Raw genomic sequence first — 288,358 nt, 5'->3', positions numbered from 1 at the left:
CATATGCCTGTTGAAAGCAAGCCTGCTCACAGACTGGTTTTCTCCTTGATTTGGCGAGTGTGACTTTATTGTTTACTACAGTACGATATGCCTGTTGAAAGCAAGCCTGCTCACATACCGGTTTTCTCCATGATTTGGCGAGTGTGACTTTATTGTTTACTACAGTACCATATGCCTGTTGAAAGCAAGCCTGCTCACATACCGGTTTTCTCTATGATTTGGCGAGTGTGACTTTATTGTTTACTACAGTACCATATGCCTGTTGAAAGCAAGCCTGCTCACAGACCGGTTTTCTCCATGATTTGGCGAGTGTGACTTTATTGTTTACTACAGTACCATATGCCTGTTGAAAGCAAGCCTTCTCACAGACCGGTTTTCTCCATGATTTGGCGAGTGTGACTTTATTGTTTACTACAGTACGATATGCCCGTTGAAAGCAAGCCTGCTCACAGACCGGTTTTCTCTATGATTTGGCGAGTGTGACTTTATTGTTTACTACAGTACCATATGCCTGTTGAAAGGAAGCCTGCTCACAGACCGGTTTTCTCCATGATTTGGTGAGTGTGACTTTATTGTTTACTACAGTACCATATGCCGGTTGAAAGCAAGCCTGCTCACAGACTGGTTTTCTCCTTGATTTGGCGAGTGTGACTTTATTGTTTACTACAGTACGATATGCCCATTGAAAGCAAGCCTGCTCACAGACCGGTTTTCTCCATGATTTGGCGAGTGTGACTTTATTGTTTACTACAGTACCATATGCCTGTTGAAAGCAAGCCTGCTCACAGACCGGTTTTCTCTATGATTTGGCGAGTGTGACTTTATTGTTTACTACAGTACCATATGCCTGTTGAAAGCAAGCCTGCTCACAGACCGGTTTTCTCTATGATTTGGCGAGTGTGACTTTATTGTTTACTACAGTACCATATGCCTGTTGAAAGCAAGCCTGCTCACAGACCGGTTTTCTCCATGATTTGGTGAGTGTGACTTTATTGTTTACTACAGTACCATATGCCTGTTGAAAGCAAGCCTGCTCACAGACCGGTTTTCTCTATGATTTGGCGAGTGTGACTTCATTGTTTACTACAGTACCATATGCCTGTTGAAAGCAAGCCTGCTCACAGACCGGTTTTCTCCATGATTTGGCGAGTGTGACTTTATTGTTTACTACAGTACGATATGCCCGTTGAAAGCAAGCCTGCTCACAGACCGGTTTTCTCTATGATTTGGCGAGTGTGACTTTATTGTTTACTACAGTACCATATGCCTGTTGAAAGCAAGCCTGCTCACAGACCGGTTTTCTCCATGATTTGGTGAGTGTGACTTTATTGTTTACTACAGTACCATATGCCTGTTGAAAGCAAGCCTGCTCACAGACTGGTTTTCTCCTTGATTTGGCGAGTGTGACTTTATTGTTTACTACAGTACGATATGCCCGTTGAAAGCAAGCCTGCTCACATACCGGTTTTCTCCATGATTTGGCGAGTGTGACTTTATTGTTTACTACAGTACCATATGCCTGTTGAAAGCAAGCCTGCTCACATACCGGTTTTCTCAATGATTTGGCGGGTGTGACTTTATTGTTTACTACAGTACGATATGCCCGTTGAAAGCAAGCCTGCTCACAGACCGGTTTTCTCCATGATTTGGCGAGTGTGACTTTATTGTTTACTACAGTACCATATGCCCGTTGAAAGCAAGCCTGCTCACAGACCGGTTTTCTCTATGATTTGGCGAGTGTGACTTTATTGTTTACTACAGTACCATATGCCTGTTGAAAGCAAGCCTGCTCACAGACCAGTTTTCTCCATGATTTGGTGAGTGTGACTTTATTGTTTACTACAGTACCATATGCCTGTTGAAAGCAAGCCTGCTCACAGACTGGTTTTCTCCTTGATTTGGCGAGTGTGACTTTATTGTTTACTACAGTACGATATGCCCGTTGAAAGCAAGCCTGCTCACAGACCGGTTTTCTCCATGATTTGGCGAGTGTGACTTTATTGTTTACTACAGTACCATATGCCTGTTGAAAGCAAGCCTGCTCACATACCGGTTTTCTCAATGATTTGGCGAGTGTGACTTTATTGTTTACTACAGTACGATATGCCTGTTGGCCGGCCGAAGTGGCCGTGCGGTTAAAGGCGCTGCAGTCTGGAACCACAAGACCGCTACGGTCGCAGGTTCGAATCCTGCCTCGGGCATGGATGTTTGTGATGTCCTTAGGTTAGTTAGGTTTAACTAGTTCTAAGTTCTAGGAGACTAATGACCTCAGCAGTTGAGTCCCATAGTGCTCAGAGCCATTTGAACCATTTGATATGCCCGTTGAAAGCAAGCGTGCTCACAGACCGGTTTTCTCCATGATTTGGCGAGTGTGACTTTATTGTTTACTACAGTACCATATGCCTGTTGAAAGCAAGCCTGCTCACAGACCGGTTTTCTCCATGATTTGGCGAGTGTGACTTTATTGTTTACTACAGTACGATATGCCCGTTGAAAGCAAGCCCGTTCACAGACCGGTTTTCTCTATGATTTGGCGAGTGTGACTTTATTGTTTACTACAGTACCATATGCCTGTTGAAAGCAAGCCTGCTCACAGACCGGTTTTCTCCATGATTTGGTGAGTGTGACTTTATTGTTTACTACAGTACCATATGCCTGTTGAAAGCAAGCCTGCTCACAGACTGGTTTTCTCCTTGATTTGGCGAGTGTGACTTTATTGTTTACTACAGTACGATATGCCCGTTGACAGCAAGCCTGCTCACAGACCGGTTTTCTCCATGATTTGGCGAGTGTGACTTTATTGTTTACTACAGTACCATATGCCTGTTGAAAGCAAGCCTGCTCACAGACCGGTTTTCTCTATGATTTGGCGAGTGTGACTTTATTGTTTACTACAGTACCATATGCCTGTTGAAAGCAAGCCTGCTCACAGACCGGTTTTCTCCATGATTTGGTGAGTGTGACTTTATTGTTTACTACAGTACCATATGCCTGTTGAAAGCAAGCCTGCTCACAGACCGGTTTTCTCCATGATTTGGTGAGTGTGACTTTATTGTTTACTACAGTACCATATGCCTGTTGAAAGCAAGCCTGCTCACAGACCGGTTTTCTCTATGATTTGGCGAGTGTGACTTTATTGTTTACTACAGTACCATATGCCTGCTGAAAGCAAGCCTGCTCACAGACCGGTTTTCTCTATGATTTGGCGAATGTGACTTTGTTGTTTACTACAGTACGATATGCCCGTTGAAAGCAAGCCTGCTCACAGACCGGTTTTCTCTACGATTTGGCGAGTGTGACTTTATTGTTTACTACAGTACCATATGCCCGTTGAAAGCAAGCCTGCTCACAGACCGGTTTTCTCTATGATTTGGCGAGTGTGACTTTATTGTTTACTACAGTACGATATGCCTGTTGAAAGCAAGCCTGCTCACAGACCGGTTTTCTCCATGATTTGGTGAGTGTGACTTTATTGTTTACTACAGTACCATATGCCTGTTGAAAGCAAGCCTGCTCACAGACTGGTTTTCTCCTTGATTTTGGGAGTGTGACTTTATTGTTTACTACAGTACGATATGCCCGTTGAAAGCAAGCCTGCTCACATACCGGTTTTCTCCATGATTTGGCGAGTGTGACTTTATTGTTTACTACAGTACCATATGCCTGTTGAAAGCAAGCCTGCTCACAGACCGGTTTTCTCCATGATTTGGCGAGTGTGACTTTATTGTTTACTACAGTACGATATGCCTGTTGGCCGGCCGAAGTGGCCGTGCGGTTAAAGGCGCTGCAGTCTGGAACCACAAGACCGCTACGGTCGCAGGTTCGAATCCTGCCTCGGGCATGGATGTTTGTGATGTCCTTAGGTTAGTTAGGTTTAACTAGTTCTAAGTTCTAGAAGACTAATGACCTCAGCAGTTGAGTCCCATAGTGCTCAGAGCCATTTGAACCATTTGATATGCCCGTTGAAAGCAAGGCTGCTCACAGACCGGTTTTCTCCATGATTTGGCGAGTGTGACTTTATTGTTTACTACAGTACGATATGCCCGTTGAAAGCAAGCCTGCTCACAGACCGGTTTTCTCTATGATTTGGCGAGTGTGACTTTATTGTTTACTACAGTACCATATGCCTGTTGAAAGCAAGCCTGCTCACAGACCGGTTTTCTCCATGATTTGGCGAGTGTGACTTTATTGTTTACTACAGTACGATATGCCCGTTGAAAGCAAGCCTGCTCACAGACCGGTTTTCTCTATGATTTGGCGAGTGTGACTTTATTGTTTACTACAGTACCATATGCCTGTTGAAAGCAAGCCTGCTCACAGACCGGTTTTCTCCATGATTTGGTGAGTGTGACTTTATTGTTTACTACAGTACCATATGCCTGTTGAAAGCAAGCCTGCTCACAGACCGGTTTTCTCTATGATTTGGCGAGTGTGACTTTATTGTTTACTACAGTACAATATGCCCGTTGAAAGCAAGCCTGCTCACAGACCGGTTTTCTCTATGATTTGGCGAGTGTGACTTTATTGTTTACTACAGTACCATATGCCTGTTGAAAGCAAGCCTGCTCACAGACCGGTTTTCTCCATGATATGGCGAGTGTGACTTTATTGTTTACTACAGTACGATATGCCCGTTGAAAGCAAGCCTGCTCACAGACCGGTTTTCTCTATGATTTGGCGAGTGTGACTTTATTGTTTACTACAGTACCATATGCCTGTTGAAAGCAAGCCTGCTCACAGACCGGTTTTCTCCATGATTTGGCGAGTGTGACTTTATTGTTTACTACAGTACGATATGCCCGTTGAAAGCAAGCCTGCTCACAGACCGGTTTTCTCTATGATTTGGCGAGTGTGACTTTATTGTTTACTACAGTACCATATGCCTGTTGAAAGCAAGCCTGCTCACAGACCGGTTTTCTCCATGATTTGGTGAGTGTGACTTTATTGTTTACTACAGTACCATATGCCTGTTGAAAGCAAGCCTGCTCACAGACCGGTTTTCTCTATGATTTGGCGAGTGTGACTTTATTGTTTACTACAGTACGATATGCCCGTTGAAAGCAAGCCTGCTCACAGACCGGTTTTCTCCATAATTTGGCGAGTGTGACTTTATTGTTTACTACAGTACGATATGCCTGTTGGCCGGCCGAAGTGGCCGTGCGGTTAAAGGCGCTGCAGTCTGGAACCACAAGACCGCTACGGTCGCAGGTTCGAATCCTGCCTCGGGCATGGATGTTTGTGATGTCCTTAGGTTAGTTAGGTTTAACTAGTTCTAAGTTCTAGGAGACTAATGACCTCAGCAGTTGAGTCCCATAGTGCTCAGAGCCATTTGAACCATTTGATATGCCCGTTGAAAGCAAGCCTGCTCACAGACCGGTTTTGTCCATGATTTGGCGAGTGTGACTTTATTGTTTACTACAGTACGATATGCCCGTTGAAAGCAAGCCTGCTCACAGACCGGTTTTCTCTATGATTTGGCGAGTGTGACTTTATTGTTTACTACAGTACCATATGCCTGTTGAAAGCAAGCCTGCTCACAGACCGGTTTTCTCCATGATTTGGCGAGTGTGACTTTATTGTTTACTACAGTACGATATGCCCGTTGAAAGCAAGCCTGTTCACAGACCGGTTTTCTCTATGATTTGGCGAGTGTGACTTTATTGTTTACTACAGTACCATATGCCTGTTGAAAGCAAGCCTGCTCACAGACCGGTTTTCTCCATGATTTGGTGAGTGTGACTTTATTGTTTACTACAGTACCATATGCCTGTTGAAAGCAAGCCTGCTCACAGACTGGTTTTCTCCATGATTTGGCGAGTGTGACTTTATTGTTTACTACAGTACGATATGCCCGTTGACAGCAAGCCTGCTCACAGACCGGTTTTCTCTATGATTTGGCGAGTGTGACTTTATTGTTTACTACAGTACCATATGCCTGTTGAAAGCAAGCCTGCTCACAGACCGGTTTTCTCTATGATTTGGCGAGTGTGACTTTATTGTTTACTACAGTACGATATGCCTGTTGAAAGCAAGCCTGCTCACAGACCGGTTTTCTCCATGATTTGGTGAGTGTGACTTTATTGTTTACTACAGTACGATATGCCTGTTGAAAGCAAGCCTGCTCACAGACCGGTTTTCTCCATGATTTGGTGAGTGTGACTTTATTGTTTACTACAGTACCATATGCCTGTTGAAAGCAAGCCTGCTCACAGACCGGTTTTCTCTATGATTTGGCGAGTGTGACTTTATTGTTTACTACAGTACCATATGCCTGTTGAAAGCAAGCCTGCTCACAGACCGGTTTTCTCTATGATTTGGCGAATGTGACTTTATTGTTTACTACAGTACGATATGCCCTTTGAAAGCAAGCCTGCTCACAGACCGGTTTTCTCTATGATTTGGCGAGTGTGACTTTATTGTTTACTACAGTACCATATGCCCGTTGAAAGCAAGCCTGCTCACAGACCGGTTTTCTCTATGATTTGGCGAGTGTGACTTTATTGTTTACTACAGTACGATATGCCTGTTGAAAGCAAGCCTGCTCACAGACCGGTTTTCTCCATGATTTGGTGAGTGTGACTTTATTGTTTACTACAGTACCATATGCCTGTTGAAAGCAAGCCTGCTCACAGACTGGTTTTCTCCTTGATTTGGCGAGTGTGACTTTATTGTTTACTACAGTACGATATGCCCGTTGAAAGCAAGCCTGCTCACATACCGGTTTTCTCCATGATTTGGCGAGTGTGACTTTATTGTTTACTACAGTACCATATGCCTGTTGAAAGCAAGCCTGCTCACAGACCGGTTTTCTCCATAATTTGGCGAGTGTGACTTCATTGTTTACTACAGTACGATATGCCTGTTGGCCGGCCGAAGTGGCCGTGCGGTTAAAGGCGCTGCAGTCTGGAACCACAAGACCGCTACGGTCGCAGGTTCGAATCCTGCCTCGGGCATGGATGTTTGTGATGTCCTTAGGTTAGTTAGGTTTAACTAGTTCTAAGTTCTAGGAGACTAATGACCTCAGCAGTTGAGTCCCATAGTGCTCAGAGCCATTTGAACCATTTGATATGCCCGTTGAAAGCAAGCCTGCTCACAGACCGGTTTTCTCCATGATTTGGCGAGTGTGACTTTATTGTTTACTACAGTACGATATGCCCGTTGAAAGCAAGCTTGCTCACAGACCGGTTTTCTCTATGATTTGGCGAGTGTGACTTTATTGTTTACTACAGTACCATATGCCTGTTGAAAGCAAGCCTGCTCACAGACCGGTTTTCTCCATGATTTGGCGAGTGTGACTTTATTGTTTACTACAGTACGATATGCCCGTTGAAAGCAAGCCTGCTCACAGACCGGTTTTCTCTATGATTTGGCGAGTGTGACTTTATTGTTTACTACAGTACCATATGCCTGTTGAAAGCAAGCCTGCTCACAGACCGGTTTTTTCCATGATTTGGTGAGTGTGACTTTATTGTTTACTACAGTACCATATGCCTGTTGAAAACAAGCCTGCTCACAGACCGGTTTTCTCCATGATTTGGCGAGTGTGACTTTATTGTTTACTACAGTACGATATGCCCGTTGAAAGCAAGCCTGCTCACAGACCGGTTTTCTCTATGATTTGGCGAGTGTGACTTTATTGTTTACTACAGTACCATATGCCTGTTGAAAGCAAGCCTGCTCACAGACCGGTTTTCTCCATGATTTGGCGAGTGTGACTTTATTGTTTACTACAGTACGATATGCCCATTGAAAGCAAGCCTGCTCACAGACCGGTTTTCTCTATGATTTCGCGAGTGTGACTTTATTGTTTACTACAGTACCATATGCCTGTTGAAAGCAAGCCTGCTCACAGACCGGTTTTCTCCATGATTTGGTGAGTGTGACTTTATTGTTTACTACAGTACGATATGCCCGTTGAAAGCAAGCCTGCTCACAGACCGGTTTTCTCCATGATTTGGCGAGTGTGACTTTATTGTTTACTACAGTACCATATGCCTGTTGAAAGCAAGCCTGCTCACAGACCGGTTTTCTCTATGATTTGGCGAGTGTGACTTTATTGTTTACTACAGTACGATATGCCTGTTGAAAGCAAGCCTGCTCACAGACCGGTTTTCTCCATGATTTGCCGAGTGTGACTTTATTGTTTACTACAGTACGATATGCCTGTTGAAAGCAAGCCTGCTCACAGACTGGTTTTCTCCTTGATTTGGCGAGTGTGACTTTATTGTTTACTACAGTACGATATGCCCGTTGAAAGCAAGCCTGCTCACAGACCGGTTTTCTCCATGATTTGGCGAGTGTGACTTTATTGTTTACTACAGTACGATATGCCTGTTGAAAGCAAGCCTGCTCACAGACCGTTTTTCTCCATGATTTGGCGAGTGTGACTTTATTGTTTACTACAGTACGATATGCCTGTTGGCCGGCCGAAGTGGCCGTGCGGTTAAAGGCGCTGCAGTCTGGAACCACAAGACCGCTACGGTCGCAGGTTCGAATCCTGCCTCGGGCATGGATGTTTGTGATGTCCTTAGGTTAGTTAGGTTTAACTAGTTCTAAGTTCTAGGAGACTAATGACCTCAGCAGTTGAGTCCCATAGTGCTCAGAGCCATTTGAACCATTTGATATGCCCGTTGAAAGCAAGCCTGCTCACAGACCGGTTTTCTCCATGATTTGGCGAGTGTGACTTTATTGTTTACTACAGTACGATATGCCCGTTGAAAGCAAGCCTGCTCACAGACCGGTTTTCTCTATGATTTGGCGAGTGTGACTTTATTGTTTACTACAGTACCATATGCCTGTTGAAAGCAAGCCTGCTCACAGACCGGTTTTCTCCATGATTTGGTGAGTGTGACTTTATTGTTTACTACAGTACCATATGCCTGTTGAAAGCAAGCCTGCTCACAGACCGGTTTTCTCTATGATTTGGCGAGTGTGACTTTATTGTTTACTACAGTACAATATGCCCGTTGAAAGCAAGCCTGCTCACAGACCGGTTTTCTCTATGATTTGGCGAGTGTGACTTTATTGTTTACTACAGTACCATATGCCTGTTGAAAGCAAGCCTGCTCACAGACCGGTTTTCTCCATGATATGGCGAGTGTGACTTTATTGTTTACTACAGTACGATATGCCCGTTGAAAGCAAGCCTGCTCACAGACCGGTTTTCTCTATGATTTGGCGAGTGTGACTTTATTGTTTACTACAGTACCATATGCCTGTTGAAAGCAAGCCTGCTCACAGACCGGTTTTCTCCATGATTTGGCGAGTGTGACTTTATTGTTTACTACAGTACGATATGCCCGTTGAAAGCAAGCCTGCTCACAGACCGGTTTTCTCTATGATTTGGCGAGTGTGACTTTATTGTTTACTACAGTACCATATGCCTGTTGAAAGCAAGCCTGCTCACAGACCGGTTTTCTCCATGATTTGGTGAGTGTGACTTTATTGTTTACTACAGTACCATATGCCTGTTGAAAGCAAGCCTGCTCACAGACCGGTTTTCTCTATGATTTGGCGAGTGTGACTTTATTGTTTACTACAGTACGATATGCCCGTTGAAAGCAAGCCTGCTCACAGACCGGTTTTCTCCATAATTTGGCGAGTGTGACTTTATTGTTTACTACAGTACGATATGCCTGTTGGCCGGCCGAAGTGGCCGTGCGGTTAAAGGCGCTGCAGTCTGGAACCACAAGACCGCTACGGTCGCAGGTTCGAATCCTGCCTCGGGCATGGATGTTTGTGATGTCCTTAGGTTAGTTAGGTTTAACTAGTTCTAAGTTCTAGGAGACTAATGACCTCAGCAGTTGAGTCCCATAGTGCTCAGAGCCATTTGAACCATTTGATATGCCCGTTGAAAGCAAGCCTGCTCACAGACCGGTTTTGTCCATGATTTGGCGAGTGTGACTTTATTGTTTACTACAGTACGATATGCCCGTTGAAAGCAAGCCTGCTCACAGACCGGTTTTCTCTATGATTTGGCGAGTGTGACTTTATTGTTTACTACAGTACCATATGCCTGTTGAAAGCAAGCCTGCTCACAGACCGGTTTTCTCCATGATTTGGCGAGTGTGACTTTATTGTTTACTACAGTACGATATGCCCGTTGAAAGCAAGCCTGTTCACAGACCGGTTTTCTCTATGATTTGGCGAGTGTGACTTTATTGTTTACTACAGTACCATATGCCTGTTGAAAGCAAGCCTGCTCACAGACCGGTTTTCTCCATGATTTGGTGAGTGTGACTTTATTGTTTACTACAGTACCATATGCCTGTTGAAAGCAAGCCTGCTCACAGACTGGTTTTCTCCATGATTTGGCGAGTGTGACTTTATTGTTTACTACAGTACGATATGCCCGTTGACAGCAAGCCTGCTCACAGACCGGTTTTCTCTATGATTTGGCGAGTGTGACTTTATTGTTTACTACAGTACCATATGCCTGTTGAAAGCAAGCCTGCTCACAGACCGGTTTTCTCTATGATTTGGCGAGTGTGACTTTATTGTTTACTACAGTACGATATGCCTGTTGAAAGCAAGCCTGCTCACAGACCGGTTTTCTCCATGATTTGGTGAGTGTGACTTTATTGTTTACTACAGTACGATATGCCTGTTGAAAGCAAGCCTGCTCACAGACCGGTTTTCTCCATGATTTGGTGAGTGTGACTTTATTGTTTACTACAGTACCATATGCCTGTTGAAAGCAAGCCTGCTCACAGACCGGTTTTCTCTATGATTTGGCGAGTGTGACTTTATTGTTTACTACAGTACCATATGCCTGTTGAAAGCAAGCCTGCTCACAGACCGGTTTTCTCTATGATTTGGCGAATGTGACTTTATTGTTTACTACAGTACGATATGCCCTTTGAAAGCAAGCCTGCTCACAGACCGGTTTTCTCTATGATTTGGCGAGTGTGACTTTATTGTTTACTACAGTACCATATGCCCGTTGAAAGCAAGCCTGCTCACAGACCGGTTTTCTCTATGATTTGGCGAGTGTGACTTTATTGTTTACTACAGTACGATATGCCTGTTGAAAGCAAGCCTGCTCACAGACCGGTTTTCTCCATGATTTGGTGAGTGTGACTTTATTGTTTACTACAGTACCATATGCCTGTTGAAAGCAAGCCTGCTCACAGACTGGTTTTCTCCTTGATTTGGCGAGTGTGACTTTATTGTTTACTACAGTACGATATGCCCGTTGAAAGCAAGCCTGCTCACATACCGGTTTTCTCCATGATTTGGCGAGTGTGACTTTATTGTTTACTACAGTACCATATGCCTGTTGAAAGCAAGCCTGCTCACAGACCGGTTTTCTCCATAATTTGGCGAGTGTGACTTTATTGTTTACTACAGTACGATATGCCTGTTGGCCGGCCGAAGTGGCCGTGCGGTTAAAGGCGCTGCAGTCTGGAACCACAAGACCGCTACGGTCGCAGGTTCGAATCCTGCCTCGGGCATGGATGTTTGTGATGTCCTTAGGTTAGTTAGGTTTAACTAGTTCTAAGTTCTAGGAGACTAATGACCTCAGCAGTTGAGTCCCATAGTGCTCAGAGCCATTTGAACCATTTGATATGCCCGTTGAAAGCAAGCCTGCTCACAGACCGGTTTTCTCCATGATTTGGCGAGTGTGACTTTATTGTTTACTACAGTACGATATGCCCGTTGAAAGCAAGCTTGCTCACAGACCGGTTTTCTCTATGATTTGGCGAGTGTGACTTTATTGTTTACTACAGTACCATATGCCTGTTGAAAGCAAGCCTGCTCACATACCGGTTTTCTCCATGATTTGGCGAGTGTGACTTTATTGTTTACTACAGTACGATATGCCCGTTGAAAGCAAGCCTGCTCACAGACCGGTTTTCTCTATGATTTGGCGAGTGTGACTTTATTGTTTACTACAGTACCATATGCCTGTTGAAAGCAAGCCTGCTCACAGACCGGTTTTTTCCATGATTTGGTGAGTGTGACTTTATTGTTTACTACAGTACCATATGCCTGTTGAAAACAAGCCTGCTCACAGACCGGTTTTCTCCATGATTTGGCGAGTGTGACTTTATTGTTTACTACAGTACGATATGCCCGTTGAAAGCAAGCCTGCTCACAGACCGGTTTTCTCTATGATTTGGCGAGTGTGACTTTATTGTTTACTACAGTACCATATGCCTGTTGAAAGCAAGCCTGCTCACAGACCGGTTTTCTCCATGATTTGGCGAGTGTGACTTTATTGTTTACTACAGTACGATATGCCCATTGAAAGCAAGCCTGCTCACAGACCGGTTTTCTCTATGATTTCGCGAGTGTGACTTTATTGTTTACTACAGTACCATATGCCTGTTGAAAGCAAGCCTGCTCACAGACCGGTTTTCTCCATGATTTGGTGAGTGTGACTTTATTGTTTACTACAGTACGATATGCCCGTTGAAAGCAAGCCTGCTCACAGACCGGTTTTCTCCATGATTTGGCGAGTGTGACTTTATTGTTTACTACAGTACCATATGCCTGTTGAAAGCAAGCCTGCTCACAGACCGGTTTTCTCTATGATTTGGCGAGTGTGACTTTATTGTTTACTACAGTACGATATGCCTGTTGAAAGCAAGCCTGCTCACAGACCGGTTTTCTCCATGATTTGCCGAGTGTGACTTTATTGTTTACTACAGTACGATATGCCTGTTGAAAGCAAGCCTGCTCACAGACTGGTTTTCTCCTTGATTTGGCGAGTGTGACTTTATTGTTTACTACAGTACGATATGCCCGTTGAAAGCAAGCCTGCTCACAGACCGGTTTTCTCCATGATTTGGCGAGTGTGACTTTATTGTTTACTACAGTACGATATGCCTGTTGAAAGCAAGCCTGCTCACAGACCGTTTTTCTCCATGATTTGGCGAGTGTGACTTTATTGTTTACTACAGTACGATATGCCTGTTGGCCGGCCGAAGTGGCCGTGCGGTTAAAGGCGCTGCAGTCTGGAACCACAAGACCGCTACGGTCGCAGGTTCGAATCCTGCCTCGGGCATGGATGTTTGTGATGTCCTTAGGTTAGTTAGGTTTAACTAGTTCTAAGTTCTAGGAGACTAATGACCTCAGCAGTTGAGTCCCATAGTGCTCAGAGCCATTTGAACCATTTGATATGCCCGTTGAAAGCAAGCCTGCTCACAGACCGGTTTTCTCCATGATTTGGCGAGTGTGACTTTATTGTTTACTACAGTACGATATGCCCGTTGAAAGCAAGCCTGCTCACAGACCGGTTTTCTCTATGATTTGGCGAGTGTGACTTTATTGTTTACTACAGTACCATATGCCTGTTGAAAGCAAGCCTGCTCACAGACCGGTTTTCTCCATGATTTGGTGAGTGTGACTTTATTGTTTACTACAGTACGATATGCCTGTTGAAAGCAAGCCTGCTCACAGACTGGTTTTCTACTTGATTTGGCGAGTGTGACTTTATTGTTTACTACAGTACGATATGCCCGTTGAAAGCAAGGCTGCTCACAGACCGGTTTTCTCCATGATTTGGCGAGTGTGACTTTATTGTTTACTACAGTACCATATGCCTGTTGAAAGCAAGCCTGCTCACAGACCGGTTTTCTCTATGATTTGGCGAATGTGACTTTATTGTTTACTACAGTACTATATGCCTGTTGAAAGGAAGCCTGCTCACAGACCGATTTTCTCCATGATTTGGCGAATGTGACTTTATTGTTTACTACAGTACGATATGCCCGTTGAAAGCAAGCCCTCTCGCAGACCGGTTTTCTCCTTGATTTGGCGAGTGTGACTTTATTGTTTACTACAGTACGATATGCCTGTTGAAAGCAAGCCTGCTCACAGACCGGTTTTCTCTATGATTTGGCGAGTGTGACTTTATTGTTTACTACAGTACCATATGCCTGTTGAAAGCAAGCCTGCTCACAGACCGGTTTTCTCCATGATTGGGTGAGTGTGACTTTATTGTTTACTACAGTACGATATGCCTGTTGAAAGCAAGCCTGCTCACAGACTGGTTTTCTCCTTGATTTGGCGAGTGTGACTTTATTGTTTACTACAGTACGATATGCCCGTTGAAAGCAAGCCTGCTCACAGACCGGTTTTCTCCATGATTTGACGAGTGTGACTTTATTGTTTACTACAGTACCATATGCCTGTTGAAAGCAAGCCTGCTCACAGACCGGTTTTCTCTATGATTTGGCGAGTGTGACTTTATTGTTTACTACAGTACCATATGCCTGTTGAAAGCAAGCCTGCTCACAGACCGGTTTTCTCCATGATTTGGTGAGTGTGACTTTATTGTTTACTACAGTAAGATATGCCTGTTGAAAGCAAGCCTGCTCACAGACTGGTTTTCTCCTTGATTTGGCGAGTGTGACTTTATTGTTTACTACAGTACGATATGCTAGTTGAAAGCAAGCCTGCTCACAGACCGGTTTTCTCCATGATTTGGCGAGTGTGACTTTATTGTTTACTACAGTACCATATGCCTGTTGAAAGCAAGCCTGCTCACAGACCGGTTTTCTCCATGATTTGGTGAGTGTGACTTTATTGTTTACTACAGTACGATATGCCTGTTGAAAGCAAGCCTGCTCACATACCGGTTTTCTCCATGATTTGGCGAGTGTGACTTTATTGTTTACTACAGTACCATATGCCTGTTGAAAGCAAGCCTGCTCACAGACCGGTTTTCTCCATAATTTGGCGAGTGTGACTTTATTGTTTACTACAGTACGATATGCCTGTTGGCCGGCCGAAGTGGCCGTGCGGTTAAAGGCGCTGCAGTCTGGAACCACAAGACCGCTACGGTCGCAGGTTCGAATCCTGCCTCGGGCATGGATGTTTGTGATGTCCTTAGGTTAGTTAGGTTTAACTAGTTCTAAGTTCTAGGAGACTAATGACCTCAGCAGTTGAGTCCCATAGTGCTCAGAGCCATTTGAACCATTTGATATGCCCGTTGAAAGCAAGCCTGCTCACAGACCGGTTTTCTCCATGATTTGGCGAGTGTGACTTTATTGTTTACTACAGTACGATATGCCCGTTGAAAGCAAGCCTGCTCACAGACCGGTTTTCTCTATGATTTGGCGAGTGTGACTTTATTGTTTACTACAGTACCATATGCCTGTTGAAAGCAAGCCTGCTCACAGACCGGTTTTCTCCATGATTTGGCGAGTGTGACTTTATTGTTTACTACAGTACAATATGCCCGTTGAAAGCAAGCCTGCTCACAGACCGGTTTTCTCTATGATTTGGCGAGTGTGACTTTATTGTTTACTACAGTACCATATGCCTGTTGAAAGCAAGCCTGCTCACAGACCGGTTTTCTCCATGATTTGGTGAGTGTGACTTTATTGTTTACTACAGTACCATATGCCTGTTGAAAGCAAGCCTGCTCACAGACCGGTTTTCTCCATGATTTGGCGAGTGTGACTTTATTGTTTACTACAGTACGATATGCCCGTTGAAAGCAAGCCTGCTCACAGACCGGTTTTCTCTATGATTTGGCGAGTGTGACTTTATTGTTTACTACAGTACCATATGCCTGTTGAAAGCAAGCCTGCTCACAGACCGGTTTTCTCCATGATTTGGCGAGTGTGACTTTATTGTTTACTACAGTACGATATGCCCATTGAAAGCAAGCCTGCTCACAGACCGATTTTCTCCATGATTTGGCGAGTGTGACTTTATTGTTTACTACAGTACCATATGCCTGTTGAAAGCAAGCCTGCTCACAGACCGGTTTTCTCCATGATTTGGCGAGTGTGACTTTATTGTTTACTACAGTACGATATGCCTGTTGAAAGCAAGCCTGCTCACAGACTGGTTTTCTCCTTGATTTGGCGAGTGTGACTTTATTGTTTACTACAGTACGATATGCCCGTTGAAAGCAAGCCTGCTCACAGACCGGTTTTCTCCATGATTTGGCGAGTGTGACTTTATTGTTTACTACAGTACGATATGCCTGTTGAAAGCAAGCCTGCTCACAGACCGGTTTTCTCCATGATTTGGCGAGTGTGACTTTATTGTTTACTACAGTACGATATGCCTGTTGGCCGGCCGAAGTGGCCGTGCGGTTAAAGGCGCTGCAGTCTGGAACCACAAGACCGCTACGGTCGCAGGTTCGAATCCTGCCTCGGGCATGGATGTTTGTGATGTCCTTAGGTTAGTTAGGTTTAACTAGTTCTAAGTTCTAGGAGACTAATGACCTCAGCAGTTGAGTCCCATAGTGCTCAGAGCCATTTGAACCATTTGATATGCCCGTTGAAAGCAAGCCTGCTCACAGACCGGTTTTCTCCATGATTTGGCGAGTGTGACTTTATTGTTTACTACAGTACGATATGCCCGTTGAAAGCAAGCCTGCTCACAGACCGGTTTTCTCTATGATTTGGCGAGTGTGACTTTATTGTTTACTACAGTACCATATGCCCGTTGAAAGCAAGCCTGCTCACAGACCGGTTTTCTCCATGATTTGGTGAGTGTGACTTTATTGTTTACTACAGTACGCTATGCCTGTTGAAAGCAAGCCTGCTCACAGACTGGTTTTCTACTTGATTTGGCGAGTGTGACTTTATTGTTTACTACAGTACGATATGCCCGTTGAAAGCAAGCCTGCTCACAGACCGGTTTTCTCCATGATTTGGCGAGTGTGACTTTATTGTTTACTACAGTACCATATGCCTGTTGAAAGCAAGCCTGCTCACAGACCGGTTTTCTCTATGATTTGGCGAATGTGACTTTATTGTTTACTACAGTACTATATGCCTGTTGAAAGCAAGCCTGCTCACAGACCGATTTTCTCCATGATTTGGCGAGTGTGACTTTATTGTTTACTACAGTACGATATGCCCGTTGAAAGCAAGTCTGCTCGCAGACCGGTTTTCTCCTTGATTTGGCGAGTGTGACTTTATTGTTTACTACAGTACGATATGCCTGTTGAAAGCAAGCCTGCTCACAGACCGGTTTTCTCTATGATTTGGCGAGTGTGACTTTATTGTTTACTACAGTACGATATGCCTGTTGAAAGCAAGCCTGCTCACAGACCGGTTTTCTCCATGATTTGGTGAGTGTGACTTTATTGTTTACAACAGTACGATATGCCTGTTGAAAGCAAGCCTGCTCACAGACTGGTTTTCTCCTTGATTTGGCGAGAGTGACTTTATTGTTTACTACAGTACGATATGCCCGTTGAAAGCAAGCCTGCTCACAGACCGGTTTTCTCCATGATTTGACGAGTGTGACTTTATTGTTTACTACAGTACCATATGCCTGTTGAAAGCAAGCCTGCTCACAGACCGGTTTTCTCTATGATTTGGCGAGTGTGACTTTATTGTTTACTACAGTACCATATGCCTGTTGAAAGCAAGCCTGCTCACAGACCGGTTTTCTCCATGATTTGGTGAGTGTGACTTTATTGTTTACTACAGTACGATATGCCTGTTGAAAGCAAGCCTGCTCACAGACTGGTTTTCTCCTTGATTTGGCGAGTGTGACTTTATTGTTTACTACAGTACGATATGCCCGTTGAAAGCAAGCCTGCTCACAGACCGGTTTTCTCCATGATTTGGCGAGTGTGACTTTATTGTTTACTACAGTACGATATGCCTGTTGAAAGCAAGCCTGCTCACAGACCGGTTTTCTCCATGATTTGGCGAGTGTGACTTTATTGTTTACTACAGTACGATATGCCCGTTGAAAGCAAGCCTGCTCACAGACCGGTTTTCTCCATGATTTGGCGAGTGTGACTTTATTGTTTACTACAGTACCATATGCCTGTTGAAAGCAAGCCTGCTCACAGACCGGTTTTCTCTATGATTTGGCGAATGTGACTTTATTGTTTACTACAGTTCTATATGCCTGTTGAAAGCAAGCCTGCTCACAGACCGATTTTCTCCATGATTTGGCGAGTGTGACTTTATTGTTTACTACAGTACGATATGCCTGTTGGCCGGCCGAAGTGGCCGTGCGGTTAAAGGCGCTGCAGTCTGGAACCACAAGACCGCTACGGTCGCAGGTTCGAATCCTGCCTCGGGCATGGATGTTTGTGTTGTCCTTAGGTTAGTTAGGTTTAACTAGTTCTAAGTTCTAGGAGACTAATGACCTCAGCAGTTGAGTCCCATAGTGCTCAGAGCCATTTGAACCATTTGATATGCCCGTTGAAAGCAAGCCTGCTCACAGACCGGTTTTCTCCATGATTTGGCGAGTGTGACTTTATTGTTTACTACAGTACGATATGCCAGTTGAAAGCAAGCCTGCTCACAGACCGGTTTTCTCTATGATTTGGCGAGTGTGACTTTATTGTTTACTACAGTACCATATGCCTGTTGAAAGCAAGCCTGCTCACAGACCGGTTTTCTCCATGATTTGGCGAGTGTGACTTTATTGTTTACTACAGTACGATATGCCCGTTGAAAGCAAGCCTGCTCACAGACCGGTTTTCTCCATGATTTGGCGAGTGTGACTTTATTGTTTACTACAGTACCATATGCCTGTTGAAAGCAAGCCTGCTCACAGACCGGTTTTCTCTATGATTTGGCGAATGTGACTTTATTGTTTACTACAGTTCTATATGCCTGTTGAAAGCAAGCCTGCTCACAGACCGATTTTCTCCATGATTTGGCGAGTGTGACTTTATTGTTTACTACAGTACGATATGCCCGTTGAAAGCAAGCCTGCTCGCAGACCGGTTTTCTCCATGATTTGGCGAGTGTGACTTTATTGTTTACTACAGTACGATATGCGATTAAGCGCAAAATTTGGTGCCCTCAAAAGGTGCCCAGTTCTTCCGCCGCTGGATTCGCGTCCTGCCCGATAAGTGGGAGACAGTACTTTGAATTGAAAATTTTTTTTAACTTTTTCACTATTAAGCCTGGAATTACTTGCGCGTTACGAGCCTTGTGGTGACAATATTTTTGTCGAACCTCGTTACAGGTGATTCAAACGTTTTCGAATTTCTCGCAGCGTCTTACTTCCACGTAAATTTCACAATAACTATGACCATTGACGAAATGATGTGCACATCATAACGAACCTGACATAAAGCTACAAGCAAAGCAAAAATTAAATTTTTTTTATCGAATAGTTTCTGTAAATTACTCACACCAAAAACTGTTTTGCATCACCTCGGTTACGGAACCTGTACAGAATACTGGAATAGAGATCAACATAAACATCATTTCCGCCCTTTTTATTGCTCATGAAAACCACACATTGCATGTTGCACTACCATACAGTGAGACCTTCAGAGGTGGTGGTCCAGATTGCTGTATACACCATTACCTCTAATACTCAATACCAGTCCTCTTGCATTGATGAATGCCTGTATTCGTCGTGGCATAGTATCCACAAGTTCATCAAGGCACTCTTGGTCCAGATTGTCCCATTCCTCAACGGACATTCGGCGTGGATCCCTCAGAGTGCTTGGTGGGTACGTCGTCCATAAACAGCCCTTTTCAATCTATTCCAGACATGTTGGATAGGGTTCATGTCTGGAGAACATGCTAGCCACTCTAGTCGAGCGATGTCGTTATGCTGAAGGTAGTCATTCACACAATGTGCACGATGGGAGCGCGAATTGTAGTCCTCGCCAATATGCTGCCGATATGGTTGCACTATAGGTCAGAGGATGGCATTCACGTATCGTACAGCCATTATGGCACCTTCCATGCATGACCACCAGTGGCGTACGTTGACCCCACATAATGACACTCCAAAACAGCAGGGAACCCCCACCTTGCTGCACTCGCTGGACAGTGTGTCTAAGCCGTTCAGCCTGACCGGGTTGCCTCCAAACACGTCTCCGACGACCGTCTGGTTGAAGGCATCTGTGACACTCATCGGTGAAGAGAACGTAATCCCAATCCTGAGCGGTCCATTCGACATGTTGTTGGGCCCATCTGTACCGCGCTGCATGGTGTCATCGTTGCAAAGATGGACCTCGACATGGACGCCAGGAGTGAAGTTGCGCATCATGCAGGCCATTGCGCACAGTCACCTAACGCGACGTCCTGTGGCTGCACGAAAATTATTATTCAACATGGTGGCGTTGCTGTCAGGGTTCCTCCGAGCCATAATCCGTAGGTAGCGGTCATCCACTGCAGTAGTAGCCCTTGGGTGGCCTGCGCGAGGCATGTCATCGACAGTTCCTTTCTCTCTATATCTCCTCCATGTCCGAACAACATCGCTTTGATACACTCCGAGACGCCTGGACACTTCCCTTGTTGAGAGCCGTTCCTGGCACAAAGTAACAATGCGGACGCGATCGAACCGCAGCATTGACCGTCTAGGTATTGTTGAACTACAGACAACACCAGCCTTCCTTGTGGAATGACTGGAAGTGATTGGCTGTCAGACCCCCTCCGTCTAATAGGCGCTGTTCATGCACGCACGGTTGTTTACATCTCTGGACAGGTTTAATGACATCTCTGAACAGTTAAACGGACTGTGTCTGTGATACAGTATCCACAGTCAACGTCTATCTTCAGGACTTCTGGGAACCGGGGTGCTGCACATTTTTTTTTTATGTGTGTAGTTTCAGAAAGATTGCAGCTCATACACCTCAATTTTGTCATCGCCGACCAGCCGAAAGCAGGCATGCAGAGGCGTCCTCCCCTGCTGAACATACAACTCTGCCAGGGCGCTGGACGAAAACTGATCACCGATCATCGTCCACTGTATCCTGCGTGGACTCATCCATGATGTTATATTTCAACAAGATAACGCAAGACCGTATGTTCTCCGTGCTGCCCTAACCTACCGCGAGACAGAGGGTTTTGAAATGTTGCTCTGACCAGCACGTTCTGCGGTTCTGACATCCTCAAAAAATATCGGCTGGTGGGTTGCTGAGAGACTGCTATGCCACCATCCCGCACGACTACGGTTGATGAACTCTGGCATGAGCTGAAGGTGCGTGCAATGACGAATCCGTGTTCCGTCATCCAAGCTCAGTTCGGCAAGATGTCCAGCCGCGTTAGAGCCGTTGTTGCTACAAGAGGTGGCAGTTCTGTGTACCAGATTTCGCACCTTTTATACTTCAGATCACCTACAAACTTAATAATGAATTTCTCCTACTATAGGGGACGGCGTTGTCCAGATATTTCTGCGGCTTGGTTCTAAAAGGGCCAATGTCAAGAATCTTAGTTTTAAGTTATAATCTTCTGAATATTTTCTGTTATTTTATGACAAGTATTAACAGTATATTTGGGGCTATTTGTTACTATCACTGTAGTAAATAATCTTAACTAAAGCTTATTTTTAAATAATAAATTTCTAGAACTTTCAGCTTCAAAATTAAAGGACTTAAGAGAACATTAGCCCTTTTTAAAATCATGACTTGTGAGCGTGTGGGTGCTGTCCTGTCATTCTGCACAACGGATTAATCTGAGATGTACCCTTTACCCTGTGGCTCCTGCAAGATGCAATTTCCACCCCCACACTACTACAGATGTCAGACAGACGCCCCTAGCGTTCCAAAGAGAAATGCCTGAAAAACGTTCAGCAATAAATATCATCTGGAGTCGTCCGCTGTAAGGAAATGACACAAAAATTCACAACATTTCTTACGTAACTAGTGGGATACTTGGGTACTGGAGTAGTGCTGGTTAGTGTAAGGAAAACATGAAACTAACGAAAACAATTATTTATTTTTGCAAAAATTCTGAGAAATCACAATGGCAGTTTTAGTTATGAACTGAACAAGTTATTTCTGGGTTCTTTTTGGAATGTGAAGTTACCTCTTAAGGATAGGATCCGCTAATGAAATTTCTATACAAAGTTTAAGATTGTTATTGACTTGGCAGAATGGCTGAGAGCTGCACCTACTCAACTTGAATAATTATCTGTTAGAATGTTGCTAGATACGGTCGAGGCTGTCGCGTGTGAAATGCAGTGAAGTGTACTGTTGTGGAGGAAATATGGGGCTCGCAAGAGCTGTAGCGCACATTACCGTAAGCTGCGATGACTGCTCTCTGCGCCGCTCACTGCTGACAAATAAGATAACTCTCGTTCTATCTGGATTGATCTTCGCCAGTCAAACTCTCCCTATGCCTTGATGAAGTCAAGGACTCCTATTCGCCCCTAGTCTAACTACTGGCGTGGTACACCAATCAGATAACCAGTCCATTGCGATGCCACTCAAAAATTCACTCGCAGGCGTTTAACTATAACTCTGTCCATTCACACCGCACAGTAAGTGTGGCGGCCAACACAGTGAACAATGCTTAATCGCAAGGACTCAATATAGAGTTGCACTCCGATTCGCTCTCGACAGAGGTGCTCTCCCAGTGAAGTACTGAGGAGCGACTTGTTCCTCGCTCTTTGAGTACACGTACGAACGACACACTCTCGTTACGTGTTCTCGCTCCAAGAGCGACAACGGAATGGCCCCTCCCCATGCCAGATGTGAAGGAGTTTATCTTTCGGTCTCTTCCATTACTCCTTCAGCTCAAGGTGTCAGAAATATCGTCTGCCAATCAGCATTGCTCTTCTAAAACGGGAGAATGACGTTTCGTTTAAGGCGACCAATCCGGAAATCTGTAGCATAGGCGTTTGGAGTTTGCTGTCTCCCCGCGAAAATCTCTGAAGCTGTGTGCTATGTGTAAAGAATGCGTAGGCTGGCCACTCACACACAATGTAGCAGAATTTACTTTTAAGCCGAACACGGGGTCGTTCTCCCTTTCACTCGGGCAAACGCTGTCTGCTCCACGGGCGGTCGCCGGCCAATGTAGATAGGTTGACTCGTCCTCTGAAGGGACCGGTCCCCCGGCGTGCAGTTTGCCTCTCCCGAACTAAATGCCCCTGCGGCCGTTGTGTCTTGAAAGCGTGTGTGTGTACACCAGCCTCGAGTATTTCAATCTCGGTGCACACTTGCGATTTACTAGTTATTTGCATATGGTTTACATGAATTCATACAACACTGATTTTATCTTATCGAGTTTGGGTTCGAATGAAGCGTCTCGATGTGCGGAATATGATTGTGAGGGCGGAATATGTAAGCAATGAAGGTCAGGAGACCACGACGTCTTAGAAACTCTCTTAAATTATTTGACATTGGTCCTTTGGATGTCAGGGTCAGGTACACTGAATAACCAGAAGCAGGTAATTTTAAGATAAATATGTCCTTGTACTCATTAATTAAATCACTTTATTCATACCTCTAGAATTTAATAACTGATAGCAACTGTTACATGTTCAAAAATTCACATTTTATCACCATAAATCATGAAAACACTGTTTTGTCCCGTAATCAGGGGGGAAACTTTATTCACAATTATTAATATCATATAAATAATTTGCATGCACTATGGTCGATACTGTAAAAGGGGAGAGAAAAAAATATCACTCGTTTCCATCACCATCATCATCCTCATCCTCCCCTTCATAAGATATCTGTTTATCTCTTTCGTCTGACTGTATTGTCTCTCAGGTGATTGATGAACTGCGTATAGAATGGATGACTGCTTACATTGATGTGTGGAAGGAGATCTCTTAAGTTCTTTAATTTCTTTTCTGAAATGAGTACGATGGCAACAGAAATAGGTGCAAGTTTTGGCATAGACAAGCAGCGAGTTTTCTTTCTGCTCAGATCAATCATCTTGAATGGTTCTTTTAAGAAGTAACTGTGTTTGTATAAGACAATTCCTGGCATACCTGAGTGATACTTCATCCATTTCTTCTTGTTCCAAACAATAGGATTCCCTTCTGTGTTAATTTTCATGTGCAGGTAATGACTTCTCATCAAGTCTTTGAAGTTGTAGAAGTCCTTTTGTTCCAATTCTATTGCAGTTATGGGTGACTTTCGGGGAACCATGCGTATTAATTTGGCCCAGCCTCTTGGCAATTCTACTTCAACAGCTGTTGTTTTCTTTGTCTTCTCAATGGCTGCGTGAATTGAGTCAGCTTCCAAGTGAGTATGCGCAACTTCAAGAAACTTATGGTTGATTTCCAAACGTCTTTCCGGGAATCATGAATTCTTCCACTACTCTCAGAAACATGATGGCAATAAAAATATTTCTGTTTTGTCCGATACACAAATCGCTGTACAGGTGTACCTCAACAACGTCGTTAACCAGTTTTGTCAAATAATCATATAGACAAGAAGCTATTTCTTGGCCACCTCTTCCTGCCACTGTTTCATTCGAAATGTAACATACTGGAGAACATCCCTTATGTCTCTTTACATAGATGGTCAAGTTAAAGGTCCAAAGTTGTGTTTTGTAAAATGCCACACCACAGCGTAGAAAAGGAGTGGGTAGACATTTCTGCAAATAAAAGGCCAGGGTTACTACATTGGAATTCTGCTCAGCTTTCTTTTTATCACTGTCATTCTGATCGTTAGCAGCCTGGGCTTAAATGCAAATGTTGCTGTCGTTCCACTTCGACCTTACAACGTTCAGCATCATCAGTACAATTCTTGAGCATCATGATGTATTTGTCACGTTTTGCACAAGTGTCAGTCTTCAGTTTGTGGAAGCTAAGATTGAAACAGGTCACAAAAACTTTTCGATAACACGCTTCACTTCTTCGCTTCATACCTTTGGTTTGGCAAAATTCTTGATACAGCCGGTACGTTGCTGAAATACTCATGTCTGGAGATAAATATTTTTTAGGAGAATGAGATCGAGAATAATGGCTTTTGTAGGAAAGAAACATGCTTAATGTGCCCCTTTATTAAATCAGTGCCGTGAGGTGGAACTTTTAGATGATCAGAATGTTTACCACATCCATCTTCAGAACACACTCCTCCTTCAGAGCCCCGTCTTTTCTCCCCAATTAGTCTTACCTTCTTTTGCGTTAAGGAAAATGTACTAAGGAACACATTCTGACATACTTATATCTTAGTCCGCAAAGAAGGACTGTAAAGAAAGTACTTCCTGGAATATTTTCGCCTGCTTGCAGTTCCTTCAGGTTTGTTCCTTAAAAGCTCCACATGTTTCTTTTCCTCAGACACATGATTAGCTATGAACTAATTTTGAGCTTCTGGGGACAATTTGTAGTATTCTATGAACATTTTCTCTCTCTCATCATCATTTACTTTTCCTCCGCAAGTTTTCGTGCACTTGCACGATGATTTCACAACTTTACTAGGTATAACTTTTCCTTTCGACGTCACATATTCCTTTCCTGCAGCTTTCAATTCTTTCCTCCAATTTTTCTCCAATTATTTTTCGTTTCGCTTTCTTTTTCTGGATGAATCCTGTGGATGACATTTCTTCCTCCCCCTTCCACTGAACTTTGTTATTTCATTTCCAGGCTGCTGTTGAATTAGATCAATTTCTTCAATCCTTAAAGATTTTTTAAGTGTCTTTCGTATAGCTATATTCCCTGCATCATTGCTTTCATCACTACTTTCGCCACCACTTGGAACACATTCATCAGAATCTTCAAATACGTCTTCATCAGAACTTGAAATCACATATGCCAATGATGACGAAGATGCATTTCCTTCTGTACTGGTACTTGGATGACCTTAAAGAAAATAAAAATAAAATAAATTAAAAAGGCGGTTGATAATATTTTAGATTGGCATTAAGTAGAGATACCAGTCAATTTATGGTCTTGTGTTGGAAAATTACGGATAAATGCTCCTGATACCAGTTTATTTTAGTAAACTTACCTTCAAGGCAAAGTGATGACGTTAGCGGAGATATTTCAGATGCAGTTTGTTCCTCAAACTCTTCCTTATCGCCTCTGTGAAACATGTTTGTGCCCACGAAGCCTGTCTAGACTCCTCACTAACAATGTGCCGAATGGTAAAGGAAATTGTTAAAGGAACAACTCTTATTATTGTGTATTCCCGCCAGAATTAAGTCCGGGGTTCGATTCCCGGCGGGGTCAGGGATTTTCTCTGCCTCGTGATGACTGGGTGTTGTGTGATGTCCTTAGGTTAGTTAGGTTTAAGTAGTTCTAAGTTCTAGGGGACTGATGACCATAGATGTTAAGTCCCACAGTGCTCAGAGCCATTTTTAGAATTAAATCCAATGACACAGCACTGTTTCTGTTGTTGAAATCATCTGTCAGCAAAAAAGGCCAATGTCAAGATTGGCCCTTTTATGCTGATTGTAAACTTGATAAAACACTTCGGGGCTTACAACTTAAAACCCCAGTATCTCTCATCCTATGTGGCTTAGACATTGGCCGTTTTAACATTATGAAGAGCATGTGAAACTATATGCCGTACACCAATAAAACCAGTTTTGACAAATATTGACGTTTGCCCTTTTAGTACCAAGCCGCAGATTTATACACAGCTGTGCGCCCACATCCGTGCCACACAGCGTCTCGCCTTGTGCTTAACGTTTACGACATCTATCTCCTGAACTATCTGTCGTACAATGGTGTAATTTTGTAGGTACATTCAATGGTATACGTGAATACTGTCTGAAAGATGTTTCACCAATACGGTTACTAGTGAAGAAATTATAAATTAAAGCGTCATGTCTGCTGCGGCACTTTTACTGCAAGAACAGCGAAAGTGCCGTAAGCTATGGTTGTCGGCGAGCAAAAGATTCGTAAAGACTTGAAATTACATCTTAAGTTTGTTGCAAATGATTAAATGCTCCCATTCTCAACTACTGGTTGAATAAAGTCTGCATAGTCGCGCGTCGTATGCTACGCCGCTATTTCATACCCACCCCTCTTTAAGGCAGGCGCTTCTCACCAGCACAGCGATTCTTTCCACAAAGTGACGTGAGTGTCAAGTTTAGCGGATATCGATCCAGTGGTTTAGGAAGACGCTATTTTGTAGAAAACTGAAATTCTGAGCCCGTGGCTGTGTACACAATACAGGTTCACTCTTACAGAGAGACAACAACCAGTCATTTTTTACAATGGCATTTATTTATTTAAATAGCGCCCTTACCGGTTTCGAACCGAAAGGTTCATCTTCAGACGGCTAGTTCACGTTCCTTTGTGTACATACATGTGGCGAAACTTCTTGGTGTGTGAGGAGTGCTTCACATTATGCCTATACACACACTTAAAAAATAGTGCATCAAACAGTCTTCGCTGCTTGATCACAAGCAGCCAGCACTGGAACGTAATGGCGCGTTTTTTCAACGACACCATCATCAAAAATGGTTCAAGTGGCTCTCAGAACTATGGGACTCAACTGCTGAGGTCATCAGTCCCCTAGAACGTAGAACTACTTAAGGGGCTCCGGAACGCCCTATACTTGCAATGTTAAAATAACGCTTATAAATTACATCTTTCCTCACAAAGTATTTGAGGTAGGAAGTTGAACTTTTTACAGATTATTTATTGGAATATGGGCTACAACTTAACACAGGGATTTTACAAAGTTTTAGTTCAGTTATTAAAGATGATTTTTTTCAATTGTAATGAAAATTCACATTTTTTTGCAATTTTTTATTTATATATTCAAAAATATACAGTTTTTTTGGAAAAAGGCTGTGTTAAATTATGCAGAAGGTACTGTGTAACATTTACTGAAAGTTTGAAACAAATATATTTGGAAGATCCTTAGAAAACATGTAATTAGTATGAGAAAATAAAAGTTTTGGGAATCGAGCGACAAAGATTGGATTAACTTTTTAGTGCATTCCAGGTCCATAGGATGGATTATCTTCGTCCTCTGCAAACTCCTCCTCCAGCTTCCTCTTGTTCCTCCTCCTGTTTACTCTTGCTTGTATTTCTAGACTCTTTACAGCCCTGTCTGCAGCCCGAAGGCGTTCCTTGTCTAAAGCAAGCATCGCTCGTACAATGTTAGAACCTATCTTCATTACTATATTTCTAAATACCTTGCACCTTACAATGTTGCCGTCATTGAAAGTCGCAACAGCATCGTACACACCAAAGTGAAGTGTTTCTATTCCAACAAATACAGTCTTGGGGATTCTCGACCATATAACACTATTTACACTTTCATTGAGGTTTTGAGTTTTTCCGTGAATACACTTTTTCAACAGTTCAGGTGCTGCTAAGTCTCTGAAAATAGGTTAGCCACAACACATACTTTATCTCACATCACAAAAATGTACCTGATGAACACGGACGTTAATAATAACACCATTTGACAGCAGTTTAACAGCGCCACAGTGGGTCACGCCCATGTAGAACACATTTCAAAAAAAATTTAAAAATAGTTGTAGTCTTCGGAATTGAATAAATTATATATCTATTAAAAGGTAATAGTCTGCAGATTCAGAAAACGCAAAAAAGTAAAAATTGAACTTTTCATGATTTTGAGCCTTTCCGGAGCCCCTTAAACCTAACTAACCTAAGGACATCACACACATCCATGCCCGAGGCAGGATTCGAACCTGCGACAGTAGCGGTCACGCGGTTCCAGACTGTAGCGCCTAGAACCGCTCGGCCCAAAGCGTCCGGCGACACCATCATCCGAAGGAAATTTCATCATTTGGGAAAGCAAAAAGTGAAAGCTAATGTAAAATGTATCTTAACGTGAATTAGCCGTCTGAAGACGAACCTTTCGGTCCGAAACCGGTAACGTCACTATTTAGATAAATAAACAACATTGTAAAAAGTGGATGGTTGCTGTTGTCTTCTCTAAAGAGGCAACCTATGTAGGTTTAGAAAGAGAAGTGAAACATAGACTCATACATTTTTATAGCATGTATGACTAGGTGGACTCCATTTTGAAATGATAGCATTCACTCTGCGACCCGCAGTTCTTTTCTGAAATAAAAAAATTCTAGAAAAGTAAGATTTTAAGAAAAAGTGATAACTGGTTCAGGGTACTTCAAGGTCACTTTGTTAGGAACAAATATTCTACTCAAAATTAAAAGAGGTGCGATTAAGAAAATCTTATAAATACCGTATTTAAAAATCAAAGCATCAATTTATTGAGCTACCACACACACATATGATCAATATGGGAAATCCAAGAAAGAGTATTATCAAAAAACAGTTACAGGTTTAAAATATTTTGAAACAGAAGCTATTGGTAACTAATACAGATTTATACTTCAAGACAGGGAAAATTGTTAAGACGTTAAATACTCCATTCATATGCCAGTACCACGTGTTCCATGGTAGAATGTTTTGTTTCTTGGTACAAGACTATGCACGACCAGCATAGTACGGCTAAACCATTTTCACATTATGTAACTAGTTTTAAAAATATGCTGAATTTTACTCACCACAAAACTCTGTATTTTCCAAATACCTTTAATATATTAAGTAAGACTTAAATATTTAGAACTCGACATACACTCCTGGAAATGGAAAAAAGAACACATTGACACCTGTGTGTCAGACCCACCATACTTGCTCCGGACACTGCGAGAGGGCTGTACAAGCAATGATCACACGCACGGCACAGCGGACACACCAGGAACCGCGGTGTTGGCCGTCGAATGGCGCTAGCTGCGCAGCATTTGTGCACCGCCGCCGTCAGTGTCAGCCAGTTTGCCGTGGCATACGGAGCTCCATCGCAGTCTTTAACACTGGTAGCATGCCGCGACAGCGTGGACGTGAACCGTATGTGCAGTTGACGGACTTTGAGCGAGGGCGTATAGTGGGCATGCGGGAGGCCGGGTGGACGTACCGCCGAATTGCTCAACACGTGGGGCGTGAGGTCTCCACAGTACATCGATGTTGTCGCCAGTGGTCGGCGGAAGGTGCACGTGCCCGTCGACCTGGGACCGGACCGCAGCGACGCACGGATGCACGCCAAGACCGTAGGATCCTACGCAGTGCCGTAGGGGACCGCACCGCCACTTCCCAGCAAATTAGGGACACTGTTGCTCCTGGGGTATCGGCGAGGACCATTCGCAACCGTCTCCATGAAGCTGGGCTACGGTCCCGCACACCGTTAGGCCGTCTTCCGCTCACGCCCCAACATCGTGCAGCCCGCCTCCAGTGGTGTCGCGACAGGCGTGAATGGAGGGACGAATGGAGACGTGTCGTCTTCAGCGATGAGAGTCGCTTCTGCCTTGGTGCCAATGATGGTCGTATGCGTGTTTGGCTCCGTGCAGGTGAGCGCCACAATCAGGACTGCATACGACCGAGGCACACAGGGCCAACACCCGGCATCATGGTGTGGGGAGCGATCTCCTACACTGGCCGTACACCACTGGTGATCGTCGAGGGGACACTGAATAGTGCACGGTACATCCAAACCGTCATCGAACCCATCGTTCTACCATTCCTAGACCGGCAAGGGAACTTGCTGTTCCAACAGGACAATGCACGTCCGCATGTATCCCGTGCCACCCAACGTGCTCTAGAAGGTGTAAGTCAACTACCCTGGCCAGCAAGATCTCCGGATCTGTCCCCCATTGAGCATGTTTGGGACTGGATGAAGCGTCGTCTCACGCGGTCTGCACGTCCAGCACGAACGCTGGTCCAACTGAGGCGCCAGGTGGAAATGGCATGGCAAGCCGTTCCACAGGACTACATCCAGCATCTCTACGATCGTCTCCATGGGAGAATAGCAGCCTGCATTGCTGCGAAAGGTGGATATACACTGTACTAGTGCCGACATTGTGCATGCTCTGTTGCCTGTGTCTATGTGCCTGTGGTTCTGTCAGTGTGATCATGTGATGTATCTGACCCCAGGAATGTGTCAATAAAGTTTCCCCTTCCTGGGACAATGAATTCACGGTGTTCTTATTTCAATTTCCAGGAGTGTAGTTTTAAAAATATGCTGAATTTTACTCACCACAAAACTCTGTATTTTCCAAATACCTTTAATATATTAAGTAAGACTTAAATATTTAGAACTCGACATATTTACAAACGCTGCACAAAACGCAACCTCACATTTCACAACAACAAAACAATAGAAAATGCCAGGAACTGCTTATAAAATATCGTTATCTGCCATTTCCACATCTACATGTACCCCGCTAACAACCGTACGGTTCGTGGCGGAGGGTACCCTGTTCCACTACTTGTCATTTCCTTTCCTGTTCCTCTCGCAGATAGAGTGAGGGAAAACGGCCGTCTATATGCCTCCGTATCTTATCTTCTTGGTCCTTAGGCGGAATGTATATTGGCAGCAGCAAAATCGTTCGGCAGTCAGCTTCAAATGCCGATTCTCTAAATTGTCTCAATAGTGTATCTCGAAAAGAAGGTCACCCTCCCTCCAGGGATTCCCGTTTGAGTTCCCGAAGCATCTCCGTTAACACTTACGTGTTGTTGGAATCTACCGGTGGTAAATCTAGCAGCCCGCCTCTGTACTGCTTCGATGTCTTCCTTCAATCCGACCTGGCGCGGATATCAGACAGTCGAGCAGTACTTATGTACAGGTCGCACCAGCTTCCTAATATGCGTACTGGTTCAAAATGGTTCAAATGGCCCTGAGCACTATGGGACTTAACATCTGTGGTCATCAGTCCCCTAGAACTTAGAACTACTTAAACCTAACTAACCTAAGGACATTACACACATCCATGCCCGAGGTAGGATTCGCACGTGCGACCGTAGCGGTCACGCGGTTCCAAACTGAAGCGCCTAGAACCGGACGGCCACAGCGGCCGGCTAATATGCGTACTCCTTTACAGGTGAACCACACTTTCCTAAAATTCTCCCAATAAACCGAAGTCGACCATTCGGCTTCCCTACCACAGTTCTCACATGCTCGGTCCATTTCACATCGCTTTCCAGCGTTATGCCCAGGTATTTAAACGACGTGACGGTGTCAAGCAGGACGCTACTACACCATTAAAACTGCTACATCACGAAGATGACGTGCTACAGACGCGAAATTTAACCGACAGGAAGAAGATGCTGCGATATGCAAATGATCAGCTTTTCAGAGCATTTACGAAAAGTCGGCGCCGGCGGCGACACCTACAACGTGCTGACGTGAGGAAAGTTTCCGACCGATGTCTCATACACAAACAGCAGTTGACCGGCGTCGCCTGGTGAAACGTTGTTGTGATGCCTCGTGTAAGGAGGAGAAATGCGTACCATCACGTTTCCGACTTTGATAAAGGTCGGATTGTAGCCTATCGCGTTTGCTGTTTATCGTATCGCGACATTGCTGCTCACTTTGGTCGAAATCCAATGACTTTTAGCAGAATAAAGAATCGGTGGGTTCAGTAGGGTAATACGGAACGCCGTGCTGGATCCCAACGGCCTCGTATCACTAGCAGTCGATATGACAGACATCTTATCCGCATGGCTGTAACGGATCGTGCAGCCACGTCTCGATCCCTGAGTCAACAGATGAGGACGTTTGCAAGACGAAAACCATCTGCACGAACAGTTCGACGACGTTTGCAGCAGCATGGACTATCATCTCGGAGACCGTGGCTGCGGTTACCCTTGACGCTGCATCACAGACAGGAGCGCCTGCGATGGTGTACTCGACGACGAACCTGGGTGCACGTATGGCAAAACGTCATTTTTTCGGATGAATCCAGGTTCTGTTTACACCATCGTTATGGTGGCATCCGTGTTTGGCGACACCGCGGTGAACGCACATTGGAAGCCTGTACTCGTCATCGCCATACTGGCGTATCACCCGGCGTGATGGTATGGGATGCCATTGGTTACACGTCTCGGTCACCTCTTGTTCGCATTGACGGCGCTTTGAACAGTGGACGTTACATTTCAGATGTGTTACGACCCGTGGGTCTACCATTCATTCGATCCCTGCGAAACCCTACATTTCAGCAGGATAATGCACGACCGCATGTTGCAGGTCCTGTACGGGCCTTTCTGGATACAGAAAATGTTCGACTGCTGCCCTGGCCAGCACATTCTCCAGATCTCTCACCAACTGAAAACATCTGGTCAATAGTAGACGAACAACTGGCTCGTTACAATACGCCAGTCACTACTCTTGGTGAACTGTGGTATCGTGTTGAAGCTGCATGGGCAGCTGTACCTGTACACGCCATCCAAGCTCTGTTTGACTCAATGCCCAGGCGTCTCATGGCCGTTATTACGGCCAAAGGTGGTTGTTCTGGGTACTGATTTCTCAGGATCCATGCACCCCAATTGCGTGAAAATGTAATCACATGTCAGTTCCAGTACAATATATTTGTCCAATGAATACTCTTTTATCATCTGCTTTTCTGCTTGGTGTAGCAATTTTAATGGCCAGTAGTGTAGTACTATATCCGAACATTACATATTTGATCTTCCTACTCATTCGTGTTAACTTACATTTCCCCACATTTAGTGCTAGCTGCCATTCGTCACACCAACTAAGTCATCTTGTATCTTCCTACAGTCACTCAACTTCGACGCCTTACCGTTCACCATGACATCATCAGCAAACAACCACAGATTGCTGCACGCCCTCTCTGCCTAATCATTTGTATATAGGGAACAACAGCTGTCCTATCAAACTTCGCTGGGGCGGTCCTGACGACACCCTTGTTTCTGATGAACACTCGCCGTCGAGGGCAACAAAAAATGGTCCAAATGGCTCTGAGGACTATGGGACTTAACATCTGAGGTCACCAGTCCCCTAGACTTAGAACTACTTAAACCCAACTAACATAAGGAGATCACACACATCCATGCCCGAGGCAGGATTCGAACCTGCGACCGTAGCAGCCGCGTGCTCGAGGACAACGTATTGGGTTCTATTACTTAAGAACTGTTCGAGCCACTCACATATGGCAGCAGCTTATTCCGTACGCTCGTACGTTCGTTCACAGTCTGCAATGGGGCGCCGTGTCAAACGGCTTCCTGAAATCTAGAAATATGGAATCTGGCTGTTGCCCTTCATCCACAGTTCGCAGTATATCATGTGAGAAAAGGGCAAGCTGGGTTTCCCACGTGCGATGCTTTCTAAAACCACGCTGGTACGTGGACATAAGGTTCTCAGTCTCTAGAGAGTTTATTATATTCGAACTGGCAATATGTTCAACGATTTTGCAGCAAACGGAATTTAGGGATATCGGTCTGTAATTTTGCGGGTCCTTTCTTCTACCCGTCTTATACACAGGAGTCACCTGCACTTTTTTCCAGGCGCTTGGGACATTGTGGTGGACTGTAGATTCACGACAAATGCAGGCTAGGTAAGCGGCTAGTGCCAAAGAGCACTCTTTGTAAAGCCGATTTGGATTGTTATCTCCATTCATGAATTCCAATCCAGCGGATCGGACTGATATCACAATCTCCACCCACGGAGGAAGGTTGAGCGATTTCTGACAGGGAGACTCGCAACCGAGATGGTCGGAGGTTGACACGTGCTGGATTTCGAAGTGGTGGAGACCGGTTTCAGCCTAGGTATGATCCCCAGCCGCGTGTGTGCGTCGCCACGAGACCTTTACCTCAGGCTGCATAGCTGGAACAAGCCACCGCGACGGCCGCGACGAGCAGCCGCGCCAATTTCGCTTTCCTGATGACGCCGCCGCGAGGGGGAAACGCACGCAGCGTCTTCACGCCCGCGGATCACCGTAATGACGCAACAAGCGGAAGCTTCCGGCAGGCGGGGCTGTCACCTATGACTCACCAGTTCATCTGGCTGGTTGTAACGGAACATATTAAAGGCTTTACTTTACCGAAGTATGCGATACCCTCCAAATTCAACCAGTTTAACGAGTATTTATGATTATAGAAAAGTTATTGTGTATGTTAACAATGATTGCATAACATGTCTCTATAAACAGTCAACCCATTAAATTATACTGAATAACTGACCCACACAAAAGTTTATATCACTTGATCACTGATACAGCAAATGTCATCATGTAAAAACACTAAGTTCATCTTAAATAATTAATATGAAGTACGAAAAATAGTGGACAACTTAGGTATTTTGGATCTCCTTAAATAAAAATCACCAAGTGAAACCTATTTGTTCACTAGGAGCGTTTTCACTCAGTATTCACGTAAGCAATCCTATTTTAGACGAAAACCAATGTAATTCATAATAATTCATGTTATTTACTTATTTATGCAAATTAGAGAAGTCAATTGACAAACTTCTAAAAAACAGCCTTTTTGTGACAAAGAATTATTCTGTCAAGTCAACAAATCTGTCTGTCATTTTAATAACATGTTAAATTATGTCACTCGATGCAAATTAATAACTTTTCTGCACAAATTATGATAACAGATGTACATGTGACTTGTAAACTATATCTCTTTTTAGTAGTTCTTTGACAATGTTATAAATACAAGCAGCAAGAACGGTCGGGAGGCAGTCGGAATGTCACTTTGGTAAAGTGTGTTTGTGTGTTATTGTTTGAGGTGGATAAACACTGCAAAGAACATGTAACGGAAGTACTACTTTGTGTTGAGTCATGGTCTTTGGTGGACAGTGGAATTAAGATGGCCACCAGAGTAATAAATATTTGAAGTTTACATATTTGTTGGTTTCGCTCGTTCTTTATCATCAAAAGCATATAGAAAACACGGGACCTTAAGTTTTTAACCCTAGACAACCATATGTAGAGCCAGCATCAGCGTCGAGAGACAGCAGCGATCCAGCAAGTAGCAGCGATTACCACAACACAATGCATTTTAATGGTGCCAACCCAACCTAACATCAAGTACTAACAAGCTCCGTAAATGGGAGTGAAATAGTGCGATTATAGCAATTAGCAATATCTACGACCAGGCGACCATTACAAAAGTGGGGGCTCGTCCAGGATCTTTAAGTGCATCGATGATAATAGTGCAGCGATAAATTTCGTAAGTGCTTAACATTCCAAAAAAGTTTATTTGTGCAGTGTGGCAACAGTGAAAATATGTCAAAAATAAATAAATAAATAAAGTGTGTTAGTGCGACTACGAAAAACTACCGTCACACCGCTCGGAAGATTAACGTCTGGATTATGTCAATGGAATTCATCAATCAAGACTTCAGCTTCGATAAAACCGAATAGAAGTGAAGAAAGCCAACAGGAACACCGACCACGACCTCATAGCATAGCTACATAAAGCAAGGTATTTTGTTGTTGTTGTCATTTAAAATAATTAATTGTTAACATGTCTCTACCTGAGAGGGATGAAATCGTAGGAAATGTAAAAATTGAACCAGGGGATGGTGAACAATTACACTTAACAGAGTGGCTAGCAGACTTTGCAACTCAAATAAGCTCACAACTTAAACAGTCGAGTGAACAAGTAAGTTTGAATTTTGATCTATTAAGTACTCATCTCAATGAGAAGTGTGAGGAAATTAAAACTACCCTCAGTAAGGACACTAGAGAACAGTTGATACATTTCAGAAAAGAATTTCAAGTTAAAGTTGAAAGTTTAAATGAAAACATACAAGCTAACACAGACAGCATTGCTGTCATCTACAACAGAGTAGATACTGAAGTTGAAAGATTAGATCAGAGAATAGACAAAACAGCAGAAAACCTTAAACATGAATACAACCTGTATACCACTAATGTAGATACAAAAGTAGAAAATATACACACTAAGTATACACAATTGGAAGATGCATTGATGTCAAAACAAATGTTTTACAATCAAAATACAATGTATGGGCACATCCAAGTGAAATGCTTTCCTGGTGAAAATCTGCACCCTATTGACTTTATTCACCAATGTAAGGATATGTTTGTTGTAGGAATGTCAGATAACATAAAAATTAAGTTAGTAAAACGATTTCTAGAAGGGGAGGCCCTATCCTGGGCAAATGAGAATAATGATTCTTGGAATACTTTTGAAGAGTGTGAAGCTAAATTTATTTGCAAATTTTGGTTACAATCCATACAAGCCAGATTAAAGTCAGAATTTCTAAATGGACCAGTGTATAGAGGGAAAGTAGGGGGAATGCAAAAATTTTGCAGAGATCAATTGAAAAAACTTGCTCACTTGAATAACTCTTTTGATATTATGACACAAATTGATGTTTTAAAAAGAAGGTTACCAGAGAGACTGCAGTGGGAATTGGTCCATGGACCAGACAATTCAATGGAAGAGTCCCTGAAATTTGTAGATAGATTAGGTAGGGCCTTGGAAAGAGAAAATAACCAAAGTTTTGGCTCTGGCAACAACCAGTATGGGGGGTGGAACAGGAATGTAAATAGAGATTATTATGGGAGGAGAGACTTTGAAAATTCTGGAAATAATGCTCCAAATAGGGGAGATAGGAGATATGAAAATGATTTCAGAAACAATACACAGGAGGGAGGATGGAGGAGAGATAACAGGAATGATAGAAATAGGTATTGGGGAAGAGAACAAGATAGAAGGGGGTTTGCTGAAACTAGTGAACAAAACGACAACTACAAACGGACAGACTGAGGGAACCAGCCGGGAAACGGTGGACAGTCCCACTAGATGTCCGTAGTTTTGGGGCTAGACAATATTATGACAGGACAACACATAACCGAAACTGGAGAAGGAGAAGATACAATGTAAAGAGTAAGTACCATGAAAATACTGATGTTGCTAGAATGAATAAATTAGAATTTAATAAAAGTTTTTGGGATACTATGAGTAAAAGTGATACAGTTTATAAAAACAGTGTTCAAGCACAGGTAGTTAGAGAAAGTGCAGAAGTTGAAGGTATTGCAAAGTTCCATAGTTGGGCTGAAAAAGATACTGGTGTTAATAACAAGTCAGACACACCACAAATAGAATCTATTTTGGGGGGTTTACTTGATAAGAAGGGGGATGACAAAGTGTTTAATGGAGACAAAGACTCAATTGCTGAGATTCAGATACATAGGGGGGAAACTGAAGATGGGGTTGTTGTGGAGGAGGAGGAAAAAGTAATAGAGGGACATTTAAATAATGATCCTAAATCAAGTGATGTTATTGATGAGAGTGTGGAGGAAGAAATAAAAGTATTTGTAGAATTGAAAAGTGATGATGAGGTAAAGGTAAGTGATGTGACAAACATGGGTAATAATGAGGTTAATGTAAGTGAAATGCAGACTAGGGAATGTGTATCTGAGGACAAGCTATTGCCGATTGGGAACTATGAAACACTAATCTATGAGAATGGTAATAATAATAATAATATTAAAGAAAATATAACGGGATGGAATGTAAATGTGTGTTTTCAAGAAAAAGGGGAAAAGTTTTTAGAAGTTTTGTGGAACAACTATGGACACTGTATAAACAAAGATGCCTTTTGGAAAGAATTAGCAAAGGTAAGTGCAACCTTGTATCCTACATGGTGGACAAGAATCCGTAGTGGACTTTATAAAAAAGGGGGTTAAAACAGTAGTTTGTTAAATGACAACACAGTGTTAAAAGGAACAGATGAAAACAAAGGATTATGTTTAAATGTCAATGCTTTGCAAACAGAGAGGGATGTGTCTAAGTGTAGGAAAGAGACATTAGACTTAGGAACTAAAGAAATTGAAAATGGTCTATTGTTTGAAAATACTGAAATAGACAAAGATGTTGAGCTAGGTTGTCCATACATAAAAGTAAACATTGACATTTGTCCATTTGAAATAAAAGAAAGCCCACATCCTAATGTGTATAGACTTATCTTTCCCAGACCAAGAAGGTTATTTGGATTAAGAAACATCACTGAATTGAAACCATATAAACATGATTAAGCACATTTCCCTGTTTGAATACCGTTACTTATCCATTTTCCATAAAGCATGTTATCAGCAAAGATTTTACTGGGTATGTCAAATAGCAACTACCACTCATCCTACAGACCCTGGAAAAGTTCCAGATCTCTGAGAGAATGTTTTTATATTTTTATTGTCACTATTGAATATTAAATTTTGAGACATCTTCTTTTCTTGCAACGGGCAAGAAGGTGACAAACATTTATTACTTTCCTTTTGTATTGTTGAATATGGGACATACTTGCACCAAATAAAAGACAATGTAAAAATTGTTGTGCAAGACCCGTCATTTTGTTACTATTGTGTTCTTAGGCATAAGATTTGTGTGCAATTTTCTACAGCTAATCAGATGTTCACAAGTTTGATGTTTGTGTTATGTTGTGACAAATTTAAGTGTCCAGTTTTAGTATTAATATGTTCCTGTACTGTCTTGACTATGTGTCTCAATGGGAGACAATATTTAAAAAACTCTTCCTTTTTTTTTCAAATGCATATTATATTCATACATGTGACTTCTCTAGTGTTTGTGTTTATATATATCATGTCCATACTTATAATTATGTTCTTTGTTTTCATTTCTTTTATGTGGCTCAGAAAGAGCAGACAATTGCAATATTTTCCTATGGACATATGACCTGTCCATCTGTGTAATATATTTATGCTCCTTCTATTATCTTGATTAATCTGTGACTCAATGAGAACTGACTTTGAAATAATTTACATATATTGTTTATATATCTTAAAATCGCAGGTGATATATTTGTGTCTGTTTTTGATCATTTTCCATGTGGCTCACTGGGAGCAAAGATTAACATTTTTTTTTACTTTCATATATTACTAAATATTTTTATAATGCTGTCATACTGAGAGGCATAACACAAAGTGCATTTGAAACAACACAACTAAAATATTTGCAGGAAAAAGTCATTTTGAAACGGTGTAACGGTCATTGCATACATACAGATTATGCATAGTAAAACAAAAAAAATTATTAAAGTAGTACTTTTCCAAATTTTAACCATTTGACACATTTGTCATAGTCGGCTAATATCATTAACGTTCTGTAAATGATATTACCCGAGGGGGGGTATTGTAATGGAACATATTAAAGGCTTTACTTTACCGAAGTATGCGATACCCTCCAAATTCAACCAGTTTAACGAGTATTTATGATTATAGAAAAGTTATTGTGTATGTTAACAATGATAGCATAACATGTCTCTATAAACAGTCAACCCATTAAATTATACTGAATAACTGACCCACACAAAAGTTTATATCACTTGATCACTGATACAGCAAATGTCATCATGTAAAAACACTAAGTTCATCTTAAATAATTAATATGAAGTACGAAAAATAGTGGACAACTTAGGTATTTTGGATCTCCTTAAATAAAAATCACCAAGTGAAACCTATTTGTTCACTAGGAGCGTTTTCACTCAGTATTCACGTAAGCAATCCTATTTTAGACGAAAACCAATGTAATTCATAATAATTCATGTTATTTACTTATTTATGCAAATTAGAGAAGTCAATTGACAAACTTCTAAAAAACAGCCTTTTTGTAACAAAGAATTATTCTGTCAAGTCAACAAATCTGTCTGTCATTTTAATAACATGTTAAATTATGTCACTCGATGCAAATTAATAACTTTTCTGCACAAATTATGATAACAGATGTACATGTGACTTGTAAACTATATCTCTTTTTAGTAGTTCTTTGACAATGTTATAAATACAAGCAGCAAGAACGGTCGGGAGGCAGTCGGAATGTCACTTTGGTAAAGTGTGTTTGTGTGTTATTGTTTGAGGTGGATAAACACTGCAAAGAACATGTAACGGAAGTACTACTTTGTGTTGAGTCATGGTCTTTGGTGGACAGTGGAATTAAGATGGCCACCAGAGTAATAAATATTTGAAGTTTACATATTTGTTGGTTTCGCTCGTTCTTTATCATCAAACGCATATAGAAAACACGGGACCTCAAGTTTTTAACCCTAGACAACCATATGTAGAGCCAGCATCAGCATCGAGAGACAGCAGCGATCCAGCAAGTAGCAGCGATTACCACAACACAATGCATTTTAATGGCGCCAACCCAACCTAACATCAAGTGCTAACAAGCTCCGTAAATGGGAGTGAAATAGTGCGATTATAGCAATTAGCAATATCTACGACCAGACGACCATTACATGGTACACTGGTGTACAAAACTTGAGGAGGAAAGTACCTTTCGCTGGCCGGAGTGGCCGAGCGGCTATAGGCGCTTCAGTCTGGAACCGCACGACCGCTACGGTCGCAGGTTCGAATCCTGCATCGGGCATGGATGTGTGTGATGTCCTTAGGTTAGTTAGGTTTCAGTAGTTCTAAGTTCTAGGGGACTGATGACCTCAGATGTTAAGTCCCGTAGTGCTCAGAGCCATTTAGTTCTAAGTTCTAGGGGACTGATGACCTCCGGTGTTAAGTTCCATAGTGCTCAGACCCATTTGAACCATTTTGAAAGTACCTTTCGCATGACGTCTCACCCCCAAATTACATAGCTTTACGAAACTTGGAGCATACGTAGAAAGAACTACTGCAGTATAATACAGAAAGCAAGTATTTCTTTTTACAATTGTGTTTATTTTACGGACTATAAGACGCACTTTTTCCTTCGATGAAATGGCTCCAAGATTCAGATGCGTCTTATAGTCGAAATAAATATACAAATGACGAGTCTTTGATTTAATATTCCCACCAGTCTTAGAAATGGCCATATATTCGATTCCGCGGGAAACCTGTCTCTATCTGACAACATTGGATTCAGCTGGCAACAGCAGTGCACCGATGCGACGAACATGAATTGTGGAGATTCACAAGTTTGCTAACTCTCCCTCCCGCCCATCTTGGGCATGGGCGTGTGTGTTGTCCTTAGCGTAAATTAGTTTAAGTTAGATTAAGTAGTGGGTAAGCTTAGGGACCGATGACATCAGCAGTTTGGACCCACAGAACTTACCACAAATTTCCAAATTTCCTCCCGCCCCACCATCAGAAACCCAGAACACTGTTTAGCCTATGACGCACAATTGCAGACTACTGTGCCAGTGAAACTTGAATTGAAAATGATTTGTATTGTCGGTAACCGTACAATATTTTCGTTAGTAGCTAGTTTCGTAATGGAAAAAATAAAAGATTTTCGTATGATGCCGGCTATAAACTGAAAGTAACAGCACGTGCAGAAGAAAATGGAAACATAGCCACTGAGCGGCATTTTGGTCCTACACCAACAGAAAAAAACCATTCGCAGTTGGTGGGCTAGTAAACAAGAACCGAAACAAAATAAAGAAGCCGAAATGTGCAAATGCAAGCCTGAATGCAAACTGACCAAAATAAGAAGATGACGAATTGATACAGATTCAAAGACACCGTCAAAATTGCACTGGAATTACTACAAAAATATACGCTCTTAAGCTGGCGCTACAGTGGAACTTTAAGGCTGGAGTTCCTTGGTGCTACAGGTATATGACGCATCATGGACTTAGCATCCGACTCTAAAACAAAATATGTCAGAAAATGCCACAAGAGTATGAAGAGAAAATATTATCTTTCCATAATTTTATTATTCAACGTCTAAAGAAGACCAGTGTGTAACTAAGCCAAATAGCGAATAAGGACGAAACTCCTCTGACAGTGCCGGGTAACAGAACTGTTGCCATGCAAAGTGCTAAAACTGTAACCATAAAAACAAGTTGACATGATAAAATGCACTACACTGTTGTCCATTAATGTTGTTCTGACGGTACTAAACTTAATCTAATGATCATTTTCAAGCACAAAACAATGTCAAAATCTTCTAAAATATCCTCTAGGTGGTGTTGTTCATGTACATGACAAAGGTTGGATGGAAGAGGCTGGTATGAAATTATGGATTAACAGAGTGTGGGTGAGAAGGAAAGGTGCTTTATTGAAGAAGAGTTCTCTTCTTGTGACAGATCAGTTTAGTAGTCATTTGAAAAATTGCGTGAAACAGAAATTGGGACAGGGAAATACAGAGCTCACTGTTATCCTGGGATGCCTTACTTTGCAACTGCAACTCGATCAATTAACCTTTTAAAGTGTGTATGAGAGAGGAATGGAACAACCGGATGAGGATGAAACTCAACATGAATCCACGCCGAAGGGAGCTTTTAAACGACCTGCAATCAAGCAAGTGTGTCAGTGGATAAAACAGTCGAGGTCTAGAGTAAGAGAAGACATTATTGTTAAATTTTCAAGAAGTGTGGCATAAGTAACGCTCTCGATAGCGGTGAAGATCATCTTTACAGGAAGAGGACAACGAAGAGGACGAAGAGGAGGTAGAAGAAGAAGAAAAAAAAAAGAAATTTCAGGACACGATTTTCAGCGATTTTACAGGTCATTTCGGTTTTATAAACAAAGATGGACAGACCAGAGGTACTGGAAAGAACTAAATGTCTTTTTCCAAAACTGTTTCACAGAGGATTACTGCACTGTAGTTCCTTCTCTAGATTGTCACACAGATGACAAAATGGTAGATATCGAAATAGAGGGATAATTAAAATCGCTCAAAAGAGGAAGGCCGCTGGATCTGATGGGATACCAGTTCAATTTTACACAGAGTACGTGAAGGAACTTGCCCCCCTTCTTGCAGCGGTGTACCGTAGGTCTCTAGAAGAGCGTAGCGTTCCAAAGGATTGGAAAAGGGCACAGGTCATCCACGTTTTCAAGAAGGGACGTCGAACAGATGTGCAGAACTATAGACCTATATCTCTAACGTCGATCAGTTGTAGAGTTTTGGAGCACGTATTGTGTTCGAGTATAATGACTTTTCTGGAGACTAGAAATCTACTCTGTAGAAAGCAACATAGGTTTCGAAAAAGACGATTGTGTGAAAACCAAGACGCGCTATTCGTCCACGAGACTCAGAGGGCCATAGACACGGGTTCCCAGCTAGATGCCGTGTTTCTTGACTTCACAGTCGTTTAATGAACAAAGTATGAGCATATGGACTATCAGAGCAATTGTGTGATTGGATTGAAGAGTTCCTAGATAACAGAAAGCAACATGTCATTCTCAATGGAGAGAAGTCTTCCGAAGTAAGAGTGATTTCAGGTGTGCCGCAGGGGAGTGTCGTGGGACCGTTGCTATTCACAATATACATAAATGACCTGGTGGATGACATCGGATGTTCACTGAGGCTTTTTGCGGATGATGCTGTAGTATACCGAGAGGTTGTAACAATGGAAAATTGTACTGAGATGCAGGAGGATCTGCAACGAATTGACGCATGTTGCAATTAAATCTCAATGTAGGCAAGTGTAATGTGCTGCGAATACATAGAAAGATAGATCCCTTATCATTTAGCTACGAAATAGCAGGTCAGCAACTGCAAGCAGTTAATTCCATAAATTATCTGGGAGTACGCATTAGAAGTGATTTAAAATGGAATGATCATATAAAGTTGATCGTCGGTAAAGCAGATGCCAGACTGAGATTCATTGGAAGAATCCTAAGGAAATGCAATCCAAAAACAAAGTAAGTACGTTTCAGTACACTTGTTCGCCCACTGCTTGAATGTTGCTCAGCAGTGTGGGATCCGTACCAGGTAGGGTTGATAGAAGAGATAGAGAAGATCCAACGGAGAGCAGCGCGCTTCGTTACAGGATCATTTAGTAATCGCGATAGCGTTACGGAGATGATAGATAAACTCCAGTGGAAGACTCTGCAGGAGAGACACTCAGTAGCTCGGTACGGGCTTTTGTTGAAGTTTCGAGAACATACTTTCACCGAGGAGTCAAGCAGTATATTGCTCCCTCCTACGTATATCTCGCGAAGAGACCATGAGGATAAAATCAGAGAGATTAGAGCCCACACAGAGGTATACCGACAATCTTTCTTTCCACGAAAAATACGAGACTGGAATAGAAGGGTACTCAAAGTACCCTCCGCAACACACCGTCAGGTGGCTTGCGGAGTATGGATGTAGATGTAGATTATTAGAAAAATAATGGGTGCATTAAAAATTGCAGATGGTTGGAAAATAAGAAGTAATGAGGAGATCTACAAAAATATAGCGAAAATATCTGAAGTAATGACCAAACGAAGATTAACCTTTTTCGGACACCTCTATCGAATGGATGGAAACAGACTAACAAAACAAATACTCCTATATTTATTGAAGAAGAAATCGACAATAGCGTGGATTACAGAAGCAAGGAAAGATCTAGAAAAAAACAACATCAAGGAATCAGAAGTAAAAAATCGGGAACAACAAGGACAGAAGAAAGGAAGAGAATTCGTGGGGAGAAAATGAGGGAATACTGGAAAAATAGGAAACAACAATAAAGGAAGAAGGGGAGCTGTTAATGTGATCCTAGTTGATCAATACGATTGTAAAAAAAAAAAAAAAAAGATGCATCTTATGGTCTGCAGCGTTTAATAGTCCGTAGAATAGGGTACGTGGATAACGCACCAGTTACACTTCCGAATGGGCTCTATTTGACTACGCAATACTACTTTGACAAACTATTCCTATTTGGATGTTGTTTACAAGAGGTATTAGTTTAAATTACAGAGATGGGTTATGTTATTGGCCTTCGTAGCCTCTCTGGGCTAATCCCAGAAAGCTACCCATCCTAGGTGGGTGGAGCGGGGTGACTACTATTGTAGGGAAATGAGTAGCTAAATGCTACAGTTACTACAGCCCAAACAGCCAAAGCAGCGGGTAAGTGCTATAGCGCAATTAGGATAGCCAATGCGTGAGTGCTACTTGACACTTGTTTGATATAGTGGCACTAAAACAAAGATGTGGCAACACAATAAGAAAAAAAAATATTTATTTAAAATATGTTGCAGAGTGGTACTTAAATCTGGCACAGTTTCATGTGTCGGCACTTGATGTCCTAAACCTGATAAAATTATGTAATCAACATTGCTGTCTCTTCCCAGTCTGTGATATATAAGTTATAGTAATGTTGCAGACACCAAAAATAGGTGAATTAGTCTATAAACAGTGACCGCTGAGTCAGAAGATAGTCTCAGGTTATTGTAAAGAATAGTCTGCTACTGCTGAACTCAACTGCCTAACTGCTGGTTCATAACAGCCTGAGTGCCCGCAGCACGTCGTGTTTTGGTGCCTGTCAGTCGTTAGGTTTCAGGACGCGCCAGCACAAGGTGGAGCGAAGTAGTCAGCGGTACACAAAACTGTAACCTTCCACACTATTGGCGAACGTACAGGAAGAGGCATGGGAGCAGGAAGAGATATTCGTCTGTGAGCACCATCTGCGTGCTGCTGCGTGGAGTTGAGAGATGCCAGGTGAGTGGCTGCCCATGTGTGGTGGCGGGCTCCCACGGTATTTACTGTTTACCTTTTGCCATCTACTTCTACTCCCTCCACATCCACATACTTACATGCACACCCACCCACACCCACATGCACACCCACTCACCCACCCATACACACACCCATTAACCCACCCACTGACACCCACGCATTTTTGTCTTTACTACTATTGCAATATCTAAAAGAATGTCATTGGCACTTTTGTGCAGCTGTGTACGGTGGTCACAAAAAAAAAATTGTTCAAATGTGTGTGAAATCTTATGGGACTTAACTGCTAAGGTCATCAGTCCCTAAGCTTACGCACTACTTAACCTAAATTATCCTAAGACTGTAGCGCCTAGAACCGCTCGGCCACTCTCGCCGGCTGTGGTACAGTTTGAGTAAACGAAGGCATCGATTGGTAGAACACAACCTGAGGTAGCAAGGCATCGTAAATTTGGAAATGCAAGCTAGTGTGAGGGGGAAAAAATGTAGAGGGAGACCAAGGCTTGAAGGCAGGTTCTGGTGGATGTAGGCTGCGGTAGTTATGAAGAGATGCAGAGGCTTGCAAGGTTAGACTGAGGAGAAGAGCCAAAACAAACTCAACGCCACAACACAGGAAGTCTTCACTCCCATCGCACAGCTCCTCGGCTGTTCGATGTGCTCGTATTTTGTGTAAAAGGCGAAGTCGGGGAACTGCATCGCAGGCTTTCTGGAACAGTGTGCGGGTAGGGCAGGCATGTGGAACGCGGCAGGACCGCGGGGACGAGCCGTCGATGTCAGGTGGGGCGCGCTGCAGCGAAAGCCCGCCGCCCACTTTCCCCCGGCTCCTTCACGACAATAGGGACGTCTCCAGAATCGCAGGCCGCGTCGCGTGGAACGACGCAGAACCGACGAGCGGGGCAGAACACACGCACTGCCTCGAACCTAGACACTGAGATGCAGATAGCAGGAGAAACTGTTTCAAGCTTTACTCCTGTCACTTTATCGCGCACACAACCAAGATACGTGGGAACGTGGGCCACCTCTGCAGCATCCGACGTTGTGTTTCTACACTAAACAGTGGAGGTCGGGCGCAGAAGCAATTGGCAGAGGGGCTGTAAAGGTAACGACAAAATGTTCAACCATATACAGGGCGAAAAGTATTTAAACCGACAAACTCTGGGAGGTTATATGGGACATGAAAACAAATATTTTTCCCTAATGTCATTTTTTTCCTATGTTGTTGTTGTGGTCTTCAGTCCTGAGAATGGTTTGATGGGTCCGCAGCTCGTGGTCGTGCGGTAGCGTTCTCGCTTCCCGCGCCCGGGTTCCGTGGTTCGATTCCCGGCGGGGTCAGGGATTTTCTCTGCCTCGTGATGACTGGGTGTTGTGTGCTGTCCTTAGGTTATTTAGGTTTAAGTAGTTCTAAGTTCTAGGGGACTGATGACCATAGATGTTAAGTCCCATAGTGCTCAGAGCCATTTGAACCATTTTTTTCTGGTTTGATGCAGCTCTCCATGCTACTCTATACTGTGCAAGCTTCTTCATCTCCCCGTACCTACTGCAACCTACAGCCTTCTGAATCTGCTTAGTGTATTCATCTCTTGGTCTCCGTCTACGATTTTTACCCCCCAAGCTTCCCACCAGTACTAAATTGATGATCCCTTGATGCCTCAGAACATGTCCTACCAACCGGTCCCTTCTTTTTGTCAAGTTATGCCACAAATTTCTGTTCTCCCCAATCCTATTCAGTACCACCTCATTTGTTATGTGATCTACCCATCTAATCTTCAGCATTCTTCTGTAGCACCACATTTCGAAAGCTTTTATTCTCTTCTTGTCGAAACTAGTTATCGTCCATTGTTTGACTTCCATACATGGCTACACTCCATACAAATACTTTCAGAAACGACTTCCTGACACTTAAATCTATACTCGATGTTAACAAATTTCTCTTCTGCAGAAACGCTTTCCTTGCCATTGCCAGTCTACATTTTATATCCTCTCTACTGCGACCATCATCAATTATTTTGCTCTCCAAATAGCAAAACTCCTTCACTACTATAAGTGTCTCATTTCCTAATCTACTTCCCGCAGCGCCACCCGATTTAATTCGACTACATTCCATTATCCTCGTTTTGCTTTTCTTGATGTTCATCTTATATCCTCCTTTCAAGACGCTGTCCATTCCGTTCAACTGCTCTTCCAAGTCCTTTGCTGTCTCTGACAGAATTACAATGTCATCGGCAAAACCTCAACGTTTTTATTTCTTCTCCACGGATTTTAATACCTACTCCGAATTTTTCTTTTGTTTCCTTTACTGCTTGCTCAACATACAGATTGAATAACATTGGGGAGAGTCTATAACCCTGTCTCACTCCCTTCCCAACCACTGCTTCCCTTTCATGCCCCTCCACCCTTATAACTGCCATCTGGCTTCTGGACAAATTGTAAATAGTCTTTCGCTCCCTGTGTTTTACCCCTGTGTAAGCAGGCTGTTTATGTTTTCTTATTGGCAACTAAGTAGGCTGTTTATGTTTTCTTATCGGCAACGTTACGTAGCGCTCTGTATGAAAATCACTGGCTGTGCTGTGTGCAGTCTGTGGCTAGTTTGCATTGTTGTCTGCCATTGTAGTCTTGGGCAGCGGCAGCTGGATGTGAACAGCGCGTAGCGTTTCGCAGTTGGAGGTGAGCCGCCAGCAGTGGTGGATGTAGGTAGAGAGATGGCGGAGTTTTGAAATTTGTTATACTGGATATTATGAACTGCTATGTATATTATGGTTTTTCAACACTATTAAGGTAAATACATTGTTTGTTCTCTATTAAAATCTTTCATTTGCTAACTATGCTTATCAGTAGTTAGTGCCTTCAGTAGTTTGAATCTTTTATTTAGCTGGCAGTAGTGGCGCTCGCTGTATTGCAGTAGTTCCAGTAACGAAGATTTTTGTGAGGTAAGTGATTTGTAAAAGGTATAGGTTAATGTTAGTCAGGGCCATTCTTTTGAAGGGATTTTTGAAAGTCAGATTGCGTTGCGCTAAAAAAATATTGTGTGTCCGTTTAAGCACAGTCATGTATAATTGTTCTAAGGGGACGTTTCACCTGCCACCTTTTGAATTTGAAAGAGAGTATTCCAGTCAACATTGTCAAAAGCTTTCTCTAAGTCTAGAAATGCTAGAAACGTAGGTTTGCCTTTCCTTAATCTTTCTTCTAAGATAAGTCGTAAGGTCAGTATTGCCTCACGTGTTCCAACATTTCTACGGAATCCAAACTGATCTTCCCCGAGGTCGGCTTCTACCAGTTTTTCCATTTGTCTGTAAAGAATTCGCGTTAGTATTTGCAGCTTTAACTTATTAAACTGATAGTTCGGTAATTTTCACATCTGTCAACACCTGCTTTCTTTGGGTTTGGAATTAGTGGATTACTTAAACCGGTGGAGGCCGTATTACGCTCTTCAGTTGTTAGAGACCGTATTACGATCTTTAGTTGTTAGGGGGCGTATTATGCTCTTCAGTTGTAGGCAACTGCTGTCCACCAGTGTAGTAGTGCATTGTCTCTGTTTACTAATGGAGCGATACACCTGCAGTGAGTACACTGATATGGTTGGTGCGTACTACGTAGCGCACCACAACGGACGAGCTGCACAGCGGGTTTATCAACAACAATATCCTAATCGCCGTATCCCGCATCATACCACCTTCGCTGCTGAGTACCCACGTCTGCGTGAGACCGGGTCGTTTAACAGATTACCTGGAATGGGACTCCGTCGCACGGTAAGAACGGTGCAATTTGAGGAAGCTGTCTTGCAGCATGTGGAGCGGGATCCTTCAATCAGCACTCGTGCAATTGCACGTAACATGGGGACGAATCAGACGAGTGTAAGAACAGTCCTTCGAGAGCAATTGTTACGTACATTTCACTTACAGCGTGTCCACTACCTGGAACCAGCTGATTATCCACCCAGAGCACAGTTTTCGCAATGGTATCTGGAACAGCGTGAAATGCGTCCTACATTTCCATCCTCTGTGTTGTTTATCGGTGAAGCAATGTTCTGGCGTGATGGAGTCTTCAACATGCACAATTCGCATGTTTGGAGTGAGGATAACCGACATGCCACAGTTATTCGCGCTCATCAAGTGCAGTTCTTCGTTAATGTGTGGGTCGGTGTTGTTGGGGACCGTTTAATTGGGCCGTATCTGCTACCTAGGCCATTAAATGGCGGGAACTATTACAATTTCCTCGCCAGAGCATTGCCAGAATTGCTGGAAGACGTCCCGCCCCCTACAAGACAACGCATGTCGTTCCAACATGACGGGGCGCCAGCACATTTCAGTCGTCGTGTGCGTCGATTCCTGGAGCGACGGTTCACCACAAACGTGGATTGGCAGAGGTGGTCCTGTACCGTGGCCTGCTCGATCCCCAGATATGTCCCCTCTGGACTTTTGTGTGTGGGGAGATATACGCAACCTCGTTTACGCAACTTCTGTTGCATCAGAAGAGGATCTGGTTGCCCGGATAGTAGCAGCAGCAGGAACAATTCAGGATACTCCTGGGGTTTCTGCCCGTGTCAGACAGAACACGATCCGATGGTGTAACCTTTGTTTACGTGTCAATGGAGGCATTTTTGAAAATCTACTGTAATTGAAATTGGGTTGTGTTAATGTGTTGTCTCTTGGTCATAAGCAAATGGAAAAGTGTTTGTTGGTTTAATTAATTTGCAGCCAGAGAAATCTTTCTCTACCGGTTTAAATACTCCTCATGGGGAAGAATGACATTAGGGAAAAATATTTTTTTTTATGTCCCCCATAACTTTCCAGAGTTTAAATACTTTTCACCGTGTATATTCGGTATCCTTGACGCGTAGAGGTGTTGCAAAGCATTCGTCGCTCTTTACTTGCGTTACTAGCGAGTTGTGAATATAATTATTTTCGCGAATGTGCCATATGAGTCGTGTCTCTTTCCCGAACAGCTTTTTCTCTTCTACATGCGAGGAGCGTTGAGTAAGTAATGCAACACAATTTTTTCTCGGCCACTTGCGGTTAAAAACCTGCGGAATTTGTTGTGGGACATCGTGGCATGTTTCCACTTCAGCCCCTACATTTTCACGAAGTGCTGATAGGTGACGGCGATATATGCAGTCTTCAAAATGGCGTCTGTAACAGAGGTGCGTTCGAAGCAGAGAGCTGTCATTGAGTTTCTTTTGCCGGAAAACCAAGGCGTCGCAGGTAGTCAAGGGCGCATGTGAATGTCTACGGTGACCTGGCAGTGAACAAAAGCACGCTAAGTCGTTGGGCGAGGTGTCTGTCATCAACGCAACAAGGTCGCGCAAACCTTTCGGATCTCTCGCATGCCGGCCGGCCGCACATACCGTAGCTGTGACTCCTGCAGCGTTGGAACGTCCGGACACTCTCATTCGAGGTGATCGACGGATCACAGTCACACACCTCGCTGCACAACTGGAGGTCTCTGTTGGTAGTGGTGACTCACTCGGCCACCAGTTGGGGTGCTCAAAGAGTGAGCCCACTGAGCTCCTCGGTTGGTTGGTTAATTTGGGGGAGGAGACCAAACTGCGAGGTCATCGGTCCCGTCGGATAGTGGGAGGACACGGAAGGAAGTCAGCCGTGCCCTTTCAAAGGAACTGAGAGCTGGTTTCTCAGGATGAGGCACGTTACGATTGTGGACGGGGCCGTAATCAGTTACTCTCGGTTGCACAACAAATATGTAAACTTCATTTAAACAAATTTAAAACCACCCCTTAAAAAAACACAATTGACTGTACGACGGCTGAAGGCCTTATCACCAAGAAATTCGACAATTTTGGGGCCGAAGGCCACGAACAACCTCAAACAAATGGTTCAAATGGCTCTGATCACTATGGGACTCAACAGCTATGATTTCACAATGTTAATCACTTAAATATGTCACCTAGACAAATGTATTCTCGAAATTTCATTACTCGAGATTAATTATTTTTTTGGTGTTGCGATTTTATTTTCGTCAGTGCATAAAACTATTTGTTTATGGTTCATTTAAATTTTTATACTTTTTTTGCTTTAAAATGTTCGCATATTGGTGCTATATTTTCTGTTGTGGAGATTGAAGTTCTTTGCATTGTATGTGAGTTCTGTACGTAAAAAACTATGTAAATTGTTTATTACGTTAAATAATTTCCTGATGACATTTTGCATAAAATATTTGTGTGTGTGTGTAAACTATTCATTTAGACGTAAATTTGACAATTGTAAGAAATGGTCACGCTTAGGACCGAGGTAAGAAATAGGTGTTACGTAAAAGCCAGTGTGCTCTTCAAAAATGGTTCAAATGGCTCTGAGCACTATGGGACTTAACTGCTGAGGTCATCAGTCCCCTAGAACTTAAAACTAATTAAAGCTAAGTAAGCTAAGGACAGCACACACATCCATACCCGAGGCAGGATTCGAACCTGCGACTGTAGCGGTCGCGCTGTTCCAGACTGAAGCGCCTAGAACCGCTCGGCCACTCCGGCCAGCAACCTCAAACAACAAACGGCTGAAGGCCTGAATTAGAAGTCAAGATAACAACTGCATATAGCACCTTTTAAAATAAATCCCTTGCTTTTAAAACACGTTTGCTTAAAAAAACTTACTGTAACACGGCTGAAGGCCTTATTACCAAAGAAGTGAAATTACTGCTCGGCTGAAGGGCACATCAACAATAATTAGAAAATTACAGATATTCTTAAAACAAATATCACAATCTAAGGAATCGGGACAAGCGGTTCTCAGCAAGTGTTCCGAAGGTCGGCCTGGGAAGGTAACTCAAACAAAAGGTAAGGTGAGGCAGGCAGCCAAGAGTTGTACTCACGTAACAGGACAGCTTCAGCGCCGCCCGACCGACTAACCAATCCGCCTAACGTCCGATCACCCGTACAACGGAGCAAGGGCGAAGAGACAGACAGCACTACGTCTTCAGAAAACACCCGAGGCCCAGGGAAACACTAGAAGAACCGAGGTAGACCTGTCAAACTACCCGCCGTGTCGAACAGCATCAACACGGCGAGGAAGGATACGCTGCCGGAAAAGTACACTAACCTCCAGGGAAGGTAATTGGGGCGTTAGCGGCCACAAGGCAGAAAATACCGCTAGTTCCACTTCACTAATAAGAATAATATTAAATTCAATGATGAATCACAAACAGAGAAAGACGGCTGCAATATTTCACCGCTTCGAAACACTTCAAATGGTTCAAATGGCTCTGAGCACTATGGGACTCAACTGCTGTGGTCATAAGTCCCCTAGAACTTAGAACTACTTAAACCTAACTAACCTAAGGACAGCACACAACACCCAGTCATCACGAGGCAGATAAAATCCCTGACCCCGCCGGGAATCGAACCCGGGAACCCGGGCGTGGGAAGCGAGAACGCTACCGCACGACCACGAGCCGCGGACTCGAAACACTTCACTCGTTGCCGCCGGGCTCTGTGGCCCTGGGAGCAACAAGCTGCCGACCAAAGGCGAGGTCTCAGAATAGTCGAGGTTGCGTTAGCAGTTAACTCTTCACTCAACTTAAACGTCCAGGGCTCGGTGTACAACGAAGTCGCCGCTCTCGCAGCTACCCCGCCTCGCTCCGGCAGTGGCAGCACGCCGCCAGCGGCCCCGGGCTGCACGGACCTGCTCGCTGCTGCGCCCCAGCTGACCTGATGTCCGTTCGCAACTCCCTCCTCAAGTCAAGTACGCAGACATCACTAAAATAACTGCTCATTCAAAAATGGCTCTGAGCACTATGGGACTCAACTGCTGTGGTCATAAGTCCCCTAGAACTTAGAACTACTTAAACCTAACTAACCTAAGGACAGCACACAACACCCAGTCATCACGAGGCAGAGAAAATCCCTGACCCCGCCGGGAATCGAACCCGGGGACCCGGGTGTGTGAAGCGAGATCGCTACCGCACGACCACGAGCCGCACACTCGAAACACTTCACTCGTTGCTGCCGGGCTCTGTGGCCCTGGGAGCAACAAGCTGCCGACCAAAGGCGAGGTCTCAGAATAGTCGAGGTTGCGTTAGCAGTTAACTCTTCACTCAACTTAAACGTCCAGGGCTCGGTGTACAACGAAGTCGCCGCTCTCGCAGCTACCCCGCCTCGCTCCGGCAGTGGCAGCACGCCGCCAGCGGCCCCGGGCTGCACGGACCTGCTCGCTGCTGCGCCCCAGCTGACCTGATGTCCGTTCGCAACTCCCTCCTCAAGTCAAGTACGCAGACATCACTAAAATAACTGCTCATTCAAAAATGGCTCTGAGCACTATGGGACTTAACTTCTGAGGTTATCAGTCCCCTAGAACTTAGAACTACTTAAACCTAACTAACCTAAGGACAGCACACAACACCCAGTCATCACGAGGCAGAGAAAATCCCTGACCCCGCCGGGAATCGAACCCGGGAACCCGGGCGTGTGAAGCGAGATCGCTACCGCACGACCACAAGCCGCACACTCGAAACACTTCACTCGTTGCTGCCGGGCTCTGTGGCCCTGGGAGCAACAAGCTGCCGACCAAAGGCGAGGTCTCAGAATAGTCGAGGTTGCATTAGCAGTTAACTCTTCACTCAACTTAAATGTCCAGGGCTCGGTGTACAACGAAGTCGCCGCTCTCGCAGCTACCCCGCCTCGCTCCGGCAGTGGCAGCACGCCGCCAGCGGCCCCGGGCTGCACGGACCTGCTCGCTGCTGCGCCCCAGCTGACCTGATGTCCGTTCGCAACTCCCTCCTCAAGTCAAGTACGCAGACATCACTAAAATAACTGCTCATTCAAAAATGGCTCTGAGCACTATGGGACTTAACTTCTGAGGTTATCAGTCCCCTAGAACTTAGAACTACTTAAACCTAACTAACCTAAGGACAGCACACAACACCCAGTCATCACGAGGCAGAGAAAATCCCTGACCCCGCCGGGAATCGAACCCGGGAACCCGGGCGTGTGAAGCGAGATCGCTACCGCACGACCACGAGCCGCACACTCGAAACACTTCACTCGTTGCTGCCGGGCTCTGTGGCCCTGGGAGCAACAAGCTGCCGACCAAAGGCGAGGTCTCAGAATAGTCGAGGTTGCGTTAGCAGTTAACTCTTCACTCAACTTAAACGTCCAGGGCTCGGTGTACAACGAAGTCGCCGCTCTCGCAGCTACCCCGCCTCGCTCCGGCAGTGGCAGCACGCCGCCAGCGGCCCCGGGCTGCACGGACCTGCTCGCTGCTGCGCCCCAGCTGACCTGATGTCCGTTCGCAACTCCCTCCTCAAGTCAAGTACACAGACATCACTAAAATAACTGCTCATTCAAAAATGGCTCTGAGCACTATGGGACTCAACTGCTGTGGTCATAAGTCCCCTAGAACTTAGAACTACTTAAACCTAACTAACCTAAGGACAGCACACAACACCCAGCCATCACGAGGCAGAGAAAATCCCTGACCCCGCCGGGAATCGAACCCGGGGACCCGGGTGTGTGAAGCGAGATCGCTACCGCACGACCACGAGCCGCACACTCGAAACACTTCACTCGTTGCTGCCGGGCTCTGTGGCCCTGGGAGCAACAAGCTGCCGACCAAAGGCGAGGTCTCAGAATAGTCGAGGTTGCGTTAGCAGTTAACTCTTCACTCAACTTAAACGTCCAGGGCTCGGTGTACAACGAAGTCGCCGCTCTCGCAGCTACCCCGCCTCGCTCCGGCAGTGGCAGCACGCCGCCAGCGGCCCCGGGCTGCACGGACCTGCTCGCTGCTGCGCCCCAGCTGACCTGATGTCCGTTCGCAACTCCCTCCTCAAGTCAAGTACGCAGACATCACTAAAATAACTGCTCATTCAAAAATGGCTCTGAGCACTATGGGACTCAACTGCTGTGGTCATAAGTCCCCTAGAACTTAGAACTACTTAAACCTAACTAACCTAAGGACAGCACACAACACCCAGTCATCACGAGGCAGAGAAAATCCCTGACCCCGCCGGGAATCGAACCCGGGGACCCGGGTGTGTGAAGCGAGATCGCTACCGCACGACCACGAGCCGCACACTCGAAACACTTCACTCGTTGCTGCCGGGCTCTGTGGCCCTGGGAGCAACAAGCTGCCGACCAAAGGCGAGGTCTCAGAATAGTCGAGGTTGCGTTAGCAGTTAACTCTTCACTCAACTTAAACGTCCAGGGCTCGGTGTACAACGAAGTCGCCGCTCTCGCAGCTACCCCGCCTCGCTCCGGCAGTGGCAGCACGCCGCCAGCGGCCCCGGGCTGCACGGACCTGCTCGCTGCTGCGCCCCAGCTGACCTGATGTCCGTTCGCAACTCCCTCCTCAAGTCAAGTACACAGACATCACTAAAATAACTGCTCATTCAAAAATGGCTCTGAGCACTATGGGACTCAACTGCTGTGGTCATAAGTCCCCTAGAACTTAGAACTACTTAAACCTAACTAACCTAAGGACAGCACACAACACCCAGTCATCACGAGGCAGAGAAAATCCCTGACCCCGCCGGGAATCGAACCCGGGAACCCGGGCGTGTGAAGCGAGATCGCTACCGCACGACCACGAGCCGCACACTCGAAACACTTCACTCGTTGCTGCCGGGCTCTGTGGCCCTGGGAGCAACAAGCTGCCGACCAAAGGCGAGGTCTCAGAATAGTCGAGGTTGCGTTAGCAGTTAACTCTTCACTCAACTTAAACGTCCAGGGCTCGGTGTACAACGAAGTCGCCGCTCTCGCAGCTACCCCGCCTCGCTCCGGCAGTGGCAGCACGCCGCCAGCGGCCCCGGGCTGCACGGACCTGCTCGCTGCTGCGCCCCAGCTGACCTGATGTCCGTTCGCAACTCCCTCCTCAAGTCAAGTACGCAGACATCACTAAAATAACTGCTCATTCAAAAATGGCTCTGAGCACTATGGGACTCAACTGCTGTGGTCATAAGTCCCCTAGAACTTAGAACTACTTAAACCTAACTAACCTAAGGACAGCACACAACACCCAGCCATCACGAGGCAGAGAAAATCCCTGACCCCGCCGGGAATCGAACCCGGGGACCCGGGTGTGTGAAGCGAGATCGCTACCGCACGACCACAAGCCGCGGACTCGAAACACTTCACTCGTTGCTGCCGGGCTCTGTGGCCCTGGGAGCAACAAGCTGCCGACCAAAGGCGAGGTCTCAGAATAGTCGAGGTTGCGTTAGCAGTTAACTCTTCACTCAACTTAAACGTCCAGGGCTCGGTGTACAACGAAGTCGCCGCTCTCGCAGCTACCCCGCCTCGCTCCGGCAGTGGCAGCACACCGCCAGCGGCCCCGGGCTGCACGGACCTGCTCGCTGCTGCGCCCCAGCTGACCTGATGTCCGTTCGCAACTCCCTCCTCAAGTCAAGTACGCAGACATCACTAAAATAACTGCTCATTCAAAAATGGCTCTGAGCACTATGGGACTCAACTGCTGTGGTCATAAGTCCCCTAGAACTTAGAACTACTTAAACCTAACTAACCTAAGGACAGCACACAACACCCAGCCATCACGAGGCAGAGAAAATCCCTGACCCCGCCGGGAATCGAACCCGGGGACCCGGGCGTGTGAAGCGAGATCGCTACCGCACGACCACAAGCCGCGGACTCGAAACACTTCACTCGTTGCTGCCGGGCTCTGTGGCCCTGGGAGCAACAAGCTGCCGACCAAAGGCGAGGTCTCAGAATAGTCGAGGTTGCGTTAGCAGTTAACTCTTCACTCAACTTAAACGTCCAGGGCTCGGTGTACAACGAAGTCGCCGCTCTCGCAGCTACCCCGCCTCGCTCCGGCAGTGGCAGCACGCCGCCAGCGGCCCCGGGCTGCACGGACCTGCTCGCTGCTGCGCCCCAGCTGACCTGATGTCCGTTCGCAACTCCCTCCTCAAGTCAAGTACGCAGACATCACTAAAATAACTGCTCATTCAAAAATGGCTCTGAGCACTATGGGACTCAACTGCTGTGGTCATAAGTCCCCTAGAACTTAGAACTACTTAAACCTAACTAACCTAAGGACAGCACACAACACCCAGCCATCACGAGGCAGAGAAAATCCCTGACCCCGCCGGGAATCGAACCCGGGGACCCGGGCGTGTGAAGCGAGATCGCTACCGCACGACCACAAGCCGCGGACTCGAAACACTTCACTCGTTGCTGCCGGGCTCTGTGGCCCTGGGAGCAACAAGCTGCCGACCAAAGGCGAGGTCTCAGAATAGTCGAGGTTGCGTTAGCAGTTAACTCTTCACTCAACTTAAACGTCCAGGGCTCGGTGTACAACGAAGTCGCCGCTCTCGCAGCTACCCCGCCTCGCTCCGGCAGTGGCAGCACGCCGCCAGCGGCCCCGGGCTGCACGGACCTGCTCGCTGCTGCGCCCCAGCTGACCTGATGTCCGTTCGCAACTCCCTCCTCAAGTCAAGTACGCAGACATCACTAAAATAACTGCTCATTCAAAAATGGCTCTGAGCACTATGGGACTCAACTGCTGTGGTCATAAGTCCCCTAGAACTTAGAACTACTTAAACCTAACTAACCTAAGGACAGCACACAACACCCAGTCATCACGAGGCAGAGAAAATCCCTGACCCCGCCGGGAATCGAACCCGGGAACCCGGGCGTGTGAAGCGAGATCGCTACCGCACGACCACAAGCCGCACACTCGAAACACTTCACTCGTTGCTGCCGGGCTCTGTGGCCCTGGGAGCAACAAGCTGCCGACCAAAGGCGAGGTCTCAGAATAGTCGAGGATGCGTTAGCAGTTAACTCTTCACTCAACTTAAACGTCCAGGGCTCGGTGTACAACGAAGTCGCCGCTCTCGCAGCTACCCCGCCTCGCTCCGGCAGTGGCAGCACGCCGCCAGCGGCCCCGGGCTGCACGGACCTGCTCGCTGCTGCGCCCCAGCTGACCTGATGTCCGTTCGCAACTCCCTCCTCAAGTCAAGTACACAGACATCACTAAAATAACTGCTCATTCAAAAATGGCTCTGAGCACTATGGGACTCAACTGCTGTGGTCATAAGTCCCCTAGAACTTAGAACTACTTAAACCTAACTAACCTAAGGACAGCACACAACACCCAGTCATCACGAGGCAGAGAAAATCCCTGACCCCGCCGGGAATCGAACCCGGGAACCCGGGCGTGTGAAGCGAGATCGCTACCGCACGACCACGAGCCGCACACTCGAAACACTTCACTCGTTGCTGCCGGGCTCTGTGGCCCTGGGAGCAACAAGCTGCCGACCAAAGGCGAGGTCTCAGAATAGTCGAGGTTGCGTTAGCAGTTAACTCTTCACTCAACTTAAACGTCCAGGGCTCGGTGTACAACGAAGTCGCCGCTCTCGCAGCTACCCCGCCTCGCTCCGGCAGTGGCAGCACGCCGCCAGCGGCCCCGGGCTGCACGGACCTGCTCGCTGCTGCGCCCCAGCTGACCTGATGTCCGTTCGCAACTCCCTCCTCAAGTCAAGTACGCAGACATCACTAAAATAACTGCTCATTCAAAAATGGCTCTGAGCACTATGGGACTCAACTGCTGTGGTCATAAGTCCCCTAGAACTTAGAACTACTTAAACCTAACTAACCTAAGGACAGCACACAACACCCAGCCATCACGAGGCAGAGAAAATCCCTGACCCCGCCGGGAATCGAACCCGGGGACCCGGGTGTGTGAAGCGAGATCGCTACCGCACGACCACAAGCCGCGGACTCGAAACACTTCACTCGTTGCTGCCGGGCTCTGTGGCCCTGGGAGCAACAAGCTGCCGACCAAAGGCGAGGTCTCAGAATAGTCGAGGTTGCGTTAGCAGTTAACTCTTCACTCAACTTAAACGTCCAGGGCTCGGTGTACAACGAAGTCGCCGCTCTCGCAGCTACCCCGCCTCGCTCCGGCAGTGGCAGCACACCGCCAGCGGCCCCGGGCTGCACGGACCTGCTCGCTGCTGCGCCCCAGCTGACCTGATGTCCGTTCGCAACTCCCTCCTCAAGTCAAGTACGCAGACATCACTAAAATAACTGCTCATTCAAAAATGGCTCTGAGCACTATGGGACTCAACTGCTGTGGTCATAAGTCCCCTAGAACTTAGAACTACTTAAACCTAACTAACCTAAGGACAGCACACAACACCCAGCCATCACGAGGCAGAGAAAATCCCTGACCCCGCCGGGAATCGAACCCGGGGACCCGGGCGTGTGAAGCGAGATCGCTACCGCACGACCACAAGCCGCGGACTCGAAACACTTCACTCGTTGCTGCCGGGCTCTGTGGCCCTGGGAGCAACAAGCTGCCGACCAAAGGCGAGGTCTCAGAATAGTCGAGGTTGCGTTAGCAGTTAACTCTTCACTCAACTTAAACGTCCAGGGCTCGGTGTACAACGAAGTCGCCGCTCTCGCAGCTACCCCGCCTCGCTCCGGCAGTGGCAGCACGCCGCCAGCGGCCCCGGGCTGCACGGACCTGCTCGCTGCTGCGCCCCAGCTGACCTGATGTCCGTTCGCAACTCCCTCCTCAAGTCAAGTACGCAGACATCACTAAAATAACTGCTCATTCAAAAATGGCTCTGAGCACTATGGGACTCAACTGCTGTGGTCATAAGTCCCCTAGAACTTAGAACTACTTAAACCTAACTAACCTAAGGACAGCACACAACACCCAGCCATCACGAGGCAGAGAAAATCCCTGACCCCGCCGGGAATCGAACCCGGGGACCCGGGCGTGTGAAGCGAGATCGCTACCGCACGACCACAAGCCGCGGACTCGAAACACTTCACTCGTTGCTGCCGGGCTCTGTGGCCCTGGGAGCAACAAGCTGCCGACCAAAGGCGAGGTCTCAGAATAGTCGAGGTTGCGTTAGCAGTTAACTCTTCACTCAACTTAAACGTCCAGGGCTCGGTGTACAACGAAGTCGCCGCTCTCGCAGCTACCCCGCCTCGCTCCGGCAGTGGCAGCACGCCGCCAGCGGCCCCGGGCTGCACGGACCTGCTCGCTGCTGCGCCCCAGCTGACCTGATGTCCGTTCGCAACTCCCTCCTCAAGTCAAGTACGCAGACATCACTAAAATAACTGCTCATTCAAAAATGGCTCTGAGCACTATGGGACTCAACTGCTGTGGTCATAAGTCCCCTAGAACTTAGAACTACTTAAACCTAACTAACCTAAGGACAGCACACAACACCCAGCCATCACGAGGCAGAGAAAATCCCTGACCCCGCCGGGAATCGAACCCGGGGACCCGGGCGTGTGAAGCGAGATCGCTACCGCACGACCACAAGCCGCGGACTCGAAACACTTCACTCGTTGCTGCCGGGCTCTGTGGCCCTGGGAGCAACAAGCTGCCGACCAAAGGCGAGGTCTCAGAATAGTCGAGGTTGCGTTAGCAGTTAACTCTTCACTCAACTTAAACGTCCAGGGCTCGGTGTACAACGAAGTCGCCGCTCTCGCAGCTACCCCGCCTCGCTCCGGCAGTGGCAGCACGCCGCCAGCGGCCCCGGGCTGCACGGACCTGCTCGCTGCTGCGCCCCAGCTGACCTGATGTCCGTTCGCAACTCCCTCCTCAAGTCAAGTACACAGACATCACTAAAATAACTGCTCATTCAAAAATGGCTCTGAGCACTATGGGACTCAACTGCTGTGGTCATAAGTCCCCTAGAACTTAGAACTACTTAAACCTAACTAACCTAAGGACAGCACACAACACCCAGTCATCACGAGGCAGAGAAAATCCCTGACCCCGCCGGGAATCGAACCCGGGAACCCGGGCGTGTGAAGCGAGATCGCTACCGCACGACCACAAGCCGCACACTCGAAACACTTCACTCGTTGCTGCCGGGCTCTGTGGCCCTGGGAGCAACAAGCTGCCGACCAAAGGCGAGGTCTCAGAATAGTCGAGGATGCGTTAGCAGTTAACTCTTCACTCAACTTAAACGTCCAGGGCTCGGTGTACAACGAAGTCGCCGCTCTCGCAGCTACCCCGCCTCGCTCCGGCAGTGGCAGCACGCCGCCAGCGGCCCCGGGCTGCACGGACCTGCTCGCTGCTGCGCCCCAGCTGACCTGATGTCCGTTCGCAACTCCCTCCTCAAGTCAAGTACGCAGACATCACTAAAATAACTGCTCATTCAAAAATGGCTCTGAGCACTATGGGACTTAACTTCTGAGGTTATCAGTCCCCTAGAACTTAGAACTACTTAAACCTAACTAACCTAAGGACAGCACACAACACCCAGTCATCACGAGGCAGAGAAAATCCCTGACCCCGCCGGGAATCGAACCCGGGAACCCGGGCGTGTGAAGCGAGATCGCTACCGCACGACCACAAGCCGCACACTCGAAACACTTCACTCGTTGCTGCCGGGCTCTGTGGCCCTGGGAGCAACAAGCTGCCGACCAAAGGCGAGGTCTCAGAATAGTCGAGGTTGCATTAGCAGTTAACTCTTCACTCAACTTAAACGTCCAGGGCTCGGTGTACAACGAAGTCGCCGCTCTCGCAGCTACCCCGCCTCGCTCCGGCAGTGGCAGCACGCCGCCAGCGGCCCCGGGCTGCACGGACCTGCTCGCTGCTGCGCCCCAGCTGACCTGATGTCCGTTCGCAACTCCCTCCTCAAGTCAAGTACGCAGACATCACTAAAATAACTGCTCATTCAAAAATGGCTCTGAGCACTATGGGACTCAACTGCTGTGGTCATAAGTCCCCTAGAACTTAGAACTACTTAAACCTAACTAACCTAAGGACAGCACACAACACCCAGTCATCACGAGGCAGAGAAAATCCCTGACCCCGCCGGGAATCGAACCCGGGGACTCGGGCGTGTGAAGCGAGATCGCTACCGCACGACCACAAGCCGCGGACTCGAAACACTTCACTCGTTGCTGCCGGGCTCTGTGGCCCTGGGAGCAACAAGCTGCCGACCAAAGGCGAGGTCTCAGAATAGTCGAGGTTGCGTTAGCAGTTAACTCTTCACTCAACTTAAACGTCCAGGGCTCGGTGTACAACGAAGTCGCCGCTCTCGCAGCTACCCCGCCTCGCTCCGGCAGTGGCAGCACGCCGCCAGCGGCCCCGGGCTGCACGGACCTGCTCGCTGCTGCGCCCCAGCTGACCTGATGTCCGTTCGCAACTCCCTCCTCAAGTCAAGTACGCAGACATCACTAAAATAACTGCTCATTCAAAAATGGCTCTGAGCACTATGGGACTCAACTGCTGTGGTCATAAGTCCCCTAGAACTTAGAACTACTTAAACCTAACTAACCTAAGGACAGCACACAACACCCAGTCATCACGAGGCAGAGAAAATCCCTGACCCCGCCGGGAATCGAACCCGGGAACCCGGGCGTGTGAAGCGAGATCGCTACCGCACGACCACAAGCCGCGCACTCGAAACACTTCACTCGTTGCCGCCGGTCTCTGTGGCCCTGGGAGCAACAAGCTGCCGACCAAAGGCGAGGTCTCAGAATAGTCGAGGTTGCGTTAGCAGTTAACTCTTCACTCAACTTAAACGTCCAGGGCTCGGTGTACAACGAAGTCGCCGCTCTCGCAGCTACCCCGCCTCGCTCCGGCAGTGGCAGCACGCCGCCAGCGGCCCCGGGCTGCACGGACCTGCTCGCTGCTGCGCCCCAGCTGACCTGATGTCCGTTCGCAACTCCCTCCTCAAGTCAAGTACGCAGACATCACTAAAATAACTGCTCATTCAAAAATGGCTCTGAGCACTATGGGACTCAACTGCTGTGGTCATAAGTGCCCTAGAACTTAGAACTACTTAAACCTAACTAACCTAAGGACAGCACACAACACCCAGGCATCACGAGGCAGAGAAAATCCCTGACCCCGCCGGGAATCGAACCCGGGGACCCGGGCGTGTGAAGCGAGATCGCTACCGCACGACCACAAGCCGCGGACTCGAAACACTTCACTCGTTGCTGCCGGGCTCTGTGGCCCTGGGAGCAACAAGCTGCCGACCAAAGGCGAGGTCTCAGAATAGTCGAGGTTGCGTTAGCAGTTAACTCTTCACTCAACTTAAACGTCCAGGGCTCGGTGTACAACGAAGTCGCCGCTCTCGCAGCTACCCCGCCTCGCTCCGGCAGTGGCAGCACGCCGCCAGCGGCCCCGGGCTGCACGGACCTGCTCGCTGCTGCGCCCCAGCTGACCTGATGTCCGTTCGCAACTCCCTCCTCAAGTCAAGTACGCAGACATCACTAAAATAACTGCTCATTCAAAAATGGCTCTGAGCACTATGGGACTTAACTTCTGAGGTTATCAGTCCCCTAGAACTTAGAACTACTTAAACCTAACTAACCTAAGGACAGCACACAACACCCAGTCATCACGAGGCAGAGAAAATCCCTGACCCCGCCGGGAATCGAACCTGGGAACCCGGGCGTGTGAAGCGAGATCGCTACCGCACGACCACAAGCCGCACACTCGAAACACTTCACTCGTTGCCGCTGGGCTCTGTGGCCCTGGGAGCAACAAGCTGCCGACCAAAGGCGAGGTCTCAGAATAGTCGAGGTTGCGTGAGCAGTTAACTCTTCACTCAACTTAAACGTCCAGGGCTCGGTGTACAACGAAGTCGCCGCTCTCGCAGCTACCCCGCCTCGCTCCGGCAGTGGCAGCACGCCGCCAGCGGCCCCGGGCTGCACGGACCTGCTCGCTGCTGCGCCCCAGCTGACCTGATGTCCGTTCGCAACTCCCTCCTCAAGTCAAGTACGCAGACATCACTAAAATAACTGCTCATTCAAAAATGGCTCTGAGCACTATGGGACTTAACTTCTGAGGTTATCAGTCCCCTAGAACTTAGAACTACTTAAACCTAACTAACCTAAGGACAGCACACAACACCCAGTCATCACGAGGCAGAGAAAATCCCTGACCCCGCCGGGAATCGAACCCGGGAACCCGGGCGTGTGAAGCGAGATCGCTACCGCACGACCACAAGCCGCGCACTCGAAACACTTCACTCGTTGCCGCCGGTCTCTGTGGCCCTGGGAGCAACAAGCTGCCGACCAAAGGCGAGGTCTCAGAATAGTCGAGGTTGCGTTAGCAGTTAACTCTTCACTCAACTTAAACGTCCAGGGCTCGGTGTACAACGAAGTCGCCGCTCTCGCAGCTACCCCGCCTCGCTCCGGCAGTGGCAGCACGCCGCCAGCGGCCCCGGGCTGCACGGACCTGCTCGCTGCTGCGCCCCAGCTGACCTGATGTCCGTTCGCAACTCCCTCCTCAAGTCAAGTACGCAGACATCACTAAAATAACTGCTCATTCAAAAATGGCTCTGAGCACTATGGGACTCAACTGCTGTGGTCATAAGTCCCCTAGAACTTAGAACTACTTAAACCTAACTAACCTAAGGACAGCACACAACACCCAGTCATCACGAGGCAGAGAAAATCCCTGACCCCGCCGGGAATCGAACCCGGGAACCCGGGTGTGTGAAGCGAGATCGCTACCGCACGACCACAAGCCGCGGACTCGAAACACTTCACTCGTTGCTGCCGGGCTCTGTGGCCCTGGGAGCAACAAGCTGCCGACCAAAGGCGAGGTCTCAGAATAGTCGAGGTTGCGTTAGCAGTTAACTCTTCACTCAACTTAAACGTCCAGGGCTCGGTGTACAACGAAGTCGCCGCTCTCGCAGCTACCCCGCCTCGCTCCGGCAGTGGCAGCACGCCGCCAGCGGCCCCGGGCTGCACGGACCTGCTCGCTGCTGCGCCCCAGCTGACCTGATGTCCGTTCGCAACTCCCTCCTCAAGTCAAGTACGCAGACATCACTAAAATAACCGCTCATTCAAAAATGGCTCTGAGCACTATGGGACTTAACTTCTGAGGTTATCAGTCCCCTAGAACTTAGAACTACTTAAACCTAACTAACCTAAGGACAGCACACAACACCCAGCCATCACGAGGCAGAGAAAATCCCTGACCCCGCCGGGAATCGAACCCGGGAACCCGGGCGTGTGAAGCGAGATCACTAACGCACGACCACGAGCCGCACACTCGAAACACTTCACTCGTTGCCGCCGGGCTCTGTGGCCCTGGGAGCAACAAGCTGCCGACCAAAGGCGAGGTCTCAGAATAGTCGAGGTTGCGTTAGCAGTTAACTCTTCACTCAACTTAAACGTCCAGGGCTCGGTGTACAACGAAGTCGCCGCTCTCGCAGCTACCCCGCCTCGCTCCGGCAGTGGCAGCACGCCGCCAGCGGCCCCGGGCTGCACGGACCTGCTCGCTGCTGCGCCCCAGCTGACCTGATGTCCGTTCGCAACTCCCTCCTCAAGTCAAGTACGCAGACATCACTAAAATAACTGCTCATTCAAAAATGGCTCTGAGCACTATGGGACTCAACTGCTGTGGTCATAAGTCCCCTAGAACTTAGAACTACTTAAACCTAACTAACCTAAGGACAGCACACAACACCCAGTCATCACGAGGCAGAGAAAATCCCTGACCCCGCCGGGAATCGAACCCGGGAACCCGGGTGTGTGAAGCGAGATCGCTACCGCACGACCACAAGCCGCACACTCGAAACACTTCACTCGTTGCTGCCGGGCTCTGTGGCCCTGGGAGCAACAAGCTGCCGACCAAAGGCGAGGTCTCAGAATAGTCGAGGTTGCGTTAGCAGTTAACTCTTCACTCAACTTAAACGTCCAGGGCTCGGTGTACAACGAAGTCGCCGCTCTCGCAGCTACCCCGCCTCGCTCCGGCAGTGGCAGCACGCCGCCAGCGGCCCCGGGCTGCACGGACCTGCTCGCTGCTGCGCCCCAGCTGACCTGATGTCCGTTCGCAACTCCCTCCTCAAGTCAAGTACGCAGACATCACTAAAATAACTGCTCATTCAAAAATGGCTCTGAGCACTGTGGGACTCAACTGCTGTGGTCATAAGTGCCCTAGAACTTAGAACTACTTAAACCTAACTAACCTAAGGACAGCACACAACACCCAGGCATCACGAGGCAGAGAAAATCCCTGACCCCGCCGGGAATCGAACCTGGGAACCCGGGCGTGTGAAGCGAGATCGCTACCGCACGACCACGAGCCGCGGACTCGAAACACTTCACTCGTTGCCGCCGGGCTCTGTGGCCCTGGGAGCAACAAGCTGCCGACCAAAGGCGAGGTCTCAGAATAGTCGAGGTTGCGTTAGCAGTTAACTCTTCACTCAACTTAAACGTCCAGGGCTCGGTGTACAACGAAGTCGCCGCTCTCGCAGCTACCCCGCCTCGCTCCGGCAGTGGCAGCACGCCGCCAGCGGCCCCGGGCTGCACGGACCTGCTCGCTGCTGCGCCCCAGCTGACCTGATGTCCGTTCGCAACTCCCTCCTCAAGTCAAGTACGCAGACATCACTAAAATAACTGCTCATTCAAAAATGGCTCTGAGCACTGTGGGACTCAACTGCTGTGGTCATAAGTGCCCTAGAACTTAGAACTACTTAAACCTAACTAACCTAAGGACAGCACACAACACCCAGGCATCACGAGGCAGAGAAAATCCCTGACCCCGCCGGGAATCGAACCTGGGAACCCGGGCGTGTGAAGCGAGATCGCTACCGCACGACCACGAGCCGCGGACTCGAAACACTTCACTCGTTGCCGCCGGGCTCTGTGGCCCTGGGAGCAACAAGCTGCCGACCAAAGGCGAGGTCTCAGAATAGTCGAGGTTGCGTTAGCAGTTAACTCTTCACTCAACTTAAACGTCCAGGGCTCGGTGTACAACGAAGTCGCCGCTCTCGCAGCTACCCCGCCTCGCTCCGGCAGTGGCAGCACGCCGCCAGCGGCCCCGGGCTGCACGGACCTGCTCGCTGCTGCGCCCCAGCTGACCTGATGTCCGTTCGCAACTCCCTCCTCAAGTCAAGTACGCAGACATCACTAAAATAACTGCTCATTCAAAAATGGCTCTGAGCACTATGGGACTTAACTTCTGAGGTTATCAGTCCCCTAGAACTTAGAACTACTTAAACCTAACTAACCTAAGGACAGCACACAACACCCAGCCATCACGAGGCAGCGAAAATCCCTGACCCCGCCGGGAATCGAACCTGGGAACCCGGGCGTGGGAAGCGAGAACGCTGCCGCACGACCACGAGATGCGGGCGCTCATTCAAAACCACAAGAGACACACACACACACACACACACACACACACGGGTCCGGGAAAACAATTCCACCAACAACTTACAATAGTAAAACCAGTCGCTGCGGAACAACACGGACGAATTATGAGTCGGCACAAGCACAGAGAAGCCAGAAGCGGTCGGAAGACCGAGTGCACGTCGTCCGCTGCGAAGACCGACCGAACGACCAGCCAACGGTCGTCCCCACTCGAGTCAGGCACGGGGGAGATCCCAGTGTAAATCGTCGACAGACAACTTATTGTGAAACGTCCCCTTAGAAAAATTAGTGGGTCTACTCTGTGATGACCTACCTACCAATATTCTTCAAAACGTCGAATGACTCTGCTGTGGGTTTGCTCTGTTGTGGCCCATTACCTGTCAGCATGTCAAGAGTCAGCACTGTCTTTCCGTTCGAAGGACAACACTACTTCTTCAAGACTGCATGGAAATCCACTACTTCCGTGTGCATTGTCGTTTACTGCTCAGACTTTGAGAAAAGAAACGGCAGTTTTACTGTGATGAAAGAGCCGAACTGTCTTTATGGACTGTGAGAAACTTTTAGCTTTTGAGCAACATTTTATCAATAAGTGTTTGCATTTGATATCTTTGTTATTGTAATTAGGAAAAATTTTATCAAATCATTATTGGCCACTGCCCAAAACAATTTGTAAAATTTTTTGTGGGGAGCATGGGGGCTATGTAAGTAGGCTGTTTATGTTTTCTTATCGGCAACGTTACGTAGCGCTCTGTATGAAAATCACTGGCTGTGCTGTGTGCAGTCTGTGGCTAGTTTGCATTGTTGTCTGCCATTGTAGTGTTGGGCAGCTGGATGTGAACAGCGCGTAGCGTTGCGCAGTTGGAGGTGAGCCGCCAGCAGTGGTGGATGTGGGGAGAGAAATGGCGGAGACTTGAAATTTATAAGACTGGATGGCATATATATTATGATTATTAAGGTAAATACATTGTTTGTTCTCTATTAAAATCTTTCATTTGCTAACTATGCCTATCAGTAGTTAGTGCCTTCCGTAGTTTGAATCTTTTATTTAGCTGGCAGTAGTGCCGCTCGCTGTATTGCAGTAGTTCGAGTAACGAGGATTTTTGTGAGGTAAGTGATTTGTGAAAGGTATAGGTTAATGTTAGTCAGGGCCATTCTTTAGTAGAGATTTTTGAAAGTCAGATTGCGTTGCGCTAAAAATATTGTGTGTCAGTTTAAGCACAGTCATGTATAAATTTTTCTAAGGGGACGTTTCAATTGCCATAAGGTCACTTCGACATGCGGACACACACACTCTCACGCACACAGGTGAAAGTTTCACTACCCAAATATCACGGTCCATTCGTCTAAAACTCGCTGAATCCGGTCGCTGACGTGGTCGTGCACTCTCGCGACCACATCCCTCTGTCGAACAGTGCACGTGTGGCGCCAGCGGTCGGGCGACTACTGGCTGGCCGGACCTCACTGCTGCTCCGTCCCAACTCAACTAGCTCGACCCAAAAAAAAAAAATAAAATTGCTCTGAGCACTATGGCACTCAACTTCTGAGGTCATCAGTCCCCTAGAACTTAGAACTACGTAAACTAACCTAGGGACATCACACACATCCATGCCCGGGGCAGGATTCGAACCAGCGACCGTAGTGGTCGCGCGGTTACAGACTGTAGCGCCTACAACCGCTCGGCCACTTCGGCTGGCAGCTCGACCCACGACGACCTGGAAATAGTAGAGGCCGCTCCAAAGATGGTACCGCAATACGCGCTATCGATAAGCGCTGCTGCTGCCACTCACGGACAGACAAGGCGAGCAAACGTAGTGGCGCCAGTGAACACACTAAGAAAAGGAGACGCCGCTATCGCTATTAGAAGACGCCCAGCTATGAACGGCATCAAAACGAGCCGCACACGGCTTAGGAACCACTCCTGAACTTTCCTGAAACGTTTTAGGGAAACCACGGAAAACCTAAATCAGAGTGGCCAGACGCGGGTTTGAACCGTCGTTCTCCCGAATGCGAGTCCAGTGTGCTAACAACTGCGCCACCTCGCTCGGTTCGGTTCCTCGCTGCCTAACAGAAGGCCATAAAGAGCAAGGACCATCTGAGCGGAATTGCATGCGCGTTGCGACGCTGACAATGACAATTTCTTGTCGAACGTCGTCACAGGCGGTGAAACGTGCTCATAACTTCGGACAGGAAACAAAACGGCAATCCACGGATTGGCGCCCGACCGCCTTTCCTGCGAAGAGAAAGTTCAATGCTACACCGTCCGCCCCGATAGCTGAATGGTCAGCGTGGCGGACTGCCGTCCTAAGGGGCACGGGTTCGATTCCCGGCTGGGTCGGGGATTTTACCCGGTCAGGGACTGCGCGTTGTGCTGTCTTCATCATCATTACATCCCCATCCGGCGCGCAGGTCGCCGAATGTGGCGTCGAATGTAATAAGACCTGCACCGAGGCGGCCGGACTTGCCCCATAAAGGGCCTCCCGGCCAATGACGCCGAAAGCTCACTTCCCTTTCCAACGCTGCAACGCCGACGGTCCTCTAGCACTCTGAAGGCGTTATTCTGTTTCATGTTCTCCCTCGTAGTGCAACGATCAACTCTGAACTGCACTGTGCTCAGGAAAGTGAAGAAACGACTTGAACGTGACCGTCGTCAAAATGCAAACGAACTTCTCCATGTCGATGCGAGGCCTCAAACACGTCTGTGCGCCCAACATGAGGTCACAAAACTTCACGGGACTGTTCTCCCTCATCTGTCGTACAGCCAGGATCTCGCACCTTCCGGCCTGCCTCTGTGTGGGGTAGTCAGGGGTGCATTCCTCAGGAAGCAGTACGTGCTTGGGGGGGAGGCTATTGGAAAATGGAAATGTCGTGTGGCTAGGGCCTCCCGTCGCGTAGACCGTTCGCGTGGTGCAAGTCTTCCGAGTTGACGCCACTGCGGCGACTTGCGTGTCGATGGTGATGAAATGATGATGATTAGGACAACACAACACCCAGTCCCTGAGCGGAGAAAATCTCCGATCCAGACGGGAATCGAACCCAGGTCGTTACATCTGCGTCTACATGGATACTCTGCAAATCACACTTAAGTGCCTGGCAGAGGGTTCGTCGAACAACCTTCACAATTCTCTATTATTCCAATCTCCTATTGCGTGCGGAAAGCTCTGATTTCCCTTATTTTATCGTGGTGATCATTTCTCCCTATGTAGACCGGTGTCAACAAAATATTTTCGCATCCGGGGGAGAAAGTTGGTGAGTAATTTCGTGAGAAGATTCCGTCGCAACGAAAAACGCCTTTCTTTTAATAATGTCCAGCCCAAATCCTGTATCATTTCTGTGACACTCTCTCCCATATTTCGCGATGATACAAAACGTGCTGCCTTTCTTTGAACTTTTTCGATGTACTCCGTCAATCCTATCTGGTAAGGATCCCAAACCGCACAGCAGTACTCTAAAAGAGGATGCACAAGCGTAGAGTAGGCAGTCTCCTTAGTAGGTCTGTTACATTTTCTAAGTGTCCTTACAATAAAATACAGTCTTTGGTTAGCCTTCCCCAGAACATTTTCTATGTGTTCCTTCCAATTTAAGTTGTTCGTAATTGTAATACCTGCGTATTTAGTTGAATTTACAGCTTTTAGATTAGACTGATTTATCATGGAACCGAAGTTTAACGGATTGCTTTTAGTACTCATGTGGATGACCCCACAATTTTCGTTATTTATGGTAAACTACCACTTTTCGCATCATCCACATATATTTTCTAAATCGTTTTGCAGTTTGTTTTGGTCTTCTGATGACTTTATTAGTCGATAAACGACAGCGTCATCTGCAAACAAACGAAGACCGCTGCTGACATTGTCTCCAAATCGTTTATATACATAAGGAACAGCAAAGGGCCTATAACACTACCTTGGGGAACGCCAGAAATCACTTCTGTTTTACTCGATGACTTTCCGTCATTTACTACGAACTGTGACCTGTCTGACAGGAAATCACAAATCCAGTCACATAACTGAGACGATATTCCATAAGCACGCAATTTCAATACAAGCCGCTTGTGTGGTACAGTGTCAAAAGCCTTCCGGAAATCCAGAAATACGGAGTCGATCTGAAATGCCTTGTCCCTTCGTGTGAATAAAGAGCTAGTTGTGTTTCACAGGAACGATGTTTTCTAAACCCATGTTGACTGTGTGTCGATAGACCGTTTCCTTCGAGGTAATTCATAATGTTCGAACACAATATATGTTCTAAAATCCTGCTGCATATTAACGATATGGGCCTGTAATTTAGTGAATTACTCCTACTACCTTTCTTGAATATTGGTGTGACCTGTGCAGCTTTCCAGTCTTTGGATACGGATCTTTCGTCCAGCGGACGGTTGTACAGGGTTATTACAAATGATTGAAGCGATTTCACAGCTCTGCAATGACTTTATTATTTGAGATATTTTCACAATGCTTTGCACACAGATACAAAAACTCAAAAAGTTTTTTTAGGCATTCACAAATGTTCGATATGTGCCCCTTTAGTGATTCGGCAGACATCAAGCCGATAATCAAGTTCCTCCCACACTCGGCGCAGCATGTCCCCATCAATGAATTCGAAAGCATCGTTGATGCGAGCTCGCATTTCTGGCACGTTTCTTGGTAGAGGAGGTTTAAACACTGAATCTTTCACATAACCCCACAGAAAGAAATCGCATGGGGTTAAGTCGGGTGAGCGTGGAGGCCATGACATGAATTGCTGATCTTGATCTCCACCACGACCGATCCATCGGTTTTCCAATCTCCTGTGATGGAAGTGCGGTGGAGCACCATCCTGTTGAAAGATGAAGTCGGCGCTGTCGGTCTCCAATTTTCTGCGGGCTACGCGTGAAACTTGCCCGCACGCGTTCAACCGTTTCTTCGCTCACTGCAGGCCGACCCGTTGATTTCCTCTTACAGAGGCATCCAGAAGGTTTAAACTGCGCATACCATCGCCGAATGGAGTTAGCAGTTGGTGGATCTTTGTTGAACTTCGTCCTGGAGTGTCGTTGCACTGTTATGACTGACTGATGTGAGTGCATTTCAAGCAAGACATACGCTTTCTCGGCTCCTGTCGCCATTTTGTCTCACTGCGCTCTCGAGCGCTCTGACGGCAGAAACCTGAAGTTCGGCTTCAGCCGAACAAAACTTTACGAGTTTTTCTACGTATCTGTAGTGTGTCGTGACCAAATGTCAATGAATGGAGCTACAGTGAATTTATGAAATCGCTTCAATCATTTGTAATAGCCCTGTATATGATTGTTAAGTATGGAGCTAACGCATCAGCATACTCCGAAAGGAACCTAATTGGTGTACAGTCTGGACATTCCGTCGCGCCGACCACTCAGCTGCCAGGGGCGGACGGCAGGCTGTTTATGCAGCAAGACGGTGGCTCCGATGTCGACCATGCGAGAGCATGGAGGCCCTGCCAGTAAGATGGCGTAAGGTAGTTGCATTAAAAGGAAATTATGGTGAAAAATAGTTTTGTAGCCAAAAGGGTGGGGAATAATATAGTGTATCGAAATCCTGAATAACATCAACCTGCTTTCAGAAATGAAATGATAATTAAATGAAGACTCTAAGTTGTCGACAGGCGTTGATGTACATCAACGGGGACAGGTGAAAATGTGTGCCCCGACCGGGGCTCTAACCCGGGATCTCCTGCTTACATGGCAGACGCTCTATCCATCTGAGCCACTTTCTTTCTTTTTTTTTTTTGGTCTCATTTTTGTTCGTTGTATCTGCTTGGTGCGGACGTTGCAAGACACCCGTTTCAGTTCGTCGTTGATCCATTAACTCAGTTTTTTTTTTTTTTTTAATTACAGAGGGCATCTAACCCTCTGACCGAACACGCTGAGTTACCGTGCCGGCTGAGCCACCGAGGGCACAAAGTATGGTGCGACTGCAGGGATATATCCTTTGCAAGCTCCCCGTGAGACCCACATTCCCATCTTAGTCTCCACACACTACATTCCTAGTGCCCCTCCCTATTACACTCATTACTCGCCGGAGACAATCTTATCGAGTCCCGTAAGAGATTGGGCAATGCGTGTGCATCCAGCACAGATGGAGAAGGTCAACGGCCGGTTAGTCTTAACTGTATGAAGATGGTACCTATTGTTTCGGACATGCCTGAAAGAACAGATACCATTTTCAAATAAGTTTTCAGAAGTGTCCCTCCTCCCAATGAAAAGTCACGGTGCATGTTCTGGCGTTAATGATAAGAGTTGAAGTTGCAACCGGCTGAACTCGTTGCCGTATCGAAATTAAAGAAGTGTGAATCACCATAACATTGTCCCATATAGGCCATTGCAGGCAGACAAAGACACTGCGACAGACACACTGTCTGATCGAAGGTGTTCCGACAGCCCTAACAAGGGAACATCCCCATCACACCCCCCTCAGATTTAGTTATAAGTCGGCACAGTGGATAGGCCTTGAAAAACTGAACACAGATAGATTGAGAAAACAGGAAGAAGTTGTGTGGAACTATGAAAAAATAAGCAAAATATACAAACTGGGTCGTCCATGCGTAAGATAGGCAACATTAAGGGCAATGTGAGGTGAGGAGCGCCGTGGTCCCGTGGTTAGTGTGAACAGCTGCAGAACGAGAGGTCCTTGGTTCAAATCTGCCCTCAACTGAAAATTTTGCTTTCTTTATTTTCGCAGTTATGATCTGTCCGTTCGTTCATTGACGTCTCTGTTCACTGTAATAAGTTTAGTGTCTGTGTTTTGCGACCGCACCGGAAAACCGTGCGATTAGTAGACGAAAGGACATGCCTCTCCAATGGGAACCGAAAACATTTGATCGCAAGGTCATAGGTCAACCGATTCCTCCACAGGAAAACACGTCTGATATTTTGTATACGACACTGGTGACAGCATGTGCGTCACATGATAGGAATATGTTGTCGACCCACCCAACTAGTACACTTGGCGAATGGGTGAAAAGATTCTTCTACCTTGCCCAATTTAGGTTTTCTTGTGGATGTAATAATCACTCCAAAAAAAGTAATGAAAACATAAGAGTTTTTCACATAAACTGAAAATAAAAAGTTAAAATTTTCTGTCGAGGGAAGATTTGAACTGAAGACCGCTTGTTCTGCAGCTGATCACGCTAACGACGGGACCACGGCGCTCCTCGTCTTACATGCTCCTAAATGTTGCCTATCTTTCGCATGGACGACCCAGTTTGTATATTTTGCTTATTTTTTCATAGTTCCACACAACTTCTTCCCGTTTTCTCGATCTATCTGTGTTCAGTTTTTCAAGGCCTATCCACTGTGCCATTTTATAACTAAATCTGAGGGGGGTGCGATGGGGATGTTCCCTTGTAAGTAATGTGGAACTGATCGCTAGATGTCACGACAGACGGTCTCACCAGTATAGAACGAGGCGGGGAGTACTGTGTTGTCAGCTCGCAAGCGAGAGCCGCAGGGCGGGGTGGTCGGCAGAGCTCCTTGACTTTGTATCTAGTCAGTGGGTGTCAGGCGCGCAACACACCCACCAGGGACACTTTAACCCTTCTAAAGTTGCCCGAATCGACTGTCGGGATTGTGAAGTGAAAACGCGAAGGGAAAACAACAGGTAAACTAAAACCAGGAAGACCTCGTGTACTGACGCACAGAAGACGTCGGGCATTTGCAGAGGACGGTCGTGAGAAATCGCATAACACCAGCGTCAGTTCCAGACTGGTGCGAGCAGTCCAGATATCACAGTAAGAACGGGTAGAGGCTTAAAAAGAACGGGGAGATTGGTGCAGCAGTTCCTCATAACCCACACATTTCTGTAGTCACTGTGTAAGTGGGCTGCTTCTGTGTTGGCAGTATTGTGTAGCGCTTTGCATTGCATCTCTAACTGCGCTTTCTTTTTAAGAGACTCTCTGGCTGGTCGGAATCGTTGTTGGAAGTTAATCGCCAGTATTGTTTGGCAGTTGGAAGTTAGTCGCCAGCAGTGATGGAAGTACTGTTGGGCAGTTGGAGGTGAACAGCCAGCAGTGATTGACGTGAAATGATGGAGGGTAGAGGTCTGAAGTGATGCGTAGGCTAACGATCTGTACATGTTCGACTTGGAGACTGAATATTATTCGTGATTATATACCTTTGTACTGGATGTCACTGACGATTTATATTCGTGTCAGAACTGGATATCACATTATTAAGGTAAAAAAATACATTATTTGGTTTGCATCAAAATCTTTCCTTTGCTAACCACATGCCTATTAGTAGTTAGTGGCTTCAGTATTTAGAATCTTTTATTTAGCTCGCAGTATTGACTCTCGCTGTATTGCAGTAGTTCGCATAATGAAGATTTTTGTGAGGTAAGTGATTAATGAGATTTATTGTTAGGACTTCTTTTTAGTCAGGGCCATTCTTTTGAATTAATTATTTGAAGTCAGGTTGTAAGTTTTTTGAGCAGTCAGATTGCGTTGCCCTGGAATGTTGTGGGTCAGTGTTGACATGATAAGAAAAAGTAAAGCGAAAATAGGCTCAGGACGTTCAGTTTTGCTCAGCTGTTTCAGAACCGAATAATGAAGAAGTTTCATCTTCTCAGTCATTCTGCAATTTAAGTTCAGACACACCCACTGTAATGACACATTCCGACGCAGAGATATACAATACCTTAAAGGCTGCGCCAAAGATTAAATTGAGAGGGATGTAGAATATAATCTCTGTAATGTTCATATTGGATTCTCTTTTGTTTCATACTCCAAGAAGGAGTTAAGAAGACACTTTCGATTGTTACCTTGTAGGGGATGGTCGTAATTTTTGGTGTGTGCGGAAGGGCAGCCATCTTGTTAGTATTTATGGTTTGTGTGACGAGCGGAGCAAGTCTTATTGCGTTGTGAACAAAAAATAGTGAGAAGTATCAAAGTTTTACGAGAATTATTTAAAGTGACGTAGCATTGTATTCCTTGGTTTCCACCGTCTTCGTGAAGTGAACCGATGCCGACTCAGGCAGATACACGCAGTCAACAAAGAGAAGAACATCCATGGCGACTAATGAATTAATATTGTGGCAGAAGGACTAATTCTACGTCTAAAGTGAGAACTCTGATTAAATGAACAGTGACGTAGAATTCAAAAATGTAATTAATCGGAATTGTAAATTATATTACAGGCAAATTTCACACAACACTGAATTTGTCCGCATTCAAGCAGGTCAATACAGTCCGTAAAAAAGCCTTTCACAAATTCTAAATTTACAGTTCCATATCCATAATTTTTTCTCTTTTCAAAAAATCAATAAATTTAATTTTTTTTATTTATTTCGCCACACCACTTAAAGAAAGAAGTTTTAATTGCTAAGCGATTCTTTTAAAGGTGTAAAGACGGACGACATTGGTCAGTGGATGATAGGAAACAAGTGGTGAATCATCTGCATCCAGTGACATTCCGATGGAAGGGTTTGATTTTAGCTCATGCCCGGAGAACGTTACCTGCCATCATGTGTAGTGCCGACAGTGAGGTACGAAGGAGCTGGTGTTACGATGTGGGGGTGTCTTTTATGGTGTTAGATGGTAAGTTTCCTCGAAAGCTGTTACACAAGATATTTCAGAATGTCATACGCTTATTCCCTTGATCAGTTAGTCGGTCTCTTACGCTGCAGACTATGTTCAGTACCACAAGTGACTGTCCAGTTTATTGCCTTCTTTCCCTTCTCTTTTATCACGATGAGGCTCTGTAGAGTTGAAGTTCTTCGAGCTCGCTGCCAAAGCATAGGGGTTATCGTAAAAGGAATAGGCTGCGCCATAAACTTGTTAAGTTCCCAAAGCTGGGTTTCAACCCAGGTAACCGACAGGGCTTTCACTTCCCCAAGTACTCGGGGCAGCTCATGGGGACTGCTATCTGCTGAAAAAAAAAAAAAGCAGTATGGTTCAATGAGTGCGAGGAACGTCTTTGCCTCAATGGCCACTCTACAGCAGAACGTCAAGTTTAAACTTTCAGAATGAAACGTGCCTGTTGGCTCGTAGTGGTATTTTGCATAAAGCGTGCACTTTCTTGTGCGCACCTACGTATGAGCCCGCCTATTTGTCAGCTTCAGAATCACTTCATGGTGTGGAGTAAGTTTTCTGTCTTCCTCCTCACTCCAAAGCACTGCCGGTTAATAATTCGAACTCCACACCTTATTACTAAATTCTCTCTGGATGGAACTCATAAAGTCTGTCACTATTGGACAGTGAGATTCCTGGTCCGGCAGAAACAGCCAAGTTTCAGAGCACTGAAGAAGAGCATTGGGCCGACTGCTGAAGAGTAAAAACAACCGATGAGACGAGTCTTGCTGTCGCATAGAAGGATGTCTCCACTGTAGCACTCAACATAGGATGCAGGCCGAATTCAGACTTTCTTGCTGCTGCTGCAGCTGCCTTCCGCTTTTACGCTATGCTAGTTTGATAAGAACTGGCCAGCGTTGCAAACACAGATGCACTATGTGATCAAAAGTATGCGGACACGCGCATACGCACCTATTAGGTGCATTGTGCTGCCACCTACTGCCAGATACTCCATATCAGCGACGTCAGTAGTCATTATACATCGTGAGAGAGCAGAATGGGACACTCCGCGGAATTCACGGACGTCGAACGTTATCAGATGAATGAATATCAATTGTGTCACACGTCTGTACGGGAGATTTCCACACGCCTAAACATCCCTAGGTCCACTGTTTCCGATGTTATAGTGAAGCATAAGAGCGTACAGGCCGACCTCGTCTATTGACTGGCAGAGACCGCCGACGGTTGAAGATGGTCAAATGGGTGATAGGCTGACATCTATGCAAACCACACATAGGAATTACAAACTGCATCAGGGTCCACTGCAAGCACTATGACAGTTAGGCGGGAGGTGAGAAAACTTGGATTTCATGGTACGGGCGGCTGCTCATAAGCCACACATCATGCCAGTAAATGCGTAAGGAGCGTAAACATTGCACGACTGAACAGTGGAGAAACGTTGTGTGGAGTGACGAATCACGGTACACAATGTGGCGATCCGATGGCAGGGTGTGCGTATGGCGAATGCCCGATGAACGCCATCTTCCAGCGCGTGTAATTGCGAACAGTAATTTCGGAGGCGATGGTGTTATGGTGTGGTCGTATTTTTCATGGAGGAGGTTTGCACCCCTTGTTGTTTTGCGTGGCACTATCACAGCACACGCCTACACTGATGTTTTGAGTACCTTCTTGTTTCCCACTGTTGAAGAGCGATTCGGGGATGGCGATTGCATCTTTCAACACGATCGAGCACCTGTCCATAAAGGTTCGGCCTGTGGCGGAATGGTTACACGACAATAACATCCTGACCTGAATCCTACAGAACGCCTTTGGGATGTTTTGGAACGCCGACTTCGTGCCAAGCCTCACTGACCAACATCGATACCTCTCCTCGGTGCAGCACTCCGTGAAGAATGGGCTGCCATTCCCCAAGAATCCTCCCAGCACGTGACTGAACGTATGCCTGCGAGAGTGGAAGCTGTCATCAAGGCTAAGGGCGGGTCAACACCATACTGAGTTCCAGCAATACCGATGGAGGGCGCCACGAAGTTGTAAGTTATTTACAGTCAGATATCCGGATACTTTTGATCACATAGTGTATGACAGCTAACTTGCATCAGGAGAAAGTGGACAATTTTAAGGCCCAGCGCACACTGCACGCAGCAGAGGCAGAGCCGCTTTTGTGGAGCACGCTTTCCAATGGGGCACCGCATACTGCACGCAGCCGAGGCGCAGGGCAGGATTAGCTGGGTCAGCCCCCTGTCCCTCTGTCCGAGCCGCACAGTTTTCCTCTGCCTGCGGCCCGAGGGGCCCGTTATCTCCGATCCCATCTCTGTCAGCGGTTCGCACCACCACAGAGGTGGTCTGTGGCACCGCGCTGCGCTCGGCCAGTAGTGACCAGTTTTTAGTCATGGAACACCTCATTCAGATAGTTCAGGACAACCCAGTGCTGTACGACACCAGTCATCCGGATTACATGCGGAGTAAATTGAAGGACGAAATATGGAAGAAGGTTGCAGAGGAATTACATTACAGCAATTGTAAGTATTATTTATTAATTGATTTATTTATTTTATATGCATTTTCACAATATACATGTAATATTAATGACATAAGTCGTTCTCTTTAGTATTGGCCTCTTTTTATAGATGCATACTGCCATTGAACAGAACCTTCAGGTGAATTAAAACATACATTAAATTTTTCTCTCGTAAGAAACGCTTCACTCGTGTTTCTGCACCTACTTGGAGCAGTCGACAGAAGCTGGTTGGTACTCAGTGGTCCCATGTCGTCCTCCTCGGCGAGATCATTTGACGTAATGTTATCAGTCCTCAAGTAATTATGAAGTACACATGTAGCTGTCACAATTCTATCTACAGTCTCTGTTTACACTCAAAATGCCGTTTAAACACACGAAATCGGGAACTCAAGATACCAAATGCACACTCTACAGTTTGACGAGCACGAGACAGTCTGTAATTATAAACTTTATATTTGTCATTGCCAGTAACTCTGCACTTAGGGTACGGTCGCATTAAGTTTTTTAATAATGGAAATGCCTCATCACCTACGAAAACGTAAGGGGCTCTATTTTGTTGTCCAGGAAGCGATTTATCTCCTGGGATTTTTAAAGTTCCGTCAGTCAGTTTTCTTCCTAATACTGAATTAGAAAAAATATTTCCATCACTAAATCTGCCCATTGAACCGACGTCTATAGAGGTAAATCTGTAATGAGCATCGACAGTAGCCATTAATACTACAGAGCAATGCTGTTTCTAATTGAAAAATGAGGAACCAGATAACTGAGGTTTTCGCAAAATGATATGTTTCCCATCAACAGCTCCAAGACAATTGTAAAACTGCCATTTCCTCTCAAAGTCAGAAGCAATATTTTCCCACATAACTGTTGTTGGCTCAGGTAGATAAATGGGTTGTAGATGCTTCCATATCGCTCCACACACGTCATAAACTATCTTCGACACTGTCCTTTGACCCATACGGTAGCTTAGAGCGATGGTTTTAAACATGTCCCCCGTCGTTAAATACCTAAAATGAAAAAAGACAACAATCCGTTTATGTTGCATAAGCAGAGTGGACAGAAAGTTACTAAGTGTTTCGACATTTATGGTACGTGTACGCGAAATCACAGATTGTTTCTGTCACTACTAGGGGAATGGGGCAAAACTATTCTAAAATGTAACTGTTCACCTTTGCATACCTTAAACATACAGCTAATTTTTCTTCTGTAGGTATGGGCTCCCGCATGTGACTTGGTTTTCCTCTTATGTCTTGCTCTATCAGTGTATGAACCTCTTCAAACTGCCGTCTGTTCAGTCGGAAGCTTTCCCTGAATACGTGATCAGGAACTTCCGTAGACAACGCGTATTCGCCATGTGTTCTTCGCTTTTGCATGTACTTGCTTTTCCATAGAGATCTTTCTCTGTTCTTGTATGCACTGTACAATAAAATAACACTCCTGAGTTCCGAATCAGAATCGGACTCTAAGTCTAACTGCATAGACAGACCCGCGGTGGACATTGCTGGGCGTTCTGTGTTTCGCGAGCGCTGGGCCACCACTGAGGTCTGCCGTGCCTCTGCTGCTTGCAGTGTGCGCTGACCGGCAAAACCCATGTTGCTCTGCTGCGCCTCTGCTCTGCCTCTGCTGCGTGCAGTGTGCGGCGGGCCTAACGTCTCGCAGCCAGCTACTTGGCTTCATTATGTACTTTAGTGATCTTACACGTGTGATTACTTATTTTTTCGTGTTCTTTCTGTAATCACCTAACCACTCCTGTTGTATCTGTGAAATACTCTCATAATTATGCTTTTGCCATGCCCCTCTACCTGTGCCAAGATTACATTTTACAGCTATGATCCCTTGTTTAGTTATTAAATCTTCATTAAGTTACATCAGCGGGTAACTCCTATGTTGATGTTTTACAATAATAAGTCTCATTATTATAGTGACCACCTGTTTCTGTTATAGGAAGATGATCCCTCCTCTCATGTGTGTGTGTGTGTGTGTGTGTGTGTGTGTGTGTGTGTGTGTGTGTTTGTGTTTGGTTTGGTACCCATATTTTCACAGATGATTGGGCCACACCTGCTAATTATTATTCCATTAAGACGGCTCAGTTGTGTCACATTATCATTTGCTTAAAAATAATTTGCATGATCATATGGGCTGCTTCTCTTTGCTGAATGTCATCAGATATTCGACTATAGTGTCATAGAAGTACGATAAACAGTACAACCAACAGTCCCCATAAGATTATGGCGACGCTGCCAGGATTTCTGAAGCCTGGAAACCTCTGAATTTCGTACTCAAATCTTCTTTTTAATTGGTCGAATTTTAACTAAAAAAGAACGAAGCCCTAATAATAAAAGAACATCAAGAATTTAAATTAGTTATGTTGCAGGCAGTTTTATTAATTTGTATTTCTTCATAGGTAAGGTTGGTGACTAAAAGTGTGTCGTTGTCCTGAATTTTCGTCGTTGCATATAGTGAGGGGGTATATCTTTATGTGTTTGTGTTGGGTTAGGATTTTATTGTGTTTCGCGACGTTTAGGTTAGCAATTTAGTTATTAGGGGAAAGTGGGGAAAATTTGTATCAGTATTTGGTTACGCCAGGATTAACCCTTAGAAAAAGTGAGTACCAATGACAGGAAAGAAGCGAGTCAATGTGCAAAGCGTGAACTTAACAATGAGATCGAACAAGACAGCTTACACTGTTCTCAGACGAGGGAAAATCGAGAAAGTAATACAGACAAGACATTAGTGACAAGTAGAGGGACAGATTGCTTCCATAAAAACGTACAACAACCTGAGGCACAGGTGTTAAGTGAAGAGAATGTGACAATGTCTCAGGCAATGTCAGCGTAGCTGCTGGTCTCGAAAACGTAACACAAAGTTTTGTTGATGGCGCTCTTTTTCGCCGCCGTTAGTGAGTTGCAGTGATTAATGATTCATGTACTATCAGGCAGCGAGGAACGCTTTAAAAGAGCAGAAGAATATTTCAAAAAGATAGAAGAAAACTTCAAAAAGGTGTATGAGCAACATGAAAAATCGGAAGAGCTTAATAGGATTAGCGACGAGAAGACGATGGAATTTTTCAAACTGACAGACGAAAATTACAAGAAGCCAGATGGGAAAAATTAGATGTCTTTAAAAATATTGAAGAACAGTTTAAGGAACATAGTGATTACGTTAAGACGTTAGGAAAACAGTTAACAATTGCAAGTGTGTGACAAACAAATGGAAAAATTAGACAAAAAGACCACAGAAGTAGTTCAGAAATCAGAAGAGAGAACGGAACAGGTCACTACGATTCAAATCAGCAACTGCGAAAACAAATTAGGCACACCTACTTAAGAAGTGAAGGGCGTGACCGTTGAGATACGAAACGACGTAAATAATGTTAAATATGGAAGGAAGTAGTAACGGATGACATTTCTCAAGTTAAGAAGAAGTTAAAGGAATTGTCATCACATAATGACGCGAGTTCGGAAAGAACCGTTCCAGTTAAGTTAAAAGATGAAGAAGAAATAAAAGTTGTGCTTCAATTCAAAGAAATTCAAGCCGACATCAGCCGGCGCAATTGTTTAAAGAGAGGCAACGAAATAGTGGTCCGACAAATAGTATGGGGATCGGTGAGACATTGATGAGTGAAGAAGTTAGCTGTGAAGAGGAGGTCGAACTACGAGAATTAACGGACCAGACTTGTTGTATACATTGTGATCCCGTACCACCTCTGATGAACGTGCAGCCAGTTGTGTCAGTAGGAACAAATTATCAAGACGTGGAAGAGGACGAAATGAGAAGGCATTTTGTTTCCGTTCAAAAGTTTGCACAATTTCTGGACAGATCAAAGAGTTTACACCCCAGAATTTGGATTGAGCAATTCCAGGATGATCTTTCCGGATCTTAGTGCACCAGCTAAAAAATCAACTTCATTTGCGCACATCTGCGCGTAGAAGCAGCCGTAAACTATGCTTGTGTTCGCATCAAAGTGTAAATAAAACATATGAGGGGTTTAAAGAAATGTTTCTGCACGAATTTTCGTCGAAGGAAGAAACAGGAGCATTGTAATGATGCTGCCTTACACCGGTTCACAATTTCGAAGTCCCACACAATATTTCGAAGGAATTTTTAAGAATAAATAAATGAATGAATATAGTAATAAAAATAAAATAAATAATTTTTATTTTATTATAAAAAAATCTCTCTCCTCTCTAATACACACACACACGCACACACACACACACACACACACACACACACACACACACACACACACACTTTAACAAAACAGTTGAATGCAGAAAACTGAGAATGTTGGTAACACTTAGAAAATCAAATGACTCTCTGTACAGTGATGTGTAACGTAAACAGTGAACTGAAAGTGAACTGTAAGCTGTCCACTTGGTTGCCAGATGCGAAAAAGCAGTTTGCTTGGATGCAGTGAATTAGAAGTTACCTGTAAGTACCTTTCCATTTCATAACAAAACGTTAAGGAACTGTTTTTAAATCTATAACCTAGATGTGAAACCATAACCTATGTGTAAAAATGACAAATCATGTAATATTTCAGGACACCCACTGAAGATGCCTTGTAAAAAAGGCGAAACGCGTCTGGGTGCATAAGTAAAAATAAAAATTTCGATGTGTAGCATCCAAAAAAGGCATTTTCTTTGAAACAACTGCAATTTATATACAGCTGCTGCGAAAATGGTCATTACAAGAAACATGTTTCAAAGAAATGGTCAGGAGAAAGCAGTTCTAGGACGCGTCGTTTGAGGCGAAGGAGCTCGTATGGATTTGCTAAGCCAAGCTGCCAAACCGTATTCACACGGACGATGCAGGCGCATTCTTGTTTTTCCTTGATGAACTCGGCTACGACCGTGAAACCAAAGGTAGAGAACCATCGCACTTTGTGCAGACGCACTACGGTTGACCGCAGTGTGGACCACTTGAATACGAACCTGCGAGAGAGACATCCAGCCCGGGAAAACTGTACGGTGGAAGAGAAACAAACACCGTAATTCGTGGCCAGAGCCATGTCGAGCGGACGATAGATGGGACCACGGAGGACGTGCTGATTACAGATGGGAGGGTGCGGAAATCGTCTAAATACGCGGCCCAGATCCACGAAGCAACCGGCGAGGAAATGGTGAGGAATTGACTATGAGGTGGGATTAGCCGACGGCCAAAGCTCGGACTTTGCCATGAAACCGCGGGAACTGCCTTTGTTAGCTGATCGGCTGTAATTAATAAAGTTTAGGAATTAGGTAAGTAGGCGGTATTTTGTGCTTTGGAAATGCGATAGGACAGTTAACGAGCACTGAAGAACTGGAATATGGACACTAGAGGTGGAGTGTAGTGGTCTTCGGATCGGTTGCAGATTAATTCGGTAACGGTGCTGCAGGGAGGGTTGGTCGATGACAGTGTGAGGAGGGTCTTTCACTCTCCAGTTTTACCCTAAGACAACGAGAATGCTCTGTGACTCTCATACGCAGAGAGGTAGATCGTAAATTAAGCGCTATGCTCGAGGTGTTAGAAATATATAGAGCTCTGCCTGGTATACTTTGATGATTTATTTGTTCGAGGATTAACGCTGAATGGACGTACGGACCAGTCATCTACTTGCATTCGCAATGATACTCGCAAAGTAGAGAAGGGGCGGTTTAGCTGTGATACTGAATCTGGGGAAACATGCTATCACATCATTGGCCAGTGTTGTAGTTAGTGTAAAATTGCTAAAATTGTTCACACTATCAACTGTGATGTTTATTATTAGAGTACATCGATGTTGTCTTTTCCATCCCATCCGTGCATTGGTTCAAAATGGTTCAAATGGCTCTGAGCACTATGAGACTTAACATCTGTGGTCATCAGTCCCCTAGAACTTAGAACTACTGAAACCTAACTAACCTCAGGACAACACACACCTCCATGCCCGAGGCAAGATTCGAACCTGCGACCGTAGCGGTCACGCGGCTCCAGACTGAAGCGCCTAGAACCGCACGGCCCCATCGGCCGACCGTGCATTGGTGCACTATTGGTCACCACATAATGATTGACTGATTTTGCTTGTTTGAGTTGGAGAGAGAGTTTTGGCGGCTGGGCTATACCTTCTGGGGTGAATAGCACCGAAACAGTGATCGCGTACATGGCTGCAATATGAGGAATCAGTCGAAACGGAACGTAGAGTTATCAGCTATTCCGTCATTGTGAGAGACTAGTCTAAATGTAGAGCTCGTTAATCACGTTCGGACTGTAGTTTGGAGATTCTACACAACGTGAGAAAACTCTTGCGGTTTCATTATGTTGTAAGTGTCTTTTACTTAAAATCAGCCGATGTGTTGCGTGTAGTGGTATCTGCCGTAACAACACTGTGCAACGTTTAGTTTCCTGCGAAAGGCCGTGGATCAGAACTTCTTAATGTCAGTTTATAACCTGGCATAGGCCTCGAAGTCGTGGAAGAAGAACGAAGTGTTTGCAATTGTGCAAAAGTGCGTTAGAAAACGTTTCAAATAACTTAACAGGACCAGAGGAAGCGCCCTCTGCGACTTAGTATAGTCTGTGGGATACGATCGTTCGCCTAGAGTATAGGTGATCAAACTTTAAAATGGCCTCTGCAGTGCCTCTATATTTAATATGATCGAGAAGTCTTCCGAAGTAAGAGTGATTTCAGGTGTGCCGCAGGGGAGTGTCGTAGGACCGTTGCTATTCACAATATACATAAATGACCTTGTGGATGACATCGGAAGTTCACTGAGGCTTTTTGCGGATGATGCTGTGGTATATCGAGAGGTTGAAACAATGGAAAATTGTACTGAAATGCACGAGGATCTGCAGCGAATTGACGCATGGTGCAGGGAATGGCAATTGAATCTCAATGTAGACAAGTGTAATGTGCTGCGAATACATAAAAAGAAAGATCCCTTATCATTTAGCTACAATATAGCAGGTCAGGAATTGGAAGCAGTTAATTCCATAAATTATCTGGGAGTACGCTTTAGGAGTTATTTAAAATGGAATGATCATATAAAGATGCCAGACTGAGATTCATTGGATTGTTGTTGTTGTTGTGGTCTTCAGTCCTGAGACTGGTTTGATGCAGCTCTCCATGCTACTCTATCCTGTGCAAGCTTCTTCATCTCCCAGTATCTACTGCAACCTACATCCTTCTGAATCTGCTTAGTGTATTCATCTCTTGGTCTCCCTCTACGATTTTTACCCTCCACACTGCCCTCCAATGCTAAATTTGTGATCCCTTGATGCCTCAAAACATGTCCTACCAACCGATCCCTTCTTCTAGTCAAGTTGTGCCACAAACTTCTCTTCTCCCCAATCCTATTCAATACCTCCTCATTAGTTACGTGATCTACCCACCTTATCTTCAGCATTCTTCTGTAGCACCACATTTCGAAAGCTTCTATTCTCTTCTTGTCCAAACTAGTTATCGTCCATGTTTCACTTCCATACATGGCTACACTCCATACAAATACTTTCAGAAACGACTTCCTGACACTTAAATCTATACTCGATGTTAACAAATTCCTCTTCTTGAGAAACGCTTTCCTTGCCATTGCCAGTCTACATTTTATATCCTCTCTACTTCGACCATCATCGGTTATTTTACTCCCTAAATAGCAAAACTCCTTTACTACTTTAAGTGTCTCATTTCCTAATCTAATTCCCTCAGCATCACCCGACTTAATTCGACTACATTCCATTATCCTCGTTTTCCTTTTGTTGATGTTCATCTTATATCCTGCTTTCAAGACACTGTCCATTCCGTTCAACTGCTCTTCCAAGTCCTTTGCTGTCTCTGACAGAATTACAATGTCATCGGCGAACCTCAAAGTTTTTACTTCTTCTCCATGAATTTTAATACCTACTCCGAATTTTTCTTTTGTTTCCTTTATTGCTTGCTCAATATACAGATTGAATAACATCGGGGAGAGGCTACAACCCTGTCTTACTCCTTTCCCAACCACTGCTTCCCTTTCATGCCCCTCGACTCTTATAACTGCCATCTGGTTTCTGTACAAATTGTAAATAGCCTTTCGCTCCCTGTATTTTACCCCTGCCACCTTCAGAATTTGAAAGAGAGTATTCCAGTTAACATTGTCAAAAGATTTCTCTAAGTCTACAAATGCTAGAAACGTAGGTTTGCCTTTTCTTAATCTTTCTTCTAAGATAAGTCGTAAGGTCAGTATTGCCTCACGTGTTCCAACATTTCTACGGAATCCAAACTGATCTTCCCCGAGGTCGGCTTCTACCAGTTTTTCCATTCGTCTGTAAAGAATTCGCGTTAGTATTTTGCAGCTGTGACTTATTAAACTGATAGTTCGGTAATTTTCACATCTGTCAACACCTGCTTTCTTTGGGATTGGAATTATTATATTCTTCTTGAAGTCTGAGGGTATTTCGCCTGTCTCATACATCGTGCTCACCAGATGGTAGAGTTTTGTCATGACTGGCTCTCCCGAGGCCATCAGTAGTTCAAATGGAATGTTGTCTACTCCCGGGGCCTTGTTTCGACTTAGGTCTTTCAGTGCTCTGTCAAACTCTTCACGCAGTATCTTATCTCCCATTTCGTCTTCATCTACATCCTCTTCCATTTCCATAATATTGTCCTCAAGTACATCGCCCTTGTACAAACCCTCTATATACTCCTTCCACCTTTCTGCCTTCCCTTCTTTGCTTAGAACTGGGTTTCCATCTGAGCTCTTGATATTCATACAAGTGGTTCTCTTCTCTCCAAAGGTCTCTTTAATTTTCCTATAGGCAGTATCTATCTTACCCCTAGTGAGACAAGCCTCTACATCCTTACATTTGTCCTCTAGCCATCCCTGCTTAGCCATTTTGCACTTCCTGTCGATATCATTTTTGAGACGTCTGTATTCCTTTTTGCCTGCTTCATTTACTGCATTTTTATATTTTCTCCTTTCATCAATTAAATTCAATATTTCTTCTGTTACCCAAGGATTTCTATTAGCCCTCGTCTTTTTACCTACTTGATCCTCTGCTGCCTTCACTACTTCATCCCTCAGAGCTACCTATTCTTCTTCTACTGTATTTCTTTCCCCCATTCCTGTCAACTGTTCCCTTATGCTCTCCCTGAAACTCTCTACAACCTCTGGTTCTTTCAGTTTATCCAGGTCCCATCTCCTTAAATTCCCACCTTTTTGCAGTTTCTTCAGTTTCAATCTGCAGTTCATAACCAATAGATTGTGGTCAGAATCCACATCTGCCCCAGGAAATGTCTTACAATTTAAAACCTGGTTCCTAAATCTCTGTGTTACCATTATATAATCTATCTGATACCTACTAGTATCTCCAGGATTCTTCCAGGTATACAACCTTCTTTTATGATTCTTGAACCAAGTGTTGGATATGATTAAGTTATGCTCTGTGCAAAATTCTACAAGGCGGCTTCCTCTTTCATTCCTTCCCCCCAATCCATATTCACCTACTATGTTTCCTTCTCTCCCTTTTCCTACTGACGAATTCCAGTCACCAATGACTATTAAATTTTCGTCTCCTTTCACTACCTGAATAATTTCTTTTATCTCGTCATACATTTCATCTATTTCTTCATCATCTGCAGAGGTAGTTGGCATATAAACTTGTACTACTGTAGTAGGCATGGGCTTTGTGTCTATCTTGGCCACAATAATGCGTTCACTATGCTGTTTGTAGTAGCTAACCCGCACTCCTATTTTTTTATTCATTATTAAACCTACTCCTGCATTACCCCTATTTGATTTTGTATTTATAACCCTGTAATCACCTGACCAAAAGTCTTGTTCCTCCTGCCACCGAACTTCACTAATTCCCACTATATCTAATTTTAACCTATCCATTTCCCTTTTTAAATTTTCTAACCTACCTGCCCGATTAAGGGATCTGACATTCCACGCTCCGATCCGTAGGACGCCAGTTTTCTTTCTCCTGATAACGACGTCCTCCTGAGTAGTCCCCGCCCGGAGATCCGAATGGGGTACTATTTTACCTCCGGAATATTTTACCCAAGAGGACGCCATCATCATTTAATCATACAGTAGAGCTGCATGTCCTCGGGAAAAATTACGGCTGTAGTTTCCCCTTGCTTTCAGCCGTTCGCAGTACCTGCACAGCAAGGCCGTTTTGGTTAATGTTACAAGGCCAGATCAGTCAATCATCCAGACTGTTGCCCCTGCAACTACTGAAAAGGCTGCTGCCCCTCTTCAGGAACCACATGTTTGTCTGGCCTCTCAACAGATACCCCTCCGTTGTGGTTGCACCTACGGTACGGCCATCTGTATCGCTGAGGCACGCAAGCCTCCCCACCAGCGGCAAGGTCCATGGTTCATGGGGTGTTCATTGGATTAATCCTAAGGAAATGCAATCCAAAAACAAAGTGAGTAGGTTACAGTACGCTTGTTCGCCCACTGCTTGAATACTGCTCAGCAGTGTGGGATCTGTACCAGATAGGGTTGATAGAAGAGATAGAGAAGATCCAACGGAGAGCAGCGCGCTTCGTTACAGGATCATTTAGTAATCGCGAAAGCGTTACGGAGGTGATAGATAAACTCCAGTGGAAGACTCTGCAGTAGCTCAGTACAGGCTTTTGTCAAAGTTTCGAGAACATACCTTCACCGAGGAGTCAAGCAGTATATTGCTCCCTCCTATGTATATCTCGCAAAGAGACCATGAGCATAAAATCAGAGAGATTGGAGCCCACACAGAAGCATACTGACAATCCTCTTTCCACGAACAATACTAGATTGGAATAGAAGTGAGAACCGATAGAGGTACTCAAGGTACCCTCCGCCACACACCGTCAGGTGGCTTGCGGAGTATGGATGTAGATGTAGATGTAGATCGTGCCACACAGGCAGCAGTAGCGGCAGCAGTCTGAGGTGTAAATTCTGTGAGGGACGGGGTATACCTTTAGGAATGCTTGGAGGGCTGCATGCTGCGCTATTCTGGGAAGCACTGCGATATCTCCGTCTCCGTGCTGGAGCCCCACTGCAGCTTTGAATCATCGTGCGAGCAATGGTGCCCTCACAGGGGGTGGTGGTAGGAGTTGTTTGCATGTCTGCAGAGCGTTATTTAGGAGTAGTTTTCAGGTCTGTGTGGCGTGACCCCAAGCATGTCTTTTGTATCAGTGTGATAAATATACTCCATACCTAAATAAATTGTTCCAAAATAAATAAAGTACACTCCTTCCTTACTCTCTCCAGCAGCCCAGCGCAGGCTGAGTCATTTTCGTGACATTTTCCCTCTCCAGACCACCATCATGGATTACATCACAGGAGTGATGACAGCATCCTCTGGTGGCAGTATTTTGTACTAGGTCAGCTGGAGTCTAGATCTCGTGGTAGAGACACTGCCTGCAAAATAAAATCTTATGTCCAGCACAGGCAGAGTCATTTTCCCTCCATTTCCTCCCACCATCTTGGATTACGTCACAAAACAGACGACAGCACCCTTTGGTGGTGGTACTGTATACTAGGTCCAGACCTTATGGTGATCACCCTGTTTGCCGCTGTCGTGGATAACGGTACTTGCATCATCAGCTGATGTCATGGCTGCCATCTTGCATTACGTCACAGAATGGATGACAGCACTCTCTGGTCGTGGCACTGTGTACTAGGCCAGTTGGAGTGCGGACCTTCTGGCGAACACACTGGATGGTGGTGTCTCTAATTGTATAAATAAAGATTGGTGCATGATTTTGATAGTTGATGATTAGCAAGCATGTTTGTAGAGTCTTTTAGATGGATTATTAATTTGATAATTTACGAGTTGTTTGGCTCTATGGACGTAAATGTATAGTATTATTTACGAGTGGTTTGCATGTCTGTGGGCTGTGCAATGCGTTATTTTGACAGTTTACAATTAACAAGTGCATGTGTAGAGCATTATACGTGAGTTATTTAGGAGTAGTTTGCAGGTCTGTGTGCTGTGTGGCATGTCAGAGCGTGTGTTCTGTATTACTGTGATAAATATACTCCATCCCTAAATAAATTGTTCCAAAATAAATAAAGTACACTCCTTCCTTACTCTCTCCAGCAGCCCAGTGCAGGCTGAGTCTTCTTCCCACGAATCCTTAGGAGGAGATGGCGGCCAGGTGACTTAGGTTAGTCCAAGTGTCCTTTCTTTCACTCCATTTTCATAGCTTAGTAGAGAAACCCCAAGTGACTTATATTCCTGCCAAAATTCGAACTTGGCACCAGTTCCTAGGAAGAAGTGGCAGTCGGATGACTTAGGTTAGTGGAGGTAGCCCAATTGCCCTTTCTTTCCACCCATTTTCTTAGGTGTGATGCATTATCCTGTTGGAATTTGAACTTTCCACCATTTTTTGGGGGAGGGGAGGGGAGTATGGCACTTTCCCATCAAAAGCCGCCATCTTGGATGACGTCATCGCTGCCATCGTGGATAATGGTACTTTGCACCCGAACTTCCCTTGTCCCAATACTGAAATGTTGAAAGAAGGGGAGCTCCATGTGTAGGCAAACTTTTCAGTTTTTTGAGGATCTCCCAGTACTTTGCAGACTTGCCTTTATGCACGAATTTCAGATGCACCATACTTTGAACATCCTAGAACTCTGTGAGTGTGACTGCATGTTGTTGTCATGGTCTTGAACTTCTTTGGCGTTGGACATCCTTTGGGGTGAAACTCCGTTGACGCTCTCTTGTCTTGCGGGTCCAAATGGTGAACCCAGTTTTCATCACCTGTCACATTGTCGAAGAGCAACGTATCACCCTTACGCTCAAAATGCAAAAATAACAGTCTCCTATGCTTCATGTCAGGAGTGAGCATTCGAGGCACTTACCGTGCACATAATTGTCTGTATCGCAGTTCAGGAGTGACGACCTTGTTAGAACTCTATTACGGCATGCTGTTTCTCATGCACCGACATAGTTCTGTTACACATCGCCATGTTATGCACTTCAATTCGGAGCCCTCTGCCGGCAGAGGGTTGCGTCTGCGAAGCGGGAAACTAGAATGAGTGATATGCATGGCATATAACTCTCAACAGAATAAAAAAAATCGGAAGCATTACTTTTCAGCAAGACCTCGTATAATGCGTTGAGAATTTGCGTCTGCCCGCATTTGGTTACTGTGGTAATTTACTATCCCTCTCTGTGTAAATCACGGAGCGATAAACATTCGCAGTTGCCACCTTGCACTTAATTTAAAAATAAGGCAGGAAAATCTAGCAAGGTGCGTATGCCCATATCACACTCATTATGAAGATGTCGAAGAAAGAGAGCAACTTGGTCAACAAGAATGCTGAAATAGCTATCCTGATTCAAATTCACGGTAACATGAAGTATTAGAACCAAGTCATGGTACGAAGAACACCAGCGAAACTTCGCTGAATCACCTCCGTCCTCAACTACAGGAAGCACGTGTCATCTTGGCCCCTATGTGATCGGTCAAAGCTTCGTGCCGCTCTAGAATGTTTACGCTCGTTACTAACCTTAGTTACATAACAGTATTGTGCGCTGTAGCAATGAGTACCCCTTGTGAATATACCCTGAAGAGCCAAAGAAACTGGTACACCTGTCTAATATTGTGTAGGGCCCCAGCGAGCATCCAGAAGTGCTGCAGCACAATGTGGCGTGGACTCGACTAATGTCTGAGGTAGTGCTGGACGGAAATGACACCTTTAATCCTGCAGGGCTGTCCATAAACCTGTAAGAGTGCGAGGGGTTGGACATCTCTTCTGAACTGCGCGTTGCAAGTCATCCTGATATGGTCTGTAATGTTCGTGTCTGGGCAGTTTGGTGGCCAGCGGAAGTGTTTAAACTCAGAAGAATGTTGCTGGGGCGACTATGTAGCAATTCTGGACTTATGGGATGTCGCATTATCCTGCTGGAATTGACCAAGTCCGTTGGAATGGAAAACGGACTCGAGTGGATGTAGGTGATCAGCCATGATGTACGTGTCACCTGTCAGAGTCGTATCTAGACGTATCAGGGGTCCCATATCACTCCAACTGCACACGCCTGACTCTATTACAAAATGGTTCAAATGGCTCTGAGCGCTATGGAACTTAACATCTGAGGTCATCAGTCCCCTAAAACTTAGAACTACTTAAACCTAACTAACCTAAGGACATCATACACATCCATGCCCGAGGCATGATTCTAACCTGCGACCGCAGCGGTCGCGCGGTTCCAGACTGAAGCGCCTAGAACCGCTTGGCCACGCCGCCACAGGCTCCACAAGCTTGAACAGTCCTCTGCTGACATGCAGTGTCCATGGCTTCATGGATTGTCTCCACACCCGTACACATCCATCTGCTCGATACAATTCGAGACTAGACTCGTCCGACCAGGCAGCATGTTTCCAGTCATCAACAGTCCACTGTCGGTGTTGACGGTTCCAGTCGAGGCGTAAAGCTTTGTACCGTGTAGCCATCAAGGGTACACGAGTGGGCCTTCGGCTCCGAAAGCCCATGATGATGTTTCGTTGAATGGTCCAGACGCTGCCACTTGTTGATGGCCCACCATTGTAATCTGCAGCAATTTACGGAAGGGATGCACTTTTATCTTCAGTACTCGTCGCCCTCGTCCTTGCAGGATCTTTTTCCGGCCACAGCATTGTCGAAGATTTGATGTTTTGCCAGATTCCTGATATTCACTGTACACTCGTAATCTGCCTGTTTACATATCTCTGTGTTTGAACACCCGTGGCTATACCAGTTTCCTTGGCTCTTCAGTGTAATTCAGTGTTTGCTTGTTTTTCGTTGTCATTACTCGTATCAACTGTCGTGACTTATCAGTCGACTAAGCACTTGTTAGCTCACATCGTCCATGAATGCTATATTCTTAAGCCTCTGTGGTGTACTTTGGAGAGAAGGGAGTGGGGTCACTGTCCACGTCCATAATCATCACCTGAAACACTGTTACGCAGGAAGAATGGCACACATAAGACTCCCCTGGAAAGCATGCACGACCTGTATGTATCCATTCCGAGACGACGGGAAGCTGCTTCGAGTGGCACGGGTTTAGTGCGCCACATTACGCTTCCGCTCCCACCAACCTCCGATCGGGGGCCAAATAAAACTGAGCGATATGAACATCCTCCACATACTGCGTTTTAACATATCATTGGCCGATCGCTGCACTAGACGCCTCGGCTCATTTGTGAAGAGGGAATATTGATACTCGTCGGACAACATTTGACGCCTCCTGTCCAGTTTCTACGCTTATTTTCACGATTGGACACGAGCGCCTTTGTACGCTGCAGTGAGCAATTGCCTCTTGCGAGATACCCTACTCGATACTGGCAATGAATTAAAATTTGTACCGACGCCGGGATCCTAGCCTGGTCTCCTGCTCAATAGGCAGATGCGCTATCGTATTTTACGGATTATAAGACGCATTTTTTACTTCGAAAAATTGTCTCTAAAATTCAGGTGCGTCTTATATTCGAGATTAATATACAGGGTGTTTAAAAAATGACCGGTATATTTGAAACGGCAATAAAAACTAAACGAGCAGCGATAGAAATACACCGTTTGTTGCAATATGCTTGGGACAACAGTACATTTTCAGGCAGACAAACTTTCGAAATTACAGTAGTTACAATTTTCAACAACAGATGGCGCTGCGGTCTGGGAAACTCTATAGTACGATATTTTCCACATATCCACCATGCGTAGCAATAATATGGCGTAGTCTCTGAATGAAATTACCCGAAACCTTTGACAACGTGTCTGGCGGAATGGCTTCACATGCAGATGAGATGTACTGCTTCAGCTGTTCAATTGTTTCCGGATTCTGGCGGTACACCTGGTCTTTCAAGTGTCCCCACAGAAAGAAGTCACAGGGGTTCATGTCTGGCGAATACGGAGGCCAATCCACGCCGCCTCCTGTATGTTTCGGATAGCCCAAAGCGATCACACGATCATCGAAATATTCATTCAGGAAATTAAAGACGTCGGCCGTGCGATGTGGCCGGGCACCATCTTGCATAAACCACGAGGTGTTCGCAGTGTCGTCTAAGGCAGTTTGTACCGCCACAAATTCACGAAGAATGTCCAGATAGCGTGATGCAGTAATCGTTTCGGATCTGAAAAATGGGCCAATGATTCCTTTGGAAGAAATGGCGGCCCAGACCAGTACTTTTTGAGGATGCAGGGACGATGGGACTGCAACATGGGGCTTTTCGGTTCCCCATATGCGCCAGTTCTGTTTATTGACGAAGCCGTCCAGGTAAAAATAAGCTCCGTCAGTAAACCAAATGCTGCCCACATGCATATCGCCGTCATCAATCCTGTGCACTATATCGTTAGCGAATGTCTCTCGTGCAGCAATGCTAGCGGCGCTGAGGGGTTGCCGCGTTTGAATTTTGTACGGATAGAGGTGTAAACTCTGGCGCACGAGACGATACATGGACGTCGGCGTCATTTGGACCGCAGCTGCAACACGGCGAACGGAAACCCGAGGCCGCCGTCGGATCACCTGCTGCACTAGCTGCGCGTTGCCCTCTGTGGTTGCCGTACGCGGTCGCCCTACCTTTCCAGCACGTTCATCCATCACGTTCCCAGTCCGTTGAAATTTTTCAAACAGATCCTTTATTGTATCGCTTTTCGGTCCTTTGGTTACATTAAACCTCCGTTGAAAACTTCGTCTTGTTGCAACAACACTGTGTTCTAGGCGGTGGAATTCCAACACCAGAAAAATCCTCTGTTCTAAGGAATAAACCATGTTGTCCACAGCACACTTGCACGTTGTGAACAGCACACGCTTACAGCAGAAAGACGACGTACAGAATGGCGCACCCACAGACTGCGTTGTCTTCTATATCTTTCACATCACTTGCAGCGCCATCTGTTGTTGAAAATTGTAACTACTGTAATTTCGAAAGTTTGTCCGCCTGAAAATGTACTGTTGTCCCAAGCATATTGCAACAAACGCTGTATTTCTATCGCTGCTCGTTTAGTTTTTATTGCCGTTTCAAATATACCTGTCATTTTTGAAACACCCTGTAAAATGTCCAGTGTTTGATTTAAAATTCCAGTCAGTCTTAAAAATGGCTGTATATTCGATGCCGTGGGAAATCTGTCTCTGTCTGCCAACAGTGAATTCAAGTGGCAACCGCAGTGCACCGATGCGACGAACATGAGTTACTGGGATTCGGAGGCTTACCAACAGTCCCCCTCCCACCCTGCCCAGAGCGCTGTGTAGCCCGTGATGCGTCATTGCAGTCCACCCTGCCAGCGAAACTTGAAGTGAAAGTGTTCTGTGTGATCGGTGACAGTACAATGTTTTTTGTTGGCAGCTAGTTTCGTAATGGGAAAAAGTAAAAGATATTCATATGATGCGTGCTACACTCCTGGAAATGGAAAAAAGAACACATTGACACCGGTGTGTCAGACCCACCATACTTGCTCCGGACACTGCGAGAGGGCTGTACAAGCAATGATCACACGCACGGCACAGCGGACACACCAGGAACCGCGGTGTTGGCCGTCGAATGGCGCTAGCTGCGCAGCATTTGTGCACCGCCGCCGTCAGTGGCAGCCAGTTTGCCGTGGCATACGGAGCTCCATCGCAGTCTTCAACACTGGTAGCATGCCGCGACAGCGTGGACGTGAACCGTATGTGCAGTTGACGGACTTTGAGCGAGGGCGTATGTGGGCATGCGGGAGGCCGGGTGGACGTACCGCCGAATTGCTCAACACGTGGGGCGTGAGGTCTCCACAGTACATCGATGTTGTCGCCAGTGGTCGGCGGAAGGTGCACGTGCCCGTCGACCTGGGACCGTACCGCAGCGACGCACGGATGCACGCCAAGACCGTAGGATCCTACGCAGTGCCGTAGGGGACCGCACCGCCACTTCCCAGCAAATTAGGGACACTGTTGCTCCTGGGGTATCGGCGAGGACCATTCGCAACCGTCTCCATGAAGCTGGGCTACAGTCCCGCGCACCGTTAGGCCGTCTTCCGCTCACGCCCCAACATCGTGCAGCCCGCCTCCAGTGGTGTCGCGACAGGCGTGAATGGAGGGACGAATGGAGACGTGTCGTCTTCAGCGATGAGAGTCGCTTCTGCCTCGGTGCCAATGATGGTCGTATGCGTGTTTGGCGCCGTGCAGGTGAGCGCCACAATCAGGACTGCATACGACCGAGGCACACAGGGCCAACACCCGGCATCATGGTGTGGGGAGCGATCTCCTACACTGGCCGTACACCACTGGTGATCGTCGAGGGGACACTGAATAGTGCACGGTACATCCAAACCGTCATCGAACCCATCGTTCTACCATTCCTAGACCGGCAAGGGAACTTGCTGTTCCAACAGGACAATGCACGTCCGCATGTATCCCGTGCCACCCAACGTGCTCTAGAAGGTGTAAGTCAACTACCCTGGCCAGCAAGATCTCCGGATCTGTTCCCCATTGAGCATGTTTGGGACTGGATGAAGCGTCGTCTCACGCGGTCTGCACGTCCAGCACGAACGCTGGTCCAACTGAGGCGCCAGGTGGAAATGGCATGGCAAGCCGTTCCACAGGACTACATCCAGCATCTCTACGATCGTCTCCATGGGAGAATAGCAGCCTGCATTGCTGCGAAAGGTGGATATACACTGTACTAGTGCCGACATTGTGCATGCTCTGTTGCCTGTGTCTATGTGCCTGTGGTTCTGTCAGTGTGATCATGTGATGTATCTGACCCCAGGAATGTGTCAATAAAGTTTCCCCTTCCTGGGACAATGAATTCACGGTGTTCTTATTTCAATTTCCAGGAGTGTATAAATTCAAGCCGGTCGGAGTGGCCGTGCGGTTCTAGGCGCTACAGTCTGGAACCGAGCGACCTCTACGTCGCAGGTTCGAATCCTGCCTCGGGCATGGATGTGTGTGATGTCCTTGGGTTAGTCAAGTTTATCTACTTCTAAGTTCTAGGCGACTCATGACCTCAGAAGTTGCATAGTGCTCAGAGCGTTTTGAACCATTTTTATAAATTAAAAGTTATAGCATATGCAGAAGAACATGGAAACAGAGAAGCTAGCCGGCCGCGGTGGCCGAGCGGTTCTAGGCGCTTCAGTTCGGAACCACGCGACTGCTTCTGTCGCAGGTTCTAATCCTGCCTCGGGCATGGATGTGGGTGATGTCCTTAGGTTAGTTTTGAGTTCTAGGGGACTGATGACCTCAGATGTTAAGTCCCACAGTGCACAGAGCCATTTGAGCCATTTGAACAGAGAAGCTGAGCGGCATTTCGGCCCTACACAACAGAAAAAAACCATTCGCGATTGGCACACTGATAAAGGACAGAAAAAAACGAAGACTAAATGTGCAAATAGAGGACTGAATGCAGAATGGCCAAAACTGGATGATGACGTAATGAAATGGAATCTGGGACACCGTCAAAAGGGCTCTGGAATTATACAGTAATGACTCAAATACGCGCTCATTAGCTACCGCTACAGCGGTACTTGGCAGACTTTAAGGGTGGCGTTGGTTTATGAAGCGTCGTAGACTTCACGTGTGAAACAAAACTAAAATATCTCAGTAAATGCCACAAGAGTATGAAGAGAAAATATTGTCTTTCCATCGCTTTATTACTAAACATCGAAAGAAAAGCCGAATAAATAGTACAGACGTAACTCCTCTGACACTTAATGTGCGGAGTAACATAATTGTTGCTATGAAAGGTACTAAAACTATAACTATAAAAAAGGTGGACATGAAAAAGTTCACTACACTGTCATCCTTGTGCTGACGGTACTGAACTTGATCCAATGACTATTTTCAAGCTCAAAACCATGCCAAAACCTTCTGAAATACTGCCAGGTACATGACAAGCGGTCGATGGAAGAGGCTGGTGGGAAATTATGGATTAACAGACTGTGGGAAGGAAGTAAATGTGCTTCACTAAAGAAGAGTTCTCTTCTTGTGCTGGATCAGTCATTTGAAAAATTCTGTAAAAGAGAAACTGAAACAGGGAAATGCAGCGCTTGTTGATATTCCAGTAGGACCTACTTCACAATTGCAACCTCTCGATGCCTCGATAAATAAACTATTTAAAGTGCGTATCAGTGAGGAATGGAACAGATGCATGATGGATTAAACACAACATGAATTCATGCCGAAGGGAGCTTTACAACGACCTACAATCGAGCAAGTGTGTGTTCAGATGACGATTATCAGGAATTTTAAAGGTCTGTTCGGTTTTATAAACTAAGAATTTTTTAGTCTGGCCTTGCGACCTAATAATAAAAATGGTAAAAACGTTATTTTTTAAAAAGCTGCTTAAAGCTTAAAGTGTGTGTTATAGTCCGTAGCGTCTTATAGTCCGTAAAATACGATAAACACTGCGCCACCCTCTCACCGTGGCCAACACAGCTGCACGGATTAACCCAGAAAAGTTGGGACACAATATTTATCTGATTAATATACAGGGTGGTCCATTGATAGTGACCGGGCCTAATATGTCACGAAATAAGCATCAAACGCAAAAACTACAAAGAACGAAACTCGTCTAGCTTGAAGGAGGAAACCAGATGGCACTATGGTTGGCCCGCTAGATGGCGCTGTCATAGGTCAAACGGATATCAACTGCGATTTTTTAAAAAATAGGAACCCCCATTTTTTATTACATATTCGTGTAGTACGTAAAGATATATGAATGTTTTAGTTGGACCCCTTTTTTTGCTTTGTGATAGATGGTGCTGTAATAGTCACAAACGTAGAAGTACGTGGTATTACGCAACATTCAGCCAGTGCGGATGGTATTTGCTTCGTAATACATTACCCGTGTTAAAATGGGCCTTTTACCAATTGCGGAAAAGGTCGATATCGTGTTGATGTATGGCTATTGTGATCAAGATGCCCAACGGGCGTGTGCTATGTATGCTGCTCGGTATCCTGGACGACATCATCCAAGCGTGCGGACCGTTCGCCGGATAGTTACATTATTTAAGGAAACAGGAAGTGTTCAGCCACATGTGAAACGTCAACCACGACCTGCAACAAATGATGATGCCCAAGTAGGTATTTTAGCTGCTGTCGCGGCTAATCCGCACATCAGTAGCAGAGAAATTGCGCGAGAATCGGGAATCTCAAAAACATCGGTGTTGAGAAGGCTATATCAACATCGATTGCACCCGTACCATATTTCTATGCACCAGGTATTGCATGGCGACGACTTTATACGTCGTGTACAGCTCTGCCACCGGGTACAAGAGAAATTACGGGACGATGACAGATTATTTGCACGCGTTCTATTCAGCGACGAAGCGTCATTCATCAACAGCGGTAACGTAAACCGGCATAATATGCACTATTGGGCAACGGAAAATCCACGATGGGTGCGACAAGTGAAACATCAGCGACCTTGGCGGGTTAATGTATTGTGCGGCATTATGGGAGGAAGGACAGTTGGCCCCCATTTTATCGATGGCAATCTAAATGGTGCAATGTATGCCGATTTCCTACGTAATGTTCTACCAATGTAGATGTTTCACTGCATGACAGAACAGCGATGTACTTCCAACATGATGGATGTCCGGCACATAGCTCCCGTGCGGTTGAAGCGGTGTTGAATAGCATATTTCACGACAGATGGATTGGTCGTCGAAGCACCATACCATGGCCCGCAAGTTCACCGGATCTGACGTCCCAGGATTTCTTTCTGTGGGGAAAGTTAAATGATATTTTCTATCATGATCCACCGACAATGCCTGAGAACATGCGTCAGCGCATTGTCAATGCATGTGCGAACATTACGGAAGGCGAACTACTCGCTGTTGAGAGGAATGTCGTTACACGTATTGCCAAATGAATTGGCGGTTGACGGACATCATTTTGAACATTTATTGCATTAATGTGGTATTTACAGGTAACCACACTGTAACAGCATGCGATCTCAGAAATGATAAGTTCACAAAGGTACATGTATCACACTGGAACGGCCGAAATTAAATGTTCAAACGTACCTACGTTCTGTATTTTAATTTTAAAAACCTACCTTTTACCAACTGTTCGTCTAAAATTGTGAGCCATATGTTTGTGACTATTACAGCGTCATCTATCACAAAGCGAAAAAAGTGATCCAACTAAAACATTGATATTTCTTTACGTACTACACGAATATGTAATAAAAAATGGGGGTTGCTATTTAAAAAAACGCAGTTGATATCCGTTTGACCTATGGCAGCGCCATCTAGCGGGCTAACCATAGCGCAATCTGGTTTCCCCCTTCGAGCAAGATGAGTTTCGTTGTTTTCGTTGCTTTCGTTTGATGCTTATTTCGAGAGATATTTGGCCCGGTCACGATCAATGGAGCACCCTGTATATCCTCCTGGAGGTGTCGATTGCATACAGACCTCTTTGCAATGTTAACTTGGTACCTGGCCGAGATGGACCTGATTCAGTGGCAGCAGGAATTGTCATTGACTTCTCGCCCCTGGGTTGTGTCGATTATCCTTTTACGACTTTCGTTCATGGGCTGTGTTGCGTAACTGTGGGTGGTCACCATTCTTGGTAGACACGTTGGAGAGTCCACGACAAACCGGACAATTTCATTCAAGTTGGAATCCTGGGTACGTCCAGACACGGCAGCTCCTTTCTCACGTTCAGTCACGTCTCCACATCGACCCATATCGCTGCGCTTCCCACGCAACCGACTGGCACATTCACGCCAGTTCACTACCGTGATTTACATCACGAGGGATAGCCACCACACCCAGGGGTGACTCGTATACGGCCCAGTCAGCATGTTTTTGAAGAGTCGATGAAAAAAAAAAATCAACAGCCTGCCTTAAGAGTTTCTCATTTTGGCCTTGCCGTGGTGCTGTGTTCCCGGAGCATAGCTTTCCACCAATCAACAATAATCGCTTGACGTAGCAGCTGTCCATTCCGTTCTTTTACTTCAGTGAAACAGTCTATTCATGACTCCCAAATACTTCATAGTTCTATAGCCATTTTACGTAAAATAAGTTAGTGTCAAATCACATCAACGAATTTAGACGCGAATAAATCGATGAGTGTTTAGAAAAAGTGCACTTTTAGTAACATGTTACATTGCGGTTGTTCGTATGTGAGGTCATCCACAAGCTCTTTGAAACATCCCAGAAAATCAATTTAAACATTCTTAAAAGATTGCCGTGACGTTTCTGTCTTCTTCTTTACCGGTATTTCAAACTGTCTTTAAGAACCTCTCTGGTTTGTGGACAGGTGAACAGAGTTGCTTTCAAATTTTCGAAATTAAGCCCAGGGTACTTCTGAAGTAAGAAAGTAAATGCTGAGTCACATTTAACGCTTTCACAAAATTCTTAATAAGTCCAATTCTATACGAGGACCTGCTGAAAAATAATGCCTCTGAATTTCTTACCAACAAACTAATCTCTGGTTGGGAGAAATGTGTTCAGCGCCAGGGCCACTATGTTGAGAAATAAATTTGTAGACATGAAGAATAGAGATGTAGAAAGTTAATAACGTGTGTTTTATTTAAAAACCCAACAGAGTTTCCACATAAAAAAATTCTGAGGCGTTACTGTTCTGCACATAGTCGTATAATTTACATTAATTTGCGGAGCATATGTTGGACTATACAGACTTTGGTTTTTTATTCGCAGAAGTCCCTTTGTTTATGGGGGGGGGGCGGGCATAATCCAAATCTACTGGAGCCCGAACAGCAAGTGGCACCGTGTTCCATTTTCCACTCATTCAGATTGGATGAACACTTAAAAAATGGCTCTGAGCACTATGGGACTTAACTTCTAAGGTCATCAGTCCCCTAGAACTTAGAACTACTTAAACCTAACTAACCTAAGGACATCACACACATCCATGCAGGATTCGAACCTGCGACCGTAGCTGTCGCGCGGTTCCGGACTGTAGCGCCTAGAACCGCACGGCCACCCTGGCCGGCGATGAACACTTAATACAGGATACAATCATATGGCGTCCGTTTCTGGTGCCCGTCCCCTAATTTACGGCCTAAAAGCAACACACATGCATCAGAGCCCGTTTGTTGCTCGACATCTTGTCTTTGCGGTATTGCCGCCCCGTTTCTTATGTCACAAAATTGCTGGCTTGCCTGCCCCTGAGTGGCAGCAGCAGCTATTATCGATAAGAGCACCGTCATGCTATCTTTGGAGCGACCGGGTCGTCGGGACGGAGCAGCACTGAGGCCCGGACAGCCACGACTCGCCCGAGCGTTGCCGACACACGTGACCCGAGTGGCGACGACCTTGGTTGCTCATTCAGTCGGTCGTCTCATCGGATGACGCGTATTTGGTCGCCAACTGGGTTCTCCGTGGGTGTCGACTTGTGATTCGTGTTTGTTGTCCCACAGTCACTGGTTTTAATATTGTTCGAGTTGTTTGTGAAAGTGTTTCACGGAACCGTGTCTAGCTCGTGTGATTTGAGTGAGCAGCTATTTTAATGCGGTCTGCGTGCTGCAGGCAGTCGGTCGGTTGGGACAGAACAGCAACCGGGACCGCTGGCAGCGTGCACACGCGGTCGGGTTGTGAGGCGCTAGCTGTGAGAGCTACAGAGTCGTTGCCCACCGAACCTGGACACTCAAGTTGAGTGATCAGTTAACCTGTTGTGAAACCTCATCTGCTGTGACATCTCTTTGTTCATTGCCAGTTGTTACTTCCCGGGCTGTTCTGGTTAGCAGCAGTGTATGGTGTGTTGGAGTAAGCAAAATTTTGCAGCCGTCTTCCTGTATGGTCTTTAACTGTTAAATTGGTTGTTGCTTATCAGTGAAGTGCACCGGCGGTATTTTCTGCCTTGTGGCCCCAGTTACCTGCCCTTGTCGTTACCGTAGTTTTCTGGCAGTCTGTTTTTCCTCGCCATGTTGATGCTGTCCAGCATGCCGTAAGTTCGACATCCTGTTAGTTGTTGGTTCATATTTTTTTTTCTTAGAGTGGTTATTGTGCCTCGGCTGTTTTTAGACGCCAATTTTGAAGACGTAGCGCTGCTGGTATCTTCGTCCTCGCTGATAGTTTCCATTGTCATACCATTGGTCGGGCGGAAGGGAATTGATTAGGTTGTCGGTCAGTCCTTCAGCCATCCCTGGGCCGGGTTCGCATCCGATTATTTAACCTCACTCTCGGCTGCCTGCCTCACCTCACCCTACGTTAGAGCCACCTCCTCAGGCCGACCCTTGGAACACTTCTGAGCGCCACTGTTCTGTCGGTTTTAGATTGTGATTTTCATTTTAGTCTGATGTACTGTGTGAGGTCTTCAGCTGTCTATTAATTTAGTTTGTTTTAATTTTAAAATAAGGCCTTCAGCCGACTTAAATTAAAATTAGAAGATTAATTTGTTTAAAAACTAAATTTTAAAAACTGCTATCTGAAATTCTTGTTATCTAGGCCGTAAGCCCTAAGTTATTCAATGTCTTGTCTGTGGACTTCAGCCGGTTTTTATGTGAAATATTTTTTAAGTAAGGCCTTCAGTCAAGTGTATTCTTTAAAGCAATTTTTTATAACATGTGTTCAGGCCTTCAGCCGTTCTTGTTTTTGGTGTGGTTCTGGGCCTTCAGCCCATGCGATATCTCAAGTTTTCTTAACTAAGCCTTCAGCCATATTGTTTTATTTTGATCCTTTTACGGTAATGTGTAATTAAGTGGTTCTTAGGGAAATAAAAGTTTGTGTGTTTTGTGCAACTGACAGTGACTGATTATGGCCCCCGTCACAACCATAACCTGATTCGCTCTATCCTGCGAAACCAGATTTCAGCATCTTTTTATAGCACGGGCGACAGAACATTTCCTGGCAGCATTTCAGCACAAATATAGTAGAAGGCAGTTATCTGCACTACTAACACATTTATGGCATATTCTTACTAATAGTAGACTGCCGGCTCAAAATACATCAAAGCATCACAACACGACCGCTTCATTGCAACAATTCTTAAGACTTGAAGACCCTTACCCTGGTCACAACGCTACTCGAAACGAAATGAAGACGTGCAGACCGTGTACCTGTTTAATGGACGATACCATGCAATGAGAATTAAGACATACTCACACAGTACTGGGCACGACTTTTGTGAAAAAAGCGTAAGTACGGGTGATGGTGCAGTTCAAAAACACACGACTTTTAATGTCAGTCGCACATACAAAGGCCATAAGCAAAGACCTGTTAACTTAGTTCTTAAAACTGTGAATAAAAATTAGCAAGCAAATCTGTGGAGAACAGCCTGAAATACTGCAACATATATGCGCTGTGCTATTAATGAATAATAAAATGAAAGTATCAGCAGGCCTTTTTCCCATTATCAAATAAAATAAAACGACTGGTTTTCATGTGAGCTTGTTACTTCACGGCACCTTCCAGATAAGAAGTGATACGATACGATCCTCTGCTTTCATTTACAGTAACATACATGTTATTTTGTTAATTCTGGATCACAAATAGTGTACAACATTTTGGATATTTACGGTAGTTTACAGTGAATTAAATGTAAGTACTTTCTTCTACTAAGAATCTCCTTTACGTACTGAACGTTACTGGAAATAAAGTCATATTAATAACGTTACAAACGTTTATGAGCGATTAATACAGTGCGATGCTGCAGGAAGTTGAGTTGTTGGACACAGTTACCAGACGGACATAATCCAGCCTCACACTAATGCTGGTCTCAAAGATTTTAAAACATACCCAAATTTCATGTGTGGATACCTCAAATTGCTCCCTAGACAACGGAGACTATATTGTTTCTTTTCCAGTAACTCACATTGTTTACTGCTATCTTTTGCGGGTTTAATTTGTCTGTTACTTAGACAGCAGAATATTTTACTTTGGCTGAATGATACAGCAGCACAGGAACTCAAATAAAAAATCAATATATAAAAAATAAACAAGTTTATTCTTTGGCATTACAATAATCTTTGGTCTCATTTCATTGAAATGTACGCACTGGTATTAACTAGAACAAATTCACAGTATCAATTCGTATTTTGCCTATTTGTTGTTGACACGTCAGATTATCCCAGCAACTACCTAAGTGAATTAGTACGTTTGCTGTGCATTCAGTAAATGTTTCCACGTGCCGATTTGAAGTAGCGTGTGCACACACCCAAATTCAGATTGCGTCACACTAGTGGTGCCACTTTTCGCCATGCCACTGAAAGCTGAAGGCGTTTTATGCTTCTGATGCCACTAGCCTTCCCCCACCACCGAACAGCACCGCACAACTACCACCTGGCTGCCGCATTCCAAAACACCATCAGTCTATCAGTCTCTTTATACAGGGCTATTACAAATGCTTGAAGCGATTTCATAAATTCACTGTAGCTCGATTCATTGACATATGGTCACGACACACTACAGATACGTAGAAAAACTCATAAAGTTTTGTTCGGTTGAAGCCGCACTTCAGGTTTCTGCCGTCAGAGCGCTCGAGAGCGCAGTGAGACAAAATGGCGACAGGAGCCGAGAAAGCGTATGTCGTCCTTGAAATGCACTCATATCAGACAGTCATAACAGTGCAACGACACTTCAGGACGAATTTCAACAAAGATCCACCAACTGCTAACTCCATTCGGCGATGGTATGCGCAGTTTAAAGCTTCTGGATGCCTCTGTAATGGGAAATCAACGAGTCGGCCTGCAGTGAGCGAAGAAACGGTTGAACGCGTGCGGGCAAGTTTCACGCGTAGCGCGCGGAAAATTGGCTCGTGCCACAACTGGAGACCGACAGCGCCGACTTCATCTTTCAACAGAATGGTGCTCCACCGCACTTCCATCATGATGTTCGGCATTTCTTAAACAGGAGATTGGAAAACCGATGGATCGTTCGTGGTGGAGATCGTGATCAGCAATTCATGTCATGGCCTCCACGCTCTCCCGACCTAACCCCATGCGATTTCTTTCTGTGGGGTTATGTGAAAGATTCAGTGTTTAAACCTCCTCTACCAAGAAACGTGCCAGAACTGCGAGCTCGCATCAACGATGCTTTCGAACTCATTGATGGGGACATGCTGCGCCGAGTGTGGGAGGAACTTGATTATCGGCTTGATGTCTGCCGAATCACTAAAGGGGCACATATCGAACATTTGTGAATGCCTAAAAAAACTATTTGAGTTTTTGTATGTGTGTGCAAAGCATTGTGAAAATATCTCAAATAATAAAGTTATTGTAGAGCTGTGAAATCGCTTCAATAATTTGTAATAACCCTGTATAATCCCACCACATAATGTAACAGACAGGCGAAACAGTGACCCATTGAGAAAAGCACGTTGATGTAGTCTGTTTTGTACATTTACACATGGAATAGATTACGCTTTCAGAAAAACGCGTGTCACTCTATCTTTTGTGCGCATTAGACTATTATGTATCTGTTTACAGAATCATGATATTCCCTATATACAATACATACTTGATGACAGTTGTGTGTTTCAACATTTATCATATGAGCAATCAATGACAAATTTACGAGTGAATGTATAGGCTCACATAATCTGATCTTTGTAAAGCTCTTCTTCTTATGGAAATTCATTTGCAACTAAAAAACGTGGTTGATTAATTAGTAAAAGAGGTTTACTTTCGCAGTAGCTCACTGCACCGCTAAAAATGGAGAAAATTAAGTATCTGCAGTCAACGAGAATCTATCATTCTCAGAGTCTAGTACTGACGGTAGTATCTGCTTATAAATGCACTTAAATGTCTCAAAACTCGAGTCACAAGAAAACTCTCTGTGAGCTACCCGTATAATCACCTTGGTTTGAGTTAAGCTCCTGATGTTGGGAAAAGGACATCTACAAAGTCAGCGTAATGCAGTGAGTACTTAAAAGCGGAAAGTAAGAGGAAAGTTCTGTTTTCATTGATTTTTGTAAATTGTGATATCTTGTAACTTGGTACAGTGAACGTTTGTGTGTATCAGCGTACAGGGCAATTCAAAATGAATTTAGGGATTACAAATGTTTAGTTAAATAAATATTCGTTTCATCATCACACCTTATTATACGTCGATTACATCTCCACAGACATACCACAACTACTATTGTTTCTTTCCGATGATTCGTTGTAACGCTACAAGATTATATACAAAAACGTAAATGGCAAGAGTCAAACCTAGTGTGCACAGATCTGCAGCCTGCCACCTTAACCCGCTGCGCAAAGGTCGCTAATTGATAGCTGGCGGTCTCGTATTCTATTCAACAGGCTCCGAGAACTTTGATGTTCGATTCTCTAAACACCTTGAGGCACGCATTGTAATGAAGCAGCATTGTTTACGGTATAAGCCTCGTTTGTGAAATGTATCTTTGCTCTACATATATGCTTCTTTGTGAAACAGATCGTTGCTTTGTGTGGCTAGGAGAACCATGTTACTACCTCCACAGGGCATTTTTGTTTCTAGACAGACGATGACAGGCTGTTGTAAAGTGCAAAGTATACCAGTACATGCTGAGAGTCAAGCCTCCCTATTTTCTATAAGCGTATCCTTGTAACTTGGTTGCAAGTACCCTCTGCCCCACTCTAGACAGTTGTTTTGAGTGTGCTGTTAGATTCAGTCGTGTCAGTGGGACTCGATAAGCGTCGTCGAGTCACGGTGGTGCTGAGCAGTCGCTGCTGGCGGCTGGACTAAAAGTAGAGTAGATCTAGGCTAGATCAGCCTAGACTGGACTAGGTCTAGGAGACGGCCATGAGGCTGCCGCTGACCCCCAATGGCTGCAGGCTGGGCCCTTCGTCTATCTCCATCTGGAAGATTGGGTTGCTGAAATCCCGCTGACCTGCAACTAACCAGACACATCTGTCAGGTATTTGCTGTGTCGTAACATGAATAATTCAAACAAAATAATTAAATTTTCCTTGAGACATATGAATCTCAACTTTAACTACGATAGTGACAGAAGCTGAAGAAATGAATTAAAACTTGTGCCCAAGTCTCTTGTTCACGAGGCAGATGTGTCAGCCATTATACAACCATAGCAGACTATCCTAGACCAGTGAGGGAGGGCTCGTTGTTAGGGGAGGGCTTCGGAGTAGGGTAGGTTGGCTAACGCATCTGCCTCGTAAGAAGGAGGCCTGCGTTGAAGTCCTGGCTGTGGAAAAAAGTTGTAATTCATTTCTTCACCTTCTATCTTTATCGTAAATTCAAATAATGCTTTGCATCATTAGTGAAGTTCGTGTTTATTGATTGGAAATGTCTGGTGCAATACTCGTTTTACTACACCAAACTGGCATGTACAGCCACCTGAGTAAAGTGTTTCCTGATTTCTTAGTGTCTCTAATCGTGAACTGGATAATGCAGCGTGTGTGCACCGGCCAGTCTATTAATTAAATTAAAGTGATGAAAAGCCACGCCAGCTGCTAATCAGAACATCACTAGGTCCACAACTGGGTTCATTTTCAAGTGGCTCTGAAACTGCCGTTGTAAACGCTTTATAAGATGGATGCATAAGTATTTTACATATCACGAGATAAAAAGGAAGTACACAAAGAACACATAACTTACATTACGATGTAAAGGAGCAACACCAATTGATAAAAAAAGTAATGTCAGGTGAATTAAAAAACTAATGTGTTCGATGACATCGTCAGAAAAAATGTACGTGTCAAGATTATAAAAGCTGTACAGTTTGGTACATTAGAGGTATTGACATGCTTCAGCTTTTTGTGATCGATGAGATACATATATTCCACTAAAGTAATACGCAGTTTTTAGTGTTGGAACATATTTCTCGTATCTGTCTAATGCTAGCAAGTAAAGAGATGCTTCTGGAACTTGGGGAAAAATACTACGGACCATGGGACGTATATAAAGAAGGCTGCGGGTGATCAAATGGGACGGCTTGTGGTTACAGTCCGTCTGTTTCATGCAAATAAGATCAAATCACCATCTTCTCTATTTCGAGAATATCTGAAGCAACTAATTGTGTTTTCTTGTACATTACAGACATGGTTTTGAAATATTACTACACACCTCAATAATTATGCTAGTTTCTACATAATTTGTGTGTTGTGGGATGTATATGCTCCAGAAAACTTCATAGAATGTAGAAAACATTGGTTTGTGTGGTATGTCAAAGACCTCTTCAAATATTATGTTTAAAATCTATGTACGATATTTCATATATTTTCATGTCAGGAGACTAAATGTGTTTTTCTACTTACTCGTTATACTTTTTCCGTAATTTCTATTGTGATAAAATCGTTCTAAAGTTCAAAAATAGACTCTGATAATCTTACAGTCGGTTCAGATGGAAAAACGGGCCTTGTGAGGTTCGTTGGACACATGTGTCCAACTTCATCGATTTTCAAAATCGATCAGCTTAAACTTTTTTGCCAGTGAAAGTGTATAATTTATCACAAAGGAAGTCAGCTTTCGACCTTCTCTTTTCCAAACACATGAAAAATAAAATTTTACCATGAAAGGGTTAAGAAGAGTTATATTTCAACACATCGTAAATTTCAAATTCCATGCTTTAGCACTAAGAGGCTAAAAGTAATTATTAGGTTTAATAAAAGTGGAAAATATTTGCAACAGACAGAGTGTCCAAGTTGAGGGTAAAGTTACGACTTCTAGTGTACATAAATTAAAACACAGGTGTCAGTAGAGGGTGCTAGCAAAGCTTGGACTGCTTGAAAAATGATGTTTACGACTATCTAGATGCAGCAACGAACTTCTGGAGTAAATTCAAGGGAGCTAAGTTCCATTACTTCAATAGCATGTAGTGGCAGCTGAAAGAGTCTAGAAGGCCTTTTTATGTTGTGCAGGATGACATAATGGGGCAGGAATAATGACACCGAAATATGTAGGTCTACGATAAATTTCGAAATAACGTCTGTCTTGATTTCTGGCAATGGAAAGATTTAAAAAATTAATACTGGTGCTCGACTGTCAAATTAATATTGTTCTGCATTTTACTAAAGGCTTTTCGGGGGCTGATGAATTTCTGTGCCTTCTCAGGCTTTCCCAGCGGATCTGTTGCAAATACACTTTGGGTATCTACAGTTGGACAAATTGTCTGATGTATCAGTGTAGATTATACACAGAAACATTCCTCATGAGTCAATCTATATTTTAATGATCATACCAAAGTCCCTATAGTAATTCCTGAGATTATCCTTCATAGGGAGACAGAAAAATGCAGCGGGGACTTTAATTTTGAAGCTGTTATACAGGGTGTAAATTTTAAGTTGACAAACAAGAATAACTCGAAAAATAAGCTTCAGAAGAAAAAATGTGTAGAATCCAAAGCTGATTATTACTTTGTGATGTTCGCACATGCATTGACATTGCGCTGACGCATGTTGTCAGGCGTTGTCAATGGATCACGATGGCAAATATCTTAAAACTTTCCCCACAGAAAGAAATCCGGCGACGTCAGATCCGATGAACTTGCGGGCCATGGTGCTTCGACGACCGATCCACCTGTCATGAAATATGCTATTCAATACCGCTTCAACCGCACGCGAGCTATGTGCCGGCCATCCATCATGTTGGAAGTACATCGCCATTCTGTCATGCAGTGAAACATCTTGTAGTAACATCGGTAGAACATTACGTAGGATATCAGCATACATTGCACCATTTAGATTGCCATCGATAAAATGGGGGCCAATTATCCTTCCTCCCACAATGCTGCACCATACATTAACCCGCCAAGATCGCTGATGTTCCACTTTTCACAGCGATCGTGAATTTTACGTTGCCCAATAGCGCATATTATGCCGGTTTACGTTACCGCTGTTGGTGAATGACGCTACGGCGCTAAGTAGAACGCGTGCAAAAAATCTGTCATCGTCCCTTATTTTCTCTTGTGTCCAATGGCAGAACTGTACACGACGTTCAAAGTCGTCGCCATGCAATTCCTGGTGCATAGAAATATGGTACGGGTGCAGTCGATGTTGATGTAGCATTCTCAACACCTCCGCTTTTGAAATTCCCGATTCTCGCGCAGTTTGTCTGCTACTGATGTGCGGATTGGCCTACTTGGGCACTATCATTTGCTGCAGGTCGTGGTTGACGTTTCACATGTGGCTGCACACTTCCTGTTTCCTTAAATAACGTAAGTATCCGGCGTACGGTCCGGACACTTGGATGATGTCGTCCAGGACACCGAGCAACATACATAGCACACGCCCGTTGGGCATTTTGATCACAATAGCCATACATCAACACGATATCGACCTTTTCCGCAATTGGTAAACGGCCCATTTGAACACGGGTAACGTATCACGAAGCAAATACTGTCCGCACTGGCGGAATGTTACGTGATACCACGTACTTATACGTTTGTGACTATTACAGCGCCATCTATCACAAAGCGAGAAAAAGTGGTCCAACAAAAACATTCATATATCTTTACGTACTACACGAAAATGTAATAAAAGATGAGGGTTCCTATTTTAAAAAAACGCAGTTGATATCCATTTGACCTATGGCACCACCATCTAGTGGGCCAACCATAGCGCCATCTGGTTTCCCCCTTGAAGCTAGACAAGTTTCGTTCTTTGTAGTTTTTTCGTTTGACGCTTATTTCGTGAGATATCTGACCTGGTCATTATCAATGGACCACCCTGTAGATGTATATATATGAAGCAGAGTGTATGTATGTATGTGTATGTGTGTGTGTATTAGGGATCTCCTTTCAAAACACTGGGTCGATTTCTACCAAATTTGGCACCGAAACAGGAGGACTCATTAGTACCATCACTGTTGGATTTATAGCCTTCTAGCTCAAATAGAAGTGGAGATATTGACAAAAACGTGTTTTTGACTTCCTGGCATGTAGGCTGCCCTGCATAACAGGCTTGTTGTGTCGGAGTTGTATCGGCCTACCAAATCAACCTTCTTTGCAAGGTGGCCTGCGTGCAAGGAGTAAGAAACAGTTTTGCGTGCTCTGATATGCAGCCTCTCCTTCATGATAGGAGTGTTGTTTTGGAGTAGTACTGACCTGCTTTGCATGGCAGTCTGTACATCAGAGGCAAATAAATTATTTTCTGATCCTCGATGTATTAGCCTACCCTGCATGACAGGCATGTCTTGAAAGTAGTACTGACCAAGTTTATTGAATTGTATTGCAGGGACTACATGAGGCTGTAAGTGTGGTGTCACCGCCAGACACCACACTTGCTAGGTGGTAGCCTTTAAATCGGCCGCGGTCCGTTAGTATACGTCGGACCCGCGTGTCGACACTATCAGTGATTGCAGACCGAGCGCCGCCACACGCCAGGTCTAGAGACACTTCCTAGCACTCGCCCCAGTTGTACAGCCGACTTTGCTAGCGATGGTTCACTGACAAATTACGCTCTCATTTGCCGAGACGATAGTTAGCATACCCTTCAGCTACGTCATTTGCTACGACCCAGCAAGGCGCCATTATCAGTTACTACCGTCAAGAGCGATGTTCACCAATTATGAATTACAGTTATGTATTCCAGTAGTTACGTACGTTCTTTGCTACTATAAATACCTTGTCCGGTTCCAGACCTCACGCCAGCCTGCGTGAGCTTAAACGCGTGCCTTTCGGCTTCCTCCTAGTGGATTGGCTGTCTTGCCAGTCCACAACAGTAAGCGTATCGTCATATCGCTGGCGTAGTTGTCAAGTATCTTTCCGGGCAGCCGCGTCTAGAGGGTCGAGAGCGGGACACGGAACTGGTATGTTGTGTTGTGGGTAGCTCTGCATGTAAGAAGCATTGTTAGTATGGAGGTTGAAGTGTTGCTACAAGTGCTATTACAGTAAAGTGATGAAATTTGGAAGTGATTCAGGGGAAAGTGCGTCAAGAAGTAATTAAAAATTAGCAGTGCCGCCGATAACGTATTTGTGTATCCTCTCGTTACATGTCGTACCGTACAGTCAATCATCCGTGCAGTGTTCGGTATGTCAGAATGAACTAATGTGAATCCGCAAAAATCAGTTACCATAAAAGAGTGCAGTCAAGTGCCAGTGTCTTGTAGCGAGCGTGAGGACGTGCGTAATCGTAACCGAACACGGCGCGGATGATGGTTGATGATGCGAAAGCCGAGTAATCGAACGAAAATTCTTACGCTCGCGACTCATACACAGATTTCTTTTAGTACCAGTCCACCTTGACACTATTAATGATATAAAACTGTCCGCGAAGTTAATTTTTCAGTTCTCAGTTCTCACTTGTACGAGCGTGCGCGTAGCCGTCGCGGCGCGGCTGACTGTTGATGATGCGGAACGCGATGACCGAACGCACGTCCTCACGCTCGCTACAAGACACTGGCACTTGACTGCACTCTTTTATGGTAACTGATTTTTGCGGATTCACATTAGTTCATTCTGACATACCGAACACTGCACGGATGATTGACTGTACGGTACGACATGTAACGAGACGATACACAAATACGTTATCGGCGGCACTGCTAATTTTTAATTACTTCTTGACGCACTTTCCCCTGAATCACTTCCATATTTCATCACTTTACTGTAATAGCACTTGTAGCAACATTTCAACCTCCATACTAACAATGCTTCTTACATGCAGAGCTACCCACAACACAAGATACCAGTTCCGTGTCCCGCTCTCGACTCTCTAGACGCGGCTGCCCGGAAAGATACTAGACAACGACGCCAGCGATATGACGATACGCTTACAAGTCGACTGGCGTGTCTAGAGACAAGTTGATATGGATATAGGAGGGGATGCAGAGTGAAGGGGAAGAGGATATGAACAAAGAGAAGGGAGGAGGGGGTATGCATGAGGCCGGAGGAATTTGGTTCGAGGTGGTGGATAGGTGCAGAAGGAAGAGGGGACGCAAAGATGGGAAGAGAGAGAGAGAGAGAGAGGGAGGAGGACATTGTCAGAAAAATGGGGAAGAAAATATGGTCAGAGAGAGAGAGAGAGGGGGTGGCGGGAAATGCAGATAGAGAGGGGGAAGCAGGGGTGTCTTCAATACATGTGTCAAACAAATATGTGGGTGAAGCTGCAGGGAAAAGACTAGAATGTATAGAAAAAGAAATTTCGTATGCACGTATAGATTTTGGAAGAAATAATTTCATGTGGTTTAATGGCCTGGTGCAAGTATTTCAATCGGACGCCATTTCTGCGACTTGTGTGTCTCTAACATTTCCTAGTTGGGGATAGGGGGCCTGCAGTTTAACATGACATCCTCACACGTCGTTTATGGTGTATCTCCTCCTCATTGACAGGTGAATGCTAGGTTAAATGCGAACTGAAAAATCCGGAATGCGATTGGGATTAAATCAGTGGACTTGTGGGTTTCAGGCACGACCTTTACCTCTAGGCCACCAGGTCAGACACTGATTCTCTTCAAACTTGGCTGCTCTCTGGAATAGTGATGGCTATTTTCTTTGCCGTTTTCTGACCTGATATCGTGTTCTCTGTAGCTGACCCAGCTCGTAGCTCCCATCACTATCACAAGATGTCATTCGAAACGCCAATTAAATGTGGAACACATAATGGTGCTTACGAGTATATTATACACTCGTCAACATTTAGCAGCAATAAAATACGTAGAAAAAACCTTCCTTGCAAAACGATGTATTTATTAGTGAATTGAACTCCCATGTATAAAACATCGTATCTCTGAACTGTGTACCGTACAATGATATAATTTTGCAGGTGCATTCAGAAGTGTGTGTCGGTACTGTTTGCAAAAGTGTTGCAAATAGAGTTTAGCAGTAAAGAAGTGATAAATGGAAACGTTGTTCCTGACACTGAAGTTTTACTGCATAAATAGTGAAAATGTAGTCAGTGGTACACTTTTTTCCTTTCATTATCTTGTTTGGGGTTTTGGTGAGAAAGAGTTTCGAAAAGGCCTGAAGTTATGTGTAATGTTTTCTGGAAGTCGCTTTGTGCTCACACTTTCAAATACTGGATGAATACAGTCTGAGTCATTTTCACAGTCAGTTAAGCTGTCTCAGGGCACATACACTGTTACTAAGTACAGGGCTATTACAAATGATTGAAGCGATTTCATAAATTCACTGTAGCTCCATTCATTGACATATGGTCACGACACACTACAGATACGTAGAAAAACTCATAAAGTTTTGTTCAGCTGAAGCTGCACTTCAGGTTTCTGCCGCCAGAGCGCTCGAGAGCGCAGTGAGACAAAATGGCGACAGGAGCCGAGAAAGTGTATGTCGTGCTTGAAATGCACTCACATCAGTCAGTCATAACAGTGCAACGACACTTCAGGACGAAGTTCAAGAAAGATCCGCCAACTGCTAACTCCATTCGGCGACGGTATGCGCAGTTTAAAGCTTCTGGATGCCTCTGTAAGGGGAAATCAACTGGTCGGCCTGCAGTGAGCGAAGAAACGGTTGAACGCGTGCGGGCAAGTTTCACGCGTAGCCCGCGGAAGTCGACGAATAAAGCAAGCAGGGAGCTAAACGTACCACAGCCGACGGTTTGGAAAATCTTACGGAAAAGGCTAAAGCAGAAGCCTTACCGTTTCGAACTCATTGATGGGGACATGCTGCGCCGAGTGTGGGAGGAACTTGATTATCGGCTTGATGTCTGCCGAATCACTAAAGGGGCACATATCGAACATTTGTGAATGCCTAAAAAAACTTTTTGAGTTTTTGTATGTGTGTGCAAAGCATTGTGAAAATATCTCAAATAATAAAGATATTGTAGAGCTGTGAAATCGCTTCAATCATTTGTAATAACCCTGTATTATACATGACTTAATGTGTGACACGTTTAACACAAGACTGCACCTCTCATTGAGTCGACTATGGTAGCATTTGAAATTTTAAAATTTGGTCGACAATCATAAAAATACTGAAAATGTTTTTTTCCCCCTGGAAGTCATTAGGAAGGGTCCTTGCGCCTGTGACTGTGCGCCATTTTAGCCATTTAGTAGGGCAGACCCAGGCTAGTTGTTACAAGCTTTAGAGCTACTTTAGTGTGAAATATCTTACAACATAGACCATTATTATAAACGCATAGCATAATTTTCTCCTTATGCTCAGCTACCAAAATATCACTGACTTGATGTTATTTCCCGTGCTGCAGATTGTAACAATTTACCCCACAATGGGGCAGGTTGTTATAGTGGATCAGGTAACTTGTGGCACATAGAATGGCCTATTAAGCACTGATCAAAAAAAGTTATAGTTTTGTACTAATTTTGGTTGTTTTTATCTTACATGTAATTTGTTATCAGTTTTACAGAAAAGTCTATTGTATTTTTACAAATCGCTGGTAATCTGACGTTGTCAAGAGTTCTTATTCTGATACATTAACTTCAATTTCACGATCGGAACAGCAGTTCTTGTACATGCAATGTGTATCAATACTTGCACAATAATCGTGAGCCCATTCTCCACAGATATTATACAGAAAATGGCTTGTTGGTTGCACTGATTTGGAATAGGACTCGGCATACTCAATACAGAACCGGAACTTTAATGTCGATGTACAGAGAGAGAACCATTCACTGACTCTTAGACGCTGGTATGACGGGCAACCATTTTGACACTACAAAGCTCAGTGGCAGTACATCGATGAACTAGAGCCTGCCGGCCACATGCGAAATCTGAGGGGTGTCGGGGGGGATGCCTACCGCGCCAGCGCTTAGGACTCAGTGAATGGCTGTCTCTGTACAAGAACGTTTTTAAGGAGACCAACAAAGGTGTACGGTTGGCACGGACGGTGTTTCCCAACTGAACGGTCTTAGAAGGTCCCTTTGGCGATTTATGTGTCAATGCAATATCACTGCAAGTGCAGTTTCATGTGAGTGATGAAGTGTATAAAATTTCCCTACAATTGAAAATTGATGTTTTTTGTAACTGAATATGATGTGCCAATATATGGGGACGACTTATTACAATTCCATTGTGGCTACTTGTTACAGTGTGATACTGATGCGATACGATATTGGACATGATACACTGAAGCGTCAATGAAACTTGTATACACATGCGTATTCAAATACAGAGGTATGTAAACAGTCACAATACGGTGCTGCGGTCGGCAACGCCTATATAAGAAAACAGGTGACTGGCGCGGTCGTTAGATCGGCTACTGCTGCTACAAAGGCAGGTTATCAAGATTTAAGTGAATTTGAACGTGGTGCTATAGTCGGCGCACGAGCGATGGGACACAGCATCTCCGAGGTAGCGATGAAGTGGGGAGTTTCCCGTACGACCATTTCCCGAGTGTGCCGTGAATATCAGGAATCCGGTAAAATATCAAATCTCCGACATCGCTGCTGCCGAAAAAGATCCTGCACGAATGGGACCAACGACAACTGAAGATAATCGTTCAACGTGACAGAAGTGTGCAACCCTTCCGCAAATTGCTGAAGATTTCAATGCTGGGCCATCAACAAGTGTCAGCGTGCGAACCATTCAACGAAACATCGCCAGTATGAGCATTCGGAGCTCAAGGCCCACTCATGTATCCTTGATGGCTGCACGACACAAAGCTTTATGCCTCGCCTGGGCCTATCAACTCCGACATTGGACTGTTGATGACTGGAAACATCATGCCTGGTCAAGCGAGTCTCGTTTCAAATTGAATCGAGCGAATGGACGTGTACGGGTATAGCGACAGCATCATGAGTCCATGGACCCTACATGACAGCAGGGGACTGTTCAAGCTGGTGGAGGCTCTTTGATGGTGTGGGGCGTGTTCAGTTGGAGTGATATGGGGCCCCTATATACGACTGTGACAGGTGACACGTACGTAGGCATCCTGTCCGATCACCTGCATCCATTCATGTCCATTGCGCATTCCGACAAACTCGGGCATTTCCAGCAGGACAACGCGACACCCCACACGTCCAGAATTGGTAAAGAGTGGCTCCAGGAACACTCTTCTGAGCTTAAACACTTCCGCTGGCCACCAAACTCCCCAGACACGAACATTATTGAGCGTATCCGGGATGCCCTGCAACGTGCTGTTCAGAAGAGATCTCCACTACCTCATGCTCTTAAGAATTTATGGACAGCCCTGCAGGATTCATGGTCTCAGTTCCCTCCAGCACAACTTCAGACATTAGTCGAGTCCATGCCACGTCGTCTTGCGGCACTTCTGCGTTCTCGCGGGGGTCCTACACGATATTAGGCAGGTGTACGAGTTTCTTTGGCTCTTCAGTGTACATGATGCGATGCAGAAGCAATCCGCAGTGGTGGAGTGCATAGAAACATAATGAACGCGACTTCACTGGTGCACACTGCGAAGACAGTGATATGACATCAATGCGCATTTCTATTCTATCGCCTGGTGCAGCACAAGGTGCCGGTCGCCCTATGCAGCTCGTACTGTATGACATGTGGGGAGAGAAATACCAAGTTATCCGATTTGCCTAAAAAACTGGTTTTTAGATGAAGCAAAGCTACATCTGGCCATGTACTTAGTTTCGCAATTAAGCTTTTACTTTTCACGTAAAGAAACAAAAACCTGTTTTGGAATTTCTGTGTGTTCTCAACTACGCAGTTTGTCTCATTAGACTGTGAGGAAACTTTTCGGTAAAAAAAACTAATTTCCTACAGCCCCTGTTGTTGTGGTTTTCAGTCTAGAAACTGGTTTGGTGCAGCTCTCCATGCTACTCTATCCTGTGCAAGCTTCTTCATCTCCCAGTACCTACTGCAACCTACTCAGCCTTCTGAATCTGCTTAGTATATTCATCTCTTGGTCTCTCTTTACCATTTTTACCCTCCACGCTGCCCTCCAATACTAAATTGGTGATCCATTGATGCCTCAGTACATGTCCTACCAACTGATCACTTCTTCTAGTCAAGTTGTGCCACAAATTTCTCATCTCCCCATTCTATTCAGTACCTCCTCATTAGTTGTGTGATCTACCGATCTAATCTTCAGCATTCTTCTGTAACACCACATTTTGAAAGCTTCTATTCTCTTCTTGTCTAAACTGTTTATTGTCCACATTTCACTTCCATACATGGCTACACTCCATACAAATACTTTCAGAAACAACTTCCTGACACTTAAGTCTATACTCGATGTTAAGAAATTTCTCTTCATCAGAAACGCTTTCCTTGCCATTGGCAGTCTACATTTTATATCCTCCCTACTTCGACCATCATCAGTCAGTTGGCATATAAACTTGTACTACTGTGGTAGGTCTGGGCTTCGTGTCCATCTTGGTGACAATAATAAGTTCACTATGCTATTTGTAGTGGCTTACCCGCACTCCTATTTTCTAATTCATTATTAAACCTACTCCTACATTACCCCTATTAGATTCTGTATTTATAACTCTGTATTCGCCTGACCAGAAGTCTTGTTCCTCCTGCCATCGAACTTCACTAATTCCCACTATATCTATCTTCAACCTATCCATTTCCTGTTTTTAAATTATCTAACCTACCTGCTCGATTAAGGGATCTTACATTCCACGCTCTGGTCTGTCGAACACCAGTTTTCTTTCTCCTGATAACGACGTCCTCCTGAGCAGTCCCCGCCCGGAGATCCGAATGGGGGACTATTTTCCCTCCAGAATATTTTACCCAACAGGACGCCATCATCATTTAACCATACAGTAAAGCTGCATGCCCTCGGGGAAAATTACGGCTCTACTTTCCCCTTGCTTTTAGCTGTTCGCAGTACCAGCACAGCAAGGCCGTTTTGGTTAATGCTACAAGGCCAGATCAGTCAATCATCCAGACTGTTGCCCCTGGAACTACAGAGAAGGCTGCTGCCCCTCTTCAGGAACCACACGTTTGTCTGGCCTCTCAAAAGATACCCTTCCGTTCTGGTTGTACCTACGGTATGGCTGTCTGTATTGCTGAGGCACGCAAGCCTCCCCACCAACGGCAAGTTCCGTGGCTCATGGGGTTGGGGGGAGGGGGAGGCCCTAGAGATTGACAATGAACTAGTTTTCTTTTCCTTATTACCCATAGTCAGTGTGATTCTTCAAAGTAAAGAGCAGCACTGCTCATATTTTGAAAAGCTTGCAGTGGAAAACGTGAGTCTTTGGCCAGTTGGTGCATTTTATGGCATATATTGTTGTGTGAGAAATGTACTTAACCTATCCAAATTGTTTTTAACGGTGGAAAGATAGCTGTAGCTCTTTCCAGTCTTGAGTAAATACGTGATACATTTTGGCGTTTGGCGGCGATGTGCTACGACACGCCACACTCGGCGCTACGAGTGTGTGCCACGCTCTGTACATCGCCCCAGTGGGAATGCGAGTGTTGCACCGGTAAGCGTCGTATCACGTGACCTTTAACTGTACCGCATATTGCATCGCCCCTGTTGAGCCTCGCCTAATACTGACAGCCTGCCCTCTAGTGATGGGAGAGAGGTCTGTGCTATAAGATGCTACCACTACTGGGAGAAAAGTGCGTTGCTACCAGCAGTTAAATCAAAATTCGTACGTAAAAAATTGCCCTGAGCAGCAGTTAGCCCCACTCTCGCCTAATATACAGGGCTATTCAGGAGGAATGTTACATAACTTGTGAGCTAAAATTGAGAGGTGGCATGAGCCCCCTCTCATATTTCTATCTTACGATTTTCCTCTCTAATTGCATGCAGTGAAAAGTCGCTATTCCTTCACACGCGGACTTCCCACGCAGCGTCTCTCATCACCCGGGTGGTCCGGTGACAGGCGGGCTCTGCTGATCTGGAAAGCGTTAAGCCGACGGGTGTGAGGAAGTCGAGTGAATGCTTTGCAGACGCCGACATTGTCAAAAGACATGCCCGGAGGGGTCTGAAGTAGCGGCTGGGCTAGAGGTTCCGTTACTTCGCAGAAACTTAGCGAAAACACTTTCTGGCAGGCTACCAGCGAGGCGTGGGAATGACTTGTGTACCCAGGCAGTTGTGGCGAGAAAATTCCCGCGCTTTCTGCAAAATAGTAACTGTGATTGGCTTGCTCAGGGCATAGCTCCGTGACGTAGCAAAATCAGCGCAGAAATTGGCGCCAACAATCTCCATTGGTGGAATGGTAGTGCTCCGGCAATAGAGTGGAATTTTCCGCCGGTTTTCGAGTTGCTGATTGGAACGTTTAACCACGGCCACTGTCGTGGGGGTGGGAATGTTGTGTGTTCGGCCTGTACGGGTGCTCTAGGTAGTCGGCTCTCGCCTTTCGGTCGAGGACGTCGAAGCAACCAGCCATCGCCCCCGGTACGCCAGATCGTGTTCTGGCAGTTAAGAAGACAGTTTGGTAATGTATGTCCGCAGCACCGGCAGATAGGGATATTCCTAGGTGATAATCAGAGCTCAGCAGAGCGCGCCTGTTCGTCTTTTTCTAACTTTGTTCTGTCTTGAGTAGCAGCAATTAATGTTGGGTTAGCTGTGTGTCTCTCTTAAGATTTGAGTGGCAAGGAATTGGCTCCACATACCACTTCGTCTCAAACCTCACAATCTAGTTTAGGGACAACTTCACCTTCATAGCGTTTGTTTGAGTATCCAATTTGAGCCAATTTGATGTATTATAAATGTTTCATGTGTTTTTGTTTATTATTTTGTGTTTAGTCTTAATAAATCATATTGTTATTTTGGACAGAACTTTCATTCTGTTAATCGGTACAGCAACCCATCATTTCTCACTACGTTAATGAAACCTTCCTTTATTTAACTTATTTATCAAATTAAATTATTGCAGGTGCCAAACTCTTTTCTACTCCACTTGCAGGGTTGATTACAGTCAGTTCGCGTATATTTTTTAATCCATGTGCAACAGCAAAAGTCGGAGTTAGAATAGGGGGGGCTTAGAGCATCATTTACATATGGAGATTCTAGAAGAATTTAGTGTTAAATACACTGCTTGCCCCGGCACCTCGCAAAATAATGTAAATGTCGTGTGACTACGGCCTCCCGTCAGGTAGACCGTTCGCTGGGTGCAAGTCTTTCGATTCGACGCCACTTCGGCGACTTGTGCGTCGATGGGGATGAAAATTATGATGATTAGTACAACACAGCACCCAGTCCCTGAGCGGAGAAAATCTCCGACGCAGCCGGGAATCGAACCCGGATCCTTAGGATTGACATTCTGTTTCACTGACCACTTTTTTTTCCCCATTTTGTTCGTTATTGATCGTTGTGTTTGGTCGTTGCGGACGTCGCAAGACATCCTGTTCAAGTTCGGTGGTTGATCCTTCGACTCAGTTTTTTTATTACAGAGGCCAATCGGCTCTCTGACCGAACACGCTGAGCTACCGTGCCGGCAAAACTTTTCATTTTGTTCGCTTTACTTCGTTTAATCTGCTCGGGGCGGACGTCGTAAGACATCCATTGAAGTTCGTTGTTGATCTGTTAACTCGTTTTTTTTTTTATTACAGAGGGCACATTACCCTCCGACCGAACACGCTTAGCTACCGTGTCGGCACGTGAGGTGATTCTACATGTAAAAATAAACCGAAAAAGTCCTATGAACATGTACCTGACTTTCGATCATTACGGAACTGGAGTGGGTTCAAACTACACACATCCAGGAATGAATATGAAGACAAGTGTGAATATTACCTATTGAAATGTTGTGTCGACGCTGTGGTCCACAGAATAATGGTGGCACAGGTGACTCACCCATCCTACAAAAGGTGTGGGAGTTCTCCAACAGATGGCAGCACTGTCACGCCACACCGAGGCAACATCTGCAGGCGTACCCAGTGTTCAATTGTCGGTTGGATGAGTGAGCTGTCGAGAGCCCGTGTAAGTGTCATGCTTGAGTGTTGTTTAATTGAGCAAGCCCATTGTGCCCGTGACTGCCGAGATACCACACAAGTTCATCCGTGCAGAATATGCAGACACATTGTTTGTGTACAGTTACTGTAATGGCAGTGCCCATGCGCGAGTGACAGACTATCAGAGATGTTTTCCTGACTGACAAACTCCACGTGCCAGGTTATTTCCGAGGATTTTTCAAACATTATGTGAATCCAGAACACTACCCGGTTTACACGTAACTTGAGAATGTTAGGCTGTCCAGTCAGTTGAGGAAGGGGACCACATTTTTGCAATGGTACACTGGAGCCCCAGCACCAGTACATGGCACATTAGCTATCAGATCAGTAGCCCAAAAATGCGAGTGCTTGTAATCGAGGTCTTGTAATGATTCCCCATGCAGCCTGTGCAGTTAGTAAGCAGACACAATTTTTGTGAATGGTTGGCTGTACACGGATACCTCCTGCAGTACACTTTATTTACAGATGAGGCTACATTTACACGTACTGGTATCATGAACGCCTGCAGTTCTCATACATGGGTGATGGAAAATCCACATGCTACCAGAGAAACAAGATTCCAAGTCAGGTTCTCAGTGGACGTCTGGCGTGGTATGACTGATGACCTGGTGATAGTATCTGTGTTCCTGCCAATTAGCCTCAGCACATGCACATTTCCTGACTGAAGACCCACCATGAGTTTTGGAAGATGTCATATTTGAGCAATGATGGCAAATGTACATGCAACACGATGGATCAGCAATTAACTGTACCAGACAAGTATATCAGTATCTGAAAACATATTTCCTCAGTGGCCGATTGTCCACGACTGACTGTCTAACTGGCCTGAAAGATCATCCGACCCAACCGGATTAGACTTTATTTATGGGGCTGATTAAAGGGGGATTAACAAACACTAGAGGCTGCATCGCCCATGCTGACGATCCGCTAATGCCAGGACTAAGTTAGAGGAAAACAGCAGGGCACTCTTTCGAAGACTAAGTTACTGCTGCATAGAAAACAAACTAATGATAGCAGTGCACAAAAGAATTTATATGTTACCAAAAGATACGAGGGCAGTTCAATAAGTAATGCAACACATTTTTTTTCTCGGCCAATTTTGGTTGAAAAAACCGGAAATTTCTTGTGGAATGTTTTCAAACATTCCCGCTTCGTCTCGTATAGTTTCATTGACTTCCGACAGGTGGCAGCGCTGTACGGAGCTGTTAAAATGGCGTCTGTAACGGATGTGCGTTGCAAACAACGGGCAGTGATCGAGTTTCTTTTGGCGGAAAACCAGGGCATCTCAGATATTCATAGGCGCTTGCAGAATGTCTACGGTGATCTGGCAGTGGACAAAATCACGGTGAGTCGTTGGGCAAAGCGTATGTCATCATCGCCGCAAGGTCAAGCAAGACTGTCTGATCTCCCGCGTGCGGGCTGGCCGTGCACAGCTGTGACTCCTGCAATGGCGGAGCGTGCGAACACACTCGTTCGAGATGATCGACGGATCACCATCAAACAACTCAGTGCTCAACTTGACATCTCTGTTGGTAGTGCTGTCACAATTGTTCACAAAAATCTGAACGAACTTCTCCTTCTTCATGACAACGCAAGACCTCACATAAGTCTTCGCACCCGAGAGGAGCTCACAAAACTTCAGTGGACTGTTCTTCCTCATGCACCCTACAGCCCCGATCTCGCACCGTCGGATTTCCATATGTTTGGCCCAATGAAGGACGCAATCCGTGGGAGGCACTACGTGGATGATGAAGAAGTTATTGATGCAGTACGACGTTGGCTCCGACATCGACCAGTGGAATGGTACCGTGCAGGCATAAAGGCCCTCATTTCAAGGTGGCGTAAGGCAGTAGCATTGAATGGAGATTACGTTGAAAAATAGTGTTGTGTAGCTAAAAGATTGGGGAATAACCTGGTGTATTTCAATGCTGAATAAAACAACCCCTGTTTCAGAAAAAAAATATGTTGCACTACTTATTGAACTGCCCTCGTAGATCATCGAGAACGAGAAATCCCACAATCAGAATAAATGAGCAACCTGTGAAAAGAAAGGCAGTATGTAAGTATCTTGGAACTAACATCGACGAAAAACAAAACGTTCACGCACATGTAGAAATCGTCTCCCAGAGAGGCATTAAAATCCTAAATAAAATAGCAGCAATTGACCAAAGAAGTTTCCAGCTGCCACGAGGTACAATAAGAACACACAACAATGGAGTCTTACTCGCTATTGTGGGCCAAGGGTCGAGCGTTTGGGCTCGCAGAGCCAGGAAGGTAAGGGCAGCAGGGGCCCTATGGCGAGCACACAGCTGTATACTCCTGCGCCTGAGAGGCGCCTAAAAACCAACACCAAATGAGACGCTGCTGTTGATGTTAGGCTTGCAGCCGCTAGATCCAGCAGTAAGAAAGAGAGGTGCACAATACTGGCTCAAAAAGCGCAAATACACTCCTGGAAATGGAAAAAAGAACACATTGACACCGGTGTGTCAGACCCACCATACTTGCTCCGGACACTGCGAGAGGGCTGTACAAGCAATGATCACACGCACGGCACAGCGGACACACCAGGAACCGCGATGTTGGCCGTCGAATGGCGCTAGCTGCGCAGCATTTGTGCACCGCCGCCGTCAGTGTCAGCCAGTTTGCCGTGGCATACGGAGCTCCATCGCAGTCTTTAACACTGGTAGCATGCCGCGACAGCGTGGACGTGAACCGTATGTGCAGTTGACGGACTTTGAACGAGGGCGTATAGTGGGCATGCGGGAGGCCGGATGGACGTACCGCCGAATTGCTCAACACGTGGGGCGTGAGGTCTCCACAGTACATCGATGTTGTCGCCAGTGGTCGGCGGAAGGTGCACGTGCCCGTCGACCTGGGACCGGACCGCAGCGACGCACGGATGCACGCCAAGACCGTAGGATCCTACGCAGTGCCGTAGGGGACCGCACCGCCACTTCCCAGCAAATTAGGGACACTGTTGCTCCTGGAGTATCGGCGAGGACCATTCGCAACCGTCTCCATGAAGCTGGGCTACGGTCCCGCACACCGTTAGGCCGTCTTCCGCTCACGCCCCAACATCGTGCAGCCCGCCTCGAGTGGTGTCGCGACAGGCGTGAATGGAGGGACGAATGGAGACGTGTCGTCTTCAGCGATGAGAGTCGCTTCTGCTTTGGTGCCAATGATGGTCGTATGCGTGTTTGGCGCCGTGCAGGTGAGCGCCACAATCAGGACTGCATACGACCGAGGCACACAGGGCCAACACCCGGCATCACGGTGTGGGGAGCGATCTCCTACACTGGCCGTACACCACTGGTGATCGTCGAGGGGACACTGAATAGTGCACGGTACATCCAAACCGTCATCGAATCCATCGTTCTACCATTCCTAGACCGGCATGGGAACTTGCTGTTCCAACAGGACAATGCACGTCCGCATGTATCCCGTGCCACCCAACGTGCTCTAGAAGGTGTAAGTCAACTACCCTGGCCAGCAAGATCTCCGGATCTGTCCCCCATTGAGCATGTTTGGGACTGGATGAAGCGTCGTCTCACGCGGTCTGCACGTCCAGCACGAACGCTGGTCCAACTGAGGCGCCAGGTGGAAATGGCATGGCAAGCCGTTCCACAGGACTACATCCAGCATCTCTACGATCGTCTCCATGGGAGAATAGCAGCCTGCATTGCTGTGAAAGGTGGATATACACTGTACTAGTGCCGACATTGTGCATGCTCTGTTGCCTGTGTCTATGTGCCTGTGGTTCTGTCAGTGTGATCATGTGATGTATCTGACCCCAGGAATGTGTCAATAAAGTTTCCCCTTCCTGGGACAATGAATTCACGGTGTTCTTATTTCAATTTCCAGGAGTGTATGATACGATAAGGGAGATAATGGGCACGAGAACCGTATTGAATAAGGAAGTAAAGGCAAGCATTGATACAGAAGGGCAACAGATCTGAGACAGGGCAGAAAGAGGGAGGGAGACCCCACCACATGCTTTCTAGCATAAAAGAAAGAACGAGAATGACATACTTCCTTCCGACCAAGGGAGCTACACACCACCTGTCAGGACATGGTCGATTTCCCAGCTGCTTACTAACAATACAACAGTGCACCACAGACACTTGTGAATGTGGGCGAATCGGCGCCCTGGATCACGTTGTCTGGTGTCCGTTAGACGAGATGTTACAGACCAGGACAGGAGCGCAGTTGGAAATGCAAAAGTCTGTAATATAATAAGGAATGAGGAACCGTGGAGTAAGCTGAGCACGCTGACAGCTAAAATATCAATCTGTGAACTGCAAGCCTACATGGCTGAGATACCAGCAAGTAGAGGCCGTACATGACGATAACGGTACGCGCCACAGCACAGCTACGTCAGCCTTCCTGAAGCAGTGAGGAGATGGGCCTCGGCGAGGACCAGGAAGGATTTCGTGAGACCGTGGCAGCCATGTCCGAGTCTCCACACTTTGGGTGCCACAGAAGTGCAGCATGTGTGAATCCTGAGTTGTGTCTCACTGTGACACAGACTAACCATCTCGGCAAATGAGAAATCCAGCTTGGTTCTGATACCAAGCACAGTAGTATAGTGCTGTATAACAGTGTAGTCCATAGTTGTGCTATGGACCAGTAGTCTGGATTTCGGATGAACAGTATCTGTGAACCAGATTACCAGATGAAAGTATGTAGACTTTTTTGTTATTTTTCCGTATGTAGACATTCTATGTAGACTTTCCCCCCTCTTAAACAGTATAATGCTGTGTTGTATTCATGTCCAACATTCTGTTGGACTCAAATAAAATAGCAAATAAAAAAAATAATACAACTATATGCTACAAGGGTGGATACATGTGAAGAGCTTGTTGGCCACATTGAAGCCTGCCGATACGGTGTTCCATGTGCAGCACAACACACCCTCTGAGGCATTGCTGAGTGCATTAAGCTGAGTGAGCGACTTTTCGAACACCTCTTGTAGGATGAATGAGTCACCTGCCACACCATTATTCTGTCCACCACAATGCCTACGCAACATTTCGGTAAATAATATTCACCCTTGTCCTCATAATCATTCAGCAATGTGTGTAGTCTTCAACCCACTCTAGTCCTACAACGATCGAAAATCTGACACATAATCATAGGAATTTTTTGGTTTACATTCACGTGTAGAGTCACCTCACAAATTATGTAACACTCCTCCTGAGTCACACTGCAGATGGGCAGGGTCAGGACATGTGTGATTACTCACTGGCAGGCTGCGAGGCTTTGGCGATTGGCCTGTAGAGGCGCCTCCGTCGGCAGATGACGACCACCACCAGCACGGAGCCGCCCAATAGCAGCACGCCCGAGAAGACGGCCACGCCCACCCACGCCGCAGGGCTCATCAGCCCTGAACTCGCCCTGCAACAACAGAATATTGCGATGCCAGGTATCGCTGAAACAAACAATTTTCGCTTAGATTGGATATTTTCGTTTGCAGATTAATATGATTGTTAAAGGACAAGATTTGGTATGTAAGACATTTTCACGTGACGAGAGGTCCCCAGCAGTGCGATCAACTTTTTGAAACCAAATATATTGTGATGTAAGTTAAGGTCCCAAGTATTACACCCTGCTACCATTCACCCTGTTGGGCCCTTGGTTGTGAGTAACTGATGAAAAAATTTCAGAATTTTGTGTGATGCTCAATGACGTTAAAACATGCTGAATTACATGGTCTTGTTGCGTGATGTAATGGATTGTATAATAGCTTCACATGCAAGAGATTGTGGGTTTGAGTCTTGTTAGGGACAATAAGCTTTTTGATTTTTACATCTTTATCGAAATGATTTTGATCATTGTTTTTACTCATTTAACTGGTTTAAATATAATGTTTTGTATTATTCCTCTGTCATATTATTTTTTGCATTATCAACTTTTTTCATTTATTTCATTTTTTCTTTATATAATTCTGTATCCAATTGGAATTTTTATGAATATGAACTTAATAATTACCTATTATAATATTCAATTATTTGAAAATTCTGATCTATCAGTTAAAAAACAAAAGACCAAATAATATATTTATACTGTCTGTACAGTGGTGTGAGAAATGTATTTTTCATTAGCAAATGTGGAATTTTTTGCATTGTATTCTTCATACAAAATTTAAAACATAACCTAAATGCCTATTCCACTATGGACAAAATAACGCATATGATGATTTAAATGAAAGTATAACGAAATTCAAACAAAATGAGAAAAAGATATAATGAACACAATTATGTGGACAAAGAAACAGGGTAATAAAAGGCAAGAAATAAAATCGAAATTAATACATAAAAATAAGTGAAAACAAATGAAAAACTATTTCAAGTGGAAAAAGAATGATAGGAAGAAAAATGAGAGAAAATAAAGGAGTTGATGCGACAAAGAAACTGAAACAAAAATTTAGATTAAAATAAATTAACTGAATAAAAATGATGATCCAATTCATTTCGATAAAGATTTAAAAATTAAGAAAATGCACCCGGCATGATATGGACTCTCTCAATCACTTGCATGTGAAGCTACTATCCTGTCCATTACATCACTCCATTACACCACACAACCAGACTATCTGATGCGGTTTCTTTTTACACTATTGAGTGTGACATAAAATTAGGAAAATCTTTTACCATCAGGTACTAGTATATCTTAACCAACATAACTATACAGATGGTTTCAAAAAGTTGATCGCACTGCTGAGGACCTCTCCTTGTGAAAGGTATGATAACTGATTTAGATGGATCAGTTTCAGTTGCACTCATATTTATTTAAACCACGACTCATGTCGAGATTTTAAAATCCCATCTTCCGGTGTATGAAACTATTGTATTTGGTAACAAATAACATGTGGTTGGGCCAGTCAGTGCAAGAGTTCCAGTCCTTGCATGTTGGTGGAAACTGTCTATCGCCAGACAGCCGCACGGCAGGAACGCTACTGAGGACTGGAAGTGTGGTGCGGCACCAACGATGTACGTGTGAGTGAACTCACGGTATCAGCAGTGATGCAGGAAAACCTGGACTGCAGCCGATGCACACAGGCAACCTGCGCAACAGCACTTCAGAACACAGCTCTGTGTTGTGCTGCGACTCACATGGTGGTAGTGGTGGGAGTGATGGTGGTGGTGGTAAAGCCTCCCCGGTGCGTCTGACAAACAGGTTTCAGGCACTGTCTCCGGCTGAGCCAGATGCAGCTGCCTACCCTGTTTCAGAGGATGATTCTCGGCCTTCAAGGTCCGGGCAGTCGCAGAGGGTGGGTTTATTGGTAGTTGGGAGCTCCAGTGTTAGGCGCGTTATGGGGACCCTTAGGGATATGGCGGCTAAGGAGGGGAAGAAATCCAGTGTGCACTCCGTGTGCATTCCGGGTGGAGTCATTCCTGATGAGGAAAGGGTCCTTGCGGATGCCATGAAGAGCACAGGGTGCAGCCAGCTGCAGGTGGTGGCACATGTCGGCACTAATGACGTGTGTCGCTTTGGATCCGAGGAAATTCTCTCTGGATTCCAGCGGCTATCTGATTTGGTGGAGGCTGCCGGTCTTGCTTACGAGATGAAGGCAGAGCTCACCATCTGCAGCGTCGTTGACAGAACCGACTGCGGACCTTTGGTGCAGAGCCGGGTGGAGGGTCTGAATCAGAGGCTCAGACGGTTTTGCGACCTTGTTGGCTGCAGATTCCTTGACTTGCGCCATAGGGTGGTGGGGTTTCGGGTTCCGCTGAATAGGTCAGGAGTTCACTACACTCAGCTGGCGGCTACACGGGTAGCGGAGGCTGTGTGGCGTGGACTGGGCGGTTTTTTAGGTTAGAAGGCCTCGGGAAAGTATGGGGTGGGCTGCAATCTCAAAGGGTGCATGGCAAATACAAGACGTGCTTGGATCAAGGAACAGTCGGAATTGTAGTTGTAAATTGTTGTAGTTGTGCTGGGAAAGTCCCTGAGTTACAAGCGCTAATAGAAAGCACAGAAGCTGAAATCGTTATAGGTACAGAAAGCTGGCTAAAGCCTGAAATAAGTTCTGCAGAAATTTTTTCGAAGTCTCAGACGGTGTTCAGGAAACATAGATTAGGCAGAATTGGTGGTGGAGTGTTTGTGTCTGTCAGTAGTGATTTATCTTGTAGTATGCGAATTGGTATGGATGGAGGTTATACTTAACAGCCGAACTAAGTTAATAATTGGCTCCTTCTACCGACCCCCAGACTCCGATGATATAGTTGCTGAACAGTTCAGAGAAAATTTGAGTCTCGTAACAAATAAATACCCCACTCATACGGTTATAGTTGGTGGGGACTTCAACCTCCCCTCGATATGTTGGCAAAAATACTTGTTCAAAACCGGTGGTAGGCAGAAAACATCTTCCGAGATTGTCCTAAATGCTTTCTCCGAAAATTATTTCGAGCAGTTACTCCACGAACCCACGCGAATTGTAAATGGTTGCGAAAACACACTTGACCTCTTAGCCACAAACAATCCAGAGCTAATAGAGAGCATCATGACTGATACAGGGATTAGTGATCACAAGGTCGTTGTAGCTAGGCTCAATACCGTTTCTTCCAAATCCACCAGAAACAAACGCAAAATAATTTTATTTAAAAAAGCGGATAAAGTGTCACTAGAAGCCTTCCTAAGAGACAATCTCCATTCCTTCCGAACTGACTATGCAAATGTAGACGAGATGTGGGTCAAATTCAAAGACATAGTAGCAACAGCAATTGAAAGATTCATAGCTCATAAATTGGTAAGAGATGGAACTGATCCCCCATGGTACACAAAACAGGTCCGAACGCTGTTGCAGAGGCAAAGGAAAAAGCGTGCGAAGTTCAGAAGAACGCGAAATCCCGAAGATTGGCTAAAATTTACAGACGCGCGAAATTTGGCACGGACTTAAATTCGAGATGCCTTTAATAGGTTCCACAACGAAACATTGTCTCGAAATTTGGTAGAAAATCCGAAGAAATTCTGGTCGTATGTAAAGTACACAAGAGGCAAGACGCAGTCAATACCTTCGCTGCGCAGTGCCGATGGTACTGTTACCGACGACTGTGAGGCTGAAGCGGAGTTATTGAACGCAGTTTTCCGAAATTCCTTCACCAGGGAAGACGAATGGAATATTCCAGAATTTGAAACACGAACAGCTGCTAGCATGAGTTTCTTAGAAGTAGATACCTTAGGGGTTGCGAAACAACAAATCGCTTGATACGGGCAAGTCTTCAGGTCCAGATTGTATACCGATTAGGTTCCTTTCAGATTACGCTGATACAATAGCTCCCTACTTAGCAATCACATACAACCGCTCGCTCACCGATAGATCTGTACCTACAGATTGGAAAATTGCGCAGGTCGCACCAGTGTTTAAGAAGGGTATTAGGAGTAATCCATCGAACTACAGACCAATATCATTGACGTCGCTTTCCAGTCGGGTTTTGGAGCATATACTGTATTCAAACATTATGAATCACCTCGAAGGGAACGATCTATTGATACGTAATCAGCATGGTTTCAGATGGCCGCTATCGACAGGGGATCTCAAGTTGATTCCGTATTTCTAGGTTTCCGGAAAGCTTTTGACACCGTTCCTCACAAGCGACTTCTACTCAAGCTGCGGTCCTATGGGGTATCGTCTCAGTTGTGCGACTGGATTCGTGATTTCCTGTCAGGAAGGTCGCAGTTCGTAGTAATAGACGGCAAATCATCGAGTAAAACTGAAGTGATATCAGGTGTTCCCCAGGGAAGCGTCCTGGGACCTCTGCTGTTCCTGGTTTATATAAATGACCTGGGTGACAATCTGAGCAGTTCTCTTAGGTTGTTCGCAGATGATGCTGAAATTTACCGTTTAGTAAGGTCATCCGAAGACCAGTATCAGTTGCAAAGCGATTTAGAAAAGATTGCTGTATGGTGTGGCAGGTGGCAGTTGACGCTAAATAACGAAAAGTGTGAGGTGATCCACATGAGTTCCAAAAGAAATCTGTTGGAATTCGATTACTCGATAAATAGTACAATTCTCAAAGCTGTCAATTCAACTAAGTACCTGGGTGTTAAAATTACGAACAACTTTAGTTGGACAGACCACATAGATAATATTGTGGGGAAGGCGAGCCAAAGGTTGCGTTTCATTGGCAGGACACTTAGAAGATGCAACAAGTCGACTAAAGAGACAGCTTACACTACATTCGTTCGTCCTCTGTTAGAATATTGCTGCGCGGTGTGGGATCCTTACCAGGTGGGATTGACGGAGGACATCGAAAGGGTGCAAAAAGGGCAGCTCTTTTCGTATTATCACGTAATAGGGGAGAGAGAGAGTGTGGCAGATATGATAGGCGAGTTTGGATGGAAGTCATTAAAGCAAAGACGTTTTTCGTCGCGGCGAGATCTATTTACGAAATCTCAGTCACCAACTTTCTCTTCCGTATGCGAAAATATTTTGTTGAGCCGAACCTACATAAGTAGGAATGATCATCAAAATAAAATAAGAGGAATCAGAGCTCGAACAGAAAGGTTTAGGTGTTCGTTTTTCCCGCGCGATGTTCGGGAGTGGAATGGTAGAGAGATAGTATGATTGTGGTTCGATGAACCCTCTGCCAAGCACTTAAATGTGAATTGCAGAGTAGTCATGTAGATGTAGATGTAGATGTAAGTTCCGATGGGACCAAACTGTTGAGGTCATCTACTTAACCTAACTTAAACTAACTCATGCTAAGGACAACAGACACACCCATGGCCAAGGGAGGACTCGAACCACCGCTGGGGGAGTTGTGTGAACCATGCAAGGTGCCACAGACCGTGCAGCTACCCCGTGTAGTGTGAGTCACATGCACAGAGGTGTCTCACACAGAGTGCCCCTGAGAGCGACAACACCAAGAATCGCTTCTCGGCAATATCAATGTTTAGATTTTTATTTTATTTTTATTTTTTGGTGAGGGGGTCAGGGTTTTTATTTATGAATTTATGATAATATACAGTGAACCATGAACCATGGACCTTGCCGTTGGTGGGGAGGCTTGCGTGCCTCAGCGATACAGATAGTCATACCGTAGGTACAACCACAACGGAGGGGTATCTGTTGAGAGGCCAGACAAACGTATGGTTCCTGAGGAGGGGCAGCAGCCTTTTCAGTAGTTGCAAGGGCAACAGTCTGGATGATTGACTGATCTGGCCTTGTAACACTAGCCAAAACGGCCTTGCTGTGCTGGTACTGCGAACGGCTGAAAGCAAGGGGAAACTACGGCCGTAATTTTTCCCGAGGGCATGCAGCTTTACTGTATGATTAAATGATGATGGCGTCCTCTTGGGTAAAATATTCCGGAGGTAAAATAGTCCCCCATTCGGATCTCCGGGCGGGGACTACTCAAGAGGATGTTGTTATCAGGAGTTCTATTGTCGAATTAAGTCGGGTGATGTTGAGGGTATTAGATTAAGAACTGAGACACTTAAAGTAGTAAAGGAGTTTTGCTATTTGGTGAGCAAAATAACTGATGATGGTCGAAGTAGAGAGGATATAAAATGTAGACTGGCAATGGTAAGGAAAGCATTTCTGAAGAAGAGAAATTTGTTAACATCGAGTATAGATTTAAGTGTCAGGAAGTCATTTCTGAAAGTATTTGTATGGAGTGTAGCCATGTATGGAAGTGAAACATGGATGGTAAATAGTTTGGACAAGAAGAGAATAGAAGCTTTCGAAATGTGGTGCTACAGAAGAATGCTGAAGATTAGATGGGTAGATCACATAACTAATGAGGAAGTATTGAATAGGATTGGGGAGAAGAGAAATTTGTGGCACAACCTGACCAGAAGAAGGGATCGGTTGGTAGAACATGTTCTGAGGCATCAAGGGATCACCAATTTAGTATTGGAGGGCAGCGTGGAGGGTAAAAATCGTAGGGGGAGACCAAGAGATGAATACACTAAGCAGATTCAGAAGGATGTAGGTTGCAGTAGGTACTGGGAGATGAAGAAGCTTGCACAGGATAGAGTAGCATGGAGAGCTGCACCAAACCAGTCTCAGGACTGAAGACCACAAGAACAACAACATACAGTCAAATCACCAACAACTTTCACAGCTTCACAAACACCACACATAAAGTAGCTTCATTTTGATCCACTTTACCACATCCATCAGTTCTCACTCAGACGCCCTGCTAAGCCCCCAGGACAGGACAGTAGCTGGAATTGTGGAAAGGGGCAGAAATGAGCAGCTGTGAGTTACACTCGAACACATATAACTTTATTTATTTGACCATACATTACAGTACAAATTCTTTAAGTTAGTTATCGGCTGAATACGCCACACTACCTTATGCCTTAAGGGCACAACCACTTTAATAATAATAATAAAAATGGCTGAAAGCCATTTCCTCAAAATTCAGACGCAAAAAGAATATTAGATGGCAGAAGGCCTCACATTAAGTAAGTTCTATAATTTGGCTGAAGGCCCAAAAATCTCTTGAAAAGCAACAACGTTAATTTAAGGACAGCTGAAGGCCATTGACATAAGACTCAAGGTAAAATTAAATTAAAAAAAAACACAAGTCAGAAGGCCTTATCTTCAATTAGGCTGAAGGCCCCTAACAGTCTGATGCTCAAAAGACAAAGGTCCTTAATTTAAAAACGGCTGAAGGTCCCATGACATAAAACTCGAGGTAAAATAAATTTAAACGACAAAGCCTTATCTTAAACTAGGCTGAAGGCCCTGAACAATCTAACACTTGACAAGTCAGGAACTTTAATTTTAAAATGGCTGAAGGCCCATGACTTAAAACACCACTACAAACAATTCAACTTTAATTCAAAACCATCGGCTATAAGCCATACAAGTACACGCAGCAGAAAATAAGAAAAGGCAGTGCAACTAACGGCGCTCAGAAGTCTCGGGGGCCGGCCAGCACTTGAAATACTAACGTTCACTTAGGTGAGACAGGCAGTCGTCCCAACCATTCTCCATCCGACGACACCCCAACCAACAGACAGTCAATGGTCCCACCGACAAGGTAACTTGCACTCCACTCAACCAGCACACAACCAGGAGTTCAATGCAAACGTAAAGGCATGGACGCCCACAACAAAGAATACATTAATCTGTCGAACTACACACCGTGCTGGACAGTGACAACACGGTGAGGAAAGGACACTGCCTAGATTTACATCAACGGCCAGGGCAGGAAACCGGAACATTAACGGCCACAAGGCAGAAAATTCCGCTGGTGCACTTCAGTTGCAAATAACCAAATACGGTTAGACTCCACCAGACAGTGGCTAAACCTTCGCCAACTCGAACACACACGCGTTGTTGCTCGTTGGAATGTCCCAACAGCCAACAACAAGAACCAAACGGCACAATGTGAACAGTCTTGACTTGCTGGTAAATAAAATCCAAACTCAACTTCCGTGACCAGGGTCGGTGAGCTACGGGACCTCGTGGCGATGGGAGCAGCCCCGCACACGCAGACACTGCGTAGAGACTGCCAGCGCGCCCAGCCACACCTCACCCCACGGAGATTTCCTCGCTGCTCCACTCCGACCGACAAAATCCTCGCACACCAGCGCGGAGACAGCACTACAATAACTGAGCACTTGAGATCGTAAGCTACACAAAATTTCACAAACACTGGGACGAAGAACGCCACCAATGCTAGAAGCGGTGACTGAGCAATGACACGGCCGAACCACGAGTTGAGACACACACCGCCAACTCATAAGCCTAGCCGGCCGGAGTGGCCGAGCGATTCTAGGCGCTTCAGCCTGGAACCGCGCGACTGCTACGGTCGCAGGTTCGATGTGATGATAATGATGTTTGGTTTGTGGGGCGCTCAACTGCGTGGTTATCAGCGCCCGTACAATGTCCCAACCTTTGCTCAGTCCAATTTCGCCACTTTCCTGGATGATGATCAAGTGATGAGGACAACACAAACACCCAGTCATCTCGAGGCAGGTGAAAATCCCTGACCCCGCCGGGAATCGAACCCGGGACCCCGTGCTCGGGAAGCGAGAACGCTACCGCGAGACCACGCGCGGCGGACCGCAGGTTCGAATCCTGCCTTGAGCACGGATGTGTGTGATGTCCTTAGGTTAGTTAGGTTTAAGCAGTTCTAAGTTCTAGGGGACTGGTGACCTCAGATGTTAAGTCCCATAGTGCTCAGAGGCATTTTTTGAAACCATAAGCAACCGGCGAGCAAACACACGTCGTCCGGTAAGACGACCAACTGACGATCAACCAAGACCGTCCACAGATCTAGTCATGTGTACCGGTGGTGGTCAGGCGAGTCACGGCTATCCAAGCCTCACCACTGCTCCAACCCGACCGACTTCCGCCGCGTCCCAGCTGCCAGGTCCGAACTGCACTGCAGACTCGTTCCAACTCACTGCGCGACAGACATCAACCGGAAAGTCACAGCGGTCAGCAGAGATAATACGGCGGGGCTATATCGATAAGCGCTCCTGCTGCCGTTCACGGGCAGGCAAAGCACCAACTCAGTGACAACAGAAACTGAAAGTACCCTATCGAGGTAGCAGTAAGGGAAAAAAAAGAGGATGTAAAATAAGAGATGGTGCCGACACGAGCCACGCACGTCTCACTAACCACAAGAGGCATGGTACAACAAAAGTTAAGAGGTAGCATTATCCTTTATTGAAAACTTCAGCAACATTTAAAAAGTGCAGATTTTCTATATCATCGCTGACTAAGTCGGTTCACTGACAGTTTCTGCCAACATGCAATGATCAGAATTCTTACACTGACTGTCCTGACCGAATGTTATGTATTGCCAAATACAATAATTTCATACAGTAGAAATTGGGATTTTAAAATCTCGAAACGCGTTGGTAAAGTACCGGAACTTCAAGCGCTGATAGAAAGCACCGAAGCTGAAATCGTTATAGGTACAGAAAGCTGGCTGAAGCCAGAGATAAATTCTGCCGAAATTTTTACAAAGGCACAGACGGTGTTTAGAAAGGATAGATTGCATGCAACCGGTGGTGGAGTGTTCGTCGCTGTTAGTAGTAGTTTATCCTGTAGTGAAGTAGAAGTGGATAGTTCCTGTGAATTATTATGGGTGGAGGTTACACTCAACAACCGAGCTAGGTTAATAATTGGCTCCTTTTACCGACCCCCCGACTCAGCAGCATTAGTGGCAGAACAACTGAGAGAAAATTTGGAATACATTTCACATAAATTTTCTCAGCATGTAATGGTCTTAGGTGGAGATTTCAATTTACCAGATATAGACTGGGACACTCAGATGTTTAGGACGGGTGGTAGGGACAGAGCATCGAGTGACATTATACTGAGTGCACTATCCGAAAATTACCTCGAGCAATTAAACAGAGAACCGACTCGTGGAGATAACATCTTGGACCTACTGATAACAAACAGACCCGAACTTTTCGACTCTGTAAGCGCAGAACAGGGAATCAGTGATCATAAGGCCGTTGCAGCATCCCTGAATATGGAAGTTAATAGGAATATAAAAAAAGGGAGGAAGGTTTATCTGTTTAGCAAGAGTAATAGAAGGCAGATTTCAGACTACCTAACAGATCAAAACGAAAATTTCTGTTCCGACACTGACAATGTTGAGTGTTTATGGAAAAAGTTCAAGGTAATCGTAAAATGCGTTTTAGACAGGTACGTGCCGAGTAAAACTGTGAGGGACGGGAAAAACCCACCGTGGTACAACAACAAAGTTAGGAAATTACTGCGAAAGCAAAGAGAACTTCACTCCAAATTTAAACGCAGCCAAAACCTCTCAGACAAACAGAAGCTAAACGATGTCAAAGTTAGCGTAAGAAGGGCTATGCGCGAAGCGTTCAGTGAATTCGAAAGTAAAATACTAGGTACCGACTTGACAGAAAATCCTAGGAAGTTCTGGTCTTACGTTAAATCAGTAAGTGGCTCGAAACATCATGTCCAGAAACTCCGGGATGATGATGGCATTGAAACAGAGGATGACAAGCGTAAAGCTGAAATACTAAACACCTTTTTCCAAAGCTGTTTCACAGAGGAAGACCGCACTGCAGTTCCTTCTCTAAATCCTCGCACCAACGGAAAAATGGCTGACATCGAAATAAGTGTCCAAGGAATAGAAAAGCAACTGGAATCACTCAACAGAGGAAAGTCCACTGGACCTGACGGGATACCAATTCGATTCTACACAGAGTACGCGAAAGAACTTGCCCCCCTTCTAACAGCCGTGTACCGCAAGTCTCTAGAGGAACAGAAGGTTCCAAATGATTGGAAAAGAGCACAGGTAGTCCCAGTCTTCAAGAAGGGTCGTCGAGCAGATGCGCAAAACTATAGACCTATATCTCTGACGTCGATCTGTTGTAGAATTTTAGAACATGTCTTTTGCTCGAGTATCATGTCGTTTTTGGAAACTCAGAATCTACTATGTAGGAATCAACATGCATTCCGGAAACAGCGATCGTGTGAAACCCAACTCGCTTTATTTGTTCATGAGACCCAGAAAATATTAGATACAGCCTCCCAGGTAGATGCTATTTTTCTTGACTTCCGGAAGGCGTTCGATACAGTTCCGCACTGTCGCCTGATAAACAAAGTAAGAGCCTACGGAATATCAGACCAGCTGTGTGGCTGGATTGAAGAGTTTTTAGCAAACACAACACAGCATGTTATATCAACGGAGAGACGTCTACAGACGTTAAAGTAACTTCTGGTGTGCCACAGGGGAGTGTTATGGGACCATTGCTTTTCACAATATATATAAATGACCTAGTAGATAGTGTCGGAAGTTCCATGCGGCTTTTCGCGGCTGATGCTGTAGTATACAGAGAAGTTGCAGCATTAGAAAATTGTAGCGAAATGCAGGAAGATCTGCAGCGGATAGGCACTTGGTGCAGGGAGTGGCGACTGACCATTAATATAGACAAATGTAATGTATTGCGAATACATAGAAAGAAGGATCCTTTATTGTACGATTATATGATAGCGGAACAAACACTGATAGCAGTTACTTCTGTAAAATATCTGGGAGTATGCGTGCGGAACGATTTGAAGTGGAATGATCATATAAAATTAATTGTTGGTAAGGCGGGTACCAGGTTGAGATTCATTGGGAGAGTCCTTAGAAAATGTAGTCCATCAACAAAGGAGGTGGCTTACAAAACACTCGTTCGACCTATACTTGAGTATTGCTCATCAGTGTGGGATCCGTACCAGATCGGGTTGACGGAGGAGATAGAGAAGATCCAAAGAAGAGCGGCGCGTTTCGTCACAGGGTTATTTGGTAACCGTGATAGCGTTACGGACATGTTTAACAAACTCAAGTGGCAGACTCTGCAAGAGAGGCGCTCTGCATCGCGGTGTAGCTTGCTCGCCAGGTTTCGAGAGGGTGCGTTTCTGGATGAGGTATCGAATATATTGCTTCCCCCTACTTATACCTCCCGAGGAGATCACGAATGTAAAATTAGAGAGATTAGAGCGCGCACAGAGGCTTTCAGACAGTCGTTCTTCCCGCGAACCATACGCGACTGGAACAGGAAAGGGAGATAATGACAGTGGCACGTAAAGTGCCCTCCGCCACACACCGTTGGGTCGCTTGCGGAATGTAAATGTAGATGTAGATGTAGGTGTAGATAACACGGCGGGGCTATATCGATAAGCGCTCCAGCTGCCGCTCACGGGCAGGCAAAGCAGCAACTCAGTGACAACAGAAACTGAAAGTACCCTAACGAGGTAGCAGTAAGGTAAAAAAAAAAATTAAAAAAAAAGAGGATGTAAAATAAGAGATGGTGCGGACACGAGCCACGCACGTCTCACTAACCACAAGAGGCATGGTACAACAGAAGTTAAGAGGTGGTGGTGGTGGTGGTGGTTAGTGTTTAACGTCCCGTCGACAACGAGGTCATTAGAGACGGAGCGCAAGCTCGGGTTAGGGAAGGATTGGGAAGGAAATCGGCCGTGCCCTTTCAAAGGAACCAATCCGGCATTTGCCTGAAACGATTTAGGGAAATCACGGAAAACCTAAATCAGGATGGCTGGAGACGGGATTGAACCGTCGTCCTCCCGAGTGCGAGTCCAGTGTGCTAACCACTAGTTAAGAGGTACCATTATCCTTTATTGAAAACTTCAGCAACATTTAAAAAGTGCAGATTTTCTATATCTTCGCTGACTAAGTCGGTTCACTGACAGATTCTGCCAACATGCAATGATCAGAATTCTTACACTGACTGTCCTGACCGAATATTATGTATTGCCAAATACAATAATTTCATACAGTAGAAATTGGGATTTTAAAATCTCGAAACGCGTCGTGGTTTGAATAAATATTGGTCCAACTGAAGCGTATTTCCCGAAATTAATAATCTGACTGTTGAAAACGCTCAATATAACTGGTTTCTGAATTAACTGTGTTCCGGTTTTTATTGCTATTTTTTTGCACCAATTAAACGTGGACATCGAAAAAAGATTGAAGAATTCTAAGACTCTCTCAGATTTCTGCTTTACACTTTGCGAGGTACCTAGAATAAAAATAAACACACACACATCAAAAAAAGTCTTGCGTCACCTCGGTTCCGAGAGTTCCGGAACCTCTACAGAAAATTGGAATAGCGACCAACATAAGCATCATTTCCAAACTTTTTATTGCGCATGAAAACCACACATTACATGCTGTACTACCATACAGCGAGACCTTAAGAGGTGGTAGTCCAGATTACTGTACACACCGGTATCTCTAATACCCAGTAACACGTCCTCTTGGATTGATGCATGCCTGTATTCGTCGTGGCATACTATTCGCAAGTTCATCAAGGCACTGTTAGTCCAGATTGTCCCACTCCTCACCGGCGATTCGGCGTACATCCCTCACAGTGCTTGGTGGGTCACGTCGTCTATAAACAGCTCTTTTCAATCTTGTCCAATCATGTTAGATAGGGTTCATGTCTGGAGAACATGCTGGCCACTCTAGTCGAGGGATGTCGTTGTCCTGAAGGGCGCGAATTGTCGTCCATGAAAACGAATGCCTCGCCAATATGCTGCCGATATGGTTGCACCATCGGTCGGAGGATGGCATTCACGTATCGTACAGCCGTTACGGCGCCTTCCGTGACCACCAGCGGCGTATGTCGGCCCCACATAATGACACCCCCAAACAGCAGGTAGCCTCCACCTTGCTGCACTCGCTGGACAGTGTGTCTAAGCCCTTCAGCCTGACTGGGTTGCCTCCAAACACGTCTCCGGCGATTGTCTGGTTGAAGGAATATGCGACACTCATCGGTGAAAAGACTTGATGCCAATTGTAAGTAGGCTGTTTATGTTTTCTTATTGGCAACGTTACGTAGCGCTCTGTGTGCTAGTTTGCATTGTTGTCTGCCATTGTAGTGTTGGGCAGCGGCAGCTGGATGTGAACAGCGCGTAGCGTTGCGCAGTTGGAGGTGAGCCGCCAGCAGTGGTGGATGTGGGGAGAGAGATGGCGGAGTTTTGAAATTTGTTAGACTGGATGTCATGAACTGATATACACTCCTGGAAACTGAAATAAGAACACCGTGAATTCATTGTCCCAGGAAGGGGAAACTTTATTGACACATTCCTGGGGTCAGATACATCACATGATCACACTGACAGAACCACAGGCACATAGACACACGCAACAGAGCATGCACAATGTCGGCACTAGTACAGTGTATATCCACCTTTCGCAGCAATGCAGGCTGCTATTCTCCCATGGAGACGATCGTAGAGATGCTGGATGTAGTCCTGTGGAACGGCTTGCCATGCCATTTCCACCTGGCGCCTCAGTTGGACCAGCGTTCGTGCTGGACGTGCAGACCGCGTGAGACGACGCTTCATCCAGTCCCAAACATGCTCAATGGGGGACAGATCCGGAGATCTTGCTGGCCAGGGTAGTTGACTTACACCTTCTAGAGCACGTTGGGTGGCACGGGATACATGCGGACGTGCATTGTCCTGTTGGAACAGCAAGTTCCCTTGCCGGTCTAGGAATGGTAGAACGATGGGTTCGATGACGGTTTGGATGTACCGTGCACTATTCAGTGTCCCCTCGACGATCACCAGTGGTGTACGGCCAGTGTAGGAGATCGCTCCCCACACCATGATGCCGGGTGTTGGCCCTGTGTGCCTCGGTCGTATGCAGTCCTGATTGTGGCGCTCACCTGCACGGCGCCAAACACGCATACGACCATCATTGGCACCAAGGCAGAAGCGACTCTCATCGCTGAAGACGACACGTCTCCATTCGTCCCTCCATTCACGCCTGTCGCGACACCACTGGAGGCGGGCTGCACGATGTTGGGGCGTGAGCGGAAGACGGCCTAACGGTGTGCGGGACCGTAGCCCAGCTTCATGGAGACGGTTGCGAATGGTCCTCGCCGATACCCCAGGAGCAACAGTGTCCCTAATTTGCTGGGAAGTGGCGGTGCGGTCCCCTACGGCACTGCGTAGGATCCTACGGTCTTGGCGTGCATCCGTGCGTCGCTGCGGTCCGGTCCCAGGTCGACGGGCACGTGCACCTTCCGCCGACCACTGGCGACAACATCGATGTACTGTGGAGACCTCACGCCCCACGTGTTGAGCAATTCGGCGGTACGTCCACCCGGCCTCCCGCATGCCCACTATACGCCCTCGCTCAAAGTCCGTCAACTGCACATACGGTTCACGTCCACGCTGTCGCGGCATGCTACCAGTGTTAAAGACTGCGATGGAGCTCCGTATGCCACGGCAAACTGGCTGACACTGACGGCGGCGGTGCACAAATGCTGCGCAGCTAGCGCCATTCGACGGCCAACACCGCGGTTCCTGGTGTGTCCGCTGTACCGTGCGTGTGATCATTGCTTGTACAGCCCTCTCGCAGTGTCCGGAGCAAGTATGGTGGGTCTGACACACCGGTGTCAATGTGTTCTTTTTTCCATTTCCAGGAGTGTATATATTATGACTATTAAGGTAAACACATTGTTTGTTCTCTACAAAAATCTTTCATTTGCTAACTATGCCTACTAGTAGTTAGTACCTTCCGTAGTTTGAATCTTTTATTTAGCTGGCAGTAGTGGCGCTCGCTGTATTGCAGTAGTTCGAGTAATGAAGATTTTTGTGAGGTAAGTGATTTGTGAAAGGTATAGATTAATGTTAGTCAGGGCTATTCTTTTGTAGGTATTTTTGAAAGTCAGATGGCGTTGCACTAAAAATATTGTGTGTCAGTTTAAGCACAGTCTCGTATACAATTCTTCTAAGGGGACATTACACAATCCTCAGCGGTCCATTCGGCATGTTGATGGGCCCATCAGTACCGCGCTGCATGGTGTCGTGGTTGCAAAGATGCACCTCGCCATGGAGGTCGGGAGTAAAGTTGCGCATCATGCAGCCCACTGGTCACAGTTTGAGTCGTAACACGATGTCCTGCGGCTGCACGAAAAGCATTATTCAACATGATGGCGTTGCTGTCAGGGTTCTTCCGAGCCATAATCCGTAGGTAGCGGCCATCCACAGCAGTAGTAGCCCTTGGGCGGCCTGAGCGAGGTAAGTCATCAAGAGTTCCTCTCTCATTGCATCTCCTCCATGTCCTAACAACATCGCTTTGTTTCACTCCGAGACGCCTGGACACTTCCCTTGTTGAGAGTCCTTCCTGGCACAAAGTAACGATGCGGACGCGAACGAACAGCAGTATTAACTGCCTAGGCGTGGTTGATCCACAGACAACACGACCCGTGTAGCTCCTTCCTGGTGGAAGAATGGAACTGATCAGCTGTCGGACCCCCTCCGTGTAATAGGCGCTGATCGTGCATGATTGTTTACATCTTTGGGCGGGTTTAGTGACATCTCTGAACAGTCAAAGGGACTGTGTCTGTGATACTACACTCCTGGAAATGGAAAAAAAACACATTGACACCGGTGTTTCAGACCCACCATACTTGCTCCGGACACTGCGAGAGGGCTGTACAAGCAATGATCACACGCACGGCACAGCGGACACACCAGGAACCGCGGTGTTGGCCGTCGAATGGCGCTAGCTGCGCAGCATTTGTGCACCGCCGCCGTCAGTGTCAGCCAGTTTGCCGTGGCATACGGAGCTCCATCGCAGTCTTTAACACTGGTAGCATGCCGCGACAGCGTGGACGTGAACCGTATGTACAGTTGACGGACTTTGAGCGAGGGCGTATAGTGGGCATGCGGGAGGCCGGGTGGACGTACCGCCGAATTGCTCAACACGTGGGGCGTGAGGTCTCCACAGTACATCGATGTTGTCGCCAGTGGTCGGCGGAAGGTGCACGTGCCCGTCGACCTGGGACCGGACCGCAGCGACGCACGGATGCACGCCAAGACCGTAGGATCCTACGCAGTGCCGTAGGGGACCGCACCGCCACTTCCCAGCAAATTAGGGACACTGTTGCTCCTGGGGTATCGGCGAGGACCATTCGCAACCGTCTCCATGAAGCTGGGCTACGGTCCCGCACACCGTTAGGCCGTCTTCCGCTCACGCCCCAACATCGTGCAGCCCGCCTCCAGTGGTGTCGCGACAGGCGTGAATGGAGGGACGAATGGAGACGTGTCGTCTTCAGCGATGAGAGTCGCTTCTGCCTCGGTGCCAATGATGGTCGTATGCGTGTTTGGCGCCGTGCAGGTGAGCGCCACAATCAGGACTGCATACGACCGAGGCACACAGGGCCAACACCCGGCATCATGGTGTGGGGAGCGATCTCCTACACTGGCCGTACACCACTGGTGATCGTCGAGGGGACACTGAATAGTGCACGGTACATCCAAACCGTCATCGAACCCATCGTTCTACCATTACTAGACCGGCAAGGGAACTTGCTGTTCCAACAGGACAATGCACGTCCGCATGTATCCCGTGCCACCCAACGTGCTCTAGAAGGTGTAAGTCAACTACCCTGGCCAGCAAGATCTCCGGATCTGTCCCCCATTGAGCATGTTTGGGACTGGATGAAGCGTCGTCTCACGCGGTCTGCACGTCCAGCACGAACGCTGGTCCAACTGAGGCGCCAGGTGGAAATGGCATGGCAAGCCGTTCCACAGGACTACATCCAGCATCTCTACGATCGTCTCCATGGGAGAATAGCAGCCTGCATTGCTGCGAAAGGTGGATATACACTGTACTAGTGCCGACATTGTGCATGCTCTGTTGCGTGTATCTATGTGCCTGTGGTTCTGTCAGTGTGATGATGTGATGTATCTGACCCCAGGAATGTGTCAATAAAGTTTCCCCTTCGTGGGACAATGAATTCACGGTGTTCTTATTTCAATTTCCAGGAGTGTATATCCACAGTCAACGTCTATCTTCAGGAGTTCCGGGAACCGTAGTGACGCACAACTTTCTCTTATGTGTGTATTATGCTGTCGCACCATCGACGGGTACTGTAAGTTTGCTATAAAATGACATTGTAATACGGTGCAGGGAGAATTTGAAGATTTAGTTGACAATGAAAGAGCAGAAAATTACAAGGATAGACAGACGGGATTCATTGTGCTGTGTATCAAGAAGCACTTTGTGCCAAATATGGAGGTCGGGAGCTCGTGTAGAATCTCATGGTGCGAACAGTAAAGTTTCTGAAGCCGCCCGCATTATTCTACTGTGCGTTCCGAAAGTTTTCGATGGATTTGAACGAAGAGTATGGAGACTTTATATATTACTGCGAAGAACACTGGTGAAGTTAAGGGCATGCCTCGAACTATTTATCGATTTAAAACCCGCTACTGATGAATTTATGATAAAAATAGGATCGCAGGAACGAAAATTAGAACATCCGGTAAGGATCGCAGACTTTGACATGCAATCTACAGGAAACGTACTCACTCCGACTTGTACTTACAGGCTAATAGTTGTCACCATCCGGCTCAGCGTGAAGGGGTACTTCGTACCTTGGTACACAGGGCACATGTCGTTTCTGACGCTGAGACTTTGCCAGCTGAGCTGTCCCATCTTGAAGTTACATTTCGTCAAAATGGTTATAGTGATAGACAGATTGAACGTGCGTTGCGCTATCGACCAACTGTACATCGGGTGATTGATGATAATTCTGAGTCGACACCTAAGTCTACTGCCTTTTTGCCTTACGTAGGAAACACTTCCAACAAGATCGATCGTTTTTCACGGAAATACGATGTGGAATGTATTTTCGGACCTCCATCTAAAATCAGAGAGCTTTTGGGTTCTGTTTAGGATGATCTTGGTCTGCGTAAGGCGGGTGTATATCGCATTCCTTGTAGCTGCAGCATGGCATATATTGGTCAAACTATCAGGACCTTGGAGGACCGATGTACTGAGCGTAAACAGCACACACGATTACAGCAGCCAAGTAGATCAGCTATCGCCGAACATTGCTTGGATACTAGTCACCCCATGTTATATAATAACACCGAGATATTGGCATGCACGTCCAGCTATTGGGACAGTGTTATTAGGGACGCAGTTGAGACTAAATTAGCGAGCAACCTCGTTAACAGGGATGGAGGTTTTTGTTTAAACTCTGTTTGGAATCCAGCTCTCTCCCTTTTCAAAAAACAGAGGGACAGAGACAATGCTACCTCACCTGCGAGTTCGTATCTCGCTATCGATAGCTCTGACTTTGGTCATCTTTGGTGGCACTAGTGTTCAGTGTGGGTGTTATCTTTCCTGCTTCAGTCCGTTTTAAATTTGGATGGACGTCGCCTGTCCGTTGCTGTTTGCCTTGAAAATGGCGGGGTGTTCTCCCGCCGAAATATCGGCGGTCGCTGAAAGTGTTGCCTGTCTGAATTCCCGGAAGTTATTTGGAGGATGGAGATCTGATTGCTAGGGTCCAAGCTGCCTGTCACCTGGTACGACTTACACCAGAGATGTTAGAGAGCGTGCGGCAGACCTTCGTGCGCCGTTGCCGCGCATGGATTGAGACTGGTCGTCGTCACTTTGAATAATTATACGAGCTACGTTGTTATTATTCACTGCACGCTTTGTATACCCATAATACACTCCTGGAAATTGAAATAAGAACACCGTGAATTCATTGTCCCAGGAAGGGGAAACTTTATTGACACATTCCTGGGGTCAGATACATCACACGATCACACTGACAGAACCACAGGCACATAGACACAGGCAACAGAGCATGCACAATGTCGGCACTAGTACAGTGTATATCCACCTTTCGCAGCAATGCAGGCTGCTATTCTCCCATGGAGACGTTCGTAGAGATGCTGGATGTAGTCCTGTGGAACGGCTTGCCATGCCATTTCCACCTGGCGCCTCAGTTGGACCAGCGTTCGTGCTGGACGTGCAGGCCGCGTGAGACGACGCTTCATCCAGTCCCAAACATGCTCAATGGGGGACAGATCCGGAGATCTTGCTGGCCAGGGTAGTTGACTTACACCTTCTAGAGCACGTTGGGTGGCACGGGATACATGCGGACGTGCATTGTCCTGTTGGAACAGCAAGTTCCCTTGCCGGTCTAGGAATGGTAGAACGATGGGTTCGATGACGGTTTGGATGTACCGTGCACTATTCAGTGTCCCCTCGACGATCACCAGTGGTGTACGGCCAGTGTAGGAGATCGCTCCCCACACCATGATGCCGGGTGTTGGCCCTGTGTGCCTCGGTCGTATGGAGTCCTGATTGTGGCGCTCACCTGCACGGCGCCAAAAACGCATATGACCATCATTGGCACCAAGGCAGAAGCGACTCTCATCACTGAAGACGACACGTCTCCATTCGTCCCTCCATTCACGCCTGTCGCGACACCACTGGAGGCGGGCTGCACGATGTTGGGGCGTGAGCGGAAGACGGCCTAACGGTGTGCGGGATCGTAGCCCAGCTTCATGGAGACGGTTGCGAATGGTCCTCGCCGATACCCCAGGAGCAACAGTGTCCCTAATTTGCTGGGAAGTGGCGGTGCGGTCCCCTACGGCACTGCGTAGGATCCTACGGTCTTGGCGTGCATCCGTGCGTCGCTGCGGTCCGGTCCCAGGTCGACGGGCACGTGCACCCTCCGCCGACCACTGGCGACAACATCGATGTACTGTGGAGACCTCACGCCCCACGTGTTGAGCAATTCGGCGGTACGTCCATCCGGCCTCCCGCATGCCCACTATACGCCCTCGCTCAAAGTCCGTCAACTGCACATACGGTTCACGTCCACGCTGTCGCGGCATGCTACCAGTGTTAAAGACTGCGATGGAGCTCCGTATGCCACGGCAAACTGGCTGACACTGACGGCGGCGGTGCACAAATGCTGCGCAGCTAGCGCCATTCGACGGCCAACACCGCGGTTCCTGGTGTGTCCGCTGTGCCGTGCGTGTGATCATTGCTTGTACAGCCCTCTCGCAGTGTCCGGAGCAAGTATGGTGGGTCTGACACACCGGTGTCAATGTGTTCTTTTTTCCATTTCCAGGAGTGTAGAATAAATATGGGCCTGCGGCCTTTTGTTCCCTTTCTGAATGTAATCCATTTTGGAGCCGCTATCAACTGCTTCAATCTGGCCCAAAAGGTTTGAGATGCGTTTATAAGACACAATTCAGAATAATCTCTGTATCTGTTCTATACGCGTCGGTCAAAAGTTTCCGTTTGACGGTGTTGTTACAGCATATACGTCGCTGCCGCGTATATACACTGAACAGCCAAAGAAACTGGTACACCAGCCTAATATCGTGCAGGGCCCCCGCGGGCATGCAGAACTGCCGCAACACGACGTGGCATGGACTCGACTAATGCCTGAAGTTGTGCTGGACGGAAATGACTGTCCATAAATACGTAAGAGTACGGTGGGGTTCAGATCTCTCCTGAACAACACGGTGTGTGATTGGATTGAAGAGTTTCTAGATAACAGAACGCAGCATGTCATTCTCAATGGAGAGAAGTCTTCCGAAGTAATTGCAGGTGTGCCTTAAGGGGGTATCGTAGGACCGTTGCTGTTCACAATATACATAATTGCCCTTGTGGATAACATCGGAAGTTCACTGAGGCTTTTTGCGGATGATGCTGTGGTGTATCGAGAGGTTGTAACAATGGAAAATTGTACTGAAATGCAGGAGGACCTGCAGCGAATTGACGCATGGTGCAGGGAATGGCAATTGAATCTCAATGTAGACAAGTGTAATGTGCTGGGAATACACAGAAAGAAAGATCCCTTATCATTTAGCTATAATATAGCAGGTCAGCAAGTGGAAGCAGTTAATTCCATAAATTATCCGCGAGTACGCATTAGGAGTGATTTAAAATGGAATGATCATATAAAGTTGATCGTCGGTAAAGCAGATGCCAGACTGAGATTCATTGGAAGAATCCTAAGGAAAAGCAATCCGAAAACAAAGGAAGTAGGTTACAGTACACTTGTTCGCCCACTGCTTGAATACTGCTCAACAGTGTGGGATCCGTACCAGATAGGGTTGATAGAAGAGATAGAGAAGATCCAACGGAGAGCAGGATCATTTAGTAATCGCGAAAGCGTTACGGAGATGATAGATAAACTCCAGTGGAAGACTCTGCAGCAGAGACGCTCAGTAGCTCGGTACGGGGTTTTGTTGAAGTTTCGAGAACATACCTTCACCGAGGAGTCAAGCAGTATATTGCTCCCTCCTACGTATATCACGCGAAGAGACCATGAGGATAAAATCAGAGAGATTAGAGCCCACACAGAGACATACCGACAATCCTTCTTTCCACGAACAATACGAGACTGGAATAGAAGGGAGAACCGATAGAGGTACTGAAGGTACCCTCCGCCACACACCGTCAGGTGGCTTGCGGAGTATGGATGTGGATGTAGATATGGATGTAAGGCATCCCAGATATGCTCAATAATTTTGATGTCTGGGGAGTCTAATGGCCAGCGGAAGTGTTTAAACTCAGAAGAGTGTTCCTGGACCCGGTCTGCAGCAATTCTGGACGTGTGGGGTGTCGCATTGTCCTGCTGGAATTGATTAAGTGAGTCGAAATGCACAATGGATATGAATGGATGCAGGTGATCAGACAGGATACTTACATCCATGTTACCTGTCAGAGTCGTATCTACACGTATCAGGGGTCTCACATCACTCCAACTGCACACGCCTCGCACCATTACAGAGCCTCCACCAGCTTAAACAGTCTGCTGACATGCAGGGTACATGGATTCATGAGGTTGTCTCCATACCCGTACACGTCCATCCACTCAATACAATTTGAAACGAGGCTCGTCCGACTAGGCAACATGTTTCCAGTCATTAACGGTCCGATATTGGTGTTGACGGTCCCAGGCGAGGCGTAAAGCTTCGTGTCTTGCAGTCATCAAGGGTACACGAGTGAGCCTTCGGCTCTGAAAGCCCTCATCGACGACGTTTCGTTGAATGGTTCGCACGCCGACACTTGTTGATGGGCCAGCATTGAAATCCGCAGCAGTTTGCGGAAGGGTTGTAATCTTGTCACTCTGAACGATTCACTATAGTCATCGTTGGTCCCGTTCCTGCAAGATCTTTTTCCGGCCGCAGCGGTGTCGGAGGTTTGACGTTTTACCGGATTCCTGATATTCACGCTACACGCGTGAAATGGTCGTACGGGAAAATCCCCCTTCATCGCTATCTCGGAGATGTTGTGTTGCATCGCTCGTGTACTGATTGTAACACCACGTTCAAACTAACTTAAATCTTAAGAACCTGCCATTATAGCAGAAGTAACCGATATAACAACTACGGCAGACGTTTTCTTATATAGACGTACTGATCCAGCGCCGTATTCTGCCAGGTTACATACTTCTGTATTTGAGTACGCATGCCTGTACCAGTTTCTTTGGAGCTTCAGTGTACGACGCCGCACAACTCTAGAGAGGGTATAAGAACGCCGACATGCAGGCAAGGAATTAGTGGGCCATTCGTGTCTTTTCGACGTGCGTGCATCAGAAGCAGAAAAAGTGAACAACGGCGACGTTAGTATCAAGGCATCGAAACGGGCCTAACATGCTGTTATTGTTTTCTTGGCTGCCGAAGGGCAAACACCGGTAGACATCCATCAGAGAATGAAGAATATGTATGGGTTCAAAATGGCTCTGAGCACTATGGGACTTAACATCTGAGGTCATCAGTCCCTTAGACTTAGAGCTACCTAAACCTAACTAACCTAAGGACATCACACACATCCATGCCCAAGGCAGGATTCGAACCTGCGACCGTAGCAGCAGTGCGGTTCCGGACTGAAGCGCCTAGAACCGCTCGGCCACATTGGCCGGCAATATGTATGGGGCAGCGTACCTCTAGAAAACCTCCGCTGTGGGTAGTGTGACAAAGGGTACTGCTGCCTCATGGTAACGCATCTCCCCACATTACAAAAGCCATAACGCTGTAGTTACGTCAGCCCAAATGGGAGACCCTCGAACGAACGCCCTATAGTCGTGTAACTCCCCATTTTTCGCACTGTTTGCCATAAAACCATTTCTCGGGCTTGGTAGTCCTGCGATGAAGCGCATACCTGGACGCAGAGATGTCTCAGAATCTAGTCCCGCTCCGATCATGGAGATTTTCAGCCTGTCCTTAGTCTAACTTTCACCTCTCAATGTTGGGAAAATTCGTCAGCAACGGACTTGGTTCGGATTCCACGTTACACCCAGAAAATATTAGATACAGGCTCCCAGGTAGATGCTATTTTCCTTGACTTCCGGAAGGCGTTCAATACAGTTCCGCACTGTCGCCTGATAAACAAAGTAAGAGCCTACGGAATATCAGACCAGCTGTGTGGCTGGATTGAAGAGTTTTTAGCAAACAAAACACCGCATGTTGTTCTCAATGGAGAGACGTCTACAGACGTTAAAGTAACCTCTGGCGTGCCACTGAGGAGTGTTATGGGACCATTGCTTTTCACAATATATATAAATGACCTAGTAGATAGTGTCGGAAGTTCCATGCGGCTTTTCGCGGATGATGCTGTAGTATACAGAGAAGTTGCAGCATTAGAAAATTGTAGCGAAATGCAGGAAGATCTGCAGCGGATAGGCACTTGGTGCAGGGAGTGGCAACTGACCCTTAACATAGAAAAATGTAACGTATTGCGAATACATAGAAAGAACGATCCTTTACTGTATGATTATACGATAGCGGAAAAAAACACTGGTAGCAGTCACTTCTGTAAAATATCTGGGATTATGCGTGCGGAACGATTTGAAGTGGAATGATCATATAAAATTAATTGTTGGTAAGGCGGGTATCAGGATGAGATTCATTGGGAGAGTCCTTAGAAAATGTAGTCCACCAACAAAGGAGGTGGCTTACAAAACACTCGTTCGACCTATTGTTGTTCATCAGTGTGGGATCCGTACCAGGTCGGGTTGACGGAGGAGATAGAGAAGATCCAAAGAAGAGCGGCGCGTTTCGTCACAGGGTTATTTGGTAAGCGTGATAGCGTTACGGAGATGTTCAGTAAACTCAAGTGGCAGACCCTGCAAGAGAGGCGCTCTGCATCGCGGTGTAGCTTGCTGTCCATCTTTCGAGAGGGTGCGTTTCTGGATGAAGTATCGAATATATTGCTTCCCCCTCCCGAGGAGATCACGAATGTAAAATTAGAGAGATTCGAGCGTGCACGGAGGCTTTCCGGCAGTCGTTCTTCCCGCGAACCATACGTGACTGGAACCGGAAAGGGAGGTAATGACAGTGACACGTAAAGTGCGCTCCGCCACACACCGTTGGGTGACTTGCGGAGTATAAATGTAGATGTAGATGTACACTGTTGGTCCCCTTTCACCGGTTGGGTAACAGGGATAGGTTAGGGACACGCAAGTCGCCAAAGTGGCGTCCAATGGAAACGTTTGTACCAGGCGGTTGAGCGACACGCATTTATTATTATTATTATTATTATTATTATTGTAATCTTCATGTCAATGCGAGAACTCTTGAAACATGTCCGCGGCGATTTACGGTCTGCGTGTTTGCATACCCCTTTCACCAGGTGCTGAAGGTCGATAAGTGTCAATTCACTTAAAGTTAATAGTAAACGAAATTTATTTAGCTTTTATGTTGGGACAATTCCGTTCAGAATTTTTCATGTGTGTTGAGAGGAAATGAATGTATACTGTTGAACATTACAGCAGAAATGCGTTGTTGATTGTACTGTTCTAACCGTCGATATATCTCCGTAGTACCGTAGCGTATAAAATAGATCATTGGCCATGAGTATTAAGCTATATCGCATTTGAAGTTAAAATCTTCTGGGTTATTAGACCGCGTCCTGATTCTTCTAAAATGTTCGACGTTTCGACCCCTCTACTGGGATCATCCTCATATCTCATTTGACATCCTGTTTTTACTGTACTACCACCTTGTTATCATAATTTCAATTACTGGTGTTGTAAGTAGGCTGTTTAGATTTTTATATTGGTAATGCCACGTAGCGCTCTGTATGAAAATCACTGGGTGTGCTGTGTGCAGCCTGTGGCTAGTTTGCATTGTTGTCTGCCATTGTTGTCATGAACTGCTATAGCTGGATGTGAACAGCGCGTAGCCTTGCGCAGTTGGAGGTGAGACGCCAGCAGTGGTGGATGTGAGGAGAGAGATGGCGGAAGTTTTGAAATTGAACTGCTATATATATTATGACTTGTGATGATATTAAGGTAAATACAGTGTTTGTTCTCTATTAAAATCTTTCATTTGCTAACTATCCCTATCAGTAGTTAGTGCCTTCAGTAGTTTGAATCTTTTATTTAGCTGGCAGTAGTAGCGCTCGCCGTATTGCAGTAGTTCGAGTAACGGAGGTTTTTGTGAGGTAAGTTATTTGTGAAAGGTATAGTTTAATGTTACTCAGGGCCATTCTTTTGCAGGGATCTTTGATAGTCAGATTGCGTTGCGCTAAATAATATTGTGTGTCAGGTTAAGCACAGTCATGTACAATTGTTCTTAAGGGGACGTTTCAGTGTTATCGATATAAGCCCTGGTGTATTATTTTTGCTGACTGCTATCACTTCCCGATTGTCATGTCTTCGGAGTTAGTTCGTATCTGGCAGTCAGTTGGAACGTGCCAGCGGTTGGCTCGGCCCAGGCACTGTTTGAGTTGGCACGCGGCACAAGTTCAGTCGGGGCGCCATGACTCGCTGACACACATGATTGGAGTGGGACGACTTTGGTTGGTTGTCGGTCGGTCGTCTTACTGGACAACGTGTATTTGGCCGGCGATCGCTTATGGGTTGGCTGTGTGTGCCGACTCGTGATTCGTCCCTGTTATTGTACAGGCACTGCCGTTAGCATTGTCTAGTTCTCCGCCCAAGTGTTCACGAAACTGTGCGTAGTTTGTCTGATTTTAACAGACAAGTTATTTTAAATGTTTTCGGTGTACTGGCTCTGAGGAATCGGTCGGTTGGCGTGGAGCAGTGAGGAATTCTTGGCGGGGCGTAGTTTGGCCCGGCCCTGCTGGCGGTGTCTACGCGGTGTCGGAGAGTGTGGCGCTGTTCCCATAGCTACGAGGTCCGTGGCTCCCCGACCCTGGACACGAAAGTTGAGTTATGATTTAAGCTGCCAGCAAGTCAAGACTGTACACATTGTGTCGTTGGTGGGAGTTCGTTGTCGGCTGTTGGGATATTCCTGCGAACAACAACATGGTTTTCAAGTTGGAGAATTCTAGTCACCCTCCGGTGGAGTTTCACTGTATTTGGTGATTTGAATTCAAGTGTACCAGTGGAGTCTTCTGCCTCGTGGCCGTTAACGTTCCGGTTACCTGCCCTGGGCGTTGACGTAAATTTCAGGCAGTGTAGTTTCCTCATCGTGTTGTTGCTGTCCAGCACGGTGTGTAGTTTGACAGCTCCGTTTATGATTGGTTGTGGGCGCCAATATCTTCTACGTTGTTCCATTGAACTCCCTGTTGTGTGTTGGTCGGGCGAAGTGAAGTTATCTTGTCGGTTGGTCCACTGACTGTCGGTCGGTTGGGTTGTCGTCGGATCGTGAATGGTTGGCCCGACTGCCTGTCTCACCTAAGCGAGCGTTAGTGTTTGAATTACAGGCCGACCCTCGAACATCTGGGCGCCTTGTGTGTACTGCCATATTTTTTAAAATTTGTTCTTGTTGTTGGTACTTGTATGGCTTCTAGCCGGTTGTGTGTTTTAAATTAGACTTGTTTTACTCTTAAGGCCTTCAGCCTAGTTTAAAGTACATTTTCATGTAAGCCCTTTGGCATTTAAAAATTTTTTTGAATTTTTAAGTCTTCGGCCTTCAGCCGATTTGAATTTAACTTGTTTACTGCAGCCTAAAAATTATTCTAGGCGCTACAGTCTGGAACTGTGCGACCGCTATGGTCGCAGGTTCGAATCCTGCCTCGGGCATGGATGCGTGTGATCTCCTTAGGTTAGTTAGGTTTAAGTAGTTCAAGTTCTAGGAGACTGATGACCTCAGAAGTTAAGTCCCATAGTGCTCAGAGCAATTTGAACCATTTTGAACCTAAAAATGGTTGAAATGGCTCTCAGGACTATGGGACTTGACTGCTGTGGTCATCAGTCCCCTAGAACTTGAACTACTTAAACCTAACTAACCTAAGGACATCACACACATCGATGCCCGAGGCAGGATTCGAACCTGCGACCGTAGCGGTGGCGCGGTTCCAGACTGTAGCGCCTAGAACCGCTCGGCCACTCCGGCTGGCACTTCACCCGAACTAAAGAATTATTTTAAGATAAGGCTTGCCTTTTAAATTACTGGTTATGTTTGCATTTTAAGTTATTGGCCTTCAGCTGTTTCTAATTAAAGTGGCTTTCAGCAAGTAATTAAGTCCCAAAGATTAAAGCTGTGTGTTTAAAAAATTTTTTTGGGCTATTGTAATGTTTGATCAAACTATAAAGTTGTATGTTCGAGTGTAACTGACAGCCCTTTATTTTGGCCCCTTTCGATAATTTATTCTCTGACCTGTCCTGCGGGTTAAGCATGGCATTTCATCCTGTGTTGTCTTCTGGCGGAGAAGCGTGAGTGTCATGCGCAGTAATCTATTCTAAACGAAAATATCGTTTTAAAAATGACAGAATACATCAGGCTTTGTTTTCTTTAATTTAAAAAATTGTCGCATGGACAGTTGGCTACTAGATAATCAGCATTCTAATAACTGGGAGATAGCTGAATAGTGATTCACTTAACAACCACTTCGGTGATTCCCTAAGATAGTTAATATTAATTAAAATTAGAAATCTCAGTATTACAAATGAGATAAGCCCATTTGCGCAAAAGAGAAGTTAGAAGAAAACAGGAATGGGACGGAAGTCGGTAGATGTGTCGTACATGTACAAGAAAACGAATGATTACAGTTTCAGCAAAACTGGATTATTTACTCAAGAGAAAGAGCTTCACAAATTGAGCAACTCGATAACATGTTGGTCCACCTCTGGCCCTTATGCAAGCACTTATTCGGCGTGGCATTAATCGACAGAGTTTTTGGAATTCCTCATGAGGGATATCGTGCCAAACTCTGTCCTATTGTCGCGTTAGATGGTCAAAATACCGAGCTGTATGGAGGACAATGCCCATAATACTCTAAACGTTTTCAATTAGGGAGAGATCCGGCGACCTAGCTGGCCAAGGTAGGTTTTCAGAAAAAAATGGATAATCTATTCAAGAGAAAGACCTCCACAAAAATAACGTGTTGGTCTATCTCTGGTCCATATTAAGCAGTTATTCGGTTTGCCTTTGACTGATAGCTTTGTTTGATATCGTATTGAGGGCTATCGTGCCAAATTCTCTCCAATTGGCGAGTTAGATCGTCAAAATCCCGATCTGGTTTAAGGCCCTGCAACCTTCTCAACTGGGGAGAGCTCCGGCGACCTTGGTGGCCAATATAGGGTTTGGCAAGCACAAAGACAAGCATCAGAAACTCTAGCTGTGTGCAGGCGAGCGTTATCTTGTTATTAGCGCAGGATAGATTGCCACGAAGAGCGACAAAATGGGGCATGGAATATCGTCAATGTGCCATTGTGCTCTAGGGTGCTGTAGATGACGACTGAAGTGGTCCTGCTATGAAATGAAGTGGCACACCAGACCATGTTCTCGGGCTATGTGCCACGTTGGTATCGCACCGCTGTCTGGAGCTTCTCTGGACACGTCTTCGGCCTGGAATCTCACTGATTGGAGTAGGACCGTCTTGAGTGACCAGTCCTGCTTAGAGATGAGCAGCAGAAACGAGTCTGGAGACGCCTCGGATGGCGGTGGGATACCAACCTGACTGTCGCTCGCCATTCTGGGAGTGATTCTCAGTGGAGCCATCCCGTTTCATAGAAGGACCCCTTTGGTTGTCATCCGCGTCACCCTCACGGCACAGTGGTGCGTCGACGACATTCCGCGCCTCGTTTTGTTGCCGTTCATGGCAAGCCATCCTGAACTTACATTTCAGCAAGATAATCCCCGCCCGTAGACGGCGATACTTTCTACTGCTTGCTTCCGTGCTTGCCAAACCTTACCTTGGCCAGCGAGGTCGCCAGATCTCTTCCCAGTTGAAACCGTTTGGAGTACACTCCTGGAAATTGAAATAAGAACACCGTGAATTCATTGTCCCAGGAAGGGGAAACTTTATTGACACATTCCTGGGGCTTGCCATGCCATTTCCACCTGGCGCCTCAGTTGGACCAGCGTTCGTGCTGGACGTGCAGACCGCGTGAGACGACGCTTCATCCAGTCCCAAACATGCTCAATGGGGGACAGATCCGGAGATCTTGCTGGCCAGGGTAGTTGACTTACACCTTCTAGAGCACGTTGGGTGGCACGGGATACATGCGGACGTGCATTGTCCTGTTGGAACAGCAAGTTCCCTTGCCGGTCTAGGAATGGTAGAACGATGGGTTCGATGACGGTTTGGATGTACCGTGCACTATTCAGTGTCCCCTCGACGATCACCAGTGGTGTACGGCCAGTGTAGGAGATCGCTCCCCACACCATGATACCGGGTGTTGGCCCTGTGTGCCTCGGTCGTATGCAGTCCTGATTGTGGCGCTCACCTGCACGGCGCCAAACACGCATACGACCATCATTGGCACCAAGGCAGAAGCGACTCTCATCGCTGAAGACGACACGTCTCCATTCGTCCCTCCATTCACGCCTGTCGCGACACCACTGGAGGCGGGCTGCACGATGTTGGGGCGTGAGCGGAAGACGGCCTAACGGTGTGCGAGACCGTAGCCCAGCTTCATGGAGACGGTTGCGAATGGTCCTCGCCGATACCCCAGGAGCAACAGTGTCCCTAATTTGCTGGGAAGTGGCGGTGCGGTCCCCTACGGCACTGCGTAGGATCCTACGGTCTCGGCGTGCATCCGTGCGTCGCTGCGGTCCGGTCCCAGGTCGACGGGCACGTGCACCTTCCGCCGACCACTGGCGACAACATCGATGTACTGTGGAGACCTCACGCCCCACGTGTTGAGCAATTCGGCGGTACGTCCACCCGGCCTCCCGCATGCCCACTATACGCCCTCGCTCAAAGTCCGTCAACTGCACATACGGTTCACGTCCACGCTGTCGCGGCATGCTACCAGTGTTAAAGACTGCGATGGAGCTCCGTATGCCACTGCAAACTGGCTGACACTGACGGCGGCGGTGCACAAATGCTGCGCAGCTAGCGCTATTCGACGGCCAACACCGCGGTTCCTGGTGTGTCCGCTGTGCCGTGCGTGTGATCATTGCTTGTACAGCCCTCTCGCAGTGTCCGGAGCAAGTATGGTGGGTCTGACACACCGGTGTCAATGTGTTCTTTTTTCCATTTCCAGGAGTGTATTATGGGAAGGGTCTGCCAACCAGCTTGGGATTTAGATGATCAAAGGCGCCAATTGGACAGAATTTGGCACGACATCCCTAAGGAGGACATCCAACAACTCTGCCAATCAATGCCAAGCCGAATAAATGCTTGCACAAGGGCCAGAGGTGAACCAACACGTTAGTGACTTCCTCAGTCCGTGAAGCTCTTTCTGTTGAATAAATCATCCAAATTACTGAAATTATATTCATGTGCTAAATTTATAGTCATCTGAAATTATAATCACTTGACCTAGATTTGTGTACTTTTTTGGGCTTTCGATTGACTGATTGAGAAGTAGTTCGAATAACATTTGTCGCCTGAATAAATTGACTGCTGTGGGAGTGAGTTGCAACAGCTTTTGTGTACTGGAGGTACGAAGACATAACCTAAACTTATGGAGAAGCGTTCAGTTCTGTAAGTTTCGAACGTGGTGTAAGTCAGCAAGGCGTCAAATACCGAGAGTTTTGTCAAGAAAGCAGTACGAATTTGATTTTCGAGATGTGGAGTGACCTGTAAACAAGTACCGCTGTGTCTCGTTTATATGTACGGTGATCAGCTGAAACATTCTGACCACCTGTTTAACACTGTACTGGTTCAGGAAAGTAGTTATTTTACGTGACATACATTCGACAAGTCCTTGGTAGACATACGAGGGGGAACCCAAAAGAAACCGGACTCCGTGGGCGCTGCCACTCGTAGACGTAGTGCAGGGTTCTCACGCTAGATGGTGTTAGTAGATACCTTCATGAAACAGTTGTGCAGACGGCGTCAGTGTAGAGCTGAACGTGCGAGTGTGGTATTGTGTTTCTCTGACTGTTGGCCGGTTACCTCTGCGAAGTGGTTATGGCAACTTTAAAAGAACAGAGAGTGTGTGTGAAATTTTGTGTCCTGCTTAAAAAAACTGCAACGGAGACACACCAAATGCTTCAGGAAGCTTTCCAGGAGGACGCTATGAGCCGCAATCAGATTTTCGAGTGGTTTGGGCACTTTAAACGTGGTGAGATGTGTGTTGAAGACCAAGCTCGTTCTGGACGCCCTTCAACATCGCGAAATGAGGAGAACATTGAAAAGGTCCGCCAAAAGATCAACGAGGATCGTCGCCAAACGATCGACCAAATTTCAGCAGAGACAGGAATCAGCTGGAGCTCGTGCCAGCGGATTTTGAGAGAGGATTTGCACACGAGACGTGTTGCTGCTAAATTTGTTCCGCGCCTTCTCACACAGGAGCAAAAAACCATCCGCATGAATGTGTGTCAGGACTTGAAAACAGTGATTGCACGTGATCCAAACTTCTTCAACAAAGTCATTACAGGGGATGAGAGTTGGTGTTACGGGTACCACCCAGAAACCGAGCAAGCGTCAAGCCAGTGGAGGACTCACAACTCTCCCAGACCAAAAAAAGCAAGGCAAGTGAGGTCAAATGTGAAGACAATGATCATTGTCTTTTTTTATGTTCGTGGAATTGTGCATCGGGAATTCGTACCCCCTGGCCAGACTGTAAACCAGCACTTTTACTTGGATGTTTTAAGGCGTCTGCGAGAGGATGTGAGGAGGAAACGCCCGGAACTTTGGCGATCAGGTGACTGGTTTCTGCATCACGACAACGCTCCAGCACACACGGCCTTACGAGTGACCCACTATTTGGCATCTCAGAGGTGGTCTGTCGTTCCCCACGCTCCGTATTCGCCGGACCTAGCCCCGTGCGAATTTTTCCTATTTCCACGGATGAAAAAAACGCTAAAAGGGTAGCGTTATGACGACGTGGAGGCAGTAAAAACAGCTTCGCAAAGGTCAGTGGACAATATAAAACTTGAAAGTTCCAAACATGCTTCCAACAGTGGGAAAAGAGACTTGAAAAGTGCATCGCATGTAACAGAGAGTATTTTGAAGGTGACGGAAGTAATTTTGTAAAAAGGTTCATCAATAAATTTTTTATGACAACAATCCGGTTTCTTTTGGGTATGCGCAGAGGTGACGCAATTTCCGTATATTAAAGGCAGGTGGTTTTTGGTCGGAAACCTGAAATCTGATATCGTCCTAGATGAGCTCCATGGGTTCGCATCAGGTGGCCAATACATAACGTAATTTCTCCGCCATGCTCCTCAAACCACTGTAGCGCGATTCGGACCCTATAACAATGATAGTTATCGTTATTGAAGAGACAACAGCGCCGGGGAAGATATCAAGCGGGGAGGGAAGCAGGTGGTCCGCAGTAAAGTTCTTATAGTCCACAACTCTCATGGAGCCTCGGATGGTTCTCAAGGAAACCCAGTTCGAAATAGCGTACTGAGGAGCTGTTCGCCTAGACGACGAAGTATCCGGACACGATCGTCGACCTGGTGCAACGAGAAACGCGATCAGTCTGACCGGGCGACACATTTCCATTGCTTCACGGCCCAATCTCGATGACCACGTGCCCACTGCAGTCGTAATTGACAATGTCATTTTCTCAACGTGGGAACATGTAGGGGCCTTTGCTGGGGGGGGGGGGGGGGGACCCAAGTTCAATAATTTGCAAGGAACGGTGTGCCCCAACACTTTTGTGCCTGCACCAGCTCTGTGCTCTGCGGCGAGATCTGCCACAGATCGCCGCTTATGCTGCTTTACAAAGCGGGCAGTCCTCTGACGTCCATGTTCTGTGAAGTCATGGACGTCAGACACATTGTCACCTACTAGCGGTTTCGCTGTCCTTCAATCATTATTGATGGATGCATAATACAGAAGCACGCGAAAAATCCGCCGTTCTCGAGACGTTCCCCCCAGGTGCCGGGTCAGAACTTTTCTCTTATTTTTCGAAATCGCTTACGTCAGTCGACTTAACACCTTGGCGGCCCGGGACTTATACCTTGGCGGCCTGTATAGTCATTGGAATGATTATTATTTTTATTCTCATCTTCATAATAAACGTTATTAAACTGTCAGCTGAGGAAGAATAGCTGCAAGTATAATAATGTTTTATAGTCATTTATTGTATTATAATCATTTGTACTTGTACATTATATCTACCGATTTCCGTCCCATTCGGATAATCCCTTCGGGGTGGGTCTGTTTTTGTCTTGGAGTGTATTACCAGTAGAAACTAAAGAAAAATTCAAAGCATACCGATACCCTAGAAGATGCAGGAAAACTTGGGGACTGTAACAAGCACTAACCAGCTTAAAATGAGAATTCAAGAAGAAGTAGAAGGAAACACTGCTGAGAAAGGTAAGGTTGGTCTAGGACTGACTTACGTGTTGACTCTTCCCATAGTCGGTCCACTGCAGCTCGCTCCAGATTTCTTGCACGGGCACGTTCCCACTGCTGTACCATTAATACTACAAGAGCAGTTGTGGGTTCCTGAGCACTGTGGTACACATACGCCCGACGAGTCTGGCGTGTAGCCATTGTCACAAGAGCAAGTGTCTGGTGCTACACACCACCCGTGGACGCAGCCACCACTGCACCTCGGTACACATTTCCCTGACGAGTTTCGCTCCTGTGCATAACCTTTCTCACAGCGACAGACACCAGGGGCTACGCAAGTGCCATTTCCACAACCACTGTGACATACTGCCTGGCAAGTGTTCGATTTCTCTCCATCCTTAGCGTAGCCCTCATTACACTCACAGATCCCTGGAGCTGAGCACGTCCCATTTGGGCAACCTCCTTCACAAGCTGGAATGCATCTACTGGAGTTCAGCAGGTCCTTGACATAACCAGAATTACAGGTGCAGTCTCCAGAGCTGAGACATTTGCCATTCAAACATCCTCGAGGGCAGACTGGAACACACTGTTTCTCATCCTTGACACTTTCCATGTACCCTGGATTACAGGAGCACTGGTTTGGAGCGACACACTCTCCATTCTTACAGCCTCTAGAGCAAGTTGGGCGACAGACATGGGCATTCTTGTGGTCTGGTTCATAACCAGAATCACAGTTGCAAGTGTTTGGTGCAATACATCTCCCATGATGACATCCTCCACTACATACAGGAACACAAACACTTTTATTCCTGACATCTTGCTGGTAACCTGCAAGACATGTACACGTGTTGGGTGCAGTGCACTTCCCATTCTGGCAACCATTGTCACACACTGGGTCACAAACTGTATTACTATTTGCATTTTTCTGGTGCCCAACATTACAGGAACAGATGTCTGGTCCGACACACACACCATTAGTACAGTCTTTGGAGCAAACTGGCTTACATGCAGACATATTTCTCACATCCCGACTGTACCCTTCGTCACAAGAGCAAACACCTGGGGCAATGCATCTTCCGTTGGAGCATCCTCCAGCACAGAGTGGCTGGCAAACAGAACTATTGGTCGGATCTAGTGAATATCCACTGTTACAACTGCACATGTCAGGTGCCACACATTTCCCATTTGGACATCCGCCTGAACAGATGGGTGCACACACAGTTTTGTCTTTCATATCTTGCTGATAACCAGAATTGCAGCTGCAAACATTTGGAGCTGTACATATCCCATTTGGACAGCCACCACTACATACAGGCTTGCATACTGTCTTATCCTCATTGTCCTGTACATATCCGTCATTACAAGTACATATATTTGGTGCTACACATGTCCCATTCTGACAGTTACCTTTGCAATCTGGCGTGCACATAAGCTTGTTCTTTGGATCTTGCTGGTATCCAACATTGCAGCTGCAGGTATTTGGAGCTACGCATTTCCCATTGGGACAGTTTCCACTGCAAATGGGTTTGCACAAAGTCTTATTTTCTGGATCCTGAAAAAACCCTGTGTTGCATTTACAAACTTCTGGAGCAATACATGTCCCATTTGGACACTTACCTACACATATGGGTTTACAGACTGTTTTATTTCCTTCGCCTTGCTCATAACCAGAATCACAAGTGCAGACATTTGGGGCTGTGCATTTCCCATTGGGACAATCTCCACTGCAGTTGGGTTTGCATAATGTCTTATTCTTGGGATCTTGGGAATATCCATTGGTACACCTGCATACATCTGGGGCAACACAGATTCCATTTGGGCAGTTGCCTGAGCAAATAGGTTTACAAACACTCTTGTCCATCATGTCTTGCTGAAAGCCTGAATTGCAAGTGCAGGTGTTCGGTGCCGTGCATATGCCATTGGGACAGTTTCCTTTGCATACTGGGTTACACTGTGATCTGTTCCTTGGATCCTGAGCATATCCACTGTTACAGTGACATACATTCAGTGTAACACATTCGCCATTTGGACAGTTACCCACACAGATTGGCTTACAAAGTGTTTTGTTGTTTGGATCTTGCTGATATCCGATACTGCAGTTGCAAACATTTGGGGCTATACATTTCCCATTGGGGCAATCTCCACTGCACACAGGATTACACAATGTCTTATTCTTTTGATCTTGAGCATATCCATTGTTACAAGCACATACATTTGGTGCCACACACTTCCCATATCGACAATTTCCTGCACATACTGGTGTACAGACAATTTTGTTATTTGGATCTTGCTTATATCCAGAATTGCACGTACAGATATTGGGGGCTATACATTTACCATTGGGGCAGTTCCCACTGCACACAGGTTTACATAATGTCTTGTTCTTATCTTGTACATAACCAATGTTACAACTACATACATTGGGAGCGACACATTTTCCATTTTGACAGTTATCGACACAGACTGGCCAACAGATTGTCTTGTTGTTAGGATCTAGTAGATAACCAGAGTTGCAGGCACATACATCTGGAGCTATACATTTTCCATTTGGGCAGTTTCCTTTACACACAGGGTTGCACAGTGTCTTGTTCTTTGTATCCTGCATGAAACCACTGTTACAACTACATACGTTGGGAGTTACACATTTTCCATTTTGGCAATTACCTACACAGACTGGCCTACATATTGTCTTGTTGTTTGGATCTAGCTGATAGCCAGAGTTGCATGAGCAAACATTTGGGGCTATACATTTTCCATTTGGGCAGTTTCCATTACATACAGGGTTGCATAATGTCTTGTTCTTTAGCTCCTGCACAAAACCACTGTTACAACTGCATATGTTAGGAGCTACACATCTACCATTTTGGCAGTTACCTATACAAACTGGCCTACAGATTGTCTTGTTGTTTGGGTCGAGCTGATAACCAGAGTTACAGGAACATACATTTGGAGCGAAACATTTCCCATTTGGGCAGTTCCCTTTGCAGACAGGATTGCACTGTGTCTTATTTTTGAGGTCTAATGTGTATCCAGCATTGCAACTACATACATTGGGTGCTACACATTTCCCATTCTTACAATTTCCATCACACTGTGGTGCGCATACTGTCTTGTTTTTCGGATCTTGCCTGTATCCAGAATTGCAAGTACATACACCTGGAGCAGTACATTTTCCATTTGAACAATTTCCTTTGCACACAGGGGTGCACAAATGCTTGTTATTACTCTCTTGAGCGTATCCACTATTGCAGCTGCAAACATTTGGAGATACACATTTTCCATTGCGGCAGTCACCTGCACATACAGGCACACAGACAGTTTTGTTCTTTGGATCCTGTCGAAAACCAGTATTGCATGAGCATACATTTGGTGCAATACACTTTCCGTTGGGACAGTTTCCTTTGCACACAGGGTTGCAAAGAGCCTTGTTCTTAGGATCTTGTACATACCCACTGTTGCAGCTACAAACGTTTGGTGCCACACATTTGCCATTCTGGCAGTTTCCCGTGCACACTGGCAAACAGCTTGTCTTGGTCTTTGGGTCTTGCCGATATCCGGGATTGCAAGTGCACACGTTTGGTGCAGTACACTTTCCATTGGGGCAATTACCTTTGCACACAGGGCTGCAAAGAGCCTTGTTCTTAGGGTCTTGAACATACCCACTGTTGCAGCTACAAACGTTGGGTGCCACACATTTGCCATTCTGGCAGTTTCCCGTGCACACTGGCAAACAGCTTGTCTTGGTCTTTGGGTCTTGCCGATATCCGGGGTTGCAAGTGCACACGTTTGGGGCAGTACACTTTCCATTGGGGCAATTACCTTTGCACACAGGGCTGCAAAGAGCCTTGTTCTTAGGGTCTTGAACATACCCACTGTTGCAGCTACAAACGTTGGGTGCCACACATTTGCCATTCTGGCAGTTTCCCGTGCACACTGGCAAACAGCTTGTCTTGGTCTTTGGGTCTTGCCGATATCCGGGGTTGCAAGTGCACACGTTTGGGGCAGTACACTTTCCATTGGGGCAATTACCTTTGCACACAGGGCTGCAAAGAGCCTTGTTCTTAGGGTCTTGAACATACCCACTGTTGCAGCTACAAACGTTGGGTGCCACACATTTGCCATTCTGGCAGTTTCCCGTGCACACTGGCAAACAGCTTGTCTTGGTCTTTGGGTCTTGCCGATATCCGGGGTTGCAAGTGCACACGTTTGGGGCAGTACATTTTCCATTGGGACAGTTACCTGTGCATACAGGATTACAGACTGCTTTGTTCTTAGCGTCTTGTGCATAACCTTTGTTACAGTTGCACACATTGGGTCCCACGCACTTGCCATTCCGACAATTTCCGGCACACACAGGCCTGCAGAGAGCCTTGTTCTTGGAATCCCGCTGGTAACCCTTGTTGCAAGTGCATACTCCTGGAGCAGTGCATTTGCCATTTGCACAGCCGCCGTTGCACACAGGCTCACAGATGTTAACGCTCCCCTTCTTCTTGTAGCCAGTGCAGCAGCCAAAGACGTTGCGCTTCTTGGTAAATTTCTGCGAACAAAACGCCACTGTGAGTTACAACAAAAGTCCTGAAATGCTGCCTAATTACTAAGCTCTGCTTAACAGTGCCATCCTGAACATCTATACTACTAAACAAAGACAAGTCGTTGTATAACTTTGTTACGAAAAATCTCGAAAAGTTCTTGACCAATTTCCTTCAGATTTTTACACAATGCTCTAATAAACATTTGGACCGACAAAGGCTACATTTAAAAAAGATATATATCTTATATAAATATTTGTATACTGTATATTTGGGAAATATTGTTAGCAAAAATCTCGAAAAGATCTTGAGTAATTTGCTTCAAAATTTTACATGTTACTCTGACAAACATTTGAATGGTCATAGGCTATATATATTTTTTAATGAAATAAAGAAGCAAAAGCAATGTTGATTTATCATATACTGCAAAAGTGTTATTTGAATAACTAAATATATAAATAATACATAAATGTATATATTACCTGACAAAAGGTTTATTATCAAACAACTCGAAAAGTTCTTGACTAATGTATTTCAGATTTTTAAATGGTAGTATGATCAACATTTAGACAGTTATATACTTTTCTTAACAACAATATATAGGTCTTCTGTTAAAACCGACTGTGAGACAGTAAATGCTGTACTGAAAAGAAAGTGCAGTTTCTTGTCTTTCTCACAGCCATTTTTAACTACGTTGACGGCACATTTAAACATTAGACAAACTGTTTTTCTTTCTCTCTCTCTCTCTCTCTCTCACACACACACACACACACACACACATACACACACACACATGTATGTATCTATAATGAGGAACATTGTTCTTTCTCTTCAGTTTTAAACAGAGGAGGAGATTAGTGTTTAATGCCCCGTCGACAACGAGGTCATTAGAAACGGAGCGCAAGCTTGGGTGAGGGAAGGATGGGGAAGGAAATCGGCCGTGCCCTTTCAAAGGAACCGTCCCGGCATTTGCCTGAAGCGATTTAGGGAAATCATGGAAAACCTAAATCAGGATGGCCGGAGACAGGATTGAACCATCGTCCTCCCGAATAATTTTAAACGGAAACAGGACAAATATGTACTGTTTTGTCTTCTCCCTCGAGGTCTGTTTTAACAAGAAACAGGAAAGTTGTGTTTATGGCATATCGGCTTATGATTAGATAGAATACTACTACGGAATCTGAAATGTCCGAAACTTACTAATCTAACCCGTTTACAGATTAAAGCTATACGAAATACTGTCACTGGAGCTATTATTCTCACAAAGCCAGAAGCAGGAAAGGTCTCTCATATCCGGGATACCAATGATCCCAAACTTATTTGCTCATTCAGTATAAGTGACTTCAGTAGCCAATCAAGGTTTGCTGAGCTATAACAATAAACGAGATTCAAGGCCAGAGAGAGAGAGAGGGGGGGGAAAAAGGATATGGAGGTAGATAAGGTGGAGGGAGAGAGGGACAGAGAGAGGAGAGGGAAGGACATTAGGACTTATATCTGACTCTCATACATATTTAGCAATTGCGAAGCATTGAATATCATAACACACTTGCGGGTTCTGATTAATAATACAGAAAATGTGCCAAATTAAAAGAAACAGGATATTTTTTACATAATGGATGAGGGAAATACCATAACTGCGTAACTAAAATGAAAAATAATAACTAGGAAATGATTTTTTCTTTAAAATTTCAATGTTCATTTCAACTGTAGGGGTCCCAGAGGAGAGCGGGGGGGGGGGTGGAGGCAGGAGGGGGCATACACCTATTTAGCACAAGGTTTTCGTGCATAACCAGCAAGTCGTGCATGCAGTCTCTGTTGATCCATCGTGGATACGAGAAGGCGGCTGGTCTGATGATTTAGATGGCCAGTTTTGGCGTCTCATTAATGCCATCTTCAGGCCCCTATGCACTCCATATATGGACAAATAGAAGCATGCATGTATCTGGAGACATCAATATCTTTGGATTCCGTGATTTTTTTGTGGAAAATTTAAAAAATCAAGATACAGATGGCTCCAGTTATACATGTATTTGATCCTCTATACATGGAGTGCATAGGGATCTGAAAATGGCATTAATGAGATGCTGAAACTGGTAGTCTAAATAAAATATCTTCATTTTTGTGTGCAGTCCTACTTGATCATGGACTTGGTTTAGCATGATGTGATGGTTGATGCTGTGGTTTTTAAAGTTTACTTCTGTTTCACCACTTTGAGTAGTATTCATTTGTCGTTTTCTCATCATTATTTTTAGATTTTCTAACATGGAGTACTCAGTCATTTTGATTTTGTTTTCTATTTGGGATTGTTAACACTAGAACGGCGGAGCTTCTGACATTGCTAGAATGGTGGGAATGGGTCATTTTCATCCCACATAAAATATTTTCATATTTCACTTAAATAAGTACTTTTCTTAGTGTTTGTTAACCCATACTTTATTTCTAGTAATCACAATAATTATTTACAATTATAAATAATAATTACTCATTTATTTGAACAACAATGTATCATACAAATCTATTGTTGGTACTGCTAACAAGTTTCTTAACCACATATTTTAATTTATTAACTATTCATACAACCTTCTAGACACATTTAGTATATTTGGTCCATTTTACTCTCACATGTCTTTTACAAATAGCTCTATATTACTTTTCACTCAAGTCATCTGAAGTTGCTAGACACACTTAGCTCAGATGATTTCTGTTTTACGCACACATTTTCCACACACAGCTTTGTGGCACTTTACACAGTTTTCGCTGATCTTGTTGCCTGTGCAGCGGCTGATTTGGTACTTCCTCCGCTTTCTAGGTGATTTCAGATCAATATCCTCTTCCTTTCCCTGATGGTCTTGCTCTTTCGTTTCCTTGAGTTCAATTTCCAGTTAAAGTATGAATTTCTTCCTTTCCATTTTCTTGTTAGTTATTATATTATAAATGGCCCCCGAATTTATTGCCGTCATGTCCAGTATGTTGTAGAAGACATACAATGGCCATCTTTTACATGCAGTCTTCTTAGTATATTTACAAGTCGTTTGATCACCCACTTTCACCCCATACTTTGCTGCATTGTAGGATGTTACGGTTTCCTTTCCTTACTTGCTTATTGCTACATCAGCATGCAGCTTACTCAGAAGAATGACATTTTCATTCTTCTTTCCTTTGTATACAGTCAAGGTACAGTCCGTGTTGCCACTCCTGTGCAGTATTGTGGTGGAGTGTTTTCAGCATTCGGCTTCCTTACTTCATTAGGTATTTCACGGTGGATCTTCTTCATTGTACCAACTAACAAAGTTTTCTTTTGTTTGAGTTTTTTAACAAGTTGAAGAGATGTAAAGAAGTTGTCTGTGGTCACATCTCTTGCTTGATTTACAAATGGCTCCATGAGACACAGAATGATATACTCTCCATGTGGTATTTCCTCTCTATGCATATCCTCTTAGCTGAGATATGGGAAAGCATTACATATATACTTTGTAGTTACATCAACAGGTAACCAGAATTTGAGACCATATTTGTCTGGTTTGTTGGATATGAATTGAGTAAACCTGGAACTTGCTTTGCATGGTAACAGTTGCCTGTCAACAGTTTTCAATGAACTTTCCCCAAATTTCAGAGGCAAGAGATAATTTGCTGACTTATCAGAAGCATATAGCTTAATCAGAAGCATATAGCTAAGGTAGAATATTCAAAATTTTTAGGTGTGTCCATTGATGAGAAATTAAATTGGAAGAAACACATTGATGATCTACTGAAACGTTTGAGTTCAGCGACTTATGCAATAAGGGTCATTGCAAATTTTGGTGATAAACATGTTGGTAAATTAGCTTACTATGCCTATTTTCACTCATTGCTTGCATATGGCATCATATTTTGGGGTTATTCATCACTGAGGAATAAAGTATTTATTGCACAAAAGTGTGTAATCAGAATAATAGCTGGAGTCCACCCAAGATCATCCTGCAGACATTTATTTAAGGATCTAGGGATATTCACAGTAGCTTCTCAGTATATATACTCTCTTATGAAATTTGTTATTAACAACCAAACCCAATTCAAAAGTATTAGCAGTGTGCATAACTACAATACTAGGTGAAAGGATTATCTTCACTATTCAAGATTAAATCTAACTTTGGCACAGAAAGAGGTGAATGATACTGCCACTAAAGTCTTTGGGCACTTACCAAATAGTATCAAAAGTCTGATAGATAACCAACAAGTATTTAAGAAGAAATTAAAAGAATTTCTGAATGACAATTCCTTCTACTCCATAGAGGAATTTTTAGATATAAATTTTTAAAAAAAGTTGTTATATTAACTTAATTATGTTGTTAAATTAACTTAATTATGTCATGTATTGGAAAATTTGACTCGTTCCACATCATTACGAAATATCGTATTCATGACCCATGGAACTAGTATTAATCTAATGTATAATCTAAAGCTGCCAGACTTTCAGAGTGCGACCAGAGGTCATCCATAGACATACCTTTTGTGCAAAATACACCCTGAACATACATGATGGCTATCAGTTTCTCCAGTTCCTCAAGTGACGCAGTCCAGTCATTGTTTTTTAGTACTTTTCGAGCATTTGATTCTGTGTATTTCTTCAAGAGTCGTAGCATTGTTTAGTCAAAAATAAGGAGGAAGGTACTGATGACAGAGCTGTCTACTCGTTGGCAAGCATAAGCAACGGAACCTCCTCTCATTCACAGCTGGCCACCTTCCAGAAGATGAATAATTTCCAATCTCCCATATGGTTCCATCGCTTTCAATCATCTTTGTGGATGCTTCCAACTGTACCTGTTGTGGTTAAAGAGGTGATGACCGACGTATATCAGCATCTGAATCCTTTTCGACTAATCGCCCCTCGTTCACAATGTCTTACTCTTCACTTGTTTTAGGTACATAATCATCATCTTCATCAGTGAAGTCAATTTCCGATTCAATTTCTCTAAGAGATCAAACACTTCATTAGAAAGTCCACGCTGACGGTACATGTTCGAAAACGTGTTACACAGACAAAGACTGCCCGAGTGACACAACGTAAGTTGTAGCGGAATGGAATGTACTCGTGCCAAGTTGCAACAATGAGGATCAACTTCTCCACGTTACTGCTCACTGTTGCCACTGTATTGTTGGATAATTTAGTTATATTGAGAAGAGAAATTACAGTGGGGTCAAATCGACCCCTTCTACTATTCTAGGTATACCGAATGAAATGGCGAAGAAAATTAAAATATTTTGTAAATACTAAAACATCTTCAGAAAGAGGAGAAAAAATTAGAAAAAGTCATATAATTTCATTAATGAAGTAAATAAACTGGATATGACAATGAACGAAAAACATATGACAGGGGTCATTTTGACCCCTTCCGCCATTCTGGTGTTAATCCACAGTGACAACATAACATTATTGATGAAGTATGAAAGTGGTGGTGTTCCTTTTGAATAAAATCTTTTTGGGTGTTAGGCTGTATCCTTAAAGTAATTAATTCACCAAATTATTTTATTGGGGTTGGTCTGGCCGAAGAAGCCTATAAATTTGCGTTACTGGCATTCATATTCATATAAAAATGCGTACTTATTGTGTACTTACGGAAGATGCTTGCCAAGTTGCTTTTAAGCATACTCTCTAAAACGATTGACTGGAAGTCTACCAGTCTTTTGAGGTAAAATAAGTTATCTGTAATTCTTTCAGAGTTTACTTCTTGGAGAAGGGAGAATGTTCATTCTCTAACTTTGAATAAGTTGTTCCAAAAATAGTGATATTAGACGCTTGCCATCTCCAGAATAAATTTCTTTGAATGTCCATGTTTGCAATTCAGTTGAAAGTATCTCTCTTCAGCAGCAAATTAGTGAGATTGATTTCAATATAGTATTAGAGTTTTACGAGGGTGGTCTGAAAAGTTCTCGGAATCACCAAGAGAGGTCAGCGCTAGAACAACGAATTGTTCACGCCATATTTGTTGGACTGTTGGTTGTAAACACGTGCCACGTTAGTGCTCTTGGAAGAGAGCTGTGGCAGTGGTGTGGCTCTGTTGCAGTTCCAGATAGCGATTTGCGAAGATGGAAAACATCGAGGTGCGAGCAGTGATTACGTACTTCTTAAAGAATGGTATGAAAGGACATTCATGCCAAATTGCAGAATACACTGGGGGACTCTGCTCCTTCATATTTAACTGCTGCCAAATGGACAAATGAATTTAAGTTTGGTCGGGAGAGCTTAGATGGTGATCTGCGCTGTGATCGGCCAAGATGTGTCAGTACTCCAGAAATCATTGCAAAAGTGCACAAAATGCTCATGGAGGACGCCGATTGAAAGTGCGTGAAATTGCTCACTCTTGCCAGATGTCATCTGAAGAATTAGAAATGAAAAAATTATTTGCAAGATGGGTGCCGCAATTCTTGACGCTGGATCAAAAACATGTGCCGTCGCCATGGCAGAATTACACGAACTGAGCTATGAATTGATGCCATACCCGCCTTATTCACCTGATACTGCTCCGTCAGACTTCCATCTCTTCCCAAAATTGAAAATTTTTCTTGGTGGACGAAGATTCACTTCAAACGAAGAATTGATAGCTGGAGTTGACAACTATTTTTGAGGCCTGGAGGAAACTCATTTTCGAGATGGGATCAAGGCACTGAAACATCGCTGGATCAAGTGCATTAATCTACAAGGTGACTACATTGTAAAATAAAAAAAGTTTCAGCGATGTAAGTACTTTTCTTCTATTCCGTTCTGAGAACTTTTGAAACCACACTTGTACTATTGTATTACTATCAGTAACACATAATAAGGATGCAAAATAGTTAATTTAGCAACAATCAGTATTTACTATGAATAAATAAACTGATCAAATAAAGTTTTACACCGCCTCCATGTATGCAAACGTCGTGCGTAGGGTTACCACATTTTTTTTTTTTTTTGCGTCCAACCTAGGATATATTTTTTGAAATCACTTAAGTCTTTAGAGTTTACTGCAACATTAATCTTTAATTACTGAGCTGTATTTTGCACTAGAAACGAGTCTTGCAATAAATGGTTTGTTCGTTTTCATTACATCATAAAATACACAGTAGCTAATTTCTGAATTACTGGTAATGTTTACATTTAGCTGACATATAACAGCAGATACTGAAAGTCTACCCCTTTCGGTAGACTAAATATTCCCTATAATTAAAACAAATCTCTCAACTGTTATTTCCGTCTTTGGCTATAAAAAGAAATCTCGTTTAGTGATGTAGTAGCTGTTTTTTACATGGCCTTTAATATCAATCTTTTCTTCATGTACAACAGAAAATTATCCTGTACGTAGTGTACAATAAACATATTCAGTTAACAATCATGAATGCTTGACACTCCACAGCTTTCAGATATTTATTAAAAGACATCTTCTATACATCATGAGCTGTACTAGAAGTGTTTGCTCTATGTGATATTTATTTCAAACATTATCAACAATTGTCACTGCCTATAATTTGATAGTAATAACGCACATGACAAAATGTGTACTATGTTACAGGACACATTTCATATCCTTTTGTATTAACTGACAAACATGTCATTGCGATGTAAGTAAACTTATATTAGTGCTAAATACGTACAGTTATCTTTCGCAGAAATCGATGCACATGCAGTTGTTTAGTCCTCTGCACCAGATGCCAATGATGACATTTCTAGTGTATTTCTAGTTTATCTCAAGCTGTATAGAAGGTGTATTTGAAAAAAAAAAACGCGTTTATTCTTACTGTTGCTAAACTGTTTCAAAAATTTGTATTCCTGTTGCAGCAGTTTGACGTGAAACACACATTTTCTTTTGCCCAGCGCTAAACGAAGAGACAAAAAACCAATAGATATAAGCTGAGAAAAACTTTTTAACGGATTTGAAGCGTATTGCGGCTCGCTTTGGTAGGTTAGCATCGTGTAATAGGGATAGTGGCGTCTCGTTTTCTTCTTGTGTTTACTGGCGCCACTGCGTTTGCTAGCGTTGTCTGTCCGCGAGTGGCAGCAGCAGCGGTTATCGATATCTAGTGCGGTGGTACCATATTTGGAGCGACATCAAGTGTTTTCCGGGTCAGAGTGTGTCGGGTAGTTCAGATGGTACGGAGCAGCAGTTGAGGTCCGACAGCGTGAGCACATGTCGGGACCGCTGGCGGTACGCAGGTTCAAATGGCTCAAATGGCTCTGAGCACTATGGGACTTAACATCTGAGGTCATCAGTCCCCTAGACTTAGAACTACTTAAACCTAACCAACCTAAGGATATCACACACATCCATGCCCAAGTCAGGATTCGAACCAGCGACCATAGCAGCAGCACCGTTCCGGACTGAAGTGCCTACAACCGCTCGGCCACAGCGGCCGTCGGCACGCAGGCACTGCCGGATCGAGGGGCTGTAGTTGTGAGGGCCACAACCTCGTTCTCCACCGGACCCAGGACGTTTGAGTTGAGAGAACATTAACCCAGCAGTGAAACCTCCAGTATTTTGAGATCACGCAGTTTGTACGTGCGTTGCTGCTCATAGGGTCGCCGAAACGAAGAACAATGAGTGGAGTGTTTGGAGTTGGCGAAATTAATTAGCCATCCTCCACTTCTTATTATTATTCATTGAATTCTTTCTGTTATTATTGGTGAAGTTCACCCAGAGATATTTTCCTGCGTAGTGGCCGCTAACGCCCCCGTTACCTGCCCTGGAGATTAGCGAATTTTCGCGGCAGTGTACCATTCCTCGCCTTGCTGCTGCTGTCCGGTGAGGCGTCTAGTTCGACAGCCTCCTTGATTGTGGTTCGGATATTTTGTTCTTTTGCACTACCTCGGTCGTAGTGGTTCCTTCTGCTTCTGTATGTTCTAAACACCGGATTCCAAAGACGCAGTGCTGTCCGCCAATTCCGCCTTGCCTGGGTTATTTCATCATCGTGTTGGTTACCAGACGATAGGTAGATGTTGCAAGAGTGTTGGTCTGCGTTTAAACTGTCACTAGTTTGAGTTGCCATCCGGTTAACTGAACACAACTCTTGGCTGCCTGCCTCGTCGTTATGAAGTTGAGCGACTTTCCCAGGTCGATCCTTGGAGCACTGTCTGAGGCCCACTTCTCTTGTTTTGGTCAGACTGTGATGATTGTCAATAAGGCCTTCAGCCGTGAATGCAGTTTGACTTAAGAATTTTTAATTAGATATTGTCTTAACAGTCATATATGATAATTGTTCCTTATTGTCAGCCTTACATACAATTGGTTGCAAATAAAGTGTATGTGGTTTTTTTTAAAAAAAAACTGAGCAACCAACGGTAACTGTCCACTTCGAAATCTGCCTTTTCCTAAGTACCACGTCTCGGGCTTACTTCACACACGAAAACCACAGAAAAACATTTCCCCTGTTGTGTTGCCAAAAGACTAAGTGACAAAAGCTACGGCGGAAGTCAGCCACAATTCACCTTTTACGTCAGCCACAGCTCCGAGTCCGTCAGAGAAACTCGCGGCAGTAAGAGAATGTTTAAAAACGCCATGTCGAACATATAGGTCTAAATTTAATAAAAGTCCTCGCTAGTCCTACAATTCTCAAACCCTGAACATTTTTGTAACCCTGCACATTGCCCCAGTCGCATTGCAAGCCGATCTATGGGTCTAGATTCAAAGAACACATGGAGTGAAAGAGTAAGCATGATGTCTTCTTCTTCTTCTTTCTTGGCTCTACAGCTCATGAAGAGGCTTGGCCTCTTCTACAATTTCCTTGCATCTCTCTCGGTCCTTTGCCAGTTACTATAGCCGATCTTCGTAAGATCTTCGATTACTCCATCTTCGCACCTGGCTCTTGGTCGACCACGTGCTCTCTGCCGTCCTGGCTTTCCTTGTAATATTCTTTTTGGTACTTCTGTTTCATACATGCGAGCCACATGTCCCGTCCACTATCCCTCTGATGGGTTGGTCTTTGTATATTGTATACAACTCATAGTTGTACTCCTCCTCCATCTTCCTCTTTCACAGATTGGGCCGATAATTCGTTTAAGTACCTTTCTTTCAAATGCATCCAGTGTTTCAACATCTTTAGTTGTTAATGTCCAGGCTTCAGAGGCATATGTAAGCACTGGTCGTATAAGTGATTTATATATAGTTAATTTCGTGGTACGAGTCAGGGGCCTTGAGCATAGAACTCTTGTTAGGGCAAAATAGGCGTTTGACACTTAAGCATTGTTGTTGTTGTTGTTGTGGTCTTCAGTCCTGAGACTGGTTTGATGCAGCTCTCCATGCTACTCTATCCTGTGAAAGGTTCTTCTTCTCCCAGTACCTACTGCAACCTACATCTTACTGAATCTGATTAGTGTATCCATCTCTTGGTCTCCCTCTACGATTTTTACCCTCCACGCTGCCCTCCAATACTAAATTGGTGATCCCTTGATGCCTCAGAACATGTCCTACCAACCTATCCCTTCTTCTTGTCAAGTTGTGCCACTTCTCTTCTTCCCAATCCTATTCAGTACCTCCTCATTAGTTATGTGATCTACCCATCTAATCTTCAGCATTCTTCTGTAGCACCACATTTCGAAAGCTTCTACTCTCTTCTTGTCTAAACTATTTATCGTCCATGTTTCACTTCCATACATGGCTACACTGCATACAAATACTTTCAGAAACGACTTCCTGACACTTAAATCTATACTCGATGTTAACAAATTTCTCTTCTTCAGAAACGCTTTCCTTGCCAGTGCCAGTCTACATTTTATATCCTCTCTGCTTCGACCATCATCAGTTATTTTGCTCCCCAAATAGCAAAACTCCTTTACTACTTTAAGTGTCTCATTTCATAATCTAATTCCCTCAGCATCACCCGACTTAATTCGACTACATTCCATTATCGTCGTTTTGCTTTTGTTGATGTTCATCCTATATCCTCAATTCAAGACACTATCCATTCTGTTCAACTGCTCTTCCAAGTCCTTTGCTGTCTCTGACAGAGTTACAATGTCATCGGCAAACCTCAAGGTTTTTATTTCTTCTCCATGGATTTTAATACCTACTCCGAATTTTTCTTTTGTTTCCTTCACTGCTTGCTCAATATACAGATTGAATAACATCGGGGAGAGGCTACAACCCTGTCTCACTCCCTTCCCAACTACTGCTTCCCTTTCATGCCCCTCCACCCTTGTAACTGCCATCTGGTTTCTGTGCAAATTGTGAATTTCTGTACAAATTGTGAATAGCCTTTCGCTCCCTGTATTTTACCCCTGCCACCTTCAGAATTCGAAAGAGAGCGTTCCAGTCAACATTATCAAAAGCTTTCTCTAAGTCTACAAATGCTAGAAACGTAGGTCAGTATTGCCTCACGTGTTCCAGTATTTCTATGGAATCCGAACTGATCTTCCCCGAGGTCGGCTTCTACTTAAGCATTATGACACTTAAAAAATACCTTTCTGTGAAAAACGCTCCTTAGTGTTATCCCTCAATAGTTACATGGTGTGACTTCTTCAAGATCGTATCCGAACTTTTTCTGTACTGTAAGCAGTACACGATGTTGTAAAATGTGTTGATGTTATTTCGCATATATAGCGCTTCCTTAATCGTCATAAGGGGACGATACCCCAACCACGAAAAACAACCCTCCCCCCAATATCAAAAGACCACGCCCTACATATTTCACTGTTGGCACTATACATGATACCAGGTAAAGTTCTTTTGGGCATTCAACAAACGCAAACACTTTCATAGTAGCATCGAAACCTAGGTCAAGTTTAAGTAAATGAGCTCCCAGCAACTGCTTGACTATTTACTTTGTTAACAGGAGCTTACTCACAGATGCTGTCGGCAGCCATGTTCAAGATTATGATATATGAATTAAATCCGGCACTGGTGATGGAATGAGATTAGTAGATGAGTCTTGCTGTTTGGGCAGTGAAGGGACTGATGATGGGACTGTCAAAAGCAAGAAGAGTGTTTCTGAAGAAGAGAAATTTGTCAACATCGAATATAGATTTAAGTGTAAGGAAGCCATTTCTGAAAGTATTTATCTGGAGTATAGCCACATATGGAAATGAAACATGGATGATAAATAGTTTAGTGGGTTTGGTTGTGTGGGGCAGGAGACCAAACAGCAAGACCATCTGTCTCATCGGATCAGGGAAGGATGGGGAAGGAAGTCAGCCGTGCCCTTTCAAAGGAACCATCTCTGCATTTGCCTGGAGCGATGTAGGGAAATCACAGAAAACCTAAATCCGCATGGCCAGGCGCGGGATTGAACCGTCGTCCTCCCGAATGAGAGTCCAGTGTGTTAACCACTACGCCACCTCGCTCGGTAAACAGCTTTTGAAATGTGGTGCTAGAGAATAATGCTGAAGATCGACGAGCGGATGAGGTAATAAATGAGGAGGTACTGAATAGAATCGGGAAGATAAGAAATTCATGTCACCATTTGAGTGACAGAAGGAATCGCTTGGTAGGGCACTTACTGACACACCAAGTGATCACCAAGTTAGTACTGGAGGTAAGTATGGGGGTAGAAATCGTAGACAGAAACCATGTGATGAAACAGTAAACACGTACGATGGCTATTCAAAAAGTAGGGAACGTTTTGGCATTAAAAAAACCTAAGTACAAGAAATGCATTTTATTATATACATATGAAAGAGCGACTGACATACTACCTTTCCACATAGTCACCAAACACAGTGAGGAACTTACCACAGCGGTGGACAAGCTTTGAAAGACCTCATCGTAAAATTCTGCCGCCTGAGACTTCGGCCAGTGAGTCAAGCCCGTCTGAAGTTCCGCGTCGTCATCAAAACGCTGCGTTGCAAGCCAGTTCTTCATCTTGGGAAACAAGTGGAAATCGCTTGGTGCAAGATCGGGACAGTAGGGCGGATGAGGAAAAATTTCCAGTTTGAATGAATTGAGGAGTTCTTTAGTGCAGTTTGCTGTGTGAAGTCGGGCATTGTCGTGCAAAAACAAAATTTTGGGCGTCAGCTTTCCTCGGCGTTTGGTTTGAACTGCCCTTCTAAGGCTGTGCAAAGTTTGACAGTACCGGAGACAATTTATGGTTGCTCCACGTTCGAGAAAATCAGTAAGAAGCACACCTTGCCTATCCCAAAACACTGTCGCCACCAACTTCCTTGCTGACAAGGTTTGCAAACATTTTGTTGGTTTTTGGAGGGATCTTGAGTGCCCCCACTCCATGGACTGCAATTTTGTCTCGCAATTGACCTGTTTCACCCAAGTCTCGTCACCCGTTACGATTCGATCCAGTTCGAACCATGTTTGTGGTAGGCCTCTAGAGACGTCAACGTTTCCCCCATTCGCTGTTCTTTATGATGCTCTGTAAGCGTTTTGGGCACCCATCGTGCACAAAATTAGTGGTAGCCTAGCTTTTGAGTGACAGTTTCAAATAACAAAGTCCCTGAACTTGTGGAAAGGAAAGCGAAAGCTCCGTTGTTTTGAAGTGACAGTTTTCACGAATCACTTCATCAACTTTAGCGACAAGTTCGTCATTCACAATGCTCGGGCGTCCACTCTTCTCTTCATCATGAACGTTGGTTCGGCCATTTTCAAACCGAATGCACCATTTCCGGACGGATCATTCACTCATTACGTTGTTTCCGTACACTTCGCAGAGTTTACGGTAAATTTTTATGGGTTTTAGGTTTTTTGATAACAAAAGCCGTACCACAGACCGCACCTCACAACTGGCGGGATTTTCGTTCACCGCGCACATTTCAAATACGAATACCGAAAAAACCAGACGCGCCGAGACGTACCCGCTGTCACGGATGGATGCCGACTGAGCTGCCGAGCATGGACATGACAAAATATACGCGATCGACGCGCGCCTAGCGGCGTCAGACGGAAACATACTCTACATTCTGAATAGCCCTCGTACAAACCAATGTGGGCTGCAGTAAGTTATTCGGAGAAGAAGAGGCTTATGCAGGATAGAACTGTATGGCACGAAGAGCTGCATCTTACCAGTCTTCTGACTAAAGACGACAACAGCAGTTGTATGTAGCGATCATGGGTTTTCGTTTAGCTTGCACGTTTTCTTGACTAGCCGGAAGCAGACTATTCCAGTGGATTGAAATAATAGGAGAATTACCGATAAAGAGTAAATTTTAAATTTCATGAGGAATTTTTGCTGTCCCTGTATGTAAAATGAAAGCTAATTACAACATTACCTGACCTCTCCAATTCACCCCAAAGTTACGGTCACGCTGCCATCGGAAGTAAAATATGCTGTTGATATCTTGGAGAAAGGCACTGCTCCTGATATGATGAGCTGCCAGTTGATATTGTAGCCTGTTGGTGAGGTAACTGACAAACACTTGTCAAAATCGTTACTTTGTCTGCTGACTGTGCATCAATGACAGCCTCTTGGTTGGCTCTAAGCACTATGGGACTCAACATCTTAGGTCATAAGTCCCCTAGAACTTAGAACTACTTAAACCTAACGAACCTAAGAACATCACACACACCCATGCCCGAGGCAGGATTCGAACCTGCGACCGTAGCAGTCCCGCGGTTCCGGACTGCAGCGCCAGAACCGCTAGACCACCGCGGCCGGCACAGCCTCTTGAAACAAAGTCATAATACGAGAAAAGTAACTAGTCTGATCTCTTTTCTATCAAACACTGATCTTCCCCGCGGTCACTTTTACGAGTTTTTCTTGCCTTCTGCAAATAATTCGTGTCAGTAATTTGGAACCATGACTTGTTACGCAGTTCGGTAATTTTTACGCATGTCAGCTACCTGGATAAATTGAAAACAGTTGACTGTCCACTGAAGGACACAGTATTCGAAGATTCAGTCTGCACTATTTTACTGTGTAGAGTCTAATCGTACTGGGTGGAGAAAAATCGGCTCCTAGTACTAGACTGCTTAATGTCGCATGCCAATTGTCGTCCGTCGTTTCGAAGCTGTTGCTATTATGTTTTGTATTGTCAGTGCGAAAGCTGTTGCTACTTGGTTAAGACGTGTGAAGTAAATATCTCAGCGAGGTTCTTCAAGAAAGAATTGCAATAGAGAAGGTTGTACGTGTCTACTGGTTCATTTAAGGAAAAACGTTACATTTTGGCAAACAAATTTCCTGGCGTTTCCATACCAGCAAAGATTAGGTTCCAGACTGGTGTATTGTAGGGTCAGTTGCGAAAGCGAAAGAGAAGAGAGCCCCGTCCCTTCTGTGATCGCGCATATTCCAGAACGAATTTTCCAGAGTGCAAAGAAGTCGACAAGGAGCGTTTCGCGTAGGTTTTGTCAACTTGTTTTACACCGTATGGGGATGAAGTCCTGGAAAATGCCATGTGTCCAAGAACTGAAGGAGGAAGATAAGGCAAAACGTGTGAATTACTGTATGTGGCTATGTCAAACAGTTGAGAGTGGAATGGTGGATTCGCCTCTGTATTTCACGAGAGATGGTCTCGCAGAAAAGATATTGGTCAACTAGCAATCCTCGTACGCTTAGTGAGATACCTCTCCACGGTGAAAAAAGTGTGGTGTGCCGTATTACCGAGTCGGATTGTGGGTCTCATATTTTTTGAAACAACTGCTGTGTATATAGGAATCTTTCAGGAATTTTACGCACAATTGACCCCCGTGAACATACCTATGCTGTCTTTCAGCGGGATGGGACAACCTGTCACAATTCAGGCGAGTCAGTCTTGAGAATTCATGAAAGAGTCGCAGAAGAAAACGGAGATAGGTGGCGCAGTGGTTAGCACACTGGACTCGCATTCGGGAGGACGACGGTTCAAACCAGCGTCCGGCCATTCTGATTTAGGTTTTCCCTGATTTCCCTAAATCGCTTCAATCAAATCGCTTCAATCCTTTGAAAGGGTACGTCCTACCTTCTTTCCATGACCTCGTTGTTTGGTCCCTCCCACCAATCAACCAAGTAAACATAGAAGAAACGACCGTCAGAACAGGATTATGGCCGCCGCGTTCGTCAGAGCTGACCACTTCCGACTTTTATACGTGTGGCTGTCTAAAGAGAAAAGAGTACGAAAATGACCCAATAATGTTAGAAGGTTTGAAGGGCGATATTCGTAACATTGAGAACTGATGCGGCAGAGATGCGGAAAGTGTAAAGTGACGTGTTAGGGAGAATACAAAAGTGCTCTGAAGCACAAAGAGGTCATTTCCAGCACCTATTGAAATGTAATGTAAAAGACAGGATCAATTCAGTAAACAGAGATCTTAGATTTAGCTTATTTGGTACTGCTTTATTATCTAATTATTTTTTTCGAGAAACAGTATTGAGAATATTTAGAGAAGCGGCAATGGAACCTGTCACACGATTCTACTGCGATTAAGGACCACGAATATACGAGAAATTAGGGCTCGTACAGAGGCATATAGATAGTCATTTTTCCCGCGCTCTATTTACGAGTAGAACAGGAAAGCAAGTGACTAGTATTGGTACAGGGTACCCTCCGCCATGCGCCCTACGGTGGCTTGCGGAGTATCTTCGTAGATGTATGTGTAGGTATTACATGTCCGAAAGAACAGTTACCGTTTTCGTATATACAGGGTGGTCCATTGATAGTGACCGGGCCAAATACCCCACGAAATAAGCATCAAACGAAAAAACTACAAAGAACGAAACTCGTCTAGCTTGAAGGGTGAAACCAGATGGCGCTATGGTTGGCCCGCTGGATGGCGCTGCCATAGGTCAAACAGATATCAACTGCGTTTTTTTTTAAATACGAACCCCCATTTTTTATTATACAGGGTGATTCAAAAAGAATACCACAACTTTAAAAATGTGTATTTAATGAAAGAAACATAATATAACCTTCTGTTATACATCATTACAAAGAGTATTTAAAAAGGTTTTTTTTCACTCAAAAACAAGTTCAGTGATGTTCAATATGGCCCCCTCCAGACACTCGAGCAATATCAACCCGACACTCCAACTCGTTCCACACTCTCTGTAGCATATCAGGCGTAACAGTTTGGATAGCTGCTGTTATTTCTCGTTTCAAATCATCAATGGTGGCTGGGAGAGGTGGCCGAAACACCATATCCTTAACATACCCCCATAAGAAAAAATCGCAGGGGGTCAGGGCTTCTTGGAGGCCAGTGATGAAGTGCTCTGTCACGGGCTGCCTGGCCGTCCAGAACTTTTCCCTTTGCACAAACACCCATTCTCTGTAAACTGTTTATACCAACGTTTAATACACCACGTATCAGGAGGTTTAACACCATACTTCGTTCGAAATGCACGCTGAACAACTGTCGTCGATTCACTTCTGCCGTACTCAATAACACAAAAAGCTTTCTGTTGAGCGGTCGCCATCTTAGCATCAACTGACGCTGACGCCTAGTCAACAGCGCCTCAAGCGAACAAATGTACAACTAAATGAAACTTTATAGCTCCCTTAATTCGCCGACAGATAGTGCTTAGCTCTGCCTTTTGTCGTTGCAGAGTTTTAAATTCCTAAAGTTGTGGTATTCTTTTTGAATCACTCTGTATATTCGCGTAGTACGTAAAGATATGTAAATGTTTTAGTTGGACCACTTTCTTCGCTTTCATGATAAATGGTGCTGTAATAGACACAAACGTATAAGTACGTAGTATCACGTAACATTACTCCAGTGCGGACGGTATTTGCTTCGTGATACATTACCAGTGTTAAAATGGACCGTTTACCAATTGCGGAAAAGATCGATTTAGTGTTGATGTATCATTCATTTTATTAGGCCGTGAAAGCTTGAAAGTATGGCGTACAGGTACGTTTACCATATCTAGCAGGGACCTCGTCGTGATACTCTTGAGATGGGGGTTGTAATGGTACTTGAATTACGTAACCATTACGGCACCTCACCTCAACCTCTCGATACCAGCAATATTCTACGGTGTTTCTGTAAAATAGTTAACATATTTCTGTGACAACGTTCAGATTTGATTTCATTAATGTAGAGGTACTTCGATACATCGATATGTACATATTGCAATGATATTATTCTTATGTGTATTCTTTCTTTTGTCACTATGATCTTTGACGTACTTGTAACTCTGATTTTTGGTCGCGTAAGCGGTTATTAGAGAGTCAAGCTTTGGTCGTCATGTTTATGAAATGTTAACTTTAACAGTGAGGAAGATATTTTCAAGCATGTTTTATATTGTGAAGTGATGTTTTGGAACGAGTTACGTGATATTGCAACAAAAGTAATAAAAAAGAAGTGTAACTTAAATTCGGAGTGCTGATTACTTTTTTACATCACCATTGTCCTAAGTTGCAAAAGTTTAATCCTTAAGAATGGTTTATGAAACACATCTATAAAACTTTTGAATATCGCAGAGTAACCCCTAGGCCTCTTTGCATCTGAGCTTGAAATCATCACTACCTAGATTTTCGACGATTGAGCCATGAGTTCACAACGAGACCAGCGTGGGAAACACGAAAAGATGAGTGCCTAGTTCATCCATTATTTCAAGAAATGACTTTATTAACTGTGCTCTAATGACACCTGCCACATAATATAACTTTGTTGTTACCCGAAAATGCAATATTTAGCAGCGTGAGCAACACTACAATCATAATTAATTTTTGACCTTTGTTGTGGTAAGGTTGTTAGAGTGTGCAGAAATTAAGTAAATAATTTATGTAATATAATTACTTTTTATTTAGAACACAATTACGTGGAACTTGTTGCGGCAGAAGTCGTTGGTACACCATATTTTTCTGAAGATTTCACCTTATACAATAAGTCTCTTTTCCATTTCACGTATTTATAAAATTCCATGTAAGTCAGCTTGCAGTTAAAGTGGCACTGTAAAATTTATTCCACAGTCCCTGGCAACAGTCGATTTCTTTCACCAGTCCACTAGGCCGACATCAGCGAAAATTCTCTTTCCAAAGCGGCGTTGTGTGCGGGAATAGGAAACAAATACTCGCATAATATTAGCAATTGGCATTTGCGTTCAAGATCTTCCGTTTCCTTAAGAAAGTATGTCCACCTTTCTTCCACAGTGTGTAGACTTCCAGTCTTCAGATACATACACTCCTGGAAATGGAAAAAAGAACACATTGACACCGGTGTGTCAGACCCACCTTACTTGCTCCGGACACTGCGAGAGGGCTGTACAAGCAATGATCACACGCACGGCACAGCGGACACACCAGGAACCGCGATGTTGGCCGTCGAATGGCGCTAGCTGCGCAGCATTTGTGCACCGCCGCCGTCAGTGTCAGCCAGTTCGCCGTGGCATACGGAGCTCCATCGCAGTCTTTAACACTGGTAGAATGCCGCGACAGCGTGGACGTGAACCGTATGTGCAGTTGACGGACTTTGAGCGAGGGCGTATAGTGGGCATTCGGGAGGCCGGGTGGACGTACCGCCGAATTGCTCAACACGTGGGGCGTGAGGTCTCCACATTACATCGATGTTGTCGCCAGTGGTCGGCGGAAGGTGCACGTGCCCGTCGACCTGGGACCGGACCGCAGCGACGACCGGATGCACGCCAAGACCGTAGGATCCTACGCAGTGCCGTAGGGGACCGCACCGCCACTTCCCAGCAAATTAGGGACACTGTTGCTCCTGGGGTATCGGCGAGGACCATTCGCAACCGTCTCCATGAAGCTGGGCTACGGTCCCGCACACCGTTAGGCCGTCTTCCGCTCACGCCCCAACATCGTGCAGCCCGCCTCCAGTGGTGTCGCGACAGGCGTGAATGGAGGGACGAATGGAGACGTGTCGTCTTCAGCGATGAGAGTCGCTTCTGCCTTGGTGCCAATGATGGTCGTATGCGTGTTTGGCGCCGTGCAGGTGAGCGCCACAATCAGGACTGCATACGACCGAGGCACACAGGGCCAACACCCGGCATCATGGTGTGGGGAGCGATCTCCTACACTGGCCGTACACCACTGGTGATCGTCGAGGGGACACTGAATAGTGCACGGTACATCCAAACCGTCATCGAACCCATCGTTCTACCATTCCTAGACCGGCAAGGGAACTTGCTGTTCCAACAGGACAATGCACGTCCGCATGTATCCCGTGCCACCCAACGTGCTCTAGAAGGTGTAAGTCAACTACCCTGGCCAGCAAGATCTCCGGATCTGTCCCCCATTGAGCATGTTTGGGACTGGATGAAGCGTCGTCTCACGCGGTCTGCACGTCTAGCACGAACGCTGGTCCAACTGAGGCGCCAGGTGGAAATGGCATGGCAAGCCGTTCCACAGGACTACATCCAGCATCTCTACGATCGTCTCCATGGGAGAATAGCAGCCTGCATTGCTGCGAAAGGTGGATATACACTGTACTAGTGCCGACATTGTGCATGCTCTGTTGCCTGTGTCTGTGTGCCTGTGGTTCTGTCAGTGTGATCATGTGATGTATCTGACCCCAGGAATGTGTCAATAAAGTTTCCCCTTCCTGGGACAATGAATTCACGGTGTTCTTATTTCAATTTCCAGAAGTGTATATTCCTGAACACGATTTGCATCTGACATCGTCACACCAGCTTTAGTCAGGTATATAATAGTGTTTTCGATCATCACCCAATCTGGGGCTACGGATAGCGTCATCCAATCAAATACTTGATGTTTATTAAAAGAAATACTCCATTTCTCTAAGCAATCAAATGCTATGGTATAGAAAGCCTTTGTCTCTGCCTCAAATTTCGAAATCAAATTATTTCTTGGTTAGGGTTATCTTTCTTTAATTTGTTCATCTTGGTTTGCGGGCCAATAAAACTGGCAGTCTTCCTTTCATTGGGACGTCTTTGTGTGTCGATTAATACATTTCTTAATTCAATTATTGAGACTTTATTCTTCTCCAAGCTTCTTATGTATATATATATTTATTTATTTATTCAAACGGAGCGCGAAGTTTGACTGGAGTTTAGGTGGTCTGTCTTCGGCGTCAAAAAATTGTTTTAATGGAATCCAAAGCTTAAGAATTCTCTCAGCTGCGAAATTAACGACAGCCATTTTGTTTTTGAGTGAGATAGAAGTGTCTGACGAGTGACATCAAAGTATAAGCAGAACTCCTTCAGCTTCTCTGTCGTTACCGTGTATATTGAAAAATACCTGTAATTAAATATTTTCATGACGATTAGTCGACAGTTAAGACTCCGGCAGCGCTTGATGTGCGAGATACGCTCGTAATATTGTGAGGAATATGGACAGGGCATCCAATTCCTTCTACATTTTTTCCGAATTCTTTTTTAAACTGGTGAAACACACACTGCTGGCCACATCGATGAAGCCCTCCGAAGTTGGTACTGATATTGTCTCCACAAAAAGCGGATAATTTATCTCATCGAATTTACAGTTGTCTTAAAGTGTCTAGAAAGAACTTTACAATTGTCTCCGATGTTCCGTTATTCAGCGAATCAAACTTCAGCAGCTTCTGTTGGATTCCATGAGTTTCAGTAAAATGTTGAACAAAGAAAGGAAACATCTTTTCAGTCCTTGTGGTTCGATGTATCGGGGCCTATGCCGTAAAATGAAACGTCCTGCAATTGTTTTGTGCGTTCGGACACGGAGCGTGACGCGAGAATATTTTTAACAATCGCCGTAGCCTGCTTTGCGGCGGCTTTGGAGTCACGATACATTGCGGCATTCACTTGTACGGTACCGTCAAGAGAAATGGAGGATTGATGATGCTTCACAACTTTATGAGCTGTTGATCATTCTGCAGCAGCAGCGAGCAATTCTTCCTGGGTATCTTCTTCAATCATGAACGTAGAAATAGGCTTTGGTGTCGATGCTACCGCGAATCTGTTTGTATGATTCTTCGTAGAAATGTGTTGTCTCACGTCCGCCTTACCTCCGTGAGTTACTGAGATGAAACAGCTACAAATGTCGCACAGTACTTCCTAATCTGTAAGTTCTTTTTTCTGACAAAAGAGCACTTTTTTATGAAGATGATGAGGTGCCATACTCCGAGGAGCATAGGGGACGATGCGGGAGACCCGCACCGCCGTACTAGGCAAGGTCCTAGTGGAGGTGGTTTGCCATTGCCTTCCTCCGACCGTAATGGGGATGAATGATGATGAAGACGACACAACGCCCAGTCATGTCGAGGCAAAAAAAATCCCTGACCCCACCAGGAATCGAACCCGGGATTCCCTGCGCGGGAAGCGTGAACACTACCGCAAGATCACGAGCTGCGCATTTGTATAATCATCCGAAAAGTGAAACTTTTTCTTTCCATCCTTCGGTATTTTCGTAAGCTATGATGAGATAAGTTTGTTAAACGGTACATTCTGTAAGTAGGTTTGTAACGCCACGTACCGCTCTATATGAAAATCACTGACTGTGCTGTGTGCAGTCTGTGGCTGGTTGGCATTGTTGTAATATTCACTATTGTAGTGTTGGGCAGTTGGATGTGAACAGCGCGTAGCGTTGGGCAGTTGGGGGTGAGCCGCCAGCAGTGGTGGATGGGGGGGGGGGGGGGGGGAGAGATATGGCAGAATTTTAAGAGCGGACGATCTGGACGTCTGTCCGCCAGAAATAGTAAATTTGTAATACTGGATATCATGAACTGATATATATATATAACCCAGTGGTGTCTGCTCAGCATCTGGCGGCCAGTGGCCAGCGTCTGTTCCTCTAGTTGAGGCGGCTGAACAAAATCTTCTCGAACTCAAAAATCGAGTCGTATACCTGTGGTCTCAACAGAGATCACCACAAAAACTAAAATTCAACTTGAACGCATGATGGAAAAGATGACCACAGAGTCACTACCCCAGGCACCAGTCGATAGACTGGATTCACCTGATCATCGGATTCTGGGGGATCAGGGACACCATGCGGAGAAGAATCGGAGCTTCTCAAAAACTCCTCACACTCTCAAAAGGAAACGTAAAAATTGTATTGGTACAATTAATATGAACAACCTCACTAAAACAGGCAAATTAAAGCAACTTACCAACGCAATGGGAAAATTTAACCTGAAAATCACAGCACTGCAAGAGACGAGATTCACAGATGAAGGACACTTTAACACAGAGAATTACAGGGTCTACAAGGGCAAACCTGCCATAAAAGTAAGAGACAAACTACCACATTTCGGAACAGGTTTCGCTTACACACTTCCGTACTCGACTCAGTTACTGACTTCACGTCTCCCAATGAAAGAGTCTCCCTGTTATCAGTAAAATCAGCTAATAAAGCATACACTCTGATCAATGTGCACGCCCCCACAAATCACCACAATAAAATCTACCCTGAAACAGTGGACAATTTCTGGGAAACGCTAGAAGAAACAACAAATAAAGTACCTAGGCACCATGTGAAAATCTTAGTAGGCGATTTTAACGCACAATTAGGGAAGGAAAATAAATTCAGAGATACCACTGGACCCCACACGAAACACAAACGTACCAACAAGAATGGTGAAAAACTAATCGACTTCTGCAGAAACTTTGGACTTAAAATAATGAGTACCCAGTTTCAAAAACCTGCACATAAATTAACCACATGGAGATCACCCAGTCTTAGACAGGGTGAATACCAAACAGACCATGTCGCAATTTCCAAAGAAAACATAAAAGAAATTCAAAACATCAGAACCCGCAAAGGTGTCTTTGAATCAGATCATCATCATCTCCAAATAAAAACAAAATTCCAACCCAACAGAATGCTAAAAAGGCCACCCAAAAGTACCAAACCAGATCCGGAATATCTGCAACTCAACAAAGAAAAAATCATCATGCAAAATAATCAGGAAAAATCAACAGACTGGAAGAAACTAACAGAGAAAATTCAGGAAGCCCTCAAATTAGGACAACCCCCTCGCAACAGGAAACATCGCTGGTGGAATGCAACCTGTGATGAGGCAGTCGACAACCGAATAACTGCATAGAAAAAATTTAGCAGTCACAAAACTGAAGAAAACTGGGAGAACTTTCTTAAAACACAAAAACAGACCTCAAAAGTAATTAGAAAAGAAAAACGGGGATATGACAACAACAGACTCTCTGAAATCCAGCAGGATTTCATCAAAAATAATAGAAGAAATTTTTATAAGACTTTCAGAGAAAACTTACAGGGATACCAAGCGCCTAGCTTGTGCTTCAAGAAACCCGATGGTTCTTTGGAAACCAACACGAAAAATAACTGCAAAACCTTAGCCCAATATTTCAGTTCCCTCCTCAACTGTGAACCACCCCAAGAAAAACTTGTCTTCTCTTCTCCAGTATTCACACACCCAGACTCACATGCCCCGGATCTTGAAGACATTATGGAGATAGTCAAGCAGTTGAAAAATAACAAAGCACCAGGAGAAGATGGGATCATTGCTGAGTTCTGGAAACTAAACGATCCTATACTTATACAGAAATTACACCACATAATGTCAGACATACGGATAACGGAGCAGATACCAGAGGACTGGAAATGCGCTCTAATTCACCCGCTACACAAAAAGGGCGACAAGACAGACATGAACAATTACAGAGGAATTTCCCTGCTCCCAGTCGCTTACGAATTCCTTTCCAAAGCGCTTTTAAACAGGATAGAATCCCAAGAAGATACACTAATTGGTGAATACCAGGCCGGATTCAGAAAAGGACGCACATGTGCGGAACAGGTCTGGTGCTTAAAGACAATATTACAAACGAGGAAATGCAGAAACACAGTAGTTACATTCATCGACTTCAGGAAAGCATATGATTCAGTGGACCGTGGAACCCTGTTTAAAATCATGGAAGAATTTGGGATCGACCGAAAGACACGAAAAATCACAGAACAGACACTTACAGGAACAACGGCCAAACTGAAATTCATGGGCGAAGTATCAGAACCCTTCGAAATCAAATCTGGAGTCCGACAGGGGGACGGACTATCCCCAATCCTTTTCAATATTGTTCTAGAAAAGATAAGGGAATGGGAACCTCACGTAAAGGGTATCCAAATTGGTATCAGGAAAGAGAACTGAATTAAAGTCAAGTGCCTACCTTTCGCTGACGATATTGCAATTATCACCAATAACAGAACAGAAGCGATTCACGCAGTGGGAAAACTACATGAAATTTCACAAAAAACCGGACTACAGATATCTTATGAAAAAACCCAATATACTGAAAGGCAGCCAGAAAATAAATCCCCTTTAATAACAAAATATGGTAAAATTGCACAAGTCTGCCATTTTAAATACCTCGGTGAAACTATACAGTCCTCAGGATTAAAACGAATTGCCAATGAACAAAGAATCACCAAGCTCCAGAAGGCCTACAAGCTAACATGGACGCATTACAACAAGAAGTGCATTTCGACAGATGCAAAATTAAGGCACTATACAACAGTGATTCTTCCAGAAGCAATCTATGCAGCTGAAACAATGGTGATTGATGGTCATTCAAAAATTAAGGAAATAGAAAAGCAGGAAAGAAAAATTTTCAGGAAGATTTACGGTCCAATCAACAAAAATGGCATTTGGATGAAGAGACCACAAAACGAACTCTATAGAAAGATCAACATAGTAACAGATGAAATCAGAAAGCGCCGAGCCAAATTTTATACACACATCTACAGGATGGAAGACTCCAGAACAGCAAAGAAATTATTCAGTATTATAACAAGGAGTAAATGTGGCACAGAATGGGTGAAAGAAGTCCAGAGGGATCTACAGCAGATCAACATAAAAAATCTCGAAGATTGCACCGAGTGCCGGCATAAAATCACAAGTGTGAAGTTTGGGGAAAGAACATCGCGTCAGCCTGGTAAAAAATGGACAGAGGAACGGAAGAAGGAGCATTCTGAGAGGATGAGGAGGTTTTGGGAAGCAAAGAAGAAAAACATCCGAAGATGAAATTATGAATTCAAGTTCAATCGTTCTCCTAAAGGGGAACAATAGTTATATATATATATATATATATATATATATATATATATATATAAATGACTTTTGAACACTATTAAGGTAAATACAGTGTTTGTTCTCTATTAAAATCTTTCATTTGCTAACTATGCCTATCAGTAGTTAGTGCCTTCAGTAGTTAGAATCTTTTATTTAGCTGGCAGTAGTGGTGCTCGCTGTATTGCAGTAGTTCGAGTAACGAAGATTTTTGTGAGGTAAGTGATTCGTGAAAGGTATAGGTTAATGTTAGTCAGGGTCATTCTTTTGTAGGGATTATTGAAAGTCAGATTGCGTTGCGCTAAAAATATTGTGTGTCAGTTTAGTGATGATTCAGAATAAGTAAAGAGAGAAATGTCTGAGTACGTTCAGTTCTGCTCAGCTGTTTGAAAATCAAATAACGTAAGTGGTTTATCAGCACAGTAAGTCATTAATTTTTCTAAGGGGACGTTTCAAGTCAACAGTAACGCTTTAGTCATCGAAGCACCCATCGCTACACACTTCACTCCCTATGTACCGTCCGCAGCTCGTGGTCGTGCGGTAGCGTTCTCGCTTCCCGGGTTCGATTCCCGGCGGGGTCAGGGATTTTCTCTGCCTCGTGATGACTGGGTGTTGTGTGATGTCCTTAGGTTAGTTAGGTTTAAGTAGTACTAAGTTCTAGGGGACTGATGACCTCAGCAGTTAAGTCCCATAGTGCTCAGAGCCATTTGAACCATTTTTTGACCCCTACGCCGGGTTGAAACCGGTTGGCGGTATAATAATACTAAATGCGATTAAGACTGTTTTTGAATAATTGAGGAACCAGTACAGATGAACTTTGGAACCAGGTGAATGCAGCATGGATGGATATACCAAAGGACGCCATTCGCCTCTTCTACATCTACATCTACATACATACTCCGCAATCCACGATACGGTGCGTGGCGGAGGGTACCTCGTACCACAACTAGTATCTTCTCTCCCTGTTCCACTCCCAAACAGAACGAGGGAAAAATGACTACCTATATGCCTCTGTACGAGCCCTAATCTATCTTATCTTATCTTTGTGGTTCAAATGGTTCTGAACACTATGGGACTTAACAGCTGTGGTCATCAGTCCCCTAGAACTTAGAAACTACTTAAACCTAACTAACCTAAGGGCATCACACACATCCCTGCCCGCGGCAGGATTCGAACCTGCGACCGTAGCGGTCACGCGGTTCCAGACTGAAGCGCCTAGAACCGCATGGCCACACCGGCCGGCTATCTTTGTGGTCTTTCCATGAAATATAGGTTGGCGGCAGTAAAATTGTACTGCAGTCAGCCTCAAATGGTGGTTCTCTTAATTTCCTCAGTAGTGATTCACGAAAAGTAGGCCTCCTTTCCTCTAGAGACTCCCACCCGAGTTCCTGAAGCATTTCCGTAACACTCGCGTGATGATCAAACCTACCAGTAACAAATCTAGCAGCCCGCCTCCGAATTGTTCTATGTCCTCCCTCAATCCGACCTGATAGGGATCCCAAACGCTCGAGCAGTACTGAAGAATAGGTCGTATTAGTGTTTTGTAAGCGGTCTCCTTTACAGATGGACCACATCTTCCCAAAATTCTACCAATGAACCGAAGACGACTATCCGCCTTCCCCACAACTGCCATTGCATGCTCTTATAGGCGTCGATGCCATAACGTATAGTTATCAGGGTCCACTAGGCAACAGCACACATACTGAATCGAGGTGGCTGAAATGTTAATCACTGCTGCAGAACTTACTAGTGTACATGTCCTGTGAATATGAACGCCTCATATCTAGTCGTACAAGCTCTTCTGTTTCTTCTGAACCGCCGGCCGAGGTGGCCAATCGGTTCTAGGCGCTACAGTCTGGAACCGCGCGACCGCTACGGTCGCAGGTTCCAATCCTGCCTCGGGCATGGATGTGTGTGATGTCCTTAGGTTAGTTAGGTTTAAGTAGTTCTAAGTTGAAGGGGACTGATGACCTCACATGTTAAGTACCATAGTGCTCAGAGCCATTTGAACCTTTCTTTTTGTGTGGCGTATGGTGAAACGACAGGTGCAGCGGTGTGACCCAATGCCAGTCGAAACCACTACAGATGAATTTTGGAACCAGGTGAATGCTGCATGGATGAATATACCAAAGGACGCCATTCGCTTCTTATACGCGTCGATGCCATCACGCATAGAAGTTATCAGGGGCCACAAGGCAACAGCACACATGCTGATTCGAGGAGGATGAAATATTAATCATGTAAGTAGGCTGTTTAGGTTTTTATGTTGGTAACGCCACGAAGTGCTCTGTATGAAAATCACTGACTCTGCTGTGTGCAATCTGTGGCTGGTTGGCATTGTTGGAATATTCACTATTGTAGTGTTGGGCAGCTGGATGTGAACAGCGCGTAGCGTTGTGCAGTTGGAGGTGAGCCGCCAGCAGTGGTGGTTGTGGGAAGAGAGATGGCAGAGTTTTGAGAGCGGACGATCTGGACGTGTGTCCGTCAGAAAAACGAAATTTGTAAGACTGGATGTCATATATATATATATAAAGTGACTTGTGAACACTATTAAGGTAAATACATTGTTCTCTGTTAAAATCTTTCATTTGTTAACTATGACTTTCAGTAGTTAGTGTCTTCAGTAGTAAGAATCTTTCATTTAGCTGGCAGTATTGGCGCTTGCTGTATTGCAGTAGTTCGATTAACCAAGATTTTTGTGAGGTAAGTGATTCATGAAAGGTATAGGTTAGTCAGGCCCATTCTTTTGTGGGGATTATTGAAAGTCAGATTGCGTTGCGCTAAAAATATTGTGTGTCAGTTTAGTGATGATTAGAATAAGTAAAGAGAGAAATGTCTGAGTACGTTCAGTTTTGCTCAGCTGTTTGAAAAATCAAATAACGTAAGAGGTTTATCAGGAATTCAAGAATTTTTCTAAGGGGTTGTTTCAGTCATTTCTGCAGAACATACTAGTGTATATGTCCTGTGAATATGAACGTCTCGTCTCTAGTCGTACAAGCTCTTCTGCTTCTTCTGAACCTAAGTGTATTCATGTGTCAAGATCCGGACAACAAATTACACTACAAAAAGGTAAAACTAACTTTTAGCCCGTGTAACAAGTCATGATTCATTTGCTGTGGTGTATCTCCTCGTGCCGGACAGTCTGTACTCGGGGCCGGTTTTCCACGCGCCACCGTGAAGAAGCAAGAAGGCGGGCGGGTCGGCTACGCGCCCTTGCACGGCTTGTTTGCGTGACAGGCGCTTTACGCAAGTGCGAGAACGCGCAATGGGCAGATATGCAACGTAGGAAGCAGCAACTGCCCGGCGCGATACGGCAGCCAGGCACATCCTTACCGAGAAGTTCAGCCCGCGTCCTCGTTCGTAGTTTCCCTGTGTGCGCTATCTACATATACAGGCCGTTTCCGTAATGGTGATGCAACTGTCTGGTAGGATGGAGAAGATGGTTCAAATGGCTCTGAGCACTATGGGACTCAACATCTTAGGTCATAAGTCCCCTAGAGCTTAGAACTACTTAAACCTAACCAACCTAAGGACATCACACACACCCATGCCCGAGGCAGGATTCGAACCTGCGACCGTAGCAGTCCCGCGGTTCCGGACTGCAGCGCGAGAACCGCTAGACCACCGCGGCCGGAGGATGGAGAAGGACCAGGCAAATCTACAGCGCCTGACAAAACAACTGAAGTCCTGGGGCGAGAAGGAAACGAAATGCAACTTCACGGCTTGAGAGGCCATATGACGTTATTTTGGTGATTACAGAATCGAATGAAACTTGCAAAGAACTTGGCAGAACGAGGTCACTTATCACTATGACGAACTCCCCCCACCTGGTCTGGATATACAGGGTGTTACAAAAAGATACGGCCAAACTTTCAGGAAACATTCCTCACACACAAAGAAAGAAAATATGTTATGTGGACATGTGTCCGGAAACGCTTACTTTCCATGTTAGAGCTCATTTTATTACTTCTCTTCAAATCACATTAATCATGGAATGGAAACACACAGCAACAGAACGTACCAGCGTGACTTCAAACGCTTTGTTACAGGAAATGTTCAAAATGTCCTCCGTTAGCGAGGATACATGCATCCACCCTCCGTCGCATGGAATCGCTGACGCGCTGATGCAGCCCTGGAGAATGGCGTATTGTATCACAGCCGTCCACAATACCAGCACGAAGAGTCTCTGCATTTGGTACTGGGGTTGCGTAGACAAGAGTTTTCAAATGCCCCCATAAATGAAAGTCAAGAGGGTTGAGGTCAGGAGAGCGTGGAGGCCATGGAATTGGTCCGCCTCTACCAATCCATCGGTCACCGAATCTGTTGTTGAGAAGCGTACGAACACTTCGACTGAAATGTGCAGGAGCTCCATCGTGCATGAACCACATGTTGTGTCGTACTTGTAAAGGCACATGTTCTAGCAGCACACGTAGAGTATCCCGTACGAAATCATGATAACGTGTCCATTGAGCGTAGGTGGAAGAACATGGGGCCCAATCGAGACATCACCAACAATGCCTGCCCAAACGTTCACAGAAAATCTGTGTTGATGACGTGATTACACAATTGCGTGCGGATTCTCGTCAGCCCACACACGTCGATTGTGAAAATTTACTATTTGATCACGTTGGAATGAAGCCTCATCCGTAAAGAGAACATTTGCACTGAAATGAGGATTGACACATTGTTGGATGAACCATTCGCAGAACTGTACCCGTGGAGGTCAATCAGCTGCTGATAGTGCCTGCACACGCTGTACATGATACGGAAACAACTGGTTCTCCCGTAGCACTCTTCATACAGTGACGTGGTCAACGTTACCTTGTACAGCAGCAACTTCTCTGACGCTGACATTAGGGTTATCGTCAACTGCACGAAGAATTACCTCGTCAATTGCAGGTGTCCTCGTCGTTCTAGGTCTTCCCTAGTCGCGAGTCATAGGCTGGAATGTTCTGTGCTCCCTAAGACGCCGATCAATTGCTTCGAACGTCTTCCTGTCGGGACACCTTCGGTCTGGAAATCTGCCTCGATACAAACGTACCGCGCCACGGCTATTGCCCCGTGCTAATCCGTACATCAAATGGGCATCTGCCAACTCCGCATTTGTAAACATTGCACTGACTGCAAAACCACGTTCGTGATGAACGCTAACCTGTTGACGCTACATACTGATGTGCTTGCTGCTAGTACTGTAGAGCAATGAGTCGTATGTCAACACAAGCACCGAAGTCAACATTACCTTCCTTCAATTGGGCCAACTGGCGGTGAATCGAGGAAGTACAGTACATACTGACGAAACTAAAATGAGCTCTAACATGGAAATTAAGCGTTTCCGGACACATGTCCGTACCTTTTTGTAACACCCTGTATGCACTGGCTAGATTGGGAAAGGGTGTCGTAAAGCTGTACTAAGGCAAACTGGTCCACAACTGCTCTATCTGCTCCTCGATATCCAGGAGTCTGGCAATGGAACGGACCTGACGTCTGCGGTGGTCCCACGCTACAGATCTGGGTGTAAGCTTACACGTAAGTCGCTGACACAGACCGCAAACCTTCTTTCCTTCCCGTCTGGGCAAGCTGTGCACTAACTAGGGTGCATGTAAAGTTTGCTGGGACAAGTTAAATGCTAGCTATAATGAAGTCGACAATTCGATTGTAATACTGGCATTTAATTTTGATGTTTCCCAGAACTGACAGAAATTACAAGAATGCGAATTTTCTTTGACCACCCACACACTCCTGAGAATGGCACATCGACTAATACGCAGGTACTCGCCCCAGCTACCGGCAGCTACGTTGATGAATACTCGGCACCTCGAAAGTATAACTACGAGATCAAAAATACTATGTAAGTTGTTGGAAGTGCTTAAGCGTTGGTGAAAATCTCGCTCCTGAGCACACAAAGAGCTCTAAGCGCAGAACTCTGCACGGAACACGCGTTGGTGCAGTGCTGCGTCTCCTTTCGGAGACGATAGCCGAGGCGCCGTCACCAAGTCCGTACCGCTCGATGTCTGAAGGCGGACCTCTTTCTCCACGATTCTCCCGTCTCCCACGCGTACGAAAACGCGGCGGAAGAATACTCAGTTTCGACCAGTGTCGAACGCTCTAACATCGCCGAAAGCCCTCCAATGCCATTTCTGACGTCCTACCCAATGATCGAGTAGGTCATGTCGCCCCTAGGCAAACGAAAATCCCGTCTCCGCCACGTATTGCCCAGCACAGGTGGCTCCGGATGACGGGTTATCCCCAAAAGCGCCGTATTGTCCCGCGTTTCCGGTGACCGCTACCTGCCGCCCACGGCGACCCGGCGAGCTACGACCATCTGCAGACTTTACATTCCACAATCCTCAACTTCCGGCACTTTTCACCAACGCTTTAAGTTGGTGACTTAATGATGCGGACATGCAGGGAATACTACTCGGCAGTGCCTCATATTCATAAGTCAATAAAGTCATGATCTGATGCCCTTGCCAGTCCCTTTATTACAGGGCTGTTACAAATGATTGAAGCGATTTCATAAATTCACTGTAGCTCCATTCATTGACATATGGTCACAACACACTACAGATACGTAGAAAAACTCTTAAAGTTTTGTTCGGCTGAAGCCGCACTTCAGGTTTCTGCCGCCAGAGCGCTCGAGAGCGCAGTGAGACAAAATGGCGACAGGAGCCGAGAAAGCGTATGTCGTCCTTGAAATGCACTCACATCAGACAGTCATAACAGTGCAACGACACTTCAGGACGAATTTCAACAAAGATCCACCAACTGCTAACTCCATTCGGCGATGGTATGCGCAGTTTAAAGCTTCTGGATGCCTCTCTAAAGGGGAAATCAACGAGTCGGCCTGCAGTGAGCGAAGAAACGGTTGAATGCGTGCGGGCAACTTTCACGCGTAGCCCGCGTAAGTCGACGAATAAAGTAAGCAGGGAGCTAAACGTACCACAGGATGGTGCTCCATCGCACTTCCATCATAATGTTCGGCATTTCTTAAACAGGAGATTGGAAAACCGATGGATCGGTCGTGGTGGAGATCATGATCAGTAATTCATGTCATGGCTTCCACGCTCTCCCGATTTAACCCCATGCAATTTCTTTCTGTGGGGTTGTGTGAAAGATTCGGTGTTTAAACCTCCTCTACCAAGAAACGTGCCAGAACTGCGAGCTCGCATCAACGATGCTTTCGAACTCATTGATGGGGACATGCTGCGCCGAGTGTGGGAGGAACTTGATTATCGGCTTGATGTCTGCCGAATCACTAAAGGGGCACATACCGAACATTTTTGAAAGCCTAAAAAAACTTTGAGTTTTTGTATGTGTGTGCAAAGCATTGTGAAAATATCTCAAATAATAAAGTTATTGTAGAGCTGTGAAATCGCTTCAATCATTTGTAATAACCCTGTATTAACACACTACTGGCCATTAAAATCGCTACACCAAGAAGAAATGCAGATGACAAACGGGTATTCATTGGACAAATATATTATACTAGAACTGACATGTGATTACATTTTCACGCAATTTGGGTGGTTATATCCTAAAAAATCAGTGCCCAGAACAACCACCTCTGGCCGTAATAACGGCCTTGATACGCCTGGACATTGAGTCAAACAGAGCTTGCATGGCGTGTACAGGTATAGCTGCCCATGGATCTTAAACACGATACCACAGTTCGTCAATAGTAGTGACTGGCGTATTGTGACGACGCAGTTGCTCGTCCACCATTGACCAGACGTTTTCAATTGGTGAGAGATCTGGAGAATGTGCTGACCAGGGCAGCAGTCTAACATTTTCTGTATCCAGAAAGGCCCGTACAGGACCTGCAACGCGCGGTCGTGCATTATCCTGCTGAAATGTAGGATTTCGCAGGGATCGAATGGAGGGTAGAGCCACGGATCGTAACACATCTGAAATGTAACGTCCACTGTTCAAAGTGCCGTCAATGCGAACATGAGGTGACGGAGACGTGTAACCAATGGCACCCCATACCATGACGCCGGGTGATACGCCAGTATGGCGATGACGAATACACGCTTCCAATGTGCGTTCACCGCGATGTCGCCAAACACGGATGCGACCGTCATGATGCTGTAAACAGAACCTGGATTCATCGGAAAAAATGGCGTTTTACCGTTCGTGCACCCATCTTCGTCGTTGAGTACACCATCGCAGGCGCTCATGTCTGTGATGCAGCGTCAAGGGTAACCGCAGCCACGGTCTCTGAGCTGATAGTCCATGCTGCTGCAAACGTCATCGAACTGTTCGAGCAGATTGTTGTTGTCTTGCAAACGTCCCCATCTGTTGACTCAGGGATCGAGACGTGGCTGCACGATTCGTTACAGCCATGCGGATAAGATGCCTGTCATCTCGACTGCCAGTGATACGAGGCAGTTGGGATCCAGCACGGCGTTCCGTATTACCCTTCTGAACCCACCAATTCCATATTCTGTTAACAGGCATTGGATCTCGACCAACGCGAGCAGCAATGTCGCGATACGATAAACCGCAATCGCGATAGGCTACAATCCGACTATTACCAAAGTCGGAAACGTGATGGTACGCATTTCTCCTGCTTACACGAGGCATCACAACAACGTTTCAGCAGACAACGCCGGTCAACTGCTGTTTGTGTATGAGAAGTCGGTTGGAAACTTTCATCATGTCAGCACGTTGTAGGTGTCGCCACCGGCGCCAACCTTGTGTGAATGCTCTGAAAAGCTAATCATTTGCATATCGCAGCATCTTCTTTCTGTCGGTTAAATTTCGCATCTGTAGCACGTCCTCTTCGTGGTGTAGCAATTTTAATGGCCAGTAGTGTACTAATGTTGGTAAGCTAATGTGTAAGTTCCCAAATCCTGGCACCCTACATGGGTATATTCCTCGGCACAGCAGCATAGCAATATAACGCAGATAGTTCGTATAGACATGAGCCATCTGTAGCCCAGCATTGTCGTGTTTAAAAATGGCATCAGTGTACTGTCACATGCGTGGTAAGACACGAGGGCCCATGATGTCTGTGACGTGCCTGTTGCACGCCAACCTTGCATACGGCCGTAAAACGGGTGGTTTTCGAAGTCCCAGAGCGAAGCTATCTCGCTACAATATGGCAGTGTCAACACGAGGCGGCCGCAGTGAGAAAATTTCGCCATCGAGACTGAGTCAGGGCGAAACACAACATCGGCATTTCTGGCTTGCCAGGTAGCAGACGTCAATAGCACGTAGCGAGTCAGAGCAGTCAAACAGTGTCACGTCACTTTTGTTTTGCGGCGAAACAATGGCTAAGGCGAATGCAGCAAACGGTACCAAGAGCTTTTAAGAACCATTTCTATAATATAACAAACTCGTTAAGCAAGTACTGCAGATGAAAAAGTGCTGATACCTCCGTAATACACTACTGGCCATTAAAATTGCTACACCACGAAGATGACGTGCTAGAGGCGCGAAATTTAACCGACAGGAAGAAGATTCTGTGACATGCAAATGATTAGCTTTTCAAAGCATTCACACAAGGTTGGCGCCGGTGGCGATTCCTACAACGTGCTGACATGAGGAAAGTTTCCAACCGACTTCTCATACACAAACAGCAGTTGATCGGCGTTGCCTGGTGAAACGTTGTTGTGATGCCTCGTGTAAGGAGGAGAAATGCGTACCATCACGTTTCCGACTTTGATGAAGGTCGGATTGTAGCCTATCGCGATTGCGGTTTATCGTATCGCGACATTACCGCGCGCGTTGGTCGAGATCCAATGACTGTTAGCAGAATATGGAATCGGTGGGTTCAGGAGGGTAATACGGAACGCCGTGCTGGATCCCAACGGCCTCGTATCACTAGCAGTCGAGATGACAGGCATCTTATCCGCATGGCCGTAACGGGTCGTGCAGACACGTCTCGATCCCTGAATCAGCAGATGGGGACGTTTGCATGACAACAACCAACTGCACGAACAGTTCCACGACGTTTGCAGCAGCATGGACTATCAGCTCGGAGACCGTGGTTGCGGTTACCCTTGACGCTGCATCACAGACAGGAGCGCCTGCTCAACAACGAATCTGGGTGCACGAATGGCAAAACGTCGTTTTTTCGGTTGAATCCATGTTCTGTTTACAGCATCATGATAGTCGCATCGGTGTTTGGCGACATCGCGGTGAACGCAGATTGGAAGCGTGTATTCGTCATCGGCATACTGGCGTATCGCTCGGCGTGATGGTATGGGGTGCCATTGGTTACAAATCTCGGTCACCTCTTGTTCGCACTGACGGCACTTTGAACAGTGGACGTTACATTTCTGATGTGTTGCGACCCGTGGCTCTACCCTCCATTCGATCCCTGCGAAACCCTACATTTCAGTAGGATAATGCACGACCGCATGTTGCAGGTGCTGTACGGGCCTTTCTGGATACAGAAAATGTTCGACTGCTGCCCTGGCCACCACATTCTCCAGATCTCTCACGAATTGAAAACGTCTGGTCAATGGTGGCCGAGCAACTGGCTCGCCACAATACGCCAGTCACTACTCTTGATGAACTGTGGTATCGTGTTTGAAGCTGCAGGGGCAGCTGTACCTGTACACGCCATCCAAACTCTGTTTGACTCAATGCCCAGGCGTATCAAGGTCGTTATTACAGCCAGAGGTGGCTGTTCTGGGTACTGATTTCTCAGGATCTATGCACCCAAATTGCGTCAAAATGTAATCACATGTCAGTTGTATTATAATATATTTGTCCAATGAATACCTGTTTATCATCTGCATTTCTTCTTGGTGTAGCAATTTTAATGGCCAGTAGTGTACAATACGATATACTGTTATTCTGACCTACGATGCGAAGGAACAGTCACTGCAGCAGCTATAGCCGTCATGAAATGTATTCACAGTTGCGAATATGGGCAGCCATCAGCTGTAGAATGACGACAGAGAAAATTCGTGCTGGACTGGGACTCGATCCGCATTTTTCGCGCCTGTCACGAGAGTGCGCCTTACCGTGTGGCTACCCGAGCAAGAGTCGCCGTCAGACTTCCATGTGTCTTCAACCACGTGCCTACAACACCGGGCAACATGCTTACAAGCAAAATGTCTTCCCCGTACAGGAACACACATGATGGATTTACGAGTACAGGTTGTAAGAGGGTAATCCCAAAAGTAAGGTCTCCTATTTTTTATAAGTACACCGACCTGTTTATTTCTACAATGGTTTACATCAGTTTACAGCTTGAAGATTTAGCTATTTTTTGATATAATCACCATTTCTGTCGATGCATTTTTGTAGACGCTGTGGCACTTTTTGTATGTCCAAGTCATACCAGCTCGCCGCCATGCTGTTCAGAAAGTTATGAACCTCTTGTTTCACCTCGTCGTCAGAGTTGAATCGCTTTCTGGCCTAATGTACTTTTAACCCAGGGAACAATTGATAGTCAGTGGACGCCAAGTCAGGCCTATAGGGTGGGTGGGTGATTATGGTTCAAATGGCTCTGAGCACTATGCGACTTCTGAGGTCATCAGTCCCCTAGAACTTATAACTACTTAAACCTAACTAACCTAAGGACATCACACACACCCATGCCCGTGGCAGGATTCGAACCTGCGACCGTAGCAGTCCCGCGGTTCCGGACTGCGGGTGATTATGTTCCACTGGAACTGTTGCAGGAGGGCAACGGTTTGCGGAGCTATGTACGGGCGAGCGTTGTCATGGAGAATGTGTACGCCCTTGCTCAACATTCCTCTTCTCCGGATGTGAATTGCCCGCTTGAGTTTTTTCAGAGTCTCACAGTACTTGTCAGCGTTAATTGTGGTCCCAGTAGGCACAAAGTCGACCAACAATACCCCTTTTCGATCCCAAAAAACGGTTGTCATGCCTTTACCGGCAGACTGTGTTTGTCTGAATTTCCGCGGCTTTGGCGAAGAAGGATGCCGCCACTGGCGTGATTGTTGCTTGGTCTCAGGTGTAAAGTGGTATGCCCAGGTTTCGTCACCCGTGACAGTTGAGTCCAGGAAGTTGTCCTGTTCGGCTGCAAGGCGGTGAAGAAATGTGTGGGAAGCATCAACTCGTTGCCTCATATGGTCCTCAGCATGCGTGGCACCCATCTTGCGCACACCTTCCGGTAGTTCAATGTTTCCGTTAAAATTCTGTGAGCGGTGCTTCGGGAAACCTCAGGACCCAACGCGCAGAGATCATCCAGGGTGATTCGCCGATCTTCACCACACGCTCTGCTCAACCTTCAACGCTGATTCCACAGAAACTGAAGGTCTCCCGCTCCTTTGTTTGTCGTGAATTTCCGTCCGACCAGCTGCAAACTCTCTACACCGCTTACGAACACTTTTGACATCCATGCACGACTCACCATACACTTCCGTCAATTGGCAATGGATTTCAATAATCGCAGTGCCATTTGCGTTCAAAAACCGAATAACTACGTGCAGTTCGGACTTGGCGGTAACATCCAACGGGAGCTCCATTCTCAACGGCTGCCAAGCCAAGACTGAGCGCCTCAGCGCGGCGTGCTTATGTTTACACACAGCGCGTGAAGCACTCTTCATAACAGTGTGACCAACTGCCACACAAACAGAGTTCTGTACATATAAAAAAAATAGCAGACCTTACTTTTAGGATTACCCTCGTGGACACATGGTTCACGACACATGGATCTTTGGGTCTGGCAATAAGTCGAACTGGGGTAGCCAAATGGCAAAGCGACTGCTCGCAGTAAGCTGGTAATCCGCGTATGAGTTCGGTCCGGCACAGATTTTCACTGTCGTCATTCCCTTAAACAGCTGATACATGTCCATATTCGCAACTGCGAATAAATTTAACGTTTCTTATTTCTGATATCGATGTGTTATTGAATTTTGGAACGTGTTTTACGCTCGCGTATTCTAGAGACCAAAAATGTCCTCTGTATGAATGAACATGGGTTCCGGAAACGATGTTCACGTGAAACCCAGTTCGCTCCGTCCGCCCATGAGACCCAGAATGCAGTAGATACAGGTGCCCGGCTACACGCTGTGTTCCTTGACTTCCGGAAGATGTTTGACACAGAACTGTCGCGCAATGAACAAAATACAAGCGTACCGGATATCAGACCAATTGTGTGGTTTGGACAGAAGTGTTTCCAGCGAGCAGGAACACGACATATCATTCTGATCAGAGATAAATCTTCAAACATCAAAGTAAATTCGGGCGTGCCCCAAGGGAGTGTAATAGGACCATCACTTTTCACAACAAGTCTAAATGAACTAACAGATAACGTCGGAAGTTGCATGAGGTCTTTCGCGGATGTTGCAGACGTATTGAAACTTCTCCTTTCAATGCCAAGAATGACTCACGTGCTAAAACTTCTATGTTACTTGATTTTCAAACTCCAGAGTGAAACTGAACGTACTGAGGCTGTTTTCTCTTTACTTATTCTGATCATCACTAAAGTGACACAAAATTTTAGCGCAACGCAATCTGACTTTCAGTAATCCCTACAAAAGAATAGCCCTGACTTACAATAACCTATACCCTTCATGAATCACTTACCTCACAAAAATCTTTGTTACTCGCACTACTGCAATACAGCGAGCGCCAATACTGGCAACTAAATAAAAGATTCTGACTACTGAAGGCACTAACTACTGATAGGCATATAGTTAGCAAATGAAAGATTTTGGTAGAGAACAAACAATGCATTTACCTTAATAATGCCAAAAGTCATATACATAAATTCTTGAAATCCAGTTTAACAGATTTCCTTTTTCTGACGGACAAAACTCTGGCATCTCTGTCCCCACATCCATCGATCCTGGCATCTCACCTCCAACTGCCCAACGCTACGCACTGTTCACATCCAACTGCCGAACACCGCACTGGCGAATAGCTTCCAACGAGTCCAACCAGCCACAGACTGCACACAGAGCAGTCAGCGATTTTAATACAGAGCGCTACGTGGCGTTACCAACATAAAAACCTAAACAGCCTACTTACAGTATGCAGAGAAGTCGCGATCCTAGAAGATTTTAGCGAAATACAAGACCTGCAGAGGATTGGCGCTTCGTGCAGGGAGTCACAATTCACCCTCAACACAAACAAATGTAACACACTGAAAATGTGTAGACAGAAAGCCTATTTATTGCATGATTACACTGATCCAGAACAATCACTAGGAGCAGTCACACCCAACAGTGCCTACGAGTAAGCATACCGAACGATTTAAAGTGGAACGACCGTATAAATTAATGGCCGGTAAGGTAGATGCCAGACTGAGATCCAATGGAAAATCCCTCAGGAAGCTAGTCCATCAACAAAGGAAGTAGCACAAAACACTTGTTCGAGCAATACTTGAATATTGATCGTTAGTCTGTTATCTGCAGCAGGTAGGACTGACAGAGGAAATAGAGAAATCCAAAGAAGAGTAGCACATTTCGTTACTGGTCCATTTGGTAATCTCGCACGCATTGCAGAAATGCTCAGGAAACTGTACTAGTAGACGCCGCAAGAAGGAAAGCTCTCACCCTCGAATTATTCTTGGGACCGAGAGCTGGCTGAAACCCGAAGTGGAAAGCTCTGAGACATTTAGTGAGTTTTGGAATGCGCATCAGAAAGGTTGATCAGAGGCCACAGCAGGTGGAGTGTTCATTGCAGTTGGCAAAAATATTGTCTGTATTGAGGTCGAAGACGAGTGTGACAGTGAAGTTATCTGGTCGCATATAACAAGTTTGGGTGAAACAAAGTTATTTGTTTGGTGTTTTTACCTGCCATCCGGTTCCACTGTGACAGCTCTAGAGTGTTTAAAACAAAGTCTGCAGTCAGTAATCCGTAAATACCCAGACCATCCAATAGGATGGGGGACCCAAAGGTAACGGGAATTGGGTTGCGGTGGGTAGGGAGAGTGGGGGGAGCCATTGTTCGACCAGTTGTCCGTTACGGTCACGCCACCAGATTCAGTGAACAAAGTTGCGTCGCTGTGAGTGCGTCTGTTCGTCCGTGAGAGTTTTTTTAGTGACATAACATTTTCCATTTCGGCGAAAACGTGATGGCTGATGGTCAAGAGCAACACGCGGCTGTGAAATTTTGTTTCCTGTTGGGGAAATCGGCCGCGGAAGCTGTGGTAATGCTTAAGACTGCTTAATGGAATGCTCCCTAATTAAAACGAGAGTCTACGAATGGTTTTCACGTTTTAAAAATGGAGAAATGTCAGCTGAAGGCCAACCCCGTTCAGGACGCTCCTGAGCGTCAAGAAGTGACTAAAACGTTGACAAAACCAATGCACTCGTTCGTGAAGACCGTCGCCGAACCGTTCATCAATTCTGCGAGATGTCTGGAATATCATGGAGTTCAATTCAGAGGATTTTATCTAAAGATTTGTACATGAAAAGGGTTGCACCCAACTTTGTCCCTCGCCTTTTCACAGACGAGCAAAGGAAGCGTCGACTTCTGGCGTGTTTTGAGCTTCAACATCGGCTCAAAGAGGACCCTGAATTTTATTCCAAGGTGATCACTGGTGATGAATCGCCTGCTATGGATACGACCCCGAAACAAAGCAGCAATCAAGCCAATGGAACACAAGTGGCTCGGCTCTATCGTCCCAAGAAAGCTCGCCAAGCGAAGTCAAACATCAAGGCGATGCTCATTTGTTTCTTCGACCGCAGAGGTGTTGTGCACGCGGAATGCGTTCCCCCGGGTCAAACTGTCAACCAGGAGTTCTGCTTGGAGGTTTTTAAAAGACTGAGGGAGAGTAACTGGAAGAAAAGGGCAGATCTTTGGCGCACTGGCGACAGGTTCTTCCATCATAACAACGCGTCGCTCACACCACCCTCTCCGTAAAGCAGTTTTTCACTAAAAATGGCATGACACCCATTGTCCAATCCCTCCCCCCCCCCCCCCTCCTACTCACCGGATCTAGCCCCCTGTGATTTCTTTTTGTTCCCCAGACTCAAAAAGGAAGTTTTGTCACTGTGGAGGAGGTAAAACAAAATCGCTGGAAGTGAATTTAAAATCTGTTTTGAAAATGGAAGCATCGTTTGTAGAAGTGGGTTGTGGTCAATGGAGAATACTTCAAAGGTGATCAAAATTTGGTGTAGAAATATTAAGAAATAAAGAATAAAGACTTCTGAAGTAGAGTGATTTCAGGTGTGCTGGAGGGGAGTGTTGTAGGACCGTTGTTATTCACAATATATGTAAATGACCTTGTGGATAACATCGGAAGTTCACTGAGGCTTTTTGCGGATGATGCTATAGTATATCGAGAGGTTATAACAATGGAAAATTGTACTGAAATGCAGGAGGATCTGCAACGAACTGACGCATGGTGCAGGGAACGGCAATTTAATCTCAATGTAGACAAGTGTAATGTGCTGCCAATACATAGAAAGAAAGATCCTTCATCATTTAGCTACAATATAGCAGGTCAGCAACTGGAAGCAGTTAATTCCATAAATTATGTGGGAGTAGGCATCAGGAGTGATTTAAAATGGAATGACCATATAAAATTAATCGTCGGTAAAGCAGATGACAGACTGAGATTCATTGGAAGACTCCTAAGGAAATGCAATCCGAAAACAAAGGAAGTAGGTTACAGTGCACTTGTTCGCCCACTGCTTGAATACTGCTCACCGGTGTGGGATCTGTACCAGACAGGGTTGATAGAAGAGATAGAGAAGATCCAACGGCGAGCAGCGCGCTTCGTTACATGATCATTTACTAATCGCGAAAGCGTTACGAAGATGACAGATAAACTCCAGTGGAAGACTCTGCAGCAGAGACGCTCAGTAGCTCGGTACGGGCTTTTGTTGAAGTTTCGAGAACACTCCTTCACCGAGAAGTCAAGCAGTATATTGCTCCCTCCTACGTATATCTCGCGAAGGGACCATGAGGATAAAATCAGAGAGATTAGAGCCCACATAGAGGCATACCGACATCTTTCTTTCCACGAGCAATACGAGACTGGATTAGAAGGGAGAACCGATAGAGGAACTCAAGGTAGCCCCCGCCACACACCGTCAGGTGGCTTGCGGAGTATGGATGTAGATGTAGATGATGAATTCACCATTTTTTTTTTCAGACCACTTTAGCCTACCGAGTATAGACTGGGATGTCTATACTGGAGGGGGGGGGGGGGGGGAGGGAGACAGACAGTCATGCGAAATACTTTAGAACACGTTTTATGGAAACTCTCGGCAGCTCAAACGCAACGGAAATATCTTAGATCGTGTAGTTACCATTAGGCAGCCCTTTATCGACAATGTCAGTATAGAAACGGGGGTTAGAGATCATGATGTATTATAGCAAGTATTATTACGAAAGTTAATAAATCAATCAAGAAGGCTAGGAGTGTGTTTCTGCTAGAAAGAGCAAGTAAGCAGTTGGTTTCTCACTTAGACAGAGAGCTGACATCAGTTATTTGGCAAAGTTTAAACAGAGAGGTATGTGCCTAGTATGTCGATGAAGGGTGGAAAAGATCCACCGTGACTGAATAACGAAATTCGGTAGGTGATGAGGAAGCAGGGGCTGTTGCATTCTCGGTTCAAAGAGAACGCACAGATGACGACGAGCGAAGTTTAGTAGAGATTCGTGCGTCTGTGAAAAAATCTATGCGTGAAGCATACAGCTACAACCGTCTCACCTTAACAAAAGGTCTGGCAGAGAACCCGAGAAAATTTTGGTCTTATATAAAATCGCTAAGCGGGTCTAAGACTTTCCATTCAGTCCCTTGTTGACAAGTCTGGTTTGGCAGTTGAAGATAGCAAATCGAAAGCCAAAGTTATAAATTTCACGTTCAAGAAATCGTTCACACAGAAGAATTGTATAAAAAACCGCCATTTGACCATCGGAAAGTTTCCAATATAGAAGACATAGTAACAAGCATCCTTGGCTTAGAGAAACAACTGAAAGATATGAAAGGAAATAAATCACCAGGTCCGGATGGAAACCTAATTCGGTTGTACAAAGAGTACTCTACAGCATTGGCCTCTTACCTAGTCTGCATTTATCGTGACTCTCTTGCCTAGCACAAAGTGCCAAACGACTGGAAAAAAGCGCAGGCGACTGCAGTATATAAGGAGGGGAAAAGAACGGACCTGCTAAATTACAGGCCAATATCCCCATCTTCAGTTGCTGCAGAATCCTTGAACATATTCTCAGTTCGAATATATTAAATTTTCTTGAGACTGAGAAGCTTATGCCCACGAATCAGTGTGGTTTTAGAAAGCATCGCTCGTGCGAAACCCATGATATACTGCGAACTATGGATGACGGGCAACAGGCAGATTCCATATTTCTAGATTTTCGAAAAGCATTCGACACAGTACCGCACTGCAGACTGGTAACGAGGGTACGTCCACTGGAATAGGATCCCAGATATGGGACTCGTTTGAGGACTTCGTAAGTAATAGAACCCAGTATGTTGTCCTCGACAGCGAGTGTTCATCAGACACAAGTGTATCTATCGCCAGGAGTGCCTCAAAAAAATGTTCAAATGTGTGTGAAATCTTATGGAACTTAACTGCTAAGGTCATCAGTCCCTAAGCTTACACACTAATTAACCTAAATTATCGTAAGGACAAACACACACACCCATGCCCGAGGGAGGACTCGAACCTCCGTCGGGACCGGCCGCACAGTCCACGACTGCAGCGCCTCAGACCACTCGGCTAATCCCGCGCGGCGAGTGCCTCAGGGAATAGTGATAGGACCGTTGCTATTTTCCATATACATAAATGATCTGGCATTCAGGTGTGGGCAGCGGTCTACGGCTATTCGCTGGTGAGCTGTAGTGTACAGGAAGTTGTCGAAGATAAGAGACTGTAGGTTGATACAAGATGACCTAGACAAAATTTCTAGTAAGTGTGATGAGTGGCAGCTGGTTCTTAATGTAGAAAACTGTCATTTAATTCGGATGAGTAGGAAAAACGAACCCGTAATGTTCGGGTACAGCATTAGTAGTGTCCTACATGACACAGTCACATCGTTCGAATATCTCGGCGTAACACTGCGAAGCGATATGAAATGGAATGAGCATCTGAGGATTGTGATAGGGAAGGCGGAGGGCCGACTTCGGTTTATTGGGGGAATTTATGTTCATCTGTTCATCTGTAGAGGAGCCCGCATATAGGACGCTAGCGCGATCTGTTCTTGAGTACTGCTCGAGTGTTTGGGACCCGCAACAGGTCGGATTGAAGGAAGACATCGAGCCAATACCGAGGGGGGGGGGGGGGCTGCTACATTTGTTACTGGTAGGTTCGATAAGTATGTGAGTATTACGTATAGATGAATGGAAAAACTAGTAGAAGCCGAACTCGGGGAAGATCAGTTTGGATTCCGTAGAAATACTGGAACACGTGAGGCAATACTGACCTTACGACTTATCTTAGAGGAAAGATTAAGGAAAGGCAAACCTACGTTTCTAGCATTTGTAGACTTAGAGAAAGCTTTTGACAATGTTGACTGGAATACTCTCTTTCAAATTCTAAAGGTGGCAGGGGTAAAATACAGGGAGCGAAAGGCTATTTACAATTTGTACAGAAACCAGATGGCAGTTATAAGAGTCGAGGGACATGAAAGGGAAGCAGTGGTTGGGAAGGGAGTAAGACAGGGTTGTAGCCTCTCCCCGATGTTATTCAATCTGTATATTGAGCAAGCAGTAAAGGAAACAAAAGAAAAATTCGGGGTAGGTATTAAAATCCATGGAGAAGAAATAAAAACTTTGAGGTTCGCCGATGACATTGTAATTCTGTCAGAGACAGCAAAGGACTTGGAAGAGCAGTTGAACGGAATGGATGGTGTCTTGAAGGGAGGATATAAGATGAACATCAACAAAAACAAAACGAGAATAATGGAATGTAGTCGAATTAAGTCGGGCGATGTTGAAGGTATTAGATTAGGAAATGAGACACTGAAAGTAGTAAAGGAGTTTTGCTATTTGGGGAGCAAAATAACTGATGATGTTCGAAGTAGAGAGGATATAAAATGTAGACTGGCAATGGCAAGAGAAATTTGTTAACATCGAGTATAGATTTAAGTGTCAGGAAGTCATTTCTGAAAGTATTTGTATGGAGTGTAGCCTTGTATGGAAGTGAAACATGGACGGTAAATAGTTTGGACAAGAAGAAAAGAAGCTTTCGAAATGTGGTGCTACAGAAGAATGCTGAAGATTAGATGGGTAGATCACATAACTAATGAGGAAGTATTGAATAGGATTGGGGAGAAGAGAAGTTTGTGGCACAACTTGACCAGAAGAAGGGATCGGTTGGTAGGACATGTTCTGAGGCATCAAGGGATCACCAATTTAGTATTGGAGGGCAGCGTGGAGGGTAAAAATCGTAGGGGGAGACCAAGAGATGAATACACTAAGCACATTCAGAAGGATGTAGGTTGCAGTAGGTACTGGGAGATGAAGAAGCTTGCACAGGATAGAGTAGCATGGAGAGCTGCATCAAACCAGTCTCAGGACTGAAGACCACAACAGCAACAACAACGTAAATACATAGGGAGTTCAAGTGGGAATTCCTGGAGGGAAGAAGACATTCATTTCGAAGAACACTACTGATAAAGTTTAGAGAGCCGGAATATGAAGCTGACTGCAGAACAATCCTACTGCCACCAACAAACATTTCGCCCAGCGACCACGAAGATGAGGCACGAGAAATTAGGGCTCATACATAGGCGTATAGACAGTCGTTTTTCCGTCGTCCTATCTGCCAGTGGACCAGAAACGGAAACGAGTTGTTGTGGTACAGGGTACTCTCTGCCACGCACCGTACGATGACTTGCGGAGTATGTGTGTAGATGTAGATGTAAATGTGGAGCGTAGGCGGTATAGAAGTGTCTCGGTTTTAAGTTTGGAAGCCTCATGTACCCACTGATGGGCTTAACCCTCGCGTAGTACCATGGGAGAAATGGGGGGGCAGTTACTTTGTAACCACCTTTTGAAAGTATTGTCTGGTACTTCGCACTTTCAAATTTTGAAAAAAAAAATGTTGTTTTAGTGATAATCAGATTCCGAACTGTTTTAAATATTTAGTATAACTTTAATTCTTAGTAGTGAATGTATTTTTCGCAACAACGGTCATATTCATATTTTCAGGTTTAGATGGTGGTGATAACGAACCCCTCCACTCACTGTAAGCGTTGTGGAAAATACGTTGATTTTGTGTAAATAGACAGAAGCAGCAAGAGAGAATTTGTATCAAGGCCGGGTCTCGAACCCAGGTATATACCGGGTGATCAAAAAGTCAGTATAAATTTGAAAACTGAATAAATCACGGAATAATGTAAATAGAGAGGTACAAATTGACACACATGCTTGGAATGACATGGGGTTTTATTAGAACCAAAAAAATACAAACGTTTAAAAAATGTCCGACAGATGGCGCTTCATCTGATGAGAATAGCGATAATTAGTATAACAAAGTAAGACAAAGCAAAGATGATGTTCTTTACAGGGAATGGTCAATATGTCCACCATCATTCCTGAACAATAGCTGTAATCTAGGAATACTGTTGTGAACAGCACTGTAAAGCATGTCCGGAGTTATGGTGAGACATTGGCGTCGGACGTTGTCTTTCAGCATCCCTAGAGATGTCGGTCGATCACGATACACTTGCGACTTCAGATAAGCCAATAATCGCACGGACTTAGGTCTGGGGACCTGGGAGGCCAAGCATGACGAAAGTGGCGGCTGAGCAGACGATCATCACCAAACGACGTGCGCAAGAGATCTTTCACGCGTCTAGCAATATGAGATCTTTTTTTTTTGTTCTAATAAAATTCCATGTCATTCCAAGCATGTGTGCCAATTTTTACCTCTCTATGTTCATTATTCCGTGGTTTATTAAGTTTTCAAATTTATACTTTGATCACCCGGTATATATATAATTTTATTCGGAAACTCCGCAAAATGCGTTGTTACAGGTAGGCTTAATTCTGCCTTACCTGCGGCCGTTTCCCCGTGATCCATTTAACACCACTGCCGAGCCGTACAGATCGCCTGAAGGTGACCAACTGCGTCTCGGTGTACCTAAAAACAAACGCCCAATCAGAACCATTTATGTCAAACCAACCACAAAAAGAACGTTCACTCAAAAGGCACGTGCTGAAAATTGATGACACAGTGTGGTGCGGTACGTAACGTCAGAATAAACAGTTCGCTCAGGACATTCTACTTAAAACCAACTACTGTCAGGTCGACATCTTTCACATCCGTGACTGAATACATTACATTTAAATTAGACAGCTTACGAGTATTCTTCCCGCGCGGTCTAGGGCGTCATGCCACGGTCCGGGGGGCTCCTCCCGTCGGAGGTTCGAGTCCTCCCTCGGGCATGGGTGTGTGTGTTGTCCTTAGCGTAAGTTAGGTTAAGTAGTGTGTAGGCTTAGGGAGCGATGACCTCAGCAGTTTGATCCTTTAAGAATCCACACACATTTGAACATTTGAGTATTCTTCATCTACATCGACATGCTTGCTCTGCTACACTCCTGGAAATGGAAAAAAGAACACATTGACACCGGTGTGTCAGACCCACCATACTTGCTCCGGACACTGCGAGAGGGCTGTACAAGCAATGATCACACGCACGGCACAGCGGACACACCAGGAACCGCGGTGTTGGCCGTCGAATGGCGCTAGCTGCGCAGCATTTGTGCACCGCCGCCGTCAGTGTCAGCCAGTTTGCCGTGGCATACGGAGCTCCATCGCAGTCTTTAACACTGGTAGCATGCCGCGACAGCGTGGACGTGAACCGTATGTGCAGTTGACGGACTTTGAGCGAGGGCGTATAGTGGGCATGCGGGAGGCCGGGTGGACGTACCGCCGAATTGCTCAACACGTGGGGCGTGAGGTCTCCACAGTACATCGATGTTGTCGCCAGTGGTCGGCGGAAGGTGCACGTGCCCGTCGACCTGGGACCGGACCGCAGCGACGCACGAATGCACGCCAAGACCGTAGGATCCTACGCAGTGCCGTAGGGGACCGCACCGCCACTTCCCAGCAAATTAGGGACACTGTTGCTCCTGGGGTATCGGCGAGGACCATTCGCAACCGTCTCCATGAAGCTGGGCTACGGTCCCGCACACCGTTAGGCCGTCTTCCGCTCACGCCCCAACATCGTGCAGCCCGCCTCCAGTGGTGTCGCGACAGGCGTGAATGGAGGGACGAATGGAGACGTGTCGTCTTCAGCGATGAGAGTCGCTTCTGCCTTGGTGCCAATGATGGTCGTATGCGTGTTTGGCGCCGTGCAGGTGAGCGCCACAATCAGGACTGCATACGACCGAGGCACACAGGGCCAACACCCGGCATCATGGTGTGGGGAGCGATCTCCTACACTGGCCGTACACCACTGGTGATCGTCGAGGGGACACTGAATAGTGCACGGTACATCCAAACCGTCATCGAACCCATCGTTCTACCATTCCTAGACCGGCAAGGGAACTTGCTGTTCCAACAGGACAATGCACGTCCGCATGTATCCCGTGCCACCCAATGTGCTCTAGAAGGTGTAAGTCAACTACCCTGGCCAGCAAGATCTCCGGATCTGTCCCCCATTGAGCATGTTTGGGGACTGGATGAAGCGTCGTCTCACGCGGTCTGCACGTCCAGCACGAACGCTGGTCCAACTGAGGCGCCAGGTGGAAATGGTATGGCAAGCCGTTCCACAGGACTACATCCAGCATCTCTACGATCGTCTCCACGGGAGAATAGCAGCCTGCATTGCTGCGAAAGGTGGATATACACTGTACTAGTGCCGACATTGTGCATGCTCTGTTGCCTGTGTCTATGTGCCTGTGGTTCTGTCAGTGTGATCATGTGATGTATCTGACCCCAGGAATGTGTCAATAAAGTTTCCCCTTCCTGGGACAATGAATTCACGGTGTTCTTATTTCAATTTCCAGGAGTGTATTTACGCTTAAGTACTTGGCAGACGGTTCTTCGAACCAATTTCGCACTATTTCTCTACCTTTACACTCACCAACTGCGCGCGAGAAAAACCAACGCTTAAATGTATCTGGGCGAGCTCTGGTTTCTCTTATTTTATTACGGTGATTGTAACACGCTTTGTAGGTGTGTGTCAACAAAATACTTTCGTAATCCGAGAAGAAAGCTGATAACTGAAATTTCACCTCAATGAAGACCTCACCTTGCTTATCATATGCGTGACACCCTCTCCTCTACTTCGGCATTATACAATACGATATGACTTCTCAACCTCGATGTCCTCACCCAATCCTTTCAGGTAAGGATCCCATTACGCAGAACAATACTCTAGCGGAGGATGGACAAGCGTAGTTTAGCAGTTTCTCTAGTGGATTTGTTTCATCTTCTTGGTGTTCTGGCAATAAAAGGCAGTCTTTGGTTCCCACTCACCGTAAATTTATCTTTGTGATGGTACTAGTTTAAGTTGTTGGCTCAAATGGCTCTGAGCACTATGCGACTTAACTTCTGATCATCAGTCGCCTAGAACTTAGAACTAATTAAACCTAACTAACCTAAGGACATCACACACATCCATGCCCGAGGCAGGATTCGAACCTGCGACCGTAGCGGTCGCTCGGTTCCAGACTGTAGCGCCTAGAACCGCACGGCCACTCCGGCCGGCGTTTAAGTTGTTCGTAATTGTTAACTCCAGGTAGTTAGTTGAACTGACAGGCTTTCGATTTGTGTGATTTATCGTGCAACCGAAATTTAAAGGATGCCTCTCAGCACTCAAGTGGACGAATTCACACTTTTCATACCGAGCGAGGTGGCGCAGTGGTTACCACACTGGACTCGCATTCGGGAGGACGACGGTTCAATCCCGCGTCCGGCCATCCTGATTTAGGTTTTCCGTGATTTCCCTAAATCGCTCCAGGCAAATGCCGGGATGGTTCCTGTGAAAGGGCACGGCCGACTTCCTTCCCTGTCCTTCCGTAATCCGATGAGACCGATGACCTCGCTGCCTCGCTGTTTGGTCTCTTCCCCCAACCAACCAACCAACCAACCAACCAACACTTTTCATTATTGATGGTCAACTACGCTTAATTAATGTAGCCACTGTGGGGCTAGAGAATGTGAGAGGTACAACAAGTTTGTTTGTGTGGCCATCCTCCGCAGCAGGCATATAAATACTTGTTTTGTAAATAAAATTGCCTTTTCCTGCTGCTAGCTACTTTATTTATCCCATACGCGTTTCGCCTTCTCCTATTCTAAGGCATCATCACTGGACTCTATAACGATACAGTTTTGTTAGTTATAGATTATCAAACAGTTCACTTCGCGATTTGACCACAAGCCAACCACAAGAGAAGATGACATGAAAATAATTAGAATCAACAATAAAAAACACCTGATTATGCAAGAAAATTACCACATACATAAAACCAAAGAAGAGGGGGAAATCCTGTTGAATGACCAAGTACACTTGCCAAGCAATTCATTATTTACACTAATAGATAGGATAATACAATAACGTTCACAAAAAGTATTAATATAATAATACTGTCGAATGTAATAATAAAAGAACCCAGCATCTTCACACTCACTCATCCATGAACCCCTCCACAGAATACTGAAACAAAAAGTCAAAACAGCTGTAACCAAAGTTTTCAGCCACTCTCTAACAGCTAGTACACCCGCCATCCGCCATCCCCCCCCCCCCCCCCCAAGATAAAAAATATCCGCTCTATCCCCCCTCCCCTCTCTCTCTCTCTCTCTCACTCATACACACACACTGTATAAACATCATAAATAGAAGTTAGTATCGAACATATACTTCGTTAGGTTGGCAGCGAATAGGTAAACATACTAAAGAAGATGAAACACGTAATGGAGTCGCAATATTTACGCTGTGAAAAGCAGTATAGTTGTATCGAGTGACAAAAGAACAATAGTCCACCACAAAAAACAGTGAGAAACATGGTGAACAGTGTGTGGAAGGCGAGAACACAAAGATGTGATTATATGGCAGTGATAAAAGTGGTAGTGCGTCCTCCAGACCAGATGTGAGGAAACGCAGATCAGCAGATCGTAAGTAATTACTTTTTTTTTTTTTTTTTTTACAAAAAATCGCGAAGTGAACTGTTTGATAATCTATAACTAACAAAACTGTATCATTATAGATCCCACTGAGGATGCCTTAGAACAGGAGAAGGAGAAACGCGTAAATAAAATAAAGTAACTAGCAGCAGGAAAAGGCAGTTTTAGTTACAAAACAAGTATTTATGTGAGAGGTATGTTTAACCGCTTGCCTTCCAGTACTGGCAACTTGCGGGCGTGGCGTTTATCGATCTTCTGCTATTGTATAAATTTTGACGCGGAAGTAACGCAGATTCGTGAACGCGCATAACAGAAACGATCATCTTCAAATGAGGAAGTTATTTGTAGCAAGGAACTTTAAATTAATTACGCCTGCTGTAATACAACATAATAAATAGTAGAAAACTGGCATGTAATTCATTTATAAACTTTTTTGATGATGTCTCGTGTTCAGAACTGCATTTAAGTACACTAACGGAGAAAATCGCAACTCCAAGAAGGAGCTGGGCGTCATAAAGGAAAGGTGATACGCTTGCTTTTACACCTGGTTTATGTCTGTTCAAATTTTGTGCCAGTCCCGTAATAGCGCCACCATGAAGATGCAAATCAGGTTTCTTTTAAATACACGCTCTAACGTTCGCGAGATTAGACGTGGTGAGCTGATGTCAGTCAAGAATGCCTTTAAGGCGACAATGACGCCATTACTAAAACCACATTGAGTTCGAAAGAGGTCGTGTAATAGGGCTACGAGAAGCTGAATGTTCCTTCTGCGATACTGCAGAAAGACTTGGCAGGAGTGTAGCCACTGTAGACGAATGCTGGCAGCGGTGATCACGAGAATGTACGGTCGCAAGAACACTCGGCTACATCTACATCTACATCTACATTTATACTCCGCAAGCCACCCAACGGTGTGTGGCGGAGGGCACTTTACGTGCCACTGTCATTACCTACCTTTCCTGTTCCAGTCGCGTATGGTTCGCGGAAAGAACGACTGCCGGAAAGCCTCTGTGCGCGCTCGAATCTCTCTAATTTTACGTTCGTGATCTCCTCAGCAGATATAAGTACGGGGAAGCTATATCTTCGATAAGTCATCCAGAAACGCACCCTCTCGAAACCTGGACAGCAAGCTACACCGCTATGCAGAGCGCCTCTCTTGCAGAGTCTGCCACTTGAGTTTGCTAAACATCTCCGTAACGCTATCACGCTTACCAAATAACCCTGTGACGAAACGCGCCGCTCTTCTTTGGATCTTCTCTATCTCCTCCGTCAACCCGATCTGGTACGGATCCCACACTGATGAGCAATACTCAAGTATAGGTCGAACGAGTGCTGTGTAAGCCACCTCCTTTGTTGATGGGCTACATTTTCTACGGACTCTCCCAATGAATCTCAACCTGGCACCCGCCTTACCAACAATTAATTTTATATGATCATTCCACTTCAAATCGTTCCGTACGCATACTCCCACATATTTTACAAAAGTAACTGCTACCAGTGTTTGTTCTGCTATCATATAATAATACTCTAAAGGATCCTTCTTTCTATGTATTCGCAATACATTACGTCTATGTTAAGGGTTATCTTATCTTAGAAGCTAGATTAAGGAAAGGTAAACCTACGTTTCTAGCATTTGTAGATTTAGAGAAAGCTTTTGACAATGTTGACTGGAATACTCTCTTTCAAATTCTGAAGGTGGCAGGGGTAAAATATGGGGAGCGAAAGGATATTTACAATTTGTACAGAAACAAGATGGGAGTTATAAGGGTCGAGGGCCATGAAAGGGAAACAGTGGTTGGGAAGGGAGTGAGACAGGGTTGTAGCCTCTCCCCGATGTTATTCAATCTGTATATTTGGCAAGCAGTGAAGGAAACAAAAGAAAAATTCGGAGTAGGTATTAAAATCCATAGAGAAGTATTAAAAACTTTGAGGTTCGCTGATTACATTGTAATTCTGTCAGAGGCAGCAAAGGACTTGGAAGAGCAGTTGAATGGAATGGACAGTGTCTTGAAAGAGGGATAAAAGATGAACATCAAGAAAAACAAGACGAGGATAATGGAATGTAGTCGAATTAAGTCGGGTGATGCTGAGGGAATTAGATTAGGAAACGAGACACGTTAAGTAGTAAAGGAGTTTTTCTATTTGGGGAGCAAAATAACTGGTGATGGTCGAAGTAGAGAGGATATAAAATGTAGACTGGCAATGGCAAGGAAAGCGTTTCTGAAGAAGAGAAATTTGTTAACATCGAGTATAGATCTGTCAGGAAGTCGTTTCTGAAAATATTTGTATGGAGTGTAGCCATGTATGGAAGTGAAACATGGACCATAAATAGTTTGGACAAGAAGAGAATAGAAGCTTTCGAAATGTGGTGCTACAGAAGAATGCTGAAGATTAGATGGGTAGATCATATAACTAATGAAGAGGTATTGAATAGGATTGGGGAGAAGAGAAGTTTGTGGCACAACTTGACCAGAAGAAGGGATCGGTTGGTAGGATACGTTCTGAGGCATCAAGGGATCACCAATTTAGTATTGTAGGGCAGTGTGGAGGGTAAAAATCGTAGAGGGAGACCAAGAGATGAATACACTAAACAGATACAGAAGGATGTAGGTTGCAGTAGGTACTGGGAGATGAAGAAGCTTGCATAGGATAGAGTAGCATGGAGAGCTGCATCAAACCAGTCTCAGGACTGAAGACAACAACAACAACAGCCAATTCTTTGCCACTAAACATCGATAAATGACATTCTATGCACTTCAGGTGCAACAACAAGGGTCAGTTGCCACTCCCTGCACCAAGTGCCTGTCCGCTGCAGATCTTCCGGGAGGCCACGTGTTACAGCCGAGAGGAAGGCCATCGTGTTCGGCGTATGGCTCTGACGCATCTTACTGGATCTGCAGCAGCAATTTGAGCAGCAGTTGGCACCACAGGGACACAATGAAGTGTTACATATCGGTACATAAAGGAGAGCTCCGAGCCAGACGCCCTGTAGCGTCCATTGCACTGACCCCAAACCACAGCCATTCGCGACTTCAGTGGTGCCAAACGAGAACTCGTTGGAGGACAGGGAGGTGGTCTCTTGCGCTTTCTGATGAAAGCCGGTTCTTACGCGGTGCTAGTGAAGGCCGTTTGTCGGTTGGTAGGAGTCCAGCTGAGGGCCACCAACCAAGCTGTCTGTTTGCTAGACACTCTCGACCTACACCTGGAGTTACGGTCTGGAGTGCGATCTGTATGCCAGCTGGAACACTCTCGTGGTTATCCCACACACCCTGTTTGCAAATGCGTGATTCGTCCTGTTGTGCTGCCATTCGTGAACAACATTCCACAGGGTGTTCCTCAACAGGATAACGCTCGCCCACAAGCCGCTGTTACAGCCCACCACGCTCTAGAAAGTGCCGACGTTTGGCCTTGGCCTGCTCCGTCACCAGATCCGTCGCCAGGCGTGCACACGTGGCGCATTGAAGGACGACAACTCCACCGTCATCCACAACAATAGACTTGGCCACTGTTTCTATGTTTCGATACAGTGTACCGATACGTGGAACTGTTTCAATGTTTCGGAACGGCTGTGGTTCACTGTTTCGAAACAGTGGTGTTTCATTCCGCCCCTGTCTCGGGTAACCGGACCAGATTCGATCTCGAGCCAGACACAGAAACTGTATCGTTGATTGAAAATAAGGCTGTTTCAGTCCACCTCTGCTTGGAACGGGCTAATTGTATCGAAACAGTGATGTTTCATTCCGCGCTGTGTCGGACGAGATTCGGGCTCGGCATAGGTACTGAATCACAACATACCACTTCATGAAACACTTTCAAGAGTGGCGACATCTTTTTGACAAGCAATAGCATGAAGCTTAAGATGCCCGAAAATAAAGCTTCGTTTCTAGATGACTGTCCTATTCCGAAATGGCGTAATATCTGCTTTATAAACACTAACCAAGCAATAAAACAACGCATACTATTCACATTCAAAATAATAAATATGTGAAAATCATTCAGTTAAATTACACTTTTTTTTTACAACATACGTTTCTCTGGTCATGTACTGTAATAATATTAAGAAACGCAAGTAAGCCTACAACATTTTGAATAAAAAAAGCGTAAAGTGACAGTTATTAGACATATACATAAATTTGATGTAGGTATAACTGCAAGCAATCTGTGTGACGTATCACTGATAGTGTAATGGTGAACGGGAAGGGCTGGGAAGCATAGTGAATTTATAGTAACGGTTCTAAACACCTTGAAAGACAAAATTTTTTTCTGTTATATTTTGTTATTTATTCGAATTATTTGGCATTATTTGTGAGTCTATAGTCACTTTGCCTATTATCCACAATGATTCCCTTTGTGTGTATGGAAATTAGCAGGATGGGTATATTACCCATACTAACGGAATGTGGGAATCCCAGTAGCATATCCGTTGTTTCTGCAGTTTGCTCCCTCCTCCAGTTCGTTCATGGTGGCTCTTCTGTCTTCAGCTATGGCTGTCCTCGGCCAATTGAAAAGTATGAAAGTCACACGACACTGAAGCAGCGCATTTGCTTCAGGAAATACGAAACTGCCAAGACGCCTAAGTGATAGTTTCCTACTTTCTGCGATATGATTAGCGCTCTCGCACCTCATTTATGTTCATATGGACATACTTATACAGCAGACATTCAAGATGATAAAATGTGTAGGTTTATTAGATTACAAAACACAAACTGTTTCTCTGTTTCGAAACATCGTATCGAAACATTACATTGTACTGTTTCATTTGTTTCGAAACAGTTACGTGTTTCAGTTTGCCCATCTCTACACAACAAACATTAACCGTCGCTGCATTGACCGACCAAGTGTTACGGACATGCAACTCCATCCCACAAACTGACATCCGGCACGTTCGCATGCTTGCATTCAACATTCTACCGGCTACAGCGGTTATTAATGTACCGGTATTTCACATTTGCGTTTGCTAATGTCACACTTCCATTAACCTATGATTTCACAATGTTAATCACTTAAATATGTCACCTAGACAAATGTATTCTCGATATTTCATTACTCGAGATTAATTATTTTTTTGGTGTTGCGATTTTATTTTCGTCAGTGCATAAAACTAATTGTTTATAGTTCATTTAAATTTTTATAATTTTTTTGCTTTAAAATGTTCGCATATACGTGCTGTATTTTCTGTTGTGGAGATTGAAGTACTTTGCATTGTATGTGAGTTCTGTACGTAAAAAAACTATGTAAATTGTTTATTACGTTAAATAATTTGCTGATGACATTTTGTATAAAATATTTGTGTGTGTGTAAACTATTCATTTAGACGTAAATTTGACAACTGTAAGAAATGATCACGCTTAGGACCGAGGTAAGAAATAGGTGTTACGTAAAAGCCAATGTGCTCTTCAAAAATGGTTCAAATGGCCCTGAGCACTATGGGACTTAACTGCTGAGGTCATCAGTCCCCTAGGACTTAGAACTACTTAAACCTAACTAACCTAAGGACATCACACAAATCCATGCCCGAGGCAGGATTCGAACCTGCGACTGTAGCAGTCGCGCGGTTCCGGACTGAAGCGCCACCGGGGCCCAGTGTGCTCTTGTCTGAAACGAAAGTGGCTCTTGCGAGTGGAAAAGGTGGCAAGGGCGAATTGGCGCGCTACCTAGAGCAAGTACGGGAAGTAAGTCACACAGTCCGTAGGCAGCAGCGATCGAGGCAACACCCTTGTGAAGCAGCAGAAGCTTTGCACAAAAATGCCTCGGATGAAGACTGCAGACGGCTTACGGCATAGCTGCGACATGCTGGGCTACTGTATGTAAAATTGAAGGACGCCAAGAACAGAAATTGAGCCCATACGTCCATTACGCGATAAGTCACACAAATCTGAGGGTTGTAAATTCAATTACACTACTGGCCATTAAAATTGCTACACCTAGAACAAATGCAGAAACAGGTATTCATTGCCCAAATACATTATACTAGAACTGACATGTGATTACATTTACACGCAGTTTGGGTGCATAGATCCTGAGAAATCAGTACCCAGAACAACCACCTCTGGCCGTAACAACGGCCTTGATACACCTGGGCATTGCGTCAAACACAGCTTGGATGGCGTGTACAGTTACAGCTGCCCATGCAGCTTCTACGCGATACCACAGTTCATCAAGAGTAGTGACTGGCGTGTTGTGACGAGCCAGTTGCTCGACCATCACTGACCAGACGTTTTCAATTCGCGAGAGATCTGGAGAATGTGGTGGCCAGGGCAGCAGTCGAACATTTTCTGTATCCAGAAAGGCCCGTACAGGACATGCAATATACGGTCGTGCATTATCCTGCTGAAATGTAGAGTTTCGCAGGGGTCGAATGAAGGGTAGAGCCACGGGTTGTAACACATCTGAAATGTAACGTCCACTGTTCAAAGTGCAGTCAATCCGAACAAGAGGTGAGCTACACGTGTAACCAATGGCACCCCATAGCATCACGCCGGGTGATACGCCAGTATGGCGATGACGAATACACGCTTCCAATTTGCGTTCACCGCGATGATGCCAAACACGGATGCGACCGTCATGATGCTGTAAACTGAACATGGATTCATCCAAAAAAATTACGTATTGCCATTCGTGCACTCAGGTTCGTCGTTGAGTACACCATCGCAGGTGCTTCTGTCTGTGATGCAGCGTCAAGGGTAACCGCAGCCACGGTCTCTGAGCTGATAGTCCATGCTGCTGCAAACGTCGTCGAACTGTTCGAGCAGATTGTTGTTGTCTTGCAAATGTCCCCATCTGTTGACTCAGGGATCGAGACGTGGCTGCACCATCCGTTACAGCCGTGCGGATAAGTTGCCTGTCATCTCGACCAATGCGAGCAGCAATGGATCTTGACCAATGCGAGCAGCAATGTCGCGATACGATAAACCGGAATCGCGATAGGCTACAATCCGACCTTTATCAAAGTCTGAAACGTGATGGAACGCTTTTCTCCTCCTTACACGAGGCGTCACAGCAACGTTTCAGGAGACAACGCCGGTCAACTGCTGTTTGTGTATGAGAAATCGGTTGGAAAGTTTCCTCATGTCAGCACGTTGTAGGTGTCGCCACCGGCTCCAACCTTGTGTGAATGCTCTGAAAAGCTTATCAATTGCATATCACAGCATCTTCTTCCTGTCGGTTAAATTTCGCGTCTGTTGCACGTCATCTTCGTGGTGTAGCAATTTTAATGGGCAGTAGTGTAAATACTTAGGGATTACAATTACAAATAACCTAAATAGGAACGATCACATAGATAATATTGTGGGTAGAGTAAACCGAAGACTGCGATTCATTCGCAGAACACTTAGAAGGTGTAACAGATCTACTAAAGAGACTGCTTACACTACGCTTGTCCGCCCTATTCTGGAGTATTGCTGTGCGGTGTGGGATCCGCATCAGGTGGAGGACTGACGGATGACATCGAAAAAGTACATACAAGGGCAGCTTGGTTTTTATTATCGCAGAATAGGGGAGATAGTGCCACAGACATGATACGTGAATTGGAGTGGCAATCATTAAATGGTTCAAATGGCTCTGAGCACTATGGGACTTAACATCTGAGGCCATCAGTCCCCTAGAGCTTAGAACTACTTAAACCTAACTAACCTAAGGACATCACACACATCCATGCCCGAGGCAGGATTCGAACCTGCGACCGTAGCAGCGCCTAGAACCGCTCGGCCACCGCGGCCGGCCAATCATTAAAACAAAGGCGTTTTCGTTGCGACGGGACCTTCTCATGAAATTTCAATCACCAGTTTTCTCCTCCGATTGCGAAAACATTCTGTTGGCACCCACCTGCACAGGGTGAAATGATCATCACGATAAAATAATAGAAGTCAAGGCTTGCACAGAAAAATTTAAGAGCTCGTTATTCACACGTGCCGTTCGAGAGTGGAACGGTAGAGAGACAGCATGTAGGTGGTTCATTGAACCCTCTGCCAGGCACTTTATTGTGAATAGCAGAGTAATCATGTAGATGTAGATGTAGACTCGCAGGCCGTACTGTGGGTAGTGTAGCCGTCATAAGTGTTCACCACACCCAAGCCTACAGCCACCAGATAAGATATTTTTGGGTATTTTACTTTTGTACAGCGTGAACCATTAATTTAAAGTGTGTTTTAATAATCATTCTTGAACTTTAAAGAAACTGGCTCACCCTGTTATTTCATCGTAGTCATACACCTACATAGGGTTCCTTCCTTCAAAACATGTCCTACCAACCGATCCCTTCTTCTAGTCAAGTTGTGCCACAAACTTCTCTTCTCCCCAATCCTATTCAATACCTCCTCATTAGTTACGTGATCTACCCACCTTATCTTCAGCATTCTTCTGTAGCACCACATTTCGAAAGCTTCTATTCTCTTCTTGTCCATACTAGTTATCGTCCATGTTTCACTTCCATACATGGCTACACTCCATACAAATACTTTCAGAAACTTTCCTTAACTATTGCAAAGTGTTATAGTAAACGTTTGCTCACGTAAAATTCAACAAGAGTTAAGCCAAGTTACTAGAATCTGTTAAATGACTATATAGAGTTATTTCAAAGAATAATATCTTTTGAAAGTAAATTCCAGCAAGGAAGACGTTTTATCGAAGCGAAATGTTCAGTATAAAAAGTGTGTACTTTAGAATCTAAGTATTTTAGTATTTAAGTTTGTTTATTATGGAAAGTGCTTTTCTAAAGGCCCCCCCCCAACCAGATAAATTTTTTTTTAGCTTCCTTGAAGTTATCTACTGAGCTTTTACTCTTTCAAAAACGTAATGTACAAGGGTGTAGTAGTCCAACATTGTTTACGTGGAGTAATATTTATTTGGAGAAGCAGCTTAAACAGTAGCAATAAAGTAGGCAAAAATCTGTGTTTCTTTGCCTGGATAGGCTGGCGACCATTAGTACGTACTTTAAACCGCTAAGTGAACTTGGAAGTGAGTTGTCCTAGCTTCAATATAATACTATTCATACTGCGTTTTTTTTCTAACTGGTGGGTAAGATCTTAGGAAAAGAATTGAATAGTCTAACTTACTTATCCGTTAGACAGAACACAAAATCCTTAATTTTTAACATTTTTATGCAGCGTCAGCAACTGATATGGTTTATATAAGAATATACAGCCTACAGTTGCAGGTTAACTTTATCGTTTAGAGTCTCTAGCCATACGACGAGGCCCATACAACGGGCTTAAAGTGAATTTACTACAGCTTGTTTAATAGAAGTGACAAAACCTTATGGTTATACATCAAGTTTTATAAAGTTGACTTAGGATATGGCTTGTTTTAGGCAAACATTTAAATAATATTTTATGTTCTGAAGAAGACGTTATTACTAACGTTGAAACCTAGGTAAACGATAAAGTTAATCTGCAACTGTAGGCTGTATATTCTTATATAAGAACACAAAATGGTTCAAATGGCTCTGAGCACTATAGGACTTAACAACTGAGGTCATCAGTCCCATAGCACTTAGAACTACTTAAACCTAACTAACCTAAGGACATAACACCGATCCGTGCCCGAGGCAGGATTCGAACCTGCGACCGTAGCGGTCGCACGGTTCCAGACTGAAGCGCCTAGAACCGCTCGGCCACTCTGGCCGGCTAGAACAAAAAAGAGTAACTGTATTGATCAGCTTTTCCTATTAACAGGACTATCCACCCTTAGTGTGCTTTATTTGGAAACTAAACTAAATTTAGTGAGAGGGTTAGACGTGTCAACATAGAGACAGGATTTTCTGTTATTTAGGTAAAAGCATACTAAATTAGAATAGTAGTGGTAGGGTTATAAGTGTATAAGCACAAATACTATTATTAATCTTAGTCATTTGCACACATAATAAAACCAATAATACTTGACCACGCAACTGTAGAGTCACACCTGTTGGACCGCTGAGGTTGGCAGCGATGTGAAACAGAGAACAGTCGAGACGAAGAGTTCCGAATGGTCTGGACTTTAAAATGGTCAGTACTCGAGGGCCCGCGGCCAACTTATCGCGACCTTACCACACCTCGTCTTCTGGGGGCTCCTGAGGCACTAATTTATGTAGGCTACCAATTAACAATAAGATCGGTAGATATGCAACCTGCGGTCTTCTCCAACAGTGTCAGTATTCTCTCTCGAGCAAAAATGTCTGAGAAACAACGCTGTAGAATATTTGGTGACTGAGCCACAACTTCACCTCCGTTTGCACAGTTCCACCAGTGTCAAACTGAAGTCCTCGAATGTACACTCCTGGAAATTGAAATAAGAACACCGTGAATTCATTGTCCCAGGAAGGGGAAACTTTATTGACACATTCCTGGGGTCAGATACATCACATGATCACACTGACAGAACCACAGGCACATAGACACAGGCAACAGAGCATGCACAATGTCGGCACTAGTACAGTGTATATCCACCTTTCGCAGCAATGCAGGCTGCTATTCTCCCATGGAGACGTTCGTAGAGATGCTGGATGTAGTCCTGTGGAACGGCTTGCCATGCCATTTCCACCTGGCGCCTCAGTTGGACCAGCGTTCGTGCTGGACGTGCAGGCCGCGTGAGACGACGCTTCATCCAGTCCCAAACATGCTCAATGGGGAACAGATCCGGAGATCTTGCTGGCCAGGGTAGTTGACTTACACCTTCTAGAGCACGTTGGGTGGCACGGGATACATGCGGACGTGCATTGTCCTGTTGGAACAGCAAGTTCCCTTGCCGGTCTAGGAATGGTAGAACGATGGGTTCGATGACGGTTTGGATGTACCGTGCACTATTCAGTGTCCCCTCGACGATCACCAGTGGTGTACGGCCAGTGTAGGAGATCGCTCCCCACACCATGATGCCGGGTGTTGGTCCTGTGTGCCTCGGTCGTATGCAGTCCTGATAGTGGCGCTCACCTGCACGGCGCCAAACACGCATACGACCATCATTGGCACCGAGGCAGAAGCGACTCTCATCGCTGAAGACGACACGTCTCCATTCGTCCCTCCATTCACGCCTGTCGCGACGCCACTGGAGGCGGGCTGCACGATGTTGGGGCGTGAGCGGAAGACGGCCTAACGGTGTGCGGGACCGTAGCCCAGCTTCATGGAGACGGTTGCGAATGGTCCTCGCCGATACCCCAGGAGCAACAGTGTCCCTAATTTGATGGGAAGTGGCGGTGCGGTCCCCTACGGTACTGCGTAGGATCCTACGGTCTTGGCGTGCATCCGTGCGTCGCTGCGGTCCGGTCCCAGGTCGACGAGCACGTGCACCTTCCGCCGACCACTGGCGACAACATCGATGTACTGTGGAGACCTCACGCCCCACGTGTTGAGCAATTCGGCGGTACGTCCACCCGGCCTCCCGCATGCCCACTATACGCCCTCGCTCAAAGTCCGTCAACTGCACATACGGTTCACGTCCACGCTGTCGCGGCATGCTACCAGTGTTAAAGACTGTGATGGAGCTCCGTATGCCACGGCAAACTGGCTGACACTGACGGCGGCGGTGCACAAATGCTGCGCAGCTAGCGCCATTCGACGGCCAACACCGCGGTTCCTGGTGTGTCCGCTGTGCCGTGCGTGTGATCATTGCTTGTACAGCCCTCTCGCAGCGTCCGGAGCAAGTATGGTGGGTCTGACACACCGGTGTCAATGTGTTCTTTTTTCCATTTCCAGGAGTGTATTTAAGTTTTGGAAACAGATGAAAATCGGATGGGGTCAGATCGGATGGGGCCATGGAGGACGGCCGACGACAGGGAACCCAAAGCGTCGGATATCTCGCAGCGCCCGTGTGTGGTCTGGGATTCTCGTGCTTCATGTGTGGACGAACTCTGCGAACGCGAAACTCGATTACAGCACGCTGTTTCTCAGTTACGTTACGTGACACGCCGCCATGTTACTCGCTGCAGTTTGGAGCCCTCTAGACTCAGAGGGCTGCAATTATGTAGACATGAAGAATAAAGAATGTTCAAATCTGTGTGAATTCCTAAGGGACCAAACTGCTGAGGTCATCGCTCCCTAGACTTACACACTACGTAAACTAACTTAAACTGACTTACGCTAAGTACAACAGACACACCTATGCCCGAAGGAGGACTCGAACCTCCAACCTCCGGCGGGAGTGACCGCGCGACTCGTCACATGGTGTCTCTAACCGCTCGACCACTCCGCGCGGCGAAGAATAAAGATATAGAATGTTAATGACGTTTGTTGTATTCATAAAGCTTTAAGAGTTTTGAAGTACGAAGTTTTGAGGCATTACTTTTCAGCACGTCCTCGTACATCTCCGAGTTAATTCCTAAGGGGATACTCCACTCAAAAATTTAACTATTCGTCTACTCTGTCGATTTCACCGAATTTTAAAATCATGTCTCTCGCGTAAAGACGTAGCAATATCCAACATTTCAAGTCGAGAACTTAATTGGTTTTTGAGTTATAAATTTTTAATGGTATATTTGAAAAGCGACATTTGATACTCAGACCCCAATTTCCACATTCTACATTATTTAGGCAAATTCACAAGACCTTGTTCAGCAATTCTGTGCATTGATTTTATCTCAAATGTTATTAATTTACTCTTCGTTTTTTTCAAGTTCTTGATCTTAAATTTTCTTTTATTGTTGGCACATAAATGTGATAATAAAACAAACTACAGTTTCGATAATATTAGTGCACAGAAGCATACAAAAACCTTAAGACTGTAAGGTGTCAGGCAAATCCAACACCTTCCATGAAAACCCTGACATGATAGCAAATCCGGCAGTATGTCACATAGCACCGAATAAATCCTGACCTTAAATTAACCAAACTAATACGATCAACGAGTGAGCAAATGGAATACCTCAGACTAACACAAGAACGCCTAAATGCATGATATGCCTTCCCACCGTGAAACAGGCGCAGTTCCGAGGGGAGAAACGAGAACAGAAGCCGAGAGCAGAGTCGTGTAAGCTAGAAGGCCCTACGATAAGGGATGGATACCCACATCGCCAGCCGACCGCCAAGACCACCCTCTATCCCATGTTAAAAGATAGAGCCCTCCAGAAGAACAGTATAGATCTTACGATGACACTAAAAGGGCCACACCAGCTGCAAGTTTTAGCGTGAGACTATACGCGTCTCTGTTACATTGCAAACATTAAAAACATTGCCCCACCACGAAAAGTATAACGTTTCTCATTGGATAGACAGAATTTTTGTAGGCAGAGCTTAAGGTTAACACTGAGACCCTGATTGGCCAGTTGAAAACACAGCCAAATACCTTTTTCTTAAATCCAAGTCAGTAAATTGTAGTTAAGAGAAGTTAGAGGGAGTTGCTTCCGAGATGGCGAGGTGTGTGGAGCTGTGCCGCCCGCTGCCCCCTGACGCTGCCTAACCACCGACAAGGTAATGAACGCACACGATGCCGCACAAGGGCGCATAAGGCTTCACTCAGAACTGCAGGAGTCTCATCTGTTACAACCCCTTTTTACGTAATACTAGTGTCGATCGTCAATTAAACCTCATGGGATTCACATTTGGTACTTGAAGTTAAGATCTGAAATGCGATGATTTTTCTGTTATATAATTATTGAGAAGCCACATCAGCCACTGTTATTTACGACAAGTTAAATTAGTAATTAAAGATAATTGAGGGTCACTGTAGACCATTTTTTATAGTTTTCTCTTTTATGAAGCTTAATTTAAACCTAGATTATAGATGTGATATGGCATAGGTCATCCTTCGATCCATTGTAGAACTTGGAAACCCATTCAGGGAATATTCGTTCACATTTTTGTTGAACGTAGTTGGTTTTTATCATACTGTATTAAAATATTTCCTTTTATCAATAGTGCAATTTATAAACAATGTTTTGGGAGTAGAATAAAAATTCCAACGGTAAACTTAACTGTTTTTTGGACGTTATTTTACCAGCTAACTAAAAATAGGAAAGCCTTGAACCCCTTCCGCTAAATTTAATTAGTATTAAGACTGTTTTACAGGGAGTGCAGTGGAGCTGACTCTGAAATCATTAAGTATTTGATTATATCATCGCTAGTCTCACTGAACTCTTCTGAACTCTACATGTCATGTGTGGTCTGGCGTCTCCTTGCCAGCAACAGGTCCCAGGTTCAAACAAGTCAATTCCCTAAAAAACACGCACAGAGCGTCGTTGCGCGAAAGTGGTAGGGAGACACGACTTAGAAAAAACAGACACCACGCAGAATGTTAGAAGACTCATCATGAAAAAGTTTCACTGAAATTGGTTAATATGTAGGATAAAAAAGTTGGCACTGAACATGAAAAAACAAACTAATGAGAGAATAGATTTTAAAATTTTATTAATAAGTTGGCCAGGTGCGAGTAAGAGTCGCGCACTCACCGTTCCGTACAAACTTAAACTACATCTACATCTACATCTACATCCATACTCCGCAAACCACCTGACGGTGTGTGGCGGAGGGTACCTTCAGTACCTCTATCGGTTCTCCCTTCTATTCCAGTCTCGTATTGTTCGTGGAAAGAAGGATTGTCGGTATGCCTCTGTGTGGGCTCTAATCTCTCTGATTTTATCCTCATGGCCTCTTCGCGAGATATACGTAGGAGGGAGCAATATACTGCTTGACTCTTCGGTGAAGGTATGTTCTCGAAACTTTGACAAAAGCCCGTACCGAGCTACTGAGCGTCTCTCCTGCAGAATTTTCCACTGGAATCTATCATCTCTGTAACACTTTCGGGATTACTAAATGATCCTGTAACGAAGCGCGCTGCTCTCCGTTGGATCTTCTCTATGTCTTGTATCAACCCTATCTGGTACGGATCCCACACTGTTGAGCAGTATTCAAGCAGTAGGCGAACAAGCGTACTGTAACCTACTTCCTTTGTTTTCGGATTGCATTTCCTTAGGATTCTTCCAATGAATCTCAGTCTGGCATCTGCTTTACCGACAATCAACATTATATGATCATTCCATTTTAAATCACTCCTAATGCGTACTCCCAGATAATTTATGGTATTAACTGCTTCCAGTTGCTGACCTGCTATTTTGTAGCTAAATGATAAAGGATCTATCTTTCTGTGTATTCGCAGCACATTATACTTGTCTACATTGAGATTCAGTTGCCATTCCCTGCACCATGCGTCAATTCGCTGCAGATCCTCCTGCATTTCAGTACAATTTTCCATTGTTACAACCTCTCGATACACCACAGCATCATCTGCAAAAAGCCTCAGTGAACTTCCGAGGTCATCCACCAGGTCATTTATGTATATTGTGAATAGCAACGGTCCTATGACACTCCCCTGCGGCACACCTGAAATTACTCTTACTTCGGAAGACTTCTCTCCATTGAGAATAACATGCTGCGTCCTGTTATCTAGGAACTCCTCAATCCAATCACAAATTGATAGTCCATATGCTCTTACTTTGTTCAATAAACGACTGTGGGGAACTGTATCGAACGCCTTGCGGAAGTCAAGAAACACGGCATCTACCTGTGAACCCGTGTCTATGGCCCTCTGAGTCTCGTGGACGAATAGCGCGAGCTGGGTTTCACATGACCGTCTTTTTCGAAATCCATGCTGATTCCTACAGAGTAGATTTCTAGTCTCCAGAAAAGTCATTATACTCGAACACAATACGTGTTCCAAAATTCTACTATGTGTGTGGAGACAGTTCATCCATTCCGGGAATCCACCTCCTTGCCGATTTCTGCCTCTTATCGACGCTGATACTGGCCAGCTATCGGTCCCAGTGATTCCCAGACTTTAGAGAATGTCTTCTGCCTGTTCACATATCTCCGTATTCCAATACGCATGCCTGTACCAGTTTCTTTGGCGCTTCAGTGTATATAAAGTTTCGTAGTAGCAATGACTTCCAGAGTGTAACTTGTGTTTGCTTTCAGACAGAGACTGGCAGTCGCGTTAAGATTTCTATCCACTGGGGAAACTTTCCAGTCAAGCCGTTGGCATTTGCAACAATAATTGCAGAAGATATATTATTTTTAATAAATAACATCGACTTTTGAGATAATACTTCTATTAAATGAATAATAAAGACCCAGAATCATTTAGAAAACAAAAGGTGAGAAAAAATTTGAAGGAGGTCGATGCGAACCTGCTTCCTCTTTCTTTACATCTCATGAACTATAGCTTCGAATTGCAACCAATTCTCCCTATGTGCCATACACTGTCTAATGCCTGTATCTACAGATGTCATTGTTTGAAATTTAATAGGCAAATTGTACCAAAACGACGCGCTTTTGACTAATCATCAGTGTGCTGTACCATTGAAACGGTATACTTTCGTAACACACAAGCTATAGTATTAAATGTTGTGTTGGCAGAAGAGCCAACACCGTGTTGCTAGAGGAGGCCGAAATGCACGCGTTAAAGCTCACGCAGACTGGCGTGAGGTCTGGAACAATTAAAGGAGTTGAGTCTGATAAATAAAGTACGGAGTTGATGTAATACTTAACTTTAATCCATAATTGGAGAACATCGCTCTTGACGGTACATTAAAAACAATCTCAATATAAACTGGTAATGGCGCCTTGCTAGGTCGTAGCAAATGACGTAGCTGAAGGCTATGCTAACTATCGTCTCGGCAAATGAGAACGTATTTGTCAGTGTAGCTTCGCTAGCAAAGTCGGCTGTACAACTGGGGCGAGTGTTAGGAAGTGTCTCTAGACCTGCCCTGTGGCGGCGCACGGTCTGCAATCACTGACAGTGGCGACACGCGGGTCCAACGTATACAGCGTTATTACAAACGATTGAAGCGATTTCACAGCTCTACAATAACTTTATTATTTGAGATATTTTCACAATGCTTTGCACATACATACAAAAACTCAAAAAGTTTTTTTAGGCATTCACAAATGTTCGATATGTGCCCCTTTAGTGATTCGGCAGACATCAAGTTCCTCCCACACTCGGCGCAGCATGTCCCCATCAATCAGTTCGAAAGCATCGTTGATGCGAGCTCGCAGTTCTGGCACGTTTCTTGGTAGAGGAGGTTTAAACACTGAATCTTTCACATAACCCCACAGAAAGAAATCGCATGGGGTTAAGTCGGGAGAGCGTGGAGGCCATGCCATGAATTGCTGATCATGATCTCCACCACGACCGATCCATCGGTTTTCCAATCTCCTGTTTAAGAAATGCCGAACATCATGATGGAAGTGCGGTGGAGCACCATCCTGTTAAAAGATGAAGTCGGCGCTGTCGGTCTCCAGTTGTGGCATGAGCCAATTTTCCAGCATGTCCAGATACACGTGTCCTGTAACGTTCTTTCGCAGAAGAAAATGGGGCCGTAAACTTTAAACCGTGAGATTGCACAAAACACGTTAACTTTTGCTGAATTGCCCAGATTCGCACATTGTGTCTGTTCACTTCACCATTATGAAAAAATGTTGCTTCATCACTGAAAACAAGTTTCTCGGCTCCTGACGCCATTTTGTCTCACTGCGCTCTCGAGCGCTCTGGCGGCAGAAACCTGAAGTGCGGCTTCAGCCGAACAAAACTTTATGAGTTTTTCTACGTATCTGTAGTGTGTCGTGACCATATGTCAATGAATGGAGCTACAGTGAATTTATGAAATCGCTTCAATCATTTGTAATAGCCCTGTACTAGCGGACCGCGGCCGATTTAAAGGCTACCACCTAGCAAGTGTGGTGTCTGGCGGTGTAACCACATTAAAAAGATCAACTGCAGCATGACTTCACCTTACCCATATGTAGTTCCCTCAATTTTGCTGATGCTTTGAAACAGCTGTATACATACCACGTACTCCGTGAGAAAGAAGACACAGCAAATACGATGTTGAACGCCATGTAATATAGGGTGAAATGATAATTAAATCAAGACCCTAAGCTGTCGACAGACATTGATATACATCAACGCGGACAGTTGGAAATGTGTGCCCGACCGGGACTCGAACCCGGGATCTCCTGCTTACATGACAGAAGCTCTATCCATCTGAGCCACTGAGCATAGTGCGACTGCAGGGTTTTATCCTTTACACGCTCCCCGTGAGACCCACATACCTATCTGAATGTCCACACACTACATTCGTAGTCCCCTGCCCATTACACTCATTACTCGCGACAGACAATCTTACCGAGTCCCGTAAGTTAGGGCAATGCGTGTGGCCGGTTAGCCTTAACTGTATGAAAATGGTATCTATTCTTTCGGACATGTCTGAAGAAAAGATACCATCTTCATATACACTCCTGGAAATGGAAAAAAAGAACACATTGGCACCGGTGTGTCAGACCCACCATACTTGCTCCGGACACGGCTCAGCGGACACACCAGGAACCGCGGTGTTGGCCGTCGAATGGCGCTAGCTGCGCAGCATTTGTGCACCGCCGCCGTCAGTGTCAGCCAGTTTGCCGTGGCATACGGAGCTCCATCGCAGTCTTTAACACTGGTAGCATGCCGCGACAGCGTGGACGTGAACCGTATGTGCAGTTGACGGACTTTGAGCGAGGGCGTATAGTGGGCATGCGGGAGGCCGGGTGGACGTACCGCCGAATTGCTCAACACGTGGGGCGTGAGGTCTCCACAGTACATCGATGTTGTTGCCAGTGGTCGGCGGAAGGTGCACGTGCCCGTCGACCTGGGACCGGACCGCAGCGACGCACGGATGCACGCCAAGACCGTAGGATCCTACGCAGTGCCGTAGGGGACCGCACCGCCACTTCCCAGCAAATTAGGGACACTGTTGCTCCTGGGGTATCGGCGAGGACCATTCGCAACCGTCTCCATGAAGCTGGGCTACGGTCCCGCACACCGTTAGGCCGTCTTCCGCTCACGCCCCAACATCGTGCAGCCCGCCTCCAGTGGTGTGTCGCGACAGGCGTGAATGGAGGGACGAATGGAGACGTGTTGTCTTCAGCGACGAGAGTCGCTTCTGCCTTGGTGCCAATGATGGTCGTATGCGTGTTTGGCGCCGTGCAGGTGAGCGCCACAATCAGGACTGCATACGACCGAGGCACACAGGGCCAACACCCGGCATCATGGTGTGGGGAGCGATCTCCTACACTGGCCGTACACCACTGGTGATCGTCGAGGGGACACTGAATAGTGCACGGTACATCCAAACCGTCATCGATCCCATCGTTCTACCATTCCTAGACCGGCAAGGGAACGTGCTTTTCCAACAGGACAATGCACGTCCGCATGTATCCCGTGCCACCCAACGTGCTCTAGAAGGTGTAAGTCAACTACCCTGGCCAGCAAGATCTCCGGATCTGTCCCCTATTGAGCATGTTTGGGACTGGATGAAGCGTCGTCTCACGCGGTCTGCACGTCCAGCACGAACGCTGGTCCAACTGAGGCGCCAGGTGGAAATGGCATGGCAAGCCGTTCCACAGGACTACATCCAGCATCTCTACGATCGTCTCCATGGGCGAATAGCAGCCTGCATTGCTGCGAAAGGTGCTGTACTAGTGCCGACATTGTGCATGCTCTGTTGCCTGTGTCTATTTGCCTGTGGTTCTGTCAGTGTGATCATGTGATGTATCTGACCCCAGGAATGTGTCAATAAAGTTTCCCCTTCCTGGGACAATGAATTCACGGTGTTCTTATTTCAATTTCCAGGAGTGTATAATATAGCGGCTGCTGTGTTCTCCTTGTGAAGTAAATGATGTCGCATCTCTTTGGCCACGCCCCTCTCGACGAGGCAAAACTCTGACGTGCCAGATTCTTTATTTGACGCTCCGCAGCGGAGTGAACGTGGGATTCCGAGCTGTGACGCCACCACCTCCTCGTCCACGTGGGTGTTCACGTCCCTTGAGAGCCGCACGCTTGCCGTGAATTCGAGCGTCAAGGTGTTGCGTGACGAGTTCTGACGTCACAGCATGGCCGTACCGAGGTGATGGCGAAATGGGAGCCCGCCGGGGAACAGGCACAGGTGGAACGCAAAAATGCTCAGCAGAAGAAAGTAAGACTGTGTAAGGGGAGACTTCTACATAAAACTTCAATTATTTTTAAAAATATTAATAACTATTTCAAATCTTTGAAGTGTTCACTCTTAGGTTCCAAAACGATTTAGCTGTAATCGAATTACAAGTTGGCCATTTGAAACATGGACCATACCAGGGGCCATGGCACACTGATTGCTGGCAAAGCGGTCAAGACAGTACCTGCTCGAACAGTTACGGGTATACTGCCGGTTGATAGTGTCCAACGGGCACAATATTTCGGCGATCTGCTGCTGCTCCTGCTGTTCTCATCTTTTACTTTCCCCTCTTTGGGGAAGTGTGAGCGGGAGTTTGTAGCCTTTCGGCTTTTACTCCCCTGTGAACATGTGTGTGTGATTTTTCTAAAGTTTTTTGGTGTCTGTGATATGTGATGATTGTTCTGTCTGTGTCTGGTACTTGCCTGAGGTAGGCGAGTTGATTGGTGTTATATGGGACGGAACAGGATTAAGAGATTGGGTGTTGGGATTTTCTCTTCGACTTAATCGTCGAAGATCGTCATAGGGCGCTTGTGCTTGTCGCGGAACATGTCATACCGAGCTAGGGAGTGGATGATGGCGTTTCCTAATCTGGAAGAACCTTCATAGAAAGCCCTTGCCAGATCTTGGAAACGCTCTCTCAGGAGTGGGATTTCGGCTGCGGCGTGCAGATCATCTGTGGGGAATCCAAGGGGTAAATGCAATACCCTCCTGAGGGCGCGGTTCTGCAGCCTCTGGAGTTTGTCCAGGTGCTGCTTCGCCGCGTATCTCCAGACAGGGCTCGCATATTCCATGACTGGTCGGATCAGGGCCAGGTACACGTTTACTGCTACTGGGCAGGGAAGGGAGCTGGTTGAGTTCAGGATTGGGTATAGGATGGACATTCTGGCGCAGACCTTCCTGTGGACCTCGTCTACGTGGGGTTTCCACGTGGGACGAGAGTCCAAGGTTACGCCAAGGTACTTGTCGGTTCTGTGCCAGGGGAGTTGGGTTCCATTTAGGTGAAGATGGAGGGGGGACGTTGAGGAGGTTCGCGCCTTCCGAGCCTGAGGGTAATCAGCATTGCCTGTGTCTTTTCAGAGTTGATGGTGATGCGCCAGCGAAGGGCCCAAGTTTCTGTGTTATCTAAAACCCTTTGTAGCCTACGGATGACCAGGTCCTTGTTCGCATTTCTCGTGTAGAAGGCTGTGTCGTCTGCATACTGTACAGTGTGCACCAGGGGGGCCGTTGGAGTGTCCGCAGTGTACAGACTGTACAAAACGGGCCCCAGGAACGATCCCTGTGGCACCCCAGCACGAATACGCCTTTTGGTGGAGGTGGCAGTTTCTACTTTGCAACAATTGTTAGGGTTACTTCCACTGCCACTGCTTCGATTTTGTTGGTAGGTGGTAAGAATACCTGGTGGTGGGGGATCCCTCTTTATGTATATGGCCACTCCTTAGCCTTGGGTTGGCCTGTCTTTGCGAAAGCTAACATAGTTGGGGACTGTCTCTTTTATTCCCGGTTTTAGGTGGGTTTCACCCATCATGCATATGTCGATGGAGAACTCCTTCATGAGTTTTCTGAACTCGACCTCTTGATTAACAATGCCGTCTGCATTAAAGATGCACATTGTCAGGCCTTGGATATTTGGTCGTCTATTCATGATGGGGTTTTGATACTATCGAGGAAGTTGCAGAGGTGAGTGGCTGCTGGACTGTTGCCTGAAGGGCAATGTGGATCTGTGTGTTCTGCTTCTGGGCTTCCCTGAATTCCTTCATCATTTCCATGACGAGGTTCATGGTCTGCACCATTACGCCTAACAACTGATCCATGGGGAGGGGGGGGGGGGGAGTGTGTGTGGGGTTCCCTAGAGCTTTCTCTGTCATGGTGGACCTGGTCGTTGTTACTGTGTGTTTCCCGGTGTTATTCTTGTGATAGTGTCTGGTGTGGTGGTGAATGGGCCACGTTTTCATGGCTCCTCAGAGGAGAAACCACTTCCGCATAAGTTGCCCTCAGTGTGTCCGGCCTCGGTTTTACCCAGGCCTTGTCCGTGTGTGTTGTCATGTTTTGTTTTCTAGTGTGTCTAGATGGGTTCGTGGAGTTTTGTTTGCGTGTGTTGGGGGCGGCCTTTGCGCCCTTTGCCTGCTGTGTGTGTCGTTTGTGGACGTCACAGCCTCGGTAATCCGCTGTGTGGTTTTTGCCACACAGCGCGCACCTTATTTGTGGGACCGTGTGTCGTAGTGTGCATGTACTTGTGTCGTGGGCCTCGGCGCACTTCCTGCATCTTATTGGCACGGTGCAGTAGGCGGCGATATGGTTTAGGCCCTCATACCTGAAGCAATGCACCGTCTTGTTTTTACGGCACAGCGGTTCAGTGGTGACAGGCACAGCCAGGACCATTTTTATCTCACTTTTGTTTTGGGGGATGTCCGGGAGTGTGAGCTGGTATAGTGGCCACTTGCTGTTAATGTTGCGCATCTGCTGGACCGCCTTGATGACGTACCCCTGGACAGTCTGTTTTGACCGCCTGGGGGGACACTCGTCTTGGGAGGTCTCTTATCACTATGTTTTTGTTGCGTGTTTTTGTTGTGGGGAACGTGTAGTGGGGTATGCTTTTGTTATTTAAAATTGTCTTGACTGTAGTGTAGTTTTCAAGTGTATGAACTGTGATTTTTATTTTGTCTCCACCGGCAGGTTTTGCCTGGAAACTGCCTCCCCCGATTTCTGCTTTCAACAGTTCGAAGAGCTCTTCATAGTTCTGAGGAAACTCAGCGACAATCGGGGGGAGGTGGTGGGTGACTCGATTCTGTGTTTGTGTTTCTGTTGTGTTGTTTTGTGTCGCCCCTGGCTCATCAGCCACCGCCTGAAGTCTGTTCGGGGTGGGTTCCACTCCCCGGGCCGGCGGAAGCCTCGGCTGGCGAAAGGTTTTCCTCGCCAGCACGAAACCATCCGAATCCTGCCCGGTTACGCGGTTCCCTTCCAGTGCCGTTGTTTCCCAGTCCCCTGCCAGGGCGACAACAGGTGCTGTCGGGGGCGCAGGCTCCTCAGAGGGTGTGGGAGTGGTTGGGGTGGGGGTGGTGGACGTTTTCTTACTCTCGGACATGGAGTGCCTATCCTTCCGGTCTTTCCTTGCACGCTGCTGTTTTGTGGAAGTGGATTTGTGGCGGGGGGGATTTTAGGAATTTGGTTCGGGTTGAGGGCTGGGTTGAGGCGGTGGGTTTTGGGAGGATTTCGATCGGTAGACGGGACTTCTGCTTGCCTTTAGACGAGGGGTGGAGGGGCGGGGTCGCAAGTACTGACGACGTATTTTGTTGTCGGCGTAATATGTATAACTGCGTTATTTGGTGTATTTCTCGCCATGTCGGGAGCGGAAAGTGGGGCTGCTGCCAAGGGGTCAGTTACAGCCATCGTTGACACCGTTAGGTGGCCCGGCTGCATTGCTGGCCCTATTTTCCTAATGGACGCGGAGGTCTGATCGGCGGTGGCGGAAACCTTCTCTGCGGTTCCGCGGCCGGCTTTCAGGTCCTGGCCCACATTTTCCCTAACCTTGAACCTTGGGGTGTGGGGGGGGGGGGGAGGGGGGGTCGTCAGAGCCTGGTTCTGCGGCAGCTGGAGCGCTCGAAACGGCCGGAAACGCGGCCCGCGGCAACAACAAGACGCGCCTTTTGTCGACAGCGGAAGACCGCTTCGACCCCAAGGCATCACCTGCACAAGACATTCCGCAGCGGCGAAAAGACACGACAATGGCACTCTAAGTGCTTTCTGAGGTTGCTTCGCCCTCAGATGGTACTGAGCGCCAAACTGTGTTTTAATAAAAACGCAGTTGGTCGCTCTTGCGTCCTTGGTATGCGTTAAGTATTAAAGCGTTACGCACCCTCGAGACGTAACCCGCAAGCAGGTCGCTGTGGCTGGGTGTAGTATCGTAAGCGCTCCCGCAGCTCCGCACGCGATCACTGCACAGAACGACTGGCACCGAGCGACTGATTTCGGCGATCAGACATGTCGCCATCGTCAGGTGCGCTGACGAACTGAACTCCTGAGGGCGGGCTACATATTTATATCCCCTCCCCCCGCGGGCCGCTCTCTTCGCCGTCCGCTCCCGCGCGCCGGCGGTCGCGAAGACGCGGGCGTCGGAATCTGTCGTAGGTCGATGTGCTTGCTACGTCCGCCCTGGCCGCCAGTTCGTACTTCTTGCTGAGAGTCTTCTTAATTACATTCAGTGCCGGGTCCCAAGCCTCGCTGAGATCGTAGCCGCAATCTCGGTTGATAAGATCTGACCTGGTGCGAATTTCGATAGCCTCCCTTATAACGCTGTCCCAGTATTTAGAGGTCTGAGCCAGGATCTTGTAAACCATTTCACTAGTGTACGGCGAATATCACGAATCCGGTAAACATCAAACCTGCGACATCACTGCGGCCGGAAAAAGAAGCTGCAAGAACGGGATAAGCGACGCGTGAAGAGAATAGTTCAACGTGACGGAAGTGCAACCCTTCCGCAAATTACTGCAGATTTGAATGCTGGGCCGTCAACAAGTGTCAGCGTGCGAACCATTCAACGAAACATCATCGATATGAGCTTTCGGAGCCGGAGGCCCACTCGTGTATCCTTGATGACTGCACCACGCAAAGCTTTACGCCTAGCCTGGGCCTTTCAACACCGGGCCGACTGTTGATCAACACCGACTGTTGATCTGAAACATATTGCTGGTCGGACGAGTCTCGTTTCAAATTGTATCGAGTGGGTTGATGTGTATGGATATGGAGACAACCTCGTGAATCCATGGGCCCTGCATATCAGCAGAGGACTGTTCAACCTGGTGGAGGCTCTGTAATGGTATGGGGCGTGTGGAGTTGGAATGATATGGGACCCCTGATGTGTGTGTATACGACTTTGAAGGTGACACGTACGTAAGCATCCCGTCTGATCACCTGTATCCATTCATGTCCAGTGTGCATTCCGACAGACTTTGGTAATTTCAGCAGGACAATGCGACACCCCACACGTCCAGAATTGCTATAGAGTGGCTCCAGGAGCAGTTTACACACTTTTGCTGGCCACCAAACTCCCCAGACATCAACATTATTCAGCATATCTGGGATGTCTTGCAACGTCCTGTTCAGTAGAGATCTCCACCCCCTCGTACTCTTAAGGATTTATGGACAGCCTGCAGGATTCGTGGTATCAGTTCCCTCCAGCACTACTTCAGACATTAGTCGAGTCCATGCCACGTCTTGTTACGGCAGTTCTGCGTGCTCGCGCGGGTCCTGTACGATATTAGGCTGGTGTACCAGTTTCTTTTGCTCTTCAGTATACGAGGGTAATCCCAAAAGTAGGGTCGCCTATTTTTTTATCAGTACATAGATCTGTTTATTTCTACAGTGGTTTACATCACTTTACAACTTGAACATTTAGCTATTTTTCGACATAATCACCATTTCTGTCGATACATTTTTGTAGACGCTGTGGCAGTTTTTGTATGCCCATGTCATACCAGCCACCATACTATTCAGAAAGTTATGCACCTCTTCTTTCATCCCGTCGTCGGAGCTGAATCGATTTCCGACCAAATGTTCTTTTAACCTAGGGAAAATGATAGTCACTGGGCACCAAGTCAGGACTATAGGGTGGGTGGGTGATTATCTTCCACTGAAACTGTTGCAAGAGAGCAACGGTTTGCTGAGCGATGTGTGGGCGAGCGTCGTCATGGAGAATGTGTACGCCCTTGCTCAACATTCCTCTTCTCTGGTTCTGAATTGCCCGTTTGAGTTTTTTCAGTCTCACAGTACCTGTCAGCGTTAACTGTGGTCCCAGTGGCCATAAAGTCGACCAACAATACCCCTTTCCGATCCCAAAAAACGGTTGTCGTGACTTTACCGGCAGACTGTGTTTGTCTGAATTTCCGCGGCTTTGGCGAAGAAGGATGCCGCCACTGGAGTGATTGTTGCTTGGTCTCAGGTGTAAAGTGGTATGCCCAGGTTTCGTCACCCGTGACAATTGAGTCCAGAATGTTGTCCTGTTCGGCTGCAAGGCGGTGAAGAAATGCGCGGGAAGCAGCAACTCGTTGCCGCATGTGGTCCTAAGTCAGCATGCGTGGCACCCATCTTGCGCACACCTTCCGGTAGTTCAATGTTTCCGTTAAAATTCTGTGAGCGGTGCTTCCGGAAACCTCAGGAACCAACGCGCAGAGATCATCCAGGGTGATCCGCCGATCTTCACACACGCTCTGCTCAACCTTCAACGCTGATTCCACAGAAACTGAAGGTCTCCCGCTCCTTTGTTTGTCGTGAATTTCCGTCCGACCAGCTGCAAACTCTCTACACCATACACTTCCGTCAATTGACGATGGATTTCAATCGGCGCAGTGCCCTTTGCGTTCAAAAACCGAATAACTGTACGCAATTCGCACTTGGCGGTAACATCCAACGGGAGCTCCACTGTCAACGGCTGCCAAGCCAAGACTGAGCGCCTCAGCGCGGCGTGCGGATGTTTACACACAGCGCGTGAAGCACTCTTCATAACAGTGTGACCAACTGCCACACAAACAGAGTTCTGTACTTATAAAAAAAATAGCAGACCTTACTTTTAGGATTAACCTCGTGGACACATGGTTCACGACACATGGATCTTTGGGTCTGGCAATAAGTCGAACTGGGGTAGCCAAATGGCAAAGCGACTGCTCGCAGTAAGCTGGTAATCCGCGTACGAGTTCGGTCCGGGACAGATTTTCACTGTCGTCATTCCCTTAAACAGCTGATACATGTCCATATTCGCAACTGCGAATAAATTTCACGTTTCTTATTTCTGACGCCGATGTGTTGTTGAATTTTGGAACGTGTTTTACGCTCGCGTATTATGACACTTCTAGAGACCAAAAATGTCCTCTGTAGGAATGAACATGGGTTCCGAAAACAATGTATCACATGGGCATACAAAAACTGCCACAGCGTCTACAAAAATGCTTCGACAGAAATGGTGATTGTGTCGAAAAACAGCTAAATGTTCAAGCTGTAAACTGTTGTAAACCATTGTAGAAATAAACAGGTCTATGTACTTATAAAGTAATAGGAGATCTTACTTCTGGGATTACCGTCCTATTATGTTTGACAGTGCTTTGCTGAGTGTGTGCGTGCGCGTAGCAACACGAGGGCGCAATTGCAGAGGAGGCCAGAACGCGGCAGAGACAGCAGGCAGCGAAGACAGCGACGGGGAGCGATGAATGCCGGGCATTTGCCACGCCGGACATTTGCCACACTTGCCCCTTCGCCAGGTAGCGATCCCTCAGGTAAGGGACGCCCTTCCTCGTACTACTTCTGTCCGCTTTCAAACCGCCGTCTCCACATCTTACTCGATACAACCAGTACGTAAGAGACCTTCTTCTTCGACATCTTGTCCAAATGCAGAGCTTCTTTTCCGAAATCGAAATATTTATAACTTTTGGGAAACGAAATCAATACCGACGATTATGTCAGTATGTAATTAGTTGTGCCAAGTATAAATATAGATTCCTCTCTCTGCACGGTAGCTTCCTTTCACGCTTACTGATTGCGTTAGAAACAGTCCATACCCATGGGAGCAACAAGAAAGGAACGGTGTAAACAGAATGCGAATGTACGCTAATCATTTCTTTTTGATCACTGCATTTGTGTATACTTTAAGTACGGCAACTGCACGCCCAAAAGACAACAAGGAAAGACGAAATGGGTATGTTACTTATAATCCGTCTTGATTGCAAATTTTTTTATTCATATGACCGGTTTCGGTTCCGAAACGTTATAAAAGTAACATTATAAAATCACTGATTGCTGTTATCCCATAAGACATTATGTCTGTTTCTGCAAAAAATGAGTATGTGAATGTTTGAAAAGAAGAGCGACATATTCCATATTAATTTACTCTCTAAAATGCGATATGCCTTGCGGCGAAACATTAGTTAATAAAGTGTAACGGGAAAATGTTGAAAACATGACTGAAAATACGTTCACTAAATAGAAATAAGAATATCTATGATTGACAGGTCATCAAAAGTCGAAGAACAATTTTAAAATGTTAGAAGTAAGGAAATGAAGTAATACAGAATGCTATGCTTGTAACGTACGTTGTTGTTCTACATTGTTTAGCCGGCCGGAGTGGCCGTGCGGTTCTAGGCGCTAAAGTCTCGAACCGACCGACCGCTACCGTCGCAGGTTCGCATCCTGCCTCGGGCATGGATGTGTGTGATGTCCTTAGGTTAGTTAGGTTTAATTAGCTCTAAGTTCTATGCCACTGATGACCTCAGAAGTTAAGTCGCATAGCGCTCAGAGCCATTTCAACCATACATTGTTTAGCTCTGGTATTTACAGGGTCACAGAGAAAGCATCCTAGGTTTTGGAGGGAAAAGCCGTAATTGTAATGATCTGCACTACAACAGAAACAAGAACCACAACTTAAGGAAAAATAATGTAATGTGTGTTCCAGCTCACAAGCGACATTGAAGCAGTATGGGCAGCGGTTTATTTTCGACAGCCGGAATAAATTAATAACTGGCTCCTTTTACCTACCTCCGGTCTCAGATGAAAGAGTTGCTGAACAGTTCAAAGAAAACTTGAGTCTCATCACAAATAGGTACCCTATTCATACAATTATAGTTGGCAGTGACTTCAATCTACCTTCCGTATGTTGGCAAAAATACCCTATTGTAGATAGAAAACAACTTCCGTAATTGTTCTAAATCCTTTTTTTTTAATTATTTTGAAGCATTAGTTCACGAGGTCACTCAAATTGTAAACGGTTACGAAAACACACTTGACTTCTTAGCCACAGATAATCCTGAGAATCACGACGGATACAGGGATGAGTGAACACACAGTGCCGGCCGGGTTGGCCGAGCGGTTCTGGGCGCTACAGTCTGAAATCACGCGACAGGTACGGTCGCAAGTTCGAATCCTGCCTCGGGCATGGATGTGTGTGATGTCCTTATGTTAGTTAGGTTTAAGTAGTTCTAAGTTCTAGGGGACTGATGACCTTACAACTTAAGTCCCATAGTGCTCAGAGCCATTTGAACCATTTGAACACACAGTCGTAGCGAGGCTCAATTCCGTATCAAAGAAATTCACCAAAACTAAACGCGAAATGTATCTATATATAAAAGCAACTAAAAATTCGGTTGACGTGTTTCTAAGAGACAGTCTCCAATCCTTCCAAACTATGTAACTGAAGACCATATGATTTAAACGAACGCAAAATCTCCAAGATTGGCGAAGTTCTACTGAGGCTCGAAATTTGGTGCGGATTTCAATGCGAGATGCATTTAATACTTTCCTCGACAACACAAAGACTTAGAGAAAGCTTTTGACAATGTTGACTGGAATACTCTCTTTCAAATTCTGAAGGTGGCAGGGGTAAAATACAGGGAGCGAAAGGCTATTTACAATTTGTACAGAAACCAGATGGCAGTTATAAGAGTCGAAGGGCACGAAAGGGAAGCAGTGGTTGGGAAGGGAGTGAGACAGGGTTGTAGCCTCTCCCCGATGTTATTCAATCTGTATATTGAGCAAGCAGTAAAGGAAACGAAAGAAAAGTTCGGAGTACGTATTGAAATCCATGGAGAAGAAATAAAAACTTTGAGGTTTGCCGATGACATTGTAATTCTGTCAGAGACAGCAAAGGACTTGCAAGAGCAGTTGGACGGAATGGACAGTGTCTTGAAATGAGGGTATAAGATGAACATCAACAAAAGCAAAACGAGGATAATGGAATGTAGTCGAATTAAGTCGGGTGATGCTGAGGGAATTAGATTAGGAAATGATCCACTTAAAGTAGTAAAGGAGTTTTGCTATTTGAGGAGCAAAATAACTGATGATGGTCCAAGTAGAGAGGATATAAAATGTAGACTGGCAATGGCAAGGAAAGCGTTTCTGAAGAAGAGAAATTTGTTAACATCGAGTATAGATCTGTCAGGAAGTCGTTTCTGAAAATATTTGTATGGAAGTGAAACATGGACGATAACCAGTTTGGACAAGAAGAGAATAGAAGCTTTCGAAATGTGGTGCTACAGAAGAATGCTGAAGATTAGATGGGTAGATTATATAACTAATGAGGAGGTACTGAATAGGATTGGGGAGAAGAGAAGTTTGTGGCACAACTTGAGTAGAAGAAGGGATCGGTTGGTAGGATATGTTCTGAGGCATCAAGGGATCACCAATTTAGTATTGGGTCAGCGTGGAGGGTAAAAATCGTAGAGGGAGACCAAGAGATGAATACACTAAGCAGATTCAGAAGGATGTAGGCTGCAGCAGGTACTGGGAGATGAAGAAGCTTTCACAGGATAGAGTAGCATGGAGAGCTGCATCAAACCAGTCTCACGACTGAAGACCACAACAACAACAACAACAACAACAACAACGAAACTGTCTCTAGGCATGTGGTGGACAATCAAGAGAGATTCTGGTCCTATGTTAAGTAAACCAGCGGAAAGGCTCAGTAAGCGATGGGGAGGAGGAGGAGGAGGAGGGGGAGACAAGGGAGCCAACCCTTCGGAGCAGGCGAAATCGTGGCAAATGTCGGGCCACCGAGAGCGACGCACGCGCAGGGCGCGGCTCGAGCAGCGGCACTCACGTGACGGGCTTCGAGCAGACTCCGCCGGCGGCGTCCGCCGGCGCGGGGGCGTGCGCGGCCGCCAGCAGCAGCAGCGGCAGCGCCAGCAGCGTCCAGGCGGCGGCCGCCATCGCGCAGGACTCGCGGGCAGGCAGCGAGCGCCGGCAGACGACGCCTTCCAGCTTCCTGCCCCGCAGATAAACGGACGGAAGCGCACACATCACGGATCCGCCGCCGCACAATCTGCATCTCGCTGGTCCGTGTCGTCACTGCATCCACACCCACACCGGGTCGCAGTGCGGGGATTTACTACCACAAGGATCAGTACTGGGCCCATTACTCTTCTCATCATACGAGGGCCATTCAATAAGTAACGTAACACATTTTTTACCTCTCTGCCAATTTCGGTTCGAAAAAAAAGCGAAATTTATTGTGGGACATCGTGGAATATTTCCGCTTCAGCCTATAAAATAAATAAAATAAAAATATTATTTAAATATTAATTTTCTATCTGTATGATGGTGATTGTGATTGTAATTGTAATTAATATTTGCTTATCTGGAACGTGGACGTTTAATTATTCGGTATCAGACGCTTGACAATGGCTTTCTCGTAAAGGCAATGTTACTCGTAGTTGACCGTCAAATAAAACTGAAATAATCGGACTTCGTAAATAAATCGTTTCCAAAGACTGCTGCGGTAGGTGCGGACTCGTAATCTAAATCTCAATATTACAATAATTTGCCAGCCATGCCAAAACGTCGTACAGAGGTGATTGTCTACTAAACATAAAAAAGTTACACAGTTAGTTAAATCAGATATATTCAATGAATAAACCTACAGTTCATAATCCTACTTACTTTTATAAATATAAATTCTTTACAGAATCGAGTGCCTAGTCTGGTTGCAACTCGCAGTATTCTTCTATAACATGAAATATGGCGGTGTGCCAGACAATAGAATAAAATACGTGCTTCTCGCACCACTTCTACCAGAGCTCTCCCCTTTTCTTAATCAAACATAAGAGTAACGTAATTGTGCTTTTGTTTTATCAGCGACACAGCGCTGCAGCTGTGTGCCATAGGCTTTATTTATTTGTCACTGATTATTTATTTAATTAATATTTCGCGTTTCCGAGGAAACTCACGCTCGGCATGCAAATGTGCCTTTATAAGCCCCTATAGTTTCATGAAGCTTCAGTAGGCGACGTCGCCAAACGTACACTACTGGCCATTAAAATTGCGACACCACGAAGATGACGTGCTGTTGTTGTGGTCTTCAGTCTGTAGACTGGTTTGATGCAGCTCTCCATACTACTCTATCCTGTCCAAGCTTCTTCATCTCCCAGTACTTACTGCAACCTAGATCCTTCTAAATCTGCTTAGTGTATTCATCTCTTGGTCTCCCTCTACGATGTTTACCCTCCACGATGCCCTCCAATGCTAAATTTATGATCCCTTGATGCCTCAGTACATGTCCTACCAACCGGTCCCTTCTTTTTGTCAAGTTGTGCCACAAACTCCTCTTCTCCCCAATTCTATTCAATGCCTCCTCATTAGTTATATGATCCACCCATGTAATTTTCAGCATTCTTCTGTAGCACCACATTTCGAAGGCTTCTATTCTCTTCCATACATGGCTACACTCCATACAAATACTTTCAGAAACGACTTACTGACACTTAAATCTATACTCGATGTTAACAAATTTCTCTTCTTCAGAAACGCTTTCTTTGCCATTGCCAGTCTACATTTTATACCCTCTCTACTTCGACCATCATCAGTTATTTTGCTCCCCAAATAGCAAAACACCTTTACTACTTTAAGTGTCTCATTTCACAATCTAATTCCCTCAGCATCACCCGATTTAATTCGACTACATTCCATTATCCTCGTTTTGCTTTTGTTGATGTTCATCTTATACCCTCATTTCAAGACACTGTCCATTCCGTTCAACTGCTCTTCCAAGTCTTTTGATGTCTCTGACAAAATTACAATGACATCGGCAAACCTAAAAGTCTTTATTTCTTCTCCATGGATTTTAATACCTACTCCGAATTTTTCTTTTGTTTCCTTTACTGCTTGCTCAATATACAGATTGAATAACATCGGGGAGAGGCTACAACCCTGTCTCACTCCCTTTCCAACCACTGCTTCCCTTTCATGCCCCTCGACTCTTATAACTGCCATCTGGTTTCTGTACAAATTGTAAATAGCCTTTCACTCCCTGTATTTTACCCCTGCCACCTTCAGACGTGCTACAGACGCGAAATTTAACCGACAGGAAGAAGATGCTGTGATATGCAAATGATTAGCTTTTCAGAGAATTCACACAAGGTTGGCGCCGCTGGCGACACCTACAATGTGCTGACGTGAGGAAAGTTTCCAACTGACTTCTCGTACACAAACAGCAGTTGACCGGCGTTGCCTGGTGAAACGTTGTTGTGATGCCTCGTGTAAGGAGGAGAAATGCTTATCATCAAGTTTCCGACTTTGATAAAGGTCAGATTGTAGCCTATCGCGATTGCGGTTTATCGTATCGCGACGTTCCTACTCGCGTTGGTCGACATCCAAAGACTGTTAGCAGAATATAGAATCGGTGGGTTCAGGAGGATAATACGGAACGCCGTGCTTGATCCCAACGGCCTCGTATCGCTAGCAGTCGAGATGACAGGCATCTTACCCGCATGGCCGTAACGGATCGTGCAGCCACGTCTCGATCCCTGAGTCGACAGATGGGGACGTTTGTAAGACAACCATCTGCACGAACAGTTCGACGACTTTTGCAGCAACATGGACTGTCAGTTCGGAGACCATGGCTGCGGTTACCCTTGACACTGCATCACAGACAGGAGCGCCTGCGATGGAGTACTCAACGACGAACCTGGGTGCGCGAATGGCAAAACTTCGTTTTTTCGGATGAATCCAGGTTCTGTTTATAGCATCACGATGGTCGCATCCGTGTTTGGCGACATCGCGGTGAACGCACATGGGAAGCGTGTATTTGTCGTTTTTATACCGGCGCATCACCGGGCGTAATGGTATGGGGTGCCATCGGTTACACGTCTCGGTCACCTCTTGTTCGCATTGACGGCACTTTGAACAGTGGACGTTACATTTCTGATGTATTACGACCCGTGGCTCTACCCTTCATTCGATCCCCGAGAAACACTACATTTCAGCAGGATAACGCACGACCGAACGTTGCAGGTCCTGTACGGGCCTTTCTGGATACGGAAAATGTTCGACTGCTGCCCTGGCCACCACATTCTCCAGATCTCTCACCAACTGAAAACGTCTGGTCAATGGCTCGTCACAATACGCCAGTCACTACTCTTGATGAACTGCGGTATCGCGTTCAAGCTACATGGGCAGCTGTTCCTGTACACGCCATCCAAGCTGTGTTTGACTCAATGCCCAGGCGTATCAAGGCCGTTATTACGGCCAGAGGTGGTTGTTCTGGGTACTGATTTCTCAGGATCTATGCACCCAAATTGCGTGAAAATGTAATCACATGTCAGTTCTAGTATAATATATTTGTCCAATGAATACCCGTTTATCGTCTGCATTTCTTCTTGGTGTAGCAATTTTAGTGGCCAGTAGTGTATTAAAAAAGGAAAATACAATCGCAATGATAATAAATGTCCTGTTTCCACGAAAATAGGCACAGTCCATTTTCTTTTAGTTTTATGAGCGAAATCAGTGTAGTTTTTACCTGCAGGATACAATTTGCAGCTCATTATTTTGAGACTTCGAGAGAAGTGCACTGCGCCGATCACAGATGATCCCCGCGCGGCATTAGCCGAGCGGTCTGAGGCGCTGCAGTCATGGACTGTGCGGCTGGTCCCGGCGGAGGTTCGAGTCCTCCCTCGGGCATGGGTGTGTGTGTGCGCTTGTCATTAGGATAATTTAGATTAAGTAGTGTGTAAGCTTAGGGACCGATGACCTTAGCAGTTAAGTCCCATAAGATTTCACACACATTTAAACATTTGAACACAGGTGATCTCGTGTGTATCTCAAACATTTCAGACACGTGAAATAACGTCGGAGAATACAATCCTTCACACCATCAGATGATATGTCGAAAAAAAATTAAAATCATTTTATGTTCGACAACAACAAGCTATAATTCAAGAGCACGTAGCTGTTTTGTACACTATGGCAGGTCTCGCTTTACCACTGCGATGCTATATCATACAGGCGTATAAGAAACAAATCGTGAGAGTCTGTATTGTAACAACTCCTATAAGTCTCTTCCTTTACATCGAAACCAGTTACCATCTGCATGCTTACATGGGACATTTTTGATGCGTAACTGCCGGCCGGAGTGGCCGTACGGTTCTGGGCGCTGCAGTCTGGAGCCGAGCGACCGCTACGGTCGCAGGTTCGAATCCTGCCTCGGGCATGGATGTGTGTGATGTCCTTAGGTTAGTTAGGTTTAATTAGTTCTAAGTTCTAGGCGACTGATGACCTCAGAAGTTAAGTCGCATAGTGCTCAGAACCATTTGAACCATTTTTTGATGCGTAACTAACCTCTTCCGACATGTCTGTAAACTTTCTGTTATAAAGCAGCAGATTGTTGCGTTCTGGTTTTGTAAGCAATTTGATCATCACAACCTAACTTACACAATATGCTCACACGTCAGAAAAAAATCCACTATCATTTCTAGATTCCACTACGAACTGTAATTCAAGGGATGTCTACCTTATAAGTAGAGGTTGTGAAGTATAAAAAAACACCTACTTTTTAAACACAATCGTGACAGTAAATAAAAAACAGTCCACGAGAATAGAGACAGCCGATTGCCATAAGTTTTAGGAACAAAATCGTAGTAGATTTGAGAGAACTATCTGCTCCATTTATAGTACTGCTTGTAATAGTACCTCCGACAAGACTTAACCGCATCTCTCTCTCCTGATATATCGAAAACCAATTACCGTCTGTGTGTTGTCATTGAGCATATTACATATACCATATCGCTCCATTGGGGCTCGAGGCCAATGCCCGAAATCCTTCACACAGATCTGCACAAAATTTTGTCGTCTGTACTGGAGGAAGACATATCCAGCAAACTATATACGAGAGGGTTCCTGTATTGTTCCCTCATAAGCAGTCTGAAAATCTTTCATTCCCCTTACGGCTATTGCAGTTTTCCACATCAAATCCATACCTTCCCTCACGACAGGACATAGTCATTTTCTTTACACATGTCGGAAAACCCAGATAGTTCATCAACCTGCTGCTCAAGGTGATCCATCATAAAGATGAAGGGCAGTCTAATGAAAACTGAACACTCACCAGAACAGTTCCATGGAAGATCCCATTCAAAAGTAATCACCATACACGTTAAGACGTTTATCCCACTGGGAGATGAAACAATCCATTCCCGTTTGGTAGAACACGATCAGCCTTTAACAGATCCACAACCGCATCCACTCTTCCTCCAAGTGGAACTGACATCCACACATCTTTCTTCAGTTCACTACAGACGTGAAAACCACACAGTGAAAGATCTGGGCCATATGGAGGATACTGCAACATTTTCCACCCAAATCGATGAAGTGTAGCAGCCTTCATCCGATGCATTGTAGGGTTGGGCATTATCGTGTAACAGAATGTTTCCAGCCGACATCATACCTAGGCGTTTTCACTTTATGGCCCATCACAGTTTCTGCACAGTATCTTCATAGTGTTCCATACTGATCATTGTTCCACACGCGAGGAACTCTAGAGCAGAAGGCCCCTACAGTTGAAGAAGAAGACGATCTTGACCTTACGTGGTATAACCATTTTGAGCCTGAGGGAAAACAGCAAAACTAACAGTGACAACATTCGACATCTCCCCACCAAAGTCATCCGAAGCTGTTCGTGCAGATTCCAATAAGGTCACGATCCAGCCTTCTTCGACTGCAGGGGTCCTCTGCTCAGTGAGTACCTCGAACGTGGAACCACAACCAACAAGCAGAGCTACAGGGTGTTTCAAAAATGACCGGTATATTTGAAACGGCAATAAAAACTAAACGAGCACCGATAGAAATACACCGTTTGTTGCAATATGCTTGGGACAACAGTACATTTTGAGGCAGACAAACTTTCGAAATTACAGTAGTTACAATTTTCAACAACAGATGGCGCTGCGGTCTGGGAAACTCTATAGTACGATATTTTCCACATATCCACCATGCGTAGCAATAATATGGCGTAGTCTCTGAATGAAATTACCCGAAACCTTTGCCAACGTGTCTGGCGGAATGGCTTCACATGCAGATGAGATGTACTGCTTCAGCTGTTCAATTGTTTCTGGATTCTGGCGGTACACCTGGTCTTTCAAGTGTCCCCACAGAAAGAAGTCACAGGGGTTCATGTCTGGCGAATAGAGAGGCCAATCCACGCCGCCTCCTGTATGTTTCGGATAGCCCAAAGCAATCACACGATCATCGAAATATTCATTCAGGAAATTAAAGACGTCGGCCGTGCGATGTGGCCGGGCACCATCTTGCATAAACCACGAGGTGTTCGCAGTGTCGTCTAAGGCAGTTTGTACCGCCACAAATTCACGAAGAATGTCCAGATGCAGTAATCGTTTCGGATCTGAAAAATGGGCCAATGATTCCTTTGGAAGAAATGGCGGCCCAGACCAATACTTTTTGAGGATGCAGGGACGATGGGACTGCAACATGGGGCTTTTCGGATCCCCATATGCGCCAGTTCTGTTTATTGACGAAGCCGTCCAGGTAAAAATAAGCTTCGTCAGTAAACCAAATGCTGCCCACATGCATATCGCCGTCATCACTCCTGTGCACTATATCGTTAGCGAATGTCTCTCGTGCAGCAATGGTAGCGGCGCTGAGGGGTTGCCGCGTTTGAATTTTGTACGGATAGAGGTGTAAACTCTGGCGCACGAGACGATACGTGGACGTTGGCGTCATTTGGACCGCAGTTGCAACACGGCGAACGGAAACCCGAGGCCGCTGTCGGATCACCTGCTGCACTAGCAGCGCGTTGCCCTCTGTGGTTGCCGTACGCGGTAGCCCTACCTTTCCAGCACGTTCATCCGTCACATTCCCAGTCCGTTGAAATTTTTCAAACAGATCCTTTATTGTATCGCTTTTCGGTCCTTTGGTTACATTAAACCTCCGTTGAAAACTTCGTCTTGTTGCAACAACACTGTGTTCTAGGCGGTGGAATTCCAACACTAGAAAAATCCTCTGTTCTAAGGAATAAACCATGTTGTCTACAGAACACTTGCACGTTGTGAACAGCACACGCTTACAGCAGAAAGACGACATACAGAATGGCGCACCCACAGACTGCGTTGTCTTCTAGATCTTTCACATCACTTGCAGCGCCATCTGTTGTTGAAAATTGTAACTACTGTAATTTCGAAAGTTTGTCCGCCTGAAAATCTACTGTTGTCCCAAGCATATTGCAACAAACGGTGTATTTCTATCGCTGCTCGTTTAGTTTTTATTGCCGTTTCAAATATACCGGTCATTTTTGAAACACCCTGTATGAACACATTTTGCAGAAACTGCAAAGGACCATAAAATCAAAACGCCCAGGAACAGTGTCAGACAGAATCAAGCTGTTGCACGATATTGCCCATTTCCACACTGCCAATTGGATGAAGGCTATGTTTCAGCGATTTGGTTGGGAAACACTGCAATGTACCCTGAACAGCCTGGGTCTTTCACCATATTATTTCCAAACCTTTGGTGACTTGAAGAAACGCATACGTGGACATCAGTTCCAGCTCGACAAGGAACTGCGAGAGTGGCTGCAGTGGTGGATCTGTCAGTGGGTGACCGTATTCTATGAAACACGAACTGATCTTCTCTTCCCCCAGTGGGATAAATGTTTTAACAGGTGTGGTGATTACTTTTGAATGGAACCATTTCGTGGTCCCGTTGTGGCAGGCACTTGGTTTTCATTTGGCTGCTCATTACAAATACATTTTTATTGTCACCAAAGTCTGTTCCTTCAGACATGCATGCAAGTCTGGAGGAACAGACTTTGGTGACAATCTGCAACTGTAGTAATATTACAAAATTTTGTCGTAATGCGAATACTTTTGACATCAGCTGTATTAGGCACGGAAATCGTACCTACTGGTGACACTTAAAAATAGGTTTCAGGCCGGGACACTGTAATATTATTGGGATTTCCGTCGTATGAAAGCAGTGAGTACCCTTGGAAAGGCATTCACCTATCTGCATATTAAATTATCAACTTATGAGGTGAGACCTATTCTTTGAAAGAGGTTTGTTTTATATAATTTACGTAACTGTAAAGATGTGCATCTAGCGCGGACGCTAATACATCGATTGCGCAGTCAAAGAAACATTTTAACAAAAGCTGAACCGTCGTTCCGTTTCGATCTAAATAAAAGATGACAGTAAAAAACTTTTGTAGATCTTCAGAAGTATTTGCGTAATCAAAAACTAGCCTCCTTCTGACAACGATCAGGAGCCGACCAGATGACGGACGTCTTCGACCGCTTTCGTGTCTCCTGTGGCAAAGCTGTGCCAAACTGGGAATAAATGTTTTAACAGGTGTGGTGATTACTTTTGAATGGAACCATTTCGTGGTCACGTTGTGGCAGGCACTTGGTTTTCATTTGGCTGCTCATTACAAATACATTTTTATTGTCACCAAAGTCTGTTCCTTCAGACATGCATGCAAGTCTGGAGGAACAGACTTTGGTGACAATCTGCAACTGTAGTAATATTACAAAATTTTGTCGTAATGCGAATACTTTTGACATCAGCTGTATTAGGCACGGAAATCGTACCTACTGGTGACACTTAAAAATAGGTTTCAGGCCGGGACACTGTAATATTATTGGGATTTCCGTCGTATGAAAGCAGTGAGTACCCTTGGAAAGGCATTCACCTATCTGCATATTAAATTATCAACTTATGAGGTGAGACCTATTCTTTGAAAGAGGTTTGTTTTATATAATTTACGTAACTGTAAAGATGTGCATCTAGCGCGGACGCTAATACATCGATTGCGCAGTCAAAGAAACATTTTAACAAAAGCTGAACCGTCGTTCCGTTTCGATCTAAATAAAAGATGACAGTAAAAAACTTTTGTAGATCTTCAGAAGTATTTGCGTAATCAAAAACTAGCCTCCTTCTGACAACGATCAGGAGCCGACCAGATGACGGACGTCTTCGACCGCTTTCGTGTCTCCTGTGGCAAAGCTGTGCCAAACTGGGAACACGACATTCTAGTATGAAATACAGATTTAAATTGAAAGAATTGAAATATATATTTAACCTAATAAATTTTTTTAATCATACTAGATGTGGCGCCCGAACAGGGACTTGATAAAAAAATTTTAATCTGTTCTGTTATTGTTTCATGACATCATCCGGTGGACATCGGGAAGCCGTAAAGGAAGTACTGAATGAAACCGAGGAAGTATTTTAAAAAATTTCGAAAAATAACAGCAGTGCGCGAAACGACTGATGTAAGTACGGTTTTCATTACGCATAAAATCTCGCGTCTTGTATAAAAAAAACTGATTTCCGGAATTTCTTTCCTTACTGCTTCATTTTATCCTATCGTTGTTATTTCCTTGCAGAGTAGCTTATTTACGTTGTTAGAATTCATTTCTGATCATCTCTTCATGCAAAGTTTATTTGTTAGCATTATTAGCATATTCATTGTTGCTACGGTTAAGAACACAAGATGGATGCCATAATAGCAGGATTAAGTGTCTAGTAGGTGATTGTGACTTATTTTCAAAGTTAGGTGCCATCTTATCTTCTACCCGGTATAGCTCTGAAATTGTCAGCTACCGCGGTGTGATGTTTAACTATCAGGAAGCGTCGCAGCGTGCGCATCTGAGAGTTGACGATCGGCGTGCTGCGAAAGTATTCTTTGAGCAGTTACGTCACAAACTTGAAAATAAACATGTCAGATGACAGAGGCAAGCCGACAAACAGTGTGGATGACGTTGATGACACTGTCGTCAAGTCATACCCACTACGTTCGCGAACGGGAACAGGCAGACCCGATTCGCGAATGGAGAGAACGGCAGACGATGATGGTGTGCGTGACGTATCGTCACAGCAATCATCGTCACAGCAAGCGGGAGAAAATTCGATGGTTGAAATGATGAGAATTTTTTTTTTCAAGAAAGAGAACAGGAGAAACGGGAATGGGAAGCTTATAAATTACAAAAACAACGATATAGACAAGAAAGGGAGCAAAAAGAAAGGGAAAAGGAACGGGAGACAGAGCGAAAATGGTTTGACCTGAATACCATGATTGGTACAATGAAAAATAGGTTAGATAATATTGATGCCAACTTAGAGGCAAGAATAAGGACAGTCACAGTGGAATATATCGCGGAATTAAGTACTAAAGTTAATGAAAGGATAGAAGGTATTCTGCAGAAGGTAGATGCATGTGAGAGCACAGTAGGTAACGTGCACAAAGACATTAAGGTACAAATCGAAAGTTGCCAGGCAGTTACAACGGAAGTTTCAAAGAAGTCCGTTGAGGTCGGAGCTAAAGTAAAGAAGCTTGCAGACAATGTCATCACTCTGCAAGGCCTGGTCAATGACCTGACCCAGGGGCTATCCGAAATTAACAAGAGGGTGAATGATGCTGCAGCAAACGTACGTTCCACGATAGGAAAAGAATTTGTAGAATGGGTCGAGACTAAGGAACAGTACATAGAAAACAAGGTTCAGCACGACTTAAAAGAAGCCGTTAAGTCAACCACAGTTGAAGTTTTAGCTGCTCCAGGTACATCAGGAGATACGCTTCTCACTGAATTAGGAGAGATTCGTAGAGGTTTTCACCACCGAGATCTTCCCGAGTGGAAACGACACCTCACTGTGGAAATCGAGCAGTTGAAACAACAAGTCAATGATTTTCCTAATGACAATAGAAGTGAGCATTCACACTTGCTTTCTTCAGAACATGAATAATAATCCCGTGTCTCGTGTAAAATTCTCTCCACTTGTACATGGTCACAGCAGTAAGAATCCGTCAGTACGCAACCAGAATGATCAAGTAACTCTTGTCGAGCTCATGAAAGAAGAAAGCGTTCTCAAGCACCGCGTGTTCCATCCTTTTCTGCCAGAGAAACGCAACATCCACCCAATGGTTTTTCTGAAGTCATTTAATGGTTTACTTTTGAATGCATTACGGGAACAGCAGTGATCAATGTCTTATAAATAATTACTATTAAAAACAGTCTTGATCACGATTTATTTAACAAGGTGACCGGTTTCGACCACTGCTGTGGTCATCTTCAGACCTACAAGTTGTATACAAAGCTCTAATTAGAGGGCTACATACATTAAAGAAAATACATAAAGTTATAAAGCTATAAAACGTTGAATTACCATTGAGCAGGAATCTCTTTCTGTTGGAGAATCACTACTGGAGAAACCATTTACGCAAAGGATGGGGCCCCTCCACGCCCACACCAACGTGGTGACCAAACCAAAAGTTCTACTGTCACCTCCGTAAACATGTTAGTTTTTGAATCAGGCGTCACAGGATGCGGGCTGTGATGTTGTCCATGTGTCTGGGTAAGATTGCTCATTAACATGGTCCATCAGGAGATAGAAGTGGTCGAAAACGATTGAAGGGTAGCGGTTGTAAGGGCAGAGGAAAAAAAGTGCCAAGGCAAGAGCCAAGGGAAAAAAACCTCTGCGACAGTAGGACGGGTAGTAAGGGCAGTAGCGGCTTGCTAGCTGCGACAGAGCATGCAAGGTGCGGTTATGTTAGTTCGAGGTATCGTGCATCGTTACCTTTGTCGTTGCTGGAGCTTGTTGCGGCGCTTGCTGCAGTTGCTGCGTCCCTGCAACAGTTCAAGGTCGTTGTAGATTAGTGGGCGACCGGTCATAGATCGGCTCACGGACGGTGTAGAGGGTGTGTGTGGCTGGTTTGCGTGCTGTGTACAGTACGGCTTCCCTGCGGTTGCCTGTTTTTCGGCTGGTCGCACATCTGGGTTTCCAGTAGTAACTGTGTTGCAGGGGCTCGCCAGTACTGTCGTGTTAGCGTTCTATGGACCATAGATGTTTAGTTCCTAGCCAGTAATGTCTTTGGTCTGTTATGCTTCCATCTATGGTTGTGGTCGTAGTTACCCAGAGAAAGGATAAACGGGTTGCGCGAGTGTCTCGTGTTATTGTACAGTCGCGTGGAGAGTTTTTGGAATACCTGCAAGATAGTATCTAGCCGGTATTCCCGGAGAAGGTCCGCGATGCGTGTGTAGCGCGGAGCGTTGCTTATGATTTTGAGTACTTTGTTCTGTATGAGCTGCAGACGGCGCAGGCGAGTTGGCGCAGCGTATCCCCAGACAGGGGCTGCGTACGTCATCAGGGGTCTGATTAGTGTCATGTACATGGACCTAGACACCCTCCTGTTCAGTGTGCTACGCCTGTTAAGCATAGGGTAGAGTTGTTTGAGCCTCGCGTTAGCTTTGTTGGTCACGTGTTGAATGTGGTCCCCCCAGAGCAGTTTCCTGTCCAGCCAGACACCGAGGTATTTGACCTTCTCGCGGAAAAGTATTGGGCGTGTGTGTAGTGTTATTGGGTTGCAGTGCTGATGTTTGCGCAGTTGCTTCGGTCGTCTAGTGAACAGAACGGCCTCGCACTTGTCGACGTTTACTCTAACACGCCATTTCACCAGCCAAGGCTCCGCCGTTCTGAGTGCAGTCTGTAGTCGTGAGTTAATGTTAGACGGCTTCCAATCTTGCGCAAGGATGGCAGTGTCATCCGCGTAGATTGCTACCGTCGTGTTATGTGTAGCTGGGAGGTCGTTAATGTAGAGGTTAAACAGTAAGGGCCCCAGGATACTTCCTTGGGGGACTCCTGCCTGTATACCATGTCGTGTCGATTGTTTGCCCTGCACGTCGGTGTTGAAACTCCTGTCCGTGAGGTATGAGTGTATGAGACGTACGAGCCCGTCGGGGAACCCTGCGTCGCTAAGTTTGCGTATTAGGCCGTTGTGCCATAGACGATCGAAAGCCTTTTCGATGTCCAGGAACACCGCCCCAGTTGCCTTGCTTGTGTTGTATCCGTGTGTTATGTATTCAACTACGCGGAGGAGTTGTTGTGTTGTCGAGTGGTGATTCCTGAAACCGAACTGCTCCGGCCTCAGGGTGTCGTTTGTGATGCAGTGCCTGGTGAGTCGTTTTAATATTACCTTCTCAACGATCTTGCTGAGCGCGCTCAGCAGACTGATGGGTCGGTAATTTTGTGGGAGGGAGTGGTCTTTCCCCGGCTTCCTGAACATCAGGACCTTGGCCGTCTTCCAAAAGGCGGGGAAGTGTTGGTGCTTGAGTATGGCATTCGTGATGTGTGTGAGGTAATCTACAGCTTTGTCCGTGAACTCCTGGAGAACACGGTTCTGAATGCCATCGTGACCAGGGGCCTTCCTAGCGGTGGTATGCATGATGGCCCATTTGACTTCTGCTGTACTAGCTTGTCGGATGTTGTAGCGCTATGGTTGGGCCAGGATGCGTGTGACCTCCTGGTCCGTATCAAGTGTGAACGCTGGGTCTGAGGGATCCAGGTTCGGTGTGAATGACGCTGCGAGTGTGAGGGCCATCAGTTCCGCTTTTTCTTCCGCAGAATATGCTGGTCCGTCGGGCCCTTGTAACGTGGGGGTGTACAGTTTCTCCCTGGTGAAGTGTCGGGCTAGCTGCCACACGCCAGGTCGCGTGGTGTCCAGGCCTACGAGTTTCTGGTCCCACTGTTGTGTCCCGGATTATACCCTGGAGCCTGTTAATGTGCCGTTTGAAGTGCTGGCGCCTGGTACGCTGCCAGTGTCTCCTGAGGCGGTTCCTCATTGAGATTAGGCCCAGGATTTCCTGGGGCAGGGCAGCACTGTGTTGTTGTGGCGTGCGGATTGGTATGGTGTCGGCTATTGCGTCCTGGACGGCGCCGGTGAGGGTTTCAACTGCCTCGTCAATTTGGGCTGTCTCGTTAATCGCGTGGGTGGGTGGGATGCGACTGTCAAGCGTTTCCTTGAACTGGGTCCAATTCGCGCGCCTGTAGTCTAACATCCTACGTTGTTCCATGTGCTGCAGTGTTTCTTCCATGTACAGTATAACGGGTTGGTGATTTGAGGGCAGATCGTTTTCAACGGCAACGTTGAATGTCGTCGTTATGCCCTTGATGAGGGCCATGTCTAACACGTGTGGCCTGTGTCCCCTCCGGTAGGGAATGTGCGTCGGTTCGGTCGGCGCTAGTGTGATGTAGTTTCGTCCTAGTGCGTGTTCGTATAGTTTCTTGCCGTTGGAGTTTCGCATTCGTGAGTTCCAGTCCGGGTGTTTTGCGTTAAGATCTCCAGCGGCTATTACGCGCGGTGATATGTTGAGTATTGTGCTGATGTCTCGTGTTTTAATGTTTTTAGGGCTGTTGTATACTGACACCAGTGTAGTGTAAGCTCCGTTGAACTTGACCCTGACGGCGGTTGCCTCTAGTGGGGAGCACTATGTTTGTGTGTTCTATGTCCTTGTGTATGATGATGGCTGTTCCGCCATGACCGGAGCCGTCCGGTCGGTCGGTACGATAGACGCAGTAGCCGGTGAAGTTTAGTTGGTTGCGTGGTTTGAGCTTAGTTTCGCTCAGCAGGGCGATAAGGATACCGTTACGCTCCATGAGCGCGGCAAATTCCGCCCTTTTGTTGTGGATCCCGTCTGCATTCCAGAACAGGATCTGTGTCAGTGTCTGGTTGTTTGCGATGGGGACGGGGTGTGGCGTGTTATCCATGTATGGGTGTAGTCAGTGTGGTGAGCGCTGTTTGTATGGCAGCCCAGTACTGCCCGGGTTGAGCAGTTACGAGCTGTGTGCAGAGTGTGGCGACGGTCGTCAAGATCTTGTTAAGGATCTGGGCGGTCGTGTGATGGGGGAATATTGCTTCCAATATGCCCTCGAATGTTGTTTTGGTGTTGTGTGTGTCGGCCTGTGGCTCGGTTGTGGTGTTGGCGGCCGCTGGTGCGGGTGTTGGCGTTATGTGGAACATTTTGAGGTGCTTGTGTGTCAGACGTGGTGGGGGGTGGAGTAGTGTGTGTGCTGGTGTCGCTGGCTTGCTGACTGTGTGTCTGTGTGTCATTGTTTTGTTGTCGCTGGCTATTTTGTTGTGGTGCACGCGTGTTCCCACTCCTGTTTCCTCGTGTTCGCCTACGCCTTCTCTGGGTTTTCGGTTCTGGGGTTCTTTGTGTGAGTGTGTTTTCTTGTGTGTCATGTGTTGGTTCGCAGGCAGTGGTTTCAGGGGGTGGGGTTGTGTTGTTTTTGGGGGCTGGTGTTGGTACCGGTGTGGTTGCAGTGTCGTGTGTTGGCTGAGACGACTGTGTTGTTGTCGCAGCGGTTGAGTTAGGTGCGTGTGCTGGGCACAGAGGTTCCGCGGTCTGCTCCGCTCCTCCAGGGCGTGTGGCCATGGCGAACGGCACTCCGTTCCTGACGGGGTTAGGTGCGGGCCTCGGACGTGTTATGACGTTGGGTGGCTTCGACTTTTGGTTTTTGCGCCTCTGCGCCTCCCTGTATACGTCGCAGCCCCTGTAGTTGGCCGCATGGCCTTGGCCACAGTTGGCGCAACGGCGTATGTTTTCGTGTATTTGTGTACATGTGTTGGATGCGTGTTTGCCAGCGCATACGCGGCAACGGGGTGCCAGGCCACAGCGGAGGGCCGAATGACCGAACCGCTGGCAGTTGTTACATTGTTGTGGGACCTGTGGCGGTTCGTGTATCTCTACCCTTACGTCCATCCGCAGAAGGCTTTTCATCTGCAGAAGGTCGCGGGAGGCGGCCGTGTCGGCCATCTCGACCAGGTAGTGTGGTAGTCGGTGGTGGGAGCGGAAGCCTGTCGTCCTGGAAGCACTTTTGCAGTCGAAACCGAGGAAGTTGAGCGCCGCTTGTACTGTGTTGTTTGGGGTACTGGGGTCCACTCCCTTTACCACGTACTGCTGTGTCCGTTTTTCGGCAGTCCTGTACGTGTAATGTTCGATCCCCTTTTCTTTGAGGAAGATAAGGAGATCTTTGTATTCATTGTTGGTCGATACGTACAGTGAGGCCCTATCCCCAGAGTATTTTGTGTGTAGCGTGCAAGGTGAGTGCCTTTCCGCGAATGTTGTGTTGAGGACGCTCAGGTCCCCGTAGTTCTGTATAACGACTGGGGGAAAACCAGTCTTCTGTTGTGCGGGCGTAGCTGCGGTTGGTACTTGTGTGGTGTTGCTGACCGCAGGTCGGGTCGTGTTTGTTGTTGTGTTTGTGTTCCTAACCGGAAGTGAGGGTTTTGGTGTAGGTAGCAGCGCCTTTCGGCTACCTTACGAGTGTGGTTGCTCGCTTGTTTGCGTGGTGTTTCTCTGTTTGCGTCGTGGGCCCTCCACCTGCCAGGGCCCAGTGTAGTGTTGTTCTGTATCCGCATATGCAGCTGTCGGTTCCGCCGTTGGAGCCAGCTGCCGCAGTGGGACAGTGGTGCACGAGTCACCAGTCGCAGGTGAATGTAGTGTTATGTGCAGTGTGCTTGTTCGCGTGGGGGACTCACTTGGGCCGCAGAGGTCGGTTATCAGTTGACGTTGGCTCAGCAGTTCCTGCGCTTGCGCAGCGATCTGCCGGTCCTTGTCTGCCAACACCTCCTCCACGGCGGCAAGTGGGACGCTGACGTCTGCGGGAACAGCAGACTCTCGCGCCTCTTTAGCTGCACCCTTGCTGCGGGTTAGGGCGGGGGAAACACCGGCGGAATCTGCCATCTCGGTGTTTGCAGGAGCTTTATTTGGTGTGGGTAGGCACGACAATTATGCTTTTTCTGAAAAGAAAAGGCTGATTGGTAGGTCCTACAGAAGAGGGGGAATTCCCTACGGCCTAGCGTGCGCCGTTGGTGCAGTGGCGCGGCACCTAAAGGAGGTGCGGGGGAAGAGAAGTAGCCTACAGTACGCGGGGTGGTCCGACGTGAACGGGCCCCTGGCACTGATCAACCCTAACACAGAACGAGAGAGTCTCATTAGGTTTGTAACCGAAGTTACGAGTTACTGTGAGTCGGTGACTCTTGCGACAATAGAGCTTCTCCGCGAGCTACGCGGCTTTTCGACGAAAGGGAGCAAGCTCAACCTTCCGCCGATCCACCGAGCGCTACTGGCGCTTCGAAAGGGAACTCTCTGTAGAGCGGAGCGGTCAGCGACGCCTAGACCCCAATAGCTACCGTTGCACCGGCCATCACCGGCTGAGAGCTCCTTCCGCTGCGACGGCAGGAGCGCACCACTGGAGAAACCTACCTACCTGCACATTTGATGAGGGAGTATCCTCGACTGTAAGTGAAGTCCTAGCGCACGAGGCGCTTCTCCTTCTGGCATGACGTTTTCGGTAGGGAAATACTTGACGTATGGTTCGGCTTGACTTTTGGCTTTGTGCTTGCTTGCTTTTTTTTTATATATATAAAATGAAAAAAGATGAAAGAATAGAGAGAGGGACAGTTAGAGGAATGGAAGACGAACGGCCTAAATGACTGGCCGGTGGTTATAGTGGGTCTCCGCTACGCCTATGGTTGCCTGGGGTGTGATCATTTCTGGGGTTGGAGCTGTGATTTCATACTTTTCCTGACATATATGTCACCAGGAAGCTTCTTCCGTCTCCTACCCGACCGGGCCTCCTCCCACACCCACGATTCTATGACGTCAACCAGGTTGTCCCATTGGGACGGCGTGAATATTGGGTATGAGTTGATGATGGCTAACTCTTCGTCCGTGGCTGCTTACGCTAGTATGGTACGCCATCTATATGACTGTAGGTCAAGCGGTTGATGGGGGAGGGGAGGCTTAGGCTGGCCGGGTGGGGAGTAGGGGTATGGGAGGTGTGATTTGGGGTACGACCCGCTCTTCAGTGACGAGGCAGTGTACTTGAGGATTTCCTGCACATCGTCGATTCTTGGGAATGGAAGCCGCACCTTCCTCTTCTTCTTTGGTTGCTCGGCTTGCGAGCAGTCAGGAGGCGCGGTTGCACCCTTGCTTGTGGCTGCCCCCTTGGAGGGGGGCCGCCCAGGCGACGCTTCCTCTGTTTCCATGGGCGCGACCTCCAGCATTGCTGCAGGAGGGGGAGCGGTGGTTTGCGTGGCCGCGTTGACCCCCATCGGACGACTCACGGCGGGGGTGGCGGCGGGAACTGGCGACTTCTTCTTGACAGCCCGCAGCTCGTCGCTCAGCTGCTGGAGCTGGCGATGCACAGCTGCGAGCTCGTCCTTCAGTGCGGCCCTTTCGGCCGCGAAGGCGGCTTGGAAGCCGGCCAGAACTTCGTCGGTGGTAGCCTCACGTCGGCGCGGATCGCACCCCACGCCGGAGCGGGGGGGCGGGGCGGCCGTCGAGGCGCTTGGCGTCACCGCAGGGCGTGGTGCGGCGAGTGGACGGCGTGATTCGCGGAGGTAGCCGCAGCTACGCGAGTTGGCGGCGTGTGGACCGCCGCGGTTCGCGCAGCCGCATGCCACCCCACGAGGTTTCGTGCAGCTGCGGGTGTCGTGAGCCGCCGCGCACTTTAAGCACGCGACGGCGTTCTTACACCCGCGCGCGGTGTGCCCCAGCTGCTGGCAGTTGTAGCACTGGAGCATCGTCTCGTCCCGCTGCGTTCTTTTGCGCCTTGACTGCCGTTGGCGGCCGCCGGTGAAGCCCAACGCCTTGATCAGGACTTCTAATGCGGCGGCAATCTGCTTCACAGCCATGGCGTTGCGTGCGCTGAGACGATCTGCGTCGCAGCGAGTCTAGCAGCGGAATGGGAAAATGGGGCCGCCACTGGAGAAACCAGTGCACGTCTTACTATATATAATGGAGGCTCCACCCACTTCTGACTGCATGATGTCATTACTAACCAATGAGTTATAAGTCGAATTACAATTTAAAATTTCTTAGTTAAAACAACATTGTCAAGAATAAGAAATAAATACACACTAAAACTTAGCTTATTAGACAGCTATTGTCAATTAAGAAGCGTTAAAAATATTTAAATATGTAGGAAAATGAACTTCGGCTTGGCAGTACATGGGATGCCCTCTCAAGGCCTGTCAGTGAACCATTTGGAACCACTGGTTGCTATGGTGAAGTTGGACGCCGTTGCAAAGATGAAGCAGCAGGCTTTTTTCACTGAAGTTGTTGTAAAGTCGATAGTCGAACTAGTGGTTGCCATGGTGAGGACAAACGCCAGTACAAAGATGTGGCAGCAGGCTTCTTTCCAACGAAGTTGTTGCGAAGTGGAATGGCAAAGACTGTGGCGTCAGATGATGTATTATTGAGCAGCAACTTGTCTTTATTGAAACGATTTTTAAAGAGTAAGCTACAATAATCTGTAGCTGACATGTATACTACATGCTGCACAAGTACGATACGAAGTAGTTGTCCGTATATATGAAATATTATCTATGAAGTTGATATGTAGATTACATGTGCCATTTTTTTTAAGGCATTGCTATTCCTCAAGTTATATGCCAGTCATATAAGCAAATAAAAATGAAAGAATTTAAAATTATAAAATTATGAGCCAGTGTCAAAAATAAAACGATGTGAATTAGCAATATGCAGTCTAAAAGCATAAAAGCAAAAATTCTAAAACAGATAGTCGATCATAAAATAGCCCTCTAATTAGAGCTTTGTACACAACTTGTAGGTCTGAAGATGACCACAGTAGTGGTCGAAACCGGTCACCTTGTTAAATAAATCGTGATCAAGACTGTTTTTAATAGTAATCATTTAATGGTGTTTTTCCTGAGAGCTGAGATGACAAGCAACGTATGCGCTTTATAGTAGGTTACATTCAAGGAGAGGGTTCTGTCTGGGGAACAGAAGTAATTGACAGATGTAATAATTACGCTGACTTCGAAAAGCAATTTCTGAACAAATTCTGGAGTTCAGGTATACAACAACGCCTTAGAAAGGAAGTATATAATGCTGAACCGTTTAACACGAGAAGTGCTGGTCTCCGTAGGTACTTCGAGAAATACCTGCGAAAAATACAATATTGGGACACGCCCATTACCACGAAGGACGTAATTATGATCCTTAAGTCAAAGCTACCGGTATCAATCAGGGAGAAGTTAGTAAATGCCAGTGACGACGACACGGAGGCTTTTCTGTCAGTACTTGACAACCTTGACATGATTCCAGAAGACGTGCGTGCTAGTGCGAGGAGTAATTGTAATCTTGGCCCGCACACTACACAGCCGCACGGCGTAGGCGCGGACTCAGGTATGTAATACCAACCTAACAACAGTAAAGGACACGACGTTCCGTGTGATAATAACAACTACTATCGCCGTAGCGGGAAGCAGAAACATAAATTCCAGGGTCAGAACAGGTACCACCCCATATACCAGACAACACAACAACAATACGGTAATTCAACAGTTAATTACAATGATCGCTATCACTACAATAACGATCGCCAAAATAATAATAATTTCAATGGAAAAGGACGTTGGATTAACACCAACAGTCAACAGCAGTATGGTAACCAGCCTAGATTACAGCACTGTTCTCAAGGGAGAAATGCTCCAGATCCTTCCAAACAATACAAACAACGGTATACTCTAAACTTTAGGAATAGTCCTCCACCTTTTACTAACTATCAAAGTCAAAATCATGAACCTCAAAATTCTCGCATCTATTACGCCCGAGCAAACCCGCCAACACACACCATCTCGACTGAAATTCCGGCAAATAGCTCGCAACTTAGTTGGAATACAGAAGCAGACTTCGTACCGAGAGTACCGCCCGGTACTTCAAAGGTAATTGTGAGCGAAATGCAACCTAATGAACATGCGGAAAACTAAAAGCACACTTCGACCGGTTTCACACCTTCATAACTAATCTCCAGGCAAAGGGAAAGCAATAAATGGACTGACCGATTCCCCAACATACAAGGTCCAGAATTCAACCTAGAAAATAAGTTAAGCCAAGCCCTGATGTCTCTCACACGCGAATTTAAGAAAAAAAAGCATTTGACAAGCACGTCAATAAAGTTCCGTCGTATCGCCTGAACGAGCGTGTTCTTCTGAGGACACACTTCAAACCATCTCTTATCTTACGTAAAAGTCGGAAGCCACATATTGGTTGCTACGTGTTGGCAGATCCAGTTAGTGGACGAATAAAAGGACTTTACCACCATGTAGACCTAAAGAAGTACCATGAAAAACATTAAAAAAATATATCATTTATTATGTTAAGCTGCAACTTGAAACAAGAGTGTTATCTGTTTAGAAAGTATGTGAGTCAGCAGCATGTACATGTATTCTGCAGATGACGTAATCATTTGAGTGAGGTGGACACAAAGTAATAATGGAGCTTGAAAGATACACTCCTGGAAATTGAAATAAGAACACCAAGAATTCATTGTCCCAGGAAGGGGAAACTTTATTGACACATTCCTGGGGTCAGATACATCACATGACCACACTGACAGAACCACAGGCACATAGACACAGGCAACAGAGCATGCACAATGTCGGCACTAGTACAGTGTATATCCACCTTTCGCAGCAATGCAGGCTGCTATTCTCCCATGGAGACGATCGTAGAGATGCTGGATGTAGTCCTGTGGAACGGCTTGCCATGCCATTTCCACCTGGCGCCTCAGTTGGACCAGCGTTCGTGCTGGACGTGCAGACCGCGTGAGACGACGCTTCATCCAGTCCCAAACATGCTCAATGGGGGACAGATCCGGAGATCTTGCTGGCCAGGGTAGTTGACTTACACCTTCTAGAGCACGTTGGGTGGCACGGGATACATGCGGACGTGCATTGTCCTGTTGGAACAGCAAGTTCCCTTGCCGGTCTAGGAATGGTAGAACGATGGGTTCGATGACGGTTTGGATGTACCGTGCACTATTCAGTGTCCCCTCGACGATCACCAGTGGTGTACGGCCAGTGTAGGAGATCGCTCCCCACACCATGATGCCGGGTGTTGGCCCTGTGTGCCTCGGTCGTATGCAGTCCTGATTGTGGCGCTCACCTGCACGGCGCCAAACACGCATACGACCATCATTGGCACCAAGGCAGAAGCGACTCTCATCGCTGAAGACGACACGTCTCCATTCGTCCCTCCATTCACGCCTGTCGCGACACCACTGGAGGCGGGCTGCACGATGTTGGGGCGTGAGCGGAAGACGGCCTAACGGTGTGCGGGACCGTAGCCCAGCTTCATGGAGACGGTTGCGAATGGTCCTCGCCGATACCCCAGGAGCAACAGTGTCCCTAATTTGCTGGGAAGTGGCGGTGCGGTCCCCTACGGCACTGCGTAGGATCCTATGGTCTTGGCGTGCATCCGTGCGTCGCTGCCGTCCGGTCCCAGGTCGACGGGCACGTGCACCTTCCGCCGACCACTGGCGACAACATCGATGTACTGTGGAGACCTCACGCCCCACGTGTTGAGCAATTCGGCGGTACGTCCACCCGGCCTCCCGCATGCCCACTATACGCCCTCGCTCAAAGTCCGTCAAACTGCACATACGGTTCACGTCCACGCTGTCGCGGCATGCTACCAGTGTTAAAGACTGCGATGGAGCTCCGTATGCCACTGCAAACTGGCTGACACTGACGGCGGCGGTGCACAAATGCTGCGCAGCTAGCGCCATTCGACGGCCAACACCGCGGTTCCTGGTGTGTCCGCTGTGCCGTGCGTGTGATCATTGCTTGTACAGCCCTCTCGCAGTGTCCGGAGCAAGTATGGTGGGTCTGACACACCGGTGTCAATGTGTTCTTTTTTCCATTTCCAGGAGTGTATGAAGTGATTGAAGAAGGTACTCTACGTAGTTGGAAAATAACATTTGCCTTAGTGTTAAGGTAGTTTTAAGTTTCTTGAGCAATAGAGGGCTGCAGTCGTTGAATTGAGTAAGGGATGTGCCAAAGTGCCACCTGCTGCTTTAGTTTTAAGTTACGGCAAATCTCCTGTTTACCAAGTACTGAAGGTTTTCTTTAAATCCCTCATTCAGACCAGAATGTCCGTATATGTGAAGTAATGACCTAAGTTAAGCTTTCAAATGATTGATATTTTAAGTCGCTAGAACCATGTACGATGCAAAAGTGATACATTGTAATCTGTAGATTACACCGAGTATAAGCAGCAACATATAGTTAATGTACAAAGAAATTAATAATGGTACTCGCAACTGGAGAGCAACTTTAATTTATTTATTACTATGAGTCAACCAGTTAAGAAATATGCATTTATAATGATAGTTAGGTCCTGTATTGGAGAAACTTAGAGAGACTATTCCTATGTCATGAGTATCATGCAGAAACCTTCGATACTGAGATACCTAGTTAAGGACTGAGATAATCTGCTTATATCCTTCTGCTAAGTCCGCATGGCGTGATTTTGAGATATATTTGAAGATGCTTTGGAAGCGGATTTGTGCGACATTTTAATACTGAAGTCAAGTTATGCCGCGTGGATGATACTAGAAACGGTGGAGCCGAAGAATGAATTTGCTCAACTGATTATTTCATCTATTATCTATCTTCGTATCTTTCATTTCCTTGCACTATCCTACTGTAGTTTTCTTCTTTAGCATTCTTACCTTCCTACCTTACCCGGTAGGGGAAGAAATTGGTTCAAAAGACTTGACGTGTGTATATTGTGTGTATTGACGATCGTGGCTCGTTGGTTAATGCGTATCTGCAGTTACTTATCGAAACGTGATGTAAATCTGATTTGCTGTGAGCAAAAGCATCCTAGGGAATATGAATAATTTTCCCGATTTCTGTTAGATGAAGTTTTGAACGTGAACTGTTCGGCACGCCAAAGTGGGTATATTTTACTGATTATTGATGTAACCAGGTAAATGAAAAAAAAAAGAAACAAAAAAAAGGCTGTTACAGAACAATAAGAAAAGGAAAAGAATCAGATTTAAATTACATATAAAATCTAATGTGCTTCAGAAGCACCATTCAGAATAGCAAACACGTTTTTCGTTAGGTCTTGGGCAGTAATAATAATAAAAAAAACTATGTATGTTTTGTAAATGATACTTTTATGATAAGTAATTTTAGCATTACCTGTGCTACTCTGTGGTATAGACACACCTATATGGACACGTACGGATTGATGCGTGTGACTCAGTGACAAGCGCATGTAAAATCGTAATTTGACACATGTATGGACACGAAAAACTAGTTATCTCTTGTGTGAATCAAAACTGTAATAAACTTATGGACACGTGTGATGTTCCGCGTGTGAAGTAGCATTACAAGTATTCTCACGTTGTAACGACGATACAGTGACTATCAGTCAAAGGATAGACAAGCTATTGTACTCACTGCAATAGGTGACAGTAGTCATTTTCATTGATGACTGTTCTTCGACGCTGGTGCAGTCAATTTACCGTCCAGGTTGACCATGTCACCTTGACGAGCTGCTCCAGTACCCATGATTCAACAAAATGCACAAGTTAAAAAAAAAAAAAAAAAAAAAAAAAAAAAAAAAAAAAAAAGGGTTGGTAGCCACTGAACAATCTGCCTCGTGCAGGACGCGGACTGCCAACGCTGTTAAACCGCCAGTTCGTTACCACGTGACTGTGAAGCACTCTGGCAACATTCAATGACTGCTCGCCGGCCCGTACTCAACAATAAGCACTCCTCTCCATAACGGGCGCGAGCGTGCTCCAGATTTGAGATGAAAATGGACATAAAAATAATAAAACGTTGATAAACTACGCACGATTTTACTATATTTACATGAAAAGCACACTAATGATGACTTTTCCTTAACTATGAAAATTGCTACGGCAATATTGCTAAATACATTGCTTAAGAAACCTGTACAAGACGAAACGTGTTTTGCTAATATTTGCTACCGAAAGAATATAAAACCTAGACACAAAACATGAATAATATATAATGTATATGTACATAGTTTATGTAGTAATTTTTATTGTCTTAAATTCTTACTCTATATTCCCTTAGATTAAGATGCTAGTTAATGAGCAAGTCCTAATACAGATTTTTTTTCTGTATTTTCATGTGCTGAAATATGAATTGGAATGCGATTAAGACAGCCACCAAACTGCCTCATTCGTCATTGAACCAGTCATCGACTTCCCTGTTTCCCGACATGACCCGATGAATCGTCGAGTCAAGAAATATCACTTCCCCCTTCACATAGTGAAATTCCCAGTGTTTTCCACCAGAATGTGAAAAGGTGATCCCCAGTTGTAGTGCAGTGAAAAGTGAAAGGCGATGAAAGAATTCCCCTGTGAAAATCACCCGAGTTCATGGGAAATACTCCCAACTACAAAGTGAAGAGTGACGTCGCTACGAGAAAGACTGATAAATTTTTATGTTCTGTTCAAAATTGGTGGAAATGCACCAATACTGTTCAAATGGTTCAAATGGCTCTGAGCACTATGGGACTTAACTTCTGTGGTCATCAGTCCCCTAGAACTTAGAACTACTTAAACCTAACTAACCTAAGGACATCACACACATCCACGCCCGAGGCAGGATTCGAACCTGCGACCGTAGCAGTCCCGCGGTTCCGGACTGCGCGCCTAGAACCACTAGACCACCGCGGCCGGCTACCCAATACTGTAATCGAATTTTTTTTCTTCTTGTCAATATTTATGTATGTAAGTATCTGTATGTGTATTGGATTTGTACTTGTATCTCTGTTAGTATTTCAATGTTTCTACTGATTGAATGAGAGTAATTCTTGAGAACACGCAAGGAAAAAAAAAGGAACCTATGTTAAATCGTTGAACACTTATGATGGCATCATGCCACAACCAAGTTTGTTAATGATCAAGCAACTGTGAGTAGCTTTGACGACTTAGTGTGACTATATGCCTTATGTTATGTTTCGTTTTGTTCCCTACAAGGACAGATCCTTAAATACTTCATTCACTAAGTACGTGAATCCAATAATATTACGACTGCGCGTGAGTCGTAACGATCTTTCAGAATCATTACTCCTCACGCGGGAAGCGATGTAATATTATTGGGATTTCCGTCGTAGGAAAGCAGTGAGTACCCTTGGAAAGGCATTCACCTATCTGTATATTAAATTATCAACTTATGAGGTGAGACCTATTCTTTGAAAGACATTTGTTTTATATAATTTACGTAACTGTAAAGATGCGCATCTAGCGCGGACGCTAATACATCGATTGCGCAGTCAAAGAAACATTTTAACAGAAGCTGAACTGTCGTTCCGCTTCGATCTAAATAAAAGATGACAGTAAAAAACTTTTGTAGATCTTCAGATTTTATTGTACTTCTGCTTGTGATGTGAAAACGTAAAAGAAGGTCTACTTTAAGCTATAAAAGTGAGCGGTCTTGCCAGCGTGCAGACACCATTATTAATTAACAAAATTGAAGTAATTTATGTTCGAAACTGTAAATCGGCAAGTTATTGTTATGAAGGTGTTGAACAGTGCAAGAATTGTCTTTAACGAAGGAGAAAAGTAATGACTGTAATTTGTGACAAAAAACGTAAACCAAGGAGACAGCACAGGGCAGGCTGAAATCTGATCGCACCATACAGTTAGAAAAGTACTTATGTAAGTTATGTAAGTTATATTGTTTATAAATAAGCCCTAATTTGCTAGTGAGAATTGTTTGAATATATTTAGTGTTTACCAGATTTCTTATTCTGTTCTTTTCCTTTATACTTTTTTAACCTCCATGCCATATTATTTTTATAAATGTCAAACAGCCTTTACTACGGCAGAGAATACTGCGGCATCCTGGTCGTGTACAGAAGGCCGCCCCTTGTCTTCTATACAACTCATAGCTGCCCCATTTATTAATGATTTCATTTGCAAATGCAATTTTTTTTTACTGTTCATTGTTAAAGGTCCCTTAGGTAATTATAAAATTCATACTGATTACGTAAAGAAATCCGGGTTGTTCTTTTCCAAATAATAGAAGTCTTTGCGTAACCAAGAACTAGCCTCCTTCTGACAACGATGAGGAGCCGACCAGAAGACGGACGTCTTCGACCACTTTCGTGTCTCCTGTGGCAAAGCTGTGCCAAACTGGGAACACGACATTCTAGTATGAAATACAGATTTAAATTGAAAGAATTGAAATATATATTTAACCTAATATTTTTTTTCATTCTAGAACTCGAACCAGGATTTCTTGCTTAACCATCTCGGTTATCCGCGCACGCTTCCAGGAAAGGCCCAATCCTCCGTACACTGCAGAGTCTTCGCTCCCACTGTTTGCAGCTTACCTGGATTCCCGCAACAGAATTAATGAGACAAATGTGTTCAACATTAGTATAATCGGCAGCCAGACCAAATATTGGATTTCCTGGCAACAAACGTGCAGAGAAATCAAAATCAAAAAGTCTTAAGAAATGGACCTTCTCAGCACCAACTGATTAAAAGACTTGGCCCTTCAGTCCAAGTATGCCATTTAAACAGAGAAGGCAAAAGTGAATACCTATCTCAACTCCTTGCAGATAACAACATCGACGGAAACACACGCTCTAACTACGGAAGATCCGTGGTGGATCTTATGGGTGCTACATATCATAGTGTGTACTACGTTGCCACTTATGTAAGGAGCAACATCGACGGAAACACACGCTCTAACTACGGAAGATCCGTGGTGGATCTTATGGGTGCTACATATCATAGTGTGTACTACGTTGCCACTTATGTAAGGAGCAACATCGAGCATGCTCACCTCATTTCAACAAATGCAAAAAATGAGCTCCATTATGTCTCGATACAAATGAAGGCGACCTTTATAAATAATATTTACAAGCCACCAAATATGCCGTTGCCACTAGATGTCGGCCAATTATTGCCCACTCATTGTTCTATCGCACTCAAATACTGGGCTGAAAACGGAAACTTGTATCTTGGTTTATGACGCCAAGGATTAGCGAACTTTCGGATCGGCCACTTGGCGAAGAGATTACAATCTCGATCTTTGCTTCATGTCCTGCGACTGCAGGCAGCATCCAGTGCTTATATCTAGAGGAATAATACCTAATTTCCCACACAGCCAACAGAGGCCAGTAATCCTAAATATTGGACTCTCTATCCCAATAGTGAGATCTCTACTGTGACCAAGACGGAATTTCTGCAGGGCCGATTGGCGGAGTTTTGCCGACCTCCCAGATACATATATATTTGTTTTATTAAACCGGAACCTACAAAACTACCCTCGACTGGTCAGGGTTGTTCTTACGTTGCTAAAACGTTTATCCCTCGTGGATTCAGAAAGGAATATATACCGGGACGGAATGAACGTTGCGAACAACTTTATGAAGAATATAGCGAATCTGACAAAAGCGAATTGCAGATGACCTCCTCCAAGTCTGAAGGCTGCTGGAAGAGTACCATGGTGCGAGATGGTAGAAAATGTAAACTTCGAACATTCGAGTACAGAGGCACGGAGCCTGCTGCGTAAGCTTAGTGGAGCTTCCAATGAACCCAGTCACAAACCTTGTACTTCAGGTACCCAAACCACTAACCATATACTTGATACATCTAGATCATCCTGTGACAAACAACGTACTTCCAGAATAAGACGAGAACTCACCTCTAAAAGCTCAGTGCCCAAACGAATCCAGTTTCTGTTCACTATTCACACTGACTGAATTGGATGAGGCCTTAAAAGAAACTAAACATGGTAAAGTACCTGGTATGGAGTGTAACAATATTATGAAAGGGATGGTTCCTACTCACCACATAGTGAGATGCTGAGTGACAGATAGGCACAACAAAAAGACTGTCACAAAATGAGTTGTGAGCTTTCTGCAAACGAGGTCTTTGTTGAAAAAAGACAATAGAACATGCACATGTGTGCACACTCACATGTACATGCACACACACACACACACACACACACACACACACACACACACTACTACATTGGCTCCTTACTTAGCTTGCATTTATCGTGAATCTCTTGCCCAACGTAAAGTCCCGAGCGACTGGAAAAAAAGCGCAGGTGACGCCTGTATGTAAGAAGGGTAGAAGGATGGATCCTCAAAATTACAGACCAATATCCTTAACATCGGCTTGTTGCAGGATTCTCGAACATATTCTCAGTTCGAATATAATGAATTTCCTTGAGACAGAGAAGTTGCTGTCCACGGATCAGCACGGCTTTAGAAAGCATCGCTCCTGCGAAACGCAACTCGCCCTTATTTCACATGATATCTTGCGAACCATGGATGAAGGGTATCAGACAGATGCCATATTCCTCGACTTCCGGAAAGCGTTTGACTCAGTGCCCCACTGCAGACTCCTAACTAAGGTACGAGGGTATGGGATTGGTTCCCAAGTATGTGAGTGGCTCGAAGACTTCTTAAGTAATAGAACCCAATACATCGTCCTCGATGGTGAGTGTTCATCGGAGGTGAGGGTATCATCTGGAGTGCCCCAGGAAAGTGTGGTAGGTCCACTGTTGTTTTCTATCTATATAAATGATCTTTTGGATAGGGTGGACAGCAATGTGCGGCTGTTTGCTGATGATGCTGTGGTGTACGGGAAGGTGTCGTCGTTGAGTGACTATAGGAGGATACAAGATGACTGGGACAGGATTTGTGATTGGTGTAAAGAATGGCAGCTAACTCTAAATATAGATAAATGTAAATTAATGCAGATGAATCGGAAAAAGAATTCCGTAATGTTTGAATACTCCATTAGTAGCATAGCGCTTGACACAGTCACGTCAATTAAATATTTGGGCGTAACAGTGCAGAGCGATATGAAGTGGGACAAGCACGTAATGGCAGTTGTGGGGAAGGCGGATAGTTGTCTTCGGTTCATCGGTAGAATTTTGGGAAGATGTGGTTTATCTGTAAAGGAGACCGCTTATAAAACACTAATACGAGCTATTCTTGAGTACTGTTCGAGCGTTTGGGATCCCTATCAGGTCGGATTGAGGGAGGACATAGAAGCAATTCAGAGGTGGGCAGCTAGATTTGTTACTGGTAGGTTTGATCATCATGCAAGTGTTACGGAAATGCTTCAGGAACTCGGGTGGGAGTCTCTAGAGGAAAGGAGGCGTTGTTTTCATGAATCGCTACTGAGGAAATTTAGAGAACCAGCATTTGAGGCTGACTGCAGTACAATTTTACTGCCGCCAACTTACATTTCGCGGAAAGACCACAAAGAAAAGATAAGAGAGATTAGGGCTCGTACAGAGACATATAGGCAGTCATTTTTCCCTTGTTCTGTTTGGGAGTGGAAGAGGGAGAAAAGATGCTAGTCATGGTACGAGGTACGCTCTGCCACGCACCGTATGGTGGATTGCGAAGTATGTATGTAGATGTAGATGTAGATGTAAACACACACGACCAAGGTCGGGCGGCAGTGCATGGTGGGAGAGGCAACTGGGTGGGGTAAGGAGGAGGGCGGGGTGGGGAGGGGGAGGGTTAGCTGGCCAGGGGTGAGGTAGTAGTGGAAAAAAGAAAAAGGGGGGGGGGCTGGTTCACCTCTTCTGCAACATCCTAGATAATAGATCACTGCTCAACGAGCCAAAGACAATAAAAATAGTGGAAGTTTCAAAATCAGGTAAACCGGCTGACCACCCTCAAAGTTTCAGACCCATTTCCCTTGTGAACCGTCTCAATAAACTCTTCCGAGGCTCCTTTGTAACAGAATTAGCAGCTTCATTCTGGAACGTATCCCAGCCGAGCAAGTAGGTTTCAGACCAGAGAGAAGTTGCAGCGACCAGGTATCAGTCCTAACAATTTTCACGGAGGCCGGCTTCCACGAAAACGGGAAGACACCTGTCACATTTGTTGACCTAACCCCGGCATATGTCACAGTCTGGAGAGAAGGGATGATATACAAATTACAAAAAAACAATCTGATGCTGAAAAATTATAACTCTCATCACCACCATGATAAACAATAGGCACTTCGGCATTTACTTGTGAGAAAATGTGAGCGAGGAGTGGAAATTAAGTAATGGTCTACCACAGAGACAATTCTCACAGATCTAGCCATTATGAGCTATTATTTTAGAAAGTGGCAAATTAAACCCAGCACAAGTAAAACTGAAGTACGTACATTCCATTAGAACAGCAAACGAGCTGACACAGAGCCCACAGTGAAACCTAATGGAAACACTCATAGCCATAACAAGTATCCTAAGACCTTGATGTCATCCTTGATAGCACCCCTTCATATAAAACGATCTTGAAAATACTGCTGCCAAGATAAAAACTTGTAACTTCAAAAATTGTATGGAATGGCACGGGGAGCTTCAGCTCGTACCTTGCGCATATCGTTCATCGTGCTGGTCTTCTCGGTAGCTGAATATTGTGTCTTTGGGTGGTTATACAGCTGCCAAAGCAACTTGAATGATGTCCAGTTGAACCCCACTATGCAGTTAATAAAAGGGACAATCCAGCCAACAGCCACCGATTGGCTTCCTCTACTGAGCAACACCCATCCACCCGCATTCTGCAGAAGCGAGGCCTCGCTTTTGGAAAACCGCAAGCTACAGGAGAACCTGGAATTACCCATACAGGAAGGCATACCAAGTCTACTACAAAATAGACTCCATTCAAGAAATCCACTATTATGGCAAGCAGAAGAGCTAAATGGAATTAGTATCGAGGTGAGAGACCTGTGGGATCAGAACTATTAACTTACTGAAAATCCTGAAGAGTGCGAGTGGTTGCAGAAGTGTAACTGTGATACTACTGGGGCAGAACTGTGGTACTGCTGGGGCAGAACTCAACAGGACACTACGGGTCAAATTGAACAGGGCTCACACTGGGCAAGGTCGATGCGCAAACTAGCTTTTCAAATGGGGTGCTACTGAGTCTCTGATTTGTGACTGTGAGCCAGACAATCAAGCACATTAGGGATGAATGCCCCATGCAATTCTATCAGGGGAGTTGGAGTAGCCTCATGAAAGCTGACGAAATAGGTTAGGATCTTAGATATTGACATTTGGTTTTATATGTACTCTGTCTTTCTGTAGTCTCATTACATACATGTTCTAATGTATATACCTGTATTTTTACAGGAATATATGAATCAATAAATAAAAAATTATCATTCTCTTGCCCATCTAGACTGCAATACTTATTGTGTGTGTCTGCACGTTTTGTTCAACAAGTTTACTTTTTTTATGCTTGTGGGAACAAACTAGCTTTTTCAAACCCTGAAATATGCTCATTGGTGGAAACAGTAGTTCTTTTTGAAGAAACTTTCTCCTGACAGTGATAATCTTCAAGATGTGAAACAGGAAGAAGCAACTTGGATCTAATGTGGAGAATGTCCTCCAGTGTGTTGGTGCAGTCTGGAATGGTGCATTAACCAGTGTTTTGCCTGCCAATCTTAGATGTCTTCCATTCAACTCCTGTATCAAATGGTCCAACAACGAAACATATTAGGCTCAATAAAGAGGATTTCTAAAAAGACTAAACAACCTTGAAAACTCATACAAGCTTATTCAAAAGACATACAGACCTAGTGCTGGCCAGATTTCAAAGGAAAATAGATCAAGTTTTGATGCACGTAGTACCGAATCACACTATACTACTACAAGTGTTGGTAAGAGTTTAAGCAAAAATGGCCGCCTTCACTTGTCTTGATCATGTTTGCTGGATATTTTGGTTTGAAGAATCCGTGTCTTCAACAACAGCAAAATGTAATTTTTGTAATGGGTAAAGCAAAGCTCCACCCAGCAGGCCTAGCATTTGGGAGTGGCATAAATGTTTTGTTGAAACTGAGTACTCGGTTAAGCCATAAAATATTCTCAAATCAGTCTTGTGTGTCTGCCAACATCATAGTGCAAGTGAGACAAAGCCTTGCTAACAGTCCTACAAAATTGACCCCATGTGCTTCTCACGAGTTGGGTATCCGGCACATGACTGTTTGGCCATGAGTTAAGAAAATATTTGATTCTCAACCAGCACAAATTAGCAGTTAGTTTTGTGGGGAAATATTACATCAGTTATATAAGGATGAAGATAACACTGGAAACATTCCCATTAGTGATGTGTTAGCCTTTCAGTTAAATGGTAGATTTAATAAACATGACTACAGGTTTTGGGATAGGGGCAACCCATGAAATCTCAGAACACTTTCACAACAGCCCAAAAGTTTACATCTTTTTGGGTGCTGAGCAGTTGCAAAATTTACAGTCCTCTCTTTTCCAAGTGAAAACAGTCTACAGAATAGTGTACTTAGATACACTCAAAAACTTTTTTACCTCAGTGATTAACAAGGCTGACCAAGACTGCAGCATACTCTATATTCAAGATGGTGAGCCACTGCACTGCCTCACCTCATCCAGTAACTCCTCAACAACCACATCTCAACTAAAATTATTGGGCACGATTTGCTGACTACGTGGTCCTCTCTGTCACCTGACCTGACACCTCTCGATTTTTTCTCGTGGGGATTCGTCAGAGATACGGTGTTTGTACCACCCGCACAGCTTCGAAAATTCACACAAACTTATTCGTATAACATACGGACCGAGTCTAATTTTGAAAGAAAATAGATCAAAAGTTTTGACTCACGTAGTATGCCAGCACCAAACCATACCATCTCAAGTGCAAGCAAGAGTTGAGCAAAGAAGGCTGCAACAATTAGCCATCGGAGCAGCAATCAACGATGCAACTGAATAAGTTATGCCTGACATAATGCAGCAAGTTTGTCAAGAAATCTGCTTCAGACGGGATGCACGCCACATAACCAATAGTTGACACATTCAATTTTTTAGCTGTAAGGTAAAAGAATTTGATGTACTTCAATTTAAAAAAATGTAAAGAAACTAGGACTGTAAGTCATATGAATAAAGTTGTTATGTCTTTTGGAAAACACCATTTATATGTCTGTTCTTTTCCAAGTAATCTATGAGGATTAAATTCTGGCAAGCCATAATAGCAGCAGCAGCAGCAGCAGCAGCAGCAGTAGTAGTAGTAGTAGTAGTAGTAATAATAATAATAATAATAATACGTCACTACTTCTTCTTTCATCTTAGCTCCATTTCTCTACAGGATCCACACTGTTATACCAGTTTTGGCATTGTTAGTGGCAAGTTGGTGGCTGAATGCCCTTCCTGATGCTTGTCTCTGGGACAGAATTTGTGTACCGCACATGTCTGTGTCTAGTGTAAATCTCATGTGCAACTGTGCATATAAAGTATCTGAGATGGGACAAGGGTACTGGCTCGGCACTCACTTAGGTGAATGTGGGAAGTCATCTGGGACTGTTGCGCCTACTCGAGACCCGAAAGCAGGCACTTTAATATGTGTAGCTATCAGGGTTGGTCAATGGCTGTCACTACGTGGATAATTTATGTAAATAACAATAGAAGAAAGAGCTACATTAAAATTCCAAACTAATGAAGCCACTTTTAAAAACAACTCGCTTTTAACAAATATTTCAGGCAGTCCTGGTGAAAACTCCCATTAAAACAATATTATTTCTCCCTGCTTTTAGTGAACTCAACTTTAAGAAAAAAGTCTGCTTTTAAGGAATAAACTTGAAACATTTTGCAAACTGAAATCCATTTTTAAGTATGTCTCAAAATGTTCTAATGAGTTTCTGATTAATTTCCACTTCACAGAAGTTGTAATTTTTGTCCTGTGACACAGTGAATGGTAATCGATTCAACCGGTTGATGCGTACTTAGATCATAGTGAATAGCTCTACTTCCCTCGTAGCCATACTGACACATACGTTGAAAGAATTAGAAATCAATCTCCGTGTGACTTAGGTTACATGATCTGATGTCACACTCACTGAGCCTATGAGGCACAAAAAGTGTATGTAGTTGTTCAGTCGAAGTTATCAGTTTTACTTATGTGGAATAACAGCCTACAATTGTAGAATGCTTACAGTTCAGCAAAAGCTGAGAATGACAATCTTAACAGGAATCATTCCAACAGAGCAAAGAAATATGATTTAGTGCCGTCTACGTGTGCAGCATATTGAAAAAATGAGGAAGCGTTTTTAGATGTCACAGCAGACAATTCCTGTGGATCCAAAAAAACAACATTTGTATGTTCACATTGAATGAATGTTGTGTAAAATATTCTTCAAAAGTTGTTTCAAGGACTGAGAAATGGAAGAATTCCTATAAGTGGAAATATATGCACAGATTTCAGTGCATCGAACGACTGGTTGAATTTTTCTTTTTCAAAAAGAAGCATAATCTGTAATTTCAAAGGGTAAGTGGAGAAAGTGAGGTTCTAGTCTTGGAAATTGTGAACTACTGGAAGAACATTGAATTGCCATGACTGATATAAAGTAACAGTCGTTGCTGTTGTTCTTGTCCTCAGTTCGAAGTTTGGTCTGCTGCAGCTCTCCGTGCTACTCTATCCTGTGAAAGCTCATCTCCGAATAACTACTGCAACAGACTTCCTTCTGAATCTGCTTATATATTCATCTCCTGGTCTCCCTCTACAATTTTTACCCCTACACTTCCCTCCAATACTAAACTGATACATTTAATGCTAACAAATATATGTTTTTCAAAAACGCTTTTCTTGCCATTGCCAGACTTTATTTTATGTCCCCTCTACTTCAACCATCACATGTTGTTTTGCTCCTCAAATAACAAAATAGGGTTATGAGACCAGATACATTTTGAATGCTGATTACACTGACATCTTTTATAATTTACTTCCTGCAAAATCATATTCTGTTAAGGGAGCAAAGTGCCACAGAGGTAAAAGAAAAGTAAAGAGAGGATGATGACACTATTGTGTGTAAATAGTGATAGAAATGAGAAGTTCCCATGTTCCCAAAACATAAAAATGTTACTTTGTAGTTATATACCTAAAAACAAAGATGATGTGACTTACCAAATGAAAGTGCTGGCAGGTCGACAGACACACAAACGAACACAAACATACACACAAAATTCAAGCTTTCGCAACAAACTGTTGCCTCATCAGGAAAGAGGGAAGGAGAGGGAAAGACGAAAGGATGTGGGTTTTAAGGGAGAGGGTAAGGAGTCATTCCAGTCCCGGGAGCGGAAAGACTTACCTTAGGGGGAAAAAAGGACGGGTATGCACTCGCGCACACACACACATATCCATCCACACATATACAGATACAAGCAGACATATTTAAAGACAAGAGTTTTTCCCCCTAAGGTAAGTCTTTCCGCTCCCGGGACTGGAATGACTCCTTACCCTCTCCCTTAAAACCCACATCCTTTCGTCTTTCCCTCTCCTTCCCTCTTTCCTGATGAGGCAACAGTTTGTTGCGAAAGCTTGAATTTTGTGTGTATGTTTGTGTTCATTTGTGTGTCTGTCGACCTGCCAGCACTTTCATTTGGTAAGTCACATCATCTTTGTTTTTAGGTATATTTTTCCTTCGTGGAATGTTTCCTTCTATTATAACCTTACTTTGTAGTTAAGAATATAATAGAAGGAAACATTCCACGTGGGAAAAAATATGTCTGCTTGTGTCTGTATATGTGTGGATGGATATGTGTGTGTGCACGAGTGTGTACCCATCCTTTTTTCCCCCTAAGGTAAGTCTTTCCGCTCCCGGAATTGGAATGACTCCTTACCCTCTCCCTTAAAACCCAAATCCTTTCATCTTTCCCTCTCCTTCCCTCTTTCCTGACAAGGCAATCGTTGGTTGCGAAAGCTAGAATTTTGTGTGTATGTTTGTGTTTGTTTGTGTGTCTATCGACGTGCCAGCGCTTTCGTTTGGTAAGTCATATTACTTTGTAGTTATGTGCACAATAGCAGTCCGTGGAGATGTTTACGACTTTTTCAAGCATTTAGGTGCCAATATAGGAGCAACAGGAGGGAAAGTTATACTTATTATTGATCTATGCCCTGTACATCCTAAGGAAACATAATCTCAGAAGAAAGTAAATAATGTGTTACTTCCTCCAAACCACATGAGTCATCTGTAGTCTCTTGACCTGGACATAACACACACTGTTAAATACAGGTACACAGTAGCAGTTCTGTACAAGTCACTTTCACTCTCTGAGATGAAGGAAGTGATGAGACTCAGCACAAGGAAGCAAAACTAATATTTCTGAAAATGCAACATTCCAGGATATTATCTGCTGTGATGATGACATCCCAATTTCCATACCCGAGATTTATGCCACTGAAATGCTTACGAGGGGATATAGGTAGGAGTGTTGGAAGTGACACCAATGCTTTGTAAGAAATTTATGTCAGGAATTTCTTTTCCTCTTTTAATGTAGATGAATCGATTCTAACTCATATCAACCACTTGGAGAAAGAACTTCCTTCAGTATACTATCCTAGAAGGACAAAATAAACAAGACTTACAGATTTTTTATTAAAAAAAATTAAAGGACTTTTGTGAAGAGTGTAATATTAGTTCTGCATTTAAATTTGTAGCACAGGATATAAATAATTTTGTAACAAAATAGCACTTGTACCAACTTTGCATGCTTAAATTATGATCCTGGGTCATTTTTACCATGTTCTCTGGCAAAAACC

At 45.4% G+C, this 288,358-nt stretch overlaps 1 protein-coding gene across 1 annotated transcript; it reads right to left on the bottom strand.

Moving 5' to 3' along the window:
- Nucleotides 1-108,379: 108,379 nt before the first annotated feature.
- On the bottom strand, nt 108,380-251,201 carry LOC126106105 (fibrillin-2). Its single transcript, XM_049912352.1, has 5 exons — nt 251,002-251,201; nt 216,421-216,505; nt 164,251-168,740; nt 129,598-129,749; nt 108,380-109,496 (listed from the first exon to the last, which is right to left on the bottom strand). Exons 1-5 carry the CDS (start codon nt 251,199-251,201, stop codon nt 109,390-109,392), a joined length of 5,034 nt encoding a protein of 1,677 aa, XP_049768309.1. The 3' UTR covers nt 108,380-109,389.
- Between the last annotated feature and the right edge of the window lie 37,157 nt (nt 251,202-288,358).

The sequence above is a fragment of the Schistocerca cancellata genome, chromosome 10 (assembly GCF_023864275.1).
Source record: "Schistocerca cancellata isolate TAMUIC-IGC-003103 chromosome 10, iqSchCanc2.1, whole genome shotgun sequence".
Taxonomy (NCBI): Eukaryota; Metazoa; Arthropoda; class Insecta; order Orthoptera; family Acrididae; genus Schistocerca; species Schistocerca cancellata.
The sequence above is the reverse complement of the archived record's forward strand: the minus strand, read 5'-3'. Positions and strand labels throughout refer to the sequence as shown.

Excerpts from the sequence above, each read along its gene's own strand:
- LOC126106105 (XM_049912352.1), bottom strand. The coding sequence starts at position 251,201 with ATGTGTGCGCTTCCGTCCGTTTATCTGCGGGGCAGGAAGCTGGAAGGC. Across the intron at positions 129,750-164,250 it reads ACTATGGGAAGAGTCAACAC|GGCGAGTTCAGGGCTGATGA; the intron begins GTAAGTCAGTCC and ends CTGTTGTTGCAG. Across the intron at positions 109,497-129,597 it reads CAAAGCCTCGCAGCCTGCCA|TTGCAGGTCAGCGGGATTTC; the intron begins GTGAGTAATCAC and ends GTGTCTGGTTAG.